The following is a 232603-nucleotide window of genomic DNA, read 5'->3' on the forward strand; positions in this document are numbered from 1 at the left end:
ACATCAGAGATGTAAAAAAGCAGTCCATTATATTAATGACATTTCTTTATGCCTGTTGTTTGCCATGTTTGTTTACTGTGAAGTTACGTTTGGACGCAAGAAACATTGCAAGATCTTCACGAGATTTCCTGTGTTTTAAGCGAAGACTCGCATTGTTTGTGAAGTTAATCTGATGGTACATGATGTGCTGTCATGACGTGTTAATTTGTCAGTTTTTCCATCATGTTTGTGGTCTCTCACAATTTGAAAATCTGATAAGATTTAAAAAAATCTTTTGGTATGTACCCGCCTTAAGACACTTCGGCTGCGTCTGATACCGCCTACTTAGATACCGTATAGTATGCGAAAAGCAGTAGACGAGGCCAGTAGCACGTCCGATTTCATATTAGAAAAACAGTAGGCGAACAAGTAGATTATCTTAGTTCAAATCATAGTTAAAGTGTATCAAAAACTACACTGAGCTATGTTAGTGTACAATAATGTACCATTGTTCAATATAGGCTAAATGTTAACACATTCACGACGCGCTGTGCAAAGATGAAGTGCTCGCATTGCAAAAAAGATGGGTATGTATTAATTCGTCTAAGTTTAGGTAAGAAGATAAAATATTGAAAAACGGTCGTGTTTTCCTTTAACTACAGATTGGCTGACAAACCTCTCTTCAAAAAGCAGTAATCATCGTCTTGCCTCGTCTTTAGGAAACCAAGACATTTGTTATTTTCAACGAGTTATTTGTTCCAGAGTTCAGTTTAGCAACTAGTCAGACCATTAAACAAACAGAGACCGGAAGTTCCACTCAGAAGAATAACCGCAACAACGCACGTGTGTCCGATAAGACAGTCTATATAAAACAGCTGTTCCTTGTGTTAAATTGCAATTGTTTAACGTTATTCCATTTAACGACTAACTTATGACAACTTGTGTCACATTATGTATCAACATGCGTATGTAGTACATTCAAATTCATTCATATGATCCATATTAATACTACATTGTACTTACGGGTTTTAACGGGCGATGAGTAGGAACTTCATCCAAATCAGTGTCACAGTGTGCAATTTCGGACGCAGCCTTTAAGCTGCACACGACATTCAGAAACGATTGTCGGACTTCGCACCCTAGTTGCAGTCATAATGAAGTTTCAGTTTAATCGTAACCTTGGAGAGAAGCTCATTCCAGCGCAAGAGGCTTCATTTTAATATTTACCATAGTGGAAAAAATAAATGAATCCAAATGAATGAAACCATAAACAGAAATGCATATATAAAAAGATTGCCAAGAACATATGGAGACAAGATTAAAATAATAATGTATACATATTCAATTAATAATGTATTACTTATCAGTAAGAAATCATTTTATTTTTAAAGATTTAAGTGTTACTGATAAAGTTAAACAAAAAGGATTAATAATTTTCAGTTTTTATTAAAATAGGCGGTACTTCATCTTGCTATGACTGCGCATGACAAACGATGGCCAATAAACCCGAAGAAATTTTTTCCCTATGAAGAGTCGCAAAGGGGCTGCGTGAGGTGCCGACCGTCTGCAAATACTTAATTTTCGGATCCGTTTAGACAGATGTGTTTTTTGTAATGGTAGTAGAAGTTGATTTTTTTCAAGGTTTAAAATTATGAGGTTGCAAGTGTGATTTCGGTCAGCTATAATTTTTTGGGGGGAATATACTGCATTTAGGAAACATGGAAACTTTTTTTTTTACTTTCGCGGTCTCAAAAACTTACATACAGTGCCTTTAACAGTGCTGCAGCATTGAACCAGGTTAAACACGTCATTTCTAAAGCGAAGCTGTTATCTGCACAACTTTGCTGTGCTGTCACATTAAAAACTGCACTTATTAAATATGCAACTATTAGAAAATCACAAATCAAAGATATTGTTTCCAACCAAAGTAGTAATCACAGCCATTGTCCATTAGCTACAACAAAAACCTGAAGGAAAGTGTAGGTTTTTACGAGGTATCTGAATAATACCTCAATTTTATTGTAACCAACTGAAGCGAATTACAATATTATCATAAAGCAAATGTACAACATACAAAGAGACTTTGGAAAAGGTCCTCTGTAAAGGGAGTCTTGAAAGAAAACATTATCCATTCACCCATTTGCCAAATAACTCCTAACTCAAACATAACATACAAACAAAAACAAAGAAATTAAGGGTTTAATTATTTTAATTTTTTTTCTAAAACATTCAAAAACCAAACATTTCATATTTAAGCAGCCCAATAAATGAGCAGATGAGCTTTCCACCAAGCACCAGTGTAAGAATAAAAATCTCCCATGACCCTCGCTGTCCTGTCGGTCCCAAAATCAGCATAGTTTTTATGTAAAGCACTCGTGGTGGTTGTCAGTAAGCCAGACTTCTTTTTTAACTAAATAAAGCTTTAGAGCGCTCACCAACCTCCGATGCAAAATAATAAATCAAAGGAAAAATGGGATCCAAACAGTTCCCATCAACAAGTTTAATTTGCATATTATGAAGACTTGTGATAGGTTGGCAAAAACCCACTTCAAACAGGAGGACACATTTTAAGAATAGGCAGTAGGTGGAGACTGGGAGACAAACTGCTAAGCCACACCCTCTATTAAACCTCCTCCTCTTCCTCTTCCTCATCATCATCCAGGTCACAGAAGTCGATGGATGGTCTGCTGTCCTCTGCCTCATCTTCATCAGATTCAGCAAATGAACCTGCGAACACGTGTTCATGACATTCATCAGAAGAAAGGCAAGAACGCAAATAGACTTTACATGTGTATATGATAATATGAGACTTCATTTTACAATTTCATTTTATCGTAACTGCAACAATGCTGCAAAAATGACAAAATTTCCAAACAAAACATTTGTTAGTTTCAGCCCAAATTACAAAAATGAGCAAAATTAAATCATTTCGCACATAAAACAACATCACTTATAAGTTTGGATCATTTACCAATGTAGTAAATGCAATGCAAACAATCTAACAATCCTTTAAAATAAATCTAGCATTGTAACTCCACATCCACAGAACATACTTACCTATTCATTTACAGAAACTGATTTTTTGCAATTGCATATAGCTTATAAATGTCCACGTGCAGTACCACAATAAACAAAAAAGTGATTCAAAACGTACTTTCAAGATTGTCCATGTGTTCGTGCAGAGTTCTCGCCAAGTTGAAAAACTAAGCGAGAGAGGTCAAAACATTAGTTTATAATGTACAGTTTCAGCCAACGTACTGTACTGTACTTGGACATGAGGTAACAGAACAGAAAGAACAGATGCTTACCCCAGCATCATTGACCGCACCCAGGACATCCGAGAACCTCTGTTCACACAGGTGCAGGAGCACGACCAGATAGAGACCACAACTGATGAACTCATACTCTGACTGGAGAATCAAACACACAAATACAGATCTACATCTAATTGATGCATCTAAACCACCTAAACTAGCTTCAAAAAGATATTAAGACTTTGTGATCAGGAAGTCTGATCAATAGTTATGGGAATTTTAAAGGGATTCTCCACTTTTATTCAAAATATGCTCATTTTCCAGCTCCCCTTTATTTTCCTCGAATGGGGGTATCCGTTACGACTGTTTCAACCCATATTCCTTTTATGGGCCTTTACCTCCAGAAAAGCACACCTGCCGTGCACGTCAAGTGAGAGCGAGAACGCCGTCGAGTAGAAGCCACCGGTATCACTGCACAGCACGCAACAACTTTGTTATAGCAAGATAGTTCGACAAAAGAAGTGTGTTTTTGGATGTAAGGAGGAGAAAACTTAATTTAGCTTTCCCTGTCTTAAGACAACAGTGGATGCAGTTCGTTTTTCCCGGACAGCAACATATTTGCGAATGAGTTTGTTTGTTCCCTGGCTGTATTTCGAAGAGGACTGCTTTACAAACAAGGCTCAGTTTGACTCCGGATTTTCCACTTGTTTACAACTGTTGGAGCGGTCAAAACTTCAAAAGACCCAGTTTAGGAGTTAGGGCTGTCACGATTATGAAATTTGTCTGAAGGTTAATTGCCTAATAAATTTTGGCGATTATGGCGATTAATTGCCTGTTTTATGGCTTTGATGGTTATGATGATTATTTGTCTATTTTATTGCTTTGACTTTTAATTCTTATACTTTTTTTCTTTGTTTATGAAATAATTTTCACACATTGTTGTGATTGTTTAAATTAAATATTTTGCAAGGTTTGTCTGGCAGTAAAAACTAATACACATATTTAAAAGTAATCTGATACGGTCTCGTTTATACAAGCGCTGCAGCTCCCCCTTGTGTTTTAAGAAAGATGTGCAATCATTGCGGTGATCTGAAATCATCACAATGAGGTCAAACAATCGCGATGAGACGATTATTAAATAATTGTGACAGCCCTATTAGGAGTCACAACCACAGGCGTAAGTAAATCAAAATCTCACGTGTTTTGTTTGCAATCGTGCACGTAATGTAAACAAAACGACCAACAGCAAACATTTTTTGCCTCAGTTGCCATTGTACTGCATTTACACCTTTTAAAACGGGCAAATGCAGTAAAAAAATGGATTACGTTACTTGTTTTATTAAAATAGTGGATAAACAAACAAGGATTAATTACCAGATAGAGACGTGCTGCTGTAAATGTTGCTGCTGTTGTTCCTGTTCGTCCATTACTGACTCAGTATCCGATTCTGGATCATATGTATAATGTAAAGTTGATTATTTGAAAAAAAGTTTTTTTAAAGTTTGATTTCCATCTATGTTGGCTGTGAATCCAAAAGTAGTATCCAAAGCTGCGCATACTCGTAACTCTTCAGCTCCGCCCACCGCACGCCTTCAAGTGTTCGACCTTATCCGCCAAAAATCGGAAAGCCTGTTCTTTCTTTTATAAATCTGACGAAAGACTCTTTGGACATATGAATGATGAAATACTACTCTATAGGTAAGCAAGATTAACATTAGATTGGCAAAAACGTCTTGTGTTATGTCAGCTTTAAAACTGGACTCTTCTGTAGTTACATCGTGGACTAAGACCGACGGAAAATTAAAATTTGCGATTTTCTAGGCCGATATGGCTGGGAACTCTCATTCTGGCGTAATCTCATTCAAGGACTTTGCTGCTGCACCATGGCTGCAGCAGGGGCAATAATATTACACAGCACCCAAAAGTAGTCCCCTTGGTAACTTTAAATAGCAGGGGACTATTTTCGGGCATGGCGTAATATTGCGCCTCCTGCAGCCATGAATGAGAGTATAGTTCCAAGCCATATCGGCCTAGAATGTCGCAAATTTTAATTTTCCATCTGTATTAGTACACAATGTAACTACAGAAGAGTCAAGTTTTAAATAGGAAAAATATCGAAACTCTTTGGTTATTTTTAAACACGAAATGCTAATGGTCTAATCAGATTCAATGGATTAAGCAAAGCTATGCTAAAAGTGATGAATGGATTCCAAAACAGTAATAATCAAATAATCAAATTCAACTCTAGGGGAGCTGGAATAATAGCATATTTTCAAAAAAAGTGGAGTGTCCCTTTAAGGAATATAAAAATTCAGCCCAATATAAAGTAGGAACCCAATACTGATTGCATTCAAAAACTATAAATACCCTAATAATCCTGCAAAACAAACCTAATATAAAAAATACCATATATTCAGTGACTTTGTTAATTTATGTTTGATCCACTCACCCTCTCATGAGATCTGTACAGCTCATTGATATCAAAGTTTTCAATGTTCAGGTGCAGTTTTTCCTTACAGAGTTCACAGGTGGTGATGGCCTCCAGGTTAGAGCCTGCATGAGAGAACAGAGATATGGGTTGAATGAAACCGCAATAAGCCTTATTCAGCAGGTCTTAACAATAGTATCCCTACTAGGCATGGGCCGATATGAGATTTTGGTGGTTTAGACGCCCACATTTTGGGAATTTAGTTTATTTACCGTATCCCCCAGAGTTAGATAAGTCCATACATACCCTTCTCATCTCCGTGCGTGCTATAACTCTGTCTGACGCAGCCTCCGCTAGCTTAGCTTAGCACAAGGACTGGAGGTGAATGGCTCCAGCTAGCATACTGGTTCCTTTAAGTGACAAAATAACGCAAACATTTTCCTATGTATGTGTTGTTATTTGTATAATCACAGCGTGTAATTTAACAAGATCATATGAGACACAGCCATCTTTCAACAGTATACATACTGGGAACTATATTCTCAGAAGGCGAAGCACTGCTACTTAGGCGGAGTGATTTGCTCGCAGAACCCGAGAAGCCTCGTGGTGAGGAGCAGAGAGTTCGCTCAGAGTTTTGCATATCACTCTTCCAAGTAGCAGTGCTTCGCCTTCTGAGAATATAGTTCCCTGTATGTATACTATTAAAAGACGTCTGTGTCTCATATGATCTTGTTAATTGTACACGGTGTGACTATACAAATCACAACATCTAAATGGGAAAATGTTTGCATTATTTTGTCAGTATGCTAGCTGAAGCCATTCACTTCCAGTCTCTGTGCTAAGCTAAGCTAGCGGGGGCAGCCTCAGACAAAGTTAAAGCACGCACGGAGATGAGAAAGGTATGTATGGAGTTATCTAACTCTGGGGGATACGGTGAATAAGCCAAATTCCCAAAATGTGGCCGTATTCATTTTATTTTTAAGCAACATACAAAATGCATGCCATGTAAAATAAAGTCTTTAAAATTAAAATGTTCTTTAAAAAAAATATTTTTGTAACATTAAAATGTAAACATCACATCAATTACACGACTTAATAATTCAATAAATTTTGTGTAAACACAGCTTCTTGAAAACGGTATCACAGAAAATGTTTGTGGTTTTGAAACCTGGACTCTTTAAAACCTGTAATCCCTACCCTTAAAAAAACTGAAAGAAATGAGAGCGCACATACTTAGAGACATTATGTTATTTTTGCTATTCTGTCCTACTCATATCATGGCTGCGCATGTGCAATATACCGAAAGCTACAGAATACCGCAAGCGTTAATACAGCGATATGCATACAGAAATGGTTTGCAATAGATTTGATATCATTTTAAAGGGGACATTTCAAAAGTTGACTTTAAGATGTCAAATAAATCTTTGGTGTCCCCATAGTGCATATGTGAAGTTCAAGCTCAAAATGCAATATACATGTAATTTATTATAGCATGTGTCCTCAGCAAAAAAATTGTCCTTTAAAATGCAAATGACCTGATCTCTGCAACAAATGGCAGTGCCGTGGTTAGATACTGCAGATTAAGGGGTGGTATTATCCCAATTTTTTAATGACCTATTTTTTTCCACATGCTTGCAGGAGATGGTTTACCAAAACTAAGTTACTGGGTTGTTCTTTTTAACATTTTCTAGGTTAATACAAGCACTGGGGACCCAATTATAGCTCTTAAACATGGAGAAAAAGTGAGATTTTCATGATATGTCCCCCTTAATACTTCAAAAAGTAACGTATGGTCAAATTTTTATGTCGATGCAGATAATATAGTATTGGGCGCAGATGTTTTGCTCTAGGGCTTTAAGATAACCGGACAAATAATGATCACAGTTATTTTCCTCAAACTTTTGATTGCGGTTATAAATCACAATTATTCTTTTAGTGAAGAACTTCTTTTCACTTCAGTATTTTTATTACACTTTATAGCCACGTATTTATATTCAAATTAGAATAAAACTGGTATAAAAACAAAACAATTTAGAATAAAACATTTTTCCTAGCCTATGATATGCCTTTATGTGGTAATAATTTTTTTTTAAACCCCTTGCTGCTCACATGCTTATTGAGCACATATCCTTGGCTAAATTACATGATACGCGATCGCCTCCGTTATTTCCTTTTGTCTTTGCGAGCAAGGAAAATGGTTTTGCGTTTAACAATGTATCCTTTATTGTATTTTTGGTGGTTGCGGCTTGTGTCTTCAGCTTTTGAAACTCTTGATATTGACGTTTGGACGGAACAGAAGCACAGTTTGCACAAGACTCTGATCAACATCACTTTCCTTGAATCCGAAATATTCCAAACAATGGAGTATGACCCTTTTGGGGAACTACTGTACGTTTTTCTGCACTTTCTTCTTGTTGCTCTGCCTTTATGTTCGTTCAAGGTGAATGACCGTAAATCACGTGATGCCAACGTACTACTACCATAACACAGACCGTGCTTGCAATTTAGACGCTGTCAGGTCGGCCTTCGTGTCTGCCCATAACCACAAACAAACACATTGCTTGATTCTAGAAGTCTGTTTTGTGCTAGGTCTTTACACATTAATACCACGACGATTGTGGGGCACACATATTGTTATCATGATAAAAATATGATTAATCGTGCAGCCTTATTTTGTTCTGCAAAAAAATTATTTTTGTTCGTTTACATTGTTAATATGTCTGCAACAATAAAACCTGGCTGTTCACTTTCAGTTATTGTGATGCGTCCTTTTCCCTAAAATATGTAACATGTTGTTTTTTTCTAAGCAATAAGCCCCAAGACGCAGTGGCTTACCAGTGCATTTTATAACAGCTAAGGGGCAATTTTATTCACGAAGCAAACTTACATACTTAAAGGCAGAGTGCACAACTTCTGAAAATGCTTTGGAAAAGGGAGTCGGGCCAACTACCAAAACACACTTCTAGCCAATCAGCAGTAAGGGGCGTGTCTACTAACCAACAGATTTAACAAAAGAAGGTCCAGATTCTATTGGGGTAGGGGCGTGTTTGTTTAAGTGATTTCAAATTCAACATTGGCTCATTAGATCATGCACCCCGCCTTTAAGCTATGTAATGCGGTCTGAACCATGGGGTTACCGGGGTATTTTATCACAGCTTAGAATGCGTTTCAACCAATCAGAATGAAGGACCAGAACTGCCCGTTATATTAATATTTTTTAAACTATATTTGAATATTAAAGCACCAAGGCATTGTCATCTGAACAAACACTCTTCCATGGTAACGCCACAGCACATGTTGAAATTACATGACACAGTCTGTAAAAATATAAATATGATCCCTTTAATATTGACTAACACTATATTAGAAAAATAATTGAAATCAAACTTTGATTCTATTAAACTCATGATTTGATTATGAGACTTTAGTCTAGATTTTTACGTTTATGTGGATGGGGGTATTTTAATCCAATGCCCTTTTACACTGCCCATAAGCAATAATTTCATCCCCAGGATATCAACCCAATTTTTGCCATCCTCAGGAAAGCCACCATACCAGAGCTGATTTTGGAGCGTAGCCATTTCTTAATGCAGTCCTGGTGCACAAACTGCAGGCTGCCGGTGCACTTGCAGGGTTCGATAAGAGGGTTGGAACTGGATTGTTCCCCCATCTGACAGATTCTGCAAAGATCACCTTCCTCCTCATCAGAATCCTCCAATAGCAGGCTACAAAACATGAAGGATGTGTGGTTATACTCAACAAATCAAATTGTTATGGACTGAATAAAAACATCTGCCATGTGCATAAATGTTAAATACCCAAACAATTACAAAGAATGCAACACCACACCTCAAACTCGTTTACTAAACTAGTTTTTAATAAACTTGTGAAATGATTATAGTATATTCATTCAAAGTTACCTAGCTACGATTATAAAACATTAACACTGCTTCAACGAGTGTCCTCTCACCTCTCCTGGATCTTCCGCAGTCTCTCAGGGTCTCTAGAAGGGGCCGGCTTCTCTTTAACCTGCTCATCAGTTTGACTCCTCCCCTCTGCTCCTGAACCCACACCAATTAGTACATTCTCAGGTGTACGGAAGAGGGGGCTGGACATCACTCTGCCAAAGCCATGGCTCCGCCCAGACAGACGGGCGTGGTCCTGCAGCAGTGAAGCAGAGAGACCATAAGCTCCAGCAGAGGGGGCTGCTGCAGCACCCTCCGATGATGACGATTCTTCTTCGTCATCATCATCGTCTTCGTGACGCGTGCCTCGGTCAGGTGTTTTACTCCCGTCTCTGGCACTAAGAGGGAGCTGGGGAGAGCTGCGGGCACTTTCGTCACGGCCTTCACGTCTGCGACGAGAGAACAGCGGGGTGCAGCGGTTCCAGTTCAGCCAGGTCAATCCCGCTGGAGCCCTGAGAGACTCCGGTTCAGGTTCCACGGCGGTACTCTCCTGAAGGGGAGCGAGGGATGGCCCACGTCTGCGCAGAAATGAAAACGCCTGAACTGGGTCAGAGCTCCTTAGCTCTGCTTCCAAATTCTCTCTACTGACTGAAAGAGGGGCTTCACAAGGTGGGGCTTCATCTGGGCTAGAGTCATATGACCTTGAATCAGAGGCGGAACTGGAGGTGGAGCTGGATTCCTGACTAGATCGGCGAGAGAAAAGTCGGGAGAGCAGACGCCTGGTTGTTCGCCTGCCGTCAGATTCGCCTCCATTCTGAACAGAGGGTGGAGTAGGCGCGGGGCTAGAGGGAGGTGGACTGGAGCTACGTGCGGTTAGGGGCGTGTAAGGGGTGGAGCTCCATGACGATGAGACGTGCGAGGGCTCAGAGACGGAGGTTCTGGTGGAGCCAGAGCTGGTGCGTTGTGTATTACGGGAGTAAAGACTAGGCTGATAGTCGGAGGCATAATCGTGGGAGCTGCGTTCCAGAGGGGAGGGGAGGTACTTGGCAGAAATATGGCGATTAGAACTGTTGTCCCTGTGGGATGAGTACTGACTCTCTTTGGGTCTAGCACCTTGTGCATAGGTGGAAGTAACACGGTCCGAACGGTCTGAAACACAAACATAAAAGTATAATCAATATGGTCACAGCACAACAGGACACAGAAACAGTCCTCGCACACCGAGTGGCAAGAAGTTTATTTAAAAAAAAAAGGGGGACCACCAAACAGAACATTCATGTTGAACTTTAAAATGATTGTCAAAATTACATTGCTAAAATTATAACTGGATAACGGTTGTTGCAGGAAGACCTTCCCTTAGGTGTTGAAACAGTATATGAAAGGGAATATGGATAAATGAACACTCTGGCACATACACAGTGTTGATGTCAGCCCACTGGGCCGGTAACTAGACTCTCCCAGAGAGGTCGATCCTAATCCCCCTCTTTTCTCCAGATCCCTACGGGCCCACAGACCCTCTGACGGACTGGATGAGGATGAAGAGGATGATGACGATCTAGACAAGGGGCTAACGGTTGACTTCCATGATGAATCTAAATGCAAAAACAACAAGTAATACATTAGTTATGCTGATATAAAGTTTGTGCCTTTGCCCTTGTGTACATTTAGAAGGATCTCTTGACAGAAATGCAATATAGTATACATAACTATACTATTAGTGATGTATAAAGACCATAGAAAATTAAATGTGTTTATTATCTTAGGAGACAATTTTATCTACATACGCCGCACGCCCCCTTACATGGAAGTCACCATTTTGTGCCGCCATGTACAGTAAATGAACAAACTGTTCCATAGAGCGCATTTTGTCACTATCTTGTCACAAACTATGAAGTGTTTGTCCTGTGGTGGCTACTTTAGCTTCTCCATGTGTTTTGAAAGTGAGGGGTGAGCTGTGCACTGAGCCGGTGGTTGCAATTCACAATCTCACCACTAGACGGCACTTAAAATCTATACATAACACCTTTAAGCCATAGCTAAATTATACAAATATCAAACAAAGTATCATCTTATAAAAGACCCTTTGACATAACCAACTTGAGCTTTCTTTCACTTTACAGATTTTAACAAACAACCATTTGCTGTGTCTACAAACACTTCTTAGTTGTTCTAAAAAGACTGCTTTTGGGGTCTTATTGTTTTTTTTTAGATTTCATTTTGTTTTGAGGAGTATTAAATATTTTCCCTAGAGAGAAACGTTAATGCATCAAACATTATACAACTCTTTGCTTTACACCGTTACACTATTCCGAACTGATATAAAAATCAATACATAAATCAGCAGACGATACTTCATACACCCACTACAAATTAGAGATGCACACAAAGTTCACATAGGTGTGGTTCATGCTTACTATGGACAAATTCCACTATGGAGCTTCAATACGCAATCTAAAAAAAATCTAATAAATAATTTAAACATTAAAGGAAAACACCACTGTTTTTCAATATTTTACTTATGGGCACACAGATATATCGGCCGATAATGCTTGCTATGCTTCTCAATAAATTATGGTGAAATGCCGCTAAAATCCAAAAGCCAGAGGGCGCTCTCGTGCAGAAACTCAATACGTACACACGCAGCTTTGACACGCAGCTCTAGGAAATGTCTCAAGGATATATTTATATTGCTATTCTCCAAAACTTTTCAGGTATTTTCATGATAATGAAAAATATGTATAATGATTATGTTTGACGAGTGTTGCTTTTTTAAATGCATGTTATAAACGACTCAAACTAAAAAAAATTCCACTGAATTTTACATCCAGTCCCACATGTGTGACCAGTAAATTTGACCTTTTTTTGTGATGTGAGACTGAATTTGAAACAGCACATTGTACTTTCTGCATCTATCATCAAAGTATTTATTAGTAATACAGTGGACATTCGTAGAAATGTCATTATTTGATTAGCATGTTGATTTACAGTGGGTGCCCCTACATTTTTTGGTTGCGCCCCTAAAATATTCAGTTGGGGGCCACTGTGCTCCTAGTGAAAAAAGTTAGTCTGGAGCCCTGGCATGCACTTTTAATCTTTGTACAGCGCCTCGTGAATGTGTTAGCGTTTAGCCTAGCTCCATTCATTTCTATGGCTCTAAACAGGGATGAATTTAGAAGCCACCAAACACTTCCATGTTTTCCCTATTTAAAGACTGTTACATGAGTAGTTACACTAGTAAGTATGATGGCACAAAATAACACTTTTGTTTGGAGCCATAGGACTAAATGGGTCTAGGCTAAATGCTAACACATTTACAAAGCACTGTACAAAGATTAAAAGTGTATGCATTGGAAAAAGATGTAGTTTTGGTAAGAACATAGTAAAATATTGAAAAACAGGGGTTTTCCTTTAAGGGACAGATTCGCTGGCAGGGATTAGACTAGTCCTAGACTTAAATAAATGTAAGAGCTGTCCAAACTGAACACAATTTGCACTGACATACCTTAAAATACATCAGTGCCCTTTGTTTTGCCTCAAAATGCACACAAGTAATGTTTTAAGTGAGGCATGTTTGTTACAAATTTTATATTTCCTAATTAAACTAAAGCCTAGTCCTGGCTTAAGATACTCCCTGTCTGGGAAACCACCCCTAAATGAAAAATTGCACTCCAAAAAAGTACCAACTACTAACTTTATTTTCCGACATAAACATGCATTTTCTGTAAAGCAGCTTTGAATATGCACTGTGAAAAGCGCGATACAAATAAAGAAAAAAAAGTTACACAAAAAAACTAACAAACATGCAGTGCATGCACTTTAAAATATATCTAAAATATAACTTCTCTATCATGCAGTCACCTGACATACTTCCTAAAGTAGAGTAGGAGCTGGCAGGTGTAGAAGTGGATGAAGATCTGCTGCTCGGCTGATATGTTGCTCTGTTCGTGTAAGACAGTTTCGCTCTCTTAGATTCGCTGTCTTGGGTTGTGCCAAGAAGTCCACAGTAACTTCCAAGTCTTCTTTCGGAGTCTGTCTGAAATGCGCAAACACAAACGCAGTCAGATGCATGTTTGGTCTTGTTAAACGGCCTCTATGCAAAGCCTACATTAGATTGTATGATATGCAAAAACAAAAACAAACTTCAGCTGCTTGTTTTAAACGCTTCACTGTTTCGAAAGTATCTCTACGGATCAGCAAGCACCACAGCCAGAACTCATGTTTTACTCTTATTCCCAAAAGTATTATCCTACTTAATAAACTGATCGGGTGTCTATTGTAAACATGTGGACAGTTACATGGTTGTAGATTTAAATGTATTCCTGTACATGTACATTTTAGAAGCAAAGAACAAACCAGCTTTTGGGCTAAAAAGCAAGTGCTTTAAACACCCCCCCAAAAAATTTGATTCCTTACTATATGAACCCCTAAAAATCAAATCTACTTACAAGTCTAACTCTGTCCCCATTGGAGGAATCGGTCCATGATCGATCACAGGCAGATGAGGAAGAGGAGAGAGGTGTTGAGAGTTTCCAACTTGGGTGACTGGTTTCAGATGAGCGGTATCCTCTTGGTGAGCCAATCAGACGAGAGCTCTGAAGCAAAGGAAACGTTAGAGATCAAAATCAGTCAGACGGACATCAAGATACAAACATGCGACAGGAAGAGACTCAAGTCAACTGAGGTTTAAACCGCACTGTTAGGTTTGCTTCACACATCCTGCAAAGCAGCAGTTTAACTATAATAGCAGGATCATGTTGTGCTATTCATTCACAACGTCTCTGCAGCGCCATTAAAGTGCTTTCAGGGTAACTATAATGAGCATTTACTTTACTTAATGCGATAAAACCAGCAAGCCTTAAGAATTATTTCAAAGTTGCAAAATCTTATTAAAATACAGGCATCACACTTACTTACTCTCACGTTGTTCCAACCTTCATAAATGACCTTGTTCTGCAAAACACAAAGCAAGATATTTTAAACAAAGCAGATCAGGGGCACCATTGACTTCCATAGTAGGAAAAAATAATGCTATGAAAGAAAATGGTGCTCCTGATCGGTTTGGTTAAACATAATTCAAAATATCTTGCTTTGCAGAACAAAATTTTTGGAACAACCTGAAGGCAAGCAAATGACAGAATTTTTATTATTGTTTGAAACAATCCCTTTAATCTAAAGTAAAGAGACCTAAAAGATTTTTGCTTCATAAAGACCTGTTTTGCTAAAGATGATGCGGACGGGTTGCTCGAGTAGCTAGAACCGGTTCATACAGTAAGTGTAAAACAGTCCAAAGAAAGGATAGAAGACTACTCATCAGGCTAGAAACCCCCTATGGCAAGCTATTTATGGGTGGTCTGAAAGTGGCCAGCCATGTTTCATGGCCACTTCATACATTCACTGAAGTAAAGACATAGCCAGGTTGTTTTAACATGTGCTCTTGAAAACACTTTAGAGAGTGAACAACAGCTCTAGAAGCTTCAGCAACTTTATCTAGAGAGACAGACAGGCAGACGAGATACACCGAGGCAAATAATCTAGCATGACCTATAAAAAGATCAGTGAACCAAGCCAGTGAAACCTGAAGACCTTCCCACGAACCCAGAAGAGCTGGGGAACCTGAGATCCCGGCAGACTGATCTCCACAAAGACTCTTCTAGAAGCTTCATGAAAGAAACTAACCAAACTTTATGGAAATGAGCGTAAAAGCCAAGTGGCACGGTTTAAAGGGATAGTTTACAAAAAACTAAATTCAAATTATGTCATCATTTAGTCACCCAAAGTTGTTCCAAACCTGTATACAGTTATTTTCTTCCAAACCAAGTTTTTATAGCACTTCCCTAGTGTTTTTTTTTTGTTGTCCTACTATGGAAGTCAATGGTGCACCTGCTTCCCGGTTAATTACAATTATCTTCTTTTGAGGTCAGCAGAAAAAGTAAGTTGGAAAAACATACGGGTGATTAAATAATTACATAATTTTCATTTATGGGTGAACAATCCCTTTAAGGTCAATGGGGCAGTAACTAAAAAAATCTATTATTTACAGATTGTAATTATGAAGAACACAATAATGTTTTACATTTATGCATTGACAGTCACTTTGATCCAAAGGTGACGCATTACAACAAGGCATAGATTTTTTTAGCATCATGCGTGATCCCTGGGGCTAAAGCAATGCTCTACCACTGAGCTACAGTAACACTTTGTACATCTGTAAATGCCGAGTGGTTTTAATTATTTGTGTTATGAACTGGAACTACACAAAATGCTTGGCTGATTTTCCAATGAGCTTTGTTAAAGGAATCCCTACTGAAGAATCCAGCATATGCTGGTGAGCTGGTTTTAGCTGGTCTAGCATTATTTTGGTCACTTTTAAAGATAGTCTAGCTGGACTTAGCTAGTCAAGCTGGAAGACCAGCGGACCAAACAGCTTGACCAGATTTGCCAGGCTGGTAGGACCAGCTTAAACCAGCTAGTGCTTATGCTGGTCTTAGCTGGATTGTTCAGTAGGGACAGGTCACCCATTTATGAAAATGTTCTCATAACTTACTTGCCCAGATGTACACAGTACTGTGCAAAAGTTTTAGGCCACCGTGCCAGAATTAGATTTGTTGTTTTTGCAATGTTATAGTGATAATTTATAATTGTTTCGCAGTCTCTTTAACATAATACATCCAGAAAATACAAGAAATGTGTTTATAGTATTAAAAACTGTATAAAAATGTAAACTGATGTGTCAAGTTTTTAGGGTAAACTCCCCTTCAACGTGAGCAGTAGCAGGAAATTGCAGGATCTCTTAAACCTAAAAAAAGTTAAATCCTAATTTCTAATTTTAAAAAGGTCACACTAAACACAGACGATGCCTAAAGACATTCAGTCTTGAATTTTTTTATTTTTTTGTACATATTTCCTGTATTTTCCGTTTGTATCTTAATAAAATAGATTTAAAAATAAATATGGATGGACATTAAAACTTCCAAAACAACAAGTCTGGTGGTGGCATCCTAAGACTTTTGCACAGTACTGTTTTCCGAACGAATTTTCTTTTGCAAAAAAAAACCCCAAACAACATTATAAAATGGACTTTAGGTGTAAAACAGAGGGGTAGGAAAGAGTAAATTGCATACCCTAAAAAACTTTAGGGTGAATGGTACAGCACTTGTTTTACAAGTGAGAACTTATTGAAATGGTGTTAAGCTACAGATGGTTTCAGAAGCAACAACATAAATAAATGGCTTTTTTGGACTAAATGCAACTTCCTGTAGAGTTCCACACAAGAGAGTCCTTTAACAGTAGTTTATTTCTGATAACAGGGGAATAACAGACAAGTAAATCACTTCCATTCATACATAATATCTAACGTGCAACAACTATTACACCAAGCTTATGGTATTGTGTAAAATGAATGTAAAAAGTGTTACAGGTCCTTGAATTCTTGCCTGGCTGCTTAACCTCCCCACACATTTGTGGTCCATGCTCATCATCTCCCCTCGTCTTTAGAAAAAACATTTCATTTTCGACAAGGTATTTGTTTCAGACAACAGTTTAGCCACTAGCCAGACCGATAAATACAAACCTGAAGTTCACTTTGGTTCAGGCACGTAACGGCGACAATATGCGTGCGTCCCATGAAACCTTTTATAACAGCGGCACAGCATATAAACAGACACTTTTAGAAAGAAACGTATAATACCTGATAGTCTGAGTCTAGTTTAAGGGATGTATCTCTGCTAAAGCGATCTCTCCCCAAGACGCTGTCCCTGCCATAGAGCCGACTCGCGCTTAGGGCCGAAGACGAGGTGGACGGGGAGGAGGGTGATGACAGTGAGGAAGAGCTGGAGACAGTGAACGGAAAGCGGCGAGACTTCGAATCCATATCTGAACTGCACCTTGAGAGACATAAAACAAATGAGAAAACATTACACAAGGTACACCCACGTAATTGCACAATTATTATTTCAAGATGTACATTTATTTATTTATGTATTTATTTATTTATAGTTTTGAATATTAAAACTATGGGGAACATAAAAAAGTGTGGGAAAAATACCAAACACCCCAACCCCATTTGATGCAGCTGAACGGTCACTTAAAAACATGTCAAAGAAGGTAAACATATAAAAGTCACATTGGTATTAGCCATTTACACACACAAGCACATCAAATTCTGATTATGGGCCATATTCTGATTAAGGCTTTATTCTGATTATGTTTATATGCTTTATACTTATTTGAAGTATTTGCAAATTACTTTTTGTAATAAAAGACGTTGTTATTAATATACTAAATAGATTATGCATTAAAAAGACATGTATATTATTCTTTACACTGAACATATTTCATTTAGTACTAATGGTTTCAGCATTCGATAAGGTTACATTAAACTTACATCATCCCAGTGTGATTAAATAAAACTATGGTCATACGCGAACGATAACATCAAAACATTATTGCATGTAAAACACATGTAAATGTATTCAAACGATCAGATACCCTGGGAAAAGATGACAGCAGTCTATTCACCGATGCCTCTCCCTCTTGAAAAGCTTTAACACATGCATGCATCAACTTGCTGTTGTGTACCGTCATGAACCTTTCTACCCCTCTGAAACCCCCATACATATCTTCATACCGCTGTCATAAACGAGTCATCTATAAATACCATCCAGAGTACAACATTAAAATAGCACCTTTGCTGCTGTACACCAAGCTTTATCCAACTAACATCTGCCAAGCGAGAACCTTGCTAAACTTAACCTGAAGTCATGAAAGCATGGCTTCAACTCAGGCGTAATGTGGAAAAACATGGGCATATATATTCGGACACTTAAATGTGTCAAATTCATTGCACTAGATCAGCTATGCTTTCGAGAGGTTGGTGCCAAGGTCACGATTTAGTGTGGGTGCCAATTCTTTAAAGTTCACACAGGTGACCTGCAACAGGTGTAGTTTACACTTCAACTATTGGATAGTTTGACAACTGAAAATACTTTTTGCCACGCGTAACCTTTTTGTACCACCTTGGTTTGAGTGTGCAAAAAACAACAACCAGAAAAACAGCTACATTAACATTAGGGAGTGTTCGCAATAACACCAGCCCAGTCCAGGATCACTTTCTTAAACCAAGCAGGAGCATTTAAAAAAATATATGTATTTAATTTTCTTTATTTTGGGTTACTTGTTGTATAGCACACTATAGTATGTACATCTGTTTTGATTTCCAGACTGTGCGGTATATTGCATCAGGCTGGATTCCAGCACTGCAAAGATTAAAGAATTTTAATGCAAAGTTAACAGTGGTGATCCTATTTTATTAAAAGTCTTGTTTGACAACACAAACACCACGATCTGGATTACAAAGCATAGTTAACAAACATAAACCTCTTGAATTACAAGCGGACTGGCAGAGAATGTAAACACAATGCGTTTCATTTGCTTGTAATAAATCGTGCGTTTCAACTCGACACCGAACCGTAACGTTACATGCGCAGAACACACGATCCGTTAAAGTAGACGCTTTTAATCGCGTTGCATGTGATCACCGGAATAATCCACATTAAATAACGCACAGTTCCGCCAGATGTCTAGGCCTTGTTTTTGTTAGCCAATCTACTTCGCAACTAAAACGGTATTTGATGGGTTACATTTCTCCAACAAACCGTATTCGATTTTATTACGACTTTAAAAACGCTGTCCGTTATTGCACGCACGTCTCACCGTGTTGAAAAACTCGCTCGGCATCACTTCCGCGTCAACTCACCTCTGATTTTCCGTCTCTCTGCTTTTATTATTAATGGCGTCCTTGTGTTGATATAGGGAGGGTCACGTGGCTTTAAGTGAAAGCGGACACCCGCAGGAAACGCGTGACTCTTCCCACCGCAGCTGATTGACACGCGGGACAGCCAGTTAATCGGTGTTGTTGTGCTTCTCGCGATACTTTGGTGTCAAAAACAGATCGGTCTGCGCAGACTCCGCACGAAGTCACCTCATGACAGCGTTGCGAAATATTTTTGTTTTAAAACTTCAAACTAAAAATAATCTGAATGTATAGTGTAATGTGTGTTCTTCCTCGTGTCAAAATAAAAGAGTGCGAAATCTCGAAACTGATATTTATGGATATTGTGTTTTTTTTTTCTTCATCAGCGGGCATTTGTGTCCTTGGCCGGTAGAGGATGCTATGAGGCATCTGATACTTTAATGATCGCACTTATTCCCTTGTATTTGCTCAAAGCCACATGGCATTTATCCTGTCACTGTGGTAATTAAAATACTACGAACTGTGATAATAAGGCATTAATGAGAAGTGCAAACACAAATGTTGCTGTAATTCAAGTTACACTGCATATAAATACACCAAACTACTGAATATCAATAAACACGGCCAAGTTAAACATTTAAAATCTTTTTCTTTTAAACTTTGTCTGTTTTTATTAAATGTAAAAACATTTTAAAATAATAAATAAATCTGGAAATTGATCATGGCCCCTAGCTACTTCCTCCCCCGTTAAAAGGTTAGGGCCATTTATATATTCTTTAATAATATTTTTCCCCATTTTAATAAATTCTAAAAGCTCTTCTTTAGTAAATTAAAAGTTAGTACTTATTAGTACACTTATCAAAACACTGAAATAACAAATGTAAACATAAGAATAAAGTTAAAACAAAAAAATCATGAATTTGTAAAAGTCTCGTCATTTTATCGACAAACTTCTTAAGGTGTCACCCTGAGATGCTTTTTAATAAGAACAGTAAGGAGTTCCTATATAATGTGGACTCTTACTGGATGCTTTTATTTATTATTTGGTCCAAGTCATCATTTTTATATATTTTTTTAATACATTTTTGTGATGAAAGTATTTAAATATACTGAATTTAAGATCATGAGAATCATTTCACAAGACTTTTTATAAGATTTCAAATAAATCTTTTGTGTCCACAGAGTGCGTATGCAAAGTTTTATATCAAAATACCAAATAGATAATTTATTATAGCATGTTAAAATTGCCACTTTGTAGGTGTGAGCAAAAACGTGCCATTTTAAATATGTGTCCTTTTAAATGCAAATCAGCTAATCTCTGCCCTAAATGGTAGTGCAGTAGTCGGATAGTGCAGATTAATGGGTGGTATTATCCCCTTCTGACATCACAAGGGGAGCCACATTTCAATTACCTATTTTTTCACATGCTTGCAGAGAATGGTTTACCAAAACTAAGTTACTGGGTTGTTGTTTTTTATATTTTCTAGGCTGATATAAGCACTGGGGACCCAATTATAGCACTTGAACACGAAAAAGCTTCCCATTTAAGTAAAGTGACCCTAACCTTTTGAACGGTAGTGTAATTCAGGGGTTTTCAAACTAGCTAGTGGGTCTCACAGTGGGATCACGTGGGTCATGCAAAGTCACTTGGTTGTTGTAGTGAAGAACACAAAAACAGTTTTGTCCTATTAATGTCAATAGTTTGTTGCAATTATTGCAATTAAACTTTTGTTTAATTCAGACATTGTCAATGAAAATATAAACTGCTCTCCTCTAAAACAGAACAAAATTATTTTTGTATTTATATGTATTTTTCTGCATATTTCTATTAAAAAAATGTTGGTGGGTCCTGAGTTAGATTATACCAGTCTAAGTAGGTAGTGAATGAAAAGTTTGGGAACCCCTGGTTTAATTGTTTCAATAACAGGATTATATTCTACACAGTAGTAGTACTCCAGAATGTGCTTTTCATTCACACACAGTGCCATTTTTAAGAGATTTTAAGGAGCGGTTATGTTTTGGAGATCCTACTAAATCCAGATGTTGTATTTGCTCACATTACCAAATTGCTTTACATTGAAATGACAGAACATTTTATTAGTACTGACTAACAGAGGTAGAGCTCTCATTCACTCTTAATCCTTACATGGTGACAAAGGGCCTGTGATGAAGAGGTCACCATCAGAACAAAGACGGAACAGAAGCACAACCCCCACCAATGTTTGCCCTGTCCGTCTGCTGTCATGTTCTGCCTCCCACCAATGGATAACTGGATTAAGAAACGGGTTCTGAAGTTTCTTTCTAAAGAGGAAGGAAGCTCCAAACATGAGTGCCAGCATTAAAATGTTAAGTTTTCGTTCCCTTTGATGGCACATGGTTAATTTCAGTGGTTTGCGATATCTGCAGACCAACTGCAAAATTCAAAGTAAGTCATACTTTTTGCATGAAGAAATGCAGTCACCGAAGAAGCAGGCACTTGTAATAAGCGGGTGAGGTGATCAAGGGTAAAAGTCAGCAGGCTTTAGAAACAGCTGAAAGAATGTCTGGCCTCTTGCTCCACAGATGTGTAATCACAAAAGAATGCTTTTCCAGCGTTCTTCGTTCACTAGAGCTTTCCCACGCCTTCCTCCTGGTCTCTGGCCTCCTGCTTTTTTCCTGGCTGAGGTTCACGGCACATGAACGCACCTCAGAGGGTCAAGCATTCACAAATGACACAATGCCACTTCAGTCTTCCAAGCAGCACGCGGACCCCAAAATAGAATCCATGGTGAGAAGAAGTTTCTCTGACCTCGCGTTCATGTGACTCTTGCTCCTCACACGCACTTCCTCAACATCTGACGGGCCTCGTGAAGAAGCTCTCTTTGCTAGGCATCTGTTTGGAGAATTTTCCATCGGAAATGTCAGTCGATGCCAAATTAGCGCGAGGTTTCAGACACTTCTGTTTGCTCTACTTGATTGTGAGTGATTATGGAGAAGTGCCGCAATCCAAACAAGCAAAAACACATGGTTTAGTTTACTTTCATTTTGAAAATCACACACGCTAATCCACAAATAATTGTACGAGTGCATAATTGTACACCAAAACGGCGTATTCCAAACAAGTTTTTCTCGATTCATGTATTATTGCCACGTGTAAACATTGATCTATGCTTTATTCTCCGGTCCCCGGGAAAGCACAGGCCACCGAGATCTGACGGGAGAAAAACTCCCAGTTAGTTGTTTATTATATTCCGGTCCTCCAGGTGTACAGAGACTGCTGTGATTATCCATGCTCCACCCAAAACCACCCTACTGTGTGGAGATGGATGGCTCATGGGGAATAAAAACACACTCGAGCGCACACACTCGCATGTTGCCGTGGTGTTGAGACGTGGCTATTATCACGGTGTTGCTGATGGCCTAGTTTTGATCGCACAACAAGGAGGATCTTCGGAACGTCTGACCCTGCTGCAGGCTGCCTGGAGCAGAGGCAGCGCTGAGAGCTGAAATGACTAATTAAAGCGGACGTTGTTGTTGCATAAATAGAGGTTTGATGCGGACTGACAGTTGGCGTGATAATTTCAATAGATTTCGGAGAAGGGAAAGAGAGAACAACCATGCACGTTCTGTTGACATTATGGAATGTTTTGTTTCACTAGACAGGAAGGGTAGGCGTGTAGGAAAGTTGTTTTGAAATGAGATTATTAGGAACAAGGTGAGGGTAAATTACACAAGGTGCCTAACCATATGAAAACATTAACCATTGTAGTAATAAATTCTTGATCTTGTAGACTTTATTACCAACATCAACATGATGCATTTTTTTGCCCCGACTTACTGCGTTTTGGTAGTTTCCGCTACTTAACTTCTACCCGTGCTAAGGTGAAAAAGTAATAAACCGACTAAGAGGAAATACATCTGTTTTGCATTTTGATGTCTATCATTGAAGGAGCGCAACCAAAGCCAAGCTATCATTTTTCAGGTATAGAGCATTCTCCTGCAGTTAACCTTCTACGGCTTTACGTTCGCTCTGATCTATAATTATACTGTTCCTATTTCAATTCGCTTTCTGAATTGATTCAATAACATCCCCGTTTGCTATGCCCTTGGCACCGATGCTAGCAGCCATAAATAGCTTCTATATGACATTCGGTAACAGTGCATACACATGCACGATAAAGCACCACAGTCGCATTGTCCCATCGTTCCAGCTGAGCAGAACGTAATTGAGAACAACGCGTCAAGGCCAGAGAGAATCATTTATGCACACTCCTTTAATTTCACAATAAATCCTACGGCCGTTGTTTAAGGCATCATTTTTAAAGGGAATTTGTGTTAAATATTTCCATTAGTGCCTTGCATTGTAAGCAGTCCGATTATTTAAACAGTCATTCAAGGGGGTTATTAAATAATATTATCTTTACAAATGGAAGCATGGGCACTGCAGCCGAAAGCCAATCTCAGAGAATTGATCAGCCGCACCGCCTCCCCCCCCCCCGTGTTTTTCCCGTTTCCGTTCGTGAAAATGTACCGCTGTCTCTTATTTTTTCAGAGGATGGATGTTGCGGGGTTGCTTGACAGATTCTATTTTACTGATCTTGGTGAACGCTCAATCTACCTCCAACCCCCCTCCCCCTTTTTATTAATCCTCCTAATGTTTTCTCTCTTCCTCCGGCGGCTGATGCACTCTTTGATATATCATTGCTGAAGGGAGCGAGGGAAAATGTCAATTACAGCTGTTAAACGTGAACATTTGACTACTGTACGGTTGTCAGAACCGTTGCTGTACTTTTATAAGAGGGTGAAGAGAGGACGGTTTGCTCAGGGTAACCCTGCTACCACTTACATGGTGTGCAAATAAATCTAAAATGTGCTTTTTACCAAAATGGGAATTAAAAGGCCCATGTGTGCCTCTGATGTGGATCCTGACTCAGAAACGTTAGCGGTGATTGCATCTCTCTGAAGAGATTCTCCATTTTAAAGCCGTGACTGGATTTCTTTTTTCCCCTCACATTAATGACCCCTTCCTGGAAATGAGTGCGTGTGGGGGAGAGAGACAGGGAGAGAGTGAGACAGGAGAGCTGATGTCAGTGGTCTGTCACACCTCATGCGGTTATCCCCGTGGGTCTGCCACTCCATCATTTCCTCTCTGTTTACCTCACCGTCGCCATATTAACGAGACATTCCCGCATTTTGGGATGATGCACCTATAGTAAACAGAGGAAGAAATTACTTTAGCATCTTTATTTGTGCCGTGCAAAAACGTGACGGGCATAGGTCAAAGGTCAACTTGTGTGTGGTCATAAAGGAGGTAATGACTGCACACTCTGATGTGTCAGGAATGACATAATCCTTAGGTAACCTGCTGATCTACATTGCACTGTTGACTAACCTAACAATGTTAAATACGCTTAGTATAGATCTTTCCCTATAGTTAAATAATACATAAAAAGATCCCGATTCACATACAGGTGTGTGTACAGTATATCACACGACCAGACAGCTCGTATTTTAACTCGGCTATGAACCATAATCAACCGTCTCGCTCTCTCATTTGCAGTCAGATATATTAAGAATTTATGGCTATATAAATTATGTAAACATTTAAAGGTCATCTTTTATTTATGGCTACAAACAGCAGTGTGGAAAGAGGAACAAACAGTTTGACTACCTAGCAGAAACATTTCCCATCGCGTCAGTGTTCGAAAGATTTCTTCTCTCTAATCATTGGTCATTCGCTCACCTCGAAAGAGAATGGTTACCGATGAGAGTATCATTGCTCTAAAGTCAGTCGGGGGAGAAGCGCTCTTTACTCGTTTAAAATGAGCTAATAAGGCAAACCGGGGAAAACTATTGTCTCTTTCGCACTGATTAGCTCTTTGCCTAGTGATTTTATGCAAGACTAAGTGAGTGGTTCGCAATTCAATTATTCCGGGAAGCAAAACCTTAAGGCCAGCAAATTGCGTAAAGACACTATTCGAGTCTCTTGGAGAGAAATTTGTGTCATTGGAAATTAAACGCTTTCGTGGCGCTGGAAGGTTAGCGTTGTTAATGGTATTAGGGAATGTGGCGTTCGGGAGATGATTAAAATCTGTGTTAGAGAAAGAGAGCGAGGAAGGGCGAGAGAGAGGAGTGAGAAAGAAAAGAAAAGGAAAAAAATCAATAGCTGCAAGCACAGCTTCTGCTCGAGATGGACATCTCCTCTGTCTTCATGCACGCTAATAGAAAAATAACAATTAAATCCAAATCGCCAAGTTAATTTGGTTTCCATCAGTCTCGGGGGAGATCATCTTTACCAGTTATTGTTCAGTACGTTATTATATCTTCTAATCAAGCCGGCTTTAAAAAAAACAACAACAACATAGAAGAGACAAGCTCTGTTCTCGCTCACCCCCTCCCCCAGCAGGCTTGCATTGCACTCATTGTACTTGTGCTTATTATGTTTCAAATGACCGAGGTACGGCTGACATTCTGGCTGCATGCGGAGAGGCCCAGCCTCCGTTAATGACGCAGCTCATGGTCTTAAGAGCCTGAGCTCCTCACCCACCCCTCCACCCCCAACGCACAGGCACTAATGAAGAACCACCAACACAATTACAAACCCCGGTGTGCCTCTGCTGGAAGAGGGGAGGAGGTTATACACATAGTCACTCAAAGGCAGGAATTTTACCATCATGTGTTCACACAAACACATAGACACAATTACGGCTTTCTTAATGTGGTTACGGTGGTCTGATGATCAGATAAATACGAGCACATGCGCGCCACACACGTATGCACACACGTTCAGACACCAGAGTGCACACGTGTGCCTTCGTTACGAAAACACATGGGATAGTCTCATCTCTTTTCACCTGATCCCCGAAACTCGCCCCCTTGTATCCCACCATAAGCATCTCTTTTGGCCACAGGTGGGGGGAGCAAAAAGGGATCAATGAGCAAATGCATAAATTGGAGAATGAGAATGCATTTGTTTTTGATGCCCTCTCGGTATCCTCAATTCTACTTTGAATATTTTTATTGCATAGTTGGTTTCATTAAATGCAATTAATTGCGGTAATCAGTGATAGCGTCAAACTGCCTTCAATTACAGTCCACCAGTTGAAAATATCAGTGTAGCTACATGACTATAACATTAGTACATTTAACTACTGTTTAAGAGTAAGTAATTAAAATGTTGTGGACTGTTTCTGTACAGGATTCTGATATGGCAAGAATCTATCATTAACCCTTAAATATCTGGGGGTCTTTTTAGAGACCAGCAACGTGCATAATTTTTGGGATGATTTATACTAATAAGGAAGTTTAGAGATCGGTCTTTGGTATGCATTCCGGGTCACTAAAGAGGCAAATATGTAATAATGATTGATGAAATATTCACGCATACGTGTATAAAACTCATCATTAGTGATATAATCTATAATGAGAAAAATGGGCTTTACAACCCGGTGAAGTACAACGCTTTGCTTTCCTCTCAATTCAAGCAAGTCTTCAGTCGCACAATTTGAACCGTGAAGCAAAACTCTGAAGAGTTGCCCCTCACTTTTTTCACCCTCCTGCTACCCCTCTCTCACTAAGGAGTGGCAGCGTGTCCCTCCTCGCCCCCCTCGTTGTTGTTTTCTTGCTCAATGAAATAATCTCCCACCCCCGTCATCCCTCGCCCCATGCCACCCCCTCTGGCCCAGTCTAGGTCAGAGGGCCCCCCTCAGCCTGTTGCTGATTGTAAGTGCGGCAGCAGGGAGAAAAAGCACACAATTAGGCACAGATGGCCGTCTGCCTCGTGGTGCCCAGCTCGGCTCCCGCTGCAAAGGGCCATTCTGCCGCCTCTCGCTTCGCCCGCAAGTGTAATTCAAATGAGAGATCAATGAGAGTCATAGCAAAAGTAACAGTTCCAATTATTCTGCCTTTTATTTTCCGTTCCTGCCGAGCGCGGCTGGGGCAGATGCCCATTTTTCTCTTTTCAACGTAAGATAATATCAGCTCTTGCGACGCTACTATCTTTTGAATTACCAAAATTCTGTTGTCAAATCGGAACGTTATCACCTTGTCTCACTCCACCCCGATGATTTGAGAGGAAACAGGGTCAGATTAGCCGGGTTAATCCATAATCCCAGAATTTAGCTATTGAGGTAACTGGAGACAAATGCAATCAAGTTTGATCACGCATCACTGTCTTGCTACATTTATCTGACAGCGTCTGAATGACAAGTAACTGATATAAGAAATGCATTCTCATTTCACTTCATTTGATGATGTTCAACCTAAATGTATAATTTTATTGAAAAGCAATGCTTTGTAATTTATAAACCACATGGCTATTAAATTAAATAATGAGCTGATAATAAAAAAATACTTATATCTGCAATTTTTGTAATTTACTACGTTGTAAATATTTTCTGGCATTTACAAAACACAGATTCACATTCTGAGTACTGTCAATGAAGATTGTCAATAATCAGTAAACATTGACACAGCCCCTGATGTACACAAACTTAAACATGAATGAAGCAACAACAGCCCCACAACCCTTTATCCTCTTTGTCATTCACAGATGTTTTGTAAATACTAAACGATGCTGAAAACACGGCGTGTAATTTACGTAATGCGGCCACTTATACACTTTTACCCATTCGCGGAGAATAAAAGTTTCTCTTGTAAGTCTGCTACGCTGACGTCACTTTGATTCCTTGAAGTGAGGCAGAATAAACCCTGAAAGACTCTCCTTCAATCTGCTGTTCGTAACTAACACACACACACACAAACACACACACTCAGTCACTCACTCACTCACACACCGAGACTCAATTACTGCCCAATTCCCTTCTTCATCATCTCCTGCTACACCGGCCTCTTACAAAAGCAAATCGCAAAAGGAAAACAAAGACGAACGTTACCCGAAGTGATACTTCGAAACCGATCGAGACGGAATTACATCAAGTGTCAAAACTAAAGGTAAGTTTTGAATTTATTGAGATCCGGATCAGTTATTTCATTGGAGAATCAATGTTGTGTCGCTGGCTGCCTCGGTGTCTTAGCGAGGGCAGCTAACTCGATACTTTCTTTAGGTTGGCTACGCTTGTCCCTCGAGCGCAAAAAAGCCCAAAACTTGTCAAAACCTCGTAAACCGTTTTGTCGGGAAACGCGAATATGGGTTAATTTCCCGACGCGAGCGTTAATATCGTAAAACTTTGCGAGTGGACTCAATGTTGCGCGCGGCGACTTGATAATGGGAATCTGCCTTTGTGCCCTCTCGCGTGCGCTTTAACTGTTACATTTTTAAACGTAAACAGTTTGTAAACATCTCTGAATGTATCAAAACACGTTTCTGGAGACGAAGCGCACCCCTGTCGTTGTTTTGGGTAGGTAAAAATGTTTTATGTGATTTAAAAGGGTTATTTTATTAAAGGCAATGCGGGGGAGTCACTCTGAGGTAGAGCAGAAGCTACCTTTGGTCTGTTTAATGTCCGTCCCTCAGATGATGGCTAACAGCGCTTTATTGAGAAACAAGATAAAATTGTTTACTTCACAATTCATTTTGATATAAATTATGAACTGTTACATGCTCAACGTTGTATTTCCACGGGAAATCGCCTGGGTTGTCGGAGCGGGTCGCTGGTGTGGAGTTTGAGCCTCGCGTTTCTCTTATCTTTGTCGCTTCCTTAAAGAGCAGCAGCTGCCGCCTGGCCGAGTTGTTGAAATTTATCCCTTTGTGTATATTACAATATCCTCCATTTTTTCTGCCCTCTAAACAACAAGCCACACGCCATCTTGGTTAATTTAAACTGACACGATCTGTGTGTTCTTGAGACTCGACCTGCACGTTACGGCCAGAAAGTTTAGAAATGTCTTATGCGATGGCGGTGACGTCATGTGAAGTTTAAGTAAAATGTGATGTTTTTCGGAGAAAGCGTCGATTTTGTTATTTTGCTCGAGATTGATGTAAAACTCGATTTTTCGATATGTTTCAAATAAAAAAATACAGTGGGTGAACGGAAAAGAGCGTTTTGTACGATCTTGAGGATTTTAAATGATGTTTAGTGATTCGGTGTTTACAGGTGGACTGGATGACATCAGCACCCTTTTTTGGACGGCAAATGTAATAATGATGTCATGTAGTGGTGCAAGTAGTTTAATTGTGAGATTTATTACCATTTTCCGAATACTTTAGAAATATGTTGAATCGAGGATCAGATATTTTGATAATGTCATTTTTTTTATTTCGTCTGTTTTGTGGTGTTCAGCGTTTACAAGAATATTTTGTTCATTGCTGAATATAGGAAATTTGACACATTGAGGATGTCACAGAATTATAAATCATGCCTTTTAAGACATTGTGTTACTGTATGTAACAACAAAACTTACATTTGTCACTGGCTATTTGGCTGTCCTGTGATATTTATATGCACTTCTGTATATAGTCTCTTTGTTTTATGTGTGCATCTTTGTGTATGTATAAACACAGAGGGGCTGTTACAGATATGTCACACGGTTTTGTTTATTTAATTTAACCCTCTAGCCTTTAAAAAGTGATAAAAATAGTTTTACTCCAAAATAGTAGTGGGTTGAATGAATATAACACACACACACACACACACACAAAGAGAAAGAGAGAGAGAGAGGCAAGTGTTGCCCATTTAAAAGTTACTGTTATGCATGTCATGAACTTTTTATAGTTACTGTAGTGGTCAATCTAAGGCTCACCATATCCTGGTTAAATGCCAACGTTGGTGGGTTTAGTGTGTCTGCTTTGTATCGCCAGGGCTCTGTCTCATCTAGCCCAATGCCCAAGTCATTATGCATGGAGCAGACTGTTGTTTTAACAGAATGCCTCAGATGGAGAAGTCAGTGTTTCCACCTCCCATTTCTTTGTCTGGGTATGTGCTTCTGCTAAAGCCATGAGAGCAGGGGAGCAGATGTTTAGCCAAACATCCTGACGTGATGCTTTTCTCTTGTGGGAATGCCGCCTCTTCCTCCCCGCTCCTGATGCATCGTCTTGACAGCTGCTTGATTTCATGGAACCGCTAAGAAGCCATTAGCGGTATCAGTGAATTGAAACGGAACAGTCTCACCCACTCTCTCCTTCCATTAGAAATGACTATTGTTGAATGTTTTCTCTCTTTCTTTGTGTAAGCGTGTGTGCCTGGTCTCTCCGAGCACATAGAACATCTCTTATACACTTACTGTTTTTCTTACCGCAAAATAGGGAGAACAAATCTGTCAGGGCCTGTTTGTGCTGTTGGGGTTTGAAGGGATCTCACACTGTGCTCTCTCAAGCACACCCAGACCTCTAAATGTCTGTAGTTGTGAAGAGAGAAAAAAGTAAAACTTTGCTCGGGGTTAGAGTGTCAGACGCACATTTGGGCTCGGCACGTTTGTTGTTTGCCTGCCTGGATATGGGATAGGCCTGCGAGAAATCGTTCGATTTGCTTTTGATGGATCTTGTTTGCATGTCTTCGTCGTCTGCACGTCCTTTGCAACAACAAATGATTGTGTGGTGGTAGGAGAAATGCAAGCTGTAGGAAATGCAGAAACTGACAAATCTTGCACAACTTCAGCACCCACGATCCCACACGAGTTCGGTTTATAATCACACTTCCTCCCTCCAAAACGGGGCAATGATCGGTGCGGTTCGTTTAAAGATGATTTAAATTTATTGGCTGTTCCACTCAAGCTGATACATATGAATGACTGGAGAGCCGTTAACTCGCGCAGCCTTGCCTGCGTCTTATAGTCCTAAATGGCTCTATGGGGTTTCATTCTACATCTTATTGGATTAGGCAATATTATAGTCAACTGCAGCATATAACATTGTGTCTATCGCTTTAACAACTCGCTTTACACTCTTTCAGGGAATTATTAGTGGTCTAGTTAGTCTTATTCTATATTTAGGCTATACCCGTTTTAGATTAATTATTGAAAACATTTAAGTAACCCGATATAGTATGACAAGTTGTGGACCTTATTTGGTGGCATGCGTTAAATAAAGAATCGGTTTCAAGCATCAGTCTCTGGATGGGGACGTTAGAAGCATCTTCAGCCAGAACCCCTTGTTTGCGTGTTTACATTGATTGTGGTGTTCAAACGCATTGATCAACGCACTGCAAATGGTGAAATTGATATTAATGAACTTTGCAAAGCTCAGTCTAGAGTTTCTCAAGTCCCAGAGTGCTGTTTTTCATTTAACCGTCCTATAAACGTACAAGCCGGTGAGACGTTCTCACCTGATCAAAACACCTGTCATTTAAAGAGCTCGAACGCAGGCACAGACTTGATTATACAAGCTGTTGTGTGCCACGTGTGTGGCCAGTAACTGCCAAATGAATCAGACTGGATATCGGAAGGTCGACGGCGTATTTGTTTTCCGAGCAGGTTGCGTCCTTGTGCAAATAATGACTTGGCAAATCACCTTGTAAATACTGACAAATACTCTTCCCCTTGCAGGACGACAGTTGGCTTGCTGGTTAAGTGTGTATCTCTCTCTATCTTGCTTTACTTGGCTAATGATTTATGTTGTTGTTAACAAACAGCTTTGATTGTAAAATTTCCTCTTAACAGTTGGCTCTTACATAACAGCGGGTTATGTGGGTTGCAGTTTAGCTTGAACAGTGCTCCGGCGACAACCGTTTGTGTCAGCAGAAGCGTTAGTTGGTCGCGGCAGACTTGGTAATTGTGTCGCAACTTACTTTTTTCCTGGTAATAAGGCCAAGCAGATGAAGATTCGCTTTTTTGTGGACAGTCTTCCTGAAGCGGGTCACGTCGGACTGACTCTGTTTTCAGATAAACACAGAAAGGGGCCGAATTTCAGAGGCAGGCAATTAGCTGCTTTTTAGTTCGACGTCCCCCGGGCCTCTGTTTATCATTCAATGTGAGAATATCCCTGATGAAACTCAAGGTTATTTTTGTTGGGCTGTCTGAACGCTTGTTTTTCACAGGCGAGGTGAAAGGGGTTGGGTTTTTTTCCCTGAAGAAATGCTACATATTGAGATCTTCTTAGCTGTAACTTCACAACAAGGAATAAAGCAGAGGAAAGCGTACGTGCGCGTATCTTTCTGCTAGCGTTTTAGCTCCATATATTGTGTTGTTAATCAGCGAGGCCGATCTCGTGCTTGACACCTGAAGGTCGTCATTCAGAAACCTTTCTGTATGCCTGTCTCTCTCTCTCCCTTTTTTTTCTTTCTCTCTCTCAGCTTTTGAATGAGGGTTTGAGTGCATTAGTGATTCCAGGCAGATGAATATTCTGGAAAGATGAGGGCTGGCTGTGGCTCGTGTGTTGTTTGCCCTCCAGGAGACTGTCATGTTGCCTGTGCCGTGGGTTGCTACTGGGGAACTGTAGTCCCCCCGCTGAGATAATGGAGCCCATGTTTGAAATGCCAGTAGTTTGGCCTATTTGTTCTAGCGCTTATCGCTATATTTGCATCCCGTGTAGAAATAGCCAAGATTTCAGGAATGGCTGGAATGATGCTCTTCTTGTGGGAGAGGGCAAAGTGGAAAAGAGAAAGAGAGGATGGGTGGGATTTGGCCAGAGCTATGGGATGGGAGGGAATCTACTGCACTGAGACAGCTGACTGCAGGACATGCAGTGTTTGACCCTTTGCACACACACATACGCATACACACACAAAGACACTCTGAGATTGTGCTCAAGCAACCCCCTCTTATTTATTGATCTTGCTGCATTTAAAATCTGGTCACTGTCACCACAAAGCCTTTTCATTTTAGCTGCGCTGGCAAAGAGCACCTTGGTGCAGCAAGAATTTCAAAATTTTTCATTTTGCACAGAAATGAAATGGAGATAAAGACAGAAAAAGAACCAAAAATAGCATCGTTTTAGTCAACTTAATATATCATTGATAATGAAGCCCTTTTGTGTTTTCAGTAAAGTTGCTTAAATCGACGCCCTTGTATCGTCAAGTTGTTATCTATCTTCACAGTTAAGTCTTGTCTAATGCGGTTTAGGACAGTGGTTCACCCCAAGGCAGTTCTAATAGGGTCAAAGACAGCAGTAAATAAACACCGCTAAATGCTAGTTATAAAATGCTATTAATAGAATTGGTCATAGTTAGGATAGCAAAATAAACGGGCTTAGCAACTTGAGAAGGGTAATCGCTTCTCACACGTTTTGTTGAGATCAAAGGCTGCACATGCAATCAAATGTATTTATTTTTTGGGGGGGGAAGCAATGATAGACAAGTTGACATCCCCTAATAAAAAAAAAAAGGTACAAATACAATCCTGACTGTTATGCCGCGAAGCATTGCGGTTCTTGCTCTAGATTACTCGCGGGATTTAACTTTGTGTCATGAACATTTTTCGCTTAAGTTGAATATTTTCAACTTGCGTGCCGTGAAGATACGTTTGAGGCAAATGATGCATTTTTTCGCTGCAATCACTTCACCCAATTTGCTTTTATTAAAAAATATAATAATTTAAGTGAATAGTTATTCCTGTCTATCCGCATCTTTTCCTGTCTCTGCATTGACGTTTGGTATGTAATCTACTCACGCAAATCGTTCAATTCGCGTTTGGTGTGTACGGCCCATTGAAGGAACACTACTAATTCGCGTCTATTCGAAAAAGATTATAGTTTTAGTCAATAGTTATGTCTATTCGCATCTCTGCATTGACTTTTTGTTTGTAATCTACTCGCGCAAATCGTTCAATTGCCATTTGGTGTGTACGGCCTAAAGGAACCGTACTTATTTGCATCTATTCAAAAATATTATAGTTTTAGTGAATAGTTCTTTGCATCTACTTGCGTTTCTGCTTTGACTTTGTGTGTATCTACTTGCGCAAAATGTTGAATTTGCGTTTGGTGTGTATGACCCATTAAAGGAAATGTTCACCCAAATATGAAAAGTCTCTCATAATTTATTCATCCTCATGCCATCCCAGATTTATGACTTCCTTTTTGCAGTTAAATACAAGCAAATAATTTTATATTAAATGTTGTCATGTAACATGGTAGCCAAATTAGCATGATAAGAATTAAACATGCAAGAGACCAGCATGAACCAATTAGATTTGATATTACCGTTTTAATGTATTCATAATGTATTAATCGCTTAATAAGCTAAATAACAGTATGAATTGTTTTCTCTCACGATCGTGCTTTAAAAGACATTTATTAATTTTGTTACTTTAATTATGGATTTTTTTTGTTAATATAAGCTTCACATTTTAATATAAATTTGTTTGTTTGTATTCACATGAAGAAAGGAAGTCATGTACATTTGGGATGCATTAATTTTCTTTACTTTAAATACACTTTGCAAAAGTAATTGAAAGCATGATACCATTGAGATTGAGGAGAATTGTCAATTTGACCATATGCCGTTATTTAAATACTAAAACATTTTCAAAGTTTGAATTTTAAATAAGTTGCTTTTTACGGTAAACCACTTGTATTGCATCTCCACTTGATGTCCAATGCAATAACCTCTTGTTTAAGAGGACACCAGCTATTTAGCCTCACATTAAGTTAAGTGTTTTTAGCAAAATATAAACTAAGCTGGTCTTGAAAGAGTAAACAAACCTCTTGTGGATTGCCTGTGAGGTTTTATAAAAAGATCTCCAGATTGAGAGAGCTGGATTAGGAGTACTAATCTGCACTCATGTGAAGGTGCATCGTGGTGTGCTCCTGAAGTCTACAGACACCGGATTAGGCGTTACAGCAGGGCATCGTGTTCGCCGACCCGCAACAAATGTGTGTGCGTGGTTGTTGGGGGATGTCTGTCTCAGTCACGAGAAATTATTAAACGCACATGCATACACCAGCGGCTTGATAGGCTGCTTTGTTTGAGGCTCGAACAGACGGGTGGTCCTTTGTTTAATTGTAATCTGTTAATAGAAGATAATCGATAAGGACCCTGACCGCAGGATGTTTCGGTTGGCGGTGAGTGAGTTTCAGACACTTCTGGGATGATTTCGCACGCCCTTCAAAATTGGATGAAAAACGCTGCACGATCTGTCTCTCTCTTTTCCTCTGTTTCTATCTCTCTATTATCTCCTACAGTTTGTTAGATAGTTGGAAAGCTGTGAAACCCGTCTGTAATATGAGCAGTCTGTAAACCTGGCAACAGCAGCGGTGGAAGAAGCCTGATCCCGAGGCCTTTGAGTATGAGTGCATGTGTATGTTTGTTATGATGATGACAGTGAATCATTTGTACACATTTATAGAAGTGAGCAGTGCATCCTTAACCCCAATGTGTGTATGAGCGTCTTCTAAAGAAAAAGCTTTGTTTGTGATCTTACAATTTTATCTCTGCGTTATTCTTGTTTTTGGTGTATGTGTGCATATGGGTGACTGTGCATCTTTGTGTGTAGAGATGGAAATATCCTGTGCTCCTGCAGGCTGGAATAAATCCTGTGTGAGAGCTCCCTGGTGTAATCCAAACACTGCCAGCTAATTTAAGCGTGCAGCAAAAGCAACAGCATCTTTCATGAAAACAACGCATTCAGTCTAGTGCTCATCCCCATCTTTTTCAGTCATCGGTTCAGCCATCATCCTGGCTTCAGCTTTACACTCAAAACACTAACGGCTCAACACTACAGCTCACGCCCAACGCAGGGATAGTTCACCCAAAAATGAAAATGTTGTCATCATTTACTCACTTGCATGTTGTTACAAACCTGTATCATTTTCTTTGTTCTAATAAAGACGAAGGGAGATATTTTGAGGAATTTTTTTAACCAAACCGATCAGAAGCCCCATTGAGTTACATAGTTGGAAAAGAATTCTATGGAAGTCAATGGGGCTTCTAAACTTCCCCCAAAATATCTTCCTTTGTGTTCATCAGAACAAAGGAATTTTTACAGGGTTGTAACAACATGAAAGTGAGTAAATGATGACAGAATTTTTATTTTTGGGTGAAGTATCCCTTTAATACAAGCCAACACAACAACTTAACACAACAGCTCAAAATGCCGCCAATACAACAGCTCAACACATTACCATTTACCAACACAACAGCTCAACACAACTGCAAAACACACCCAGATAGCAATAGACACCAATTTCTATCTGGCAGGACAACAGCTCAACACAACAAAAATGCCCTACACATCAATCCAGCATTATTCACCAACCTGCCATTAACCAACACAACAGCTCAACACACCGTCATTAACTAACACAACATTTCAACATATCACAAATACACAACATAATAACCCAACATTAGTAAACAACCTGCTATTAACCAACACAACAGGTCAACACAACCGCTCAATACACCGTCATTAAGCAACACAACACAAATACACAATACTACAACCCAACACAACAAGTCAACATACCACCACTTCCGAACACAACAGCTTAACAAACACACTGCCACTAGTTAACACAATTGTTCAGAATATAAATATCAGCTTAACACAAATACCCAACAAAACAACTCAACACACTACAACTCCACAACACAACAGCTCAACACATCGCAACTTCGGAGTCTACTGCTGTCTGGCCAGGACGATTGCTCAACACAACACAAATACCCAACACAATAACCCAACATTATTAACCAACCCACTATTAACCAACACAACAGCTCAACATATCACAAATACCCTAGCCTAGAAATCTAGACGCACCCTAGCGGCCGCAAAATATATTTGCTGCCAGGGTTTAGTCTAGGCACTCACAATACACTTAACCGGTCCAAAAACCAAAATTTGGTCAGGCCAATCACATCGTGTGTAGCGTCTGTGGGGCGGGCTTAACATGATGACGACAGAGCTGCCTGCAACGGTTCCTACTTGAAAACAGAGAATGGCTGCTGCTGGCGAACAGCTATCTTTTGAAGCGGCTTTGGCCGCGACTCTGGAGGACTTAGACTTATGTTTTTCTTTGAGAGAAGAGCAAATAAACCCTACTGAAGTCCTTTTTAAGCAAGAAAGATGTGTTTGGAGTTTTGCCGACTGGTTACGGTAACTACGTCACCTTCTTCGTTGCTCTGATCCGTCATAGCGCTATCCTATTGCGTGCAGAGGCATTTTGAGGGACAACCTTATATCCCGCCCCTTGAATTGAGCCGTTTGTGTGAAGAGTTGCCAGACCTTACATCTTGATGTAGGTCTGGCTAACCAGGCTACAAATACCCAACATAATAACCCAACATTATTAACCAACCCACTATTAACCAACACAACAGCTCAACACACCATCATTAAGCAACACAACACAAATACCCAATACAACAACACAACATGTCAGCATACCACCACTTCCAAACACAGCAGCTCAACACACCACCACTAGTAAACACAATTGATCACAATACAAATATCTATATAACAGCTTAACAAAAATACCCAACACAACAGCTCAACAAACTACAACTTCACAACACAACAGCTCAACACAACACAAATACCCAACATTATTAACCAGCCCGCTATAAACCAACACAACAGCTCAACACATCGCCACAACACAACTTCGGAGTCTATTGCTATCTGGCAGGACAACAGCTCAACACAAATACCCAACTTTTTTAACCAGCCTGCCATTAACCAACACAATAGCTCAACACACCGTCATTAACTAAAACAACAGTTCAACACATCACAAAAATTCTACACAATACCATTAACCAACAAAACCTTAGCACAAACACACCAGCAATCACTCCCCAATACGACAGCTTATCACACCACCATTTGTTAACAAAACTGCTCAAAACAACAAAAATATCTGCCACAAAAACACAAATACCCAACATAACACCTCAACACACACCACCACTAGCCAACACAACAGATTAACACACCACCATGCTGCTTCATATCAAAACCACCACCCTCAAACACAATGACAATTTCTACACCTTTTACAGGTTCTACACTCACACACCACATTACAACTCATCACCTTAGTTTACCGTGCCTCACAACTTCACAAACAAAACCCACACAAAACTTATCTTACTAATCGTCACACGTCATTTCCCAACATCACCTCATCTGTACACTGCTTTAGACTTTGCACTATCATGATGCTCTTCTTAATATTTGATGGAGACATATGCTAGATTCATTTAAAAGGGAGGGATATTTTGTCGCGGCCGCTGCTCGACTACACCGATGTCAGGTTGATGAGCTTTTCGTTGTGTGTTGAGCTCAGGGATGACTATCTTGTTCATCTGTGTGTGTTTGTACGTGTCTGTGTGTGTGAGGGAAAGGCGTGACAGCTGCACAGGCAGCGGGATTGACCTTCATGCAGAGAAATCTCAAGGCCTGTTTGATGGCATGGTATTCTGCTGCTTTGCGTTCTTTAGCGCTTAACTTAATTCTTCAATAACGCTTGTATGAAATAGTAATACATGAGGTATTTTGTGTTTGCTACTTGTAGCAGTGGATGTGGTTTTAAGTGTTAGAGATCCACCGATATAAAAAGTCTGGTTGATATCGATAATCTGATTATTGTATTCAGGTTATTAACCAATATGATTCCAATATATCCTGCATCTCTAATAACTGTAGTTTTTTCACATATGGTGATCATGATCTGATGTACCATAACAGAGATGATTAGTAGAAATACGGCACCATGCTGTTTATAAGATTTAGTTGGCTGATTAGTAAACAAACTTTTTAAATAATAGCACTTGTAAGGCTTTGCCTTTTGCATGGATTCTTGCAGTGTTTGTTCACTTGTAATCTAAAGCAAAGCCTCACTGATCATTTCCCCATTCGTTTGTTTGCTTTCGTATCCGGGACTGCCGAAAACACGTTCCTCGCTCATGCCGTGTCTAGTGATGACTGCGGATCATTAGAAGCTTTCCCACATGTTCTACCTTTGTTTAAAAAACTGCTCCATTTCATGTGGAGACACATGAGTGTTTTTCTCTCTCTCTCTCGTTCTTCCTTTGCCTCCATCTGGTCTTCATTTCCACCAGACTTCAAAGGTGAAAGAAAGCGAGGATAGGAAATGGGTTGAATATTAATTTGGCCTTATTGTCACGAGTTGCCGCGTTCTGCACCATGCAGCGCCGGTGAACTTTTACCGCGAAATTACTGCAGTGTTTAGCAATTCGTTCAAAGAGGATCGCTGCGTCCTTTGGCGTGCTAGAGAGAGCGACTCTTGTGTGTGTGCGCGCGCGCGTGTTTGTGGCGGGGTTCTTCCATTAGCGCTTGAGTGATGACCTCCAGTGTGGGCAGTTTAAGTTATAGCCTGCCCCCCTCTCACCACCACCCCCCAATCCCCAGATGGAGCTAATTGTCTGGTGGCCATTTTTGAGCGAACGTTTCCAGGTACGTTTTTCCCCCCTCGGATACTCTTTTAAAACCGGTGTTAATCTCCCTCTCGCCCCTCCCTTTCTCCCTGAGAAACTGCAATTGGCCTAATGATGAAAGAATAAGATTACAGGTCTTGTTATCAACATAAGAGAAGGAGATCTGGTCCAAGGCCGTTTTTTTTCCAGTCACAGGACTCGGCACACAGATTCCATTTTGTCAGCTTTCAGCTGGGCATAATACAGCGATAAAAGACTCTGCCCCGCAGCCACATTGAATCATACAGAGCGCAGAGAGGGAGAGAGAGGCAGTAAGAAAGAGATGAGAAAAGGAAAGAGAAGTCCCTTTGTGCTGTGTGTGCTCATATTGTATGAAAAAAGATGAATCACTTCTATTTAGGGATCGGTTTCCTGAAACTGGACTGGTGAGACGATTCTGTGGGAGATAGATTGTCGGGACTTGCCTGTGTTTCTCTGAAGGCCTGAGCTAAACGTCTGCAGTCGTGGCAAGGTGCTCCCTAAAGGACCGACTCGTACGGCAGGAAGTATCAACCTGAAGCAGAACGAACAAAAAAAGAAAAACCCTCCCCTTTTTGCCTCGCGCTATCCTCACAGCTGCGCGCAGTTTGCAGTCTATCCGAAGGGGGTGCGTTATCATTTCATCTAAATTCCTCCCTTTAGGCAAGTCAATAAAAAAATGTAGCGTCAAGACGTTTTTGATTAGTTGGTCCTCAGGATGAAGAATGGAGTGCGTTGCTTCCTCAGAACCCATAAATGCACAGTTTGGCCCTTGTACGATCGGGCCCACACGCCTGCAAATGAGGCCGTCGTACGTGTTGCGCAGAAAGCGATCAACCCCAGACAGCGCGCTCGCTATTATCTCCGTCTTAGATTCTCCGAGCTGTCATTACGCCCGTCTCCTCGCTTTAACTCCCCCGGGTGACATCAGCTCAGACGCCGCATGTGTCCTTGGTCACTGCGGCGATGGAGAGCCTCCAACATGGATTGGCTGGGCTGGGTTTTGATTGACGCGTGGATGCTGTCAGTCACTGCCGGCTTCAATGCGTAGCAAACAGTGGTAAACTGTTCCAGATTTTTCAATCTCTGCCCAGATGGAAATGTTTTAAAGAACTAAAAGAGGAACTAACTGCCCGGCCGCAGATTACTCGGAGTGCGTCTGCTGTTCGTTTGTGGTGGTAATTTGTTATTTCGTTTGCGCATGTGGTGTTTGTTTCTCGGGCTGTGTGCAGCTTTGTGTGATTGAAGAGATTGGAAACTTATCTGATTTGTGTGTCTGTTTCATCCATGTGTCTCCCTGTTGTGATGCTCCCGATAATTCGCATACACAAACACACACTGTCAAACAAAAACGTACACGAAAACTGGAGTAGGCTGGTTTACAGCATGTGTGTTTGGAAAAATCGTCCCACACACCCTGAGTTTTAAGCTTTGCTGTAATTCCAACAGGTTTAGCAGGAATAAAGCCTGAATCGGGAGTGCGTTTGAGCGTTCACACATTCGTGTGTTTTTGCTTTTCTTGTATGGGCATGTGAAAAGTGGTTGTCAGTGCCTTTATGTGTGTGTTTTTCTTAGCAAAACCATTGGCAGCCACAGGTTGGGTGTAAACACGCTACACTCACTAGTAGTTCTCTAGACACAATGCTGTATGTGTTTTGAAAGTTGTTGCCATTGACTTTTTCCCTTGAGCTAAAGCTTGAACCATTCAGAAATCGGATATATTGCCATGTATAAATGTGTTTGTTTTTAAATATATTTCAATATTAATGTGTGGGTTATTTAGGTTTTTTTTTCTTTAATTAAAGGGATAGTTCAACCAAAAATGAAAATTCTGTCATCATTTACTCACTCTTATGTTGTTACAAACCTGTATGAACCTGATGAAGACAAAGGAAGATATTTTGAGGAATGTTTGTGACCAAACCGATCAAAAGCCCCAGTATTCTTTTTCCTACAATGGAAGTCAATGGGGCCTCTGATCGTTTCCTCAAAATATCTTCCTTTGTGTTCATCAGAACAAAGAAATTTATACAGGTTTGTAACAGCATGCGAGTGAGTAAATGATAACAGAATTTTCATTTTTGGATGAACTATCCCTTTAAACTTCGTCTTTCTAGTTTATTTGTTTATTATAGTTTGTTTAGTGATAAAAATGTGCCATTGTTTCACATTTGTCACATACATGATAACCATACACATTATTATACATAATGCTTTGTACAACACTATTAGTGAAATAATAGCGTCTCTCTTTTCACCTACAGGTGGTCAAGCAGTGATGTCACACAGTTGAGGACACTCCCACCCAGTGAGTATTTCCATGACAATCCTTAATAGCCGGGTGTCATTGATTTTTATAATCTTTCTCTCTGTGACTTTGCATTGTTGCAAGACCAGTTTTCCAGTTTTGGAGTCATTTGTCACGGTTATGCACCTCTGTGTTTGTTTTGGGTAATTGGAAGCTGTAACCGAAAAGGCTGAACACAGTTTCTGCCGATTTAAACCTAATTTAATTTCGTCGCCAGGATGCGAGATTCTCTTTTCTTCACCCCTTTCCCTCCCAATTAGTCGAAACAAAGCTCTCTGCCGGTTTTTAGGCTGACATTTCTTAAACACCCTACCCTTTCTATGCGTAAAGATCTTTAATTTGGCTACTCGCTTTCACAGCCGAGTCTCTCGACCGAACCACTGCGGTGGACGGAGTTTGTGCTTTGGAACAAACAAATCAGCCGGCTTCTCTCAGTTTTGGGCTCAGGCTAATTGGTAGTGCGGATGCCGGTCGCCGAGTCAGCGGGGACGCTGGGCGGGCGGCAGCCTCTCAGGGCTCTCTGCTCGGCTGCGCCGTTTCATTCTCCAGGTCCCTGGTGGTTATAGCGAGTGACAGAAATACAAGGACATTTCTTTGCACACTCTTGCTGTCTCCTTCTCTCTATCTCTCTCGTTCTCTCTGTCTATACTGCTAACAAGTGACAATGTAGCTTTTGAGTTCTGGAGTACTTAAAGACTGAAAACGGGCCGCAGCTGCCTCAGGTGAACATACAGCTGTGTGTAGACCCAGAGACAGGTGTGTGTGTGAATCTTTTAAGTGTGGTGCTTACAGAGAGAAGTGTTTATGTATTTCGAGAGAGAAAGATATGGCTAGTGTCTGAATAGCTGTCTTGCTGCCTAGTCAGTCAGCGACTTAACAGACAATGTGTTGTGTGATTCCTCCTAAGGAAACCGATTCCAGATAGGCTTGCAATGCACCAAAACAACATTAATGATCCAGAACAAATTCACGTGGGCTTTAGAGATAACAAAGCAAATATTTGATAAACATCCTCCATAGATGTTGAATCATACATGATTCTTCTTTGCAAATAATTTACTTTTTATAAGCTATTCGTCAGATGTTGTTCAAATCGCACACACAGGATCATGAGATATCATAGCCAACGAGGAAGTATTTATCTTGAAAAATCGACCAGATGAAGGCATTTTAGTAGACAGGATGTTGCAAACATTGCTTTAGGAAGTGATTTAAAGCCTTTCTACCTCAGTATACTGCCCGGGAAGGCTGTATTTTTAGTGGAAGGAGAGAAAGGGGTGAGACCATTGTGAAAAACCGAATATGAGAGACAGACAGGAAATAGACAGACAAAGACAGCGAGACAAAGACGTGCTCTCAGCTCCTCAGCTACACATCATTGCGGCCTCTCATTGGCAGCAGTCACTGTCACCGTCTTAGCTATCAATAATGGTAATGGAAGCTCCATCCAAGCATTGATTTCTGGGAATTGTAGGAAGGCGTGAAGGGTCATCCGTGCTGAGCGGCTCTGCTCATTTAGTGAAAGTGAGACAGGCCTGGGTTTCAATATGAATCATGCGAACATTCTCATATACGGCTTACCAGAGACCATGCTTTGAAGGCTGCATTTTTGCATGTCTTTTTATAGACATTTGCCTGTTGAAGAAAGAAAATCTTTTTAAGGATATAGTTAATATTTACATTTATCCATTTAGCAGACTTACAAAGATTAGGAAACACTTCAGTGATTTGTCATATGTTGGCAATAATACAAGAAGTGCTTACACCAAGATACTAGTTTTCTGAAACTATTCCTGTTGAGAGAGAGAAAGTTTACCCTATAATGATGCGTCATATTATTTACCTTTTCATTTCAAATCTGTATGAATTCATACAAGGAGCACAATGGGAGATGTAATGGAAAATAGTTTTCACGTTACGGTCCGTAGTGCATAAAAGTCAATAGTGTACTAGATCTTAAACAAGATTTTTAATAAATCACCTTAAAATATCATTATAAAATGTGTGCACTCCAAAAGCAATGTAGCCTCAGTCACCATTCACATTTACTGTATAGAAAAAAAACATTTACATTTATGCTTTTGGCAAGACACTTTAATTCAAAGTGACTTAAAGTGCAATTAAGCTATACATTTTATCCATATGTGTGATCCTTAGGATCGAACCCATGACCTTTGCGTTGCTAACGAAATGCTCCATCAAGTGACTTACAGGAAAAACATCATTAAGATTATTTTAAACCCCTCCTGTTTCAAACGCGAAAAGAAAACGTAGGCTTGAAACATCATTAGGGTAAGCAAATAGTTAGCAAATCACAGAACTGTTTCTTAAAGGCTAGCTAACTGACCAGTTGTGCAAAGTATGGTTGTTAAATGATAGCACAAACCAAACAAAGCATGCCATGGCGTGGCAGAAGTATCGGGTGAAGGGATGAACTTTCCTGTCTCTGTCTCTTGGAAAATGAAAGGAAGGAATGAGAACAAAACACTTCTTGGAGACACCCATAGGGAATTTCAAAAGTTTATGGATGTAGAAAATAATAAGTCGTCTCTTTTCGGAGAGCCGAAACTGGAAAGTAAAATCAGGTCTGTCAGGACAGGCGCATTCCTCTACCCTTTTGCTTTCTGAACTGGAGGATATATAAGTTGTAATCACTGACAGTGCCGGCGACCGTATAGAAGAGAGAGACTTGAGCTCTTTTACTCCTGCCTGGGGCAAACCGGCTATTTATTAGCACACATGTTAAACCCTCTTTCTTCAAAGCAAACTTTCCTCCCAGCCTCCCACAGAGAGAGAGAGAGAAGAGAGAGAGAGAGAATAATAAAGCAGCGGAAATGGCATTTCTCTGCACAAAATAGATATGAGTGTTTTGAGTGTAACCAACTAATCTGGTGTTTTATACAGAGTAGAGAAACAAAACGAAGGAAAACAGAGCAAGACAAAAGAGGGTGGCGAAAGGGAAAAATAAACGAGGCAAAAGAGCATGTATGAGCACAGATCCTGGCCAGGCAGTGTCAGGCTCTCTTTCTCTTTCTGGCGTCCCAGGGGACGGCTCATAGCTCATACTTCCTGCTGGAGAGATGTTGAGCAGGAATCATGGAAGAGGGTCTGTTTTCATTCCTGGTGCCGTGAGGCGGGAGTGTGTCTGCGCTTGTTCGTCAGAAGCAAAACATACCAGTTGTTTGATACAAATAATGCAGGCCTGTGTGTATGTGTGAAGGTGTAATGGACCCCCGCCTGAACTCAGTTGTGTGCTGCAGATCCCCGGTGAGAGTCATTACCTCAGGACAAAACAACGGGCACACACACAGACGTACACACACAGCGTTGAAAAGAGTTTGAGATGGGGTGCCGCAAGTGTCTGTCATTGGCCTCCTTTGTTTTCGCTCTTAATGTCCCTATTAACCATTTATTCCTTGCTGTTTCTTCTTGTCTTTAATATTTATGCCCTGGTCATGGTACGAGGCCATGCTGATTCAGTCTGTACTTACGGATACAGCAATAAATAGTCAATCGTCTACAGAGAGTCAGTTAGATGAGGTGGTTAATATTCAAAGTACATCTCATGAAAATAATCTTCTATTATCTTGCCTTACCCAGGCCCCTCTCTTGCACAAGTGAATGTCTTAATTTGTGGCTCAACACACACACACACACACACACACACACACATGCATACACATACTCATATGCTGATTACACATAGCGGTAGTTGGATTGTTTTTATTTGCGGTTGTCATCTGCGTTGACCGTTATTTTTGGCTTGTGCTGCCACTTTAAAGGAAAGGAACATGCGTACACTTCTCAGAATCATAACTAGAGGAATTGATAAGTGAATACAGAAAAGAGAGGAGTGAGTAGATAAGCTAAATGAGAAGGAGAGAGAGAGAAAAAAATGAGTGGGGAAAAACATCCAGAAGGTCAGGATCAGCGGGTGGCCATCTGAGGGAGCGACATGGAGAGACTCCGATTGAGTTTCACCCGCCCTGTTACCGTGGAGATCCATCCAATAATACCACCCTATCCACACAGCAGAATCACTATAATACACTACACCTACAACAGGCTGGCAATAGTGCTCTAGCTAAACCGAGGCCGCCACAGCAGGCAGTTCTCAAATCGACAGCAATATCCCACAAATACTCACGGTGTATCCACATGTTTTGCCTCAACAGGAATGTTTTACCTCAGTGAGCTCAACGCTAAAACAGGTGTGCTTTGAAAAACTACGTTGTTGATTATGGTGGTTCAGCTAATACTAGAAAATCATGTAGGAGCAATTAAAATCATTTTTATATGTTTGGAACATCGATAGCTCAAACTTAACTTGAACATTTTTTAGATGTCCCAATGTGTGCTAGAATTTCCCACATTGTGAAAGCATGCACAAGAAACAGCCTCTTCCTTAGATTAATTGTGAAATGTCATATTTTAATGATTTTGTTACAAAATGTCAACATTTTGAACATATGCTGGTATGCACCTTTACCCCTCACGGGAATTTTCATTAAACCACACAAAACGAAACACATCTGACAATATCTGAAGTGTAAAGTGAAACTGCTTTTCAAAGTTTCCATCACACAGACCCCTTTTTTAATTTCAAACCACCCAATGGCCAGACCCCGACCAGTTGTAGATCAAGAACCAGTCTAGATGCAACCATTGACCTGGACCTGTTACGGGGGATAGGTAGCTATTTAGAGCCATTGAGTCCTTGCAGATTTTCAATAAAAGTTAAGATACAATGCCAACCTTGGAGCTTTGGAGTGGAGCTTTTTATCCCCTTAAAGTCCACATGAAATCAAAATGCTTGTATGATATGTTATCCTTAAGGATATTTATAATCTAGTGTGCTCTGAAACATTGACAAAATTCACATTTAAAACATAAATGCTTCAAAACATAGAGTCTCTTACTTGGGCCCAAATGAATCAATGATTTTTATGACATCACTCTGCACTCTGCTTCTCATTAGATTGCAGGTGAGGTAAACAAAATGCTACTGGCTATTTGAAAAGGGGGAGGAGCCACTCAATATGTCCCATAATTTTTTGTTTTATTAGAAATGATAAAAAAAATGAAAGCATTGCAGAAGGTTTGTTTGAGAAGCCACCTTTACCTTTAAGTTTTTTTCTTACCCTGATGCATTCCCACTTCAGTGATTTTACAAATGAACTCCCATCACAACATCTTGACTAAAGGATATTATGTCACATAATTATTAGTCTGGGCGAATTATATCCGTAATCAGTGCGTAAAGTGTATCATGTTTCAATTGGGAAACGTTTACGTTGCGTTAGGATGAGAGGTTATGATGCTGTGAGAGATGGGCGAAATGCACCGAGTACAGTTTCTGGTGCTGATGTGCATACGTGTTTGTGTGTGTGTGTGTGTGTGTGTGTGTGTGTGTGTGTGTGTGTGTGTGTGTTTTCCCGTATCGACGCTAAAAGCAGTACGAGGATGGATCCAAGATACCAAACGCTGGAATACTAATGAACAAATGACAGAAGAAGAGGCTGTGTGCTTCTCTCTACCTCTCCGCAGTGGGCTCTCGCTCTGTCTTTCTTTCTCTCCGTCTCCCTCCCTTCATCTGCACCTCTCGCTCACACAGAGGATAAACTGTGTACATGATGACATTTACACCGCAGTTGCACGCAGAGGGAGTGTGTGTGTGTGTGTGTGTGTGTGTGTGTGTGTGAGCCCTCTCATTCCTCTCCCCACCTCTGTGTGTGTGTGTGTGTGTGTGTTTGTGTGCGTGTGTGTGTTTTTCTCCGCTCTTCCTTCATTTCACTCCGTGCTCATCTTCTCTCCATCTCTTCTCTCGCTGTGTGTGTCCACAGGATGTGCACCTCAGGAGAGCGCGCACACACGGCCCATTATTTATGTCTTTTTTTGAAGGGCAAATACAGAAAGGAGTGGCTTTGCTTTACTGCCATGAATTTGATGTGGATTTGCACAAACAATTGAGAGTCATACAGAACAATAGCTACTGGATTGTGTGTGTGTGTGTGTGTGTGTGTGTGTGTGTGTGTGTGTGTGTGTGTGTGTGTGTGTTGCTTGCATATCTACACTGTTAAAAATACAGATTTCTAAAATGGTCTTTGATGGGTTGTAAGGTTTCATAAACAACCTTTAATATTTACAGATCCTTTCTGTTGCACTTCTTTGTAGTGGAAAAAGCTTATACAGACTAAAGGACACAAAATAAATTCTTTAAGGCTGGATTTACACTGCAGATCTTGATGCCCAATTTCGATTTGTTGACTATATATTTATTTTTTGACGACCCGTTTACATGTTTTTGAGTCATGCAGTGTAAATGTGGCCTTAGGAAACTTTCTCGGAAAGGTGTTTTTTTCTAGGGCATAGCTGCAAGCAACCTTTTTGGCAACCTGGACAGATTCGTAAATTTGTGTAAGCGATAACATTTTTTGTTTAATTATAAAAATATTAAAGCTAGAAGTATAGTCCTGTTTTTACGCTTACGCGGGGGTCCGCGTAAAGTATGCATGACGCAGATTTTGTCATTAGAATGATATATGCGCACCGCAAGATTTTTGAAGCCACACATATTATGTATATTCGTGTACAGGAGAATGTAATATGTAGCCCAGGAGAAGCATTGCATTTTGTTGTACGTCTATGTACATGTACGAGTCGATTCGAATAAACTACACTTTGCAAGGCTGTGCGTTCGACCAGGTGGTGCGTACATTTCCGTACCCGTAAAAAAAATTTTCTGTAATACTCTGGACTTCACTGAGTTGTCTGTAATATTTACGGTTAGCTGTGCATAGTTTAAATAGAAGTAGGTGGTATGTCCATATTTAAATAGCTAAGTAAATGCATGTGTGTCTGTTTGTTTGTGGGTGTGAAAAAAGGAAAACCACTATCACAGCTATTGTGTTTACTGTGTAGGGTTTATGTTCCATTTAGGGTGTAAAAACTAGTGTGTACGACATGCGATAAGGGAGTGTGTGTTTTTGAGGTCGGGAGGCAGGCGTTTTTTTCCCCTTCTCTCTGAGGAATTGGGTGGTTAAGGGCAGTTAGAGGGGCTCTTGGGGGGTCCTCAAAGAAGGTTAATGAGAATCCGTTGAATCTACCTTCCCTCTCTCTCACACACCGAGATGTGACCCCTTGTATGCATAGATGCACAAAAAAACATTTTTCACACCAACCACACACTTTTTCACACCTTTCTCGTTCACACTCTCAGACTTTCCTTTTTCCTGTGCACAAAGATACACACCTCCAGCCCTTGAATAGTAAGCCACCCAGGGGTCTCTTTCCCTCGGCTTGGGGTATTTAGAGAGAACCCAGTGGCAGGCCTCAAGCCCAGAGCTGGAGGACACGGACCGTTTTGGATCCAGGATGGTCCAGGGAGATTCTCCAAGCATATCAGGGGCTTTTTGTATTGCGGGTGTCCAGGGAGAGCTCATTACGCCGGGTGTGGGTTCGCAGAACCTTCCTCACCTCTCGGAAATCGAGAGAGAGCAGCGATACTGGACCTCAGGGAGGTCATTACAGAAAGAGAGGCTGAGACGGGAAAAAGTCAAGAGAGAAAACATAGAAAGAGAGGTCGGGATGGAGTCTTAGAAATAGAAACGATGAAGTTTGCTGTTTTGGATGTGCAGGGGAGATGTTGACTATTTTTAATTTTGTGCTTTTTCCCATTTTTAGATATGGGAACAGTAAAGTAAATGTGGAAAGGATAAGAGGAAGATCATAAAGGATGCAAGGTGGCCTCAAAGCTCTGTTGCCCACACAAGCAACTCTGCTCAGTGTGTCAATGCTAAGTCATCACTCTAAAAATAGCAAAAATAATCCGACCGGCTTGTGATGATGTCTTTATGGCTGATATAAACATTGCTAAGTTACAATAGTTTATTTATGTGACAGTAAAGAGAACACAAATGACACTTGGACGGTAGAAATTATCGGAATTGCATTTTAAAGCGGGCAGTGTAATAATACAATTATAAGATGTATCCAAAATTTTGTTTGAAAAGTATTTTACAGTACATTGACAGGACTGCCTAAAAACTTTGTTAATGGGAATACCACAACATTTGTGAAAAAGCAGACACGATTATCGGCCGATGCCCCAAATATTCACAAACCAGGTCGGCAGTTTGTAGCTTAAGATACAAGAGCATTTTGCCGTCATATCTGGCTATTGTTTACAGCTCACAGGAGTCTTGGGTGTCAGGGGGGAGGGATGGATGGTTTGGCGTGCAGATGGTCCGGGGAAAAAGGGGGGGCTTGAGTCTGTGCGCGGGTGATGTGCAGGGACATATTTAGTATTTTATTGGTCTGTTCCAGAGGACCCAGCTGCTGGGTCATTCCCTGCTGGCACAGAGAGAAAGAGCGAGCGAGCTGGGGAAAGAAAATATGGAGAAAGAGGGGCATTAGTGTAGATGTCGATGTGAGGATTTAAAGAGCAGGCGAAAGAAGAAAAGGGAATGAGAGCGAGGGAGGGGAAGGAGCGAAGAGAGAGAGAAAGAGGGATGGAAAAAGAGATAAGCAGCGAGCGAGTGAAATGTGTCCGCCGTGATCCATCAGCCCCGAAGCCACACTAATCACAGGTGGAATTCGGCGAGCTTTAAAACGCCGCCTCTCATTTCAAACCCTGCCCTCGGGCTCTCGGTGTCTGCGTGTGTGTTTAGAAGTGTGTCGAAAATCTCTCCGCTTGCCCCGTTTTGTGCATGTGGATTCCAGAGTGGTGCTGTGTACTGTATGTGTGTGTGTTTTAAGGAGAGAAGGAGACTGAGGTCTCGAGAGACCGCATGCGTGTATGTATGCATATTTCTGCATGTGTGTACACCTGTTTGTGTGTGAATCCCCAGAGACAATATCTGGCTCAAACAGCTTCAGTGATCACAGATTGTGCCGTTACCCTGCGCGCGCGCGCGTGTGTGTGTGTGTGTGCGAGCAGGATAGAGATTGAGTGTGTGTGTGGGACAGAGAGAGAGAGGGCAGAGCGTCTTTGTGTCTCTACCTATCCCATCATCCCGCTCAGCTCAGCAGAGGTGACACCAAGGTGAGCGAACACTCGCTCTCTCCTCCACCACCACATCGACGTTGCCTCTTGCTCTCCCTCCCTCTCTTCCTTCTCCCCTCTCTCTCTCTTGCTCGCTCGCTCTCTCTCTCTTGCTGTGTGCCTCTCTGCACGGCTCAGTGGCAGATGGAGGCTGTGTCAGCAGGGAGAAATGGCCATTCACACACTCCTTACTCCCTCCTCTCTCTCTCTCTCTCTCTCTATCTCTATCTCTGTCTCTATCTAACTGTTAGAATATCAAACATTTGCTTATATATCAAACGCATGCTTATATCGTCTGTCTTTTTTTATTTGTTAGGATATACCAATATCCAATCGATTTTGAATCAGGCATACAACATAAAACAAAACTAAAACAAGTAACTGTATGTTTTTGCGTAAAAGAGTCATAAAATATAATCTCTGATATGATCTGCATTTCAATGTCGATCAGCTGAGACCAATACTTTGGAAGTGGTTAATATATCCGCCTGTTTGTCTTTTATAAAAATCGTCCTCTTCATCTGGTTTAGCAAACATTAATTGTTCTTGTCACATCTATCTCCGTTACGTCAGTACGTTCACAGTTCACCTGGCTTCGCACAGGTGTGTATGCGCACGTGTCGCAAAGGTCAAAGAACTGGAAATGTGCGATCATCATTTCGCGTTAATACAGCTATTAAAACTCAAGGTGAGCGCGAGATGGAAAGGTCGTGAGGAAAGGAGAGAGAGACGAACGAGACGGCAGGAGGAACAAACGATGCACAGAGCGGGTGACAGCGCAAGCTGCTTTAATATGTATGTATTGCAGGTTGATAGTTGATTTCATTAGCAAATCTCATTGTTATGCATGGATTGTTCTCCTGCAGCAAAATGAATATTGCATCCGCGCCGCCCGTAGGTTCGGACAAAAACGTTTGGATTTTTAACAGCAGCCTTAAGGAAAAACCCCCAAAAATCCCAGTTTCTTTTCGGATTCAGTCGATGGCAATTAAAAGCATTTAGCGTGTTGTCATTCACTATATGGTAGATGGGGCCTTGTGTAGGGAAACACGGAGGGTTTAATGTGTTTGCCCCTGGTTTTGTGTCTCTGACATGTTTAATTGTAACCAAATGCCCGTCTTTGTCTTGGTCTGCGTGCGTGTCTGTGCTTTTGTTTGTGAATGCCGGACTTTATCGGTTTGAGAGTTAGTGCATGCATGAGAATGAATGTGCGTGATGTACTTTGTGTGTCTTGTTTTAATGACAAGTGTGTGTGTATAGGCGATATCAGGTTGTATAACAGGACTTTTGAGCTCTGTTGGGTCTCTAGTGAATATAGAGATCTGGGATTGTGTGTGCGTGTCTCAAAGGTATTAATAGCCTGACCAGGCACAGGAAAAAAGACTCATGTTTTTCCATCTGTTTTCACAGGAAACAGTCAGGACGGATTATCTCTTACACTCTCTGTCTCTCTCTCTCTCTTTTTCTGTCTCTCTCTCTTTTTTGTCTTACTCTTTCTTTGGGCTAATGATATGATTGCTATTGCAGCCCATCTCTTGTTATAGTACGCAGATTATGGAATCATTCGAAATGAACGTTACACTTTCCGTGCGGATATTACTGTCATTTCCATCAGGGGGATCCAGGGAGAAATAAAACCGTAATTTCTTCTCTCACACATTTGTTGTTGATCGCAATGAAGCCGATCAAATTGATGGCGGCGTAGGGCTTGAAGATGAAAAGCACATAACGGTCACACGCTCAAAACCAACATGTTATTTGCTTTCAGGCAAAACACACATTTCTGTTTGAGAAATAAGAGAGCGCTCAGAGTCGCGCTGACTAAAGGTTAGTCACACACTCGAACAAATGCACAGGTGGGAATTGACGGAATTGTGTGAAAAGGAATTAGAGGAACTTGCTCTATAAAAAGAAACCAAATAATTCAGTTTTACATCATTTTTTATAATTAAAGATTTAATCAACATGAACTTTATCATTTCTGAGTATTTGATATGCCTGCCTAACGTTTGCTTTTCCTAACAACCGCATGCACTTGAGCTGGCATGGTTTTTACAAGTTTGTGCGAAACCTCATGATCCATGTTACCACAGCATGATTTGACAATGCTCCAAAGAGCCTCTCGTGTGCATCTGCAGAGGCAAGGCAGTCTGACCTTTTGTACAAAGGAGTTAACATGGCTGATGTTACAAATTAGCTTTTTTTTAGTGACCCAGTCGGAGTTTAAAAAATTGTTTCCTAATTTTACAATGATTTCAGCCATGCATTCAAATTGCTCAACTGGTAGAGCATTGTAATATTACAAAGATCATGGGTTCGATCCACTGATCTATATAATGACTGGATTGGGCATGACATCACAATTGTGAAGCTAACATGTGCATGCAATAGTTAGCTGGTTTTGTAATTATTTTATCTTTACAAGTTACCTAAACTTATTCAGAGAAATAACGCTTATTGTCAATAAACTATTCATACTCGGGTCATTAACAGACTGCAGCAGACACACTCAAAAAAAGGATTCATTGGATTAACTCAATAAAATTGTGGGCAGGATTTCCATCCAATATGAATGTGTACCCCTAACTCATAAAAAACTGCTTTACACAATTAAAATATATTGAGTTGGTCCAACTCAATTTAAAGTAAATGGCAATACTCAATTAGTTGCCTCAACTCAATTTAGTGTAGTCTGAATAACTCAATTTAGCGTATTTTGAATAACTCAATGTAGTGTAGTCTGAAGAACTCAATTGTGTTATTTAATATTTAACATTTTTATATCATACTAATTAGCATAAGCACATGTAAGCATGCTTATAGTAATAACATATGATACTTTGGATGAGCATTTGAGAAGAGACTGATCTCCAAACGGGCATTAACACAGTTAGTGCTCATTGAGAGAAATATGTCACATCTACAACCTAACCACAAGCGCCACTCTTCTGCACGATGGTAACCAAACAATTTGAAAAAATTTAACACAAACGCTTCTAAATCAATAAGAAAAACGGACAAATCAATAAATTATTGTACATATTTATTTTGTGTTAGACTAATTAAATATATATACTTATTGCGCTTAATGAGTTATTTTACATTTATTGAACACAATTTTAATGTGTCATGTCTAAGAAGGGCTTGAATCATTTTTTTGAGTGCACACTCACCTTAATGTTTTTTATAAATCCCATTATCCTGCCCGATTAAAACATAAACATTGCAAAAAACACCAGAAGTAACAATTAATTTACGTACACATATCCTAAAAATTAATCTTGTTACTGATACGCTGTAACCCGGGTGAATTTAGATCATGATTTTGAATGTAAGTCAATGATGCCCTCTGCCCGTTGGGCTTACCAAGATGGCCACTCGATCTCTGCGCTGGCTTCACCTCGAATGTTACGTTAAGCGTACGTACGTACAGCTTGCAAGGTATAGTTTATTTGACTGTGTACGCGTACACAGACAAAATGCAATACATCTCCTGAGCTACATACTACATTCTCTTGTAGGCGCATGCATGACCTACGAGTACAATATACGCGGGGTTTCAAAAATGCGGCTGTTACGTACAGTATACGCACACTCTTTTGATGCCGAAAATTGCATCACGGACCCTCGCATGCGCGTAAAAAATGGGCCATACTTTGGGCTTAAATTAATCTGGATTAAAGTGTCAGCCTTATGAATATATTTACCGTAATGTACAGATTAAAACTGAACCAGATCCAGATTTTCAGTGTGGTCGGACTTTTGCACCTTACTGCTTACATACAGTCACTTACATTGGGCTGTTGATATCTTTTGCAGAAGAGGTGCAGATTGCATCCAGCCATCTGCTATTGATGGAGCACATGCTAGAGTGTCTGTTAGTGCATGTGTTTTAGTGCTGGAGAGAGAGAGAGAGAGAGAGAGAGAGAGAGAGAGAGAGAGAGAGAGAGAGAGAGACACTGTCAGATGCAGCCACATTCAACAAACTCAAACACTTCTCATTTATTAAAGTAGAGCAGAGAGTTTCAAGTCTGTGTTGTTTAAAATGATTGCCTGTTGCTTTATATGGCTGAAGTACCTGTGTGTGCATTTGTGTATATGTGTGTAGACAACAGACTGTCACGAATTTGTCTTTGTGTAGATGGGAACATGCACATTCTCAGTTTTCTCAGTGATTTGCAGCATTGTCACTGCACAGGAAGCACAGAAATCGACCTGCGGTCACAAGTGAAAGTTCCACAAGTGTGTGCGTATGTGTCTAGCTGTACTTTGGGGAAGAAATTGTCAACAGAAGTTTGTTAAATCGGATAAAAACTCCTTTTGGGTACATTTTGTACATTTTGCACTGTTCCTCTATCTCAGATGGTAAAGTGTGGTGCAAGCGACTGCAAGATCATTGGATTGAGTATCCGGACGCAAACTGAAAATGTAGACTGCTGTACTTTGAATGCAGCATATGCGGTTTCAAATAGTATCCAAAATGCATGGGTACAAAATCCATACACTATACAAGAGATCGTCCAAAAAAGAAAATTCTGTCATAATTTACTCCAGTGGTCCTTTTTTTACTTTTTCAGCGTGCGGCCCCCCTTATATACAGTGCATTTATTCGCGCCCCCCCCCCCCCCCAAAAAAAAAATTATGACATAAAACAGTTCTAAAAACGTAACATTTTAATTAAACAAAACATTAAATTATACAAAGTAGTGCTGTTGGTTAGTAGCCTTAGTTTTTTAGGTTTAATTACACAGAATTCATGATAAATTAATGTATTTTATAAAATGTCATAAAACTGGAGCCCCCCAGTCTCGCACCATCTCGCGTCCCCCAGTTTGAGAACCACTACTCAACTTCATGTTGATTCTAACCATTATAAAAATTTTGAGAAATGTTTATAACCTAACCAATCAGAAGCCCCATTGACATCCATAGTAAGAAAAAAGAATACTATGGAAGTCAATGGGGCTTCTGATCGGTTTGGTTAAAAACATTTCTTGAAATATCATCTTTTGTGTTCATCAGAACAAATAAATTTATACAGGTTTGTTACAACATGAAGGTGAGTTAATGATGACACAATTTTTTTTGGGAGGGGGGGGGGGTGAATTATCCCTTTAAAGGTTAAAATGCTATTAAAGGCGGGGTGCATGATTTTTGAATCGGGCTGAGTACTAAAACACACTTGTAGCCTATCTGCAGTAAGGGACCTATCAAAAGATGGGCCAAATTCTATTGGGGTAGGGGTGTGTTTGTTTAGGTGATTTCAAATGTCACCATTGGCTCTCAAAGATCATGCACCCCGCCTTTAATCAATAGTGTTTAAATGTAAAGTTTACTTTAACAGTAAGGTTATGTATATACAGGTGTTTACAAACTTTGATGGCAGGGACCCACACATATGATGAACCTGTAGTGTCGGACCCCTTTCCTAAAATAAAATCCACATTTTGTATGAAGAAACTGTTAATCTTTTAGATAAATTGTAAATTGTCATTGTGATGGACAACAAATTGTTTACAAACTTACTGTATATAATTGGCTAGACAGTAGACTTTTACAATGTTTGCTGCTTTGTTTTTATCCCTTGATATTTTCTGGGGACCCCTTAAAAGCATCTGGTGGACCCTTAATCCCAGTTTGAGAACCCTTGATGTGTATACAGTACATACAATGTAAATGTATGAGTTAGTGTGCATGCATTTCAAAGCCTGTCAATCTATGTCAGATATATGGGGACTAAACACTCTGTCACAATCAAATCAAGCATCTTAAATACCTTTGCAAGGTGTGTGTGTGTGTGTGTGGATATCAGACTCTTTGCCTGTCATTAGGACTCACACAGGTGATTTAAGAGACTATTAGGTCTTTAAATCATCAGCTAATTTTACCACTACAGTCTATTACATTCAATAAACCACATCAGGATGATTGAATCAAACGCATCATACAGGTCCATATTGGAAGCTGAGCACGTGTCTGCATGCGTGTTTCGTCTCCCCCTCAGCCGCCGTGGTTTGGCGTGAGGGTATCGGGTAATTTTACACTCCAAACAAACAGCGACCTGCGCTCTTCCCCTGATCTGATCGTCTGTAATGGCAGACACACACTCACAGCTCTCAAAGATGGCCGCCTCCAAGAGGATGACAGTGCGTTTGTTGTTCTCGCTCTGAGGAGATTGGAATGTCAGGATACGTGAGCCGAGCGAGCGAGAGCAAGAGAGAGAGAGACGGCTGTGTTTTTCTCTCTCTCTCTGTATCTCTGCAGGCTGTCTTCCTGGTTGTGAGTGAGGCGTGAAGGATGTGTGCCGCCCCTCCCCTCCTCCGCTGCCTCCCGCCCCTCTCTAGTCTGATTGGCCGAGGGGACAGAAATGGAAACATTATTCGATTCCGTCTCTTCAGGGGTCAGTGACCTCTCTGAACGCTCTAAAGACTGAGCTCAGCATTTGGCTGTGGGACGGCTCAATGTTAATGAATGTTTAAAGAATAGCTAGAAAGCTCAGAGAGAGAGAGAATGCAGAGTCCATGTTAAGTAAAGTCAGATGAACCCTGGCTGTGTCTGGAATGAAACACTAGCCTTACTGCTTACTGAGTCCTCCAAAGTATATACTATACTGCCTGCCATTATTGTATAGTAGCAGTAATGTTAGTTACATAAGCTCATCATATTGCATGTTTAATTTAACAAGTTTCATCCATCAGTCAGGTTTATGTAAAACTTCATTTTGGGACTCCAAACAAACCATTAGTGATGGAAAACTTGATTACTTACTACAGATAAAATGAAAAGGCAGTTCGAGAACACTGCATTGTGAGATTCAGTATGCTATGATTTTTATATCCGTTGTAAATGTTGGCAAATGTGGTGCAATATCTAGCTATTTCAAACATTTCCCCATGTCTTGAGAGCTTTGTAATAGTTGTGTTAAAGGGATAGTTCACCAAAAATAAAAATTCTCTCATTGTTTATTGACCCTTGAGTTGTTCCAAACCTGTACATATACTTTTTCGTTTTGCTAAACACAAAGGAAGATATTTAGAAATATGTTTGTAAGCAAATAGATCTGGGGCACCATTGACTTCCACAGTAGGAAGAAATAATACTATAGACTGTTTTATCGGATGCACGCATGTTGTTGCAATTATGCGTCTGGACTGAACTTAAAGGCGGGGTGCATGATCTCTGAAAGCCAATGTTGACATTTGAAATCACCTCAACACACACTCCCCTACCCCAATAGAATCAGGACCTTTTTTTGATAGACCCGCCCCACACATACAACACAGGCAACAATGTAGACACACCCTTTACTGCTGACTGGCTACATGTGTGTTTCGGTAGTCGGCCCGAGTCCCTTTTCCAAAGTGTTTTTCAAAAATCATGCACCCCTCCTTTAACTTCCGGTCTCTGTTGGTTTAATGGTTTGGCTAGTAGCTAAAGTGAACTCTGAAACAAATACCTCATCGAAAATAACAAATGTTTTGGTTTTCTAAAGACGAGGGGAGACGATGATCATGGATCATGTGAAGGGAGGTTTGGCAGTCAATCTGTAGTTAACATTTCTATATTTTATCTAGTACTTTAGCTATTTTAACTAACGTAATGTACTTGTTGTTGCTTGTTATCAGAAATAAACTACTCTAAAAGGACTCTGATGTTATTGATTCTTTGTGGAAGTTTATCGGAAGTTACATTTGCTCCACGAAACCCATTTGTTTATGTTGTTACTGCTGAAAGCGTCTATAGAAGGCAATGGGGCCCCAGATGTGTTTTGTTATTAACATTCTTCAAAATATGTTCCTTTGTGTTCAGCAGAACAAAGACGTTTATACATTTATCAACAGCTGATGTGTTTCCTGGTTTAACCCCCCCCCCCCATTCAAGTTGTTACATGTTTGTCATGCATTCTACAAAGAGAATGAAAGCAAGTTCATTCGTATAACAAAACAGTTAAGTCGATGTCCTGCTCTGTGGCCATTTTACCCTTCAGCAAAGTTTTTAACCTCCGGTTGCTCTCGTGGGACTGTGGCTGTAATTAGTGAACTGTAAGTCACTTTGAAAAAAAATGTCTATGTTAAATAAATAACAGTTTGAAGTTTTACACATACACTTTAGGTTTGCACATTAGTTAAAGACCTAAGTGAGGTTGCGGGTTCGAGCCCAGCAATGAGCAATCCATGAGCTATTACTAGCTAATGTGATTGATAAATATGGTGCTTGTATTAAGAAGCACTCATAAATAATGGATTAAATTGTCTGCCTAATGGCTACTTGCTTACATTGTGTCATATGTTGAGCACATTCTAAATGTGGCGAGAGGTTTTTCACATTGTCAGGGGGGTTTAATACTCCTCGTAGTAACCTCACATCACAGGGGATTGATTCTGAGGAGGATTTGTTTGGGCTGGGATTCGGTTTAGATTGGATTCATTCGTTCGGAAACAGATAAAACAGGTCAACAGTAAGTGCTCGTGGCAAAGCAAAGCAGAAAATGCACCTGAAACTGAATACTAAATTTCTCGAGGAAAGGCTCTTGTTTTGTTTCTACAAACTGTGCATGTTTTCACGATTGTGCAAGTGTTTTATTTGTTCTTCCGTTGTCACATGCCGGTCCTTCAACATTTTTTTTCTCTCGAGTTTGACCTGGGTTCAGTGTCCACATCTGTGTGTGGCAGGTGCAAGGAACCTTGATTGGATGAAATGATCAGATCAGATGAGAGCGGAGAGACAGATAGAGTTTATGGAAGGAAGGATAAAGAGTAATCAGAGAAGAAACTCTCTATTTCTTTTGATTTGTGTCTGTTTCGCTCTGTATCACTTTCTGTGCTGCAGATAAAGCTTGCTTTGAAATTAGTTTTAGATTATATTGACCTCGCTATGATTTTTCTTGCCTGTTTGTAGAGGCGATTTGAGTGATTCACTAAAAAACAAAAACATTGTCAGAGCTGTGGCCTAGTGGTTAGCACACAAGTGTGAATCGACAACGCTATCTCATGGCAATTCGAACGTATTTGGCTAATTTGTATTAATTGCGTACGACAACATTTTTTTTTTTTGGGGGGGGGGGTGTTTGGTGAAGTGATGTTGGGGTTCGAAGTGAGGTTAGGTATGGGGTTTTGGTATTGTTCTTTTATGATAATCCCCAATTTTTTTTTAGGATTCACTTTGTACAAATTAGATGTCTAATTCGAATAAGGTATAAATGCGAATTAGGTGGCTAATTCGAATAAGGTGCAAATGCGAATTAGCTGGCTAATTCGTATAAATTCATACACCGGATTCGTACATTTTTGTATGATTTGCTTTGCCTCATGACGTTGGGGTTACGGGTGGGATTTCATTATTTTTTCCTTCTATGATAATCACATGTTTTTGTATGATTTACTTCGTACGAATTAGATGTTGAATTTGAATTAGGTGTATATGCGAATTAGGTGACTAATTCATATTAACTCGTACAACCAGATTCGGACATTTTTTTTGTACGATTTGCTTTTGCCTCCATAATGTGGGGGTTAGGGGCGAGGTGGGGTTTTTGTATTGTTCTTTTATGATAATCTTATGTCTTTGTATGATTCACTTCGTACAAATTAGATGTCTAATTCGAATTAGGTGCAAATGCGAATTAGCTGGCTAATTCATATGAATTCATACACCGTATTCATACATTTTTGTATGATTTGCTTTGCCTCATGACGTTGGGGTTAGGGGTGGGATTTCGTTATTGTTTTCTTTTATGATAATCCTATGGTTTTGTATGATTCACTTCGTACGAATTAGATGTCGAATTCGAATTAGGTGTAAATGTGAATTAGGTGACTAATTCGTATTAATTCGTACAACCAGATTCGTACATTTTTTTTGTACGATTTGCTTTTGCCTCCATAATGTGGGGGTTAGGGGCGAGGTAAGGTATGGGGTTTTGGTATTGTTCTTTTATGATAATCTTACATCTTTGTATGATTCACTTTGTACGAATTAGATGTCGAATTTGAATTAGGTGTAAATGCGAATTAGGTGACTAATTCGTATTAATTCTTACAACCAGAATCGTACATTTTTGTACAATTTGATTTGCCCCGTGACGTTGGGGTGAGGGGTGGGATTTCGTTATTGTTTTCATTTATGATAATCCTATGTTTTTGTATGAATCCCTTTGTACGAATTAAATGTCGAACTCGAATTCGGTGTAAATGCGAATTAGGTGGCTAATTCATATTAATTTGTACAGCCAGATTCGTAAATTTTTTTTTTTGTACGATTTGCTTTTGCTCCATAATGTGGGGGTTAGGGGCGAGGTTGTGTATGAGGGTTTAGGTATTGTTCTTTTATGATAATCCTACGTTTTTGTATTCACTTCATACAAGTTAGGTGTATGATTCAATTTAGGTGTAAATGCGAATAAGATGGCTAATTCATATTAATTCGTACAACCAGATTTGTACATTTTTGTACGATTTGCTTTTGCACTGTGATGTTGGGGTTAGGGGTGAAGTTAGGGGTGGGATTTCGTTATTGTTTTCTACGTTTTTGTACGATTCACTTTGTACCAATTAATACGAATTAGCCAAGTGGTAAAATACGTACAAATTCTCGTGAGATCACATTGGAATCAAACACATTACACCCTTCTATATACCTTATAGATGTCTATAATATATATATATATTTTTTACATTTTGTTTAATATTGAATTTAAATTTGCCAAAATTAGTACTGAGTCATGCATAAATGCTGTCCTAAGAAGACCTGGGTTGATGGATCCCATTTGGTTCCTCCATGATACAGACAACTCATTTGGCTCGTAGGACAAAAATAAAAATATATCCCAGGCCCAGTTAATTTTACTGTGACGGGCCTGGGTATTGGTATTGATTTGTAAAAGTTGGGTTGTCATGATGCAAATTTGATGCCAAATATAGCTGAGTGAAATTTTGCGAATTATCAAATTATATGCAGTTTAATATACTCCTTAATTTGATCCTAATATTATCTGTAATTATGTGTTTTAATAAACATTTGAAATAACATTAAAGGAAAACATTGAAGGAAACATTTTAGAAATAATTATACAGCGTGTCATTTACATTAAGAAACAAATCAAGAGCCGTAAGTGGTTTAATCTTTTTTTGTCAGCATTGTTATTTCTTTAATATTAATGTGCATGTTTAAATTATTAAACTGAACTGTGTTTTTTTTAAGACCTCACTAAGTGGATATTTGAATCGTCATGTCTTAACAAAACGTGCAAGCAAATACGCATTCAACAATCTGTCAGACAGCACACGGGCACCAAATAGAGTTGGTATCCTTTTGATTCTCAAACCTAGAACCAAAGTACGAGTGATTTTGACATCCTCATAACTTTCTATCCCCTCACTAAACTAGGCGCAAGGTCAAAAATGGCAAAAACATTATTAAAAAAAATAACAAGTTAAAGGTTCTGTAATCCAGCAGTGGCTGATGAATTTCTCCAGTTCGACGGACATGAATGTAGGTTGAAGGTAACAAGTTAAAGTGTCACTCCCTCACAGATTGACGAAATACAAGCGATAAATTTCACACGGCCCAGAGTTCCCCAAGGACAACCGTTTTACCCGAGAGAGAGCCAGTCGGTCGAATTTCCGCTCGAGTTTGTTCGGATCCAAATCTTAAGTCAGAAATGCTCTCTTGTTTGAAACAAGCTTATTTAAAGAGAAGAAACACTGTCATCCATGATGTTGATGCGGACAATGTGTCGCCAGAATGTGCAGCCTAGATCTTACGTGTTTGTGTGTGTACTTGTGTGTGTGCGTCTGTGTGTTATCATTGGGTTCTGTGAGTCATTGGATGTTAATCATTTCCCACACGGGCAAAGTACACACACACACAGAGAGAGAGAGAGCAGCAAACTGTCAGTATCAGCTGTGATAACTGACTGCTATACAGGGCTAGTTTTATTAAGAGCATGTTTACAGCCTGACTTTTAGTCATTAGTCTCTGCCTGTAAACACTTCAAAATCTCATAAACAACAAGGAGTGATTGAACGGCCGTAAATTGCATTAAAGTAGAAAATCTTTTTAGAAAAAGATTTGTATCATTCCAGGAGTATTTTTAGCTACCATTAACCGAATCAAACCGCGTTACGGTAACGCCATTGTTTTCGTTCGCAGTTCGTAAACAAACAAGTAAAGGCAGAGAGCAGGTGCGAGCGAACTGTCGAGGGGGGGCCGAAGATCTCTCTCCTGCTCCGGCCCTCTGGGAGTTTCACACCGGAGAAGCTCCTGGTAATTAAAAGACAATTTTGTGAAATTGATTAGATTATGCTAATCGGGGGAGATAATATCTCGAGAAAGTCTGGGAGTGTGTTAGCGCGCGTACGGGTGGGTGGATACGTGTGTGTGACTGTGATGAGATGGCAGTCCGGTCGCCATTTCAAACCCTTGCAATCCAGCATGCGTGCGTGTCTGAAGATCACGCTCACGCCGCCATTTCACACAGCTCCGCTCGACTGTCTCCGCCGCTCCTGAAATGTCAGAACGATGTTCCCCGGACGAGGCGTGAGGATGTGACAGCTGGCTGCTCACCTGCTGCGTCTGCTTGCGCGTGTCCGCACGCTGGGCTGCTTTTAACTGATTCCGTGTGTCGAAGAGCAATGTTTGTCTCGGATAGAAAAATAACCAAAATCAGCATCTAGGATAAATGGGTTGAGATGAATCAGGTTTTGGGTCAGCGGGTCATAGTTGCAGGCGGCCAATCACATTCAGGCTCCAGCTCAGGCTGGCTGTCGGTGACCTTTGACCCGCTGGATAAGGAATCGATCTTTGACCGCTGAGATTTTGATAAAAAAGACTCTTATTTTGTTTGAGCCGTAAATAAACAAATAAAGAAATAAGCATTCATCTCATTAGTTGCACCGTAGGACTCACAGTAGTAACAACACACACTTGTGCACACATACACACATTATGACTCATGCATGGTATCATCGGAGATGAACAGCCTTGCCTATATTTGGCTGACTAAGTCACATAAACTTCACATAATTGGCTTTCTGTTGGGAAGGAACGAGCGGTGCGGAAGGCGCTCGGAGAGACGGAGAGAATACATAAAGCTAAATGAAGACTATCTCTTTAAACGCCTAATTATGCCATTACGTTAACTAAAGAAAGAAGCTCTGTTCTAAAAAGAACAAGGAAAAACAAATACGGCATTTTAGGCGGAAGGGAGAGGTGCATGGAAATGTCGGAGAGGGAGAGATCGATGCCTACGGGCTTTATTTAGCCAGGACAACAGAACGTGAGCTCATAACACACAAATACACTGCGAGGCTGCTACACTTTTAATATGATCTCTCTATCTTCACTTGTAGACGGACTCCATCCAGATCAACACACCTCCACTCTTGTCGTCCGTATAATGTAACTGGACACAGTGGCTCAGTTCCAAAACATTGACTTCTTTTACATTTATGCATTTGGCAAACACTTTTATCCAAAGCAACTTAGTCCATTACAAGGTATACTTTTTTATATAAAGTATAAAACTTTTGTCGTTTTGCGCTGCCAGTACAATGCTCTACCACTGAGTTATTCAGGAAAACCTGATGTTTACAGAGGTAGCTTCCTGCTATATAAAGTGCACAATAAACTTGGCTTAAAACAGGTTGTTAGTATGTTGCTAAAATAACAACACTAAGCTACTTGATTAAGCATAAAAATGTGTAGGATAAACATATTGGATAAAAAAGTAAATGTTTGAATGTTTTCCAGAGCTCATTACTCTGCATTCTGGAATTGCTTAATCTGCACAGGATACGTGGAATTTAATGATTTATTTCTAAAATGCCTCATTTTGGCCAAATTCCAGGCCATATCACATTGTCTAAAGGCGTTGCTAACTTTAGGGCTTGCATAATGCTGCGTGCACATTACCTGCTACACTTTTGTTGTGTGACACCCGTCTCTTTCAATGAGGTAGTTAAGAGGCATTCCTAATTCTTGTTGTCCTAGTTACAATTATAAACAATTGAGTAACCGTCTACTAGGGCTGCATGATATACCAGGGAAATTATTGTAATAACAGTATATGCGATATACATATAGCAAAAAAAAAAGGTTACGATGACTTACATTTATTTTTACGTGTCTATCATTAGTGTTTTGCATGCTTAGACTGTCCAAATTAGACCAATCAGAAGGGGCCTTACTAAATACCCACCAAGGTATATATACTTGTACTTAAACTGTTATACTATTGGCTAGACCGTGGGCGCAAAGCTGAACCCGTAGAGACAAGCGAGAAAAACGACCTTAAAAAGAACGGTACGTCTGAAATATTTTTTTTGCCTGAATTAGATTTAATTGTATCAGAAGAATTTGTATTACATGTTTATTTCAATATGATGATAATATTTAGATAATATATGGTCGCTGCCCGATGAAACTAACGTATGTCCAAAACGGTTACTTTTCAGGAAGTGAAAAAAAAACATTTTATTTCAAAAGCAGTTGAATGTAGCGTTGTCATACTTGGTACGGCATCTTTACAATGATATAATCCACATTTGACCTAATTTGAGTTTAAATGGACATACGTGCATATTTTACAGTAACGGTGGTCGATACGCGTTCTTCCGATCATTCATTAATTAGAATGGCCAAGTCGCGTTTCATATTGACAGAAGAATACGCTCAGTTTATTAAATAGCCTACATCTTAGTTTATTAAGTACGCTTAGTTTATTTAATATTAATTATAAATTTATTAAATGTCCCTTGCAAACTATGATGGGACAATGAATCGATACACTGACATGGTAATGCTAGACAGATACTTTGTTTGCACAGTCCTACTGTAATTTTGTCACTCCTAGACGTACGTCTGGCGTCAGGGGGGAAACGTTTACCTCGATGAAGGAAAGTCATTGTCTCACAAGGCTATGTTTATTCGGCTATCCAGTGCTGAGTTTCAATGAAACTTCGCGAGACCAGCGAGATGCTTCCACAGGGTGGGAGATAAGCGGCGTGATTGACAGCTTTGACACCAAATGGATATACGTGAAAATCAGATGAAATGATTTCACAATTTTTCATTGGCCATTTAGATATGTGTAGCATACTGTATACAAAAATGAACCTGGACCTTCAATCCGTCAGAAAATCTTAACATCGGCAAAATGGACATACCGGTACGTGGTTTTCATTGGACAGCGACGATATAGATGATTTAAAAAATAGCTAATAAAATGTTCTCTTGGAAAAATGATATACCACAAGAAATAGCGCCACAGAAACAATACGGCATAAAATTTGTCAATATTGTGCTGCCCAGTATTGTGTCACCGGAAAACGCTTTGTCGCACCGTTAAAAAAATGCAGCATGTTAAAACAAAAAAACTGTAAAAAAATAGACATAGTGTCTGTGAATTCATCCATAGGTTTGTGAAGAGCTTTTTTGAAGCTTAAAGTAGGAAAGTAGTATACCACGCATCACTCACGGATAACCGAAAATGGATAAAGAGGCGGGGCATGGGTGAAGCTGAGATGGCTGGTTGCTGAAACCACGCCAACTTAGCTTGATTCTAGTGACAGCAGTGGCAGTTCACCCGTCACTCAAATGGCCACACCCTTATTATGCAGAACTTTAAGGCTTCATATCATTTAAACGGATGAGTTACAAAAATATTCTCCCCCCTCACCGTTGTCATGAAGGGCAAAATTAGCTATACAGACCAAAAATAATTTTCTACCAGGCTGTGCTATAAACATGTTATTTTCTAAAGTTGGGCATTTTAACATGGAGGTCTATGGGAATTGACTCCCTTTTAAAGCCAGAGCCTCTAGCGGCCAGTCGATGAACTGCGGTTTAAGTCACTTCCGTATTGGCTTCACGATAGAGATCAGAAGGTAGCCCCTCGCTTAAAAAAAGTTAAAACATGATTATGCAAGTGAATTTAACATAACATAACATGACGTGGCATCATGACATGAAATAACTTACAAAAGTTAAAGTACTTTTGTTAAGTTAAAGTAACATTAAAAAATATATTGATTTGATATAATTTTTTACAGTGTTTTAATGTGAACGGGGGCACGTATAATGAGACTTCAAACGTTGTACAGGTACATATTGTATTAGACGTTTTGTAAGGGTTGGTCCCTCTGGTTTACCTAACTTCACTCTTCCTGTTCCACTTGAACCGTTACAGCATCTCTTCAATCGGTTGAAGAAACACACGAGGATCTGTTCTCATCTGCTCTCACAATGAATCTGTTTCAAACTTAGTGAGCCTTCTCTGGAAGCAGCTTTTTATGCATTATAAAGTTTTAAAGTTGTAAATGTAGTTATGATTTATTTAATAATGAAAGTACTGATAATAAGTAAAGGATTTATAGTGTCTTTAAACTAAGAAGCATTCAAACAAAGTTCAAGTTCAAGACTAACATGCATTTGGTTGAATTATTTGTAAACCAAGTCTCATACATTTTATGATATCTGCATATCTATATTGAATTTATTTGAAAGTATTAAATTGCACCTGTCAAGATGACTCGCAGTGTCTCCGGATGAGGCTGTGTTATTAGTTTCATGGGACATTCTGAGGTATAGCAACAAACAGTGGAATGTCGCCATTGGCCAATGAAAATCAAGCATTCTACTATATTTACGCTTAGTAGAATATACAGCTATGCCTTTTGCATCCTTGTATTCACACTTACATTTACATTCATGCATTTGGCAGTGCATACATTAGTGCATTACAAGGTAGGTATATGGGTCCGAACCCATGACCTTTTGCACTGTTAACACAATGTTTTACCACTGAGCTATACAGGAGCATGCACAGTTGCTGTCTATGTAGAGCGTCCTGAATCCTGTCACTCACAAAGCTATGTTTTTCAACTGCCTATGTAGGAAAGAGTCAGTGAGACAACTGGGTAGGATTTTGGAACCGATTGTAAATTTCTGCCCCCCTTGTTCCTTTTCATTTTTTATTTCTTTCCTGTCAGCTTCTCTTACTTGTGATGGTGGGAGGCTGATGCAAACTGGTGGGCTGCATTGTAATCCAGGGCCTGGGAAGGTCTGCGGATCAGACTCTCTAAGCGTCCCTTGGCCTTGAAGCCCCCCTGCTTGCTTGCCGGTCTGCCCGCCTGCAATCCTTGGCAATGTCATCATTTTCTCATAAATCCCTCCTGCATCTGCCCTGACCCTTGAGACTGACTCCGCCCACAATTGGGTGATTGACAGCTCACAGCAGACCCACTGAATCCATTTAGTCCTCGCGGATTAGTCACAGGTTTCGCTAATTTTGTATCTCTGTGTGTGTGTGTGTGTTGCTATATATGTGCGTGGGATTCCGGGCGGTTTCCACGCGCGGCTTAGCCCACCTTTGTTTTAAAGATCGGGATCAAAAGTGCAACAGTAACTACGTAATCCGACGCCTGTTTGTCGCCAGAGCGCCCGGTAATCGTAATCGCCTTGAAATATTGTTGCGGTTGTCACCATGTGTTCGTCCTGGCACTTGGAAAATTCTCTGGAAGGCTGCCGGTATAGTAGAAAAAGCTTGAGCTCATAGATGGGTGGCAGAGAGATGGTTTGGCTGCCCAGATGCCGGCTGTCCTCAGACAGGTTTGTCTGAGGAGGTCATGGCGGTGCAGGAAACTTCAATGTGCATTTTAAGCTAAAATTAGGCAGACGGTTAGACGGGTCCGGATTAAGCCTGGAGGCCAGAAAGAAGGAATGAAAACAAAGAGCGAGAGAGACAGGGTGAGAACAGAAACAAGAGATGGCTGGGGTGTAAAACAAAAAAAAAGTCAGTTGTTATCTTGATTTATTTTTTATTTGGATATTTTTAGACCTGCTTGAATTAAAATGCAAACAGTTGTGCTGTGCTGGAGGACAAGTCGAACGGTAAAACCCTCTTGGAAAGTTGCCATTGTAAATTAATCCCATTTTAAAGACCATAAATATTCAGATGGACATTTTAGGCCTTTGTGTCACATCTTTTACAGTTTTCGGACATGAGCATTATATTCTTAAAATGATGTGACAAGTTGCTTTAAAAATGCTTTTAAAGAAATGTTTACAAAAAGATTTAAAGTCCTCGTGAACCGGAAGTCGTGATCGACTTCTGTGTTGTAATGTAGGCCTATATGTCCTAGCAAAAACATGTATCACTTGAGGAAATAGTGTGCATGGGTTGTGTCTTTCACTGTGCTTTGATTGGATATTGAAAATTTTTATTTTATTTTAAAATTAAACAATTGAAGGGGGCGGAGTTTACGGATGCTGACATCATCAGAGCCACAAGTACTTTTTCAGATTTTGATTGAAGTTTATGATGGCACATGAAAAATTATAATTTTTTTGTTTTTGTTTTTATTAAACACTGCAATATTACGTTAAAAAATAAATTGTCATTTTGACATCATTGCAACTTCTCCTCATTTTAAAGGGATATGTAATAAATTAACTAATAAGTGTTTATATTCCTAAACAACACAAATGGCTTGTGACTATTAAATTATGTAAGGTGATATTGTTTGTGAGTGTTTTGGTGATAAATGCTATAAAATTACAAGAATATTAAGATACTTGGTGTGTGCCTGCGTTCGTGTGTGTGTGTTTCATGGGGACTGGAGTTTGTCATACTGTTTGTTTCTCTTATTGTGTAGCGGGGTTGTCACCACCAACAAATCACCCCAAACTACCTCTTTCCATCTCCCTCCCTCTCTCTGTCACATCTTTGCCCCTGTTTAGCTGAAAACGAATCTCTAATTTCACAGTTATCATCATAACCTCATAATGAATAATGCAGAGTTATTCAAAGAACCAATCTATAACTTATTAATTGCAGGCTTTTCTCATTCTCTCTTTCTCTCACTCACTCACTTACTCTCCCTCCCATTCCTCTTTTCATATAGAAATATGATGACTCTTGTGTTATTGCAGCGACACGATGATTTTACTCCCTTTTGAATGTTTAAATCATCACTTGCCACGGTCAAACACACGCACACACATACTGCACCGTCTACAGTGATAGTATTGCCGAACCGCGCGCCTGTCTCACCAATCAGCATTGTTTCTTCAGCTGATGGTTTTTCACACTGATCAATAGTAGGTATTTCTGCCGCGTCCCATCTGAAACAGGAGATGGATTTTCTCATCAGCTTTACGCTTTTGTCAATGTAAACACGCACACACACGCAGGATGAGATGCGGGAAGGGCAGGATGTGCGAAGCTGTAAATCATGTTTATGATGGTAATACAGGTATAGATCAGTGTGTTGATGGAGAGAAGAATTGAAGTGATGAAACTGTGTGTAGTGTAATTATGTATATGTCTGTTGCGCGCGAGTGTGTGTCTGTGCATCTGTGTGTGTGTATTTAAAAGTGAAAGCGAGCACATATATAAATGCCATTTGCATTATGGTGCATGTCTTTAGCCACTGTAAATATTAGTGGATCTTGTGTGTGCATCATGATTTGTGTGTTTGTGTGTGTATATCTATGAGAGAGAGAGAGAGATAAAGAAAGAGAGATACTTGTGTGCATTTTGCTGAATGTGTTTGTGTGGATTTTAATGGAGATGGCACAGGGACATTGAGCATTTACACACACACACACACACACACACACTGATCTCTCTGTAATGGAGTGTCTAAATATATCCGGTTTTTGCTGGATCTGCTGCCTCCGGAGTGAATAAGAAATGGGCTTCAGTAACGGACAGAATATCTCTCTTTAACATACTTACTCACTTTTACTTTCACCGTGTCGACACTACAAGCGACGTGATGTGACAAAACTAGATCAGTAGTTTTCACAAAAACTAGAGCAGTCTAGTTTTGTCACCTTGTATCGCTTGCTGTCAGTGTAGACAGGGTGCACACTTTTTTTAGGCACACACACACACTGAGTCTGCTGTAGTAAGCCAAACATCTAATGATCCTCAATGGTCCCGCTGGGATCTTATGGAGGTCAGAGAATGGCAGCGTATCCAGTGGGAAACTTCACGCTCATCTGAACGGACCAATCAGCTTGCATGTCTCATTTACCATCGTGGTGTCAAGCATGTTTCGTAACAGAGGTTATGCCGGTTGAAAAGTAACATTCATCTTTTGGCTCGGTGCGGACTGCAGATGATTTAAAAGGAAAATATTATGGTTATTCCTAAACTGGGACGATTGTCAAATCCTTTTTTTAATCTTTTAAAGTAATATAGCGAGAACAGGGAACAGAGGTTCAAAAGGGGTAAACAGCTTGCATTTTTTTTTACGAGTCCAAGTGAGAAAGCCTTGATTGTTTCAGGATTTGGATGAAGCCCATATCAAATAAGTGCAAGGAGAAATCAATAGTAAAAGAGCTGACATTGTATTTATTTAGGTAAAGCACTTACGTATGGTTGCATAACATCCTTTGAAGGTCCCCTGTAGGCAAATATGATTGGGAAAGTTGCAAGCTAAATTCAAACTGCATTGTGTCCACATAGGCTCACAGTCTTGTGTAAAGCCTTATGCCAAAGGATGTAAGGACTTCGGGAGTATGTACACTAGAGCGTATGTTTTCAATTGTTTCCAATGGAAGCGCTGCGTTTTTCAAAAACACCAGCAGCTCTCTGTGGTTTTTCTGTGCCGAGAGTTGAAAAATTTTCAACGTTGGGTGAAACGCTCCGCTCGTCAATGTCACTTCTCAATCTGCCGTCCAATCACAATAGAGGATGGGCAAATATCACAACAACCAAACGGCGCATTGTTCAACGACTGATAAACAAAGCAGAAGTGTCAGCAACCAAAGTGCTTGGTTTTAAACATTCTGGGAAGTGCCGACAATCTGCGTCAACCTGGCGTGTTCAGCCACGTTTAAACGGTTTGGTGTACACGCCCCCTTAAGCTTGTAAGTTTAAAAGGAGGGCGAAAATGTTTCGATATGATCGTTAGTGTGTGTATGAATGCATCAGTTCTGTTTTTGGGATTACATGTAGTGGGCAGTTCACATTTTGCATCTTTTGCAGGCGCAAATACGGTATTTTAAATGTAGATGGCAAATAAAGAGTGGCACGTTTGCGTCACGCACATCGTGCGACATGCTTTATTTTCTGGGTGCATTTCCGCCACAGCGAGGTGAACGATGCTTAAACTTTTCATAATGCAACGTCGAACGTGCGGTTAAAAAGGAGGAGGAAAGTGGCGCGGTCGCGTTTTCCACATGGTTTTAGACGCGAAATGTAAACCGCTCCTAAAGGGGGTCACATAACGGACGCGCAGCTCAGCGCCAAACAGCGGCGCGACTTTCTTAAAAAATGTAACGTATTGTTTTCTATGAGTATAGAAAACAATACTGTCCGCGGCGCCCAGCTACAACTCAGGAAGTTGCTCAAATCCCTATCGCACCACATAGCGTCACTCACATAACATTGAATAACATCATATTTGTCCCAAATTGTTAGCGATTAACATTGTCTGCTAACGTATATTTTGCATTTTGAAGTAGTCACTATCTGACTAAGCTTGCGCTATTTAATGTGCACTTCCGGTGTACGATACCTCCGAGTTGTCCTAGACGCGACACGGCGTGACGCTGAGCTGCGCATCCGGTGTGCAACCCCCTTAAGGCTGCTTGTTGACTGCTTCACACACACCCTTCAGTACCCCAATGTGGACATGACTGCGTGTGTGTGTGTGTGTGTGTGTGTGTGTGTGTGTGTGTGTCAGTGCCAGCAGGCCTAAAGGAATGTGTGTGTGATGCTCTCCAATTGACTTTAAGTGGGATCTACGAAAACATTTGCATGCCTCATCCATCCGCCATTTCACACCAGAAGAAAGACAGCTTCGAGGGGAGGTTAAAAATTAATCCAAAAATAACTTCCTGTAACAAACAGACATGCTCATTAACTTTGCGATGAGCAGTGAACAGGATTTGCCCTTGTAGGACAGGGGGGCGCATTTGTGCATGTGTGTTTCTATATTTTGTCTCTCACTTTGCATTGTTTGCGTGGCATCGTGCTGCCAGACGATCCGCCCTGTGTATATCTTCCTATCTGTGTTGCTGTGGAAGCAGATCTGGTGACTTCTCACCGGACCACAGAACAGCTCACGGACGATAGGCCGAAGTATCCCAGCATGCATCTTTCCACCATCTGTCACAGACCCTTTGTTTGGGTGTGGGTTGAGCTGCTGGTTTCTGGTTACTCATAACACACAAAGAGACACACATACACACACACACACACATTACGGCTTTAAATCACGTTCCCATCCAGGTTTTCTTTGGACTTAGCCTTTCTGTGTAGTGTAGTACAAGAGTGCGGTTTGTCACGGTGGAAAGATGTATTGACATGATCAATGGTATCTGCCTATTTGAGTTAGGATGAACCGGACTGCTCGGCTCAAGCTTTCCGAACCGACGCGCCTGCAAGGAGCCGTGGAAAAACTGGCAGCTTTTAGCTCACGGAAATCAGTTTGATCAGTTCGACCCTGCCACCCTGTTTTACTTAAAGAGCTTTAGATTATTCAGCCGTGTGGCGGGGCACACACACGCACAGACACACATGTAAAATCTAATACCTTCTCACTCACAGCTGAGACAGCTCAAGAAAGAAAGGTGAATCCCACACCTCTTTCTAAAGGTCACCGCCCACATATCATTTCTTTTTGCCGTCCACCTCCCCTCACTGATTTAGATACTGTTTTTTTTTAACGTGCTGCTTCACATGCTCTCTCTCCCCCTCTCTCTCTCTCCGTGCATCCTGGGACACTGACGATGGTCTGACTGCCAGTGTCACCAAGCAACCATGTCTTGCGACAGTCAAAGCCATCTCACGCATCAGGAAAACAGCTTCAGCCAATGGTGTCGCAGTGCTGCGGCCAATCAATAAATCAGTAGGGCCAACACTCGTTTGTTAGAATCCCACACTTTTGTTTTGTCGTACCATTAAACATCATTAATGCAGGTGTCCTGTGTACTCCGTTGTAGAAACAAGTGTGTTCGCTTCTGCATCCTGTTAGAACAGGGAATTAGCAGCGATATGAGGTGAAAGGTCACTGTTCCCCAGCCGCAGGTCACAGGGAAGGTGGCAGGCTTGCGGGAGCATCGTTGGGTGCGAGTCGAACGTGTGCCGGTTGAAGAAAATGGAGTCTTTGTGTCGGCCTGGTTGCTGGCGCGCTCTGATTAGCACTGATCCATGCTGACGACTCTGTTGGCAGATTAGCGTGGCTAGCATTGGCCATCTGTTACTACGGGCCATAACAAGTGAGAAGTGTGGGTCACATACGCACACACATAAACACACGCGACCACACACATTTGTTTTTCCATCATTCATTTCTTCTAGGGTTTATACAATTTTTTTTTAGCACCTATCCCTAACGAAAACCTTTACAGGGAACCTTTTTGGATTTTTAGATTATGAATAAAATGTAACATTTTTAAAAATAATAGTTCATCCAAATATGAAAATTCCTCACTTTTCATATGTGGGCGAGCTGTACCTTTTGCCTACACACGTAGACACACACATAATAAATAAGGACTTATACCCTATACCCTGTCTTTCCCTTTTTTAAATCTTATGCACACACACTCGCATGGTTGCTTACACACTCTCCCAAACAGAGCAACCTCAGCAGTATATTTCACTGCCTCAGGAGTGTATGATTGATTTTCAGGTTAAATTAAATAACACACAGCTTTATGTAGTGTCTCTCTCCGGTTGCACGTTCCTGGGAATCGAGTTCGCGTTTCTCCCGGCCAACAGAAGATCCGAGGGTGCCGTCCATATTGCACGGTTTAAACATATCCCACAAAGCGCTCGGATCACGATTAACATATGATTCGCTCATTCGCAGGATCCGGGACCTGCTGTTTTTCCGACAATCTCATTGGCCGCGTTCACCGAGTCAAATTAATTACGCAGCTCGTGGAGATTACGATGCCTGCCTTCCAGTGTCACAGTGGAAGATGGCTAATTAGCTATAAAATCAGACTAATTCTGATGCTAAAGCTGTTTTAATTTCTGATAATTAAGTCAGGATTGGATCCTTAAATACCCAGGCATACCATTATTGTGGTAATCACGGTTGTTGTTATGAATTATTTTGAGGCCCTCGCCTGTTACCATTGATGTTTAAGGTAATCAGGCTAAGTGACTAGTTGGAAAGAGGTAGTCGATGTAATTCACTCTCCGGGAGACACACTGTTATACATTGTAGAAAATAAAATATTGCGCTTTTGGACGTCTGACAGGAGTAAATGGATGGATTTGAGTTTCGGTGTATGCGTTTGTGTCCTTTAAAGGCTGTCAATCGTAAAGATAATTCTCAAATGAAATAATGTGGTTGTTTTTTTAAAGATGCAAAACTTTCTTGTAGAGATAACATTTGCGTTAGATAATGATATAATAGAGAGAATTAATTTAGATAAAAAAAGTATTAAAGGAAATTTTGGCTATATTGGCCAATAATGTGTTGGTCAATTTTTGTCCAATAGTTAAAAAAAACAAATATAGTCATCATGGTCGATATGTCCTGTCAATCAAAAGAGAACAGGAAAATGCAAATGAATTTGAGTTCTGTGTATAGAAAATGTAATAAAAACATCACTAGTTTAATGTTGAATGTTAATAGTTATTATTATATGAATGAATAACATTCAGAAAATGTATTTTTTTTAATTTAGTTAATATAACTATTGCAATTGACAGATATCAGTCTGAATAATCGGTATCGGTGGAAATTTTTTATATCGGTGCATCTTTAATAATAATGATAGGTAATTGATAAAAACTGTTCCTGTAGCTGAATTGATAAAGCATTGTATTAATAACCCAAAGGTCATCATGGGTTCAATCCTAAAGATCACATTCAAATAAAATGTATAACTTGAATGCACTGTATGTTGCTTTGAATAAAAGCACATGCCAAATGCATAAAATGTAAATGTGTGTTTTGTCCTAGTGCTTATGTGTGATTTGCTGACATCCACAAATTGCATTTAAATTTTCAAAATTGCATGTTTACACTGTTAAATCTTTGTCTTACGTGCTACTTGAGGTAGAAAACTGGCATTCATTTACAGTAACCTGACATAAACTTCAATTGGAAAGGTCGTGACCTGGTGACCTTTGACCTTCGGAAAGGCAGTCAAAGATAGTTTAAAGGCAGAGTGCATGATTTTTGAAAAACACTTTGTAAAGGGAGTCGGGCCGAGTACCAAAACACACTTGTAGCCGACATCGTTGCCTGGGTTGCGTATGTGTGGGGCGGGTCTATCAAAAGAAGGTCCAGATTCTATTGGGGTAGGGGCGTGTTTGTTTAGGTGATTTCAAATGTCAACATTGGCTTTCAGAGATCATGCACCCCGCCTTTAAAAGCAGAGATGCAGGGATGATCCAGAGACAAGAGAATGAAGGACAGGTGGAAAGAGAAGGGGTGGGATGCTAACAAGCAGAGTGGCAGATTGTGGCCTCTGTCACTGTTTATGCCAATATGCAAACACCTTCTGTGTGTATGTGTGTGTCTGTGTGTGAATTTGTGTATTTGTTGGCCATCAGAATTGCTCATGGATGAGAGCTGCTAGTTGACATTCCATGGACGTTTCCATTTTTGAGATCTAATCGGCGTGTGTAGCAGTGAGACACAACAAGACGAACAACTCGGGGGACGGGCGACGAGTGTTTATATAATGATGGAATACCAGAAGCATGCGTGCTAAACTGTGGCATTCTTTAACGTGTCCAAGGTGGAATATAATCGTGTGGAAACGATACGCAGCCAACCTTAAATGCGGCCCACCAGACACTTCGTGCGTCTTCAGGAATCGGTTTCTTTCCGCAAAAATCTGTATAAATCGCAAGCTTACACCGCTAAGCGCTAATCATATTTTCATTACAGTACACATGCGTTCGGTTCGAGAAAAAGACGCTTGCGGGTCTGTGTGTGGGTATGTAGGCTGCGTGCGCTCGCTCGTGCGCCCGCCCTTAATTTGAGTCTGTCTCCAAACTGTGAAATCTCCACAGAAACAGTTAAAGGCGTAATTTGCCTGTTAAGCACATCAAGTGTGAGAAGGCTTGTTTTACGCTGTGTAAAAACGGCTGTGAATAGTCTTGTAAATCAGCGCGCTGTTCACTTCGTGTGCGAGAGCGTGTCAGTCTCTTTTCTGTCCCATTGAAGTGGGTCTCGTCAGCGAATGAATGGTTAACGTGACAACCCGAACAATCCCTCTGCCCGAACGGGTCATTAACGCGCGGCCCTGTAGAAATATGCTCGTGAGACTGGTGCGTCTTACGAGCAGATGTATGTGTGTGTGTGTGTGTGTGTGTAAAGACTGACTGGTGTTAAATAGAAATATTGTTCATGCCAAGTGAGATGTGAAAGAAAGAGTGGCAGGACGAGTGCGCTCCTGTGTGTGTGTTTGTGTGCGTGCGAGCTCGCTCTAATTATCGATTGAATTGTCCTTGACAGATATGGAGTCTGGAGAAAGGCTGGCCTCGCCTTCTTCCACCCCGCTCTCCGTTCACGCCACCACCTCTGCGTCCTCCTCTTCCTCATCCTCCTCCTCAGCAGCCTCCAATGCCAAGAGTAGCCTGAACCACGGAGCCACGGCCTCGATCAGCACATGCGGTAAGAGCGTGCACTTTCATGGCCTGATGCAAGGGTTGCTTTTTGTTACACTCCAAAAAGTGCTCAGTCAAAAATCTCACACACCCCACCACATTCACACACAAACAGTGTCACATGTCGCACGGGGATGCTTTGAACATGCTAGTTTAGACTGCGTGGTTGGCGGCAGACCGGAGACTGGTGTCATCAGGGACCTCTCTTCCTGTCTGATGAAGCACCGTTTCTTTTAGTTGTAGTGACATCTCAAAAAGTGCAAATCGTTTCTGCTTTTTGAAGCTTGCCTTGATAAGGCACAAAGTCTCAGTCTGTTGCTCTGTTCTGTTAAAGGAATAGTTTGCACACAAAAATAAGAAAAGGGAATAGGAACTGATGATGCTGAGGTCATAAGAATATTACATACAGCTGCAATACACATTTACAAGGTATTATAATAGTTTGGTTTGAGCTGCATCTCACCCTGCAAAGGGTGGGTGTTTCGGAGCTATTTTTATTTGTTTGTTTTCTATAAACATGCTAAACTGATTGGTTTGACCGTTAAGTGTCTCAAATCATCCGCGCTGTATTTTTTCACGGCGTGCGAAATGAAAAAGGTTTTAAAAATGCATCTTGAGACATCTACACTCAAATTGTTCCTATTTGAAGGAGGTATTCATTTTAATCATAAATCCTGTCCACGTCCTTTCCGTCCTGTCTGATAAATCATCTCTTCTCGCTCCTTCCCGTGTTTTGTTCTTTCTCCGGCGTAGTCAGTGCCGAAGAAAGCCACCGACTCGCTCCTGTCGTAATTACCGACTCATTGTTTGGCATGTGAAAACACCGTCCAGGATTTAGCACTCACAGTTTTGGCTGCAAATTGAAAAGCTGCTGCATTAATGAATCTCAACCAATTAACCAGGCCTTTGTTAATACCGCTGTAGTCTCACTCTCCACCCTTCCTTCACATAAACACACGCGCGCACACATGAACGCACATGCACAATAACACTGTTTTCCTCCCATTTTTCAAGACACTCCGAAATGTCCTCTTTTCTTCTTAAAGCGGTGACATTTGAACGGCCGCACTGACTCTATCCTGTTTGTAATTTGCTCTGTCTGCTCCGGTTTCTTTTTTGGCCCCGTGTCATCTTCTGACAAGACTCTCATTAACAGTTGAACCGTTTCAACGCGCCTTTCCCTCCTCACAAGCCCAACAAGAGGTGTCACGGTGAAGGAAGGTTTTTGATTCTTAAAATGTATATAATTTTGCCGCTCCACAAATTCAAATACTTAGCATTTCTCGTTGTTGTTTTATTTTCAGAGAACTAAAAATAAATTATTTTTAAAACATATCGTGCGCTGTGACACGGCCTTCATTCAGGCTGAGCCATAGTGGGACATTGCGTTGCACACAATAGTTTGCCGTAATATACTTTTATTGTTTATTTTAGGTGAGGTTGATTATGTTTTGCCATACTTGTCACTATTTTTGTTTACAGTAGCTTGGTATGTCATAAAATGTCCATCACTGCTTATTAAAGGATTAGTCCATTTTCTTAAAAATAAAATCCAGATAATTTACTCACCACCATGTCATCCAAAATGTTGATGTCTTTCTTTGTTTAGTCGAGAAGAAATTGTTTTTTGAGGAAAACATTCCAGGATTTTTCTAATTTTAATAGACTTTAATGGACCCCAACACTTAACAGTTTTAATGTAGTTTAAAATTGCAGTTTCAAAGGACCCTAAACGATCCCAAACGAGGCATAAGGGTCTTATCTAGCGAAACGATTGTCATTTTTGACAAGAAAAAAAATATATGCACTTTTGAAGCATAACTTCTCATCTTCCTCCGGTCCTGTGACGCGCCCAAGAGATCACGGATGATGTAACGAAACTACGCCCCAGTATTTACAAGTGTGGAGAAAGAGGACTGTTCTGACGTTGTTGTATGTCAAATTATACTAATTAATGTCTTTGTGTCAGTTTATTGTTTAAAATAGTCCACAAATGTGCATTTCATATATGTAACACGTGACCTTTCGATGTCATTACGCAATTACGTGAGGTTGGGTTGGCTCGTCGCACAGCTGGAGGAAGAAGAGAAGTTGTGGTTTAAAAGTGCATATTTAAAATTTTTCTTGCCAAAAATGACAAAAGTTTCGCTAGATAAGACCCTTATGCCTCATTTGGGATCGTTTAGAGTCCTTTGAAACTGCAGTTTTAAACTACATTAAAACTGTTAAGTGTTGGGGTCCATTGAAGTCCATTAAAATGAGAAAAACCCTGGAATATTTTTCTCAAAAAACATAATTTCTTCTTGACTGAACAAAGAAAGACATGAACATTTTGGATGACATGGTGGTGAGTAAATTATCTGGATTTTATTTTCAAGAAAATTGACTAATTCTTTGACTTATCGTTTACAGCAAAAGTGCTGTTGTGCTAAACATCGGCATGGCTGTGATTACCTTTGGCCCTGTGTTCATATAATATTTCATAAGAGATAAAAATCCCTCTGAAAATGAATCATCCACTTTAAAGGGATTTTCTTTTAGTTAAACAGACAGAAAACCTCAGTATTTCAGTCCTAGTTGAGCTGATTAACGCTCCGAATGAGACTTTCCCTCGACAGGTTCTCGCAGTTCTATCATTACCGCTTTAAACGCAATTAACACTTTGTCCCGCAAACACTAAATCACCAGCCCACAAGTGTGCAGGAGTGAGAGATGATGTTCAGGTCGAGAACGAGCCGCATCTGGGCTTAAACTGAGAATATTTTAACCTCTCTCCGAACAAACGCCAGCCACATGTTCGCACTTTTTCCTCGCCGTCCCCCTCAGACACACAGACAATTAAGTCGGCTGTCAGATCTGTCTGCAGAAATGTGATTGATGCAAACGGAGGGCACATTAATCGGCTTCCGCCGCATCCCACGTAAGAGAGCGCGGAAAGCCAGGTGGGGGAGGACAACGCCGCTCTTCAAGATGGCTCGGTATGTCAGAAGATGGAGAACACTGGAAGGTGTATTGGGGGGGTAGATAAAATAAGAAGGATATCAGGTAATCCGGTAATTCGGCTCTGCTCCTCTCGAGCTGATTTAATTATTGCCGACTGAAAGCGCATTAATATGAAACTGGCGTTTCTGCCACTGTGTGTGCTTTCCTGTGCGTGCATGTGTGTTGCCAGCAGGAGCGGCTGATGGTCTTTTGGGGAAATATTTCCTTTCATTTATCTTGACGTCTGTCTCCCTCTCTGTAGTCTCCTTCATTTTGTCCTCTATCGCCACCGTCTATAACCCCAAAACATGCCGGCTATACATTATCATCTTTCTGCGTGCATGCGAATTATATGTGCATGCAAGACAAAGAAGCGGCCTTAAGCTAGGGAACTGAAAGCCGTCTCCTTTCTCTTCAGTTTTCCCCATACGAGAGCTTTAATTAAAAGAGGACATATTACGAATAACTGGATTCCCCTGGTTGTTTTGATACTGGAGTTTGTAGGCTGCATGCAAGGACATGCAAACTGTTTAGTTTCATTTATGACCAAACACTCTATCAGCCAGTTTTTTTTTTTAAATACTATGTCACGTACATGTCTGCAAAACTGGTTTTTGTAATAAACATTATTTGAAGTGTAGTGGTGATCTTTTTTTATGAACTGTAGATAGGAAACACTGCATCACAACTGTGAGGAGGACATTAAATGGCAGTTTATACTTATGTGTAGAGGCCGAAGTATGGTAATTTTTTTTATGCGTATGCAAAGGTTTGTGTACAGTACGTGTGCGCAATTTTCATCATTAAAAGAGTACGCACGAACTGTATGCACACATTTGAATTTCTAAAAAGCCCTCACGCACATTGTACATGTAGGTCGCGCTATCGAACTATAGTCTGCCTACTAGCGGTCTGCATGTGTAATTGCACGTCGACACTAAAAACGAAGGAGTAGTATACATATAAACTGAGACCGTGGTGTTAATCATATGCAGAACTATAAATCACGCTTAACATATGGCAGCCCATGTTTACATATTTATGACCAATCAGTGTTTAACAACTTTGCCTATTGTTACAGCTCCGCCCACATGTACAGATCAGCCTATCACTGTTTACACCAAGGACGATAACCATCACGATAAAGTTTTTTATGTAAATTTAAGAGAAACAGATAAATGATGTCGTTGGAATGACTTTCAGAGTCATTTTGTTTAGCTGATGTGCGAAAAATATTGACAGCCAATCAAAATCCCTGACAATTTAAAGGGCTTGCATATTTAAAATGTAAAAATGCAAAACATGAGCATTAAATCAACGTAACGTCATCATCTGTTGGTATGGATGCCAATATAATTATCGTTATAGTTATTTTATTGATTATCATTCATTATTGATGTAAATGAAATGTGCTTGTAAAAAATTTTTTTGGGGGGGCAACCTTTATATTGTTTCAGCAAAAACATCTCATAATTATACAGGTCAGAAAGAGGGTGGGAAGCGCTCGCATAAAACTAAATTACTTCTCCTTTTGGAGCAAGAGACCTTGACTAATGTTATATGTGGACTTTAGAGGAAGAAATCTTACAAAAACAATACACCCTTCCTTCTTCCCATAAAAACGACAACAGAGTCAAGGCCCTCACCTCCACGCCATCCCTACAGGAGTTAGAGCTGTCTGCAAAAATCCTGCGTTTCCCATCATCGCTTTTCTTACTGCGTGTGTGCTACGCTGGCGGAACGGTGCGCTCAAGCCTTTTCTTTCCTGCGCTCCCTAATGGAAATTGAATTTGCATGAAATATGCGGCATAGAAATTACATCTGACTCCTAAAGGAGACAATGCCCAGCACCGGCGCTGCCAGAACAGATCGATCCCAGAAAGGATGCAATCGTTATGATGACGAAGAAGACGGCGATGATTATTTACGAACAGCTCCGTGTTTGCATGTATACCAAGAACCTGCGCGATGGCAGACAGGAGATTGAAGTGATTTATCGAATTCTGAGAGGGTGTCGTGATATCTTTCAGAATGTCGAGGAAGATGCAGGAGCATCTTGGGCGTCTTCCCTCCCGCCCCTTCCTGCTTTCTATCTCTCACACGCCGAGACTTTCATTTGTTCTGATCATAGTTATTAATCAAATACTGTCAAAAAGCCTGTGATTACATTAACATTAACAGCCATCAAACTGTCTCATCTAAGCGTTCATGAAACTCCCCTCTCACACACACAAATTGCTCGCACTCGTATGCTCACACCAGCTCTGTGTCTTCGGATCTAATGACAGTTTTGTTTAGACCATTTTAGCCTCATCCGTGGTGATCCTTAATTTGCATATCCGATTTTTCGGAATCTTGGTGTGCGGAAATTATGGCATTGTTTAATTGGTGGGATTAGATTAGACAATAGATGGTTTGTGTGTGATTATGTAATAATTAATATATATGTGTGTGTGTGTGTGTGTTTGGTTGGGTAGGTCCTCTGTTTGGCCTGACGGGCAGTGACCAGCCCTTCAGCGTCAGCTCTGTGACCTCTTTGCCCAGCGCGTACCCACTCATGGCCCACCCGGCCTTTGGCCTGCTCTCCCCGGCGACGGCACGCCCAGAGTTTGGGGGTCTAGGAGGATTGGGGATGTCTGCAGCCCTTGCAGCTCACCCACAACTAGGAGCTTTGTCAGGTATGTGTCTATATGCAATGTTTGTTGGTTCATCCAATGAGAACGTGAATCGCATGCAAATATAAAGTATTCATAATGGGCCAATTGTTTTCACCTAAATATAAATGCAGATTTTTTTTTTAAATGTCTAAATATATTTTTTTAAAAATCCAGCTAGATTGCAAAAATAAAGAAAGAATGTTTATGAGGTTATTTTCTCTTTTCTTAGAATGGTGGAGGGCAGCAGAGGCTCATGGGCGGAGTCCTCCAGCCTTCTTCCCGCCTTTTCTCGGGCTGCCCCCCATGTTCGCCCCACCCCTTCACAACCATGAGGCAAATCCGTACACATCCAAAACCCCCAACAAGAGCAGCCAGGCCTCCAAAGGTGTGTTTCTGTAAAACCCTAGTGTGATTCTCCTGGAAATGCATGAGATGACTTGGAGGCAGACTTGGAGTTGAACAAAAGTAATGTAGCCTTCAGGCTGGTGTACTACAATAATCATTGCCTTGAGCTGTTGCCTCCAGCATCAAATTCATCAAACGACTGAGATCATCTGCGCTTTTCTTCTGTACTTTGTTCCACAAAATCCTGATAAAATCAGTTACCTGGAGAAAAATATAATTGTGCCAACATTTTTATATGTAAAACGTACAACATAGCAGTTTGGTGATTACATTCATTTAAACGTAATGTAAACCTTAGACTCCATCTGATCTGGCTTGTGTAATCTCTTTTGAGCACAGGTGTGAACGGAGCTGTGAATGGCCGCTCTCGCTCTCCCTCTGCCGCTAAAGGAACGGTTTCGGCTGCAGCATCCCCCTCCCCTGCGCTCCGGCCCCCAGAGCACAGCCGGACCCCCAACGCCAAAGCCCGCGACCGCAAGGCCAGTCACCATAGCAACAGCACAGGGGAGCTTCAGGAGAAACCCACACAGAAAACTAAAGAGAAGGTGACATCAGCACAACATGCACTGTGCAAGCACAAAACATACATAATGCTGTTTGATTAGAAAAATAGCAATTGCTTTATGAGATGATTGACATCTGCCTTGACCCATGCAGAAGGCCCATAAGAAACCGGCGGAGGGTTCTGCTGTAAGCGAGAGTGAATCTGGATCGTCGCTGGATAGTGACAGCGACGGGGTAAGCAGCAGCGATATCGATGATCTTGGTGAGTTAGATGATGATGATGAAGATGAAGATGACCAGAGTAAAGACAGCGAGGAATCAGACTCCGAAAAGGAACGGCAAAAGAAAAAGAAAATGAAAGTAAGTTGTGCATACTAGCACGTTAGTATTTGGGGTCATGTGACCTAGTAGTTACAGGTCTGGACAGGTAATTAAAAGATTGCGGGTTATCTTCGCAAAGCAGTGCTATGTCTCCTAGAAATTTGAATTAAAGCGCCTTTTAAATGATGTAGCAGTGATCATGTATGTAAAAGTGTCTGCTAAATGCATAACAGTAGCAAAAACAGCCTGTTGATTTGTAAAGGTCACCAAGTGGTTGAGTAAAACTAAGATGTAACTCAAAATGGTACAGAACTGACTTACTGTTAATGATTTATGATATTCTCCTTGTGCCATTTTCGTTCTTCCCATCAAATGGGAGCATTGGCATTTAAAACGCAGCAATTATGTAATAAAATTATAGCTTATCATGCTACGTTTTGGGTCAGCTGATTAGGTCTTTCTTGTTCGTTCCAGATTGTGACGCCAAACTTCGGTAAGAAGGAAAAGAGCAGGCTAGCTGAAGCCCAAGATTTCCGTGGAGGCCTGCAACGTAGTGCACCTCTCGAACCCTCTCTTCCAGGGCACCTGCATCGCTCTCCACCCAGCACTCCAGCACTGTCTCAGTCCTCTCTGCTCTCCATGTCGGGCCACAAAGGCAAGGAAAGACCCCTTCACACCAGTGTCATCCAATCCACCGGCCTGGCGGCCGGCACCAAACCGTTGGCGTTGCTCGCGCAGTCGTGTCGAGACGTGTCGCCTAAACGTTCCCCGCAGCACCTTACCTCCTCTCCTAAAACTGCCAAGCCACTCCCTTCTTCCCATCAGCCACTCCCTCTTTCTCTATGCTCCTCCCCCAAGCCCATGTCAGTCCCCTCCCCTCCGAAACCCCTCCCTCTCTCCTCTTCCCCCAAGCCGCCCCCTCTAACCCCCTCCCTCAAGGCACAATCTCAAGCTTCCTCCCGCAAGTCTCAAGCTCCAACATTGGACGCTCTCACCAGCAGGAAGATTCTGGAAAGTTCTTTGGCGCACGTCACAGACTACAGACTGAAACAGGTGAGCGGAGGGCGTCGAAAAACGCAAGCCTTCAAGTTCGTATGTTTAATCTCCCTTATCCCTCAAGGTTGGTGTCTTCGCCTTCATTTTCCAGAATAGCAAAATAGCTAAAACAAATTCTGCACAGTTTGTGTGTGTTAAGCCAATTTAGGATTATCGCTTTTAGGGTGTTGTTGGTATTCAGGATGTGTCTCTCCTTATTGACCAGCCTATTTGAAAAGGTCAGGGTAACGAAGAGAGAGAGGCAGGGGGAATTATTTGTGTGTGTGTTTGTGAGTGTGTTTAAGGGAGAAGGACAGAAAGTACGGCTCTATTCTCTTATCGGTACAACTGGCTTCCCTACTGTGAGCCTTTAGTTGGTAAATGAAAGCGACAATGTGCATCACTTTATTAGAATTACTGAAGCAAAACCAACAGGCAATTAACTCCATGGCTTCTTAAGGATCCAGATTTCAGCAAATGAATGTAATAAATGTGCCTTTTCTTCACCTCTCCTTTTGTTGCCATGAAATTACTGTTGAAGAGGTTAATATCGCTTTTTTCCCCTTTTTCGTTATTAACCACAGTGCTTTTATTATGATGTTATGGTACAGTTCCAAAAAGGCCTAAGATTTGGATTTTATTACTAGTTTTGTACTTTGGATTAAGGATTTATTAAAATCTCCAATCCCAAGAATTAATCTTTGGTGCGTTATTTACTCCGCGCCATTTTTGCCATGGACACGAATGACACATACAATGAATCAGCTTGTTAAAAATAGGTGATTAAGAGCTCAGACTAAACAACCATCACCTTAGAATGGGTAAAAAAGGACCACAAGCTGTTGCCCTGTTTAAAAAGGCGGATTTCCCAACTTGGTTTAGAAGGGTTTTAGAGCTTCCTCGCACTTTGTTAGCTGGTCAAGATGGTCTTAGTTGGACTCACCAAGTACAACCAGCTTTGCCAGGCTGGGAGGATCATCTTAAACAAGGAACTTTTCACTTAAACCAGCAAAGACCATCCAGCCAGCTTAAATGGATATTCCAGCCAATATCAAAATTACCCTATGAATTACTCGCCCTCAAGCAATCCGAGATACACGTCTTTCATCTTTCAGACTCACGCATTTGAGCTCTTTTTACACAGGGATTACGGAAAAATTATGGGATTTGTTCAGGATCGTTTGATTTTGGTTCATTCACACTGCCAACGGTTTTCCGAATCTGTGCTTGCATTCACACACATACCATTAAGATCCCGTAACGTAAAGATTGCTTGACGTATTTAAAGTCTTGCACTTGGTAGTTTTTTTCACAGCATCTGAAGTTTGCTAATTATACGCGCATGCATTTTTGTTTATGACAAGATCATTAGGAGTGTGTTATGTGCTAATCTGTCATGCTGGTGAATGATCTTAGCTTCTGCACAGGAAGTGACGATATCTCCCTGATCTCTGCTTCAGTCCAGTTTGCCGACATTTCTCATTGTGAATGTTGATCTGCATTTAAATCGCTGTGTCAAAGAGTTGAACCGTTGTTACGATGACACTCACGTCCTCACTAGGGCACACCTCTTACGGCATTGTTTCTGCCTCTTGTTCACACAGAATGTTTTCCGTGAATGTTATGGCAATGTTACTAGGTCCTCTTTACGGATGAGATCCCAGATCATGTACGGACTATTTGTGTTCACACAGAATTATTTTTGCCAATTTTATGGGAATTTTCTTGGACAAAAGTGCTGAATGGGGTTTTGGAGTTATTTTAGTAAATGTCCTTGGTCTTCCAAGCTCTATTATGGTTGAAAAACAGGGATTAGGGAACAACTTTTGACTTTAAACTCCAAAAAGTGCATTCCACCTTTACAGAGATCATTCACATGGCTCCAATGGTTTATAAAGGTCTTCCATGGGTAATGGATGCGATTTTGTAAGAAAAATATCTATATTTCAAATTTTATAAGCTGTAATAACTAGCTTTGGGTAACGGCGGCATCTTGGAGTTTAGCATAGTGAGCGTTCTTTGATATGGATCTGTTGCACAGTGACTTCGTGAATCCTGTGAGTTCAAGATGGCGCCGTTACCAGAAGCCAGATATTACAGTTGATAAAGATTAAAATATGGATAATTTTCTTATTATATTGCATCGATTACCTACAGAAGACCTTTATTAACCACATTGGGTTACTTCTGTGAAGGATGGATGCACTTTTATGGCCTTCGAAGTCAGAAGTTTTTCCCTGATCTCTGTTTTCTCCCAAGCTTGGAAAGCAAGGACATTTACTAAAATAACTCCAAATGTGTTCGTCTGAAAGATGATGGACATGTGTATCTCTGATTGCTTGAGGGTGAGTAAATCATGGGGTAATTTTGCTGGAATATCCCTTTAAGATGGTTTTGACTGTTTTTTCAGCAGGGCGTCTAAAGCGACTAAAACAGGTGAGCGGAGTGGTAGCCCACTTGGCCTATAGTGCCAACTCAAATTTATTTTTTAAGAAAATGTATAAATCCAATTGATGTTTATGTATTTGAGTAAGGAAACTTTAATTGTTGTGATTTAGTTAAGATTTGAAGGCATTGAGCTCAGTGGTTAAAGCCAGGGTAGGATTGCCCCTTTCACAGGCTCTTAATGAACGTCGTGGATTGCGGTCTTTCTCTGTTTTTGTGAGTCTAAGCAACATTATGCTCGCTCACTCTCCTCCTCCACCAGCACTTAAACCACATGACAACCAGCGCAATTACCACATCTCCACCTCTCCCATTCCCCCCTTTTCCTCGATCACTTGCGTATTCTCTTTGTTTACCAATTTGTTTTTTTCCCTCGCTCTCCTTTGCTTTCAGTACACATCTTACGTTCTGTTTGAAATTCAACTTTGTTTTGCTTAAGATACATTATTTGTGTAATGCCGTTTTATAAATCGAAAAGGAGTAAATGCATACGAACGTGAACGAACTCCGGCAACACCAGCATCTCCAAAAGGAATTGCAAAATATTGTTTTCCCCAAGCAAGTTGGAAAAACAGTCCAGCCCCAAACTCTTTTTGTTTGATGAGCCAATTTGTTTTCTATAGCGCTGCCATGCTATTGGCCTGACAATGCAAAGGCGTCTTGATTTTGGCTACACAGCTGGAGGTCGGAGGCTATTGGCTCCGTGAGGCCCGTTTGAAGCCCTGGCTCGCACAGGCCCGATAGTGCAAAAGCTGCTAATGTTGCTGTGTTGGGCTTGGTTGGGATACTCAAATTGTGTTGTGATAAAGACCTAGAGAAGTGGATCCCAACCTTTTTGACTTTAATCACTCCCAATTTCTACCAAATTTAAGTCATCTGAGGCCCCCTTAAAAGTTCCCGGACCAATGGTTTAGAAATACTGACCTAGAAGTTGACATAGTTTTGAATTGTTAATCAGCGTTAGTAAATGTTTTGTTTATGCTCAACAAATACAGGAACGCTTTTATAGTGCCACGGTTACACATTTCCGAGAAATCATCCCACAAATGGCTTGCTTATTGTTGTCTTTGCTTATTAAACAGAGACTATTTATGTTAACATAAAAAAAGATGTTCCAAAATTACTCCAGCATTTATAAAAACATTGTGAGGATGCAATATTGACTTGTTTTACTTACTTCCCATCCGCTCTTTTTTGTTTCTCCCTTGTGTAGTCTTTCCTGTCCCAGGACCAGACATTTCCTCTCCAGTTAAAGAAACAGCAGAGCCCATATAAGATAAACAAGAGGGCGGGGATACTAACGTCCACCACCTCATCATCGTCATCACCTTCTTCCTCTGTGCTCCCTCATAAGCACAGCTCTGAAGTGTCAAGTAGGACCAAGCCCCCCGCAGCGCAAGGTGTGTCCTCCTCCCCTCTGCCTTTCCCTCACAGCCTGCTTGGCCTCGGTCAGCCCAATGGCGTCATCCAGAGCACCCAGGACGCGCCCCTGGCCCTAACCACCAAACCTCGCACAGATCTGCCAGTCAACCTCAGCACGGGAGGCCGCAAGAGCCCCGCAAACGTCTCCCCGACTCCTAACCACACCACACGCGAGCCACGAAAGAGCAAGACGCCCAAAGCATTAGAAGCATGGAGGGGTCTATCCCAGAATCACCTGGTGCAGTCTCTGGTGGACCTTTTTCAGCACAGCGGAGCCGAGCAGGAGATGCCCAGCAGCAAAGAGTCTGATGATTCTGCCGAGGATGAAGACGATGAGGATGATGATATCGAGGATGAGGAAGATGATGATGACGAAGAGGATTCTGACGATAGTCTCTCAGGTGAGACACAGATCTTGTGCTTATATGCAATGTTTTAAACGCTTGAAAGTGCGTCACTACATTAGTGCAAGCTGTTACGAAAGGTGTGAGGTTCACTCTGCACGCAAAAGCAGTGCATATTTATCTTGGCTCCCACATTAACAGGTTACACTATTCACACTGTCCACCCAAGCAGAAGCGTACGCACGACTTGAGTTTCGGCACTGCGCCTATTGTTACAGCACATTGTGAAAACGTCTGGCTTCCACGTGCAGAGACATAAACCACACAAACAGCACTTTCTTTTTAGAAATCTGACTGAATCCAAATGACCGAAGCAGTTCAGTAGTTTAATTTTCACATTGTTGCTTTGCTTATAACGTGAAACCGTCTCTTTCTTTCAGAATCAGACAGTAATTCAGACAGCGAGCTGAATGGCTCTGAGGGTGGTAAAAAGAAGAGCAAGGATGCATCGATGGATACAGACGGAGAGAAGACCCCTCAGAAAGTCAGCAAGGGGTTTTCCCACCTCAACTCCTCCACCAATCACAGCCTGTCTGACTGTCTGCCTCTCAACCTCCAAGTCATTAAGCCCTCCAGTGTGGCCACGCCCACCATTGTGAGCAGCTCCAGTGCCTTGACCTATCACAGCTCTCCTTCCTCATCATACTCCGTTGGCACCTCTCCAGGTAAATACGAGCGCGATGACATCACACTGGATAAGCCCGACTCCTTACTTTAAGGAGGGATTAGATATTTGTGTGTACTGTATGTGTGCATGGCCTGTTGTTTGTGTATTTGTTTGTGTGGGCTGTCACGCTCAGATGACGGAGTGTATATTTTTAGAAGGATAATTTATGCCGGCTGGCATCGTATTTGTGCACGTCTGTTTGGGTGTGCGTCCCTGGACCCAACCAGTGACTCTATTTGAGGAAATAGCCAAACAGATTTAATATTAAACTATTTCAATTAATTGAGTTTGAAGTATACAGGGTCAGGTTTACGGTTGAGTAAACATAGCCAGTAACAAGAGCTCTGACTGTGGTGTCGAAGTCAACCCAGAACCAGTGTTTGGCTTAACTTGTTAACAAAGGCACATCAAGTCATTACCTGTGTTTGGCTGAGTTAATCTGCTTTTTCCTTGTGAAGCTAACAGAGACATTTGTTAAACAAAACACTCACAAATCCAGCAAACACGGCGCAGGAGTGCATCTGCTCTTGGACGACGTTCAGCATCTCTCACTGCAATGGAATGAAATACTTTTTTCAAAGTGTGTCCGTTGAAAAGCATGAGGAATCTGCATTAAGCCGTGAAGAGCAAGTGTGAACGTTTGTTTTCAGAGAATTATCCAGGGCTTCAGTTAAAGGGATAGGGATAAAATTTAAATGATGTCATTATTTCTCACCCTTAGGTTGTTGCAGACCTTAATAAATTCCTTTGTTCTTTTGAACACTAAGGAAGATATTTGTAAACGAGCAGAAAAAAGAAGCAGCATTGACTTCCATAGTTGGAAAAACAAATACTATGGAAGTCAATGGTGCTTAGAAAGTTTTTTTTTGTGAGTGAGTAAATGATGATTTTTTTTTTTGCTGAGTTATAAAAGATTGTGCTGAGTGATCATTGGTTAGTTTTTTTGGTTCCTTCGTGTGGTGCCAGATTGATGTCACGAGAGTTTTTGTTAGACAGGCGTGCTAAGGCAAACATCAGCATTACCATTCCTCATACTTGAGGTTAAGGATTTGAAATCATTAATTTAAAATATTAGACTTCAGCATGGAAACGGTTGTGCTATGATATGATTGATGCCTAAATTGATGTGGGTTTTTGAGGGGATGTAAGCGGTTGCTTTTAAAATGATCAGATTTGCCGTGCGTTGGTAAAAAAATTCCATAGACTTTCATTGGAAGCAGGATCTGGCACAAAGATCATGAATGTGATTCCTAAAACCCTGGGTATATGCGCCACCAATGTACAATGGATTAGGGGTTTCAGTCTTCTGATGACAAAAATTGCCTAGACTCTCGTAGACCCTCGCATTTATGTAAAAAAATTGACCATGCTTTAGCCTGAAAGGAAAACACCACCGTTTTTCAATATTTTACTATGTTTTATCTCAACTTAGATGAATTAAAACATACCAATATTTTATCAATGCATGCGTGTTTTCCGTTAAAGGATTACTCCACTTTCATAAAAAAATCCTGATAATTTACTCACCCCCATGTCATCCCGGATAGTGATGTCTTTCTTTGTTCAGTCGAGAAGAAATTACGTTTTTGAGGAAAAACATCACAGAATTTTTCTCCATATAGTTGTGGTTAAAGTTTTTTTTTAAAGTGAAAATTATCGTTTTGCTAGATAAGACCCTTGTGCTTCGGTTGGAATTGTTTAGAGCCCTTTGAAGCTGCATTGAAACGGCAATTTTAAACCGCATCGAAACTCTAAACTGAGGTCCATTATATGGACATAAATCCTGATATGTTTTCCCCAAAAACTTAATTTATTCTGGACTGAACAAAGAAAGACATCACGGATGGAGTAAATTATCAGATTTTATTATTCCTTTAAGAATAAATGTAAAACTTGAGTCCATTGCAAGTCACTTTGGATAAAGGGTCTAAACGTAAAATACACATCTTTGACTTGGATTAATGCGCAAATGGCACTTAAACATGTATACAGATAACCAGTACTCAGATTTTAACCATCTGGTTGTTTTTGAGGTTGTTTGCTCAGTATGGGGTTGTAATTTATACGAGTTGATGACACAGTTTGTTTGCTTGTAATCCTATGTGTGTTGTAATGTGTTTTGTGGGACTGTTGTCTCGTTCCAGGCTCTGCCAAGCGAAAGCGAGTGATGAATGAAGATGATTTACGAATTCCTCTGGAAATGGGGTAAGTTTAAACACGACACGCTGCTGCGTCACGCCAGCCTGACTCAACGCCTGTTAACTACAGTTCATTTGTGCTCTTCTTTAGCAACAGCTCACCGATCTCTTATAAACATCTCATTAAAACGGCAGATGTATATTTATGCATTTGCAGAAGTAAAAATAATTTCCCAGCTCAATTACAAACACATACAGAAAGCACTAAAGAGGCACTTGTGAAATCTAACTACACCGCTCAAATTATAATCCTTGTGAATTGCGATGTGGTAGTGACAGTTTTGAGGTTGTAAACTCCTCATTTGCATTTAAAGGTACACACATGAAATGAGCGCACCTTTGCTACCATCCAAATAGGGTCATTTTGGATATGCTTTAACAAATGATCTGGACATGACCTGTACGGTATTTTGAGCTGCCCCCCGAGAGTAAAACACTTGATTTTTACCGTTTTGGAATACATTCAGCCGATCTCCGGGTCTGGCACTAGCACTTTTAGCATAGCTTAGCATAATCCATTGAATCCAATTAGACCATTAGCATCGCGCTCAAAAATGACCAAAGAGTTTTGATATTTTTTCTATTTAAAGATCGACTCTTCTGTAGTTACATCGTGTACTAAGACCAACGGAAAATATGCTATTGATAGAAACCAAGGGGACTATTTTCAGGCGCAGCGTAATATAATTCGCCTGCTGCAGCCTTGGTACGGCAGCAAAGTCCTTGATATTACGCCGGAATGAGAGTATAATTCCTAGCCATATCGGCCTAGAAAATCACAACTTTAAATTTTCCGTCTATCTTAGTATACGATGTAACTACAGAAGAGTCAAGTTTTAAATAGGAAAAATATTGAAACTCTTTGGTTATTTTTGAGGGCGATGCTAATGGTCTAATCTGATTCAATGGATTATGCTAAGCTATGCTAAAAGTGGTACCGCCTGGAGATCAGCTGAATGGATTCCAAAACGGTAAAAAGCAAATGTTTCACTTTAGGGAAGTTGGAAAGTGAGCCTATTTTCCAAAAAAAAGTGGTGTGTCGCTTTAACAGACAAATTCTAGGCACACCTGAGACTTGTATTACATCTTGTAAAAATGGGCCTTTTTTTAAAGAACCATATTTTAAATTTGAACACATTGTAAAACCATACTATGTTAATTTTAATATGCGTTTCTTTTCTTGTTCTAGCTGGCAACGAGAGACCAGGTTCAAAACGGTGGGCGGTCGGTTACAGGGAGACGTCGCGTATTACGCCCCATGCGGCAAGCGACTACGGCAGTACCCGGATGTCGTAAAGGTAACCTTTACCCTCCATCCCCACAACTTTCCCCAACCCCACTCAAACGCTCAGAAAGTTTCACACCCCATCCGTTAAAACCCCTTTCCTCTCCCAGTGTACCATTAGCAGTTACTGGTGTAAGATGTAGCAGTTTACGTTAGCTAGCTGTGCACTTATTATGGCAAGTGTGCTAGGCTTCTTTCAGTTTGGTACCATTAACAGTGCTAATGGCTCTCTGGATGTCCTGTCTGACAAAATCACTATTATTCTCTCTTCTGTAGTATCTGTCCAGATACGGAATAACTGACATCACACGTGATAATTTTAGCTTCAGTGCAAAAATAAGGGTTGGTGACTTCTATGAAGCGAGAGAAGGACCCCAGGTGAATGCCTTTCATCTCCTTTTTTTGTTTTTTGTTCTTTATATTCTTTTTCTGTTTAGCTCTCTTATACTTTCGCTCTCTCTTTCATCTTGAACAGGACAGAGAATTTGATTGAACCCCGATAGCCTGAATTTCCCCTTTTATTCTGTAGGGAGTCTGTGCAATAATCAGCCTTCATTGTTTCCACAGGGTGCTACTTCATGTTTTGTCTGTCATGTGTGTTAAAAGTCTCCTTAAAAAAAAGCTCGAAAGACTATTACATTGATTGAGTTTTGAAATTCATGTTTGTGTTTCTAATTCACTTTATTTCATTTGATTATCTCACAAATGATTTACTAATAACTTAATATCATTTTTGATTATTACTGTCTAAATATTGAAATGATGTGGTGCTGTTCCACTGATTGACGGAGCCTAAATTATTTTTAGACAAACATTTTCTGTGTTTTCACTGCCGTCTTTATGAATCTACCCCGGTTCTGTCCCTCGCCTCCCCCCAGGGCCTGCACTGGACCCTTCTGAAAGAAGAAGAGGTCATCCCTCGTATTCTGGCGATGGAGGGGCGACGGGGTCGTCCACCCAACACAGAGCGCCAGCCGAGGGGTGGCGGTGAGGTGTCGGGCAGCCGGCGCCGAAAAGGCCGTCCTCCGAATCTGGGCGAGAGCGAGTTCCCAAACCCCTCAGAGGCCAAACTACTGCGCAAGCTTGAGGCTCAGGGTAAAGAGCTCCCATTCGTTTTTTTAATACCCGTGCATATTAACTTTATATCATCATGTTGACATGTTTATGGTGTAATGTTGAAGCAGGATACCAATCAAGGTTGTCTTTCTTCATTGCAGAAATCGCCCGACAAGCCGCCCAGATGAAGCTCATGAGGAAGCTTGAGAAACAGGCACTCGCGCGAGCAGCCAAAGAGGCCCGAAAACAGCAAGGTAGTCTCTCACACACACTCAGACCCACTCGATCACTCGCACAGATGTTCAAACAAGTCACTGAAACCTATCGATATCTCTTGTAGCCATCATGGCCGCTGAAGAAAGAAGGAAACAAAAGGAGCAGATTAAGATTATCAAGCAGCAGGTGAGTCCCATCCTCACAGGTTTAAGGTTTAACCCTTCAGCATTCGGATCATAACTGTTAACTCGGGGTCTCCTCGACTGCCGGTCCTCCTTTTTTAAAATGCGCCGCAGCACTTTCAATTAACACACTTTCTTCTCTTCCCTCACCAGGAAAAGATAAAGCGCATTCAGCAAATCCGTATGGAGAAGGAACACCGCGCGCAGCAGGTTCTCGAGGTACGGAGAGACTGCGGAAGAAATACATTAAAAGGAGTCGAAATAGGCTTAACGTCCTTAAAATACACGCCGCCACCTCCGTTTGCTGTTTAACATGGAGACCGGACCGCAGCAGAATCACTCACAAGCATTTCTGGGGGTTTCGAATTCTGCATAATTTTTGTCAAGACTAATGCTAAATTGGTCTGGCGGACAGTTTTTGAATATTAAATTTGCAGCCTCCCGTGTTTCAAACCGGAGGTAAATTAGACGTAAAAGATTTTTTTTCATCAGACAATGGCAGTTCTTGCATAAGTAGCAGTAGGAAGACACTGTTTACTTTACTCACCCAATTATAGAAGCTTCAAAAGTGTTTTAGCTGGGCAAAATCAAATTGGAGCTGACACGCTTGGCAAGCCATTCTGAACAGGATTTCTTGCTGTTTGTAATTACGTATTTAAATTTACGGCTAATTCGCCCTTGCTTTCTTTTCATATTGCCGTTGTCAACCGGAGAGGAATATTGAATAGATCTCGGGGTTGATTCTGACAAAAACTCTATAGGAAACAAACCTTGAAAATGCCAAATTGAGATTTTATTGAGTTTTTTCATGATGTGTGTATGAACGTTGAGATTCAAGCTCTAGCTTTCTCCTCTCACAGACGCATCAATCAATGTGTTATAAATAAAACAGATGTTGGTTTAGCATGTTTAATTTCGGTTTATACCCATGATGGTCTAACACAGGCTTGTTTCGCAGGCAAAGCGGAGAAAAAGAGAAGAGGCTGCCAATGCCAAAATGTTGGAGGCGGAAAAGAGAATAAAGGTCAGTTTTAAAGACGCTACACCTACTTAATGCATTATGAATCATCGACGTGGAAACACCCCGCCCCCCGCTCCCGAAAACTTCCCCCTCACCTACTCCGGCAAGCCATTAGTATTCCTCAACTACAACTAAAGAGCAGAGCCTCCGTTTGACTGATGTCTGCTGGCCTGTGGGGGAAAATTAGTTTGACATCTGGATTTTCACTTGGTTTGAGTCGGTGGTTTAATATGAAAAAATGCACTTAGCATCTTTTCGTCTTGTTTGGTCTTCTCAGCGGAATAGAGAAGCCGGTGTAAGTACGGCTCTCTGTACAGGTTAATGACCCCATGAAATTAAAATAGAAATTTAGTTCATTTATGCTTGGAGGCCAATAGCGTGCCAGTGCACTTGCTGATCAAAAAAGTTTCAAAAGATATGCGCATTTTAAATGTCCTAAGGAAACAAACCCAAAAATTGATTATTCACATTAGGCTCATATCTAAGCGGTAAATCTCTTTCTGCAAAACTTGCTCACTGTGCTATCAAGGTTATGGGTAGACGATTGCTGAAGGACAAATAAACACACAGTGTATGAATGTCACGAGTCTTACGAGACTTGGCAAGAACTGCTGACAATCTCCGTATTACATAACTGTATCTTGATACACCCTATAACACTTGCTTTAGACTAACAATGGGAAGAAGCAAATATAAGTTTAATGACATACGCAAAATGGTTTTAGATTTTGTTTATTAAAAAGAACTTCCTGTTTCATTAGAAAATACATCAACACTGGAATATTCATGACGGGAAAATAACATACAGTATTGTGACATTAATGTGTGTGTGTGTGCATGTGTGTATATATAGATATAGTCTCAGACTTATGGGTAATACTTTACAGGGTTTCCACAGGGTCTTAAAAGTTACAAAAAAAATTTTTTTTTAATCATTTATGTCATCAGAGATTTACATTTAGACATTTAGCAGATGCTTCTGTCCAAAGCGACTTACAAAGATTAGGAAGCAATGTGTCATAGGGAGGCAAATAGTACCAAAGGTGCTTATATATTAAATTTGCTAAAGTATTGTGTTAGGGGTAGACAATTACTAAAGGACAAATAAACACACAGTGTATAAATGTCACAAGACTTTGCAGAACTGCTTACAGTCTCTATATAACATAGCTGTATCTTCATACATTCGCAATGGGAAGTAGCAAATAATAGTTTAATGACATAAGCAAAATGGTTTCAGGTTTTGTTTATAAAAAATAACTTCCTGTTTCATTAGAAAATACACTAACACAGAAATCTTTATCATGGGGAATTAAATGACGTACATGTATATGTGTGTATGTATATAAAGTGCTGTGCAAAAGTCTTAGGCCATCACCAGCTTTGTTGTTTGTTTTGATGTCCATCCAAATTTTTATTAAGATACATACTACTAACACACTATTTCCTATATTTTCTGGTTGTATTCTAATAAAGAGACTGAGAAATAATTATTTATGATCACTGTACAATTGCAAAAACAACAAATCTAATGGTAGCATGGTGCCCTAAGACTTTTGCACAGTACTGTATATATTTTATTAATAAAAACATTTGTAGTAGGAACTTGGCAGAAAAGTTGTTTGTAATTTTACTTAAACAGAAAGTAGAAAAACTGAAAATAATCTGGAAGTGGTCTCCGCTGCTGTTTATCTATATAGACTATATATAGTCTCAGACTTAGGCCCAGACAGACCTCTGATTGGTGGTTTGTTTGTAGACGGTAATCTAATGAGTGTTTTTCTGTGGCGTTAAATCATTCTTTATGTTTTGTGTTTGCAGGAGAAAGAAATGAGACGTCAACAGGCTGTTATTCTCAAGCACCAGGTATGTGTCAGTAAGCACTCTCATAAATAATAGGTCTTAAAATGACCATTTATACAGTAATAGTGATGTTTTGTTACGAAATGTAGAGGTCAGGAAGGGAAGGGAGAGAAATAAAGAGCTTTTGTGTAGTATTTACAGCATTTATAGTATTCATCATACAATGACATAACTACTTATCGTGCATTATGGGTAAAAATGCGCCCCAGAACATATTTAATCAGTCTGTTCAAATACACGAAAGGGTGAGTCACGCGAAAGATGTGAAGAACGTGTCCAGGTCATATTTCAATTAAATAAAATAAAACCTGGTTTTGGACCAATAATAGATTCATTTGTTGAAGTAAAGTAATGGTATATAATTTATAATTGTAAAGTATTTATAAATCACGGTTGTATTTGTAGTACTGACTCAAAGAAAAAATAGCAATGTATTATTGTATTTTTACACTAATGCAGTAGTGAGAATGTAGTGCAAATCACAGGAACTTGGATGAATTGTAATTAAATAAAGTTAAAACATCCTAATAATATATCAAAGTGCAAAATAAAGTATACTTTAATATCGTTATGTAAAAATAATACGTTTGTGGTCTGTTAAATATGAAATGTGGTCTGGACAGGTTCTTGACAGGTTTTGTGAGATTTATCCAGAAAGTGGCGAATCTCATGTGGTTCTGTCTTTAACTATCTCCTGTTTCTCTCTGGGTAATTTCATGCTTTTGGTAGTGGGATCTGTCTCTTTGGGGTTCAGCCTAGTTTTTTTTCTTCGTTTTAAATGACGCTGTGATTTTTTTCTGTCTCATAATACTTTGCCACCTCTCTCTCTCAGGAGATGGAGAGGCATAGACTAGATATGGTATGGGTATGTTTCATCTTCTGTACATCTAACACTCGCATCGTGAATCCTGGTTGTGATATGATGTCATAGCAGCACATTTTTAAATGTAGCACTGGCTGCTGTCAAAACTACATTTTCCTTCTGCATGGCTTTTCAAGCAAAAACAAAGAACCAAAAGAAAAAAAACCTGCATCGCCTACATCTGCTATATGTGTCAATGAGAGAAGACTGGCTTTGATGCAGCAGGCCTGTGGCTTGTTTGTGTATGTGTGTCCGTGTGTGTGTATGCGTGTCTATGAAGCCTGTTGAATACACACTCTCATTGGTGGAAAGTACCACACACACCCTCATTCCACGTGTACAGTCGACCCAATATTGTGATTATCGTTATTGCCGCTGTGACAATGTGAGTGTTAGTGTGTGTGTGTGTGTGTGGCAGAGTATTTGTCCACATGTTGCATTTGCACTGTGCTGATTCTACCTCCAGTGAGGTCAGATCAGTACAGGTCAAAGGTTGTAGTGCCTGACCAATGAGAAAAGCCAAGGAAACTTGAGCTTCTCTCTGCCGTACATTTCATGCCATCTGTGGGTCAGATATAAAGATTTCACACCGATTTGTCCTTAAAGTCAACATGAAATGGTATTTGCCGAGTTCTTAAAATGTTTGCAAAAGCAACGCTTCAAAAGCTGTACGGCTATTGGTTATATTATTTAATAGCATGTGTGGTCTAGGTGATGTCAGCAGAAAAATTCAAAGGAAGAGAACATTTTCAGAAATAAATTTAATGCACTTTAAATGGTAAAAAAAAGGCCCATTTTGATTTCATGTTGACTTTAATTCCATAGTTACAGTGGGTCTCGTTCACTAATAATTGTGTCCAAGTGTTCTTAAACAAATTTATTTTTACCAGATTCAAAACGCCCATCTTCATATAAAGGCACTTTAAAGATGTGTTTTCTGCAGCTTTTCTCAGAACTAGCTGAAACACAATAAACACATTTTAAATAGGCCTACACTTAGTTTTGAACCATTCTCAACTATAAAACATCAACCTATAACACATATATGTGACCCTGGACACCCAAACCAGTCATCGGGTATATTTATACAGTCAACAATACATTGCATGGGTCAAAATTATAATTTTTTTAGGGCTGTCAAAAGATTAATCGCGAATATATATATATATAATTATTATATTTAAAAATATATTTTAAATGTATTTATATACATACATACTTACATAATAATTACACACACAAATATATTATGCAAACACAAACTTTTATTTTGTATGCGATTAATCACGATTAATTATTTGACAACCTTCTTTTTATGCCAAAAATCATTAGAATATTAAGATCATGTTCCATGAAAATATTTTGTACATTTCCTTTCATAGATATATAAAAAAATTATCATTTGTAATATGTGTTGCTAAGGACTTTATTTGGACAACTTTGTTATTTTTTTATTAATAAAAATAAAAGTTTGGACAACTTTAAAGGCGATTTTCTCAATATTTCGATTTTTTTACCCTTAGATTCCAGGTTTTTAATTAGTTGAATCTCAATTTCAAAAAAAGTCCCTCATGACTGGTTGTGGTCAAGGGTCACATATTTATTTAATAATTTCTTAATGCCATTCCAGCATCTATGGCTATATTCATGGTAAAAACTGGTTAATCTACACACAAGTCTGATTTATACTTCAGCACTGAACCAGCTTTGGTTTTGTGTAGCTTTGGCATTAACAAGTGCCATCATTTCAATTTTTGTTTTCTGCATGAAAACGTTTGCACAAAAGTTTAACGCACGAAAACACGTGCGCACGTACAATTAGTGAATGAGACTCTGGGATAAGACAATGCGCTTTGCTGTATTAAATGGACACTGAATTACAGGAAAATATTTACTGTATTATCCTTCGTCCGGCTTATTGTCGAGAGTATGTAACACAAAAGCTACGCTGCTCTAACTCGAAGATGCACTGACAGCTTTCCTTCTCTGACCTGCCCATTACATCTGTGGCTTTTTTCCCTCATTTCTTTTCACCTCTCGTCCGATAAGCCGTAACACACGTTTATGTGGCTGCCTCATCCTGGCCATAGCAATTCTCTTTCTTTCTGTGCAACATGCTAAACCACGCTGATCAGTTTTAATCGCTCGTCTCTGGCTTTTATATTTCATTTTCTCTGTGTGGTTCTCCTTGTTGTGCTGTCCTCCGCTGAACGACGGAATCGTTTTGTCTTTCCAGGAGAGGGAGAGGAGAAGACAGCACGTTATGCTAATGAAAGCTGTGGAGGCACGGAAAAAAGCTGAGGTGCGCAAAACAAAATAAATAAATTAAGGAACGCTGTCCTTCACCACTCCACTCCTTCCCTCTGCACCTCAAGGCTTTCTCACATGTCACGTTCACCCACTCTGCTACGCTCCCTGAATGTGTTATGGCTAATAATTTGATGTAGTTTAATAAAGTACCCTCATCATTCTGCAAAACAAAGACAAAAGTTTTCTTGTAGAACATAATACCTTCATGTCAAACGTGCTTGATATGCGTTTTGCCGTAATACCCCGACGTCCATCCGGTTCGTAAAGCCTCTTTTCTGCCCCCCTCAGGAGCGTGAACGCCTCAGGCAAGAGAAACGAGATGAGAAACGCATCAACAAGGAGAGGAAAATGGAGCTCCGGAGGATGGAGTTGGAGATGATCCGAGAGATGAAGAAACCCAACGAGGACATGTGTTTGACAGATCACAAGGTAACATGAATGGATTTGAGACCAACAGAGGAGAGGAAAAAGTTATGGGTTACTTTATTGTCATCTTTAAAGGGGTAGTTCACACGAATCGTATACCCGTCCTCATCTTGATCCAGACTTGAATAAAACATTTGGCAGAATGTCATTTTTTCTATATAGTGAAAGCTGATGGATTGACATTCTGCCAAATAACTCAAAAAAGAAATGACACATTGGAGAGTAAATGTTGACAAATCTGTTTCTTTAATATTTCTTCATAAACCTTTCATAAAACTTTATACATTTCTATATTAAGTAATATCTACACACACACACACACACACACACACACATTCATCAATAAATGAGCTATTACCTGAAAGGCTCATCTAATCCAAAGTCCCTGAGGTATGATGTCATAAACTAAATCTTAGAAAGGCACTCCTGTGAATTTTCTTTAAACCAAACGCTGCCATCTAGTGGCAGAAAGACCTCTTGAACGTGGTTTGTTTTGCCTTTAACTAACTGTTTGTTTTATTTTGTTCTCTCCTATATCTGCACGCTCTCTTCCTCAGCCCCTTCCTGAGATTCCTCGCATCCATGGCCTGGTGCTGCCCGGCAACGTGTTTGCAGAGTGCTTGATGGTGGTGCAATTCCTGCGGAGCTTTGGAAAGGTTTTGGGCATGGATGCCTCCGAGATGCCTACTCTTGGTATACTGCAGGAGGGGCTGCTCAACCTGGGCAACAGCATGGGGCAAGTGCAAGACCTGCTTGTTCGGATGCTCTCATCTGCTGTGTCCGACCCGGGGTTGCCTCAGGGACACCGGGTAAGAAAAATACTCACAGACACACTAACCATAGACTTCATCAAAGAGTACTTTTACGCACTAAAAGTTATTCGGTACCACTCTTCCCTACCCCTCTTCTGTACTTGAAACATAAAACTAAAATGTTTTAAAGAATATTTATGTTAATATTTATCCATGTAATGACAACAATTAAAGCATTAAAGGAGGTTGATACAACTCATGAACTAAAGCTATCTTATAAGCTATAGCTTTGTGCATGTAACAAACTGACATTATGTAATTACTGCTTCAAAACAAACCTTAGCTGTGGTCACCATTTCCTTCTATTGTGTAAAAAAGGGCAGCTTGGATTATTTGAAAGGCTGTCAAACAATTGATCACGATTAATCGCATACAGTACAAAACATAAATTATGCAAACACAAATGCTAATTTTGTGTGTAACTATTATGTATAAATACACAAACAATATTTACAAATATGACATTTATATATCTACATAATAGTTACACATAGTACAAACACAAAAATAACACAAACTTTTATTTTGTAAGCGATTAATCGTGATTAATCAAAGTTTATCACATACAAAATAACCGTTTGTGTTTACATAATTTATGTGTTTGTACTGTATGAAATTTTGATGCATTTTTAGATACACAAACATTCATTTATGTATTTAACAAACATATATATTTTAATATATTTTATATTAAAAATAAGACAAACAAATGTATTTGTAAATAACATTTGTATTAAATGTATACATGTGTGTGTGTGTGTGTATATATATAACATGTATATATCTAATAATAATTACACACTGCACACACACACAAATTATGCAAACACTTTTATTTTGTAAGCGAATAATCGTGATTAATCAAAATTAATCACATACAAAATAACTGTTTGTGTTTGCATAATTTATGTGTTTGTACTGTGTATAATTTGTATGTATATATACATACACACACAAACATTCAGGTATATATTTAAATATATATATTTGTATACATTTTATGTTATATAATATAACAAATGTATATATTAATACAAATGTTCTTAAATGTATAGATTTATAAACATAGTTATCTATATAATAATTACACACAGTACACAAAAAAAATTATGCAAACACAAATTTGTAATTTGTAAGCCATTAATCGTGATTAATAAAAATGATTCACATACAAAATAAACATTTGTGTTTGCAAATTTTTTTTACTGTGTGTAATTATTAAGTATATCTTAATTCACAAACATCTATGTATGTATTTAACAAACATATATATTTTTATATATTTTATATTATAAATAATTTTTTTATAAAATGCATACGTGTGTGTGTATGTATGTATGTATGTATGTGTATATAACATGTATATATCTACATAATAATTACACACTGTACACAAACATAAATTATGCAAACACAAACTTTTATTTTGTAAGTGATTAATCGTAATTAATCACATACAATATAAATGTTTGTGTTTTTATAATTTATGTGTTTGTCCTGTGTGTAATTATCATGTATATATAAATAATACAGAAACATTCATGTATGTATTTAACAAACATATATATTTGTATATATATTTTATGTTACATGTTATATAACAAATGTATATAAATAAAAAATTTGTAAAATGTATACATATATAACTTGTATATATCTACATAATAATTACACGCAGTACACACACATAAATTATGCAAACACAAACTTTTATTTTGTAAGTGATTAACCATGATTAATCAAAATTAATTGTGATTAATTGTTTCACAGCCCTAGTGTTTAACAAACATATATATTGTTATTAAAGGCAGGGTGCATGATCTCTGAAAGCCTATGTTGATATTTGAAATCACCTAAACAAACACGCCCCTACCCCAATATAATCTGGACCTTCTTCTGATACCCCTGCCCCTTACTGCTGATTGGCTACAAGTGCGTTTTGGTACTCGAACCGACTCTCTTTTTCAAAGTGTTTTTCAAAAATCATGCACCCCACCTTTAACTGCTTTTGACTTCCACAAAAAAAGAAGTTGCCGTTTAAAAAATATATTATATTATCTTGGCTGGTATTTTTACAGTTTGCAGGTTTTAACCTTGTAATAGGTGATCCATAAAACCTTGAGCGAGATAGCACTTAGCAGCTGCTAAATACGTTAAATGACAATAAAATCTTAACTGTATCTCTCCCCCTCTCCACCAGGCTAAGTCCATCTTAGGTGACCACTTGAGCAATGTGGGTTTAAACCGGGACAACGTGTCTGAGGTTCTGCAGCAGTACATGGAAGCGCACTGCGCTCAGACCGAGCTAGCTGATCTCTCACTGAGCCTGAGGACCAAATCCTTTCAGGCCCACACACCTGCTCAGAAAGCCTCTATCCTGGCATTCCTGGTGAATGAGCTTGCCTGCAGTAAATGCGTGGTCAGGTAACAAACCACTCGATACTCAAATATCCTCAATTTTAATAGCGTTCAGATTCAGTTGTTGATTGTTAAGTACCGCAACACTTACTGTAGGGTATCACACAAAACATTTTGTATGGGGAACATTGAACAATTGTGTGTGTCTGTGTTTGCAGTGAGATCGACAAGAGCCTGGAGCACATGAATGTGCTGCGGAAAGATGAGTGTATCGTGGAGGGCAAACTGAAAAAGTGAGGATCGCTTAAAAATAACACAAAAGCTCACATTTGATTGTAAAAAATGAACACAAGCAGTTTTGAAACATAATGTTGTGCCTACCTAGACATTTGCAAATAGATTTAGGATGATGTGCTTCTTGCTTTTATTAAACCAGGCGTAATAGTACAATTATATCTACTTATGATTGTCATCATAAACAATTCTTCATCAAATAATATTTAGATTGTCTTAAGTGTAGGCTGTTAGCTAAGCAAAGTATCCACGTGACGCATTAATAACTAATATGTGCCTGAACTGCCCATTTTATAGCACCAATTTTTTCAAGCATTGCATGTTGAATGTACACAAACCTAACTGATCTATCTGCGCATGTTCGAGCAGACTGAAAACAATCTACGCCAAGCGTACCGGAAAACGTGACGCAATCACCGCAGGGGAGGAGCCTCAGGCCGCAGGCTCAGCCATCGGTCACAAGCGCAAAAGGAAGACCGGCGACAGTGACGACGACGACGACGAAGATGAGGACAGTGATGAAGCAGGGGACGAAGATGACGAGGAAGAGGAGGAGGAGACCAAAAGAGGAAAGAAGGTGGAGACGTGTGACGAGGTAAAAGCTGTGGATTTCATTTGCTGTTTACATATCAGTACTTATCAGTTTGATCAGACATTGATTGTGTTTGTCCAGGATGAGGGCGATCCAGCCACCAGCATTGAAGAGCTGGAGAAACAGATTGAGAAGTTATCAAAGGTAAAGAATTAAAAATTTAGTCTCATACAAACACACACAAACACACGCTCACACTTCATGTGTATTTTTCTGTGCGAGTACAGCAGCAGAATCTGATTCGCCGGAAGCTCTTCGAGTCATCTCACGCTCTGAGGTCCATGTCATACGGACAGGATAGATACCGCCGCAGATACTGGGTCCTTCCACAGTGTGGAGGGATTTACATTGAGGGGCTGGAGAGTGGAGGTGAGCTGATTCATCCGTATATATATGTTGAGATTCGCATGTAGGTACGATATTAACTTTCCATCTGTCTCTCCTGTAGGTCTGGAGGAGCTGGAGAAAGAGCGAGAACGATTAAGGAACTTTCAAGGTGTGCAGGTCAAAGAAGAACCCCAGGAGGAAGTACCTCAGCATCATCATGATCAGGAGATACCAGTTCCTGTGAAAGAGGAGGTAAAACAAGAGGACAAGCCTGTCGAGGAAACGAATAAAGAGATGCTCCCCTCTCCACTAAAAGAACTTCAGGGAACAGAGGTTGTGGCCACACCCCCTCGGCTACCAGAGCCCCGCCCCTCACAGAGCCCTTCACGTCAGGAACTCACGCCTGCTGGGGTCAAGGGGTTCTGCCACACCCACAACGGTTGCTCGGCGACCGCCGCCACAGAAACAACATCAGCATCGTCTCCAGCTCACTCTCCAACTACCTCCAAGCTGACAGAAGCCAGCAGCCCAGACCACACAATCCCTCCTCCTCTGCAGCTGGGCATCGCTACGCATGTCCTGCAGGCACAGCAGCTAGCACAGACTCAGCTCCTCCCCAATGACCAGTTGCTCAGGGTGCTCAGCGAGCGCAGCGGGCACTGGTTCAGCCTGCTGCCGCGCTCGCCCTGCGACGATACCTCCCTCACTCAGACCTCTGCACATTCCCAGTCCAACAACAACCCCAAAACTCCTCCTCCTCCAACTACCTCCTCTCCACACCATCACCTGCTTCCTTTCTCTGCATCCATCAGCCCTCTGAACCCCTCACCCGCTGGGATCAGTAACCTCAGCATGCAGGTGAACACTCGTTTTGATCTATATTGCATTACACTGCGATGACCTTTAACATTTTTAAGTAGAAAGTAGTTTTTCATGACAAATCTCTTCCAATTTTTCTTTCAGATGAAGTCAGGTGGATCTCTCATGGGGTTATCTATGTGCAACTGGTCCAGTGGGATCATTAGCCCCAATCTACCCCTTTGCAGCAGCCCTATGTACCCCTCGGCAGAAGGCAGTGCCAGCCCCCTGATGGCACCGAGCGTCTCGACCAGCAAAAGCGGCTCTCCGGTTCCCACTGGGGAGAAGCTTACATCTGCTGCATCTCCCATGGCGCTAGACCTCCCCAGAAATCACGATCATCCCGAACCTCTGCCCATACCGGAGGGTAGGTTTTGCTCATAATTCAGTCTTGAGTGAGTGTCTTCCATGCAGTGTTGTTGATGGCAATCTTTTGGCTGATTTGCAGACATGCTGCTGGGCTGGTGGAAGGTGACGGATATGGAGGAGCTGAAAACCCTTCTGAACGCTCTTCACAGCAGAGGCATTCGAGAGAGAGCCTTGCAGAAACAGCTACAGAAATCTATGGAGCTCATCGCACAAACCTGCAACAAGAACCGAGAGGGTGAGCTAAGCCACGGTGCAGTGACAGTTGACGTTTAACCAAAAAAGGCTTGGGCTGTTAAACATGTTTATTTAAGACATTTGCCTAATTTGACATCCTAACAGTCCCCACAGCTGGACTTGAGGTAATAAGATGGAAAGAAGACCTCCTTAGCTGCAAGTTATTTGTAAATTCAGTCCAGATGGGATTGAGACTAAACAAGTAATTTGCATACATTCAAATATTATTAAATTTCAAAACGTCAGTAAACAATTATGTTACTGAAAAACATTTTAATTTTTTCCATTCTTAACTCTTCCCCCGCCATTGACAAGTTATCACGTCAATGAAGGGAAGATGCTTCCCTGCCAATGACGAGTTTTTATGGCAATTCATATCTCTGCTATTATCCACTAGGTGCCGCTTTAACCCAACTTATAAAACACTACAACATCCATGTATCCAAAAAAAGTAAAAGCTCTGTGTATGTTTTGATCATCACTTTGAATCTAATCTCTAACAAAAGTCCAAAAATGCTATTATATCAGCTTTTTGCTCAGAATTTGGTATTTTTTAAGAAACCTAACCATATTTGAAAGGTAATAAAAGTGAACAAATGAAACTTTTTTTAAGCAGAGGTTCTGTTCTTTCATTTATATTGTAGGTTTATATATGTAACTTCCTAAGATCTGGATGTCCACATATGTGGACATCACATTTTTTGCACAATAATACTTAATTCTGTATAACTGAAACATGTTGTACATAAACATGGACAAATACACTGCTTCATGTTTAAAGAAAAATATTTGGTTATTATTAGGGCTGTTAAAAGATTAATTGCGATTAATCGCATACACATTTTTTTTCCATAATTTATGTGTGTGCACTGGGTGCAATTTTTTTATATGCATAAATACAAACATTTACATGTATATTTTATATATATATATATATATATATATATATATATATATATATATATATATATATATATATATATATATTGATATATTGATATATTTTATATTATAAATATAAAAAAAACATGTATATGTGTATTTATATATACATAATATATACACACAGTACACACACACACACACACACACACACACACACTACACATATATATATATATATATATATATATATATATATATATATATATATATATATATATATATATATATATATATATATATATATATATATATATATATATTTATATTAGGCAAACACAAACTTTTATTTTGTATGTGATTAATCTTTTGACAGACCTAGTTATTATATCTATTGGTTCTTCCTAACCCAAAAATAGCTGGTAGAAATCTGAAAAAAGACAAACCAAAGCTTGGGTCTTAGGAGGTTAAAGAAGTAATTTTTTTTTTGAAGGAATTTACCTTTTTTGAAAATCATAAAAAAATGCTGGTGGGGAATGAGTTAAAGGGATAGTTCACCCAAAAATTTAAATTCTGTCATCATTTACTCATCCTCATTGTTACAAACCTTTATAAATAACTTTGTTCTGATGAACACAAATTAAGATATTTTTGTTTCTAATCAAGCTTATCTGGGGCACCATTGACTTCCATAATAGGAGGAAAATAATACGGAAGTGAATGGTGACCCAGATCTGTTTAACTCTTTCGCCGCCAGTATTTTAAAAAAAAGTTGCCAGCCAGCGCCAGCGTTTTTCATGTTTAATGCCTTCCAGAAAATGTTCTTCTTTAAATATATAAACATACAATATACCAAATGAAAGAACAGACCCTCTGCTTTCATTAAAAAAAATAGAGTTTCATTCCCCTTTAAGTAGTTCTTTTGTAATCTGCTTTTGAATATGGGTAGGTTTCTGCAAAAACACCACATTTTGAGCAAAAAGCAGAGATAATTCCATTTTTGTGACTGACTTTTTATAGAGATCCCATTCAGAGCGATCTTTAAAATAGACAGGGACATGCAGCCGCTTGCCATAGGGCAATACTTCTGGGTTTAAAAAGTTGGGGAAGGGCACCACCTGGTGGATAATAGCGGTATTGCGGAAAGCCGGAAATACTCGTCATTGGCATGGAAGCGTTTTCTCTTGATTGAAGAGATATCTCGTCAATGGCGGCGAAAAGAGTTAATTATTAAAAATTTTCAAAATATCTTTTATTTGTGTTCACCAAAACGAAGACATTTATAAAGGTCGGAGTAAATGATGACAGAATTTTCATTTTTGGTCAACTATCCCTTTAAAGGTGTTTTTTATGTAAAGAAATGAATAGCACTTAAAAAATATGTTTCATGTTATGCATTTGGAAGACACTTTTATCCAAAGTGACACTACATTCAAGTTATACATTTTATCAGTATGCAATCCCTGGGATCGAGCACATTACCTTTGCGTTGCTAATGTAATGCTTTTCCAATTAAACATCAGGAATACTACATATGATGCTAGTCATTTCGGTAACCAATTAAAAGTTACTTTATTTTACATGGAGCGGGTTGCCTCATAATGAAAGCATTAAGATTAAATGACTTGTGCAGTACTACTATCTTTATCCCTATTATTAGACACTTGCAGAATAAATGAATCACTGCTGACTGTGAGTAGCACACAGCAAACCTGTTGTTTTTAAATGACTTTGCATTTACACATCTTGTATTAGTGTAAATCCAAAACCATATCTGTCAGTACAACATGCACAAATAGGACTTTTAATACACCTTTAATAAAAGTATTCATTTTGAAATGGAAAGAAATATATTGTTTGCTATATACATATGTATAGTAAGTATATAACCCTATAGGTTTCAAGTAAATAAGTGTTAGGTTAACCACAAAATAAATGAGATTGGTTTAATTCATAAAACGCCTCGGAAATGCTGTCAGAGATTCAGGCAAGCATGCACTTGTTAGAATGAGCTGTCTTCTGCTGTGCCGTGCATACGGATGTGATCTCTCCTGGGTGCACATGACTGATTTGTTTTTTGTTTGCAGTGGCAGTTATGGAGGTCTCAGAGCTCGAAGAGGGCCAGGTTTCCGTGGAGACGCTGCAGGAGTGGTGTGTAGAGGAGCAAGCCATGGAGACCGACATCGCTCTGCTGCAACAGGTGGAGGAACTGGAGCGCAAGGTAACCTCCGCCAGCCTGCAGGTCAAGGTGAGCGCACGAACGGTCATACGTCATAAGCAGATCAGTCGTCGATTTGCCATTAACGTTTCCCACTATCGTTTGCGTCAGGGCTGGGCGTATCCGGACCCACAGTCTGAAAGAGAAGACCTGGTCTATTTCGAGCACAAGCCCCTCCCAAAGCCCCGCCCAGGGGCGGAGTCGCAGGAGGAGCGGAGCTCGGAGAAGGGCCTGATCCGTCGCCTCGACAACCCGCTGGACATCGCAGTGACGCGATTGGCGGATCTGGAGCGCCACATCGAGAGAAGGTACCTGCGGAGCCCCTTAGGGACCACCATCCAGATCAAACTGGATAATGTGGGTACAGTCACTGTTCCCGCACCTGCTCCATCCACTAGCGCTGGAGGGGAAGGGTAGGTCATCCAGAATGGCAGCATTCGTCTCTGCTCCTCCTCATCCTCTCCCTCCCCTCTCTCTGCTGGCTGGGGCTACTCTGCTCGCTCGTCCGTCCGTCCATTCGTTCTCACCCTGGCTCCAGTTTCGGGTTTTGGTTCTTGTGTTTTATTTTTGTTTCCCTTCTGTTCCCCTGCCTGCACTCTTCCTGTTTTTTTTTGGCCTGCATGGTTTTAATCAGCAGTGCACTTTATTTCCCTTTAAAAAGTTTTTTTTTTACTTTTCAAACCGTTTCAGAGTTTGAAAATACCAATGCTTGATGTTTTCTAATATTTCTAAATGCATGGTACACTACAGCATCCTGTGCTTTGCGTTTTCATGTACTGTGTTTGGGTGTGATGTCATGTCACAGTGTTTAACACCATCTCAGCTTTATGTTTATTTGTGTGTGCTATGGAAATCAGGTCTAAGCCACTTGATTTTATTTGATAGACATTGCTTAGAGGACATCTCCGTTCGTGCATACAGCTTTAAATTAGACGTGCCTGCTGATTTGTGTGTGTGTACGTGTGTTAACAGGGGAGAGGAGGAGATTGCTCCCGGGATGAAGGTGTGGAGGAAGGCGCTGAGCGAGGTACGCAGTTCCTCTCAGTTGGCCATGTGTCTACAGCAGCTGCAGAAATCTATCGCCTGGGAAAGATCAATCATGAAAGTGGTGAGTTATTTCCTATACAAACCACAAACCTGCAGCTCCCTCCAGCAACACTTACAGTGTTTAACCTGTGAAGAAGAACATGCGACTGTTATGAGGCGTACACACAAAAAGCGAATTCAACGATTTGCACGAGTAGATTACATACAAGGTCAATTCAAAGATGCGAATAGACATGAATTCGCCTGACCCGATGTTAAAGGTGGTGCGTATAAATTTTAGCGGCATCTAGTGGTGAGATTGCAAATTGCAAGCAACAACTCACCCCTCAATTATAAAACGCATATGGTAGCCACCACAGGACAAACATGTCATTGTCTGAGACAATGTAGAGATGAAACGCTCTGTAGAGCAGTTTATCCATTTAGGGCTACTAGAAACATGACGGCGACTGCAAGAAGACCCATGGTATATGGAGATAAAAACTGTAATATAAACAATAAAGTTCATTTTGTAAGGTCTTTATACACCACTGATAATATAGTTATGTATAATAAATGTCATTTTTTTGTCAAGAGATCCTTCAAAAATGTACACAATGAACTTCTAAATCCAGCGAGTAATATTGCAATTTTGAACGCAATGCTAATAGACGCTTCGCATTAGGTGTGTACGCCCCATTATACTGTAATGTATGTGTTAAAGTGCAGACACTTTATAAATATTTGATTAGGAATTTTCATATTTAAAGTTTGAAATAAACAAACCCTGGCTGGGAGATAAGAGTGCTTGTGGATTTAAAAAAAAACAGTTAGGTTATTGAGCACTAGTTGTTTAGTATTTCATCATCGTATGTGTTTTGTTTCAGTACTGTCAGATGTGCAGAAAAGGTGATAATGAAGACCTGCTTCTGCTTTGTGATGGATGCGATAAGGGATGTCACACCTATTGCCACAAACCCAAAATCACCACCATCCCTGAGGGAGACTGGTACTGCCCCGCCTGCATCTCCAAGGTAACCGCCTCCAGCTCCACAACAATTAATGGATGACTAATTTCTTTAGTGTTTTCTATAGAACAGGAAATGTTGAAAATAAATGTAAAATGATTTAGATTTATAAATTAAACTTAAAAAAGTTACTTTAATATAGCATTTTATAATAAACTTATACAAACTATGAAATATCTACAAGTGCAGACCTGCCAACCTGTACGCATTTTGCGTAGCAGGTACTCATTTTGACCTCAAAGTACGGTGGTACGATTTGTCACTCTAAACTACGCAAAAACCTGATGACGCCCTTTGCCGCGAAGTACTCAAAAGAAGCAACAGAAAAAAGAAAAATATGTCCAATCATAGCACTGGGCTCATCCACCACATAGAAAGTGGGGATGATTGACAAGTCTTATGGCCAATCAGTAACAAGAGTCTGCTATCGATGGAATCACAAAATCCAGCGTGATGATCTCCTTCCTCCACCCGTAGTTTCTGACCATCTTTTTCAACGGAGAGTCAAGACGTCTGACCCGCTAAGGTAAACTGGTCAGGGTGGATGTGCAAATAATGAAATAATGCATTAGCTTAATCCTTTGAAGTCGACTGTCGCGCGGGCTCCGTTTCATAACGTGCACTTGACCGCAAGATGCGCTAACATTACTTCTGATTTGTAAATGAGCATCATTTATAATTGAGCGCTTACGAAAAAGTACCATGATTTTACCATGGGGAGAGCATCCAGTTATAGTCAAATAAAAACGTAAAGTTCACTCTCAGTGAAGGGAATCCACCTGACATCCGAATGAAGCGGATTAAATGCGTTCTGAAATAACGCGCTCTTGATAATTGTCAATAAAATAAAACGTCATATACAAACCACATCAAATAAAGTTTTATAAATGGAGAATATCTCGTGTCTCGAGCGCCCACCGTGATAGTTGCCTATGCCGTACTGTACTGCACTGTAAACAAAGCTAGAATAAATTACAGACAGACACACAGTTAACAGCACTACTGTCACTTATGGTTGAATTTAAAGCAGTGTTAACTCTAAAATACTGACTTAAAGGTATAGTTAACTTAAAACATGTAATTCAGTCATAGTTTACATAACTGAACAGACCATCCAAACATTTATGAGTTTCTTAATTGTGTGATACACAAATTATTTTAAAGAGTGTTGATAACCACAGTGTCTGGTGCCCACTCCATTCTATTTTTTGCTAGTCAGGGAAAAACAACGTTTTTCTCAATTTGTGTTGTGTGTGTTTCACTCAAGAAAGAAATCATGAAGGTTGGACACAATATGAGGTTGAGTAAATGATAACAGAATGTAATTTGTGGGTTAACCATCTCCCACTATTTAACAGTAATATCACTTTTAACAGTGTTTGTGCAGACATGCTAAACTTTGGAGAATACAGTATTTAACATTAATAATGTTATTAATCACCATGTAAGGCAAATTTAGTTAAACATGATTTTATTTACATTTATAATTATTTTTAAAGCAGATTATGGCAGGATGGGGAAAAAAGTGAGTGCAATGTGCAGCATGTTACCTTGAAAGTTACCAAAAGGTGTGTGTGCGTGTATGTGCATGTGTTAAATTATATGTTAAAAACCCGTATTCTGTCCTTTCGGCCGATGCTACTGTACTCAAAAAAAAAATTCCAAGGTTGGCAGGTCTGCAAGTGTTAAAAATCAATAAAAACTTTATTTTACCATCTTCAGCGTATTTAAAAAATGTGTAAAAAATGTACTCTTGGTATTTAACCCTAGGATCCATTCTATTTTAGTTTCTTACTGTATTGGATATAATTGTACAATTTTAGCTTTGTAATGAAAAACTAATATGCTGGCACAGTTTAACTTTTGAGTGGGTAGTGTATGCCAAAAGTGTACCTAAAAGAATTAGCAGAATAGCATTTTATTAGTGATAAAAAAAAATGAAGAGGCATAGTCATTAAAAGTAAAAAAAAGGGCACTATCCTCCCCCCTCAGATCACTATTAATGTTTAATGGGATTTTAATGATAAAATGTGCTATTTAAAAATTACATTTGCCTAGTGTATTGTCTTCGTAGGGTGAATAATAAGCTGAAATAGCAATATTTTAGTTAAGGACAGTTTGTGACTATGTGTGATCCTGCACCCTAATAAATTTCTTGCACTACGAAAAGCAAAAACAAAGTTTCCAACCATTTCATAATTTCAAGGTTGTATGACGCATTAAAGGGGACATATCATGAAAATCTGACTTTTTCATGTTTAAGTGCTATAATTGGGTTCCCAGTGCTTCTATCATGCTAAAAATGTGAAAAAGATCAACCCTGTAACTTAATTTTGGTAAACCATTCGTTGGAAATTTGGCTCCGCTTCTGACATTAATCTGCACTATCCAACCACGACACTGTGATTTAGTACAGAGATTACTTTTTAAATTTGTATTTTAAAGGACACACCCAAAAACGACACATTTTTGTTCACACATACAAAGTGGCAATTTAAACATGGTATAATACATTTTCTACCACTAGCAGTGCTGTGCTAATATGTAGGTATGCGTTTTTTGTTGTTGTTGTTGTTGTATATATTTGATGTATAAGATTATATAAGATTGTTCAGAGCTCTGTACGTTGCTCACCATAGCTGCAGTTTTTTAGTTTGTATTACCAAGATGTTTGTTTATAATGTGTTAAAAACTAAGGAACGTACCAAATCTATATATATTTTCTAGCTGAATTTTATGCATTCATGTGATCAACCCCTCTTCAGCGCTTGGCTGGTGCCGGCACTGCCTACACTCCCGGTCAAATGTTTTGAAACACTCACTTGTTTTTATTTATATTTTTTCCACGTTAGAATAATAATATAACAAATAAAACAAATGTAGCTGTGGGAATTATGTTGTGACTAAAAGGATTCAAACTAGTGCTGGGAAAAGATTAATCGCGATTAATCACATACAAAATAAAAATGCATTTTTGCCTAATATATGTGTCTGTACTGTGTGTAATTATTATGTATATTTAAACACACACACACACACACATACATACAGAACATTTTTATTTATATATCCATTTTTATTGTTATATATATTTATATATATATTTATATTTATATATATAAATATTTCTTAAAAACATACATGAATGTGTGTGTATTTATATATACATAATATTTACACACAGCGCACACTTATATATTATGCAAAAAAATCAATTTTATTTTGTATGCGATTAATCACGATTAATCTTTTCCCAGCACTAATTCAAAATAAATCAAAACGGTTATATTTTATCATTTTAAGTACAGTCACCCCTGGCCTTGGCCTAGAAATTGCAAAACCGTACTCGTGTCATTTAATCAAGAAGCTGCTTTGAAGTTTCACATTAGGATGAATTTGAAAGAATATCAAAGGAGTTCACATTTAATCTGGTTTCTTATTGGCTGCTTTTTCATTTACTTTAAAAATATATATTTTAATAAAATTTGAGTTTTCTAATAACATAAATTAATCTGTGACAGATTAATTTAGGTTATTAATTTATCATTTATGTTAATTTATGTTACAGACTGTCTGGCAGAGAGGTATTTTTGTCAATTTCAAGCTTTTAACACTTCACTTTTTTTGAGAATATCCCCTAAAGTTAAACATTTGATTCTTACTGTTTTGGAATTCATTAAGCTGATCTCAGTGTCTGGCGCTAGCATGTTTAGCATATGCTTTAACCAAAGATTTTCTGTATTTTTCCTATTTAAAACTTGACTCTTCTGTAGTTACATCATGTACGTAGACAGACGGAAAATTCAAAGTTGCGATTTTCTAGGCAGATATGGCTAGGACTATACTCTCATCCTGGCGAAATTCAATGGATTATGCTAAGCTATGCTAAAAGTGGTAGAACCAGACCCGGAGATCAGCTGAATGGATTCCAAAACTGTTAAAATTAAATGTTTAACTCTAGGGGAGCTGTAAAATTTGTATATATTTTTTTAAAAAGTGGAGTGTCTTTTTAACCATACACCTTTAAACCAATTATTTCAGTCAAAATGTTTGACTGGTAGTGTGAAGATAACAAAGTTTTGCCCTCTATTTTAGGCAAGTGGTCAGTCACCTAAAGCAAAGAAGCAACAGAATCGAACAGCACCAGCCAGTGGAGGAAAGAAGGCGACTGAAGCCGCCAAGAAAAGTAAGAAGCAAACAGAAGCGAGCGAAGAGGAGGCAGTCGTCGCCACCACCAGCAGCAACAACAGCACCCCAAAGAAAGCAGCCAGCACCTCCACCCCGACCAAGAAGAACACCTCCACCCCACCTGCACCCAAACCGGAAAGTCCCGCCTGCGTGAAGAGAGCCAAAACGGCAAGAGACAACAACCGAGATCTGGGCCTCTGCAGGTGCCCGACCCTCTTTTTGTTAGTATGTGTTTTTTTTGTGCGTGTTTGTTTGTTTCTGTGTGGCTTTAATGTATGTGTGTGTTTCCTCAGGATTCTCCTTGCTGAATTAGAACGGCATCAGGACGCCTGGCCTTTCCTCACTCCCGTCAACCTCAAATCTGTCCCGGGGTACAAAAAAGTCATTAAAAAGCCCATGGACTTTTCCACCATTCGTGAAAAACTCGTCAGCAGCCAGTAAGTGTTTATTTATATACCTATTTAGTGCAAATCTGCTTTACAACAGTGGTATAAATGGAATATTTGCACCGTTTTTCCAGGTATCAGAACTTGGAAACGTTCATCATCGACGTCAACCTGGTGTTCGACAACTGCGAGAAGTTCAACGAGGACAACTCGGACATCGGCCGGGCCGGACACAACATGAGAAAGTTCTTTGAAAAGAGGTGGACTGAGCTTCTGAAGCAGACCAACTGAGCTGCTCGGAGCCCGTGGTGTCGGACCATGACGGGCTGTCATTTCAACCCTGCGACCGGGGCTCAGAACCAGAGGATTCACGGCTCTTTCCGCAACCGATCCCGCACCCAAAGAGACACGAGACGAGAGGGTGTCTTCGTGCAATAGCTTAGCCTTTGAGAAATCGCACTGAAATTTCATCCGCGTCAGAGCCGTAGGAGAAAAGTCCCTTTCCACTACTTGTAAATATCCTTTGGTTTTATTTTTTTATTTTTACGTTCTGGTTAATATTATAGTGAATGTATTTAATTTTTTAAATGATTATTTATGACGAAATAAAAGAAAGGTCCACTCTTCGTTTTCTATGAAAAGGAAGAAATAGCAAAACTGCTTTAAATCAAATGGAATGTTTATTTGTTTGTGTTTTTCCTCTCCAAATATGAAACAAAGCCAAGAAAAGAAAAGCAAACTGTTTACACTGTTCTGTGCCATATGTGGCATCAGAGTATTCAACCCTCTGAAAACAAACAAACAAACAAACAAACTGTATCACTGTACACGCGAAAAGCAGGAGGCCCCGCCCGACGACGTGTACATACTGTCTATTAATGTCAATATATTGAGTCTGGTTTGGAATGATGTGTACATATTGTTTCAGACATTGGATATTGTTTATGCCTTAGAACGATTGTAGCAATTGATTTTAGTCTTAAAGTGATTATTAATAATATACATTTATTGTTTGTACAGTATATACATATCCTCTACAAAACACTGTGGTCTCCTTAATCTTAGTAGTGCCTACCCTTCAGAACAGGGTATAGGGAAAAAAGAAATTGGTTTTTCGTTTCGCTGTTCTTTTTGCCCATTTTTGTAACGTCATCGTTTTCTGATCTGAAACGCGTCAAGGCCTCCACTCAAAAGGCATATACTGTACGAAACTCGTGTCTGAACCCATTCGAAAACTCTCGGAGTATTCTTCAGTATCCCTGGCCCCAGAGCCGCTCGGAGATGGACGGCGGGCGTTCTCGAGTCTCCCGCGTACATCGCGGCCCACTGGAGGCAGCTAGAACTGAGTTTTTTTGTACCTGCGTCAGAGTACTTGAAGTTATTTTATTTAAAAGATATTGTGGGAAACAAATGGTAGCGTTCTTTTTGTAGGAGCATTATTTTTCACTAGTGGGTGTGCGTGTACGTGAGCGTGCGAGCGTGTGTGCGCGTGTTTGTGGCGAGCGTGTGGATGTTTGGCACGAACTTATTAAAAGGATGTTTTTAAATCCAAAAAGGGCCTCGTGTGTTTTCATTTCTTCACACAGTTATTGTACTTTGTAATTAAAGAAGTCTTGTTATTTTGGGTCATTTAAACTGAATACTGAAATGAATCTTTCTACACTCAAATATGCTGGGTTGTTTCAACCCATGGGTGGGTTAAATGTGACCCCAGTGAAAAACCAGCTCAAGTCTTTCTAGATAAAATCATCCATAATTCTGTGAAAATATAATCTTGGTATCTTTAATATTGACATATGAGTAAGGTCATGTCAAAGATTGAAATCAATGTGAAATCAAACTTTAAAGGGGACATATCATAAATATCTGACTTTTTCTATGTTTAAGTGCTATAATTGGGTCCCTGTGCTTCTATCAACCTAGAAAATGTGAAAAAGATCAACCCAGTAACTTGGTTTTGGTAAATAATTCTCCGTAAGCATGTGAAAAAATAGGTCATTGCAATTTGGCTCCCCTTGTGATGTCAGAAGGGGATAATACCGCCCCTTAATCTGCACTATCCAACCTCAGCATTGCCATTTAGTACAGAGATCAGTTCATTTGCATTATCTTATATTTACCTTTATTGGCAGGGTTTATTAGGTTAGTTTAAACTAGGGATGCACCGATAGAATTTTTTTTGGGCCGATACCGATATAAAACACTTGTATACAATACTATACAGTTGGTCTATTAGCTAGTTTATTTCTGCATCAAATTATTTTTACTGAACATGGATTGGATCTGATTAACATTCAACTGACCAACATAATAAGAGAGGCACAAATTAAGCTAAAACAAATATAATAAGACAGCATGACAACCTTCAAAGGTGGTTTTTGCTATTCAGCATTTATTTTATTAACAACATTAACTCATTTTTTACATATAATGGATTTCTTTATGCAGGTAATTAATAAACAATCTGTATCGGCCTTTCTCGTGCTATTGCCGATATGCCGATGGTTTCAAATTCATCAAAAATCGGCCGATAAATATCGGCGGCCGATACATCGGTGCATCACTTAAACCCACCAGTTGGTTGTTCATCATTTTTACAACCTTGAGTTGGAAAAACCCAACATTTTAGAGGGTACTTGTTAACAATATATTTAAAAAATCGGTCACATTTTATTGATGGATATGTATGTGTATGTTTGTATGTATTACAGATACACCCACACCCATAATAGCTTTATTTCAGGATATAGTTAAACATCTTGTGTGACTTAGTTTTACATAGTCAAAACTGACTTAAAAAAAAGAAGCAAATTGCTTCAAAACTTGCTGTATTGTAAGGACAAACTTTAGCATTTTGGATATTAGTGATTACTGGAAGCTATTTTTATATTTAAAACCTAAGGGCCAGTTTCCTGGATAGGGTTTAGATTCATTCAGAACTAGGCCTATATTAGGACAGTGAAGTAGTTTTTACAAACAAACCTTACAAAAAATCAATACTGGTGTGCAGTGATATATGTTAAGATATGTCAGTGCAAGATGTTTTTTAAATTAAGGCAACTCAAACATGCATTTTACTCTTGGACTAGGATAATCCCTGTCTGGGAAACCGCCCCTAAAAGTATTTTAAAGGGATAGTTTACCCAAAAAAGAAAATTCTGTCATCATTTTCTCATCCTCATGATGTTTTAAACCTGTATGAATGTTTTTTCTGATGAACACAAAAGAAGATGATAAATGATGGTAAACACACAGCTGATTGTAACCATTGTCTTGCATAGGAAAACAAATACGATGTAATTCAATGGATACAGCCAGGGGCGTAGCACAAGGTCCCGGGCCATATGGCACTCCTGATGGGCCCCCCTCCATTTTAGTTTTCTAATCACTACATTATTAAACTGTATGATAACCAATCAAGACTTGTTTATTAACCAAACAAGCCTATTATTGGTAATTTTAGATGTTATAGCCTATTCATTTAAAATTAAACATGTTTCAAATTAGGCTATTATACTGTAACAGTATTTTGTATGCAAACAGCATTGTTACAGTTTATCACCATAGATTTTGTGTAGTTTGTGCTCACCTTTCTTTAAAAAGATGTTGGTCACAAATCGTTTCTACTTGTATCGTTTTTCCCCTTCTCCTGTCTTTCCTTTCTTTTTTGGTGGCCTGATTTAGCTTTCCATAATAAACCATTTGGCGCATTAGCAAGGAGTGGGACCATGAGACTTTAGATAGTTTTTATAAATACAAAATGTAGTTGGTCAAAAAGTTATTCAGCCAATACACTAACTTTACATTTCATTTGACATTATGAAATTTAATTTGGAAATGAAAATATCCAGGTTAAATAAAATATTTTCAAGACTTTTCAAGGGCCCTCTCTCCCCTTTGGGCCCTGGTATCAGTAATGGTTTTACCCCCAGTCCGATGCCCTGGGTACCGCCAACTGTTTGCTTACTAGTGTTGTAGTTCTTGAGATCGGTCTCAAGACCACTTTTTAAAGGTCTTGGTCTCGTCGTGGAATCGACCACATTTTTACTCGGTCTTGTCTCGGTCTCGGCTGAAGAGGAATCGGAATTTTATTTCAAGACCGGTCAAGACCACAACTGATGGCACACTGTAAACATTTTTTTTAAAGAAAAATAAATTCTTAGTATTTTTGTCTTCTTTTCAGTAAAAATATCTAAAAATTCTTAAATTAAGATGTTTTGTCTTGATGAACAAAAAGACCGAAGAAAATAAGTCCATAGTTTTTAGAGCAAAAAGTGATTTTGTGCATAAAACAAGCAAAAAAAAATCTGCCAATAGGTTAAGCAAATTTTTCTTGAATTTTTCTTGAATTTAGTGTTTTAGAAAAAGGTTCAAGATTTTTTGCTTAACCCATTGGCAGATTTTTTTGCTTTTATGCACAAAATCACTTACATTTTATATTTTTGGTCTAAAAACTAGACTTATTTTCTTGGGTATAGTTTTGCTCATCAAGAAAAAGCATCTTAATTTAATAATTAAGAATTTTTAGATATTTTTACTGGAAACAAGACAAAAATACTAAGAACATTTTTTTTTTAAAATAATTTTTTTGCACTGCACATCACAAATGTATTTTTTACCATTAATTTTATGCAGTTTATTCAGGTTTGGCATATGATGTTGGCATTGTTTAAGTTTCTCCCAATGACAGTTTTTCTAATTTTATTACTAAAAACAACTGCATTGTGTTAAGTGGATGGCAAGCCATGGAAAGACTGTTCAGAATAAATGGTTAAGTTGATTTCAGCTCTTTAGTGTTTGTTCACTTTTATGTGCTTATAGACAAATATAAATTCCCATATTTCTCCAATGCCTTTGATTATTTTATCAACTTCTCTGATGGCACACACACGCACACAGGCACGCACACACACAGAAAAAAAGAACACCTAATCATAAGCATATTCCACATTTTATCGTAAGTGTTTCAATGCAGTGACTTGCAATGGTCTTGGTCTTGACTCTGTCTCGACCCTTTAAAGTCTTGGTCTTGTCTCGGTCTCAGCTTGTCTTGGTCTTGGTCATGACTTGGTCTCGGTTTAGGTGGTCTTGACAACAACACTAGGGCTTACCATAATTTATCTAAATATCTTCATCATTTATCACAATAATTCCATTGTATTTTTCCTACTAGGCAAGTCAATGGTTACAATCAGCTGTGTGTTTACAATCATTTATTAAAATATCTTCTTTTGTGTTCATCAGAAACAAGAAATTCATACAGATTTACAACAACACGAGGATGAAAAAATTATGACAGAATTTTCATTTTTGGGTAAACTATCCCTTTAAAAGGATAGACTAGTTCACAAAAAATAAAAAGTAATCAAACAGGAAGCAGGAGCACCAATAGTATGAAGAATAATAACGTTTATGGTAATTAGTTATGGCTACACAATAGACCATTTTGCAAGATGTAAACAACACTGGTCCAAAAGCACTTCCTGTTTGAACAAAATATTAATATTAATTAATATTAAAACAAAATACAACCAACAGAAACTGGACTAAATCAAAATGTAAAATAAATGAACTAAACAACAGGAGGTGCTTCTGGACCAGTGTTGCAAAATCGTCTATAATCTAAACATAAATGTTTACGTGACAAACTACAATAAACAACAGCCACGTGGTCTCGAAAGTCACGTGACTGATCCAGGAAGTGAAGACGGGAGATACGTTTAGTTCTGTATCGAGTATTGACAGGTACGTTACGTTTTTATCCTCTGCTCACATTATTATAACAATTTATCAGTATTTATTCAAGTAACGCAAATAGAATAATCATTATAATAAATAATAGAATAGTAATACTTTCTTTGGAGTAACGGTTCTAGTTGACAGCTTGACCTTATAAAAGTATTAAATTATTATGATTATATTCAGTAAAGTATAATGTTTTAGTGTAAGATGTATAATATAAACAAAGTATAAATATTATGTCTAACAGTGTTGCTGTAGCTTTTGTGTCTACAGAATATTGTTGTTTTTCCGTTACACTTCCTCTTCTTTTACACGACAGGTATTAAGATGGTGTCTCTTATCTGCACCCTACAAAGTCACCGGGATGATGTAAACTGCTGCGCGTTCTCGAGCTCTCTGCTCGCCACCTGCTCAGGTGATAAAACTATCTGCGTGTACTCGACGCGTGACTTCAGCGAGTTGCCTTTTTCGCCGCTGTCCGGACACGGCTATGGGGTTCACTGCTGTTGTTTCAGCCCGTGCGGTCAGTACCTGGCCTCCTGCTCCACCGATGCAACCACCGTGCTGTGGTCGATGGACACTGGGGAAATCGAGGCCGTCCTAGAGCATCCCGGCAGAAGTCCCGTCAGGGTCTGCGCCTTCTCCCCCGATTCATCTCATCTCGTGTCTGGAGGCTCTGATGGGACCATCGCACTGTGGGATTTTACCTCAAGGACTCTGCGCAAGTACAGCACATTAGCTGATATATTTATAGATTACATGTATTTCTATATCTGTGTGTGTTGTTTAGTAACTTGGTTCGTGTCCCAAATATCAAATTCTCTTATATATCTTCAGTTGAACACAAACATATTAATGAAAATACCGTTATGCTATCTTATCATGTTATGGGGCACATGGAAGCTCCAACAAGCACATCCATCCATCATTAAAGTAACCAAATGAGTCCAAACAGTTTGATTGACACGCGTATCTCTCTGTGTAGGACGGGTGCAGTTTCTGACACCAGTATAGTTGCCTGCTCTTTCACTCCGTGCTCTCAGCTGTTCATCACTGGCTCCACATATGGAGATCTGAGACTGTGGGACCTGAAAATGAACCATCTCCATGCGGAAAAGAATGCTCATGACCTCGGCGTCTCCTGCTGTCAGTTTGCTCCCCAGATAATGAAGGGTAGGAATTAATTACCGTTGATGTTTTTTGTTTTTCTGAATTTCACATGTGTAACTGAGGCTATGTTTACACAACAAAATGTATTAAAAACAAAAAACAACGCATCAAAAGATCCACACCCAAACGCTGTACTGTCTATGCCTGGCCAACAGATGGCGATGTTACTTTATAAAGAAACACTACACACCCTCATTGTCATACAAATTCTTTTACAAAGCGATACATTTTTTTTGGGCCATTTATGATGTCATAAGGCTGGAAGTCCTTATATGGGCACTTCTCCCGGAATAGCGCGCTAGAGAACGCCCATCAACGTGCCTGGTTTGGATTACACTAGATTTTAGACTCACTCTGTCAAGTCAATATTGTTCACAATGACGTCAGCTGTTTCCCTCCCTTCTCATTTATCTAAATCAATATAGATGTATTATTCTCTTCAGGCAATTGTTCCCTGTATATTGACAATTAATAGGAAGACATAAGATGAATGAGACGGAGAGGGTTCTGCTTACATTTCATTGAGCTGTGAGAAGCCATGACATAGCCTGGAGTAGACAGCAAAAATTCAGAGCCCAAATCGTGTTACTGTATAATAAGATCTTGTGTTATTCATTGTGACATTAGCTTTCTTCAGCATCATACTGCATCACTTCGAATTAAACTTGAAATGAATCCTCTTTGAAATGAATCTGTTGTATTGTGAGCTGCACTGGATTAAATTGAATTCAAATCCCTCTCTCTCAGATCCAAATGGCTTTGTTTGCTTTCGTCTGGCATCATGTGGACAGGACAGTTTGCTGAAGATATGGATTGTTTCTTGTGTATCTTCTGCAGGTAACGGCACCATCTGATCATTTTTTTTTCAGTCTTTTCTGTGAACGTGTATAGTGTTTGAAATTCACGTGTGTTGGTCTTCAGGTGTTAAAATGCAACTCGTTCACACTTTGACGGGTCAGTCTGCTCCAGTTCTGTCTTGTGCTTATTCTGCTGATGGACAGATGCTGGTGTCAGGGTCAGTAATACACACACATACACAGATCTTATTTATATAGTTCGGCATTTATTGACATCATTTTCTGAAAATATGCTGATTTTATCAATGATGTATTTATTTTGACGGATTAGAGGTATGTGCAGTAAATATTGTACTGCTGCCTAATAGGCTGAGATGCGATCTGATTTTAAGTTCATTATTTTATTTCTTATATATTTTTTTTATATATTTTACTCCTTAAGATTAAGAGTTTGATTTCAGTCATTTTACACAGATTTCAATCTTTAATTGACACATAATAACCCTATTTTTCTGAACAGTTCCATTACTTTCCACTAGGGGGTGCTCTAAATACACAGAAATAAGTGCTCCAAAAATGTCATTTTGTGTGGGCACTAGTTCTGAATTCTGTTTAGTGAGCAATTTCTTATGACACTAGTGTTATGGACCTTTATCAGGGTTGACAGCATATTTAATACATTTTTCATTAGACTGTGAAAGATACACATACAGCTTATTAGGTAAAATATGTTTTCATTCAGCAAACAAACAGAAGGACCCGTTATAAAATATGTGATCTGATATAGAACCTGAAATGCACGCTATTAAACAGACTGCATGTCTGTACCCCGCTGCCTCATTTTATTTAAAACCAAATAAATATGGCAGCTCTAAGGTTTATATCCACCATGTGTCACCAGACAGACAGGCCCAGCTTTACTGCTCATAAAGGGCTCGCCTGATTCATTCGCTTTAAATGTCACTCTCTCTTTTCTCACAGATCTGTGGATAAGACCGTGACTGTCTATCAAGCTGTGAGTCTCATTCATATTCATCATTTATTGTGTGTCCAGCCAATAATATAAAGCATGATTGACAGCTCATCCCAGCTGGAAGTCATTTACATCACTTTTTATGCATTTTTAATAATGATTCTGTTCTGCAGAACGAGGGGATCTTACTCTACACGCTTAACCAACACGACAGGTGAGTCTCGGTCATGCTGATGTATAGGACAGATCTTAACTCGCAGTGTTAAAGACGGCTATTGGTCTTGTTGAGCAGGTATGTGACCGCATGCGCTTTCTCCCCCACGGCCTCCATCATCGCAACCGGATCCATGGACAAGAGCGTCAATATCTGGAGGGTGGAGGATGGTTGTAGTGCTCAAGGTGGGGTATTAAAGGAACTGAGATTAAAATGTATTTATTTTTGTAATGGTTGCAAGAATTTTTCACTTTCTCTCCCTCCTCTGCTATCCACCAATTGGATTCCTGAAATTGAAGGCAAATCTCTTCCTGGTGAGTGTCAGAAAATGTTTGCATTTAATTGTTTTTAAATATTATTATATTCGCTTACTGTATGTCTGCTTTTTTCAGATGAAGTTGATTCAGTTTCAAGCAAGGAAGGTAAGAATTCCATACCATATATTTGCATACATAATATTCCCATTTTGGAGACACTTACAGTAAATAAAGCTTATTATGATTACAACAGACACACGCTAATCCAGACTCTATTATTGACTTTATTTATGATTCATCTGAAGAAATACCTAAGAGGAGGATATATCAGATTTAGCTAGATTTAGTTTTCATCCCTGCATCCCCAATCCACACACTATGCATTATAAATAGTATTCAAAATTAGAATTAGTGTTCCAAATTATAGTATGTTGAAATATGTCCTTAAAGTACAAAAATGCTCTGCTAATTTTGGGTGAAAAGTTGAAGTGCAGATCCATTTGGATTCTTATGGTGTCTTCACAGGTTCTGGCTAGATGGGATATATCAAGTGCCTAAATCTCGCGAGATGTTGTGTTTAGGTTTGGGTATAAGATAAGGATGATATTGGTGGTTCTGGGCAGATGGGATGCAACTACGGCCTAAGTCCCATGAAATTTTGGATTTGGGGTTCGATCTGGGGGTAGGATTAGGATTTAAACAGTGTTCATCCTGCGAGATTTCACAAGATTTTCGCCGTTTACTGTATCCCTTCTAGCCTAGGAATGCATAGCGATTAATCGCGATTAATTTATAGCAGAATAAAAGTTTTTGTTTACATCATATATGTGTGTAAACTGTGTATAATAATAATTATGTATATATAAATATGCACACATGCATGTATTATTTTAAGAAAATATATATATTTATATATATATTAAGTATTTATATTTATATATAATTTAAATTATACATAAATATACAAATGTATATACACATGTAAACATTTCTTAAATATATACATGCATGTGTGTGCATTTATCTATACAAAGTTATTAAACACAGTTCACACACACATATTATGTAGACAAAAACTTTTATTCTGCTATAGATTAATCGCGGTTAATTGTTATGCATCCCTAGCCACAACCATCATCACCACGCACAATAAATAATGCTCTCCTCCAATACTGATGCAACTGAATTATCAGTAAGCTCTTCGCTGATTGGCTTGCACTACAGCGTCATGTGATTTTCCCACTCGAGAGAACATTTTAAACGGAAGATGCAATTGAGACGAATATCGTGTGTTAGCGGCAATCACGTTACCCAATTCGCATCACTTGGCGGAAATTTGCGTCTATTCGCGTTTTTGTGTTGAATTTGTATGTAATTTTGTTGCGCAAATAATTTAATTAGCTTTTGGTGTCCACACACCATAACAGCTGAAATTAACCACAATTTATTGTGAGAGGGAGTAGTCTGGCTACGCTACAATGAATTAATGTATTTAAATTGTATATTTACTAAATAATATAGAAAGAAAATATCCAGTCGTGTCTTCAATTGATTCATAAATCGTAATCATAAAATAAACAAATTTAATTATACATAAAACACTAACGTAACATTCACATGGGGGCGTCAGCATCAACGCTTGATTGAGGGCGTGTCTGAAGCGTGGCTAACAGCCAATAACAGTGGCCGCAAAACATGCTCCTCTGTTCTTGCATAAACGTAATCGGCTGGCTCTGCACAAGGTTATTAGCATAAGGTGATCTACAGTAATTGGTAGGGGTGTCACGATTCTCCAAATCCTCGATTCGATTACATTTTCGATTCTAAGGTCACGATTCAATTAGATTCTCGATTTTTACTTTTTTTAAAAGACAAAAGCTATGCCGTTAATATTTATTATTATTATTATTATTATTATTATTATTATTATAGTTTCACATTAACATGCACATTGCATGCTTTTCCACGCATGGGGTGGACTTCACTTTATACGTGAGAGAGCTTGTAGAGAGAGGATTCCTTCTTGCACGCACATGGACTTAATGCGTGCATCTTGGACTGGCATCTGAAATAAATCTGACGCGTCATAAACAGCTGCGCTTCTCTCCGTCTCACGTGCACGCGCTCTCGCATCTGTCCGAAGTCTAAACCATTTTTTAATTCGAAGTTCGAGGTTGTGACTTAATTTCGATCGATTTCGATTTAAAATCGAAATCGTGACACCCTTAGTAATTGGCTGACGCCAGGTTTGTTGCTTAAAAAAGTTGAGTAATGTTTAGGCTTGTTCGACTTCATGCGGCACCATAAGAACCGACAGTCGGATGACGTCAAAGTTCTGCGGGAGTGATTTAAAAGAAAACTCCTCCATACTTCTTTTTTTATTGAACAATTGACAGTTATATAAATAATACAGCAGTGTATACAAATATAAACTGTCTGAAAATAAACAACTCCTCCGTATTTCGCAAATCGCTCTCGCAGTACTTTGACGTCATCCGGCTGTCAATTCCGAGGGGCAACCTTCCAATCTCTCTGATGAAGCCAATACGGAAGTGACTTAAACTGCAATTCATCGACTGGCCACTAGAGGCAAAAGGGAGTCAATTCCCATATACCCCCATGTTAAAATGGCCAACTTTACAGTAGAAAATATGTTTACAGCCTGGTACAAAAATAGTTTTTGGTCTGTATTGCTAAGTTTGTCCTTTATGACAACTGGGAGGGAGGTGATTTTTTTTGTAACTCTTTCGTTTAAATTATATTAAGCTTTAAAGTTCTGCATAATTAAGGGCGTGGCCAATTGAGGGAGGGGTGAACAGCCACTGCGGTCACTAGAATCGAGCTAGGCGGGCGTGGTTTCAGCAACCAGACACCTCAGTTTCACCCACGTCCTGCCTCTTTACCCATTTTCGGATATGATGTGCGATGACGCACATCCAAGATGACGAAGGCAGGCAACGGCTACTTTAAGCTTCAAAAACGATCTTCACAAACCAATGGGTGACGTCACGGACAATACGTCCATATTTTTTGACAGTCTATGGTCACTTCTTGTGGCGCCGCATGAAGTCGAACAAGCCTATTAACTTCTTCCGCGAGCAATGGGAGTGACGACGTGACGCTGACGGATCCACAATTCAGTTCGGAAACGCATGACTCACCCATTCAAAGTAAAGGAGAAGCGTTAACGCTGACACTCCGTCTAAATGTAGGCCACCGTCAGTAAACAAAGTTGGTTGTTACATTGTATACCTTTTCCAGTACCTGCATACTCCATTCCCATAACAGAAACAGTACGTACGTTTTAGGGCATAATACAAGTATGCAAATTTGGACACAGCATTGCTCAACTGTTAGAGCATGGTGCTTGAAATGACAAGGTCATGGGTTTAATTCTCATGAAACACAAATATAGAAAATGTATTTCTTATAAGCACTGTAGGGCGAGAAGTGTGTGCCGAATGAATGTTATGAATAAATTCTGTCTCTAATGAGATTTGTTATAACAGCTATCTGTGTGTTCAGCACTGCTGGTCACGTGCAGCAATCACCCGCTGTGGGTCAAAGAAGAAGGAGAGATTCAGTATTAAACAGAATACACAAACAGAAAAAAAAGTGAATCCCTCTCTCGTCCTTCAGGTTTCTCTAGGGTTATGAATCACAGCTCCAGCATTGAGTTTATACACACAGTGCAGGTCGTGAGCTCTATTGAGCTTTATATACTCTGCTTGTTTAACCGCACGCGTGTCGAGACAGCAGGGCGGAAATCCAACAAAATGTGCGTCGTGAATACTAATATAACACCGGCATTGCATATGATCCGAATGCATGCTGAGCAGATACATGGTGTAAAACATTCTTTTTCATGATTAATTCATTAGCGACACACGCGCACTGACTGTTAACTTAGTTAAATTCACTCGGGTTGAAATCAGGAATGTTTTCAAAATAGGAATGCATACCGGTTTCCAAGTAATACGTCTTGTTGCTCTCTTAGACAGGAAGTCGCGAGGTCATGCCAGACTGATGGTGAGCGAGTGGTCTGAGGAAAACGTGTCGGCATGGTTACGGGAGGAGGGGCTGGAGACCGTGATTGACGCATTTAAATCCAATAACATCGACGGAGAAGAGCTGCTCTCACTCACCAAGGAAACCCTGAGCTCCGATCTGCACATCGGTATGAGCACAGCACATAAAGCTCCATCTGTATTCATAGCACATCCCTCTCTGTCTGGATGTCTGCTGGCGTATACCAACATTTCAGATAGACTAGGTGATGCAAAAATGACCTGCTGGAGGTTATCCTGCAAATGGGTTATATAACAGTGACATGGATTATTGTGTCGCTTATCTAACAGGAAACCTTGATTGATGTTTTTAGAATTTTTTTGGGAAACTGGCCAAAATAAGACCTAATCCCAGAGATTGGGGGATTTGTTGTGTAATGCACTTGTAGAGTTTGTGGGTTTTAAAGAAGATTATTGCTGCTTTAGTGTAGATATTCACATTGCTCTTGTATAGCTCTGTGGTATAGCATGGCATAAGGCATTAGCAGCACATAAGGTCATGGGTTCGAACTGAGGAGCACCCTTCCGATCTCTCTGCAATTATTTGACTCCAAAAGGGAGTTTAAGGTGACACAGAATGATTGAACGGGGTATTTATCCTTGTTCTGTGATGTGACATGTAGACAAAAAATTTTTTGTTTGGGTCTGTAATGCCTTAGAAGCTTCCTAAAAACCTCTCTCAGATAGCTCTATTAGGGTGGGGGATTTTAAACAAGTGGTTTTGCACCTATTTGGCTCCCCCTACTGGCTTTACTTGCAATCTCATTACTGATTGGCTGACTTTGCTGCCACTCAAAAAATGTAGCCAATTATTTTAAAGTGGAGGGGCAGTGAGATGCCGGTGATGTCATAAGCATCAGTTTTTCAGATTGGGACGTTTTCTGGCTGACATTTCTAAAAGAGGAATTTCTATGAGACTGAGATGTTTAGCATGTTTAGCACTTTTTGTATGTTTGTGAATGCGGGTAGACACCCATTATTCAACAAAGACAAGGTAAAAATGGTTTTTCATTCTCTGTCCCCTTTAATTCCCACAGACCTCCATGTTAAAATGGCCATCTTCAAGAGCAGAAAAAAAAATGTTTACAGTCTGGTACAATTTTTTTTTGTCTATATAGCTAATTTTGCCCTTCATGACAATTATATATTAAGCCTTCTGCATAATTAAGGGTGTGGCCACTTGAGTGACGGTTGAACAGCCACTGCTGTCACTAGAGTCGAGCTAGTCGGGCATGGTTTCAGCAACCAGCCACCTCAGCTTCACCCAGGACCCGCCTCTTTACCCATTTTCGGTTGTCCGCGAGTGAAGCACGCCCAAGATGGCAACGGCAGGCACCGCCTACTATTGTCTTCAGAAATCTATGGGTGATGTCACGGACACTCAACCATGTTTTTTTACAGTCTTCGTGGTTCGAACCCATGTACTGATAAAAAATTTATATATTGTAATGCACTGTAAGTCACTTCGGATAGAAGTGTCTGTCAAATGCAAAAAACATAAATTGTTAAAAACAATTAAATGTGCTATTAAAGGAATAGTCCATTTTCTTAAAAGAAATATCCAGATAATTTACTCACCACCATGTCATCCAAAATGTTGATGTCTTTCTTTGTTCAGTCGAGAAGAAATTATGTTTTTTGAGGAAAACATTGCAGGATTTTTCTCATTTTAATGGACTTTATTAGACACCAACATTTAACACTTAAATCAACACGTAACAGTTTTTTTCAACCGAGTTTCAAAGGACTATAAACAATCCCAAACGAGGCATAAGGGTCTTATCTAGCGAAACGATTGTCATTTTTGACAATAAAAAATAAAAAATATACACTTTTAAACCACAACTTATCATTTAGATCTGGTCGTGATGCGCCAACGTGACCCCACGCAATACGTCATGACGTCAAGAGGTCACAGAGGACGAACGCGAAACTCCGCCCCAGTGTTTACAAGTGTTGAGGACGAGGACCGTTCCTACGTTGTTGTATGTCAACTGATTCTAATTAATGTCTTTGTGTCAGTTTATTGTTTACAATGGTCCGCAAATGTGCATTTTATAAATGTAACACGTGACCTCCCTACGTCACTACGCATTACCGTTAGGTCGCGCTGGACCGGATCTAGACGAGAAGTTGTGGTTTAAAAGTGTATATTTGTTATTTTTATTGTCAAAAATGACAATCGTTTTGCTAGATAAGACCCTTATGCCTCGTTTGGGATCGTTTATAGTCCTTTGAAACTCCGTTGAAGAAAACTGTTACGTGTTGAGTTAAGTATTAAGTGTTGGGCTCTATTAAAGTCCATTAAAATGAGAAAAATCCTGCAATGTTTTCCTCAAAAAACATAATTTCATCTCGACTGAACAAAGAAAGACATCAACATTTTGGATGACATGGTGGTGAGTAAATTATCTGGATTTTTCTTTTAAGAAAATGGAATATTCCTTTAACTATACTGCAAAAATATATTTGAAATATATTTCAAAATATTCCAAAATATATTTCAGCAAATGTTTTTTGTATATGTTTACAAAAATATATTTTTCACCAATATATGAAGAGTTTGGTTCCAAAATGAGAAAACTCTTTTAAAATTTTTGGTCAAATCATGTTTATTAATATGTTATCATGATTTATTGTGCTACTTAGCTGTATTTTGTAGTTATGAAGGATTAAATCAAAACAAACCAACAGCAGTTTGATCGATATTAATTGGAATGCAAAATCAAAAAACAAGATTTTTCGTTTTGGAACCAAACTCTTCATATTTTTTTGCAATTTTTGGCATATTTTGAAATATATAAAACATTAAATAATTTAAAATATTATTAATATATTTAACCCTCAATATTTCAAACAAAGGAAATATTTTTATATCCCATTGGAAGAAAAACTTTGTTTTGTGTTTATGTTACAAATCTGTAAACATAACAGGTTTAAAACAGTTTAAATAAAAATATTTTTAAATTTAAAATTAACTTGTATTTAGCATATATTTAAAATGTATACAAAAAGAATAAATTTTTTTGCCATATGGGTTGTAATTGCTTGCCCTTGAAATTCATTTTCAAATATATGTTTGAAATATATAGGTTGAAACAAAAATATTTTCCAAATTCAGCTTTACTTTCTACAAAATGTTTTTTTTTTTTTAAATTTGCGCAACGGAATTCTGTTTGGAATATAAACAGAGAGTGGCTTTGTGATAACTAATCCCATATTCTTGCTAGAAATGCAATCAAAAGCTGTAAAAAGTTCAAATGCAACCTTGTTTACACTAAATTTGTGCACAAGATGCTTTCTCGGCCGCCATTTTATTTTTTCAAACCCGACCCGGCTTGACCCGGACACGCACACACGCATAGAATTGTGGGACAAGACGATGAAGGTATCTCAGGAGACAGGAAATAAACCAAACATTGTATTCGGTATTCGGACTTCCCTTCATGCCTTGGAATTTTAGAGATTTCGGACGCAGCCCAGTTGTGCTGATATTTACTCTAACATTGCTCTGTTAACCCCTTAACGTGGAGATCACCGCTATTGCATTGATATCTATTGTGAATAACTCTTGTCAGGTAAATATGGTTGGCTGGTGTTTAAATATTTGTGTGCCTATAGAGTCTTTGGGCCTGCGGAGTAAAGTCATGAAGAAGATCGAGGAGTTGAAGATGTCTCCCGTCTGTAACGGTACTCCTGATGAGTACCTCTGTCCAATTACACGTGAGGTCATGAAGGACCCTGTGATCGCTGCAGGTGAGGCTAGCTAATGTCGCATGCACATTTCTGACAGATGAGATGTCACAGGAAAACAGTGGCTGGTGTATTTTAGAAATGGGTGATTATATAATTGCAGGTAAATTTAGATGCTAAATGTCCCTGCAATTACACAATCACCCATATGGTGCATACTGGATGGCCCAATAAAACGAATGTGCAAAGAACAGTTTAATATGCGTTGAATATTCTAATGCAGTTACAGTTTAATGGCTGTCAGAAATGTAATTTAACCCCTTACTAATTACTCTGAGTTTACATAAGCAGATCTATGAGACTACAGTTTCTTCGCTGGTGTAAGCCTTAAAGCCATTATGTTTTGTGCCCGCAGATGGCTACTCGTATGAACGGGAGGCTATTGAGAGCTGGATCAACACAAAGAGTCGCACTAGCCCTATGACCAACCTCCCCCTGCAGACCACTCTCCTGACACCCAACCGCACCCTTAAAATGGCCATCTTCCGCTGGACCACCAGCCAGTGATTTCCAACGTCACTCCTTTAGAGTATATGAGGAATAATGCTGACCCCAGACCGGCAATACTGGCTGTCACTTAACTAAAGTCTTTGGTAATACGGAGGCTACATTCTATCAAGAACTGGATCATCTTATCTAAAGAGTCTTATGTCTTGGTGGAGATCAGTTGGAATTGAGACAAAAATGTCTCCGCTTTCTCACTACATTAAAGGCTGAACCTGAGCTAAAAGCAAGAACTTTATTATAAATATGATTAGAGGTATATGATTGTAGGTATGCATTTAGATTGACATAGTTCACATAACATTCAACTTAATGAGTTTTAAACAGCAGTCATCATGCATGTTTGACATCTACTTTCTGTAAGTCACTTACAGTACAAAACTATTTATTCAGTCCGGTTTCCTTAGCTAATCTTTCATTTCAGTTTATAGGCTGCTATTGATTTTTTTTATAGCACTATTAACCGGATGTGCTGTTATGTTGTTCATATTATTGAATGCAAAGGAATAATATACTGTAGCTTTAAATGCTCTTTGCATCTACATGTAATGTATGCATTTATTCACCTGTTCATTTAAGTGCTGTACTTTCATTACATAAATGTACTATGAATTTTTATGTATAATACAGTGTATAATGTAAAAAAAGTTATTAAGCTAATAACACACACCACTGGCTTTGTTTTGATAAATCTGATGAAAGATTGAAAGACATTTCAAACCATTTTACATTGTGCTATCTATGCTGGCAATAATGGGTTGTTACTAAGACAAGCATCCCTGTTGGTATTGATGAAACCCATGTATTAAAAAAGTACAAAACAGTACTACGATACAATAAATACCCTGATTGGTAGCAGGGCGCTGTTACTTTCCTTAACCCCTTAAAGTGCCAATGTTTTGTGGGAGGAACAATGCATTATTTGACACAAAACTTCATGACACACAAATCAAAAACAAAAAGCTGAACATGTCACATATCAAGCTGAGATTCCTTTGATTTAAATGATGTAAACCCTTTTAGGATACAATCAACACAGCAGGTACAATTAATGTCTTTTTGGGCATTTTTCAGGAATGCAAGGGCACCTATTATGCAAAATACTCTTTTACAAGGTGTTGTGACATAAATGTGTGTGAGCAGTGTGTGACCACCCTACAAATGACAAAACTTTATTAATCCCCATTAAAACCAAATCCGAGTCTCCGTAGACATGCGGTTGTAAAGCAACACCAAAGAGTTTTTTTTTACCTTAAAATAATGTTTCCAAAAAAGTTTCAGTCGTTCATCCACTCGAACCAGGGTGAACGGCACTTTCACATTCGCTTTTCAGCCCTCTATCGGCCAAAACCGCACTAAAGAAGTTTACAACCGTCAGATCGCGGTCCTGTAGTTCGAGTGAAAACTACAAAAACTTGCTTTACGGCAGACCTACAATCCAATCAGAGCCAGCTTTGCTGCACTAGGCTAAATTATTTACGACAGTGGTAATGGACAATTCCGCTTCCAACCCGTAGGGGGAGCAAAGAGCAAAAACTCTTTAGTGTTGCTTTAAAGGGATAGTTCGGCCAAAAATGATATTAAACCCATGATTTACTCACCCCCAAGCTGTCCGAGTTGCATATGTCCATCGTTTTTCAGACAAACACATTTTCGGATATTTTAAATGTTTCAGTTGTTACGGGGTCCACCCATAGTCCACGACCTTCAAGTCCAAATAAAGTACATCCATCCTTCACAAATTAAATCCAAACGGCTCCAGGATGATAAACAAAGGTTTTCTGAGGGTAATCCGCGCGGTGTTGTTGTAGAAATATCCATATTTAAAACTTTATTAACGAAAATAAATACCTTCCGGTAGCGCCGCCATCTTAGACTCCTCTGTATTCAGGAGAGAGTATTAGCGTAGTGTACGCACTTTTCTTAGTGACGTATGACAAATTCGGAGGGCGGGGGGACAGAGCAGCAGCAGAGTAGCCTCCGTAGGCTGCGTAAGCGCTCATCCTGAATGCGGACGCGACTAAGATGGTGGCGCTACCGGAAGGTATTTATTTTCTTTAATAAAGTTTTAAATATGGATATTTCTACAACAACACCGCGCGGATTACTCTGAGAAGACCTTTGTTTATCAACCTGGAGCCGTTTGGATTTAATTTGTGAAGGATGGACGCACTTTTTTTGGACTTGAAGGTCGTGGACTATGGGTGGACCCCGTAACATTACATTTAATCAACTGAAAGATCTAAAACATTTTCTAAAATATCCGAAAATGTGTTTGTCTGAAAAACGATGGACATATGCAACTCGGACAGCTTGGGGGTGAGTAAATCATGGGTTTAATATCATTTTTGGCCGAACTATCCCTTTAAAGAGCACCTATTGTCCGTTTTTACATTTCTTTTGGTGTGTAGGTGTGTATGAGTACAGTACTGGCAAAAGTCTTAGGTCACCACCACAAGATTTGTTTTTTAATTACATCTTGTAAAAACGGGCACAGTAGATACCCTTTAATAGTTTCTGCCTGGTGGATGCAAAACAAATCCTATAGACTTGAATGATGGACCCAAGCCATATTTAACCCAGAATACAGTTTCATAGAGACATGAGTGAGCCGCATACCTACTATACTTCAGCCTGAGCCTGTGCATTTAGCACCGTTTTCCTTAATAAATCTTATACTGGAAATAAAATGCAAGTATTGGGTAAAACTGGGATCAGATTCATACTTTGAATATATGTGACCCTGTCTGTGAAATCCAGGTTAAAGTCTCATAAACTTATGATGAGATTAGGAGCATTCAAGTTTGATTTCATTTACTGATTTCAATCGCTGACATGACCTTACTCAGTCAATATTAAATTTTTTAAAGAATGCTCTTAACATTATGTAGGAGGATAAAACAGATGTTTTTCTCAGACAGGGTCACGAATAACGATTTAATTGTGTAATAAACTACAATAAGCCAAACTCTTTTTTTTTTGTTTGTATATAATGCTGAAATATTTAAATACAATACATAACAGCCCTATACATGAAATTGATGCAAATAATATACAGTACATATGAAATAGCATCTATATCCTCTTCGATACCTACAGTAAATGCGGTTCATGCATGTAAACCTGAAGTCTCTTTTATACATCTCACAATCATAGTGGTATTTCATAACATACAGCTGTGCAAAAATAACTAATATATAAAATAGAATATTGTTTTAATTAGACAACCAAGCCATAAATAAATTAGTCCAAACGGTGGGTAAAGAGAAATGAAAGAAATATAGCACATTCCTCTCCAAACACACACACACACACACACACACACCACACACACGCAACTCCATTCAACCTTACAAGAGATGCATTTGAATACACAACAGGACTCATCCGCAATCCTACCGTATGACACACAGTCTATAGTGAGATCATTTATCTTAATCCATTATATAATAATCTGAATCATATCTCTGCTCTCTTGTGTTTGTATATGCATTTCAAATATGTTTAAATACCTCTGAAGCTGCAAATGAAGCTGTCCATCCACCTTTCCAGTATTGTCTTGAGTTTTAACTTGGGATGGGAATTTACGACAGCTAAGTCCCTATTTAGGTCATACTTTGTGCTTTACGTAAGTCAGAGTTTGTAGCTACACGTTGGATTCAATGAAAGAGCGTTTCGGTTTGATGGAGCTGATCAGGATGGGGTTGTCTCGTGCCAAACTGGCCTGCTTGTGCTTGCTCTCGTTGTAATGCTGCTGTAGGGGGTCCTTGTATCCAGAACCAGAAGCTAGAAACTTCTCGGGTTCTTGATAAGGACTTGTTTTGGGGTACTGGAGGTCACTGGTTAGTCCCTGTGCATGTGTGTTTGTGCCAACGCCTACGTTGTGGCTTTCGAGTCCTTGCCAGCCATAACCGGACACTAGGTTGGCGTGGTGACTTTGTTGCTGCTGCTGCTGAAATCGCGCAGTCTTGTCAATGACCCCCATAAATGGGCGTGGCTTATGCGTGTCGGGAGCGCTAGTGGTAGAGTTGCGCGCTCGGCTGTTTTCCGCAAGGTTTCCACTGGAGGAGCCGGACACGCGCACGCTACTGCTCCTGCAAAATTCTCCCCTGGGCTCGATGGCGACCTCAGCAGGCAGAGGTGTTTTTTCTGTGAACTGATTGCCTCTGTCGATGCTGTGCTCTGTGCCTTGGTGAGCGATGTCAATACAAGGCCCCGCTCGGAGAGAAGTGGGCCGGTGGCGGCTCGGCATGGGGCTGGACCCGGCACTCTGGGTAAACAATGAGCCGCCGTACTCGCGGTTTTTCATGCTCTGAGCTTGTCTGGACGAGAGGCGACGGTTGGCGGAGCGACCAGGAGCAGCGGCGGAGCTGGCGGATTGAGAGTCCGCTACCGCGAGGCACAGAGAGTCAGGCAATGTGCGACTCTGGTGCCAGTTTTCTTTCCGCGATGATTCTTCATCTTCGCCTGCCTGCAACATGTTAACGCTAAGGCTGTCTGGGCTTTTCTCCAAACTCTCAATGTCGTGTTCATCGTCGTCGTCATCCTCTTCATCATCGTCGTCGTCGTCATCATCATCGTGGTCTTCCTCATGGTGTGAGGGATTGGGATGAGAGGAAGGGTGTTTCGAACCCTGACATTGCAGGTGTTGGCATTCTTCCTCCACGCGCGCCAGAAGACGGCGGATCTCTCTGTTACTTGGGCACAGACGGGCGGCTTCATAGAGATCAGCCAACGCTGCTGCAAACTGCCTGAGGGCGTGAAAACAGAGAATAAGAACTGGAATGCATCTCACACATGCAGTAATTTAATAAAGAATTTTATTAAAGCTTAGACACATATAAATGTCCATATTTTTCACTAACTTTCATAAAATCTTTATGAATGCATTAAAGTGATCCTTTATGGGAATTGTTTTTGTTCAACACAAACCAAATGCTGGATTTTATGAAGACTGCTCATGCTAGCAGTAAAACACACATAGTGGTGGGACTGTGATGTTTGCATATTTCTGCTGCATCAAGACTTGGATGCTTGCCATCATTGAAGGATCTATGCCCGCCTTTAGCAGAAAATTATCCATCTGTTTGTCAAATGTAGCTTGCAAATCCTAACATCGCTGAGTTTTAGAATAGATGACATAACGTTCTATAATAGATACATGAAAGATATGCATTAATAGATGCATGCTTTTAAGCTGAGTCACTGGATGCTGCCTACTATAAAATCTGGATCCTTGCCACAATGGAACTTAATGAGCAAGTCTACATTGAGCTCTGCAGATTTCCAAAGAACTGAAACGCCCATCACTCATTAAGTTAAATACATCTCCCGACTCTTGTGTGCTTGCTTAACAAGTATTTCGGCTAATTTGTTTATGCTTTCTGCTATCCAAAAGAGTCAGCGTGATGCTCTCAGCTCCGTTTAACAAGAGACTCCATTAACGTTTATGACAAATTATGATAAATTACGAATTTAATACTCTGATAAGCACAAAAATACACCCAACATTAGAAATGTTTTGCTTAGTACTGAAAGTATTCCAAAAAATGTATTCCCATCATTTTTGTCACAGTGCATTATAGGAATGCCATATCCATTTCAAACTGATGATAGCATAATTGTATGCAGTAATATGTAAAAGTCTTGGGCCACCAAAATAGGCAACTATTAAAAGGCACATTTCACAAGACTTTTTTTAAGATGTCAAATAAATCTTTGGTGTCTCCAGAGTACATATGTGAAGTTTTAGCTCAAAATATCATATAGATAATTTATTATAGGATTTTTAAATTGACACTTTGAAGGTGTGAGCAAAAATGTGCAATTTTTGGGTGTGTCCTTTTAAATGCAAATGAGCTGATCTCTGCACTAAATGCAGTGCCGTGGTTGGATAGTGCAGATCGAGCTTTCAATGACCTATTTATTCACATGCTTGTAGAGAATGGTTTATCAAAACTAAGTTAATGGCTTGATCATATTCACATTTTCTAGGTTGATTGAAGCATTGGGGACCAATATGCTTTATGCCCAGCTGCACTACTTCCTGAACTTCAACCAGCTCCTTGTTTCCTGTCTGCCATTATTGGACAAACTGATTAATCCAGGTGTGTCTGATTGTTGTTGTTGTGACTACTGAGGTCAGGCACACCTGGATTAATCAGTTTGTCCAATAATGGCAGACAGGAAACAAGGAGCTGGCTGAAGTTCAGGAAGTAGTGCAGATGGGCATAAAGCCTATTATAGCACTTAAACCTGGAAAAAGTCTGATTTTCATGATATGTCCCCTTTAAATCGATAATAGCTTATTCAAAACCTTAAATATTCTTGACAAATTATTGCTAAAAAACTCTAAGAGTGTAGTTTTCATATTTCAACCATTTTGCAAAAAGAATAATCCAGTGAGAGTAATTTTGTAAAATGTCATGAGCCACCAGGTGGGCACAAGTTGTATTACCGGTCCCTCCAGAAAAACATGATTATGCGATCACATGATTTAACGCATAATCAACCAAAGTCCGCATATTTATGCGGGGGCCGCATTTTTTCAAATATGCTGCACTTTCACAGAATTGCAGATTTCCTTGCGCAAAATATGCGGCAGTTTTCCCCATACATTGATTTACTTGTGACGCACCGCCACAGAATCAACACTGGCCGCCACAAATAGATTTTTCATGATTCCTATTTACATTTATATTTTACTGTTTAAAAAACGGCTTAATTCATTGTTGCAAGCACTCAGCGCGCCTCCCCCCCCCTTTCTCTCTCATGTTGCGTGCAGCGCGTGCCTCTCTCTACATAACAGTAAAAGGTGGCGGTGTTTTCAATGTCCTTTCCTCCGTATACTTTCTTTTTTGCGTAAACGTCAACAGTCACAGATTTTACTGACAGAGAAGACGGCTGATCGAGTTTATCATGACTTGATGAAAGGTTAGCATTAGTGTTTCCCACACACACCCGTTCCCTCCGTCTCTATGATGCTGTATGCCCGCGCACGTGTTTTGTAGTAACTCTGTGTAACAGTTACAGTGTAGGCTATTCTCTCATATTTTAGAATTTGCACCAAATTGTCTGCGCTATACGCAATATACAATAAAACATACATTTAAAATAATAAAGGACTCATAACACAACAAGACATTGAGAAGAGCAACAGCAGCAAGGCTTCAATATAAATGTATGGTGATTTTGTCAGATGATGTCACGTTTAGGATTTTAGCAACAGTTGGATTAAACACGAGGTGTTACTAGGTCGTGTTTAGTCACTATTTTATAGTCTACTTGTTTTATGTCCGACAACAGAACAGATCATAGGTAAAAATGGCATTTTGTTGTCTTAAAATGCAATATAATGTGACAGATCAAAAAGTAGAAGTGAAACATTTCAGATGCCAACACATGATGACGTCACATATATGCTAATTAGAGTGTGATGTCATCACCGCCACAGTCTCTAAAAATCTTGCGTGATTTCATTATCCTTGCATTTTCGTAGCAAAAATCACATATGTCTTAGCAGAAAGTTGAAAAATGTTGCATTTACTTCACACAAGTGCCATGGGAACTTTATGAAGTGGTGTGATTATGTGACGTGAACATCACTGAAAATCTGCAAGAGCTGCAAACAGTTTTTGCAAGTTCCCACAGTTTTTGCAAATTAATGCAATTTCATTGCATAAAATTTTAGAAATATCCCACATATTCCATTGCATTTTTTAAGAAACGTGATGCAAGATCAAGGATCACAAAAAAAACTCTAAACCCAAAATAATCAGGACAAACTATAAATCGTTGGAAAGCTATAAGAATCTATTTTTCATATTTCATCACAAATTTTATGAAAAAAAAAAATTAAAATGAGATAGTGAGAGCGTTTGTCTAAAATTTCATGGGCCCTCAGGTGGGCCCACTTGTTATTACATATTTATAACAATAATATAAGAATCTAGATTTCATATTTCAAAAACTTTTTTGCTGTAATAACAATGCAGTGACAGTAATTTATTCATTTGTGACAATATTATACAGCAATGCAATGACACCTAGTGGCCTTTGCTTGTAAAACTAAGTGTGACTAAAACTTTTTTTGTGATTTTAAATTGAAATTCAGATCATAAACTAGTTGAGACTTTATTTTTTTTGCATTTTGGGCATTTAAAAATTAAATTTTTTATTGTTTTTAAATATAAAATATATACTTTATAGCAGTGTTTCTCAACCCTGGTCCTCAAGGACCCCCTTCCAGAAAGTTTTAGATGTCTCCCAATTTAAAACACCTGAACTAACTCATCAGCCTCCTTCCAGAATGTCTCCCTAACAAGCTAATAATTTAAATCAGGTGTGTTAATTAAGGAGACATTTAAAACATTCTGGAAGGGGGTCCTTGAGGACCAGGGTTGAGAAACACTGCTTTATAGCATTATTTTTATTAATTAAAATTAACTTGAAGTGCCATAACTATTTTTCAATTTAATACAAATTAAATTTGGTTAATTAATGATAACTTTAGATTGCCTTCTTTAAAGATTAGGATTCTAGAGCAAACAATGCCACAGTTAATGATCAGAGAGTGTTTTTCACTCTCTTATTAAGATACAAACCAAAAATACAGAAAATATGTACATACATGTCAAAAAGGTTAGGTTTAAGATGTTCCTGTTATTGCTCAAGTCCTATACGGGGAGATTACACTAAATACTTCAGTTTTTACAAGTGTCTTGTATTTTCTGGTTGTGTTAAATAAAAAAAACTGAGGCATCATTCTATATGGTCACTAAACCATTGCAAATACAACACTTAATGGTGCCATGGTGGCCTAAGACTTCTGTACAGTACATCTACAATGCATTTAAACCAGCATAGGTAGGCATCCTACTAGGTTTAGGAGAAAAAAAGTCATTCAGGTTTCCTACCTGCTGCTTCTCTTGGCTCTGGCACGGGCATAAAATGCCTCATAGGACTTGGGCTTTAGCTCGAGCGCTTTGGTGGCGAACTCCTCAGCCATGCCAAAATCCTGTAGAGAGCATGTGTAAAAGGACAGAAAGAAAAATACAGATACAGTTAAAGAAAGGTCCATCAATAGTTGGGAAAAGCAAGTGTGATTTTATTTAGCAGACCCAAGAGAGGGTTTAGTGCATTTAAATCAATGTGCCTGCATTCTGCTAAAGATGTGAATATAAAAAGGAGGTGGTTACATTCCAACACTGTCCTTTTTTCTGCTTTTGTGAATAAATCTGTAGTCATGAAAAGCCTGTCCTTGAGACGTAGGTCAGAGTTTCCATGAGGAGCTTTACTGACAGCTATAATGATGCAGTTTAAATGTTCAATGACCAAAGATCCTATTAAAGTAGCCATTACGAATTACTATGTAGCGACTCTCGCTTTATCTCACAGTACTCACATAAGCTGCAGTCGAACTGCTCTCAGACCAGTTGTATGAAGAGCCACTGAGGATCTTCTGAATTAAGACAAACCTTCAGAGTTACTATGCTGGGAAATATAACCGTGTATGTGAGCTATAATGTGAGTGCCTAATGTTATTTGATAAAACACCTTGGACGCATACACTGGATTTATTTGAAGTAGTGAATCCTAAATGATCATTTCATGTACACTCTAAAAAAACAAACGGTGCTATATAGCACCAAAACAATTGCTTTGGATCGTAACGATAGAAGAACCATTTTAGTGCCATATAGCACCGGTGAAGAACCAGTGAAGCACCAGTGAAGCACCAGTGAAGCACCAGTGTAGAACCATATAGGGGCCATATAGCACCACATATGGTTCTACATAGCACTATATGGTTCTACACAGGTGCTTCACTGGTGCTTCACTGGTGCTTCACTGGTTCTTCACCGGTGCTATATGGCACTAAAAATGGTTCTTCTATCGTTACGATCCAAAGCAACTGTTTTGGTGCTATATAGCACCGTTTGTTTTTTAGAGTGTATGTATAGAATATAGGAGTCACACTATTAACTTAAACTGCAATCAGGGGTGCAAACTTGTCACCGTTTGCCGAAAATCGCCGTTTTGGATCAAAAATAAGTTTGTCTAGATCCGATGAGTTTTGAAAATGGGGGTGGGGTAACACTATTGTGGTAACAATGTCAAATCCCTAACCAGTTTGGCGGGTTATGTTTTACAATTTATAGTCAAATTATTATTGTCACAAAAACGTAACATTGTACACGTATTTAAGCACCGCAGATTTTAAAACAAGTGATTCTCCAGTAAAAAACAAACAACAGTGCAAACATCGTGAGCATTTTTGACGCCTTTGCAAATATCCTAATAAACACGATCATTAAGGTCTTAAGAGAAAGTAAACAGCTGAAAAAGAAAACGCATGTCTAACAGTAAATTGGATCTGGACTTTGGTCTTAAATGGAAAGTTACCTAATTTTTCTCCTGTCTGTCACTCATGTTAATCAAACAGCATTGAGAGAAAATCTCTTACTGCTCTTAACTAAATCACTTTTCTACCTTTAATAAGATTTATTTATATTCGTTATTTGTTTATGTGTACTGAATAATATGAAATACAAATTTCTGTAACACTTTACAAAAAGGTTGTATTTGTTCACAATAGTACCGTATTTTTCAGACTATAAGTAACATCAATCAAAAATGCGTTTTGAAGGTACGTCACGTTTATTTAGAAAATGATTCACAAAATCCAAGCCGGGGAACAGATATTTAATCTGAAAGTTATTTAACTAAACAATAGCACAGTACATTAGGCTGAATAGGTGTCCGTTCATGTTAACGTAACATTACCAATTATTCACGAACACAATAGCATACCGAACATACTTAGGAGGCTGAATAGACGGTTTCAGCAGTAACAACATAAACAAGCGGCTGTCGTGGTCCGCACGTAACTTCCGGTAAACTCCGCTAAGAATAAATAAAAACAAATTTCTTTAAACGTAGTTTATTTATATAACAAGCAAAAAAACAACACATAGATTACCTGCGAAACCAAAACATTTGTTATTTTCGACGAGGCATTTGTTCAAGAGATCAGTTTAGCAACTAGTCAGACCATTAAAAAAACGAAACCGGAAGTAAAGTTCGGATCCAGACGTGTATCACGTGCGTCCGATGAAACAGTCTATAGGCTAAATTAACACAACAATCAAAATCAAGTTCACCAAGCTCCCGAAGACATTCCACATCACTGAATCCATTGAATTACATAAATACAGGAGCAGCATGGAGCAGACTCTCGCGGCTGTAGACGGTAATGGTTTCTCTTGGTTCATATGTAATAATTTTTTACATATAGGTTGCACCTGACTATAAGTCGAAGGACCAGTCAAACTATGAAAAAAGTGCGACTTATAGTCTGGAAAATACGGTAAATGCATTATCAAATTATATTGTATTATTATTAACTCTTTCCCCGCCATTGACGAGATATCTCGTCAATTAAGAGAAAACGCTTCCCCGCCAATGACGAGATTTTCCGTCTTTCCGCAATACCGCTATTATCCACCAGGTGGCGCCCTTCAGCAACTTTTTAAAACCGGAAGTATTGCCCTATGGCAAGCTGCTGCATGTCCGTGTCTGTTTTAAAGATCGCTCTGAATGGGATCTCTATGAAAAGTCCGTCATAAAAATTGAATTATCTCTGCTTTTTGCTCAAAATATGGTGTTTTTGCAAAAACCTACCCATATTCAAAAGCTGATTGCAAAAGAACCACTAAAGGTAGGATGAAACGGGTTTTTTTTTGTTTGAAAGCAGAGGGTCTGTTCTTTCATTTGGTATATTGTATGTTTATATATTTAAAGAAGAACATTTTCTGGAAGGCATTAAACTTTGGTGAAAATCATGAAAAACGCTGGCGCTGGCTGGCAACTTTTTTTTAAACGCTGGCGGTGAAAGAGTTAATATATTGTTTATAAGCATTAATTAATTCTTGCTTATGTCATTACAATAATTGATGATAGTTCATGGTGCATTAAGAGAAGTCGCTTCCCTGCCAAATATGAATTGAGTTTTTACGGCAATTCATATTTCCGCTAACATACACTAGATGGCACTATTACCCAACTTATAAAACACTAAAGCATCCACGGATCCAAAAACAGTAAATGCTCTGTGAAACAATGTTAACAGTTAAAATATGATAAGAATGTATTAGTAAATGCTAAAATAAATAAGATTTACAATTAATAAATAATTAATAAAAAAATCAACTGAAAATACAAATAATAATTGATATATAAACTGTTATGTTATATATACAGTACTGTGCAAAAGTCTTAGGCCACCACCACCAGACTTTTTGTTTTAGAAGTTTCAATGTCCATCCATATTTATTTTTTCAATCTATTTTATTAAGATACAAACAGAAAATACAGGAAATATATACCAAAAAGTAAATGTTCAGGACTAAATGTCTTCTTCAGGCATCGTCTGTGTTTAGTGTGACCTCTCTTGGCACTAAACCTATCTTGAGCAGAATTTCTTTAAAATTAGGATTTAATTTCATTTAGGTTTAAGAGATCCTGCAGCTGCCTGCTACTGCTCAAGTGGAAGGGGAGTTTACCCTAAATACTTGACACTTTAGCTTATGCTTTGATACGGTTTTTAATACTACATACACATTTTCTGTATTGTCTGTTGTATTCTAATAAAGAGATTGAGAAATAATTATATATATACACTATAGCATGCAAAAACAACAAATCTAATTGTGGCATGGTGGTCTAAGACTATTGCACAGTACTGTATATATTATATTTATTATAATATAGCGCTTGTGTCTTTGTCACCTTCTTCACCCGATGAGTTTGCACCCCTGGCAATAGTAGTCAAAGTGATAACTATAGCAACTATAGTTCCGGGGGACATATACATGAGTGCTATTAGTATACCACTGTAATTGTAATAATTTCAAGCTTATGCAATATTTGAAGGTCTTTAACAATCCTTAAGCAGACCCTCGTGTACATATAAAAAATGGACCATACTTAAGCCTTAATCTGTTGCATCTACAAAAGAGCTGAGTGGAGAGAGAGACAAGACTTTAAAAATGAACAACTACTTCAATTTGGTTTAACGCATACTATGCTAATTCAATGGAAGCACTTAAAAGAGTAAAAAAACGTATTTATCTATAGTGTTCATATGTGGCCTTTACAGAATTCATCTTTACATAGATTCATGTAAATCGTTTTGTCATATTAGGTCTAAATATGCATTTCATTTTTTGTATGCATTGTATTCATGTTGCTCAATTGGTAGAGGATTGTGTCGCAGTGCAAAGGTCATGTGTCCGATTTCCAAGAAGCACAAAATGTATACTTTGAATAGTACTGTTGTTTTTGATTATAAATGTAAATGTTAACACATCGTACGAGCATTTGTATAACGTACGTTGGTTTTGCGGCGACAGCGGGACAGGTTGAGATAAAGAGAAACCCGCAGCTCCCTGAAGGCCTTGAGGTCCTCCCCGAAACCTTCCCTTGGAAACTTCCTTAGTGCATATTGATACCTCTGAGCCGCTTCCTTCATCTTCCCTTTCTGAGAAAAAAAGACAAAACAGCTGAGATATCACATACAAGAGCAACAGATTCAGAAAGCACTTGGGTGCCCAGAATAATTTGCTGTGATATTCTGGTTCCTAGATATGACTTGGATTCGTATGAAAGTCTATATTTTTGCCCTTTATATCATCTCCCAAGTAAAAAGTGCCCTTATCACACCTCCTTACAAAATAGCATCTCCTTAACAAGCTGCACTATTTGAGGTATTACTCAAATCTGTAGTTCACAAGATGCAGAGTTTGAGCATTAAATGCTTACAGCAGAAAATACTGTAGAGTCTGACCTTATAAAGCAGATTTCCCTCCTCCATGAGTCTCTGAAGAAGTATGATGAGGATGTCAGGTTTGGATGTGGCCATGGCCCACGCAGCATTTCCTACAGAGATGAAGAGACGTCAGTCCTGACAAACAGTAGGCCTTACTGACAAAAGGACTCAGATCATGTTTTTCCTAAAGCATGTACCTGATCGCTCATAAGGTGACGTTCGGTAGCCTTTACAGTGCAGGGAGTTAGACAGCAGAAGAGAAAGGAAAAAATAAGAGAAAGAAAGAGTGAAGAACTTAAGCAAGAAAAAAATCAAGAGGAACAGAGTGTGCAGAAATAAAGACAAAGGGTACGTCCGAAATCTAAAGCAGCCGACTTGATGCCTTGCTGCCGCATCGGGATCAGCTTCGGGATTAAAAATGCAATCGAAAGGTGTAAAAATTAAAAATATAACTTTTATTTACACTAAATTTGTGCTCAAGCTGCTTTCTTGGCTGCCTTTTTATTTTTTCGAACTCGACCAGACTCAACCAATCACATTCCCCACACATAGCATTATGGGACAAGACGTAGGTATCTCAGGAGACAGGAAGTACACCAAACATTGGAATCGGAGGTGCATTGATACATTAAGTGAAGCAATGAAGGGTGAAAGACAATGGGCGCTGTATTCCTACATTATAAAGGTCACATGTAAATGTACATAATGCAATAAAAATATTCATTATCAATAAAGTCATTGTCAAGAAAAGACCTTATGTGTTCATTATTTGACTCATACATGTGCGCTGACGCTGTAATCCTTAAAGGGGACATTTCACAAGACTTTTTTAAGATGTCAAATAAATCTTTGGTGTCCTCAGAGTACATATGTGAAGTTCTAGCTCAAAATACCATATAGATAATTTATTAAAGCACGTTTAAATTGCCCCTTTGTAGGTATGAGCAAAAATTTGCCATTTTTGGGTGTGTCCTTTTAAATGCAATTGAGCTGATCTCTGTACTAAATAACAATGCAGTGGTGGGTGGTATTATCCCCTTCTGACATCACAAGGGGAGCCAAATTTCAATGACCTATCTTTTCATATGCTTGCAGAGAATGGTTTACCAAAACTAAGTTACTGGGTTGATCTTTTTCATATTTTCTAAGTTGATAGAAGCACTGGGGACCCAGTTATAGCGATTAAACATGAAAAAAGTCAGAATTTCATGCTATGTCCCCTTTAAGAAATTCAAACATCTGAATACAACTCATCTTTGCATTCAAGCATTTCTTCATGTTTACTCTGTAGTTTAATTTATTGTTTGAGTGACGCATTATTTATTTAATTTGTTAATTCTGTGTAGCGCAACTAAACTCCGCCCTCTTGTGGTGATATTGGCTGTTTTGCGTGTCGAGGGATTTACACGTCGAATTTTCACCTTACCATCCGGGAACTTTATGGATACTCATTTTAACATACTATGATTTAGGACGTTATATTTCTAATTTCAAATACTACTTAGGAAGGATATTATGCAGATTGGAACGCAGGGTCAGTATCTTTAGCAGCACAAACACTTGAGGTGTCTTGTAGTTTGCGGTTTTGGTAAAATTCATGCATGCATATAGACTGAATTAACACATGTGCACGACGTCACCATTGTCACAGATTCGCATATAAGTAGTTTACACGAAGACCACAAGGGGTTGTTTTTAAAAAAGGGGCACTCGTCTTCAAAAGTTTGTGTTTTCAGGACCCCAAAATGCCATCATCGTGTAAACGGACAGCCAAACCATAAAAACGTTCCTTTTACGGTTGAGAGAACTGCAGAAAATAAATAAAAACAGGATTCATCATCAGGTTTTCTGAAACAACAGACGTTTTTGATTCGAATGAGAGCTTAACATCTATAAATGGAAACAAGTTTTTTGCTTACCTAGCAATATTATTTGTGGTCCCCTTCCAGTGGCTAACTGGAAGTTTCAGCTAATGCTAATTTGAAGCATGGGTCCGTGTGGTTCTCTTTTTAGCGGTTATGGACTTTGCTAACAAAAGCAGGAGATTTTTTTACTCTCCAACCCAGCCTGTACTTTTTAGCATCACGTCTAGCGTGTAGAAAAAGACGAATTGCACCACAAAGTCATTTCAATGCCTTGTTAAGAGTCTGGCAAACGCATCCACACCAGCAACCTCAGACCAGAGACTGTGGCCGTTTCAGATTTAATTAGATGTTTTTAAACTTAAGGGGAAAATGGGTTCTCCAAAGGTTTGCACTTAGTGACTTTGGGCAAACAGCTGAGTGGACTTCGCAAAAAAAACTCTCTGCCCTGACACGGAGTGTGAATGACAATCTCATACATCACCAGCGTCCTACTTAACTTACACTGTCCTGCGTGACTCTGTTGTGAATATGGCCTGGTTTTCATTATATTTAGGACTTAGCAAAGGCTTTCGCTCTCTAAGAAAACAGAAGAACAATTGGACCTTGCCACTTTCTAGATTTAGAATAGACAAGTCCCTCCTGAGAACCAGCAGATTCTGTCGATCTAGATTGTAGATGACGGCATGTGAACCACTTAGATGGATGAAAGAATGTGTGTCATGCTGTTCTGAGTTAAGACTCACCCAATTTGGCCCCTTTCTTCAGCAGGGTGACCACGACGGAGGTGTTCCTGCTACCTATGGCCCGATCCAAAGGTCTCATGCCGCTGTAGTCCATATGTTCGATCGCGGCTCCGCACTCGACCAGGTAATGCACCTAAACAATATAACACTAGTGTCAACCTGCATTTCTGTCTACTAGGGTTTGTTTTGGCTACATCAACATTTACTGTATTTACAAGACTTGTGATGTTTAGCATCTTCTTGAATGTGTTAGCATTTAGCCTAACTCCATTCATTTCTATGGCTCCAAACAAAAGTTTTATTTTGTGCCACCATTCTTACTCGTGTAACTTCTCATGTAACAGTCTTTAAATAGGAAAAACATGGAAGTGTTTGGTGGCTTCAAAATTCATCCCTCTTGGAGCCATAGGAATGAATGGGGCTAGGCTAAATGCTAACACATTCTCGACGCACTGTACAAAGATTAAAAGTGCACGCATTGAAAAAAGATAGGTATGTATTCATTCGTCTAAGTTGAGGTAAGAACATTTAAACGCTATGTTGAGCGTGTGAATAGAGAGATGATGTCCTTGACAGCCTCTGGCCATAACATATCTAAAAAAAACATTTTTTTGCGATGTAGTGTTTTCTAAAGAACATTCTGTGAAAAATAAAATTTTTATATTGACTGAGTAAGGTCAAGTCAAAGATTGGCATCAATGTGAAATCAAACCTATTGAATATTAAATTTGATTTTGAGACTTCAGGGTGTCAGTATTTAAGCAAAACTTCACTGTTTGTCCCTAGCACATGTACCCTAGCTCGCTCATAGCGTGTGGATGCGAAGGGGTTCTGGCTTTACTTAATTTTTACTTTCATGTAATTCCAAACACATCTGCATGCAAAAACACCAAGGCGCAGTTTGTGGACAGAAGAATTTTCCTCCTGCTGTGTCCATAAAAACAAGCTCACTTGAGGTCATGTGATCCTAAGCAAACTGAGCTACGGGTCAGCACAACCCCTAGTGTCCACAAAGAAGAGATTTTCTCAGCTTACTATGTCCGCGTCTCCATAGAACGCAGCCAGATCCAGCGGGGTCCGTCCATGCTTATCTGTGTGGTCGATCTGAGCTCCTTTCTCCACCAGAAACTCCACGACTTTCTTCTGGCCTTTCAAACAAGCCCATCCCAGCGGAGTCAGACCTTCCTTATCTGCCGCTGTCAGACATGCGCCTACAAAAACATCATAGACAGTTTTTTTTACATAGTTTCACTTTAGTTGGACAGGTTAGGTGCCCTTTGACCTCCCTCTCACTGACCCTGTGCTAGCAGGAAGTCCACGGTTTCTAAGTGTCCCTCGCTAGCAGCCACCATCAGTAGAGAACGTCCATGTTTATCGCTACAGTTCACATCAGCACCACGCTGCAGAAACAACTCCGCTATCTGGAAGTCAGAAAAACAATAAAATCATTGGCATTTAATTCATTTAAATCAGGTTTAAACGCACATCTGTTTTAGTTTTTATGTGGGTTAGGAACAAGTACAAGCAGTCCTCCTACCTGTGCGTGTCCGTGTCTGACTGCATTAAAGATGGGTGCCACGCCTCTGCGGTTAGGCTGGGCTACATTGGCTCCCTGTTCCAGCAAGAAGACACACCCCTCTAATTTGCCCCGCCCTGCAGCAGCAGTTAGAGCTGGACACAAATTCAAAGTGATGAAATAAGCAACATATTTTATTAACATAGGAAGCTACAGTATGTCTGGCAATGTTATATAACCTTCAAAATTCCACTTTAAGATTTTTATAAGGTTAATAATTCAGCAATGACTTGTTTCTGTATTCATAAACATTAGTATTTAAGGCTTTTACGGTACATTTACACGGGGCGTAAGCGGTAACGCTTCTCATTTACTTTGAATGGGTGACGTCATGCGTTGCTGAACTGAATCGTGCATCCGTCTGCGTTGCGTCACTGCCATTGCGTCACTGCCATTGCTCGCAGCAGAAGTTGAACATTTCTCAACTTTTTAAGCGCCAATGCGTGGGTCAGCCAATTAGATCACCTTATGCAAATAACCTAGTGCAGAACCAGCCAATTCCGATTATGCAAGTCTGGAGAACAGAGGAGCATGTGTTGTGGCCACTGGGATTGGCTGTTGGTCGCGCTTTAGACACGCCTTCCGTCAAGCGTTAACGCTTACGCCTTGTGTCAATGTACCATTACTGTGAGATACATTTCAACTGTATTTACAAACCTGTTTCTCCCCACAAAGTGTCATGACCATCAATCTGCACTGAGAACTCATCATTATTTAATGTCAGCATCCTTTTAACAACCTGTAAACACATAAACAAATAAATCACCAGTTTGCATTATGTAATCAAATATGAAATAAAGCACATTTGGAGTGCGAGGGGGGGCTCCAAGCTCGTAATATAAGCTCGAACCCAGAGTACTCCCCCCATCTAACTGGGATAGATATGCCAGCAAAGAGAGAGGAGATGGGGTGGAAGAGGGATGCTGCAAAGAATTGTCACAGGACAGAGGTGAGAGATGGATATCTGTATATATAGAGACCCCTTTGCACTGATTGGTGGGATTACATGGACATGCCCCTCCCTACCTTTAAAAATGAGATATTATTAGATTTAAAATATTAAAGGCGGGGTGCACAATTTTTGAGAAAATCTTTGGAAAGGGAGTCAGCCTGAGTACCAAAACACACTTGTAGCCAATCAGCAGTAAGGGGCATGTCTACTATGTCTATCAAATTAAGGTCCAGATTCTATTGGGGTAGGGGTGTGTTTGTTAAATGTCAACATTGGCTTTCAGAGACCGTGCACCCGCCTTTAAGTTTGAAATCTCTTAATTTTTAAATATGTACTCAAAATTGGTGTGTGTCTAGTACTTAAAGGATTAGTCCATTTTCTTAAAATAAAAATTACTCACCACCATGTCATCCAAAATGTTGATGTCTATCTGTGTTTATTCGAGAAGAAATTATGTATTATGAGAAAAACATTGCAGGATTTTTCTAATTTTAATGGACTTTAATAGAACCCAAAACGTAATATTTAACTCAACACGTAACAGTTATTTTCAACGGAGATTCAAAGGACTCTAAAGGATCCCAAACGAGGCATAAGGGTCTTATCTAGCGAAACGATTGTCATTTTTGACAAGAAAAATAAAAACATATGCACTTTTAAACCACAACTTCTCGTCTATCTCCGGTCCTAAAAAGTGCCAGCGCGACCTCGCGTAAATGCGTAGTGACGTAGAGAGGTATTAAGTGTTGGGTTCTATTAAAGTCCATTAAAATGAGAAAAATCCTGGAATGTTTTCCTTAAAAAACATAATTTCTTCTCGACTGAACAAAGACATCAACATTTTGGATGACATGGTGGAGAGTAAATTATCTGGATTTTTTTTTAAGAAAATTGACTAATCCTTTAATATGATAAAAAAATATTTTGGGGGTAATATGGTAAGTAACATTTCATTTAAAGTCTGTGTAAAGTCAATTCAGATACATTTTCTAACCACATTGTTTAACACAAAATGTTAAAAATGTATTGCTGAAACACGTTACAAAGACTGAACTATGTAGTACAGAATTCTGGACTTAAACAAAAAACAAATATTATCATTGTGATAAATGATGAAGAAGATATTTTGATAAATGATGGTAGGTACACAGTTGATGGTACCCATTGAATTACATTGTATTTGTTTTTCCTACTATTGAAAGTCAATGGTTACTATCAGCTGTGTGCTTACCATCACTTATCAAAATATCTAATTTTGTGTTAATCAGAAAAAAAGAAATTCATACAGATTTAGAACAACATGAGGATGAGAAAATGATGACATCATTTTTATTTTTGGGTGAACTATCACTTTAAGAATTTACACAGACTATCTGTTTAATGGCTATAAAACACTTTATGTGTGATACTGCATTTTAAAATAGCTATGTACAGTATATAAACATAATAGAAGTCTTTAATGTATTCCCATATATGTACACATTCATTGCTGTGTAAATGTGTGTACTGTATGTGTGTGTTTGGTACCTGTGTGTGTCCCATACTGGAGGCAGCTATCAGTGCCTGCTGCAGTGCTTTGTTTTTCAGCTCTAAGCTCCAATCCTGCTCCAGAAGATACTGCACAATCTCAGCATGACCTCGGAGAGCAGCATGAACCAGTGCGCACTGACCGCTTTTATCAGCATGATCCACCTAACACACAAACAGAGGTACTGTTAACTGCATTGAAAGAAGGCTGCCTTTTAGATTCACGTGTTTATGGGCCATTCTACCGAATTGGTGCAAATTGACACTTCAAAACTTCTTGAAAAAAGTGTGTTTTTTCCTGCAAGCTTTGTAGTCATAAACATAGTAGAACATCTAAGGAACACTAATCTACTGATTGGACACTTTAGTTTCCTAGCGTGTTTTTATACAGTTTCGAAATGTTTTCTCTCTCCCAAAATGTGTCACTACCGAAACACAACAACATTTGATATAAAAATTAGGTTTTTAATAGCCTATTCTGATTTTCTTTACATTAACCTTCTAAATATATTTTTTACATTTTTTTAAAGACAGTTTCATTGTTATATCGATTAGAAATATAATTTTAACAAAACTATAAGCGTGGTTTATCAAATGAAATGCATTTTGAAAGCATTATTTCTCTGTAATTGCCATACATGCACTGATACAGATTTGAAATTCAAGGATTCATTAGTTTAAATTTTTATCTAACTAAATAAAATTATATAATCTTTTCTGACAACAAAACCTATTTTATTTTTCTAGAACATTATTTGTTTCGGTCGTGACAGTAATGTTTCGTTAGTGACATCCATATTGGATTGTCCATATTTTGTTTAAAAAAAAATAATTAGTTAGTCAAAAATGATTGGCATTATGCAGTCAAAACATACAGCACAAAAAATATCTAAAGCAACACCACATAAAAGCACTTTGCACTGACATTACGCTGATGACGGATAGTTCAGACCTTAAAGGGATGCAAGATAGCCGATTTTTGCGAGTTTTATGTGTATCGTGTATATTTTATGTGTTTATGTGTATACTGGCCAATATGTGGCTGCTGTGTTCACCGACATTGTCACTGGCATTATTTACAGAGTGCAGGAAGCCGCAAGCGATTGCAGGTCATGTGACTAAAAACAAACAACCTTTCCGTGACAACATTGTAAGCTCGGCCTAACAGCTGATCATAACTTGACAAAGCGGGTTTTTATTTCTATATAATTTTTTTATTTATATATATTTGTAGTAATAAAGTGCTAGAAATCAATATCCTTTGCTGATAGTTCCTCATCATTGTGGAGAGTGCAGTTCATGGTTCCATAGAACCATCACCTTTTTTAAATATCGTTTTTTTTTTAAGTTCAATAAATGTTACTTTTTTAAATTGAGACATTTATAATGTAAACTGAGTGAGCAAAAGCAGTATCGGCTCCAAGTATCGGCTCAAGAAAATAGGCAGCCTGTATCGGCTAAGGCTAATGAAACAAAAATCGGTATCGGCATTGGCACAAAAAAAGTCCATATGGGTCAATCTCTAAAAAGAACTATACACACAGAACTGTCTTTTAACCATCTTCCTGTGTTTGTCCTGTCTTTTCCTCCATTCTTTTCTGACATTTCTTTGCTCCCTGTCAGATAATTGTTTGATACTTTTTAGCATCCTTTCTTCCCTGCGTTTTTGATTTCGTTCTCTTTGCTTTTTTAAGTATTCTTGGTCAGGGCTCCAGACTAACTTTTTTTACTAGGAGCAAAGTGGCCCCCAACTGAAAATTTTAGGGGCGCAACCAAAAAAATTAGGGGCACACACCGTAAATCAACATGCTAACCAAATAATCACATTTCTACAAAATTCCACTGTATTACTAATACATACTTTGATGATAGATGCAGAAAGTACAATGTGCTGTTTCAAATTCACTGTCACATCAGAAAAAAAGTCAAATTTACTAGTCGCACATGTGCGAATGGATGTAAAATTCAGTGGCACACTCTCAAATTTTGGTTGCAAAATACCACCAATTGGTGGCAGTCTGGAGCCCTGTTGGTACCTTTCTGGGTCCTCCCTCGATCTTTGTCTGTATTTTCTCAGTCTGTCCGCTCTACTTTCATCTTTCCGTCTATGCATATTGGCAATTCCTCTCTCTCTGTAGCTATCTCTACAAATTAACCAAAGATATTTACATTTACATTATTAGTGTGAGCCTGCCCTGTCTACACTTAACAATGACATGTCAATTTACTATGATACCATGTGCTATCTGTTATATAAATTATATGATGCAATCAGTCAAAGTCCCGCTAAATTAGCGCAGAAAGTTTTCCATGAGACCAGAGGTAGAATCATTTAGCCTTCATTTATCTCAATAATGAGTCAAGCTACTATGAATTAATTAAATTAATCTGGCCTAGTTTGTAGTCCTAGTCAAATCGCATACAACATTACAGAAATATGACTGACAAATTATTTGTACTGAAAAAGAATATATGTGCACTTGAAAGTTTCTATTTATTTATTAAAATAAAGAAACAAGTGTCATTTTGTCACTACCGAAACAATCACGTCACAACCGAAAAGTCAACAAATGTTTCGGTTGTGACTGTTTCGGTAGTGACAATTTAAGCTAACTTTGATCCTACTGCTAAGAAGCTAATTAGTACATAGTTAGCCAGCACAGTTCTCGACATTGAAACATGAGTAAAACCTTAATGACCAGTAGAAAAAAATTTAAAAAATCAATTAATCATTAAAAATGTGTGATCGGTAGTGACATTGATAAATGTCACACACTGATTTCCAAACTTTTGATCACATTTACTTCAAAACCATGGGACTGATCTAATCACCATGCCACCACGAGGGAGTGAGGCACAGACAAAGTTTCTGGTTCAAAATTGAGGGGAGTGGCTTAAAGCAGTATTATATTATTGACCGAACTATGCAATGTTTCGGTAGTGACGTGAAAATGCGGGACAGTGTTTTTTTACATGATTATTCATGATTTTTACTGAAAATATCCAATAAATATATTTTTGGTTTTAATTAACAAAAGTAATCAAAATGATACTTCTTTAAAAAATTATAAAAAATTATTAAAAAATTATTTCATATTTTTTTTTCTATGGTGAAATTCAGACCTTGGGGTTTGGGACAACCACCTCTCAATTGAAACCACTATATAAATGATGATATTTTATATATAAAGTCTGCAGCTACCTCAAATATTACTTTGGGTTTTGATTGCTATTTGCTTATATTTTTTTATTATCAAAAATTTTCCTACGTTAATGCTTTTTAAATTAGTTTTTTGGTTCCGGGACAGCAATTTGCACGAATTCGGTAGAATGGCCCATATACATAAATTAGTGACTGAAAAATTAAGTCTTTGGAATAAATCAGAATTTAATTCATTTAGTGTGTGTATATTAACTTTAATTTCCATGTTTTTATATTTTGCAGAGGTTTATAATTCTTATTTGTATACAGTCAGTACAGCTTATGTATTAAAAAAGAGCAGACCTTTGCCCCTTTCCTGCAAAGTAAGGTGACAAGAGGCTGATGTCCCGAGGCGGATGCGTAGCAGAGGGAAGTCATGCCGTTCTCTGACTGCCCATCTACTGGAGCGCCACACTCCAGCAGCAAAGCGGCCATCTCCAGGTGACCCAAGTGAGACTGCACACACAGTATTGGTGAACTGTTCAGCACCTCTGTACGGTAAGACACACTCGCCCCTCCCAAAATCAGCAACCGGGACACCTGGGGACACACAAAAAAGGCTCAATACACAGACACTTATCTGAGTAACTTATCATCACAACAATCATGACAAAATACAACATGCATTATAAAGAACCTAAGCTCTAAATTTCAATGTAATACATCTCTAAAATACTTCCTACTATTTTTAGAGTTCCTACTATTTTCTGAATGTTTCACATTTAGTTGAAACAACTAATAACTCTCAAAAATAATATTGAATATTGCACCATGTCATTTAGTCACTGAACATGACCGATATCTTTTACACATACACTTCAGCTAGTCAATTTTGGCATTTATAACGCCAGATGAAGACTGGATCCCCTAACTTTAAAGACCTGCTCAAGTATTTTGAAATGCACAGCATTATTTGATGCGCTAACGTAATTTCCATTAAAACAGAAAGTTAGGGTGGGACATATTTAGTGGCTCGTCCTCCTTTTAAAATAGTTAGTAGTGTTTGGTGTACATCAACACTTGGTATCCAAAAAGAAGGTGCAGTGCAGAATGATGTCATCAAAATAATTGCTCTGTTTTGGCAGATGTGAGACTGCTAGCTTTGAGTGCTTGTATCTTCTAAATGCAAATTTCGACAATGTTTTGCAGCACACTCAGTTATATAGAGTTCAGATGCAAAACCCTCTAAGTGTATGCAAGCTTTTTTGGCAAAAACCTTCACTTCTAAAAAGAATCAATTTCCTTGGACAAGAGTAAACAGTTGCAAATAATTAAAGTCAGAATGTAAAAATAAAGAAATTTAACCACACTTTTGGGGGCACTGTGATCCATGTGACTGCCACATTTGGGTTGTATTCTGGTCCTCACAAGGGACCCAAGTTTGAAAGGACTTTGCCAAAAAATCAACATTTTAGTGGATTCTGTCAACAAAGCAGTATTTCTGGATGGCCTTATGGTGCATTTACACCAGCTGCGGTAGAGGCTATTCGCACGTAGTTGGATGCTTGAACATTTTGGCCTTCTCCCAAATAGCACACTCCAAACTTGTGGTCCTTATCGGAGTCCACACTTTGATGACATCATAGAGTGCAGACTTTAGGGACCCTTGATGCGCGTCCACATGGGTGCACCAGAGTCATATTTTGGGACAGACTCGAGCGTCACGCCGGAAATAGGAAGAGAAGTTGCCCGCCAGTGTGAACTCCTCCCTTCCATCGTCTGATTAGTCTGATTGCTCTTTCACAAGGACTTCTCGGTTGGTAAATTGTGCGAACCCTGCCGCATCAAGGGGGGAAAGGGGGCGCTGATGAGCACACTTCAAAGCGTAAAAATGACAGATGGGACACCCTACAGACTCGTAGACTAAGCAAGCACATGCAATTTAAGGTCATGAGACTGAAAGTCCACATGGAAAGCTGTGCGTGAAATTCGAGTCATTCGAGACATTCACACGGAAATTCACATCATGGGAGGGGCTTCTACTACTCCGTTGAGACTCTGCTCGCTTCCTGTAATCGCGTCACTACTACAGCAAGGTCCTGATTGGTTAACGAGCCGCGAAATCAGCCAAAGTTCAGATTTTTCAACTACAGCGTTTCCCGTGGCAACGCTCAATTCGCCCATCCACGTTAAGACATAAAAAAAAACGTTTTGTAAATGTATTGAAGATAGTCCTTCATAAGTAATGATCAGGGGTGTTCACTGATATGATCACACAAAAATCGCTGCAAAAGATGCTTTCCAACAGGTTTTATCGTAGTTTTTCCAACTCCATTGACTTGTATTAAATGTGCTGTAAGTTACGGTATTACTCCGCGCCGGGAACCTTGTTTCTATTCTTGCAATTGGCAAAGGCGGATTATCGCCACCAACTGGGCTGGAGTGTCTATTATTCAAGCTCTCAACGGAAGAATATACGGGTGTGAGGCGTTTGGAAAAATAGGTCCACAAGTTTACAACGAATGCTAAAACACCTGTTGCAGCAATTTTTGTGTGAGCATATCAGTGAACACCCCTGACCACTCGGTGAGTTTCACGTTTTCACGTTTCACGCATTTTAGGAAGGATTGTTCCTGACTGTGCACCTATATAGCCATTATAGAGGTGGGAGGTGACACAACAAATACCCAAAAATTCTCGGGCCAGCCTCATATGTCGAAATTTCAGTCAAAACCGTTCTATTTCATCATAAACAATCTGAAAACAGGGCTTTAACTGTAAAATAGCGAACTTGTCCTTTAATTTACAACATTTTCTTAGATATTATAGATTATATTACTTGTGATACATTTAACTAATTAAAAGGCACATGCATGCAACTAATTAGATTAAAAGTTTTTATCAAATGACAATAACTTTTTCTTAGATCTGATCTTTTTCTAACTGCTTATTCCACATTGATGAAAGCCACGAAGCGCACCAATCAAAAGCCAAATGAACGCAGTTTGGCTGTTTTTCATCAGTATGTGGCAGTGTGGTATAGAGGCTCGATTCAGATGGTGGATGAAACGAGAATACGTTCGAAGAAAAACACATTAAAAAGCAGGACTTAATGAGAATCTCTCCAGCCAAATGGCACTCAAGGACGGCTGGTGTGAACAAACAGACCCAGAGTGACGCTTGTTTCATTAAACCTTGCGCAGTAGGAGAGGAAATTACATGGACAGCAAAGTCTAGACTACAATTAACACTTAACAGAATTAATAAATACATTTAGTCATTACGTAAGGCATTTTCAGCGAGTCTCGGCATTAATTACTATGTTCTGCGTGACTTATACAATCTTCATCATTTCGGATGACTCAGTGTTGTGTAAGACTATACTCTTTCTCTTCTTGTGTGGTTAAATGCGTCAGTCGCTGTAATTGTTGGAGCCCTGTTGTACAATTGACTAACGTATTGTATAGCAGTTTTTTTTTCATATCAAGGCTGGCACTGCTATTGTAAGCCATTGGCACATTGGAGACAAATATGTGTTGGATACCTGGATGTTATGGTGTACATTTAATGTTATGTCTTGGATGTTATGCTGTACTTTTCTATACATTTAATTTTTTTGTGGACAATACAATTGAAAATCAATACAGCTAAACAAAACAGTTGATTTCACATTGATGTCAGTATTAATGATATCATGGTTATATTTTCACAGAATGCTCTTTCCATTATGTAGATTTTTTTAAGATTTTCATAAAAAAGTAACTCCATTAAGCGTTGGGCATTTCTTTACAAAACGAGCATACCGCAACACTGGTGCATATCCTTACCTTGACATTGGGTGTGTATAGGTTTCTGAGGGAGGATAGAGCCGCTGAGAGACTGTCTGTACTGTAGCTGATCCACAAGGGTTGCAAAATACTGGAGGATACCCCTGTTCTCTTACTGTGACCCTGAGGACAGGAAGAGGAACTGAAATGGAGGTCAATTTAAACAAGCACACAATGATTTCGAGTACTGACAATGCGCTACCTTGAATATGTGTGCTTTAAGAATGTGGTGGCCCAGCTCCATGGTTTGTTGGCGGTTGAGTTTTCCAACTTGACGTGAAAGCATGAAGGCCATCAGAGCGTGTCCGCTTCTGTTAACATTAACATCAATTAGAAATCAAGCAACCAGAATTCATCATGATCAAAAGTAACACAAACGTGAGTGATCAGAATGTTTGAAAATGGGAGATTTAAGCTGGCAAACTGGAGTCCAGTTAATAAGATTAGTTTAAAGGTGTGGTTTAGTGCAACTTTGATTGATTAAAAAACAATCAAACATTTTAAGATTGCTGTCCTTAAGCATCAGCTCTTATGAACCATGCCTCTCTCAAGATTAATGTAAAAAGAGTTGTTGCACTCCACAAGGCTGAAAAGGGATACAAAACAATCTCAAAATGTTTAGACATCCATCAGTCTACATTTAGACAAACTGTCTATAAATGGAGACTCAGAGTTTAATACTGTAGCTACCCTTTCTAAAAGTGGGCGCACAGCCAAGATGACTCCTAAGACACAACACAGAATACTCTGTGAAGTAAAGAAAAACAGTTCATTACTAGAGTTTCACATACTTTTTCTCAGAGGTGGAAAGTAACGAATTACATTTACTCACGTTACTGTGAGTAGTTTTTTTGTGTACTTTTACTTTTTTGAGTAGTTTTTAAAATATGTACTTTTACTTTTACTCAAGTATGTTTTGTTTAAAGTATTGTATTTCGCTACATTTTAAATCATATCCGTTACTGAGTAAAAAAAATATTTAAAAAAGCAAGGTGATAAAGACGCGCAACGGATGATTGATGGGCGGGGGAACGCGCAAAAAGAACCATGGAGACGGACGAGACAGGCGCGCGCTAATGCAGACCCGCCTCAGTTCAAATCTTATGAAAGAAACCCCTGGTCATATTAAAGCGACCTCTGACGCGAAGCAAGTGATTCCTATGAAAGGTAGGATTCATGCTATTGGGTACGGAATTGCCGATCGGGTTTTAGAGAGAGAGAGAGAGAGAGAGAGAGAGAGAGAGAGAGAGAGAGAGAGAGAGAGAGAGAGAGAGTGAAAGAAGAATAAAGGTCTGTCATCAGGTTCCCAGGTCAGGGAAGCTGGAAGACAATAAACGTGTCAAACGTATATAGCCATGGCACTCATCTCATTATATGCTCATTTAAACTATATATAGTTTAATAAAATAATGTGTTACCAGCAATACATCAATTACAACCTTACTATAGTGATTGTATTTACTAGCGGCTGACCAACTTCAAAAGTGCATAACTCACATGTAAAAATCATTAAACAATTCCATAAATGTTTCTTATATTAATAAAGCTTTTTATTTTATTAACTTTTTGTTATTGCACTGTAAAGATGTTCCTAGAATTAAAATTAGTTTATATTGTCATTTTTGAACTATACTAGAATCCTCCACCTCTCTGCGCTGTACAGGGGCGGAGTGGGACCCAAAAATCTACCGGGAAATTTCATAGACCAACAGCCCTCCATGGTCAAAAAAAAAAAAGCAAATGCTGAAATCTAAAACTACAATAAAATGACTGCACAACAACATGAAATACCAAGTGTAATAACTATTATTTAAAAGATCTTAAAGTCAGCAACAGTTCCCTAGTTTTAGGTAAGATTAAGCTTACTATGGTTGCAAAGCAGTTGCTTATAAAATTATTAAGCCTGTTTGAAGAGAGATGTTTTATGTGACAAAATGTCAGTCATCGTGTGATAACGAAAATATAACGAGGCTTAAACTAATTTACGTGTTCTGAGCAGGTGTTGTCAGTGAACAGGCTGTAAACTGTTGGCTAAGTTACATACACTCGTGAAAAACTGATGCTGATTATCTGGGAAACATTCTCTAACAGCAGTCAAGTTGTCAATGTTTGTGTCAAAGTTGTGCTTGTGCATTTGTTGTAACATTAAAACAGGAGATCAGACTTAGGCTACTCTGTGCTGCTCAAAGTGATGCTCGGAGCTCCATTCCTCGATGGGTGTGCGAGGCTATGCTTTTTTATTGGTTGTTGCGTTAAATCTTACCAAGATACAACAGTGCTATTTTCTGATTGGCTATTGTGAAGCCTCTTTCTTTATTTTTTGATTGGCTGATAGAACTCCAGGGGAGACGGGCTTGATAGAGAGAGCGGTGCGGCCAGATACATTTTGAGCGCTGAAGCATATTAAATATATGATAAATAGTTTTTAGTGTGGCCGGAGTGCACGACTAAAGACTGAAAGCACGGCTATTATCAGACCGGCCTTCGCGGCCTTAAAACACTACCGGCCCACCGGGAAAAGTCCCGACTCTCCCGATTGCCACTCCGCCCCTGGCGCTGTAAAAAAAAGTAACTTTTACACTGAGTAAAGTTAAAATGACTTACTTTTTACTTTTACTTGAGTAGATTTTTAGACAAGTAACTTTACTTTTACTTAAGTAAAATATTATTAAAGTAACTTTACTTTTACTTGAGTACAATATTTTATTACTTTTTCCACCTCTGCTTCTTGCCACTGTATTAACCCCCGTCATCTGGATTACTTTAATGCTGAACATTTTTTGGAGCCTTGTTGACCCCCATATACAAAGATAACATTCAGTTTTAATGTAACATATCAATTATTCATTTGTGTTCAGCTGCAGAAACAAGCACATATGGGATGGCATGAATGTCAATAAATTATGAAAGAATTTTCATATTTGTGTAAACTGGTCCTTTATTCTTTATTCTGAGATAAAATGCCTGTCCAGATTCATTACATTCTGATCATCACTGACTAAATGGCCCTATGGCACTTGATGCATGAACATTCTTATTCATACATAATGTGATTTTTTACAAAAGTCCATGTTTGATCAGTAATAAATGGGCCTCTCTCTTTAGTTTTTGAGTGATGGAGCTATTGAGTTTCTTTTAAATGAGAACACTGAGGAATGTGTGTGTGTGTGTGTGTGTGTGTGTGTGTGTGTGTGTGGCTGGACAGATAATTAAAGTGTCTAAAAAATGAAAGAGAACCTCACAAGAGTAATTTCTGTTCAAAGGCAAACACACAGCAACACATTCTAGTTACTCCTTGCCTGAACTCAATTAAACAAACCAAACAATCACATAATAAATGACTGAACTTTGCTATCAGTGCACACCAGGCATCGCTATGCTGTTAGTGAGTCTTAACTGGTGGATTTGTGTTAAAGGGCCCATATTATGCAAAATCCACTTTGACAAGGTGTTTGGACATAAACATGTGTTGGCATGTGTGAACACAACCACCCTACAATGAAAAAAATCTACCCACTCCTTCTTTTTTAATCCCCATTCAACCAAAGCAGTCTCATTAGACGTGCTGTTTTGATTATCTTGTTAATGTGATGTCACACTAACAAAGCCCTGCCCACAACCACTGACTGACTGGTTAACATTACCTAAAAGGTTTTCTAAATGTGTTTGTTCACTCTAAAAAATTTTCTTTTTGACCCATAATGGGTAAATATTGGACAGAACACACCGCTGGGTTAAAATTAACCCAATGCTGGGTTGTTTTAACCTAACTGCTGGGATATTATACCCCATAGTTGCATAACAACAATCCAACATTGGTCATTTTTAACCCAGCATGGGATAATTTTAACCCAGCAGTGTGTTCTTTCCAATATTTACCCATTATGGGTCAAAAATAACCCAGCCATTTTTTGAGTGTTAGCACGTGGTAGCGCTAATGCGGCTAAAGAGACTATTGTCCCAGATTGTCTTCACAGGAATCAGATCTATTTTTAATCGAAAGCAGTAGCTCATTTGTATTTATCTGAGATAAATCTATAATGTATACTACATCTTGTAAAAATGGGCATCATATTGACACTGTAAGGCTAACACAGATTGATCTAACACACACCCACATTTTTACTTCAGAATGAATGAGTTTGTTGGAGTTTTTTGGATCGTGATGTAACAACTTAAGACTATTTTCATGTTTAAGTGCTATAATTGGGTATCCAGTGCTTCTATTAACCTAGAAAATGTGAAAAAGAATAACCCAGTAACTTAGTTTTGATAAACCATTCTCTGCAAGCATGTGAAAAAATAGTTAATTATATTTGGCTCCCCGTGTGATGTCAGAAAGGGATAATACCACACCTTAATCTGCACTATCCAATCACGGCACCGCCATTTAGTGCATATATCAGCTAATTTGCATTTAAAAGGACACAACCAAAACGGCACATTTTTGCTCACACCTAAAAAGTGGCAATTTTAACATGCTATAATAAATTATCTATATAGTATTTTTGAGCTAAAACTTTATATATGTACTCTGGGGACACCAAAGATTTATCTGACAGTTTAAAAAAAGTCTTGTGAAATGTCCCCTTTAATATTCCGGTCCAAGCTGCAGAAAAAATTTGAGCCAAAAGTCAATTGAAAAAGAAATAAATGCAAGTCAAGAGTTCAACTTTCATTTTACTGCTTCCATAGTAATGAGAAAGAGAAAAGAACGTCAGTTATGGGAATTTAGACCCTCACTGGTGACTCGCTAAAGAACGACATGGTTGTAAAAAGTTGTATAGGTTCCTCCATAAATACTGTTTACTTTTGTTTTTTTCATCATGTGTGATGTCAGATTTAACAAGCAGATATGACCCATAAATATGATCCAGGCTCTCTAGAGAATCCCAGAGTTTGGTGCCACTGGTTATACAATACACTTCAAATGACACATTTCATCTTCAATATGAATATGTCTTACAAGAAAAGACATCACGACTTACCTAGGGTCACACAGAAAGTCAGTGCTCTCGCCATCTGCCCTCCACACCAGCCACTCTCTAAACGATGGGTGGCAGAACATGCGCGTTCTGTCCCTTCTGCAAATCAAAAAGCTAGAAAGGGCGTCCATGTGCTGCTGGAAATCCTCCCAGTCCAGTTCTCCTTTCACAGAGCCGGCGTTGAGTGCTCGAAAGAGTTGCTCGTCTGTCAGAGGGTGCAATGATGCCAGGGCCACATTCAACATGGGCAGGACTCGTTCGAACGCAGAGGACGATGGGAACTTCATGTTGCACTGAAGCAGGTAGAGCTCGGACAGAGACACCGGTATCACCTTATAGCTGGAGCTTTTAATGACCAGGTGACCCTTCTCGAACAGGTCAAGAGTTAATTTTAGGTACAGATATGAGCCCAGACTGAGGCCAACCAAATGGGCGCTGAGCTTGGAGATGTTAGCCGGGTCAGGCTTGCCATTAATGGCAATGTTGTCTATGATGTCAGGGCTGTGGTCTATACGGTGCTGGATGTAAGAGGTGAGGTCAGAAGTTATATCCTTGTTGTCATGGAAGTCATCCAGGGAGATGATGGGAAAGGGGAGGAGACTGGTTACATCCTGCAAAAAGATCAAAACAAAAGCCAGTGTCACACAATGTCGTAACCAGATGGTACACTGCAATATTCTATAAAAAGTATCCTTCAATTTCAGTGTTAACTAGCTGCAAAAGTGATGCGCAACGACAGACAATGGACACTCTCCGCAAGTTCACGCAACATCCGTCTACAAATTTATGCCATGGAATTTGCCACAAGTTTTGTTATTGCAATACCAGTTTTGGCCACAATACTACATACTGTTCCTTTAACTCGTCAATTAAGAGAAAACATTTGCTTAAAGGCAGGATAGGCAGGAATTATCCAAAAAACTTTTACAAATTTGTTTAAACTGTCTGTATATACCAATACATAAGTAAAATGTAAGTACTCTGAAAAAGAGAGTATAAAAATCGAGTGTCTGTAGACCTCTCACGACTGTTTTAAACACACCTCATTTTTCCATTCACTCCAGCCCATCCCTTCTGGGATTCTTCTAAAGTCACGCCCCCAAAACACATGACCGCGTGACGCTGACCGCCTCTGCTGGGAGTGCGGTGCATGTAGTAACATCATGTCACAATCACATGTAATAATACACCTAACTTTATCACTATCAATATAAACAAATAGGATGGCTTTTAGTACTCCCTATAGACCTTTTGCGTGTTTGCAAACAGAGATGACGTTTTTTGTGGGCGGAGCCCAACTGGTGGCAGAAAGTGAATGCTTCTCAATAGCTGTGTGAAGTGTTTTAGCATTAAACTGTGATTTTTAAAGATCCGGTGTTCTGTAGAAGTCTGTTTCCCCTATATTTCTCTTAAATGTAATGTTTCTTATAACGTTTTCACCAAGTTACGTTTATTTTTTAAATAAATTAAAAGTTTTAATGGCTTGGCCACTGATATGCTTGCATGTATGTAATGTATATGTATTGTTCTTTATTGGTAAATCAATTATTTTTACAGTATGAATCTCTGAAGTACTTATAAGAGCAATACTATCATGTATTCTGTATAATATCATTTATTAAACATTTAATCATTTCCTGTTTTCAATTTCTTCCTTATATTTTTATCCTACGTGTTTGATCTAAAACATTAATTTGTATAGGCCTGTTTATATATTATTAACACTTTACATCGTGTGTGTGTGTGTGTGTGTGTGTGTGTGTGTGTGTGTGTGCTATGTTTATATATTTATTAGTAAACATCATAATTTAGAACAAACAGGAAGAAGACATAGGCTAAGATATATGGTAAAAAGAAGTAATAGAAAATGAAAAAATAATAAATGGTAATATTATTGATATTATGAACTAATTCAAATCTTTAATCTTTCTAAATAAATTATAAACGTAACGTGATGAAAACGCTATAAGAAACATAGAGGGATCAGACTTCGACAGAACACCGCATCTTCTCTAATTATTTTCTATTCAAATAATTAAAAGATTTTCAGATGATTTCATCACTCCAGTCTGTCCGGTTGAGGGCTTTTATTGCAACCATAAACACCTAAGTTTATCTTCAAATTGTGTCTTCGACGACGATATACTATAAAAATGAAGGTCATCTATTTTGGCATTCCTATTCTGACACTCAACAGCACAACAAAACATTTTCTAGTGAGTTATATTGTTCGTTTCACTCGTGTCTCATTCATTTCCACTGTTTTTCTGCCACCACATGCGCGCGTGACGTAACTGTGACGTCGACTCGCAAAAGGTCTATTAAGCTAGCATATCGATACTGGTAAAGTTTAAAAAATATTTAGTTTGATTCGGTAACAAACGAGCTAGTTATATTTATAAGACAAAGCTAAAAACAGATTGCATTGATACAAGTTTTTTTTATTACCATCAGTTACACTGTGATGAAGGTGAATTTCGTGTAAGATTCATAACAAGGTGTTTTGCATGGAAGAGTTTCCGTGATGAAAGCATTGCTGTTGACTCTGATAAGGAATACACTCCGGAGACAATACCGCTAATGCATCGTCAACTCGAGGAAAAGCCACGCGATATCTACTCTCGTTTGATTTCTCCGTTTATTCCTTTTTTTTGCCTTGTTTGCCTTCGCTGACTGCATATGCAGGTACTGTGAGTTCTGAATACTCTTTCTCTGTCATACTTTTGCTCTTCCTAGAGTGCCTCGTGCACGTTCAAATCAATCAGGTGTGCGCATGTGTGGGCAGATCCCATAGCAACAGGGGTGGTGCCATGGTCGCGAAAGAGAGTGATAGTCGCGCAAGCCAATCATTCGTTTCGTCCCGAATGGAAATAATTAGCTGTGTTTAAAACAGACGTGAGAGGTCTACAGATACTCAAGTTTTATACTCTCTTAATCAGCGTACTTACATTTGAATTATGTATTGGTATATAAAGACAGTTTAAACTAATTTGTAAATTTTTTTTTTAGATAATTCCTGCCTATCCTGCCTTTAAGATTAAAACAGTTTAAGAGAAAAAAAACATGTTTTTGATTAGATTTTATGTTAATCTGTAATACTGCGATTATCCACTAGATGGCGATACTGGAGCAAACTGGAGCAAAAAAGTTATTTACTTATTATAAACTCTGTGTATGTTTTGATAATCGTTCTGAATCTGATCTCTAACAAAATTCCTTCACAAAAATACCCGAAAATGGTTAAACACAATGGGCCCTATCTTGCACCCAGCGCAATTGACTTTGTCAGTGACGCATGTATCATTCGTATTTTGCGCCGGCGCACAGCGGGGTTTTTCCCTCCACAGATGCACGTCAGCAAACTAGGGAATGAACTTGCGCTCCCTGGGCGGTTCAGCACAAAAAGGAGGCGTGTTGCGGCGCAAACCATCTCTTATGCTATTTTGCAGTTTCAAAAAACAATTGCGCTACTAACCAAAAAAAACTAGTCTAAAGTCAGTGGCGCGTTGCGCGTGGTTCATTATGCTATTTTAAGGGCGCATGCTTGACCATAATGTATAGCGTGCACAACGCGCATACACTTTGCTTATCTAATCTACACAGATGCAACAGTTATTTTTGCAAATCATAAATTGTTACACTTAAAAATATTAATACACGAGATAAGGGGAATCATAGTGGTGAGCATTGTGGTGATATTTTTTATTTATTCTCATGCAAATAACGATTAAAATATTTTCATAACTTTGTTGTGTGGCTGTATTACGTTTATTTTATGTAAATAATAGTTAAACAAATTAGCGTCGCACACCTGAAGTCAATAGATAGGTGCGTAGGATAAGACGACAAAAAGTCTCAAAATGTACAAAGAACAATTCCCGCACACTATCTGCTTGCTGAAAAAATGTATTTAATGAAAGTTGCGTTGCAACGTTTCGATCAACTGATCTTCATCAGGCAACTTGCCTGATGAAGATCAGTTGATCGAAACGTTGCAACGCAACTTTCATTAAATACATTTTTTCAGCAAGCAGATAGTGTGCGGGAATTGTTCTTTGTACATGTAAATAATAGTTAAAATGTTTTCATAAGAAACCTTAATGTATATGAACTTGATTTGTAAGAGTACTTTGGGGTTGGACCTTGCTTGCGTTTCTTGGGTCCGATTTCAAAGCCCCCAAACCCTTTCAGCGGTGAGGGTGGACGCAGCGATGTCCTCTGCTGGCGTCAGGTCCTGAGGCAGATCCACCTCCCGTTACACGGCGTGCCCGATTTATGCTGGCAAGCGTGGGATTCCCCCGTACAAGAACGTGGGTCTCCTCGGCTGTAAACCGCTCCTGGCGTGCGCCTGGTAAATCCGTCATAATAATAGCAACCCGCCATGGAACTTGCGCCCTTGCGTTTAAAGGGAATGTTGGCTAGCGTTCTGATTGGTTTATTTGACGTTACGCCCAAACCACACCTATGAATAATGAACCTACTTCAGACCAACCTCTTATTGATTTGCGCCCGGCGCAAGAGTTATTTCTCACGCCGGGAAAATAGCAACAGCGCCCAAGATCCGCCCACAAACTCACTTGCGCGTTGCGCTTCGCACTTGCGTTTCAGATCGTTAAAATAGAGCCCAATGGCTTCAAGCTTTTCTTTTTGATATTTAGCGCCAGTTTATCACAAAGTGACGATTTTGCTCCCTTCAGCTCACTGGATGGAAACGCTGCTTTATTTGCAAATGTTTAATGCGATATTCCAATTATGCGGATACGTTTGATACCCAACTTAATGGAAGCATAGCTAGTGATGACAAAGGTGACTGTCAAAATTTTAAGCCGTTGGAATGTGTAAATACACATTAATCTAAAACCTAAATTTGTAATTAAAAAAACAAAATAAATGATCATCAGGAAACAAATCATTCCTTCATCCTGTCTGCCGTAATGGATCATGTGCAAGATAGGAAAATAAAATAAAAACTTGAGGACTTTCAGGGATGAATCTTTACTTAAAACAGAAGTTATGCACCACAGCACAGGAATAATAGCCGCTAGCGTTCCCAGAGAACAGCTCCGTTCAGATTACGGATTTCAAAGTGCCCTTGATGACTGAAGACAGAAAATTAATGAACACTTTGAGGACCACAGCAGAACTTCTCACGCACTGAACCACGGGTCAGTTCATTTTCATCTCACAGCACCAACATCATCTGTATGCGGGGCATGACGAAAGTTTTCCAATCAAAACAAATGTAGGATAAATGGCAAAATAAACAGCAGCAGTCTGGCTAGGTGGGTGTGTCTGGTAGTTTTTGGTCACGGCTCTGAGAAGAAGTGAGTGATAGAGAAAATATATGTATGCTTGTGTATGTGAACAGCATATAGGATCAGACAGTGCATCTGCAGAGTTGCATCACAGCTCTTATCCATCTTACATAATCTCAGTCCTGGCAGGCCAAAGTCCAGCTTCTGATCAAACACAGATTACCAACACAGATCTTCCAACACCAGCCACTGACCAGCATCCAAAACGCACCATTATAACTATTAGGAGAACTCAGATTACTACATAATCACACAAAGCACATCAGGACACTGTGTGCAGGTCAGGACACTAAAGATTTAAATCTTTCTAAATAGCCTATCAATGTCTCAATTGAGTATGTATTGTAACCTCTGTCATAACACAGTCCAGTCTATTAATGTTAATGCAGTCGTTTAAGGTCACTGGGGTCAATGCTTAGGCTCGGTTTACACATGCATCTCGGGTGATTTGATCAATACCGGTCAGCCTGGACATATTGCTGTTCACCACACATGTTGCGGTCTTAAATCCATCTCCTGTGACCATGTGTGGTTAATTTTGAGGGGGTCTCTGATTTCATGGCTGCAGTGCACACTAACTGTCCTACATCGGTGCTTTAGTGCAATTTGATAAACCGGCACACATTTTCTTCAAAATCTATTTGTACATTTAATCACAAGTGTAGAAATGACTGACAGGTGAGAATGTTGTCATTTACTTACTGCTACAAATACAGTATGATGTGATCACAAACTAACCTCCGAATATGGTTTAAAGGCCACATATCCATGTTTGGACATAAATGTGTGTTAACAACCCTACAATGAAACAAATCCACCTATTTTTTTTTATTCCAATTAAACCAAAGCAATCTCATTAGATATGCTGTTTTGATTATCTTGTTAATGTGACATCACAAATACAAAGCCTCACCCATGACCACTGACTCACTGGTTAATTTTACCCAACAGCTTAGTACGTTGTAGCGTTAACGCAGCTAAAGGTACTATTGTCTCAGATTGTATTCACAGGAATCAGATCTATTCTTCACTGCTTGTTGGTAAGGGAGTAATAATTAGTTACATTTATATAGCGCTTTTCCAGTGCTCAAAGCGCTTTACATATGAATGGGGGAAATCTCCTCAACCACCACCAATGTGCAGCATCCACCTGGATGATGCGACGGCAGCCATATTGCGCCAGAACGCCCACCACACACCAGCTTATTAGTGGAGAGGAGACCGAGTGATATAGCCAATTAGTATGAGGGATGATTAGTAGGCCAATGGGCAAGTTTGGCCAGGATGCCGGGGCACACCCCTACTCTTTTTCGAAGGACATCCTGGGATTTTTAATGACCACAGAGAGTCAGGACCTCAGTTTAACGTCTCATCCGAAGGACGGTGCTTTTTTTGACAGTATAGTGTCCCCGTCACTATACTGGGGCATTAGGACCCACACAGACCACAGGGTGAGCACCCCCTGCTGGTCTCACTAACACCTCTACCAGCAGCAACCTGGTTTTCCCAGGTGGTCTCCCATCCAAGTACTAACCAGGCTCAGCCCTGCTTAGCTTCAGTGGGCAAGCTGTCTTGGGCTACAGGGTGATATGGCTGCTGAGTAAAGAGCTGTAGCTTATTTCCATTTAAAGGTACACACATAAAAACAGTACAACAGTACCCAAATAGGGGCATTTTGGAAATGCTATAATAAATCATCTGTTGGGTAGTTTAAACTTAAAACTTCACAGACATAATGTAAAAATGAGTATAACATGTGCCCTTAAAGTTATCGGATCACAAACTGGTTTGGTTATATCAGTATTTAAAGGGATAGTTCGGCCAAAAATGATATTAAACCCATGATTTACTCACCCCCAAGCTGTCCGAGTTGCATATGTCCATTGTTTTTCAGACAAACACATTTTCGGATATTTTATTGATTAAATGTAATGTTACGGGGTCCACGACCTTCAAGTCCAAAAAAAGTGCGTCCATCCTTCACAAATTAAATCCAAACGGCTCCAGGATGATAAACAAAGGTCTTCTGAGGGTAATCCGCGCGGTGTTGTTGAAGAAATATCCATATTTAAAACTTTATTAACGAAAAAAAAAAAAACTTCTGGTAGCGCCGCCATCTTGGACTCCTCTGTATTCAGGAGAGAGTATTAGCATAGTGTACGCACTTTTCTTAGTGACGTATGACAAATTCGGAGGGTGGGGGCACAGAGCAGCAGCAGAGTAGCCCCCCGTAAGCTGTGTAACCTCTCATCCTGAATGCGGACGCTACTAAGATGGCGGCGCTACCGAAAGGTATTTATTTTCGTTAATAAAGTTTTAAACATTGAGAATTAACAGGAAATGTCTTTAAAAAAAGATCAGAATACTCGATTATTTGAATATTTGTTCGGTTGGTTGGCATTTGATTTTTAATTTTAAGATTAAATTTTTTTTTATTATTAACGTTAATGCAGAGCCTCTATAGGTGGCCTTTAGTTGGCAAACCAGCCTCTCAGCCCCACTTATAGAGCGGGTGCGTAGCACACTTGGCAGAGGCTCTGCATTAATGCTAGTAATGTTGTAAATAACGTTCAATTTCTTGCAAAAAATAAATAAATAAATAAAAATGATCGATTTGCTTTAAAAGTTGTTAGTATGTCACCAGGAGTCATGGAGATTACTTGGATAGAACTATATATTGATCTCTCAAAGTGGCAGATGCGTTGACTTGCATTAAATGAATCAGAGCACAAGGGTTTCTGCAAAATATCTTGTTTATTGTTCTACTGAAGAAAAAATGTCACCAACATATCTGATGGCATAACGCAGAGAAAATAAACGTATTGAAATATTGAACGTATGCTACCATGTTCTTTACTTTAATACAGTACGTTAAACATATTTTTTTCCTATTTAAATACCCTACCCTTTATGGTGTCAGTAATTACTGTGCTGCTAATTTTGATTATGAAGTGATTTGTTTGTTAGAAAAATGTTAAGCTACTTTATTAAAAGTATTATCGCTAGTATCACTAGTGCAGTCCGTTCATTGAGGCTATAAGCCCTCCCGCGTCGCGTGGGGTGCACTGCTTCCAGCTCGCATATTCTGTAGTTTATTAAAAGTTTATTAATTCTGAACAATTCGTATGTCCATACTGTACCAGTGCAACACGAAATGCAACACCAACACCTTGGATCCATACCAACGCACACAATTTGGGAGGAGTAAAGCAACTCTGTTCATGTCACGTGAGTTGCGTTTTGTTATATAAGCTTCGCCTTAAGTTTTTTAAGGTGGAGTAATGAATGAGTAGTACATTTTGCACTTTGCGCAGGAATAGAAGATCGGATTGAAATCCGTTCAGCCAAGACGCATTTATTTGGCCAAATGTAAATGGAACAGTTTAAAAAAATTAGATCAGAGAAAACACATAAAAGGACCAAGTATAAAAACTCACCACCAGGTTAATCCTGACAGTTACAATCACTTTGAGCCAAACAGGAAACTTGGAGATGATTTTGGTGATAAAGGAGGCAATGGTGTCTCCATAGTCTGGCTTGTGGAACTCGGCTTCGTTCAGACCATCCACCAGAATGATGTAATCCTCCTCTGGAATCTTTCTCTCTGAACAACATACACAAAAAATGAGGTGATATAAGCCAAAAAAGAGCCAAAGTTATTTTATGACATGGTCATTATATTCTAAGGTCAGAAAAGTTAACAGGAACAAATTGTACAGCTGAACTTTGTGTTCCAGGTGAATTCAAAACAGTCTAGGGGTCCAACGGGTCACAAAACTCACGGTTCGGATCACATTACGGATTTTGAGGCACGGATCGGATCATTTTTCGGATCAGCAAAAAAAAAAGTATGGGAAAATTCTAATAACAAATCAAGAAATTACAAACATTTATAAAAAGAACAAGGTTGCACATTAAGTAAGGTCTAAAATCATTAGTTACAGAAATCAAATGAATAATAACACTGCATTTATTGTATTAATTAAATGTAATTATTATTTTTTTAAAGCTTCAGAAGTGATTTTCTCTTTGTCTTGGGTTGTTTGATTAACATTAATGACACAGACTTAAGGAGGTCAATTGAGCTTACTGTCTCTTTAAGACCAAATGTGCAGACTGCATCTCTCTGTTTGTGCACTACCGAGTCCCCTTAAACGAGCGCACAGACACAGACAAAGGGTGAATTACAGACGGCGCAGCATTACAGTCGTCCCACATAAAAACGTTACGTTGTTTTTCATTGCTCTATTAGCCAAATGTATTTTAATACACTACAGTATGAGAGAGAGTATAGCGCAACTCTCTGAAATTTAAACATCAAGAGTTCTGATCTTTGAAGGATGATTACGTCTTACTCGAGCTGGACCGGACGCATTCAACCGCACGCGTGCGTTTGTGCGTAAAGTAAACTGATCACTTTAGCGGCGTTTTGCAGTTAAACTGTTTAAAATCACTTGAATGTTAACATTTGCAAACCTTTATAACACTTACATATTATAAACTTTCCCTATTTAAATTTGCGTATTAATCCGCGAATCACATGCGAGCCGAACCGTGGGTCGTGATCCGTACGGATCACGGATCAACTGCGATCCGTTGCACCACTAAAACAGTCAGACCACTAAACTTTTTCTAACCACATGTTGTGTAAGAGATGTGCCTGCAGTCTGTACTGAAATCATAAAACGATGACTGTACTTTTTTGACATTTAACTAATAATTTAAAATAGATGACTCAAAATAAAATAGAATACAAATTGTCAAATGATGGACGCTCATTCATGTTTGGATGTAAAAAAAACTTCTGTGCTCTCTCGTGAAGCCAACATGGAAGTGACATGGAAGTCGCTTAAGACAAGGAAGTTAACTCTTTTACTGCCAGCATTTTAAAAAAAAAGTTGCCAGCCAGACCCAGCATTTTTTGAGATTTTCACAAAAGTTAATTGCCTATATAAACATTCAATATATCAAATGAAAGAACAGACCCTCTACTTTCAAACTAAAAAAGTTTTATCCTACCATCATTTGTTTTCTATTATCACCTCTCAAAGATGGGTAGGTTCTTTCAAAAACACAAAATTTTGAGCAATTATGGCAGATAGCCGGAAATACTCGTCATTGGCAGGGAAGCGTTTTCTTTTAATTGACGAGTTAAGTCATCAATGGTGGAGAAAAAGTTAATTCCATAGACCCCCACCATGTTAAAATTCCCAATTTTACAGCAGAAATAAATATGTTTACAGCCTGGTACAAAGTTTTTTTGGTCTATAAAGCTGTGAAGGTACATTTTTTGTAACTCATTTGTTTAAATTATATTAAAGGAACAGTATGTAAGAAATGTATATCAATTAATCATAAAATGGCCCTGATATGTCACTAGACATTAAGAAATCATTTTCATTTCAAATACTTATATCACTGACAACAGTGGTCTGGCCAGGATATTGTCATTTAAAAAGTGGAGTTGCAGCCCTCAACTGATGTTTATGTTGTCATTTTGTGTATTGGCCATAGCTGTGTGATTGCAGTACCGGTTTTAGCCACATGTTTTGTGATTGCAATACCAGTTTTGGCCACAATCCTACATACTGTTCCTTTAAGGCTTAAAGTTCTGCATAATTAAGGGCGTGGCAATTTGAATGACAGGAAAATTGCAATTGCTGTCACTACCGTCGAGCCCGGCAGGCATGGTTTCAGCAATCAGGCACCTAACCCACGGTCGTCTCTTTACCCATTTTCGGTTATCCGGGAGTGACGTGCTGCCAAAATGGCGACGGCAGGCTTCGCCAACTTTGGGCTTCAAAAGTGCACTTCTCAAAAATGATGGCTGATGTCACGGACACTACGTCCATATTTCATATAGTCTATGATTGTGACACATTCTGTAACAGGATCGTCAATAGGAAAAATAAAGGGGATTTCATCTACAGTATCAGGTAAATTGAATGGATTGTTAATGTGGGCACAAATGTCAAAATGTCCTGAAGATGAGTTTGTGTATTGTAAAGGACTACTTCCCTGCCAGAACATTTATTACATTAACTACCATGATTTTTTAAGTGGTGCATTATCTACAATACCCAGCTACATTACTTAACAGTCAAAACCCATGTTAATGTCAGTCTAAGAAAAGTAATTTCAGAGTCTGGAAAGTATATTTGATGAATCATTATGTAAGTATATATTTGAAACTATATTTGATGAAACATTTTTGCTTGCACAAGGTGCACAAGATGATTTAAAACTCGGCAAGTGCCAAATGCACGTACTGTAAAACGTGTTTAAAAAGACCAAAAAATGCTGGGTCACAATAACATGCACCATATCCAAGCAATAATGGAAATTCCTGAAGTTCTGGTAGTGCGTGTTTATAACAATGTGCAGGTGATGGATTTAATCCGGTTTAGTAGAACAGTAAATATGGCATTTAGGGTCATGTTGACTTAAATGCGATGCATTAACGCCCCCTCCCTCATTCTAATGTTATTTATTCTTTCCAGTATCTATGGCTATATTCATGGCAAGATTTTCTATTGGTATCTTGTATCTTCATTTCCATACTCGAAATGTGCTCTAGTCCCTTTATACAAAATTCCTGTTAAGTCCTTCATCTGTCGCTCCTAGTGATCCAAGCCATTTCTGAGGACCATCTGCTCGCATCTACGCTGGGCCAAATTAAATAAGGCAGAAGCTCTCTTCACCCCCCCCCCCCAACATTACCCCTGAGCAAACATATTTACATTTTATTTGATGGTGTGATTAATGGTACGTGAATGGCATGCGTCTCACCCTTGCGTAAGAGCGTGAGGGGCTCCAGCACTCCTTTACGGAAGGCGGCGACAGGGTCCTGGACGCAGGAGCGTAAGCTGAGCAACCCCTGTAGGTGCGTCTCTCGGAGTAGGAGCTCTCGGTAAGCACCGAGGCGAGGAGCTCGGCACAGCAGGGCCGACACGCTGTGCACAAACTCCGGGACCAGACATGTGTACGTGTTATCAGCTTGGCAATAGTGGTATGCCACCACCTACAAAAGAAAAGTTAAGAAGAAAGAGAGTTTAAGAAAGAAGAAACATGTTGGATTTAAAAGGGATCATATAAACTTTTTGTATGGAAAACTGGGTTGACTGCCGTGAAACTTGAAGAAACAGCACCCTTTGCTTGCAAAATGAACTTTGGTGCTCAGATACGATCCGTCATGAGCGAGTTGTGTCCGATAAAATATTTAACTCCCTCATCCTTCAACAATATCCTCTTTGTCTGTTGACTGTCTGGACTTAAACACAGCCAGAAAAAGCACAGGATTAAGTGAACTTTCCAACATACTATCATTTCTCCCTATTACCTTAGTTTGAGTGGGAGGGGCCAAGCTTCTAACCACCCAATTGGAGTCACTGTTATAAAGGTGGGCAGGGATGTGTTGATGACTTTATTCAGGTTGTGAAAGAATAAAGTTGATAACTTTTCGGACTAGGGAAGAAGTTGTGATATATACCAAAGAGAGCTTTTTTACGTCATAAAGCTTAAAGGATAATTCCGGTATATAACACTTTGAGTCTCATTTCTGGTTTGTTTTGGATGAACTACAGAGATGGACACAGAAATTTTGACAATGGGTCGTGTCTTGACTTTTTGACTCGTTTAGAAGCGTCTCTTGACTGCTTCAGAATGGAAGTCAATGGCCATGCACAAACATGTCATTAAAACAACACTTAACATTCATTTTCAAAACTGTACTACTCACCGAGTGGTTTGTGGTGTTCGTTGATGATTAAAAACAAATATATTGGCGCAATGTATGATTTCAATCCGTGTTATTTGCTATAGTGGAACTATTTTTTCAGATACCTCACAACCGCGTATATACTTCCGCTCTATATTTGAGTCTGAAGCGTTAGCACACTCCCGAACACTTGATGGCGACAAATACTTTGCCATACAAGTACGCTCGGTGTCTAGCGTATAGACAGTCACAATCGAGCTCAACTTCAAACCTAAAGCTGGTCACTGAGCCATCAAATATGGGAAAAATTTCTTCTGAGAGAAACCAAGTGAAAAAACTACAACCACATGTAAACAGACCCTTTCTGTTTCCCGGCGGCGGAGTGATATATCAGCGAGCAATGAGTCTTCCAAGAGAAGTCAATGGAATTTTACAAAATGCCAAATAAAACACGACAGAAACTGTATTTCGCTACACAACTTGTTTTTAATCATCAACAAACACCACAAACCACTCAGTGAGTAGTACAGTTTTGAAAATGAACGTTAAGTGTTGTTTTAATGACATGTTTGTGCATGGTCATTGACTTCCATTCTGAAGCAGTCAAAAAGTCAAGACACGACCAATTGCAATTGTCAAAATTTCAGTGTCCATCACTGTAGTTCATCCAAAACAAACCAGAAATGAGACTCAAAGTGTTAAATACCGGAATTATCCTTTAACTCCCTTTGACATTACTTTCTTTTTAAAGGATCCCAATAATGTACGTAACCCCATGTCATTCAAGATGTTTGTCTTTCTTTGTTTAGTCGAAAAGAAATGACGTTTTTTGAGGAAAACATTCCAGAATTTTTCTCCATATAGTGGATTTTAATAGACCTCAACGTTTCAATGCAGTTTAAAATTGCAGTTTCAAAAAGATATGTTTCAATATCATGAATATGACAGAGCAAGTACCAAATCTATTTGAAAAACCAAAAGAATCAATTGCAGAAAATCATGGCCTGAAATGACTTTATACTGACAGATGGCTGATTAAAAAGATGTGACTGTGCTCGACAGATAAGCTCCAGGTCCAGATGCAAACGGAAAACACAGAGCACGGTGTCAAATACGCATGTGGTGAGCAATAATGACACATCTAAAACATAGCACAAATCATTCCATGTATAAATACACATTAACTGCTTGGTAAAGTCTCTATCTAACAAGCCATTTTGAAAAGCTTTTCATTTAAAAAGTGTTTACATGTGTCTCTTTAATAATTCATATGTACACATACATACCTTGCTAGCCAGGCGTTTAACTGCGCCCTCTCTGTGCCGGTTTGTGTCAGGTGTAGGGGGGCAACTGTTGCTTCGGAGGGGACTCTGCGAGGGTGGGTTCAGCTGATTGGTTTGATAAGCATCAGCTGCTCGACCTTCAACAAAAATACACACAATTCTCAACAAAAGCTAGCGGCAACAAGTGCTATTATCCTGAAATTGGTGAGCAAGAGGACATTGTCATGGATCAACAACCTTAGTTATCAACAAGGTTACCTAATACAGTACATCTATAGCAAGAATGCTGTACTAATCTATAACATTTACCTTTCTAAATAAACGAAATAACAACATTAGCCAATCTGCTTGCATTTAAAGTGCATTTAAGGTATATTTTTATTACTGTGCATTCAGACCGCCACCGGCGAGAGCGTCAACAAAAGCTCTGGCTGCCCTGACAACGACGCTAAAGAAAAGTTGTAGTGGACGCTGTGACGCTCGAATGCATTCTCTGAACTCCTCTCAGGTGGAGGTTTCCGCCTTCCGATTGGTTGCCGGTGAACATTTCCGCCTTCCGATTGGTTGCCGCCGAACCGCGTCATATCTCATTACCATAAAGTTGAGCTGATTTCAACTCTCCTCGACGCTCACGCTGTACATGACGCGCCGCGTCGGAGTTCGCCACCGGCTCTCATTGAAAATGAATGACTTCCGGCCACTTTTGACGCTCTCGCCGGTGGCGGTCTGAATGCACAGTTAGTATGTGTGAATCTAACCCACAAACTTCGCACTGCAAATGCAATGCTCTACCAACTGAGCCACAGGAAGATATCCCATATGGCCACCACATATTGACAAACCAGCAAGCAACAGGTGTTTGTATAAAAGCTTTTTGAGTTTGACATAAATTAATACACAATGGCATGCATTCCAAGGTAGGAAGCGATAGATATCTGAATATAATGTTTGCTTTCCTTCCTGAGATGTGATTGATTTTTGAAACTAACATAGACGTATCCTTCACCGCCTTTGATATCCTACAATCCTGTGCATGTGTATGAGCCTGCAGTTGCTAGAATGACAATTCAAGTTACTATTTCATAGCAGTGTACATCATTGTTGACATAATATTACAAAACCTTGCAAAGAATGCAGGTAACTATCATATACATCGTAGCACAGGTACTGAAGTAATGCCACAAAAAACATAACCAAACCGCAATAACCAAATATTTATATTGTTAAAGAAATGTCAGGCCATGTCAAAGATTTAAATCAATGTGAAATCATAGATTATGAGACTTAAGCCTGGATTTCACAGAGAGGGTCACATATTTCTTTAATTTGGCGTATTTGGCATTGTCTTACTTTGTGGTGTTGCTTCTGGACTGTTAGACGCGATCTGTCTCATACGTCCACCGTGACAGCTGAGAGCTACGAGACGTGAGATCACAGCTGTCTTTCCGAAACCGACACTGCCCACGATGACGGCTCCTCTCCCCTCACCGACCTCTCCTCCCCCCGTCAGCACCTCTTCCAGCCGCTGGAACAGCCAGTCACGACCCACAAACACTGTGTCCATAGAGACGCTGGGGACCTCGAAAAGCAGAGGTTTGAGCATAATGTCCACCGGTTTGTAGGGTGTGAGACGAGCTGCAGAGATTTAACAAAGAGTGTTAAAATGACAAACGGCACAGGGTTCTATCCAAACTGACTTATAGTGTGTCCAATCTATACATTTAATCAAGATGTGTTCCCTGGAGATTCAACCCACAACCTTTCGCGCTGCTAATGCAAAAATGCTCTACCAACTGCTTAGCTATTCAAATGCAATTCAGTACAAATTAGCATTAAAATGAAAATTAATCATACGACCTTAAACAGCTCAAAGAAAAATACATAACACACACCCCTTTTACTTTCTAAATAAATGTATCTTCTTGTGGGGTGCATAATAAAGATTTTTTTTTTCATATTGTTTCATCAAAATGTATTTATTAAAGGAACCCTCCACTTTTTTTTTTTAATATGTTCATTTTCCAGCTACCCTAGAGTTAAACATTTGATTTTTACCGTTTTGGAATCCATTCAGCCGATCTCTGGGTCTGGCGGTACCACTTTTAGCATAGCTTAGCATAATCCATTGAATCTGATTAGACCATTTAGCATCGCGCTCAAAAATAACCAAAGTTTCAATATTTCAAAGTTTCAGCACTTTCCTGTATATTCTCCACCACTCATTTAAAAAAAGGCACAAAAGCCCCCAAAAAAATAACTTACAACAATGCACTCATAAAACATCAGTGCATGTTACATTCATTCAAATTAGATAAAATATTGTTTACATGACAGATCAATCTTTTCAGATACGCGATTAATCGTTTACAAAATAAAAGTCTGTGTGTGTATATGTGTGTGTAATAATTATGTATATATAAATACACAAACATTCATCTATATTTTTAAGAAAAAAATTACATGTTAATATATATTTATTTATATATTTTATAGTATATATATATATATATATATATATATATATATATATATATATACACACACATTTAAAAAAATTGTATATTAATAACATATTATGCAAATGCAAACTTTTATTTTGTATGCGATTAATTGTGATTAGTCGTTTGACAGCTCTACACTGAATCTTAATAAAAGTCATTGCAAAGTCATGCACTTTCTGGATGTTTTGTAGCATTGGGTCAGCCGCACCTTTATTCTCTTGACTGCGCCCCCCTGTGTGAGCTCCATGCCAGGCCAAACGCATAGAGGAACGCTGGGGAGCATTTCTCTGTTCATCCAGATATCGTAGCTCCTCTAGTTTAGTGCTGCTGGTAGCTACAGAGAGAGAGAGAGCGCAAGAGAGAGAGAGAGAGAGTCATTTCTGGTCATGTTTGGCACACAGACAGCGAAGAGATTACATGTCACCTCTGTGATCTCCGTCAAAACCAAACGCAATCTGCTGGTGTGCATGGAGAAACATGTACAACCTCCATCTCCCATTTAAACACACACACACATTCTCTGAGAATCAATTGTGTCGATAGCGCCGCATAAATTGTAGCCGCTGTCTGTACTGTTTTACCGATTCAATCAAGGAATTATGCAAATCAGGTTACACTGCAAAAGCGCCCACAAAACCTGAATACTTTACTTGGACTGTATAGCAGCACAAGTTTGATTCAGGAATACAAATAGGCAGTTTAAAATGCATGCCATCTACACCACACATCTGGATATATGCCCAGCTATAATGCTGTTAGGAAGATCAACAGAAAATGTAGCATTACAAGCCTCCTTGATATGGGCGGTAACAATGCATTGTTTATTGTGACAGGCAATTAACGCTGAAATAGGACGCAATCTAAAATAACCCCTTGTTTACAAAGATGAGAGAAATATCAAATCAAGATGACAAGGACTTTAAATATAGGTAAAAAAGAGCAGTGGTATTTGATCCTGGTTAATTTAGTCCATTTCATTCATCTTCTTTAAACACTCGCCTGCGCCCCTCCCTCTCCAACACCACACTCATCCCTCCGCAATCTCTCATCCTGTGCCATAATCTAATCTGCCTGAAACCCATAATCTCTGCAGACGGCTATAAACACAAGGATGATGACTGCCGGTGGTCACGTAGCATTGATGTATTCATATAGAGGGGAAAACGAAAAATCTTCGAAACTCCCCCGAGATCATTTTCCATTCCTTTAAAGTAGCAAATAAATACTGGGACTACATTAACTTTCATGCTACCACTCCGCCACAGACAGGCACTTGGCGAGACGATTTACTTTGCCGGAGTCGTTCTCTATATCCGACTGCATTTTCCCCATTTAGCTCTATAGAGGAAATCAAAGCCACCCGTCAGAGCTTTCCACACACCGCAGAAATAGAGTCATCCAGGCGGCAGAATAAGCCGAGCTTTTCCTTCAGGAGCCCAGCAACAAGCCCATTCAAACACAGTGAAAACACACACATCCAGCTGTTAAGGGACAACTTGAACCCCCAGTGGAGTTCTCAAAGTGTCAAACTGTCCCAGCTCGAACCCTTTATTTTGCAATTGTGCGTGCAAATAGCTTGAAAGATAAAATGCGCATTTACGTAGACACATATCCTAAAAGCGATAAAAAAATAGGTCTAAAGGGACTTCTGGTAAGAACAGTATGGTACTAAATAGTACCAAAACTCGTAATCATAGGGGAACCATTTTTAGCGCTATATAGCACCTATGTGTGCACCTAAAACATGACTATACTATAGCACAATATGGTTCTACAAAGTGCGGTTAAGCACTAAAAATGGTTCACCTATGATTAAAAGCCAGTGAACCACTTGTAGTTTTTACAAAATTGAAAGACATTGTGTCTTGGCACCATTATGTGGTATCCAATATTCAGCTAGGGTAAAATAGCATTTCTTTAAACATGACCCAAGATAAATAATAAGACATGCAACATTTCATTACTCACCTGCCACTGAATTTGGGCGTGGCATAACCAAAGAAGTGCTGTGATACGTGACTGGTCCATCGGCAGGTGATGTCACAACAGGCGCCGAACCCCCCGTTGCACTGGTTCTCGGCTGGGCATCGCTAGACACCGCCGGCTTCTCCTGAGTGATGGGAGTGCAGGGCGGTTGATGGCCACGCCCACTCTCGCCCCTTAAACCTGCACCTCCATCTTTCGCCCACTCCAAACTAGAGCCGCAGCGCTCCTCGTTCTCACTGGAACTGGTGACAGTTGCTGCAGGATGGAGAGAGAGAGAAAGAAAGAGAGAGAGATGAAGGTGAAAGAGGGACGTGGCCAGATTTGTGGAAAGGACATAGAGGAGAAGGATACGTAGAAGGACAAAAACAAACATCAGGGAAATGACAACATGAATTATCTATCCAAGGAAAATTGAGGGATGGGATGAACAAACAATGATCTCATGAAGTATGAGGGCATCTAATAGAATCGATTCATACTTTCATTCAGCTGTCTTTGACCTTTCTTTACCGCAACCAAATGGAAACACACTATTTTGGGCTTTAAAAAAACTCATGATGTCCTACTTTAAAAAACCTGGAGCAAATAAAGACACAATTCTGTCCTAGTTTTGACGGAGCTTATCACATGAACGTTAGCAGCAAAGGTCGACAAAAAGCACATTCAGAAAGTTAACAGACGATTAAATGTGCAACCAGACCACCCACCACAAAAAAGGTGCTTTCTGCAGCTTAAACTGACCACAAACACAGTAGGAGCTGTAGGATTGACGTAATGCAATCAATTATGGATGACTTGTTGTTGCTTTGTCCGTGTTGCGTGCCATTTGGTGGTAGGGTCATCAGAGACATATCAGACCATGCCAAAAATATTTCCGTAATTCTCAATTAATGCCACTCTCTGCATTTACTGTGGAGGCTGCAGTAGGCTACAGCACATTAAAATACCCATGTGATGTTGCATAAAGACTAATCTGATTACTACATCAAGAAAGTGCTTTCCAAGTGTGTTCAATATGAATCAAACAGTTAACCGTGGGCGATCAGGGGGCATGCAGTCTGAGACTACCAGACAATAAAGCGCTTTGATAAATCAGTCTCAGGAAGTCCAGCTCACTTCCTCCTCTTTGTGCGCTCCTGGTGTCATCCTGAACTATATGTACGGTACATCTTTCATCTATTCGTGCAGAACCGGCTTAAACAAAGAGATGTTTCCAACTAGATTTTCATTTCCCGAAATAGGTTAAACGATCAAATGTTCAATTTGCTAATTAAATGAGATTTTATATAGCTGGAGGCATCTAAGGAGATATTGACTGAAAGTTCACTTTTCAAGTTCACACAGAAACCTGTGGAGGTGGTTCTCTGGCACTAGTGCGGGGTCAACATCTTTCCAGTAATATACCTACCTATCTGAACAAAAAAAAGTTCGGAAAATAACATCAGCTACTGTAAGATGCATGAAAAAGACACATTACCTATGATTCCACTGTCCTTGCTCTCCAGGGTGGAGCTGGGTGTGGTGATGACGGTGGAGGTGACAGGAGTCCTGGATGAGCTCTCAGGTAAAGTGGAGCATGGGCTCTCAGCGCTGGGAGACGCCGTACTGTTGGTCAGAGTGGAGCAGGGACTCACGCCCTGACTAGACACTATACACTACAGATAGAGATAGAGAGTGAGTGAGTGAGTAAGAGAGAGAGAGAGAGAGAGAAATATGTGGACAAGAGAAGAAGAAAAACAACCAAAATGAACATGGCATGAAGAAAACACTGGACTAAGCGCAAAAAAAAAACAAGAGAAGAGATAAAGTGATAGATTAAAAGAGTTAAACTCGACTCTTTTGTCCATACAAGGGCAAGGCCAAAAATACTCCAACCCTTTCAGCCTGCTTTTGGCCCAATATAAGCCTCCAATAAGATGCTTTCAGAATCACATTAAGCCTAGCGTGACGACAGTAACCATCAAACAGACGGCCATGCAGCACATCTGCATTTCCCCAGTAATTCCACTGAGAGTCCACTGAGACAACAATATACCAACCAGCAGTGCATGATTAGAAATCATAATTGTTGTTTACTGGTGTTGAAATTGTATTACAGGTTTCTATTTAATACATCAACAAATCATGACATTAACTTCATCTTTACACTGATAATAAAAAACTGTGATTGGTTTCATGGCATTATGAATGCTAAGAATTTAGGTAATCTGTGGGAGTCGTGGCCTAATGGTTAGACAGTCGGGCTTGTAACCCGAGAGTTTCGAGTTTTTGAGCCGATTTGAGTCTCATGGGCTGCAGTGCATGTGTTCACTACTCACTGGATGGGTTAAAGGAATATTCCGCTTTCATTAAAAAATCCCGATAATTTACTCACACCCATGTCATCAAAGATGTGCCGGCGCAACCTTACGTAAGCATTACATACAGCAGTGGTTTTCAAACTGGGGGCCGGGGCCCCCAGGGGGGCCACGAGATGGTGCCAGGGGGTCCCAGTTTTATGACATTTTATATAATACATTAATTTATCAGGAATTCTGTGTAATTAAACCTAAAAAATAATAAGCCAACTAACCAACAGCAGCACTAATTTTATATGTTTTGTTTAATTAAAATATTACATTTTAAAACTATTTTTGTCATAAATTTTCTTTCGGGGGGCCGCGAAAAAATGCGCTGTATACAAGGGGGGCCGCACGCTGAAAAAGTTTGGGAACCACTGACATACAGTACTAGCAGACTATTTTAAACATTAAACTGACACAAAAACATGTCGAAACGGTCCTCTTTCTCCACACTTGTAAACACTGGAGGGGTAGTTTCACATATGTCATGTGTGACCTTTCGATGTGCTTATGTAATACGTAAGGTCACGCTGGCGCATCACCTAGCTAGTGCAAGATGAGAAGTTGTGGTATAAAGTACATATCTTTTATTTTTCTTGGTGAAAATGACCATTGTTTCACAAGATAAGACCCTTATGCCTCGGTTGGGATTGTTTTGAGCACTTTAAATCTGTGTGAAACTGTGAATTGTTGAGGTCCAATAAAGTTTATTAAAATAAGGAAAATCCTGGAATTTTTTCTTCAAAAAACTTAATATCTTTGGTAAGACTTCACTTGAGGGGGTGTTCATAAGACTGACATGTCACTTTCATAATCATGACGTGACACGTTTCATGAACACAAAGAAAGTTTTATGCATGTTTATGACAACTTTCATTAATGGCGAGTTCAGACTGCATGATTTAAAACTAGTCGGGTCGCTGATGTTTTCACACTGCGTGACTATCGGTGGTTGCGTTCAGTCGCTGTTGTTTCAGACTGCATGATGGATTGGTGACAGGGGGTTTCACACTGCATGACTTTACCATAGGAAGAATCGCCGACTACTTTGTCTGCAAACGACGTCTCACAACCAAACGCACGCGACAAGTGACGCGGAAACACAAGAGTTCTCATGTGAGACTGGGGTTATTATTAAAAATAGTAGCCCGCAAGAAGATTATTATACAAATTGCATGTGTGCTCATTTGCAGCAAAAAAGAAGAAAAAGAAATAAAGAGTATGAAGGATGAAATGGTTGGAGACACTCCTCCCCAACTTCCAGCTGCCCTGTATGTTGCTCTCTCATTGGCTGTAGGTCATCGCCGATGTTATTTTCAGTCAAAACACATTTCACACGGCGTGATTTTGAATCGCAGATAGGTCCAGATATTTAGCATGCCAAATATCTCATGGGTGTCGGCGACTCGTCTGCGATTCTTTCAGATCACGTCTTTGATAATTCACACTGTGTGATTGTCACTCGCGTGCACGAGCATCGATTTTCCTGTGATTTCGGGCACTTGTCTGCGATTTCTCGAAACCTGTCGGCAAGTCAAAATCAGGGCTAAAATCGTGCAGTCTGAACTCGGCATAAGAGTCATTTGTTCAATTAAGTCATTTTTAATGCAAAGATGACATTGTTCGAGATGTCTTTGTTATGACAACTTGACATTAACCAATACATCATAACTTGTCATGACAACTTGACATTACCAAGATAACACAACTGACCACTTTTTACCAGTGACACAAATTGAATTTGTCATTAAAATATTCTTCTGTTCATAATGTTTTTTAACTCTTTCGCCGCCATTGAGCAGATATCTCGTCAATCAAGAGAAAACACTTCCCTGCCAATGACGAGATTTTCCGTCTTTCCGCAATACCGCTATTATCCACCAGGTGGCGCCCTTCTGCAACTTTTTAAACCGGGAAGTATTGCCCTATGGCAAGCGGCTGCATGTCCGTGTCTGTTTTAAAGATCGCTCTGAATGGGATCTCTATGAAAAGTCTGTCACAAAAATTGAATTATCTCTGCTTTTTGCTCAAAATGTGGTGTTTTTGGAGAAACCTACCCATTTTCAAACGCTGATTACAAAAGAACCACTGAAGGTAGGATGAAACGTTTTTTTTTTTTTTTTTTTGAAAGCAGAGGGTCTGTTCTTTCTTTCATTTCGTATATTGTATGTTTATATATTTAAAGAAGAACATTTTCCGGAAGGCGGTGAAAGAGTTAAGTTTCCTCCAGGTGTTAGAGAAATAAAATCAATCATTCAATAATAATTATACTAATTAAAATTGATAAAATTTATTTTATTGCTTTTGGAGACTGATTCACCTCAAATTTAATGAAAACAGTACAACAATGGGTTAAGCCATGCAGCGTTGGGTCCATATCGCTGCAAAAACAGTTAATTACATTAAATGAATTAATTAAATGAATTAAATGTTTTGTTCGTTATTTTCTTTTATGTCAGAAAATTTCAGGACCCTCTGTGTGACGAAGAACAAGTTCTGTTAGTTGTCACTGTGCACATACATAAAGTTAACTACAGTATAATCTTTTGACGTTTCTGTCAAATAATTTTAAATACCTTAACAAAATGCAACATAGTATTTACACTTTTAACACTTTCAATTTACCACTGTAGTTGAGGTCAAGAAAAATATTCATGATGCGGTTATAAACCTATTTGACAGAGTATTAACACTTAATGACATTTAAATGTCAGTTTAATGTTAGGTTAACCCATAAAGCTAGGTATTTTCTTAAGTTTGATCATTATTCTGCTATGTCATGTTTATGTTATGTTTATGACAAGTTATGATGTATTGGTTTATGTCAAGTTGCCTTAACAAAGACATTTTAAACAATGTCATCTTTGCATTAAAATGACATAATTGAAAAAATTACACTTAATGACAGATGTCATAAACGTGCATAAACCCTCCTTCATGTTCATGACACGTGTCATGTCATGATTATGAAGGTTATGTCATGGTTATGTCAGTCTTATGCACACCCCTTCAAGTAAAGTGTTACCATTTCTTCTCAACTGAACAAAGAAAGACATAAACATTTCAGATGACATGGGTGAGTAAATTATCTGAATTTTTTAATATGAAAGTAGAGTATTCCTTTAAATGCAGAGGTCACATTTGAAGTTTGGGTACCATACATTGGGCATTACGTCCCTTCACCATTTCACACCCTGCTTCATGTCTGACGGACGTGCTTATAAAGTATAAAACAATGTTCTTTATAAGGGCTGCTGTTCTTATACAGAGAACGTAAAATTAAAGATTCCACCTTGTACCTCTTCCTGCACTCTATATAGGTCAGGGAGAGTGATGATGGTGTGTGTGTGTGTGAGGATTCAGTGTACCGGAGCCCTGGTCCCAAGAGAACTGTTGCCTGCCAGCGATTCGCCAATGAAGGACTCTCATCTCTCTACACACTCATAAACACACGCGAACATACTTTACAATATGTCATCGAGACAAGCTTTTCAGGCAAATCTTCCTTTTAAGAGCTTTATGCACCTGCAAGTTTACGTTGGAAAAGTGTCTGTAACTGTTGCTCCACCCATTTAATTCCAGCAGCATTCGTCTTACTGAAGAGAAAGTGCATTACTCACCGGCAGCAACATCTCAGGGCTACTGCCCCACCTCAAGACCATTTCTTTTCTTTTTAAAGCAATGTGTGCATACACATGTGAGTTTTTTATCTAAAGGATGACATGCAAATCATTTTTAAATCATATGAAACAAGCCAAAAACAACTAGCGATACATTAAAAAATGCTGTGTAAGCCTCTTAACAGCGATTTAGATCCAAATGCTCTGAAAAGCTCTGTAATGTACTGTATGATGACGTGAACACACACACACACAGAAAAAAACTCATACTGTATGCATACCTCAGCCCAGATGCATAAAAATCTCACATTTAACAACATGTGGCTAAAGTGCCACAACATAAAACAAACAAAAACAAGCCTGGTTAAACAAAGATCAAAGTTACTAGTTTAGAAAATTTCCAAATATGAAACCAGCAGTATACACTCGAAAACACCACGTAGCAGGAATTTGCTGTGACTTCAAATATCAAACGCACTGAATCAAAGGGTCCTGCTCCATCTGAGACGGTCTTTCAAATATTTATTTATCTCAGAAAAACCTTTAAAGTGAAAGTCTAAACCCCCTAAGATCCACCTCCTCCAGCAGAGGAGTGTGAATCGGAGTGCAGAACAGAGCCAACAGGCAGTGTTATCGATGTATCTGATAAATAATCCCTTGTATCCGAAGCTGCTTGTGCTCGGAGCAACAACAAGACCAGGGCACAAAGACCATTAGTTTTATACTTGAACGAAATATCAGGAAGATTATATCATTATTTTCCGTTCTGTACATCTGTGATGTGATGCAGCAGACAGCTTGTATATGACAAAATTTATAATGTAAGTTTGGGTGTTTAGACCAATTAGCGTCCTGTTTACCTGTTTCTCATCCATGCTTTTTTGCGATGAGGTGGGGATGGCGTCTCCCAGCAGGAAGCCCAACCGGGTCATGAGCTCCTGGACAGCCGGGGAGGAGCCAGACTCAGCCGGCGAGAGGAGCTCTGCACACACACACACACAAACACTTAAAGGTTAGGGAAGGATTGACACACAGTATGTAAAAGCCCACAAGCAATATGACTACAGGTATACATACACAAAAAGGAATTATGTACATACACAAACCTCTTACATGACCACATTATCTACTTACAAGAAGGCACAGTCTCTGCACAATTCCTCAAATCAGACGAAATTCCATAAAAAAGCGAATCCGTCCCAACTCACCAAGATCCAAAAGGACTGGTGTGGCACTTCCTGCTCTCCACTCACTGTTTTCAGTCTCCTCTGCTCTCCTCCTTTCACAATCTCTGTCCCTCTCTCTCTCTCTTTCAGTCTCAATCCCTCCCTCTTCCCCTCCTCTATGTTGCCTGTATCTCCTCTCTCTCTCTCTCTCTCTCTCTCTCTCTCTCTCTCTCTCTCTCTCTCTCTCACAGCACACAGCTTCGTACTGCTTCTAAAAGCCTCAAATAGATGCAGTTACTACTAACCAAGTTTTCATCAGCAATTCAGTAGCTGTGAGTGTGTTGTGAGAGAGAGAAGACAGGGTGTGAATCTGAATGAGCAGAGATCTCGCTCACCGTGGCACTCTCATTCTCCGAGTACAACCGACTACACACACACACACACACACACACACACACACACACACACACACACACACACACACACACACACACACACACAGACTCATTCATTCTCAGCCTCTTGTGTCGTGTGCCTTATCACCTTCTCGCAATTCTCCACTGATCACATTAAAATAAAACTAAATCAGTTGGTGGCACATTTGATTTAACGGCTCACAGAGTTATGTTAGCAATAACACCGTAGCCCTACAGGTTTCATTTCTTGATGAATCAATCAAATCCCGCTGGATAAAATCAAGCCCCACCCAGCATCATTTCAGGCAGGATAATCAGTTTCACTTTGAAATATGTTACATTAACGCCAAATGCGGTTATCTTTTCTTTGAAAACCAGTAGCATTTTACAAAACGCATACATACATTTTGGTGGTTATAATACATAGCTATGCGGTTGCTAGGGCATTGTTGTTGGTTGCTAGGTGGATATTTTCTTTAAGTGAAAAAGCTTACACTACATGGAGCCACATTTTTAAAGATACAGGTAAATAAAAGGTTCTTCATAGCGATGCTTATAGAAGAACCATTCAGTTAAAGGTTCTTAGAAGAACCATTTCTTTCTTACCTTTTTACTGTATCTAAAGAACCTTTTTTCACTATAAAGGACAGGAACGGAAAGGTTATTTGAATGTTAAAGGTTATTTATGGGACCATTCTGCCCAAAATGGTTCTTTTATTGCATAGTGAAGCATGTCTGTTTTAAAGGTCCAGTGTGTAGATTTTTAGCGGAATCTAGTAGTGAGATTGCGAATTGCAACCAACAGCACAGTCCACAGCTCACCCCTCCCTTTCGAAATGGATAGAGAAGCTACGTTAGCCACTAAAAGAAAGGATGCAATCGCCTGAGACAACATATTAACAAAATTTACTCTATGAGCAGTTTGTCCATTTAAGGCTACTGTAGAAACATGGTGGTGTGAAATGGTGACATCCATGTAAAAGGATTTATGTAGATAAAAACAGCTCATTCTAGTACACTTTTAAAAAGGTATACCTTTGTACCCAAAGAGTGCATATTAGTACTTCAAACATACTGACAGTTCAAAGACAGATATTTGTACCTAAACGGTACAAATTATGACCTTTTTTAAAGGGTACTGCCCCAGAGACGGCTTTCTACCCTTATTTTTGACAGTGTAGGTACTCAAGATTAACATGAGATAAGCAGAAACAGCATGTGTTATGGGAGCTTTAAAGAGTGCATGAGCAGGTTTCGCGATCTTGTCTCTCAAGTAATTTTTTACCTTTTTTGTGTAATTTTTAACCCCTTTTTATCGGTCAATAAAATCATATGTCCAATCCAGTGTCGGCGCCAGAGAATACAGAATGAGCGGGCCTCCTGTTTTACTGTGGGGGCACCTGGTTCATCTTATTATTTTATTATTATTATTACTACAGGGCACTGTAAAATGCTTGGTACTGATTGGCCAGTCGCAACATTCAAAGGTATTTTATTCCTTGAACAACCACCTGAAACACAGCCTAACCCGGGTACTGCGAGCGAGTCACGTTAACAGAGACAGTTACGAATTAATACAGAATAAATATGCATAATTAATCACGTATATGAGATTGTATTTACAATGATTAAACCGAATGTTCGTCTTTTGACTTTTAACTTGTTTTAACGCGTCTGGAAACGTTTTCCCAGAAGGTTTGTATTTCTTTAAAATAAGCTAATAAAAGACATCAAATCAAAATGTTATGTCTATATATTTAATCATATAGCAACTAGCCATGAAATTAGCGGGATTGTTACAGCCAGCCAAGTTGTTAAATAAATCCCTCACTATAGTAAACCATAACTTATAAAGACGTTAAAGTGCAAGACTGGATAACTCACGCAAATCATAAAGACCAGTACATAACCAAATAACAGCAAAAGAAAACAATGTTACTGACATATCTAACACCGGAATGAACTATGCGTTTTACCTTCAGAAGAGCTGCAGGCGACGAGAGGACTTTTTAAAACTTTTTAAGACGGTCCTTTTATTTGTCGCGAAATTTCTTCGTCTTGCTCAAATGCCAAGACTTACAAGTATACATTATTTAGACAGAAAATGAGTTCTCACGCATGGCGATTGAGCCCCCGAACGTGACAGTGGCTGCGTGTAAACTGGCTGACTATGTTAGCATTGCATTGTGGGTTAGTATTTTAATTATTATTTTTTATTAATTATACTCCGAATTTTAATCAGTATTCATTGTATAACCAAATGTATTTGCATCACATTTTTTTAAATTATTAAGTTCATTGTTTTTTTGAGAAGTAAGGGGGCACAGTGACTCAAGTGGCCGGGCCATGCCCCCTAGGGCCCGCTCGTGGCGCCGACACTGGTCCAATCACTGTAAAAATGGTTACTATCATTTATGTCTGTTTAGGCAAGATAAAAACTTAAACCTAAGTATTGTATAACCAAGAGTAAAAAAGAATGTAGAGAGTGCATAAACATGCACATTCACAAACACAAAAACCTAAAGTACGTGGCATAGTATTTAAACAATTACGTAAATGAGAAACGTTGTGTCGGAAACAATGCACCATCTCTTAGGGGACTACAGAGCAACTGTTCATTACCATACTGCACACAGTCAGCAATACAGGTACATAACCTCCTGCTCTCTCTCTCTCTCTCTCTCTCTCTCTCTCTCTCTCTCTCTCTCTCTCTCTCTCTCTCTCTCTCTCTCTCTCTCTCTTTATCCCCTGTTAACCCGCTTGCTATCAGCCTCACTTTACACACATCGCTTTATAACATATCAATGCATGCATTATTTGCTTTTAACTAACTGCAGGTTTTGCAGACAATCCTCAGGCCGAATGTGTATTTAATACGTGGTTCATAAAACATTTATTTAAGTGCAATGAAATGCGGCACAGATGCGCTAAGCCCTCCGGTTCACTTTCGAAGGCACATAAAAACAGCATTTACTATAGACAAACCATTCCCAATTAAACAGTATTTGTTGGGATCACATGCAGAAAAAAATGAGTGCGGATTGTTACTGAACAGATTTGTGGTGGTCCAGTAGTCGGCAGTCTGCTTTCCTCTACACTGCTGTCTCCAGTTTATCTGTGTGTGCCAAAGGACACAGACCTCCCAATAAGTCCCCACATTTAACTCCCTTTGTGCTTAAAGTTTGTAGATGTACCCTGAACTATTTCCTCCCGGCTTGTTTTCACAGGGCACTCGAGCAGTAGTGGAATGGTGCTGCTTTATTTTGGCAGGCTTGAAGTCTAGTAGTCCAGTAACGCTTGAGTAGGTGTTTCACTTTGTGTCTGCCTGTGTGTTATCGTCAAAGTACTTCCCAGATTTACTCCTGATTGTCTGAGTGATCATCACGAACTCAAACTCTTCCCAAACTTTGATGTAATGCAAAGTACTGGAATACGGCTGAGAAGGGAAATTAGATTTTACAAGAGCATTACGTAAGCATTATTGCATCAGGTAGTTACTCATAAAAAGAAAAGTGCACTGTAGTGTTTACATTGAGGTCTATATCAGTGAGGGGAAAACTACAGAAGGGGTCATGGCAACCAGTCAACCTTTTATTGGTACAGAATCATGTATTGAGGTAAGTAATCCTTCGTTCGCCATTTCATCTCCATTTCCGCTCGTCTCTCAGATTGTGAATCAGCCTTGATCTCGTTCGCCCCCCAACGTTTTCATTTTCTAGACACTGAAATCTATTTGCATGTTTAAAAGACTGAGGAACACCTGCCCCCCATCTCTTATCATCAGACAGCCCCTTTCTACCATATACAGATAATAAAATAATATACACACGTGCATGTGAATGATGGAAGGAATTGTGGGAAGAGTTTGTGGATGTGGGAGAGAGAGAGAGACAGACAAAGCAGAGTGAGAGAGATAGATACATTCTGATCTCTTCTTATATATGTATGTATGGAGGAGTGCGATTTAGTGGGGGAGGTGGAGAAGAGGACGACAGACAGAGGGCGAGAGACGGAGTGAGAGACAGAAGAAAATAATGCGAATAAACTGTCAGATCCAAAGAGAGAGAGAAGGTCAGGAGCTCCACTGATAAATAAAATTGTTACAAGCCCCAGTAAAATGGATCGTTTCCCTTCCGAGTGTTGATTGGTCAATACAGCTGTGCTAAAATACATGATTTAGTAACAGCGAGGCCAGTGTATTATAGTATACAGTAAGTCAGATGTGGGTGTTGTAACGGGGCAGAGGAAATGGTAGCTGAGTACATAAGGTCCTTTCATGTGAGGGCCCCTTAAAGATCTTGAACTTATGCTTATTATTTTTACAATAATACTGCGTTTATGTGCTGCTTCATTAATGTGAGCGTTGATCCCTAAATATGATTTGGAGTACTGAATTATGGATGCAAACATCAATTTGTGTTATAATAAGAATCATAAATAACTTTTTTAATGTTGATGGTTTAAATATTACATTGGTAATTTGTCAGCAATTACTCTGTGAAATGATTATAACTGACAACTAAGGAAAATCCCAAATTCACTATCTCAGAGACTTAGAATATTATGAAAAGGTTAAATTTTAAAGACACCTGGTGCCACACTCTAATCAGCTAATTAACTCAAAACACCTTCAATGGCCTTTAAATGGTCTCTCAGTCTAGTTCTGTCAATCATGGGGAAGACTGCTGACTTGACAACTGACACCTTGCACAAGGAGGGCAAGACACAAAAGGTAATTGTAAAAGAGGCTGGCTTCTTTTCTGTTTCCAAGCACATTAATAGAGAGGCGAAGGGAAGGAAAAGATGTGGTAGAAAAAAGTGTACAAGCAATCGGAATAACCGCACCCTGGAGAAGATTGTGAAACAAAACCCATTAAAAAATGTGGGGGGAGAGCCACAAAGAGTGGACTGCAGCTGGAGTCAGTGCATCAAGAACCACTACACACAGACTTATGCAAGACCTGGGTTTCAGCTGACGCATTCCTTGTGCATAGCCACTCTTGAACAACAGACAGCATCAGAAGCATCTCGCTTCTGGACTGCTGCTAAGTGGTCCAAAGTTATGTTCTCTGATGAAAGTACATTTTGCATTTCCATTGGAAATCAGGGTCCCAGAGTCTAGAGGAAGAGAGGAGAGGCACACAATCCACATTGCTTGAGGTCCAGTGTAAAGTTTCCACAGTCAGTAATGGTTTGGGGTGCCATGTCATCTGCTGTTGTTGGTCCACTGTGTTGTCTGAGGTCCAAGGTCAACGCAGCCGTATACCAGGAAGTTTTAGAGCACTTCATGCTTCCTGCTGCTGACCCACTTTATGGAGGTGGAGATTCCATTTTCCAACAGGACTTGGCACCTGCACACAGTGCCAAAGCTACCAGTACCTGGTTCAGGACCATGGTATCCCTGTTCTTAATTGGCCAGCAAACTTGCCCGACCTTGGGGTATTGTGAAGAGGAAAATGCGATATGCCAGACCCAACAATGCAGAAGAGCTGAAGGCCACTATCAGAGCAACCTGGGCCCTTGTAACACCTGAGCAATCCCACAGACTGATTGACTCCATGCCACGCTGCATTGCTCCAGTAATTCAGGCAAAATGAGCCTCAACTAAGTATTGAGTGCTGTACATGCTCATACTTTTTAAGTATATACTTTTCAGTTGGCCAAGATTTCTAAAAATAATTTTTTGTACTGATCTTAAGTAATATTCTAATTTTATAAACATTTGAAATATATCAGTCTGTGCTTAAGGAATTAATATAATATACAAGTTTCACTTTTTGAATATAACTAGTGAAATAAATACACTTTTTGATGATATTCCAAAAGCTCCAGCACCTGTAGTTGTATCTTGACCAAATTTTGTCCTATCCTAACAAACCATGCATCAAATGATGTATAAATCAGATCATGTATAAATCTCAATTTCTAAAAAATGTGTAACTGGTTTTGTGGTCCAGGGTCATCATTTGTTCTGTTTTCACCATGTTTGTAGCAGCAAGTGCTTAGTCATAGTTGCTGTTATCAGTCAATATTAGATGGTGATATGCCATGTGAATTTATCATCCTTTCAGATCAGTAAAAAAATAGCTGTACTTTCTCATCTCTGACGATTGTGGTTATTAATAAACTGTCATCAAACTTTGATAATAGGTTTTTGTAAAGCCCACACATGGGTAATAACAGAGTATTTTTTGATGCTGTTACTCTGCTGTTATCAATTGTCACCCTTCAAAAAAAGTTTATATTAACAATATCCTGCAACACTGACAGTGACTGCAACTATTAAAACACTATTTTAAATTTTACATTATTTTAAAAGGTACAATCCAGAACCTTGGACTTCGGTAACTGAGGTTGAAGTATAATAAAATTGTAAACTAATTGCAGCTGAACACTGTTTTAATATTTTAAAATAAGTATGTAAAATAAATAAGTTTAAAATAAGTTTATTATTCTTTGAAAAATAAACTTATAAATTTGATTTATAAATTTACACTTATTTCTATGAGCACCTATTTCATTGCTAAAAAACAATGTTATTTTGTGTATTTGGTATAATTCAATTTGTTTGCGTGGTTTATGGTTAAAAACACATTATTTTCCACATACCGTAAATTTTTGTAGCTCCAGATATCGCTCTCTTCCTAAATGCACGGATTTGAAAGCTCTGTGTCCCTAATTGGCCAGCTAATCTCTACGTTGTGATTGGCCTGAATATCTCTGACGTCAGCCGGAAATGTGATGCTCCTTACCATGTTTGAAAGATTTGGTTGCTAACAGGAGTTAACTTACAGGCTGTGAGTCCAAAGCGTGAGGATTTATGATAATGTCGGTCTTGCCTGCATCACCAATCCCAGGAAGTAAACTGTTACCTACAAACTGTGTGTTTGTTGTAGTCTAAGAAAATTTACAATTTAAGAGATTAACATTGGAGACGTTATCATTTACTTTGGGGTATGTACCTTCTGCATATTGTTAACGTACTAATACACACTTACACACCATATGAAATGTACTATCAGTCGAATTGACCAAACTTTTGTATTTTTACAGTGTAGCAACTCTGATTGTAAAGTCATTAATAAAGGCTTAACAACTCAGGCAATCAGAAATGCAGTCAACACATTTAACCTTTAATAGTGGTAAATAATAAATGAAATGAGAATAAATGAAATTTACTGCAGCATAGGAAAGTAGGTACCAGAATGTGGTGTGTAGACCAAACTGTGTTGTAAGTAATTACGTACATAAGTAAGCATGCATAACCTTTCAACTAATAATTGTTTTAGCCAATGTACTCTTGTCATTAAAAGCAGGGCCCATTAAACTTTATTACATTTTCTTTGGCCAAGCCGTTATACAACTGGCGTAACTCGGCAGAGTCTGGTGATTTTTTAGGTTAAACGAGTGAAAGTTTTTCCTGCAAAATGACATCTAAATTATAGCCCTGTCGATCCAAGGTTTATTTTTGCGACTAATGGCTGAAACACATGTAACGGGTGAAAGCGTGGACCCGGGAAGGCAACACGCAACAGTGTGGCGTAACCGACGGGATGCAGTATTATCGGCCTGTGATGAGAGCTCTGTGCTGCGTAAATCATTAGTGCTCATCAGAACTGAATCACTGAAATTATGCTTTGAAGAGATGAGTGGAAAACACTGGTCATGGTGGCTCACAGTGAACAGACACAATGTTGCCATAGAGATTTGTCAGCTCCATCAAAATGAAAAGCAGCAACTCAAATACTCCCAAATGTCTGAGATCAACATTAGTATTCACTCTAGGCTGTGTGTTTTAAGATGTTATTGGAGTGTGGGGATATGTCTACGATCACGAATACTGAACAAAATGTGGCATTGCTTGGTCTCTTGAAATTATTTAGTAAAGTGTGTTTCTCCATAGACAATGGAACAGGGGCGATAATGGGGTGATGGGGACGAGACCGCCTATGCAGAGTCCGAGTCAAGACCGAGTCTTTGAAGGGTCGAGACAGAGTCCATTGGTTTTCAAATACAGTCGAGTCCAAGTCAAGACCAAGTCTTTGAGGGAGCAAGTCTGAGTCGAGACAAAGTCCTTTAGAAGTCGAGACTGAGTCGAGAACAAGACCAGTTAATATCAACAGTTAGGCCTACAGACTAAGCTAGATTGGGAATTGTTTAGAGGAACAGGCCTAACATCTTCATATGGACTATGCCTTTACTATCATTAAAAATATCCCTACCACATGCATCATCTTCTGCCTATTTTTCTAGAGATAAATAAACAAATCTGATAGCAGTATCTTTGCATTGCACCATGGGATGTCATTTTCAAATAATGCCCGTCAACACTTTTTATTATTATTATTATAACACAATTTTATTATTATTGTTATGTGTTGTGTGGTTTTTTATATGCACATGAAAAATGCGTTGGTCTCGAGGACTCGGTCTGAAATTACGAGTCCTTCTCCTCCCACTGTGGTCCGAGACCAAGTCAAGACAGAGTCTTTGAAGTCAGAGATGAGTCCGACAAAGCAGAAATTGGTCACTAGTGAAGTACTCTTTAAAAAGGGCCTATGTATAATTAGGTACCGATATTTAAACATTTGGATCAACAACATATCTTTGAAGTACTAAAAAGCTTTCTTAATGTACCAGCATGTACCTCTGAGGTATAATATAAACTATTTAGGTGCAAAGCTGTACTTTATAAAAGGGAAGAGCCCAAGTGACAACTGGGGTAAATATTTTGACAATTTTTTTTTGACAATGGGAGAAATAGTAAAAAAAAAACTAATACTATGACATGGAGTTGGTAAGCATGTATAAAAGGGCCAAGTGTTGGTGATGTAGACCAACACTCTCAGAAATAAAGGTACAAAACTGTACCATTTCTGTCACTGGGGCTGTACCCTTTCAAAAAAAAAAGTACAGCTTTGGTCTCAAGCAGGGCCGCATTAACACTGTAAGGGGCCCCTGGGCTTTACCCTTTTGTGGGGCCCTTCATCCACCAGAATTACAGCCTACATTCACACAATCTTTATAATAACCCTGCTGAAAAAAACAGCATCAAACCAGCATGAGAATTATGCTGGTCTATGCTGGTTTAGCTGGTGGTCACCAGCATACCAGCACCAAAACACAACATATGCCGGTCTTGCTGGTATGACCAGCATGGGATGCTGGTGCTAATGCTGGTATAGCTGGTGCTTACGCTGGTTTGGTCCTTGTTTAGCTGGTGCTAATGCTGGTGCTTATGCTGGTTTAGCTGGTGTTCACTAGCAAACCAGCACCAAAACACAACATATGCTCGTCTTGCTGGTATGCTGTTTTTTTAGCAGGGCACTAAGTGCAAGTTGTCAGGCTTTTATTTTGCTGGAATAAATGCAATAACAAAATATTAAAACCATATCAGAATGCTCACAATATACACAAATATCACTGCATAACATATGCACATAGTCCTAGCTAGAGGTGACCCGAATAGTCTAAGATTCGATGCTTTGACAGGAGAAGCCTGATTCGACTACTGCACAGTCGAATCGTCGCAGATGTGTTATAAAATGAGGATCATTTAATTTTGGCTGTATAAGAGTGCACATTATCTGATTTTACATATAACAGCTTTCTCCCAATATAAAAAAATATACAGCCTATGATAATACACTGTAAAAAAAATCCGTAGAAATTGCAGCTGGGTTGCCGGTAATTTACCGTAGATTTAAATTTATGTTATTTACTGGTAACATTTTGTTCAAAGTTAAATGAACATTTAACATTTACAAGTCTTTGTCTTTACAAACTAAAAAAAACAGCATCAAGCAAAACATTCTGGAAAACAAAATCTGAAGCAAAAAACAGAAAAAGGTTGATGATGATTTCTGGTTCCCAGAATGCTTTTCATGAGGCTGTTATTGTATAGTTTTATTCTGTAAAGATAAAGACTTGTTAATATTTAAAATTTATTTACCTTTGAAAAAACTCTTGCCAGTAAATAACATAAATTTAAATCTACGGTAAATTACTGGCAACCCAGCTGCAACAGCACTGTAATTTCTACGGATTTTTTTTTACAGTGTACTAAGTAAATAATATGTGAAAAAGTAGCTTTCAATAAATATTTTTAAAGTCTGTTAATAGCCTAATCCCGTGACAGGGCTACACGTCCATATCCAGAAACCATTGCAAAGTCTCTTTGTTTCTGCAATTTAAAAGACAAAACAGGCAATTCTATACTTTCGGTTTTTTAAAATTTATTTTAATATTTCTTTGTTTTTATTTAATTTATAGATTATTTAGTGTTATCTGATTAAACTATTTGTGGCTTGTGTTTTATTCCCCTGCGCATTTAGGCATTTTGCACCCATGTTCTGATTCTGACTTCATTTTGTTTTTATTTTTTATTTTTTATTAATTATAAAGGTAAATTCTGATCTAATTTAAGTTCTGTAAGTTTTGGATTGCTTTCCGTTGTGTCGATGTTACGCTGCTGCATGCTGTCACATTAAATTAAGCCGAACGCGCTAGGTGTTCTGCGTGATCATATTTAGGCGTTCATCAAACTAAACATCAAAAAACAGATTTTTTCGACAAGAATAAGTTTTAAAATGTATTTAAAAAGGTTGCTTAACTTGTCAAAAGTTGAGGTACAAAACAGGTAAGCCGTTTTTTTTTTTCGGTGATGACACCGAATATCTCTACCGAATCTGACACAATTGTCTCTCTTGTGATTTAATAATATGGTCGGTGTTAACTTTCAAATGATAGAAAAGAGATTCCTGAAACAAATGTTATAAGAAACATCAGATGTTTCAAGTGAATACAGAGATGATCAAAGTGAAAGTAAGCAATCAGATATTTCTGTGCAAAATAATAAAGCATATATAGTGTCTATGAAATGATTAATTTCAGTGTTTTCTTGTTATAAATGAACCGTTTAAGGAATTGTATATAAAGCTTGTTTTTTATAATTTACAGTAACAAATTATATGTAATTTCTCGTCTTTTATTTCCTTGCCACGCTAAATCTCAAAATGAAATAAGATCGCTGAACTTAGCCGTGGCTTCCGAGGCAGAATCTAATTTGTTATTTATTAGATTTAGTTATCAAAAATGTTTTGTGTAATATCTTTGTGTGCTGTTCTGTACATCTTGGCTTTAAAATGTAACGAGGAATTATTTAATGAATGTTTACACGTTGTCTTTCATATTAAGATAAAAACGCGTCCTCATTTTCGTCTTTGTTCATCAGAAATGCAATAATGGATATTTCAGACAGAAATTTTAAAAAGCTTACTAATGATTGCAGGGTAGCCTACAGTAAGTGAGAGATTTTCTTGCGCAGGAACTGCATTCACGCACGGACATTCAAAGCAAAGCGATTAAGCATCATTTTAAAGGGAGTATCATCTTTTTATAAAATGCGGTTGTTATTTTTTTCCGGCATCTCGGGGCCCTTTCCAGCCCGAGGCCCTGGGCTTAAGCCCAGGTAAGCCCATGCATTAATGCGGCCCTGGTCTCAAGTATTTTATTTTAGTACCTCAGAAGTACATTCTGGGACCAAAGACAGCTTATTAGTACCTCAAAATACATATAAGTATCTCAAAGGTAAGGTACATATTGGTACTAAATGTTTATATATCTGTACCTAATGGTCTATACAATTACCTTTTTAAAGGGTGCTGCCCCACTGACAGCTAGGGTACATATTTTGACTTTTTTCTAACAATGTAGGTCCTTAAGGTAAGGTAATCTACCCAAAATTGTATTCTGTTTTGTATTTCTGTAAAGGTATCAAACGGAAACTTAGGGTACAGCCCCAGTGACAGAAAAGGTACAGTTTTGTACCTTTATTTCTGACAGTGAAGGGTACAATTCTTCGTACTTGCATTTTTTTGTCTAGTAATCAACTCTATTATTTTCAAAGTAACTCTATATTTACAGAGAAAAAATGGAGATCAAGAGAAAATGTCCAGCATTTGTGAGAATCCAATCCACCAGGTATAATTATATCACAGGTTGGAATGATCAGATTGTAGAAAGCACTTTGGTCTATCAGAAGGGTATGTGCCGGCAATGGTAATGACATCACAAAGGTTTTTATATTTTTGCTGCTTTCAGGCAATAGTAATTAAGAACACAGGAAAAAAATAATTGACACATACAAAAGAAGAGCATCTTCATCGGTTTTCTACGCCAAAGAGTGGCTATGTTTACATGCATGAAAATTTGTCAATCCGACTGAATTTAATCCGATTGCAGGTTATGACAGTACAGTTTATAAACATTTCAATCTGATTAAACTGTTTAGATGTACATTCTACATAATCTGAACCAAATGACTGCACAAGTGCACAGCCAGGGTTGCCATATTTACGCATCAAAACCAGCCCAGTGGACATTCAAAATTAGCCCAAAAGTATCCCAAAGACTATTCACAACCCAAATACCAATAACTAATAAACGAAACCATTTCACCTTTAACCTGCAGAAATAATCAACAGGCTGAAACATTTTAAAAGTAGCACAAATCGGAAGTCCGCAAAAAAGTAGAGGAGTTGGCAACGCAGAGCATCGCTCGTCGAGTTCACGCTTTATCTCTTGATCAATGTACAAAGTCAAAGCTGTGTTGGAGAAACTTGTTCTTACAGTAAGAAGTTTTCAGATCGAAATCATGTTATACGTAAATAAGAGGTAAACATATATACGTAGTAAATTTAAGCACAATTCTTCTGCGCATGTGCACAAGGTATTTTTGCATTCAACTATGCACGTGTTTACATGGATACTTTTTCCTGATGATCGGATCACAGATCGAACTACAACAGCCCTTTCAATACAACCAGAATTTGCATCTGATTGACCTCTCAGTCATAATGATTAAGATGTTTAAATTACGGCTTTTCATTCCGATTGAGCCATCAATACGATTATAAACGGATTTTTACATGTAAACATTGTGTGTGCAAGGCATGGCTTCTGATACCCAAAATACTTTATCTCCCATGATTACTTTCTCTTTGCCCTGAAAATAGTCTGAGAGTTTATTTTGAGCCCACTTGTAGTCCAAACAGGTGTGAAAGGTGAGAAGCCAAAACAAACATTTATAGAACACCTGTCAGGACAATAAATATACAGCTGAAAGTCAATGTCACCTGGACCATCACTGATACGGTGATCATTCATTTGCATGTACAACAGGTTCAGCTGGTGTTGGCCACTGCATCTGGTGAGCTCTCACCATTTGCGCCAGAGATCATGGCATGGGGTGGTGTGACCGGTTCATCATTTATTAATAATTTGTAGACACTCCAAATTTTTTTTTTAGATATAACATTTGTAAAATGCCAAAGCATGCATGGTTGCTTAAAATAGAACAGGAATGTCGAGACAACACAGGAGACCCCAACTTCTAGGTCAAAACATTAAGAAAATGTGTGACATAAGTTTGATCATCAAGGTTTTTTTATAAATATAAAGTACATGCTGCCATTCTGACATTTAAAATTTATGCAAATGTAGCTTTTCATAATAAACCCAACAGGGTGTTGAGGAGCCCAATAAAAAGCACATTCTACCTTCCACAAAAGCAAGTAATTAGAAACAAAATATTGATTTGAAATTTAATATAAAGTTAATAAGCCACAATAGATTGTGCGACCAATCAGAAAGAAGTATTCTATTCAGCAGCACATAAACATTTTTTAATAAATTTGGAAATAATGCAAAATTTAAGCATTTACTTCAAATGTTTGTCCATTCCCCCAAATATTACCCATGGATGCATTAACTAAAGCACCATGTCCTTTTCACACAGACATTACGGAAAATAGACGGAAAATGCATACGGCAACAGATTTTTTGACATCTGAAGTTTTGAATTTTTCATTGTGTGCACCTGTTCCCTGTAATCATCCAGACATTCACACATACACACTCAGAGTTAGGGTAGACATAACAATTCAGAGCCATCCAAACTGGTTACAAAGCATCACTTTACCGAAAATGACAGATAGAGCCATTTGAACAGTGCAACACGACCAAAACAGCATAGCATTATACTGAGTGAAAGAAAGCAAGCCAGAGAAAATTGGCCAATTTTCCTCTTTTCTCCTAAAGGCTGAAGATACGTTAGGGGTAAAGTAAGGACAAAGACATGGGCTGGATGTACTGTACTGTACTCAATCAGCTGCAAATTCACATAACTCATTTAACATAACTAAACGCACATATTAATACTTTTTGTAAGTTAACACAGATCACAGGACTGCATACAGTTCATACATTAACAAACATAATAAGAAGTCCTCACCAGTATTGTTCCTCTTTCTGTTCTTCAGAGCACAAGTGACAGGATCTCCAGGAACACGAGGACTGTCCACATGTTTAGGTGTCTTTATTGAACCTGATGACAGAGAAAATGAGAGAAAGATCTAAGCAGAGGGCGAGACGAACCGGAGAGTGAGAGAAAGGGAGAGAGATGCGCATACACAAAGAGAGGCAGTAAAGTCTTTCCAGATGGGATTCTGAGGTTGGCGATCTCAATCTCTGGGCAGAGGCGCGTGTGGATCTGTTTGTGCATGTGTGATTGGTGCAATCGGCTGTCCTGTACTCCCGGAGAAATTCCAGTCTAAATGAGGAGTCTGTGGTTCTGTTTCTGTAATGATTTTAATCTCCCCGAGTCAAAGTCAACAAAGCTTTCCTGGCATTGCCTGTCATGTTTATAATATTACTTAAGCGTATAAAAGTGCTTACAGCACAGAACTACCAACATTTTAGAAAAAGAAAATAGAAAATGTAAGATACACAAAATAATAAATGAAGGAAATCAGGCAAATAAAACAATGATATTCTACCGTCTGAGCATTTATTTAGCACCCCGTCAGCTGAACCGGCTCATTCACAGCTAAGATGTCTCTGTGCAAGAGTGTATATTCCATTTAACTTTACAACGACGATTGGCACAAACCTTTAAACATCTGTAAAAACCAGACAGAAACCATAAACACAAATCAGACACAGGTGTCTCCAACACTGAAAGAAGCAAACAATGGTGATCCATCAGGTAATTCATCAGATTGTTTATAGACTGATTAATGAAAAGAAGGAAGTTAAGGATCTTGCTAACAAATAGGCAAGTGCAAAACTTTTGTGAGCTTTGTTTAACCATAAAATGAGTGGTATGTGTATACTTAATGTCAAATACTTTATTCCAGAGGTCTTCCGCCTTTTAAGGCTATAGGACCTCTAATGGATAGTACCGGTATTAAATTACTTTTACTGTAACACATACTTTGTTAAGGCTTGTTACAGAGATATAAAAAGAATAATTTTTGGCATACTACGTAACATTTTTTATTTAACTTACAATTTTTTTTCTTGGGAATGTTTACTATTTTTATTCTTGGGATTGTTAGGATCTTCATTGTAAGTATTTTTTAAGCCTATGAATGCATTTTTGGTTTATGCCTAATTAAATTTCTTGCACAAAATTATTTTGCATTCAAACAATATTTGGTGGACCCGCGGTAAAACCCCCACAGACCCCCAAGGGTCCCCACCCCACCCCACTGAAGACTTATGCTTTATCGAATGAACTTGACCTTTTTTCTAATAATTTATATAACTGCACCAATTGAATACTTGGGGAAGTCATTACTTACACAAATAAGAACATATTTCCCAAATTTAAAAAGAAAACAGAGCATTTAGTCAGTTTTTGTGACATTTCTGTTTAGAGCCTCTCTTATTTTCTGGCATATAGAAACGTGCTTTAGATTAAAAGTAATTTAGTCTAAGTATATCTAATTAAGACAGCTAACATTTTGCTGTGAATGTGATGCATAAAACAAAAATATTTTAAAAAGTGGCACCCATCAAAAATTGTGACACTGCATGGAGTTGGGTTTGGTTATGTCAGAAAAACAAGCAAATCATTTCAGAGATTATAGCAAATACAATTTAATGAAAGATTGCCAAGAATAAAGGTTTTCCATTGCATTACTGTGCATTTATGATTCATACACTAAAATATCAGGAACATGCATTAAGGTAATACGGCTCAATTTGATTACATGTTAAATCTAAAAAGTAGTGCATACTGCCACCTGCAGGAAAAGGGAAGTAATTGCAAGAATGTGCATACACCCATTAAAAAATTACATGAAAAAACAGAAAACTGTTTGAATTTTTGTGATAATAGCCTTTATAAACAATGGGAACTTTGATGGAAGGTAATAAAACAAGACGTTTCTCATGTTACAAAGTCCTCTAAATGTTGCAATTAATAAAAACAAATTGGAAATCAATATTGCTAAATGATAAACATGTAGCATTTGTATTTATTATGAAAACCTTTTTTTTTTAAATAATCTGCTCTCTATAGCAGGTTCTGGTAAAGCACAGTTATAATTCAACAGCACACAGGCCTACCGTGGATCTGATCACACAATCTGAAGTGCAAGACTGTGGGAGGAACAATGGATAAACCCGTCCAGAATACTAAGCGTGTGCTTTGGCCAAACAGAGTGAATGTGTTTCTTTTCTTATGTGATTGGCAGATATCGTCTCAGTGTGAACCACTGCGCCAAGCTAACAATACTGCAGTGTATTTATAGGACAAAGCAAAAAAATAAATTTCTCATTCCATTTTGCTTCAATACCCACATTAAACATCAAACAGTACCAAATCGATCTCAGAAAAGTTAACCAAAATGTTCTTTAAAACCCTTTAAATGAATTAATATTAAAAATATCTTAGCAGCTTATGATGATATAATCAAAAAACACTTTGGATAGTAAAATTCTACAATTTCTTTTTAATGGGGATAAGGGCATGTCGTACAACCAGTTTATGTTGGCATTTGCCTAATTTTGCTCGTTTCAACTTACAAATGAGTTTAGTAATGCAGCCAAAAGAAGTGATAGCCAGTGTTTTGATCAATCCATCCTTTTAAAAAGTTCCTGTCCAAACAATGGAGGATTATCAGACTATTTAACAAGTTTCCTGTATGGGCCACCCTGCCATGATTCAACCAGACCTAAGTACTATTATTGGGTGCCACGGACGGACTACAGGTTGAGAACAACCGGCATAGACTCTGAGCTACAGGTAGTCCTCCTCACTGATAAGTGGCACACATTGTGCATCCTCAGAATATCTCACAGAGGGCTAGCTCACTGTATTGTAAACTTGTATGATAAATTAATAAACAGTATAGTACAAAATTTACTATTTGAACTATAAATTATTAACCACAACGTGTTATTAAAAAGAAGACTGTTAAAGCACATAAAGTGACTCTCATACCTGGGGACTTGTGTCGTACAGGCGAAACATAGGGCTGGCGAGGAGGGAGCAGTGGGGACGAGGGGAGAGATACAGACACTCCTCTGGTCAAACTCGGCCTCAGCACCTGCTCTGCAGGGTACGGCTGCACCGGGAGGAGACCACTGCTGTGATTCTGAAGGACCACAATCCTCTCCTCCTTAAAACTGTGATGGTAACTTGGACTAAGAGATTGACTTCCTAGACAGAAAAAAGAGAGAGACAAAGGTTGGAGTTTGCATTTCAGGAGTAACATATTGGTACAAAATTTATACATATCTATACCTAAATGGTACATATTAGGACCTTTTAAAAGTTACTGCCCAAGTGATAGCTTGGGACCATTTTTTAAACCATTTTATCAAGTTCCTCTTGATAAAACATCTGCCAAATGCTTAAAAGTTAATTTAAACATAAATTATAAGATTACCTTTGTAATAAAAATATGAATATTAAATTCCATAGAAAATATATTTATTCTAATAATAATAAGTCTAATAATAATAATTATATCTGAAACAAGAAAAAAAGGTACTACTACTACTACTACTACTACTACTACAATACTACTATATACTGTAAACAAAAATTTTATGTCTTTTGATGCTTTTTCAAGTAATTTTATACTGTATGGATATTTGAATGATTAATAGGCTTAACTTGATGACAGTTCTCCTATCTTGTTTAAATATGCAGTGTCAAATACATTTCATACATTTATAATTTAACTGCTTATTTAAGAAGAAGCATCCAACATCCAGTGTTTTATAATGAGTCACTTAATCAACCACAAATACTGAACATTTAGGACCTTTTGATCCCATTTAACTCGAAATCTTTTAAATGAGATTCATATACTGTATGAGCAGTGAACCATTAAAAAATATATATAACAACTAATGCCTATTAGTATCCAAGCTTTTAAACCACTACATAAACTATTAACTTTGTTATTAACCTCCTATCTGTGACCCTGGACCACAAAACCAGTCATAAGCAGCACAGTTATATTTGAAGTGATAGACAAAACTACATTGTATGGGTCAAAATTATCGATTTTCTATGCCAAAAATCATTAGGATATTAAGTATAGATCACGTTCCATGACTTTCTCAATTTTTAGATTTTTTGCACCTTCAGATTCCAGATTTTAAAAAGGACATCTCATCGTAATATTTTAATAAAACAACAAACCATACTTCAAATGGAAAGCCTAACTTATTATTAAGCTTATTTAATTTTGTGTTCCAGGGTCACATAGGCCAAAGAAAACGAGAATAATTTCAGCCGCTTTTACATTAGGAAGCAAACGTACAGGGATTGAAGTTCCCCTCATTGTAAGAGGGTTTACCGTTTATCCTTAAAACCCAATTTGTCTCATGACCTTGGCACTCCTAGCGCAATCCTCTACCAACTGAGCTACAGGAAAGCCGCAGAACGAAAAAAAATTTAATAAAAACATGGCGATATAGATAAGCATGTGTGTCCTCCTTACATAAAGGTACAAACACATTCTGAAAACTTTTTTTTTCTTTCCACACCTGGTAGCCAAACAAATCAACTAGTTGAGACCATTGCTGCGTCCGAAACCACCTACTACATACTATATAGTACGCGAAAAGCAGTAGGCGAGGCGAGTAGTATGTCCGAATACATAGTATTCGAAAAACAGTATGCGAAAAGTACCCGGATGACCTACTACTTCCGGTTAGATTTTGCAGTGTGCATACGATGGACGCTTCACTATCCCATGATGCCCCGGACGAGGAGTTATCCAACGAAGAAGAAGAGGCACGCGGCTGTTTTCGCGCTGAAATGACATGACGTGATGACGACGTATGTCACGTGATGTAGCAACATGGCGGAATGTAGTACGTCCGAATCTCATTCATACTACCCGGATTCATACTATACAGTACCTACTGTTTTAACGCCAAGTAAGTAGGTACTTCATCTAATTCAGTATCTACTATACAGTATGCGGTTTCGGACGCAGCCCATGACTTTTTAACCTTTGATAATTTTATTATCCAATCAATTTAAATAAAGAAACCACAATTAACCCCATGACATAATGATTCAGGTCAAATAAGTACTTAAAATGTTATTTGATATGAGAATAAGCTTTAATTTTTGCATTGAGACTACGAGACATTGGCCGCCACGGGGTGGAAAATTTGCCGGCATGGCTTTCTCTTTCCCTTTATTGCAGATCCGTGGTCGGCCGCCTCTTAATGCGGCCCAGCAAATCAAGTCAAGCTAATGACAGTTTACTGCAGAAAGCTCTGAAATAATTACAGCCCTGCTTTCATAACACTGAGGCCTGACCAAAATACCAACTAGAGACTCCATTCATCAGACATCAAATATTTATCAGAATATAAATTCAGTTCAAATGAGGGTTTGGAGCTGAACTGAGGCCTTGCTGAAGCCTATATTTAGTCAAATGGGGAGAGACTGAACTAGAGGAAAAATCACTGGTGCTGCTGTAAATGGATTCGTACAGTAGTGCGTAAATCAGGTATGCCAACGTTTTCATGACATTAACATAGCAGTAAAGGACAAAGCCTGAGAATGAATAAAGTGATGAATGCTTAAATCTGTGGATACATTTAAAACGCCACAAAACAGAGGAAGAATTCAAGGATGGTGTGGTACTGTAGATGAAAAGGCTGTTAAGCCAAAAAAGAAAAAGTGCCCGTGATGATGCTTTTTTGATTGCTTTTTCTCACCTTAACCTTGGATCTTACGAAAAAGCTCTCGATCAGATAGTAAGGCAAATGACAAGGACAGGTAAATGCACATTACCAACCTGATTTTCAAATTAACATGAATTAGCTAGCTCATAAAATATGTATGAATTGTGTTTAAATTACTTTATTGGTGTCGGAGCCAATGATATAGTGGACACTGGACAGTGCTCCGACATATGGAGTTCGAATCCCGGCTCGAGGTCCTTTGCCGATCACATACCCACCCTGTACTTTGCTGTCATCTCTTTATTACTTACAATTACTTACTGTATATCAATAAAGGCAAAACTGCAAAAAAAACATTAAAAAATACTGTATTGGTGAATATTTTCAATTCATACGTTCATTTTAATATCATAAAATTAAAAATGTAAATACGAAAAAAGTTATAAAAGTGATCTGTGCAGCAGTGTCAATTTCGTTGGCAAATACTTTTCGACATAGTTTTCGTTAACGACGTGTTTTCGCTGTTGAAAACGAGACAAATACTAAATAAAAACTAATCCATGATGAAGACAACCATGATGAAAATCTATAGACATTTTCTTCAACGAATAAAGATGAGACGAAAGTGTCAGGGAGTGAGGAATAAAATCTCTGTGTGGTCGGGAGGTTAGACACACACACATACAACTGAGGGACTTACGGCGCTACGCATGCCGATCGTATGAAATCAAAGTACTGCGAGAGCGAATCAAAAGCATCAACAGAAATTTGTTCTCGCGGGACTTTGATGTTAAATTCTGAATGGGTTGCGCAGAACCACCATTGCAAAAAATATAACACAGACCAAAAAGGTAACATAGTGATCTACTGTAGGTGGGACATCAGCTTGCTGTATATGTCATAAACTGTACAAAAAAGTTAAAGGAAAACACCACCGTTTTTCAAAATGTCATGTTCTTGCCTCAACTTAGACAAATTAATACATACCTATCTTTATTATTCAATGTGTGCACTTTATCTTTGTAGAGCGCGTTGTGAAGGTGTTAGCATTTAGCCTAGCCCCATTCATTCCTTAGGATCCAAACAGGGATGAATTTAGAAGTCACCAAACACTTCCAAGATTTCCCTATTTAAAGGCTGTTACATGTGTAGTTACACAAGTAAGTATAGTGGCACTTTTTTAAGCGGATAGAAAACTGTATTGTATGGCAGAAGAGAACTTAGTTTGCAGCACTTTGACCTCAGGCGCCGTAATATTGATGGAAGTTTGAGCGAGAGGGGTAGTAGTCAGGAGTGATGATGTTATTGAGCCAGTTAAAATAGTACAGGTTTGAAACAACATACTGTACAGCTGATTTAATTTGTGAGTAAACAATAAATTTAATACTGTTGAATTACATACCAAGACCCTGCTGAGTAAGGAAAAACTGGACACCAGAACAGCTGAGATAACATTTCTGAAACCTACACACATACAACTGACCTCAGCACAGCAGTCAAAAAACATAAACCTTACCCTGACACACACAATGCATGGGGATCAACTTTCTGTAAGTCACTCGATGCTGAGAGATTTATACCTGAAGACAGTAAAAACACACTCATACACGTTTTAAACTCAACATCTCAGCCCAATTATGCCGTATATCACTCTGCATTGTAACCCAGCATCAAAAAGGCCCAAGTTTTCAAAGCTAAATCCTCCCTGATCCCACCTTTACAAGGCCTCAGTTCAAAGGCAGAGAAATTCCTTGATTTGACACTGCAAATGCAAAGGGTCAATCCATGAAAGCAAAAATCCCCACTCAAGTCTGTTTCTTGAGGAATTTAAGACCTCAAGTCCCACAAAAAGAGAAAAATAAGGAGAGAAAGACAAACAGACAGACAGAATGTATAACAGCGTGCTTTGGATAAACTGATCTGAAATGGTTTAGGTCCTATCACAGGGTAATTTGGAGATCTTAGGTTGGAGATGTTAGATGGTTTAAAATCTTTGACTCTTTGGGTTGTTTACATAACAAAGATTTAGTGAAAACATTTATTCTTTGCGTTAATGAAAAACTGCACATACACACGACAACACTGTCAAAAATATTTGGGTTTACACAGATCCGTGAATACGACAAAATACGCTGTATTACATATTCCAGGCGGTTAGATGGCAACCTAGTAAAGAAACACTACAAGCCTGTGCATGTATGCATTTGTCTTAAAGAGCAATACAAACAAACAATCAATCAAGATGTCGCAAACATCGAACATATTTGTTTTAGTCAAACAATAAGGAAGGTTGACTAGTCGTGTATGAAAATACAGATACATGCGAGTACCCCGATTTTTTGTTTGGCAATACTGTATTGATTTTTCATGGCAGTTGTTTTGTTTGGAGTTTACATCCTGACCACTATTTAGCATTTTCTTGTCTCATAACATAAACAGTGACAGGAAGCAGCACAATTTTTTGTTAAGGTTTGCATATGGTGGAGTGGTCTGAATGCCCACTTTCTAGGGCTGAGCAAAAAAATAGATTTTTCAATTAATCGTTTTCGATTAAAAATCGATTCTCAAAGAGCAGAATCGATTTTTTTTTTCATTTCCGCAAACATTGAATGGAGGTATGGAAGCATTTTAGATTTCGCAAGCAAGATGTGTTGTGGCTTTTAATTTCTTTTGATGAATTACCCACTTGTAAACTGCTGTTCACTGTTCTTTTTTATTAATATAGTATTTGTATTAAATCTATTTTCATTGAGTTGAATCGAGAATCAAATATAAAAACCTACCTAAGAACCGGAATCGAAATTTAATCGAGAACCGAAATCGAATCGATTTGATAGCTTGTGAATCGAAATTGAATCGATCTGGAACATCTGAATTGATACCCAGCCCTACCACTTTCCTAAAATTATATCCTATTATATTCCTAAAATAGGAAATAGTCCAATATATAGCCTCACTTCATAGTAGCGCACCACGCATCGAGACGTATTCTTTTTTTTGTATATATTCACCAAAAAAACACAAAATTTCAGCTTGAGTAGCTTTCTCTTAGCCTGTCACTGTCCGTTCTCTCTCTCTCTCTCTCTCTCTCTCTCTCTCTCTCTCTCTCTCTCTCTCTCTCTCTCTCTCTCTCTCTCTCTCTCTCTCTCTCTCTCTCTCTCTCTGTGTGAGAGACAGACAGAAATAACAGAGGCAATCGTGATCGGCTAAAGTGCTAATGATATAATTTTTTTGGAGACAAACACACATGTAAACACTTGGGCTGTCAACTTTAGTCCTTTGGTCGACTAATTGGTCGATGCCGTCTTTGTCGACTGACATTTTCATTGGTCGACCAGTTGCATAATTTATTTATTTTTACCAATAAATACATTTTCATTGATCTGGAACATCTGAATCGATACCCAGCCCTACCACTTTCCTAAAATTATATCCTATTATATTCCTAAAATTGGAAATAGTCCAATATATAGCCTCGCTTCATAGTAGCGCACCACGCATCGAGAGATGTACCGCAATACTCTATTCGTAGCGCACTATTCTTGCCGATACACAGCCCTACAGCTACAAGTGACCTTGGACTATAAGCTCCAAAACTTTGTAAACTTTGTTTGAGAAGCATTAATACCTCAGTATCTTGAGCAGCACAAACACATTGTTTATTTGATTATAATCACTCATGCCAGTAGGCTAAATAAAAACATGCTCATGACTAGGCCTGTCACGGTAGCAACTTAGAGATAGGTCGGTTAATTGCCCCAGAAATAATGGCGATAGTCGATAGTATTGTCTTTTTAAGACCATGTATGTCACTGATTAGATAGGACAATAAAATAGAATAATAATGCAACAATATCCTTTCTAAGAACACAAGTTTGATTTTTAAGAATATTAAGATAAAAAAACATGAAATATTAATGAAATTGGAATAAAGAAATAAAAGAATATTCTAAATATTTAAAACATAAATAAATATTTTAAAATATGCATTTCAATTTTAAACAGCTAATAGATTGTCAGCTCCCAGCTTCACAGGGTTAATTGCTTTAGACGACTGTTTACTCTGATCGCATCTGTGAGTGCGCCATTACGCGCAGTCATGTTTATAATAGCTACACCTCAGATCTAAACACTAGATGTCATGGTTATGTTTTAGATTACTATTTATTTGTATAACTATTTTCATTGCCTCAGTTTTTGAACAGAGTAGATATGCTGGCTTGTTTACGTTAATTTCCTCTCCTCACGTCAGAGATGCGGGTTGTAACTCAGCTTGAAATTCAATTCCAGTCGGACGTATTCTTTTTTTTTTTGTATATATATATATATATATATATATATATATATATATATATATATATATTCACCAAAAAAAACACAAAATTTCAGCTTGAGTAGCTTTCTCTTAGCCTGTCACTGTCCGTTCTCTCTCTCTCTCTCTCTCTCTCTCCCTATCTCTCTCTCTCTCTCTCTCTCTCTCTCTCTCTCTCTGTGTATGCACGCACATGTGGACCCTGATCTAACAGAGACAGACAGAAATAACAGAGGCAATCGTGATCGGCTAAAGTGCTAATGATATAATTTTTTTGCAGACAAACACACATGTAAACACTAGGGCTGTCAACTTTAGTCGTTTGGTCGACTAATTGGTCGATGCCGTCTTTGTCGACTGACATTTTCATTGGTCGACCAGTTGCATAATTTATTTATTTTCACCAATAAATACATTTTCATTGATTTTCTCCTTGATATTTATTTCTTTAAAAGCAGTTACATATTACTGTATTCTAAATATAATTAGCCTATGTTTTATCCCCAACTTTAAATGCTTTAATTTAGGCTATTTTGTAACAGCGCCACAGTTTAGCGCACCACATAGAACACTCTGGAACCACACCTGTGGCTGGCTGCTTTGCTGCTTCAGGCTTAGTAAGGAATATAGGTAGTTTTATTCATTCAGTTCAAACGCTACATGTTTTGGCTTTAGTCAGCAAAATGTCCAAGAAATCTAAATCTTTTGTCTGGCTGCATTCTACAATAAAAGGTAATGGAGTTTGAGTTCGCCTGCTCACAAGGTTTGCGAAAAGTAAACGCTACAGTCTATTTTTTACACTATACAGTAATAAGATAATTAAAATGAGAGTCTCTCCTGATTGTGTTCCAAATTATTAACATTAACGTTTTTAGGCTATAAGTAAATTGCAGATTAGGTTTTGTTTTTGTAAATCCTTAGACATTATTTTTACCACTTAACACCTAAATTGTATCTTAATTTTAATAAATGTTTCATCAACCAACTGCATGTATTTAATAAATAAAAAACAAATATAGCAGACATAATATAATAACCGTGCATGGAGGCGCCGGCACGGCGCGTTCACTTGAATTGCATTGTTAACTAGAACGCACCTCATCACAAATTAATAAAACTCACCATATGCCTATATGCCTCATACATTAGCATTAAATATCTTTGCTGCATTCGTTCTAGAAGATGACAAGGGCTGGCACACAGTGAGTTAGACCCGCCTTGGCTGGTGCGTCTTTTACTCATTTATCCATTAGTTTATCGTCTTGCAGTCTATTCGGCAACATTCCACATACGACGGGCTTATATTTGGAAATATATTACATCTACATTTCAGTAGTAACAAATATGGTGATGGTGATCATCTTCTTTCTTTATGTTAGCACTACCTCAATCTAAAGCGGAGTTTCTTTGGAGCTTTCATTTTCTTAAATGAGCAGCGGCAATGTTTTAAATGAGCTTATAACGCTAGAAAAACGCCTTTATTTTCAACAAAATCACCTTGTACACTCAAAAAAATGATTCAAGCCCTTCTTAGAAATGACACATTAAAATTGTGTTCAATTATTTTAAAATACCTCATTAAGAGCAATAAGTATATATTTAATTAGTTTAACACAAAATGAATATGTATTATAATTTATTGATTTCTTTTTAATTGCGTTAACACAATTAGTTTGAGTTTGGGTTCTGGAAAAATAATTTCCCAGCATGCTTTGCATGCAACTGCTTTTGGAGAGTAATGTTTTTAATTAAGTGTTATTTTATGCATTTTTAGGTAAAGAGAAAGACTTAATAGTGTTTAATGTTGGTTTATCTTATTGATTTAGAAGTGTTTGTGTTATATTTTTTTCAAATTGTTTGGTTACCATCGTGCAGAAGAGTGGCGCTTGTGATTAGGTTGTGGATGTGACATATTTCTCTTAATGAGCACATGTGTTAATGCCTGTTTGGAGATCAGTCTCTTCTCACATGCTCATCCAAAGTATCATATGTTGTTATTATTATTAGCATGCTAACATGTGCTTATGCTAATTGGTATGACATAAAAACATTTTATATAAAATAACAGAACTGAGTTATTCAGACTACACTACATTGAGTTATTCAAACTACACTAAATTTAGTTATTCACACTAATTTAAATTGAGTTAAGGCAACTAATTAAGTATTGATATTTACTCTAAATTGAGTTGGACTAACTCAATATATTTTTATTGTGCAAAGCAGTTTTTTATGAGTTAGGGGTACACATTCACATTGGATGGAAATCCTGTCCACAATTTTACTCAGTTAATCCAATGAATCATTTTTTTGTGTGTACCCAAACCATTTCGAAACTGAGGAGCCATTTGTCCTCTGATTCATATCCTCCGAATAATGTAACAAAATGAAAATAAACCTATAGGTTGTCCTACTATACAGCCTATTATTATTAGGATTGTTTTTAGGCTATTTTGTGTGTGTGTGTGTGTTTGTTTTAAAACGCCTAGATCGGCTAGACAAAAGTCAACCCATAACTTCAAAGTAAAGAAGAATATACAGCCTGTATAAAGGAGAGCTTTTAGGAGTTTTCATTATTTGGCAGTTTTAGCAGTTATATTTTTTGTAGCGTGCGGGTGTGGTCAGGTGCGCGATTGTGACTGTCACTATAGACCTAGGACAGATCTCCTCACTTTGCAGTTAAAAAAATCACTTAATTTTCAAAGAATTGTATTATAATTATAGTTTTATGTATTATTATTGATGTTTTTTCGTTGTTGTTTTATAAATTCTCTATGACAATTGTTTAATAAATGTTCAATCAAAATGCAAAACATTGCTTCTTTTTTTATTTTTAGTCGACTAATCAAGATAAGCCACTCAAAAAACTACCAACGTCATGTCATGTTCACCTTTCGCTCGATAGGTCAATATAGTCATTATCGTGACAGGCCTACTCATGACATTACCAAATTTGTCACAGATTCGCATTTACATAGTTTACACAGAGATGATTAGGTATTGTTATCAAAAACTTGCACTTTGAAATGAGAGAAAAAAAATTATCTTTGCGATAGCTCAGGCTATCGGCCGATAGCGAGTACTGATCCGATACCTGGGTGTGTTATCTGTATATACAGTTGTATAATATATACTACTTAAAAGCCCAGAAACAATTTGGTTAAATATATGGCATAGAACAAAAGCACAAAAAAGTGAAATAGTGGCCACTAAAAGGCCATCGCCAACGTCGTGTAAACAAACTGCCAAACCGCATAAAAACTTCCCAGTTTACGGTTGACATCGTCGTGTAAACTGTCCTTTTTTAGTAAGAACAAAATAGCTCTCTTCCTTCACAGAAAGGCAATCCCTTAATTCAAAAAGCAATGAAGAGTAATCATTTTTGTAACCACACGCACTTTGTACACACCGTACGTTCGCAACAAACTACACTCCAGGCTTTAGTCTACAGCTGCTTGCTAGCTGTGTTAAGCTTCATTACATTTCTAAATAACAACATGCTGGTTTTATTAACCCTAGCAAACTCAGGAAAATAAAAACTGAAATAATAATCAGCAGTTTTGGCAGTAGAACAGTTTCTCATGATCTCATTCCTTGGGTATCTGATCTTCTTCATTACAATCAGCACAGAAAAGATCATATGATCCATGAGCACTGTAGATTGTGAGAGTGTCAACTCTGTGATCTGGATAACTCTCTTCATCCCCTGGAGCTAACATAAGGGGTCTTAAATACTTAATGCGCAATATGTCTCTTCAGAGAACACACGAGTGTCGTCTCTAACCGACCGAGACTTCGTCGGGTGTCAGTATCGGAACCAGAGGGAGTTCACCAGTGTTAGTAGAGCAGATTTGCATCAGTAAATGAACAAAGTGACAGTCAACCCCTATCAAGAGAGGAAGTTTACAAGGGAAATAATTTACTTGTAGCCTCCTTCCTCAGACTTCGATTAGCAGATGAAAAGTTTTCTCGCATGTGGGTCAGGTAGTGTTTGTTTGGCTGTTCTCAACTTGTCTTGACATACTTAAGTGAGTGAGCAGAGATGAATGAGGTTAATTGGAACACGGCTCTATTGAGAGGGACCGCAGGGAGGGAGGTATCGGGCCAGCGATGGTGTTGAATTCAACAAGACGCTCGAGTACATAACAAGAATGTCCTTAGAACTGGGTATCATGGTAACATGACATCATTAATGACACTTTTTGTCGCAAATGTAAAGCAACCATATGACTGACAGGTGTGGGAACATTTTAAGAGCAGTGAGAACATTTATGACTTCAGATTACGTGTGTTACGCATTTGCTAAATGCGTTTTGATTCAAAGGAACTTACAATGCACTTAATCGATACAACTGCACATCTATACAGAATGCATGTTCCCTGGGGATCGAACCTAATGCAATGCTTTACTAACTGAGCTACAGGAACACTAGAGACAGTTTTTAACTACCGTATTTTCCGGACTATAAGTCGCACTTTTTTTAATAGTTTGGCTGGTCCTGCGACTTATAGTCAGGTGTGACTTATATGTCAAAATTCATACTGACTAACATGAACCAAAGGAAAACATTACCATCTACAGCCAAGAGAGGGCGCTATATGTTGCTCCTGTAGCCTACCCCTGAAAAAAACTGTTAACTGAAACATTAACTTAAAGACAGCGGTGAAGGACTTAACAAACAAAATGCCCCCCAAAAGAATAATACGTTTCTAAATAAATGCGACTTATAGTCCAGTGCGACTTATGTTTTTTCCTCTTCATGCCGCATTTTTTGACTGATGCGACTTATACTCAGGAGCGACTTATAGTCCGGAAAATACGGTAAAACAAATATGAATCCAGCCAATAGCAAAGAAATTAACAGTTCAATAAATTTAACAACAGCTTATTAAATGTTTAATCATTCCTTTGGGTTAAAAAGCAGCTTACCTGCATCCCTTCTGCTGATTCTCCCTCCTCCCTCTCTACCTTTCTTCATCACTGGCTTAAACATGGTACGATTACTACCTTTACCGCAGTCCTTTATTCCTGCGGAGACAAAGTTATCAAAAAAGACACATTTAGACCATAATGTAGAAAGAAGGTTGGTCAATAAACAAAATCCTTTTTAAACTGGATGAGTCACTTTCACCTTAAGAAAACAGTGTAAAACAAAACTCCCTATTCATTTAATGTTTGCGTGTTGCCACCTCATGATAAAAGGAATTGGTTGACAAAATTCCCAGCATTCCACATTTAATTAACGCTCTGCTGCCTAGTTTTGGGTATATAAACAACAAAACAAAGCAACAACATGCAGTACCCACACACTATAAAGAGTTGCACGCCCTTCACACAATCCATTTAATATAAAACTGAAAAAGACAAAACTGAAAAGCCAGTTGCTACAAAATCCTCAAAATAAGTAAGAGCAAAACTACTGTGCCACCGGCCTTAATAACTCCACGTAACATTCCATGTGTCCTAACAGCAGCTGTCCCCACTAATGTGTCTCTCATACAATGAGAGGAAATACCAGCCCGTCTACAAAACCTCCACTTGATTCGAAAATAGAGCCGTCGGCTTATCTGTGTGTCCAGACCCACAGGCTGGTTTCGGTGAGCGGCAGGTCAGGGTTTTGGTAACGGAGCAGTGCAGTACCGTCAAAGAATCCATAGATGTTTAGCTGTCATATTATTAACAAGTAGCCTATATATTTCACCATCACCTTGTTTACATCTAGTATTAAGGCCACATTAAGAATTTGCTGAACATAGGCGAGCTCAAAAGGTTTTATGTTCGATTACTTGAACTGCCTTGTGCAACATTTTCACAGATGGATAAGCAAAACAAATTTTACATACAGTCTTTGCACGTTGTATAAAAGCAGGTTCGGTTGGCATTATCCAACATGAACGTAAATGTAAATGACCCTGGGTTAACAATTTCTTAATGTAAATGCCAATTTGGGTGATGGATATAGAAAAATAAGTAAAGAAAATAAGGCAGTATTTTCTATGGAAAAATGCCTCAGGATTTATTAGAAATTGTGTTTGACTGTTGGTTTGGGTTTAAAACAACTATCATCAGCTCTTTTATGCAGTACAAAGATTTTTACAGATTCCTCTTCTTAGCCACAGAATTGCCGGACACAACCAAAAAAATATAAAAGGAGAACAAATGTGAGTTCAAGTAAAACAAGAGGAGTATAAAACCAACACAATTTTCGTAACTACTTGCAATTCATAGCGATTTGCCACGGTGGCCAACTTGTATGAATTCGTACAATCTTACAATATTTTGTACATTTAAGAACTATCTGCTTTAACCACAGTAATGTTATGGGTGAGGCTTCATTTTTGTTTTTAAAAAATCTTACATTTTGTGTGATTCATATCATACTAATTCATACAATTCAATTGCCACCCTTATAACTGACCTCATCAAATAGTTTTCTTGTGTGATCACTGATTTTTTTTTACATCTTGCACTTACACCAATTTGATACCATATTTTGAGACAAACCCAGGGGCTGATTACTTAGTTAAAGGTGCAGTGTGTAAATTTTAGCAGTATAGTGGTGAGGTTGCGAATTGCAACCAACGGCTCAGTCCACTGTTCACCCCTCAGTTTTGAAACGCATAGAGAAGCTACAGTAGCTGCCACCGGGAAAAAATGTCATCGACAGAGACAAATAATGTGAAAAGAGTTTGTCCATTAAGGGCTTCTGTAGAAACATGGTGGCACAAAATGGTGACTTCCATGTAAGGGGACCCTCGTGTATGTAGATAAAACGTCTCATTCTAAGGTAATAAAAATATAACGGTTCATTATAAAAAGGTCTTTATACGTCCCTGTTAATATAGTGTATATTATTTTGCATTTGTGTCAAGAGATCCTTTAAAAATTACACATTGCACCTTTAAATGGTAAATGGGTGCAAAACTGGTTTGCTGGGTTGAATAATTAGGGACCACATCCTGAAATCCAGAGATGCGGGTTTTGCCTACATGACATCATGAAACACACATCATCTAACATCTCATTTTCTCATCAAACAACAGCCATCATTTCCTCCTCTCCCATACAATGAGGCACATGTGCACCCCAGGAACAGGAAGTGGGGTCACATATGCATGGGCAAACTTGAGTTCACAAGACCTGGCCTGTCAGGCCACATGCACACAATTACAGATTTTTCTGCACAGACACAGAGATTAGATAATATAATTGACTCCTTCATGACAAAGAAAGAGAAACGAGAAAAAACAAAGTATTTATTTCTTTAATATGCCCTAAGTCAGGGGTTTTAAAATTATATAATGCAAGGACCCCAAATATTTGTGAGGGACCCCCTACATAAAATATATATCTATTTATATATTTATTAAGTAAAATAATTGGCTACCCTGCTGGATGAACACTATAAACCTTTTTCAATTCAATTAAATTTGTACTGCATCAACTTCAACAAAAAAATCTTCTCACAGCAGCTTTACAAGGATATGCAAACTCCAGTGAGTGAGATGAAGAAGATTGTAATGAGGAAACACTAGAAAGATGGCAAACATTTAATTAAACAAATTCGAAATTTTCTGGGACTCCTAGAACTTCCTGAAGGCCCCTTGGGGGGGTCACCGGACCCCAGTTGAAAAGCCATGCCCTAAGGTACACTACGCAGTGAATTTTGCCCTGGAGCATCCAGAGGTGGAGCATCATGCTCAAGGGTATGTTGTTAGGGGTAACTCATGACCTACTCCTCAAAAATGACCCTAACTAGTCACACAACCCTACTCTATGCGTGTTCATATGCCTATGTGTTGGGGACAGTGCTACAAAAATCCTCCATTTATGTACTAATAATAACAGATGATACCACTAATGGTTGTTCTTTCATTAAAATCAATGATTTTGCTTTAAGAAACTTAAAAAAACCAAACTGACCCATCTCTACATGACTGAAAATCAAATTACAGGCTGCAGGCTCACTGTGGAGCATTTGGCAAAGTTGAAACCAAGCGATTGGAAAGCTCTGGTTTGACCACCACTGGCCCTCCTCTTTGAATAACATTTTAAGTTGTACTTTCTAGTAATAGCATGTTTCTGTGGCCCAACACTGCAGCTAAAATGTGAGTTTAATTGAACCTACGCTGAGATTTATCAGATGGTGTAGGGTGAAAAATAGAGAATGACAAGCAAAAGGCTGTTGACTGCGGTAGATGTGGAGGGATAAAAGCAAAAACGACTAAAACAAGAACCGCACAGAAAGAAAAGAACCGCAGTACATTTGTTTCAAAATGCTGCATGAGTTAGGCACTACTGTATACAATATCATAAAGCAACTGAATGGGAACTTTTCATTCAAATGAAACTGCAAATGAGGCGCTCGTTCACCGACTAAAAAATGAGGACAGCTTTTGCTAAATAGGTTTTATGGCTGAAACCTAAGGGAGAATGGCCTTGTTTCCTTTTATGGACAATCTGGCCTAAATCTCCTCACTATTTTACCAATTGAATAAGACATACGACACATGGGTTGTGTGTGTGGGGGCTTACGAACATGCGGCCCATATCAAAAGCAACCAAGCGTTTCAGGCCTAAGAAGAGCAGATTTTTAGGCAGAAGAAGCAGCTTACTGGTTGTGCGTGCAGGCAAGCAAAGGCATCTGAAATGTTCATCGGATGCATCACATTCATAAAGGGGGTGATCTCATAGCTCAGGTACTGTTTCATCCTGAGGAATTGTGGGAAAGGTGCAAGTTAAACTATCCGTGAAAAACCCTAACATCTGTTCATTCCACTCCTCCAATGTGTTTTAAATTAACTAAACAGAAAACATGACATCATAGTGTGAATCAATGATGTCACTTTGTGTTCAAGCGAACTGAACGCTGCAAGGATGAGATAGCCTATTTGAAAACCCACTTCAATACAGCCACAAACCAAGGCTAAATATTGCCATACTGTGTGTTGATCAAAAAAAGAAGTCTGTTCAGATGGCAATGAATGCAACAATCCATACATCATTTCACTAACCTATAGATAGACACCCTGTGGACATTAATCAGCCCACTCCTTCACTCCAGCTCTTTTCAGGTCAAACATTAGCTCATTCTCTCCTACTGTGTTAAACCCAGTCAATTAAACCATTAGACTGCCATAAAAACACTGGAGAGACTCGAGGAGCGCTGGGACTTTGCAAGCCTGTACTTTCATTAATGAGTAAACACATGAAATGCAGTCCTGCTCTAAAGGTGTTGACAGGAGATGGAAAGCCCATGCTTATGTTGTCCAAACAGGCACTTACACAAAGGTTGTGCATCACTTACTGGATCTTAATTATTATTCTGTTTTTTAGGATTTTCCTGTGTGTGCTGTGCTGCGCACATACAAGCAACCATCCCTTGGTGTTTTATTATGACTTTGTCAAAGACTTCTTAGTGATTGTACCAGATTGTACTAGATAAAAATGTGGGTAAACAGCACATTTCTGTATTTACAGGTAAAGTAATTTTAATAAATGTATAAAATTTACCAAAATTACTTTATGAAAAAGGCTATTACTGTATGTGATCCTGTCTATAAAACCCAGGCTAAAGTCTCATGATCTAATTACTGTATGAGATTAAGAGCATCAAAGTCTGATTTCACATTGATTTCAATTTTTGACATAGCCTAAATATATCAAGTTTATATTTTCACAAAATGTTCTTTACATTACATAGGACGATTTTATGTTCAAAACATTAAGCTTAAATCACAAAAAAATGACTTTAGCTGGGTTATCTCAGACACAAAACCTGGAAGGCATGTAATCCATGGATCTTGCTTTTGCCAAATACAATGTAGTTCGACAAGGTTCAGTGATAACCCTTTGGCAGCAAGCATTAAAAATGAAATCCAAGTCTGCCATCTGATTATTTTCTAGCTGGGGGCAGCAATAAGAGACACCAACTGAACCACCGAAAACATTACCCAACTGCTTCAAGAGGCTTTAGGGTAAAGTGTGGAAAAAAGGTGAGAAAGCAAGATTTTAATGACAAGCGGGCACAGAGACAAGACCACACTTTTGGTTCTGCTGACTTTTACAAATTCAGAAAAAAACACATTCTGTTACTTTGTACATTTTAGCAACATGTGCGCTTGTGTATGCACACCTGTTCTGTGTCAGCTGGCTTGTGACCCTGGAAAGTCTCGGCTCCATTCAAAATTTAGCTAAAATGAGCATGTGTAAAGAAAAAAAAGGCATTCTAATCTACGGCTTTCAAATGTTGGCTTAAAAGTTACTGATTTTTAACAGTTGATGCATGTCTGCCTCATTTCCATCCAGCCTAATGTATGAACTAAATACAGTCCATACACATATACTGTACACATGTGGCTGTATTTATATGGAGATCACGTCACGAGGGTCATCCAAGAATTTAATGCTTTGCTGACTAGAAATGTAAAGACCAGCAGATAAATATCAAATAGTATATGCCTTAACTGTTTTGACCATAAAACTAAACAATTCATTGGTTTCATGATAAAGAGTAAGTTAACACAACAAACCTGGTACATATTTATACTGTTGTAAAGCTTAAAACAACGTCTATCTAGCAAAGAAAGATTTGGGAAACAACTTTGACACAAACGCAACTGGTTATTAAACGCAGCTTAGCGACTGTATTCCACACGAGACCAACACGTTAAGAAGTTCGTTATTAATTTGCGCATACAATAAAACACAGACTAATACAATCTGTTAAAAAACCTACCTGTTTGGAGATGTATACCTCACAAACCCCGAGTTACTCCCGCGTTCTTGGTCCAAATATAACTTTTTAACTCGAGTGAGTAAGCGCAGTCTATCGACTCCTCCCCTCTGTCGCGCGCGTCCCACGAGCTCAGTCACCTCCCAGAACTGTCACCTCCCAGAGTACGCGCACCTTCAAGTTCTTTTGATGGTGTGACCGGATTATAGATGACAAAATTATGATTAGACAGACAGACGGACAGACAAACAAACAAACAAACAGATGACAGATACAAAGGTTTTATCTAAAGTATTAAATAATATTATAAAAAATATTTTTAAATATTACATCGTGTGTCTAGTTAAGGACAACACATCTAGTGTTGTTTGTGTTATTTTGACACATCTTGACACGAAATGACACATAATGTGTTAAAATAACACATAATGCGTTAAATACGATAACACAAAACAGTGTGTTAAAATTAACACATCTTAAAGTGCATGAAAAAAGTTAAATGTTCTCTCATTTGTAAATCGCTTTGTATAAAATTAAAGGGATAGTTCACCCAAAAATTAAAATTATGTCATAATTTTCTCACTCTCATGTTGTTACAAACCTGTATTCATTTCTTTGTTCTGATGAACACAAAGAAAGATATTTTTAGGAATGTTTGTAACCAAACCAATCATGAGCCCCATTCACTTCTATAGTAGGAAGAAAGAATACTATGGAAGTGAATGGGGCTCATGAACGGTTTAGCATTCCTCAAAATAACTTCCCTTATGTTCATCATAACAAAGACATTTATACAGGTTTGTTACAACATGTGAGTAAATGATGAAATATTTGTAATTTTTGCGTGAACGATCCTTTAAACGTATGCCACAGTAAATGAATACATGTCAATTTTAGTTAGGTTTATAAAAAAATCAAAAATGTAATAACAAAAATGTCTTTGGATTAGGCCTACTTTTGTTCAATGATGAAGAAAAACAGCCAAGGGCCTAGGAATACTTTTAAAAAAATGGTGTAGCACCATACTTTAAAATGAATAATGTGTTAAGGCTAGATGTAATTTCTTTGTGGCACACCGAGTGGCGTCTGAACATAACAAGTAGAAAGCACAACTTACACTTTTATATGAATGTGCCTGCTTTCCATTATAAAGAGCTATTCCCTAGTCCAGTAGCTCTCAATCCAGGTCCTATACCACAGTTCTGCATACCTTGTGTATGTTAACACAGCTGATTCAAATCATCTCAGCAGTAGAGATCTGTCAGAAAGAGAGACATACAAATAATGTGCAGAGCAGTGGTACTCCAGGACCAGGATTGAGAGGGAATGCCCTAATCCCTCAGAAGAGTTTACCCCTAAAGTGAGATCTACAAAACTGCAAGTCCACATGAAGTGTGCCATTTGGAATGCCAAGTGTGCCATTTTAGCCACTGTGTCCACAAAGGGGGGGTGCTTGTGAACAAACTTCTGAGGACTAAAAGACGAATGGGACACCCTACAGAATTATCAAGCACACTCAGTTTAAGGTCATAAGACTGCAAATCCAAATGAGACAGGGCCTTGACCCATAAAACAATATGTGAGTGCAGTGTGAATATATTCTGGACATACTACCTCTGCCATCGGCTCCTCATCTCCCATGGCCTCATGGGATATAGAAATGTGCCCATTTAATGCATACTGAAAGGTCTTGGCAGAAGCAGTAGACATTTACATTTATGTATTGGGCAGACGTTTTATCCAAAGCGACTATGTGTGTTGCCTGGGTTTAAACCAATGACCTTTTGTCATGCATATGCTAAAATACTCACTGTAGGTTTTGGACATGCTATTTATTTTGCATACTTATTTTTGCAAAAAAATAAGTACGGAATAGGCCAGTGGTTCTCAAACTGGGAGCCCCAATTTTATGAGTTTTTATAAAATACATGAATTTATCATACTTTCTGTGTAATTAAACCTCAGAAAAATATAAGGCTACTAACCAATAGCAATAAATGTTTTTATTTAATATGTTTTGTTTGATTCAAATGTTAAGTTTTGGAATATTTTATGTCATAAATTTTATTTGGGGGGGCCATGAGGGAATGCACCGTAAAAAGTGCAGAAAATGTTTGAAAACCACTGGAATAAGCGATTTTGGATGCTGGATATTATTTGTACCATACAGAAGCTTTCATTCTGAACCGCCCTTTGAAGTGGCCATAAAGTTCCAATATAATCAAAACTGATAATTCTTACTTTTTTTAATGTAATATTGCAGTGTTAATTATAAACAATAAGCAGAAAGTCATTATATAAAAAATAAAATAATGTGCCCTCATAAGCAAAATGTACTTCCGCTCCTTTGTGGCGATCATTCTCAGATGAAGTCAGTCAGACTGTTTGGGCAGGAGCATCCGTTAACTCCGCCCCCTCCAACTTTCAGTCTGCTGCCAGTTTAATTTCTGAATAAAACACTTTTCTATATCCAATCACTATTTCTCGCATGTGATATTAGGTTGTGTTCGACTTTACGCAGCGCCACAAAAACTGACAGGCAGATGACGTCAAAGTACTGCGAGAGTGTTGAAGAGAGTTCTCCATATGGTTTCTTGAATCGCTCTCACGGTTCTTTGACGTCATCCGCCTGTCGTTTCTTGAGGCGCCGCATGAAGTCGAACATATGTCACAACACAGAAGTTGATCGCAACCGCTGGAAACGATCGAAACATCCCTCTATTTTAAAAATTATTTCCTTATTTATGAATAAAAATGCTAACAATATGTTGCAGGAAAAAAAATTATGAAATCAATTTCCATTTTTGTTTATTTGTCAAATAAACAATGCCACACTGTATAAGTTTCATCACATTATTTTGCAAGTTATCGCAGCCTTTTGCATTTTTCTTTTATATTGTGCAGCCCTAAAAACATATTTAAATCTTAAAGGAACAGTGTGTAAGAAATTTATATCAATTAATCATAAAATGGCCCTGATATGTCACTAGACATTAAGAAATCATTTTCATTTCTAATACTTATATCACTGACAACAGTGGTCTGGCCAGGATATTGTCATTTAAAAAGTGGAGTTGCAGCCCTCAACAGATGTTTATGTTGTCATGTTGTGTATTGGCCACCAGTTGTGTGATTGCAGTACCAGTTTTAGCCACAAGTTTTGTAATTGCAGTACCAGTTTTGGCCACAATCCTACATACTGTTCCTTTAAGATTCATATTGTAAATTATCAATCACCTGTAAAATGGATCTCAAGTGTGCATTTAGCACAGTTAAAAACTATTTAAAGGTTCGTTTGCTCATTCTGTTCTTCAATCCTGACTAAAGTGATTGAGTGGAAGGTGGGAAGTTTAAGAGTGATGGAGGGTTCCTCTGTTCTCTCACACCATCAGCTGGTTTAGAGAGGTTAGTGCACCTTTTCATCACTGAGGCCAAAAGAAAAGAACTATCTGAAAATTTGATTTATTTTCCCTATTACAGATCACTAAGCAGAGACAAATGGCCATTGGGGTACTCTAGGAACAGTGGGTATCCATCTGGCCCTGGATCCCCAGCATGTGCCAACCGGCTGTCATCATCTCTTATCTCCTCCTCCTCAAGCCAAAAGATTGCGATTCAGGCAGAACTACTCCTTAGCATGCGTCCAGCATTATTTTGTATGCAAAACTACCACCCCAGTGTTTGCAAGTGTGGAGAAGAGGGTCGACCGTTCTGACGTTGTTGTATGTGGAATGATATTAATTCACGTCCTTGTGTTATATTTATTGTTTCACCTTTCCACGTCACGACACATTGCTTGGGGTCGCGCTGGGAGAGTGCAAGATGAGAAGTTGTGGTTTAAAAGTAGATATTTTTAATTTTTCTTGCAGAAAATGACAATCGTTTCACTAGATAAGACCCTTATGAAAGACATCAACATTTTGGATGATATGGGGGTGAGTAAATTTTTTTTAAG

General features: G+C 38.9%; 4 protein-coding genes and 1 pseudogene across 26 annotated transcripts; 2 read left to right on the top strand and 3 right to left on the bottom strand.

Moving 5' to 3' along the window:
* Nucleotides 1–1962: 1962 nt before the first annotated feature.
* On the bottom strand, nucleotides 1963–19428 carry marchf7 (membrane-associated ring finger (C3HC4) 7). 4 transcript variants are annotated; one of them, XM_065240211.1, is made up of 11 exons: nucleotides 19321–19428; nucleotides 17254–17449; nucleotides 14012–14158; nucleotides 13425–13599; nucleotides 10982–11158; nucleotides 9632–10715; nucleotides 9217–9386; nucleotides 5683–5786; nucleotides 3288–3389; nucleotides 3134–3182; nucleotides 1963–2706 (listed from the first exon to the last, which is right to left on the bottom strand). In XM_065240211.1, exons 2-11 carry the CDS (start codon nucleotides 17434–17436, stop codon nucleotides 2603–2605), a joined length of 2295 nt encoding a protein of 764 aa, XP_065096283.1. In that variant the 5' UTR covers nucleotides 17437–17449; nucleotides 19321–19428; the 3' UTR covers nucleotides 1963–2602. The 4 variants fall into 4 exon arrangements, with proteins under 4 accessions (XP_065096283.1, XP_065096285.1, XP_065096284.1 ...); XM_065240213.2 differs by having other exon boundaries at nucleotides 19278–19363; XM_065240212.1 differs by lacking the exon at nucleotides 19321–19428 and adding an exon at nucleotides 18054–18210.
* An 8430-nt stretch (nucleotides 19429–27858) lies between these two features.
* Nucleotides 27859–117982, top strand: baz2ba (bromodomain adjacent to zinc finger domain, 2Ba). Of its 15 annotated transcripts, none has more exons than XM_065240202.2 (38): nucleotides 27859–28248; nucleotides 41813–41856; nucleotides 77341–77499; nucleotides 82952–83152; nucleotides 83361–83516; nucleotides 83876–84081; nucleotides 84194–84400; nucleotides 84836–85414; nucleotides 89055–89664; nucleotides 90048–90332; nucleotides 92479–92539; nucleotides 93722–93830; nucleotides 94094–94195; nucleotides 94696–94912; nucleotides 95035–95127; nucleotides 95214–95275; nucleotides 95425–95490; nucleotides 96230–96295; nucleotides 98114–98158; nucleotides 98988–99020; nucleotides 101254–101319; nucleotides 101616–101756; nucleotides 102311–102562; nucleotides 104766–104989; nucleotides 105142–105216; nucleotides 105587–105812; nucleotides 105891–105953; nucleotides 106037–106178; nucleotides 106258–106994; nucleotides 107100–107361; nucleotides 107443–107598; nucleotides 110567–110727; nucleotides 110809–111005; nucleotides 111670–111805; nucleotides 112611–112757; nucleotides 116847–117142; nucleotides 117233–117376; nucleotides 117460–117982. In XM_065240202.2, exons 3-38 carry the CDS (start codon nucleotides 77343–77345, stop codon nucleotides 117614–117616), a joined length of 6837 nt encoding a protein of 2278 aa, XP_065096274.1. In that variant the 5' UTR covers nucleotides 27859–28248; nucleotides 41813–41856; nucleotides 77341–77342; the 3' UTR covers nucleotides 117617–117982. The 15 variants fall into 15 exon arrangements, with proteins under 15 accessions (XP_065096274.1, XP_065096280.1, XP_065096277.1 ...); XM_065240208.2 differs by having other exon boundaries at nucleotides 98988–99014; XM_065240193.2 differs by having other exon boundaries at nucleotides 27861–28248; nucleotides 110809–111110.
* A 5036-nt stretch (nucleotides 117983–123018) lies between these two features.
* Nucleotides 123019–135681, top strand: wdsub1 (WD repeat, sterile alpha motif and U-box domain containing 1). Its single transcript, XM_065240192.1, has 13 exons — nucleotides 123019–123070; nucleotides 123387–123792; nucleotides 124053–124240; nucleotides 124985–125074; nucleotides 125159–125252; nucleotides 126016–126049; nucleotides 126181–126221; nucleotides 126300–126406; nucleotides 126521–126535; nucleotides 126614–126643; nucleotides 130476–130655; nucleotides 134167–134301; nucleotides 134654–135681. Exons 2-13 carry the CDS (start codon nucleotides 123395–123397, stop codon nucleotides 134803–134805), a joined length of 1464 nt encoding a protein of 487 aa, XP_065096264.1. The 5' UTR covers nucleotides 123019–123070; nucleotides 123387–123394; the 3' UTR covers nucleotides 134806–135681.
* Nucleotides 135682–137194: 1513 nt separating this feature from the next.
* On the bottom strand, nucleotides 137195–228767 carry tanc1a (tetratricopeptide repeat, ankyrin repeat and coiled-coil containing 1a). Of its 6 annotated transcripts, XM_065240186.2 has the most exons (28): nucleotides 228652–228767; nucleotides 222843–222941; nucleotides 210884–211102; nucleotides 207887–207979; nucleotides 192872–192993; nucleotides 187527–187704; nucleotides 186032–186304; nucleotides 184272–184397; nucleotides 182913–183197; nucleotides 181566–181699; nucleotides 179352–179583; nucleotides 176000–176166; nucleotides 167251–167858; nucleotides 162465–162573; nucleotides 162263–162385; nucleotides 158799–159035; nucleotides 155294–155458; nucleotides 153472–153553; nucleotides 152776–152909; nucleotides 152536–152659; nucleotides 152274–152449; nucleotides 151239–151371; nucleotides 148828–148857; nucleotides 148649–148740; nucleotides 148196–148342; nucleotides 144206–144262; nucleotides 143718–143818; nucleotides 137195–139553 (listed from the first exon to the last, which is right to left on the bottom strand). In XM_065240186.2, exons 2-28 carry the CDS (start codon nucleotides 222904–222906, stop codon nucleotides 138449–138451), a joined length of 5316 nt encoding a protein of 1771 aa, XP_065096258.1. In that variant the 5' UTR covers nucleotides 222907–222941; nucleotides 228652–228767; the 3' UTR covers nucleotides 137195–138448. The 6 variants fall into 6 exon arrangements, with proteins under 6 accessions (XP_065096258.1, XP_065096259.1, XP_065096260.1 ...); XM_065240187.2 differs by lacking the exon at nucleotides 148828–148857; XM_065240188.2 differs by lacking the exon at nucleotides 144206–144262.
* Nucleotides 174047–174163, bottom strand: LOC135718054 (5S ribosomal RNA; annotated as a pseudogene).
* Nucleotides 228768–232603: the final 3836 nt, after the last annotated feature.

This window comes from Paramisgurnus dabryanus, chromosome 7 (genome assembly GCF_030506205.2).
Source record: "Paramisgurnus dabryanus chromosome 7, PD_genome_1.1, whole genome shotgun sequence".
Classification (NCBI taxonomy): domain Eukaryota; kingdom Metazoa; phylum Chordata; class Actinopteri; order Cypriniformes; family Cobitidae; genus Paramisgurnus; species Paramisgurnus dabryanus.

Excerpts from the sequence above, each read along its gene's own strand:
- marchf7 (XM_065240211.1), bottom strand. The coding sequence starts at position 17,436 with ATGGATTCGAAGTCTCGCCGCTTTCCGTTCACTGTCTCCAGCTCTTCC. Across the intron at positions 11,159-13,424 it reads TACTTTAGGAAGTATGTCAG|ATTCATCATGGAAGTCAACC; the intron begins GTGACTGCATGA and ends TTTTGCATTTAG. Across the intron at positions 2,707-3,133 it reads ACACATGGACAATCTTGAAA|GTTCATTTGCTGAATCTGAT; the intron begins GTACGTTTTGAA and ends ACGTGTTCGCAG.
- wdsub1 (XM_065240192.1), top strand. The coding sequence starts at position 123,395 with ATGGTGTCTCTTATCTGCACCCTACAAAGTCACCGGGATGATGTAAAC. Across the intron at positions 123,793-124,052 it reads ACCTCAAGGACTCTGCGCAA|GACGGGTGCAGTTTCTGACA; the intron begins GTACAGCACATT and ends CTCTCTGTGTAG. Across the intron at positions 126,644-130,475 it reads TTCAGTTTCAAGCAAGGAAG|ACAGGAAGTCGCGAGGTCAT; the intron begins GTAAGAATTCCA and ends TTGCTCTCTTAG.
- tanc1a (XM_065240186.2), bottom strand. The coding sequence starts at position 222,906 with ATGTTTAAGCCAGTGATGAAGAAAGGTAGAGAGGGAGGAGGGAGAATC. Across the intron at positions 162,574-167,250 it reads GACTTTCTGTGTGACCCTAG|AAGCGGACACGCTCTGATGG; the intron begins GTAAGTCGTGAT and ends TAATGTTAACAG. Across the intron at positions 159,036-162,262 it reads TATACACACCCAATGTCAAG|GTGTCCCGGTTGCTGATTTT; the intron begins GTAAGGATATGC and ends GTGTGTCCCCAG.
- baz2ba (XM_065240193.2), top strand. The coding sequence starts at position 77,343 with ATGGAGTCTGGAGAAAGGCTGGCCTCGCCTTCTTCCACCCCGCTCTCC. Across the intron at positions 105,813-105,890 it reads AGGTGGAGACGTGTGACGAG|GATGAGGGCGATCCAGCCAC; the intron begins GTAAAAGCTGTG and ends GTGTTTGTCCAG. Across the intron at positions 111,806-112,610 it reads AAAGATCAATCATGAAAGTG|TACTGTCAGATGTGCAGAAA; the intron begins GTGAGTTATTTC and ends GTTTTGTTTCAG.